Source organism: Sciurus vulgaris, assembly GCF_902686455.1.
Source record: "Sciurus vulgaris genome assembly, chromosome: 6".
Taxonomy (NCBI): Eukaryota; Metazoa; Chordata; class Mammalia; order Rodentia; family Sciuridae; genus Sciurus; species Sciurus vulgaris.
In genome coordinates, this window is record NC_136466.1 from 62,119,596 (window position 1) to 62,407,953 (window position 288,358).

Sequence of the window (288,358 nt, forward strand, 5' to 3'; positions counted from 1 at the left end):
CTAGTTTTCAAAACCAAATCATTCCAGGATTAGATGAAATTTTCATCAGTCAAAAATATTACATTGGTTGGGGGGATGCTGGTGCCTGAACCCTTGGTTTCACATATACTGAGCATGTTGTTTGCCACTGAGCTACACTCGCAACTCCAAAGATTGCCAATTTTATAATAGGGAAGCCAAAGGGAATAGGTTTTCTTTTCTTAGACTCTACCTCCCCACCCCCGCCCCACAGGGATTATTTCCCAGACTCACTGCTTACAAACAAATCATCTAAAAGAGGTAGAGTGGCATCTTCAAGAGTGTAAGTAAAATGATTGTGGCAGATGGACTTAACCTGGCCTGTTCTTTTATATACTTGTTGACTTCAAAAGAAACCTCTGCTCTGTATTAAAAAAGAAGTTAGAGACAATTGTTTCTAACAGGAGCTCAGATTTAAAGGTTTCAGCTTACAAGAGAAAGGTTATTTTTTTCCTGCAGGAACTTCAATTAAAAAAAAAAAAAAAAGAAGCTGTTTAAATAGCTGTCAATGTTTTTTGTCACTGTGAACAAGAAATAAAAAAGTGGCTGACAGACATAAACCTAAATGCTTTCATGATAGTTCTTTAACCCAAGCATTCAAAGCCTCAGTCTCCTCCATCATCTTTGGCTTTAACCTTGCAGTTTTGCTTCTCCTATAGTTCATAACCACCAGCAGTAACAAAAGAACCCCATCCTACTCAAAGCAACAGTATCTTACCTCTAACCATGCACACCTAATTCTTGATTATAGTTGATAGTAGTTAGTACAAACAAACTAATTATACCATACTCAATTTTCAATATGAAAACATATCAGAGGAATGTCTTTGTAAGCTATCATATTAAAAAAAATACCACTAACTACCCATGAGGATACAGGGCTCCAAGTCCTACTAAAATTCAGAAAAGGAACCTAAGGCTCACTGCAAAAACCCTAGAAAATGTAAGCTTTTGTAACCAAAGAGGAAAAGAGAGTACAGAGAATCATCAAAATGGAAACAGACAATATGAGAGTCAAGAAAGATAAAATGATAAAAATTTTCCCAAGCAAAGAGGACAAAACAAGAAAAAAAGGTGGTTGGTCTCCCCAAGGCTCCCCCCAACCTTTGAACCAATGGAGAAATTATCTGGAAAAAAAAGATTACTTACAGGATCCAAACCTTCTTTCTCTAGTTTGGCTTTCTCCAAGTAGTAACTCCTCTCAGCCACGCTGAGAAGTCTCCAACTCTCACTAATCTTCTTATTGATCTCAGACTGGGGGAGGTGAGGGAGCTCCTGCTGCACTTTCAGGTAGATGTCATAGTAGTATAGAAGGTAAGCAGACCTGAGGAAGCAACCACTTCTTCAGACCATCCCTTATTCAACCACTATGTACTATAACATTAGAGGTTTCATAGTAAAGAGGTTTACATAAAAACTCAGGATCTCAATTCAATGCATTTAATAAAAACTGAAAACCAAGAAAAGAAACATTTATAACACACCCAGATGGTATTTGAGGTGGGCAAAATGAATAGTAAAGACAACAAGTTGTTTTCTCCCTTCAGAAACCTGGAAGCAAGGCTTCGTTTGATGTACTTTTCCAGGGACCTTTTTTTTTTCCAGGAATGATTGGCTTTAAAATCAAAGCTAGCCAAAGAAGATACAGGTATCATATCATACCACTCAGGGCAAGGTTACCAGGGTGGCTCACTGCCCAGGTGGTTATCACTCATTCTTTACTCCTCTACGTGGTCTCTAGTCATTTTACCTCCTGAAGGCTGAGAAAGCCTCAGCCAAGAAGCATGCAATGTTCACACTTAAGAGGGAAATTAGAGCTACAATCTAGGTAAACTCTACAGATGACACTGGTACTATTTATAATTCTGATTTTATTAATGCCTTATTTTAAATATTTAAACAATGGCATAGTAAAAGAAAATAACGTAGCTCTTTTGTACATAGCATCTACCATCTGGTGCAATTCTTTTTTGTGACAGCCTGGAAAACATAAGCAAAGTCTGGCCAGAAACAGCAAAATGTTGGCATATATCCAGCCATTTTCCCCTTTCCAGTTACCTCCCCCCCACATCCCAATGCCCATCAAGACTTCAACAGTTGCACTCTTAAAAGAATTTTAAAGTCTTCTTCAACACAACTCTCCAGGCAGGTAGGTGTATAAATTCCAGCAGCAACCTAAACATGTTGGCTAACCTGGGTTTCTTGGCCTTTTCTCCATGTATTTTATACTTTTTCTTCTTCTTAGGTGGCCCAGGAGAGGTTATAACAGTAGGCTTCCTCAATTTCCTCCATCACGACAGTTACCTCAGTACCATATATGATGCATCCATGGCTACAAGCAGGAAAGTCAAGCACAAAGTTTTTTAAATCTACCCTAAAAGGAAGCAACAGTCTGCAGATCCAATAATCCCTTACTCTATCAGGGGTCTAAAGGTTTAACCATTCCCAAACTCAGCAGATAAGCACATGGGGTACATGTTAAACATACAGATTTCAAGGTTCCACTTCTTCTGAATCAGAATCTAGAAGGTATGGAAACCTGTATCCTTAACAAATATCTTAGATGATTCCTCTGACCAGATACTCATATTCACTCATGGGATACTGTAATTCTTCAACTCAAAGATTTATTAATCCCACATTATAAGAATTCCATATAGAAACAGGTAAAAAGACTACCTGGCCAGGAGTCAGAACTTCTCACCCTCTCCCTCACTATGCTTCATCAAGTTAAACAAACAGCTTTAGTGGTTCATTAAAATAATTCAAACATGCAATAAGGCCCTATATGTCAAAGATTTCTTTACACCCTGCCAGCCTGTGTCATTTGGGGGCAGATCTTTTAACTGCTTTAGGTTCATTTCTCTCATATAAAAAAGAGATATCTCACTTACCTCCCCATAGATTTACAGTGATAAGACTCAAAAGATCTAACAGACACACAACTATTTGAAAACATTCAATTGTAATACAAATAAAAGCATTCATTATTAAAGACAATTATCTGTAACTGAGATACTTAACAACTTGCCCAATGCCGCCAAACCTTTTTAATTTTTTTATTAAAAATTCAACTCCCTGATCCTTTTGACATAATGCTACATTGCTACTGGTAACCCTCTCTACCAGAACTGTCCAATAAACCCCAATGGAAATGATCTACTCTATGCTGTCCAGTATAGTATACACTAGTCACATATAACTATTAAACACCTGAAATATGGCTATTTAGATGAGGAACCAGGCTAATTTTGCTTTTACTGAACTGTAATTATTTAAGTAGCCATACATGGCCAGTATAGGTACAGTGATAAAATACTATACAGTACAGATCTAAATGGTTACCTGGTAGACCAACATTAGCTCTCTGGAGCTGGCCCCAAAGCACAATCTACTAACAGCTTTTATATCTAGGAAAAAAACAGGCATAAAAAACTGAATGCCTAGCCAGGTGCAGTGGTGCACACCTGTAATCCCAGTAACTCAGGAAGCTGAGACAGGAGGATCCTAAATTCAAGACTAGCCCCACCAACTTAGTGAGGCCCTAAGCATCTTAGTGAGACCCTGTCTAGAAATAAAAAATAAACAACACCAGATATGGTGGCACACAAATATAATGCCAGCGACCTGGGAGGCTGAGGCAGGAGGATCACAAGTTCAAAACCAGCCTCAGCAACTTAGCAAAGTCCTAAGAAATAATGAGACCCTGACTCAAAATAAAACATAAAAAGGGCTAGCTCAGGTCAGTGGTAAAGTGCCCTGGATTCAATTCCCAGTACCAAAAAAAAAAAAAAAAAGACGTGGGATGTGGCTCAGTGGTAAAGTCCCTCTGGGTTAAAAAAAAAAAAAAAAACTTGAATACTCAGGTCCAGAAGAGTTCATTTATTTGTGGTCAAGTTCTAGGCTGAAATTTAACAATTAAATCCTTGAACAAGCAAGGTTCCCAGAAACCACTTGAATTTCCTGAGAGGAATAATCGTTGCTCATGAAAATCTATCAGAAGGAAATTTGGATTTCTGGAAAAACAGACTTGTGGTAGGAAACACAGGACTATGGGTAGTACAAAGCCCATCTGCATCTAATTTAGACCTCCCTCCACAAATGATAAGGCATCTGACAAGTATAATGAGCAAAAGAGGTCTACACATGGAGCCAGCAGACCTGAATCCAACTCTAAATTCTTACCTAATGACCTCAGACAAGGGCATTCCACACCCAAATTTCAGTTTCTCCTGAAGAGGATGAACTTAGTAGCTCCTAACCTTTTGGGAGTCAAGAATTCTTTTGACAAATGTGAAAGCTAAACTCCCTCCCTAGAAAATGCAGAAATACAGTATTTCACCTACAATTTTAAAAAATAAAGATATTTATCCCAGATTATGAACATATTATTCCTAAGGTCTTTTATAGTTATCACTAAATGATTCCTCTTAGGCCCCTTTCCCCCAAAAGGTCTAAACCAAGAAAACAAAACTTGCAATCTGTTACAATGCAATCAGGGAAGAGAATACAGTCCACAACTTGACTGGGTAAACAAAGGCAAAAGCTGTTAGGGAAGTTGGAGTTCAAAGCAAGGACATGTGGGGGCAGTGCTTTTTTTGTCCTTAAAATTGACTTAAAACCTTTGCGAAGAGGATCGGTATCTCCAAGAGAACATATACAAAGGATGGCATGTAAGATTTTAGCAACAAGGGCAAAACAAGTTAAGAACCAAAGTCATTACAACCACCTTTGGAGCAGGAAGAGACTACCCTGGGCTTTTGTTTACTGTCCTATTCTAAGCCTGGGCTCCAAGTGTGTTTTCAACAGCTAGGCCTCAGTGCATGGGTTGCAAAAAGAGACAGGATAAAATGAAGGTTAAAGCCAAGAGTTCTAGAGGACAGAAGAGCTGGGTACTAATGTTGTTTCCATTGTTTAAAAGCACAAGCACAGATTCCTTGGGCATAGATCTTAAGATCTATATGCCCTCTCCAAACCTTAGTTTTCTTATTTGCAAAACACAGAGGGCAGCACTTGAAACAGAGACACTTTCACTGTCCCATCAGATCCTCGGAATCAATCATTAAGATGGCCTTCTGACGGCTCAACCATGGGCCAGGTTTGACTCTGGCCTTCTTTAGCTCCCTCCCTGGGTCTCAGATGTCTCAAAGGTACGGGCTGAGGGAAGAGGAAACTAAAGCTCACTGGTCCTACTTTGTGAAAGAGACAACCCGAAGCTAAGAGAGCGACGGCAACCCAGTTCGAGGTCGCCAAGACAGGGCAGCGTAACCCTCGTGGATCAGACTTACCCCGAGGAGACGTGCTAGCCGCGCGGCTCACATTCCCGGAGGCGCCCTGGCCCAAGGGCTAGACGAGGAGGCTTGCCCGCGCACTCGCGCTCCCCGCTGTCGGAGAGAGGCGGCCTCCAGTCGTGACAGCGGCAACAAGGAAGTGGAGACGAGGGCTCGCGCGCGCATCCCGGGTACTGGAGGAGCCCCCGGCCCCGCGGCCCCGCCCGGTGACAACACGGCGCGGAAGTCGCGACCACCCCTCTAACTCCCCTCCTCGAAGTCGCGATATGGGGTCGGGAAGGGCGAGTGCAGAAGCTCAAGTTCACTTTGCAGGCTTCTCACCGACGCCTGCCGAGAACCCCGGGGTCAAGCCCCGGGGGAGCCCGAGAAAGAGAGCAAGGACACAAGTATCGCCGTGGCAATAGTCCGGAGGTGGCAGCAGCAGCAGAGACAGCAGCAACAGCACACCGGATCGCCAGGGAGATCCGTCCCGGCGGCCCTCGCGGCGCACCGGAAGTGGCTAGCGGCGCGTGACTGCGTGCAATCACTCGCGCAAGCGCAACAGTCCAGCCCTAGCTGGGGAGCGGACCCAAATGAAACGTTTAGAGGCTTGGAGTCGGGCTGTTAAGACTGACGGACTGCTTCCGGCCAAAGGTTCCGGGCGGAGGAGGAAGCTGTGGCTGCCGGCTGTGGACTTCCCGGCCGTTCAGCCCCGGGGCACTGCTGTGGGGCGTTCAGGTAACAACAGGGGCGGGGCTGTGCTGCACGTAAGGAATAGAGCCCCGCCTTACGTCTCAGAGCCACGTGGGGCACTGGGGAGCCTACCGCACCACCCTCTCCGGAGCAGCGCCCAAGGCCTCACTCACCCCAGCTCTCCTCAGTCGGCCCCTCTTCATTCAGAAGAGGGTTGATACGTAGTGCCACATCAAACCCCACTCCTCACTTAGGTGATCTGCCCACAGCCCATCTCCACTGTCTTATGGACAGTAAGGATAATGAGTTCCTCGAGTGAATCAAACCAAGTTCCTGAAGTGTAGAGAGGCTCCGGGAATCAGGGATTGGACTGGATTGTCGCCCATGTCGCATATTGTGCCATATTTGAACATGTTCCTGCACAACCCTCACTGTTTTTCAAATGTAATTCCGACCTGCTTTCTTCCGTCATCAACCTCCCAGCCACCATCATCTCCTGCCTGAACTTCCCCTCTTGTCTCTACAGTCTGCTCCACTTCCACTCGTCTCTATATAGTCCGTACACACAGCAGCCAAATTGATCTTTTTGCACTTAAAGTCTTATCAGGTAGCTCGCTGCTTAACATTCGCCAATATCTTGCCTTTCACTTAGAGTAAAATTCAAACTTCGGGATCTGGGAGTATGACTTAGTGGTAGACCATTGCCTAGCATGGAGGAGGATCCCCCAAGAAGAAAAATTAACCAAACTTCTAAGGTTGACCAAGACTTTGGTTTGACTCCTAACTTCATTCTCTTTCCATGCCTCATTTTAATATCAGTAATTTTCAGAACAAGCGATATAACGTTATGTTGTGTTCAGAGCATTAACTTTGTTTGAGCCTCCCTGTATTTGAATCTAGCCCTGTCACAAGTAAGCAGTATTAAGTATGTAAGTTCTTCACAAATTGTTTAAGCAGTAGATGCTCAATATTTGGTTCCCATCTCAGTAAATGGCATCACAATCCCCTGGATTATTCAGGCTCAAACCAGAAAGCTAAGAGTTATCATTGACTCCTCTTTCACCTTACATCCTCTCCACTTACAAGGCCTATAAACCAGCCCTCAGCTGATTACTTCTCACCATTCCTATCTTACTATTGAATCCAAACCACACCATCTGTTGTCTGGACTCCTTTTTTTAATTTTATAATTTAATTTCGTTATTCTGTTGGAGGTCGATCCCAGGGCCTGCTTATGCACTCTGTCATTGAACTACATGCCTGCTTTTTCTCCAACACCTTTTAATTCCATTCTTCACACAGCAATCAACTTTTTCTTTTTTTATATCCTACGGTAGTTTCCTGTTGCACTCAAATAATATCCAAACTGCATACAGTCCACTAGACTATCCTGCTTTTATCTTCAGATTTAGGACTACTTCTTAGGAAAATGGACCTTACCTATTAGTTCTCCACCCTACAAAAAGATTCTTTCTAAAGTGCAAATCCGATTGTGTCATTTATAAAAATCCTTCGAAGGCTGCTTTATTTATTTATTTATTTTATTTGTGTGAATATGTGTGTCTGTGGTACTGGGGATTTAACCAAGCAGTGCTCTATTACTGAGCTACATCCCCAGACCTTTTTATTTTTTATTTTGATACAGGGTCTCACTAAATTGCTGAGGCTGCCCTCAAACTTGGGATCCTGTGGCCTCAGCCTCCTGAGTTGCTGGAAATACAGGTGTGTATCACCGTGCCCAGCTATCCAAAGGCTTCTTACTGCCCCCAGGATCAAGCTAGAATCCTAACTAGGCCTTTGTGATTTGGTTTGCTTTTCCCTTCCTGACCATAACATTTTATTTTCTATAGTAATTCATTGCCTTAACACATATTTCCTTCTCATAATTCCAGTTTATTTCTTAAGGCCTAGCACATTTTTTCCTCTTTGAAGTGCACTACCCATCCATGCACCATCCCAGTTGATTATTTCTACTTCTGGGTTCCCATAGTACTCTATAACCTCTATTATAATATTTCTCACACTCGGGGCTTGTCTTCCCTGTTTCCCTGCTTCTCCTTTTGAGCACTATGCTTCCTCTCTATATGGCTGGCATTGACACAGGATACCATGATTGGAAAGATAGATGTGTGGAGATGGTGTAAAAATCTGTCTTTGGGAAGGGACAGTCACTACATAATCTCACAGCATCCCCTCCTGTCCTTTGAGGACTCATGATAAAATTAAGCAGGCAATTACCAAAATTGCTATTGCTGAATAATATTTTATTTGACCAACCTTGGCAGAGAAAGTGTTTGTTTTAAATTGTTAAGAGCTCTGGACAGGGCACACAGTCCACAAAACTCTCCAAATATCTTATCCCAGTTCTACTCACTTATGTCACCATCCTGGTTTCTGAAGGCATTTTTCTTTGGAGCACCTATCTAGGGTTCAGTACTTCAATTTGGAAGGAACTTTAGGGATCATCTGGTCCCATGGCTTACAAATATGGGACATATAAGAATTAAAGCATTTCAAAATTTTGTATTTCCTCATAGAAATTCTCATTCAGTAGGTCCTGGGTCAGGCCTGAATATCAGATTCTGATATGCCCTACCTGATTGAGTCCAACCTCTTCATTTTAAAATGGAAAAAGAGGCCCAGAGAGGCTTTAAATTATAACCTGCTATCATCTCTAAATTATAACTTCTGCTATCATCTCTTGCCCAAATTGTCAGTAGTAGCAACTCAGTATCTTAATTGGTCTCTTTGCCCCATTGATCCATTTTCTACATAAAGAGTAGAGTGGTCCTTTTTAAATGCAAAACAGATCATGACCTTTCCTCCCTATACAGTGAATTTCTATTGCACTCTGAATAAAATATCAACTCCTTAATATAGCATATTTGGATGGTCTGGTTCTCCACCTTTGTCTAGACTTAGAATCATACAATTGTTGATTTCCCTGAATACCTCAAGCTCTTTCCTGATTTGAGATTTTAATGATGCTGTGTTCTTTGCTGGATTCCCCTTTCCCTTATTTTTCATGGAGATCTCAGCTTAAATGCCATCTTCTCAGTGAGGCCACCCCTAACCACCCTTTATATATCTTCCCCCTTTATTCCCTGCCACAGTTTGTTTCCTTCATAGCACTTAACCACAATCTATTTTTTTTTTATTATCTGTTTACTTTATTGTTTGTCTCCCATCATGTTTTTTATTTCCTAGGGGCAGAGACCTTGACTCTGTTCATCACTTTATCCTTGCTGCTTGGCACCTGTAAACATTCATTAAATGAATTTTTCCAAGTCAAATGGTGAAAGAGCTTTGAAGAGCTCATTTTGGTGGAATTTTAAGCGGGACTGTGGAGTGGCAGATGCAGCACTAATCTGAGTCAGGAAATCTAAGCTGCAAGAATCTGAGTCAGCCCCTTCTCCAGGGCTTAGTTTCTCTATCCATAAAACAACCTGGATAAATAATTCCTTGAATTTTTACACTGCATTGTTATTTGCAAAGATCTTTCATCACCTATTTTAATCTGTTTATAGCAGGTGAAATAGACATTGTTATTCCCATTTTTACTGAGTCTGGAAAGTTTAAGTAAACCAAATTATCTGTAAAATCCCTTCTGCTTCAAATATTCTATGAGTCTGTGGAAGTATTCTACTACTGACAAAAAGTCAGTAGCATGAATCCTATCTTCTCTTTACTTTGACATTATAATTTCCTCATAGGATTTTTAAAAATCTGAACCCACCTTTAAAGGGGAAGTTCGTTATCTTTAGGTTCTGATATATACTCCCATTATGTCTTTTCAGTTTTCCACACTTGTGGCAAAATAAGCTTCAAGAAGGAACACTGATAGTCCTGTTAGTTGTGGCCCAGCACTCATCCCTTGGAAATGGCAAACAAGGGGAACAAGAAGCGTCGGCAGTTCTCCCTGGAGGAGAAAATGAAAGTTGTAGAAGCTGTCGACTCAGGCAAGAGAAAAGGTGATGTGGCAAAAGAATTTGGTATCACTCCTTCTACATTATCTACATTCTTAAAGGATCGAGCCAAATTTGAAGAAAAAGTGCGAAAGTCATCAGTTGGACCCCAGCGGAAAAGGATGAGGAATGCTTTCTATGACGACATCGATAAGGCTGTTTTTGCTTGGTTTCAAGAAATCCATGCCAAAAACATTCTTGTGACTGGTTCTGTGATTCGGAAGAAAGCACTAAACTTGGCCAACATGCTTGGCTATGACAATTTTCAAGCAAGTGTGGGTTGGTTGAACAGATTTAGAGATCGCCACGGAATTGCTTTGAAAGCTGTCTGTAGAGAGGATGGTGACAGGTTAATGAATGGTCTAGAAATAGATCAGGTTAATGAGTGGCATGCAGGGGAAATTATAAAACTAATTGCTGACTACAGCCCAGATGATATCTTCAATGCTGATGAGGCAGGAGTGTTTTTCCAGTTGCTTCCCCAGCACACACTTGCTGCTAAAGGGGACCATTGTAGAGGGGGCAAGAAAGCAAAGCAGCGGTTGACAGCACTCTTTTGTTGCAAATGCTTCAGGGACTGAAAAAAATGAGACCATTGATTGTTGGTAGGTTCACCTAGCCCACGCTGCTTCAAGAATGTCCATTCCCTGCCTTGTGATTACCCGAGCCAACCAATGGGCATGGATGAACGCAGGACCTGTTTAATGAGTGGCTAATGCAAGTAGATGCCAGGATGAAGAGGGCAGAACGCCGGATCCTCTCTGCTCATTGACAACTGTTCAGCTCACAACATGCTTCCACGCTTAGAAAGGATTCAGGTGGGATATCTGCCCTCAAACTGTACTGCTGTCCTGCAGCCACTGAATCTTGGAATAATTCACACCATGAAAATGCTATATAGGAGTTACCTTCTAAAACAGATCCTCCTCAAGCACACTGGTAATAAAGATCAAGAAAAAGTGGACATCAAGCAGGCCATTGACATGATTGCTGCAGCATGGTGGTCAGTCAAGCAGTCCACAGTGGTGAAATGTTGGCAGAAGGCAGGCATCATCCCTATGGAATTTACAGATTCTGGTGCAGAAGTAGTAGCCAAAGAACCAGACATTGCTATTGAAAAGTTGTGGCACTCAGTGGCTATTGCCACATGTGTCCCAAATGAAGTAAATTTCCAGGACTTTGTCACTGCAGATGATGATCTCATCATCTCCCAGGAGCTGGTGGATACAGAGATCATCCAGGACATAGTGACTGGTAAAAATATTGGTGATGCTGGAAGTGAAGATGAGGAGGAAGAGGTTTGTTTACCAGAGCAGCCAAAAATCACCATCACAGAAGCCATCTCAAGTGTACAGAAACTTAGACAGTTCCTTTCCACTTGTACAGGGGTTCCTGATGCCATTTTTGGACAGCTAAATGGAATAGATGAATATTTAATGAAAAGAGTGACACTTAGTCTTACTGATTCCCAAATTACAGATTTCCTCCAAGCAATGTAATGTAGGAATTAACTGCCTCTTTACTTTAGAAAATATTTTTCAGGAATAAAGATTCTTTAGATATGATATTGAACTAATTTAAGTAAAGCAATATTATTATGACACATTCAGTACTCAGAATCAGGAAACTTGAATGGAATTTGGGAATGAAATTTGGCTAATGTGTGTGCTCCCTTTGATTAATCCAGTAGTTTTTCAAATCTGTCTGTACATTAGGAGCACTTGAGAATCTTCTAATAATCCCAAAGCCCAAGCCATATCCCAGATCAGTTAAATCACAGTCTCTGTTGATGTGTCATAGGCATTTAGTAGTTTTGAATCTCCCCAGGTGATTCTAGTGTGCAGCAAGTTTTGGAAACTTCTGAAGTAACCACAGGAAAATCAAGTACTTTATGGACATAGAGCCAACTACTTCCCAACAAGTCTAGATCAGTGGTTTCCAGAGTTTAACTCACATCAGAATCATTTGGAAGACTTGTTAAAGCCCAAGAATTCTGAGTTCTACCTTCAGAATTTGGATTCAGTAGGTCTCGGGGATCCCAAGAACTTGCGTTTCTAGTAAGTCCTCATCTGATGGTCCAGGGTCCATACTTAGAGAGCCACTGACATAGCTGGATTCTAGTACCCCCCTCTTCAGATGGCCTTCTAAGTGCTCTCTGTTGCTGTATTAAAAAAAAAAAAATCAGCTGTTCTTACTTCAGGGCTATTTAACTCCTTTCTCCTTTCTGCTGATTTGTTAACCTCTAGAACTTTTTTAGCTATCCTCTTGAATGCCCCCCAAATTATCCAGGTTTCAATAGATGTACATGTGTTTGTGCCCAAGGAATTAACAAGAGCCATCTAGCCCACTAAAATATCTTGTAGTGCTTTAAACATAATTATTAGGGAGCTGGAGTACAGGGAAGTAAAAAGCATAAGAGAGACATGGATATGCTCTAGGACAGAAAGTATAATAAAGAGAATCCTGTTAATCAGCATCACGGGGGAGACCATACAGCCCAGCCTGCCTCTCACTTTCCAGACAGGGTGAAAGGAAAGTTTGTTAAATGACTCCTGTAAGGGTGTTTGGATCACACCCTGATTTGGATTTTTCTCACTGTTCTTCTCAATCCCTGTAGATAATCTAATCTGTACCATATAGTCAAAATGAAGACATACATTTTCCCTCTACTAAGATTGTTCCATAAATCACCTTTTTCCAATTGCACTTGTTCTTCAGAGAAGTCAAAGTTAATTCTAAGTTATTTAAGATTATATGAATTTATAATCAAATTTATATCAAAGTTTTTTCCCTATGGAGAAGGCATTCTTTTTTTCTTCTTTGCAATACAAAGGGTCAAACCTAGGGCCTCACCCATGTCAGACAAGTGCTCTACCACTAAGCTACATCCCAGCCCTAGAAAAGACATTCTTAATATTTGTTATAACTCTAGTATCTATTCCTGAGAAATCAGATAAATTACCATTCATTTTTAGAGGGTACATCCAGTACCTGTTAATGTGGTAGTGGTTTTATTTTTCAACCTGCCCCCACCCTGGGTAAATTTTGTAGATATTTCAGAAACACACAAGAATTCATTTTTCTTTCTGCAGTTAATTGAAACATATAAAGCAGATTAATCATAGAAATTATTGCTTCCACATTGAACAAAATAACAAACATGAAAAAATAGATGCTTACATAGATTTTTAAAAGCTTATTTTGGATATTTTTCCTTTCAACAAATTAGTATGAGAATTTAGAAGTATTATACATATTTTAAATTAACATTTGGAAAAGGAAAACAATGTCTTCTAGCCAAATCCTATGGTTGTATCTCATCCTTAGCTCTTTAATTGCCCTCATCATCTTCTTGTATCATGATTACAGACACATTTTGTAATCCTTTCCCTCACCTTTCTCCTGCAGTCCTCCTGTACATTTTGTTAGGTCTGTTGGCATCAAACAATGTCCTTTGCCTAAGTGTGTTTGCTGGCTCTCAAATGCCTACAGCAATAAAAGACCAGATTTTTCAGCTGAGTTTTAGTACCCTGTGTAGTTGACTGCAATTTCTGACACAATTCAGTGAGTGTGATGCTCCCATTGTCATCCATTCCATACACATTTCTGCTTCTGTTTCTTTGCCAAAATGCCTTGCCCCGCTCTCTGTCAAGTTAGGCCATACACATTCTCCAAGAACTAACTTGAGCCCAACATGGTGGTGCAGGATATAGTTCCAGCTACTCAGAAAGCTGAGTCAAGAGGATTCCAAGTGCAAGGCCAACCTCAGCAACTTAGCAAGACCCTGGGTCAAGCCAGGCATTGTGGTCCATGCCTGTAATCTCAGTGACTCAGGAAGCTGAGGCAGTATCACAAGTTTGAAGCCAGCCTCAGCAATTTAGCGAGACCCTATATCAAAATAAAAAATAAAAACAGCTGGGAATGTGGTTCAGTGGTAAAGTACCTGTGAGTTCAATTCCCAAAACTGCCCCCACAAAGACTGTCTCAAAATTGAAAAGGGCTAGGGAATGTAGCATCCTGGGTTCAATCTGCTGTGCCACAGGGGAAAATAAATAAACTGGAATTCTCTTTTCTGGAAGACTCCAGCAGCTACTCTATTTCTTTGCCCTCATCCCTTGGTACAAGATTTATTGTCTCTACCACTCAGTTAAACCTTTAAATGTTTTTTTAATGTTCTGTGACTCTTTAATTAGACTAAGTTCCATGAAAGCAGGGACCTAGTTCACTTTTGTAACCTAATTGTGCCTAAACACTGTGCTGGGGTACATCTTAGGCATGTCAATAAACAATGAAGTATAAATTGATACACACTTGTAATGTGTCAAAGGCCACCTTGTTTTTTAAAGCAGCATTGATTATATTAGAAAATGGCTTGGTGAAAGGGAGTGTAGTCTATATGAAACGTTTGCAACGATTTTTCTGTGAATATCATCACCTCAAATACGATTCCAATCCAAGGTATAATCTGTTCTTTGATAATGAAGAAAGTCTAATATACCGAGTTAAACCTGTGTCCTTCCACCAAAGAATCACTGCAGTATTTTCTTTTTTTCCCTCTATTTGTACACGGAGAACTTCAGTTAGAAAGGCCTTATCGACATGCCTTAGAGTAGTTGTTTGGTACATATTGTGCTTAAACTTTTTTTCCTAAAAAATAAATCTATCATTCTTGATTTAATTAACATCATGATATCTTATCTCAGAGATGAAAATCATACTCCATAGTCTTTTGCAGTCTAGTTTACATTGGGCTAGGCTTTAATTCTAGTGGGCATTAGCGTTTTTGGCTTGGTACTTTGTTTTTTAAATTAAAAAGTGGTTGATATTATCCCTTTTTGGCCTGTCTCATTAGCCCCTCTGCGGCTTCTTCCTGCATCTCTGGTCACACCAACTCCATTTTCTGCCCTGGTTGATTAACCCTCTCCATAGGCCAGAATACAAGGATTCTGTATCTACCTCAACTGTGTTGTCATGAGGATTAAAAGATGTGTCTGGAACAGACTGCTCTTTGAATGCTATCTATGGTCATTACTATCTATCCCTATTTGGAACTTAAACCACCACATAGAATCAGGGACTGGGTTTTTTATCAATTCTTCCATTAGCAGATCTTGGGATTCAGTGTTGCAGATGATAACTCCCAAGAGTTTTCTTTGTTACTCAAGAAGAACTCTTTCATTCAAAAGGAAGGAAACTTAAGATTGATTGCTTATCATATTTTATGCACTGTTTCACTTATTTCATCTTTCTAATAAACATAATACAAAAGCATAAATAGGCTCAGATAATTCAATTCCAAGGTTACAGACCTGTTAAGCTGTTCATGCTGAGGCCTTATTTCTTGGAATGTGGTAGCGTGTTTCGGCCACCAGAGGGCACAGGTGGGCTACATAACAGACACAGTTTAGTTTACAAGAAACCTTAAGAACGGCCAGCCACTTAGATGTGAGATTGAGAGGGAAGACAAGAAAAAGGAGAAAGAGACATAGGATGTGGGACTTGTTCAAACATCTAACCAAGAACAAAATGCTTGGGACCAAAAAAATCTACCTCATTACACCTCTTCACTAGAGACTTTTTCCAGCCTATTGATATGAAGACAATGTTGACTCTCTCTGAACAGCTAGATGTGCTCTAGAAATGAGTCAGTGTTAGAGAAATAATTATCCACCAAACATAATCCATTTGAAATAATTTATTGGGCCTTATAATGTAGCTATCACTGGCCATAGGCGCTCTAAGGATACATGATCCTACCCTCAAGACTATCAGTTAGGTGGTGCACAGTGGCACTTGCCTATGATCCCGCCACATGGCAGGCTGAGACAGGAAAAATCTCAATTTCAAGAATGGTCTTGGCAACTTAGGAGGACCCTGTCTCAAAAGGAAAAGGCCTGAGGATGTAGCTCAGCAGTAGAGTACTTGCATTGCATGTGTGAGACCTTGGTTTTAAGCCCTGATACTACAAAACAACAACACACAAAAGCTAGATGAGTGGTAAATAGCATTTGAGTGAATAAGCATAGACTAAATAGAAATACAGAGGGGGAGTCCAAAGGAGTCCCTAAACGAGAGGATAGAAGTTCTGTAGGAAATGTTGCCAAGAGCAAAGAATATTTGTTAAGTATCTAGAAGGAGGTATAGGGAGGTAGGCAGATGAAGCCAGGAAGCATCTCCTGGCAGAACAGCATAAAAGGCCTGTTGTTCAGTAAATGGCCTGTTTGGGAAACATAAGATCAGTGGTTGGTATGTTAAGCAAAGAATGTGATAGGACAAGAGGGTAGAGGTGTAACTAAGGGCAGTTTTTAAGTCTTGTTAGCTAGACTATTACTTTTTTATTTATCCTGAAAACACTGGAATTTGAACCACTGACAAATAGCAAGGGTCAGGTGTTTGTTTTTAATACAGAGATTGTGGATGGCAGAGGAGCAGAGAGTTATTTAGGCTGTGATACCATCCTGAAGAGAAATAATGAAAATTGAGAGCGAGAACAAGATGTTAGATTTCATAGACACAAGGTAGATAGATGGATTTGGTGTGGGAGTTGAAGAGACGTACTAGGGAAAGTCCCAGATTTCTAGCTTAAGTGGCTGGGTCACGCCATGATTAGGGTAGGTTAACAGGTGCAGCTCAGTGGTAGAGCACTTACCTAGCATGTGTAAGGCCCTGGGTTTGGGTCCCAGCACCAGAGGGAAAAAAAGGTAGATTAACAGAAGGGAAGACAAGTTTGTTTGGAAGACATGTTGCATGTGAGATATCTCTGGGTATCCCAGCTGAGCTGTCCAATAAGATTTATATATAGATAAGCTAGTTGGGGTTCTAGAAAGGTCAGGCTAGAAATCTTTTTTTTAGCTGCCATTAGCCCAGAAAGTAAGTGGAGCCACAGATGTGGAGCTCTATAAGCCAACCTTTTTATAATTGTGTATGCATACCTGCACATGTGAATATTTCTCCAAGAAAAGTCACGCTTTCATCAGTCTCAAGTGGATCTGAAAAGAAAAAATTTAAGTAATGGTTCTATATGAAGAGGCCATAGATACAAGCATTGAAAGGACAGATGGGGAAGCAAAGCCCTCCAGAGTAGCCAAAGAAGATGCTAGAGAATCGATGTGCATTTGACAGGACTCAGAATGCCCATGCTGTCTGGAGACAGAGTACACACAATGGGGAGACTATTGAGTCCAATTCCCTTCACTCTTTGAGACAGGAATAAGGTCAAGGTGAGTATGCCTCCTGTAAAAGGAGGACTAAAAACTGTCCTTAGCCTTGTGCCCACAATCTTATTTCTTAGGGGTGGGGGGAGGTGAAGGCTGGGGTTGTGGCTTAGTGGTAGAGCACTTGGCTAGCATGTCTGAAGCACTGGGTTCGATTCTCAGCACCACAGGTAACTAAATTAAAAATCCATCGACAACTAGAAAAAATATTTTTTTAAAAAAGTGAGCATCTCACTGTATAGAGGGAAAAGAGGGGTGGGTGGGGGGGGGGGGAGGAAAAAAATAACAGAATGAATCAAACATTACCCTATGTAAATTTATGATTACACAAATGGTATGCCTTTTACTCCATGTACAAACAGAGAAACAACATGTATCCCATTTGTTTACAATTAAAAAAAAAAAAGAAAAAAAAAGTGAGCATCTCCCAGGAAAGGCTTCATGGCAGGTACTAGAGAGAGTGGTGGTACAGATTCTCCTTTACAACGCATGCTCCAGTTAGGAGTGCCACTCTCGGTTCTCTCGCTTAAGTCATGCGTTAGCTTCAGTTTGCTGATAGGGAAAATGTGGCCCAAAGATCACTTGCTCAAATTTCTGTAAGGACAGTAATAAAACATGAGTCACATATGGGTTTTCTGATTCTAGCACGGTACACGGAGTCATCAAATGTGAGAACCCAAAAGGGTCCTCAAGCAACCTAGTCCTTCCCCCTTCACTGATGGAAAAATTGAGTCCCAAAGGTAAAGAATTAGGTTTCTTTACGGTTTATGTCCTTCTATAATGACAGATACTATTGTTATAGTTGGGAAAAATTACTTAGTAAACCATTCTTCAAATGTAAAGAGACTGTACTTTAAAATCCACTGGTGCCAAAATGGTTCTTAGCAGATCCCCAATCCCCACACAAATGTAATGAGAGTGATATTTATTAAAGTAACAATTTATTAGCATACAAAAGAAATGACACCTCTGGACCTCAACACACATAATCTTACATTTAAAAAAAAAAAAAAAAAAACAGGGCAACATATCCTTCCAGCAGAAAGGACCTGCTATTAACCAACTCCCCTCATTTCCAAAGGCTATAATACATCATTGACCAATCCTTGTCTCATAAGGTGGTCAAAAAATGACTTACAAGGAATAACATGAAGGCACCCACTTTAATTAAAAAAATATGTAGTACAAACATGTTCCTAAGTCATCAGTCTTGAAAAAAGACAGTATACTTTTTTGGTAAATAGGTAAGATGGAATTCGTTCACCTGTTAAACTGATATTGTCTTGATTGTATATAAAGTTGAAGGAAAGGTAGCCTGTTTTGGTATCTTCACATGCACATTTCTGAGAAACAGAAGCCATGGAAATATCAGGACTCAAATTTCCCAACTGATTTGCATTTGAAACGGCAAGAGCTATTTGATTCCAGGTATCTCATTTTAGAGATGGGGTACTGGATAGCAAAGAGAGGTACCCCCCACAACAAATTAAGTCATTAAAGCTTCAGATTAAAAATCTATTCAGGCTCCGGTCTGCTTACTTGCAGACTTACAAACAGCATCTCTAATTTTAAAAAGACATTTGGTGTTTTCTTCATGATTCAGTCTTCAGAATTCAATACATTCTTCTATTTTACACCAAGATTAAAACAAAAACATAAAATACACACCAAATAATATGTTTAGTGTAATGTTTACTTTCTTAACAGTACTTAACATATTTCCTTTAAAACTGAGTTGCCAATTTAAAGAAAAAAATTATTAGGATAAAAATTACTTTATAAAAATAAATCTTTCTCACTCCTACTCTAAATTCTCCATTCCTAAGTTACTTTTTTTCCTTTTTTTAACCTTGAACATTGGGCTGGGGATGTTTCCAGTGGTAGAGTGCTGTCTGAAATGCTCAAGGGGCTGTATTCAATCCCTAGTACCACAATAAAAAAAAAAAACTTAAAATTTACTTTTAACATTTCAATAGTATTTTAATATAGGCTATAACAAACAACAAACCAGCTGGTTTATTATTTTGTCCTATTCCATTTAACTTTTATTTTTGTAATTCAGTCATCTAAAATCTTTATGCATAAGTGGGGGAGGGGCATGGTGGCACATGCCTGTAATCCCAACAGCTGGGGAGGCTAAGGCAGGAAGATCCCAAGTTCACAGCCAGCCTCAGCAACTTAGTGAGGCCCTAAGCAACTTAGCAAGGGCTTGTTTCAAAACATAAAAAAAAGGGGATGAGGACATGGCTCACTGTAAAGTGCTCCTGGGTTCAATCCCTGGTACCCCCCCTAAAAGTGATGGAGGCATATTAGTTCAAAGCTTAAGTATTCCAGTTCTCATTTCATCCTTTTTGCAGTTTTTGAGCCCAGTTTTAAATAAGGCATCACTAAAGTAAAGAAAACACTGGGGCCACTAAAGAACAGAAAAATTAAGCAAAATATAAGTCCTATCAACTGGATTTTTACCATTTTCCTGTGGAATCTTTCTGTAATAGACCAGAGGTTATCACTGGCTCCTGCTCAGCCCTGTCAAGCCTCAACTTAACACTTTCTATAAAGCACATTCCTAAGGGTCCAGAGTGAATTGAGTACCATAGTAAGCAACTGGCCCAAGGGTCCCTGACTCCTAGGTAGGTCCTCAAAAATATGAGGTAATGTCTACATTAATGTAAAGAGAACCTACAGTCCATCTCTGACAACACATGGAAAACAATTCATTAAGAAGGGTCACAGGACTTGAGTTTATCACTGTAACTTGGAGAACTCAATTTAAGTTCCCAAGAAATGCACTTTATCCCTTTTCTTAAGATCAGGGCTAACCCTGACAATGTGGTTGTTTTGTTAGGTACAAGGGATTGAATCCAGGTGTGTTTTATCACTGAGCCATATTCCAGTCCTTTTTATTTTGAGACAGGGTCTAAGTTTCCAAGGCTGGCCTTAAACTTGAGATCCTCCCGCTACAGTGTCCTAACTTGGGATTACTAGTGTGTGCCACACCACTCAGCTGACAATGTCTTCTTCAAAGACAAATTACTAAAAGAATACCACTGTAGAAAATTACTGTTCTTGTTAAAATGTAGTCATTAATATTTTAAGTCTAATGAATGCATCTAACAATTCCATACATGTTTAAAGTTCACTGTTTACCATATTGTACATCTAACAATAAATTTTGATAATATCTCTATTGCTTAAAAACTAAGCCAACTGTCTAAATCAAAAAACTTTACCAGGCTTGGTGGCACATACCTGTAATCCCAGCAAGTCAGCAGCCTGAAGTAGGAGGATTGCAAGTTCAAAGCCAGCCTCAGCAACTTAGCGAGGCCCTAAGCAACTTAGAGAAACCCTGTCTCAAAACAAAAAAAGGGATGGGGATGTGGCTCAGTGGTTAAGCACTCCTAGGTTCAATCGCCAGTACCAAAACAAAAAACCTTGTTTTCTTTTGGATCTACTTTAAAAAGACCAATTAGATATCAATTTCATTACTGTATCAGAATCACATACAGTACTGGAGTCACATAGTTTACAGTGCTCCAGAATAGGTCAGACTAGGCTTTTGCCACAACTTGACAATGCGTCTCTCGGCTCTTTCAGCTGTGGTGAATCTGACTCTTCCCTTCTAAAAACAGAACCCAGGTCTGACCCTGCTCTCAGAGGTGTGCTACTACTGTGTGGGGTTTACCGGGAATTGGATTCTGTTCAGTTGGGTCCCTTCCTTTTCACCCTTTGTTGGTCAGTCTTTTCCGTGATCTACTCCCATCACTGTTTTCCTTGCATAGTATGTCTATTTGTGCATTGCCAGACTCCACTGCTCTGGTTGTAACAAATTTTAAAAATCAGGTTATAAGAGCTTTAACTATCAAATTTATGTATAGACTATAGTTCAATTAAATAACCATTTTAAGATACAGATTTTGTATACTTGTTAGTAAGTAATGAGAAAATGCTTCATTTAGACTCTCACATTTAGAATAAGCAAAATAATTTTGTATCAGAAACAGTTTTCAAACTATCAAAAAAATAGCCAATAAAAAGGGCTGGGGATGTAGGTCAGTGATAGAGCTCCCCTGGGTTCAATCCCCAGTACAAAGAGAAAAAAAAAAAAAACACACAAATATATGTATATATATAAACACACACATTAGTTTTGGGTGGTAGCGGCAATGGCAAATTAGCCTTTGATTCCACATCTGATTCTTTTATATATCAGCAATCAAGAAATGTTAACAATTTGCAAGTATATGCAGACCTCAAGCCCAAGTAAAAGATGAAACAAACTCTAGTGAAATCTTAAAAATATAAATGGTTACTAAAAGCAGAATCTCTTGTTTACTCTTATCTTGGTAGGAGAGGTGCATACCAGAACATTACTCGAGAATTTGCTCACTGCTTTTTAAAGCTCCAAAACTGTTCATATCCACATGTGAACTAAAAGTTTAGGCAAAGGGCAAACCCTGTCATCCATCCTAAGGGATTTTCCAAATTCTGAGCTAAATGAAATTCTTTGGCTATGCTGGTACTGGATTATAGAGTTGTAAACATGTACTCATTACTCTGTCAGAGTATTTGAATCTATAATGATCTCAATTCAAACCTGACTTGGGGAAGGGACAAGAGGGGATAAAAAAAAAAAAAAAAATTGACCAAGATACTGTGATTTGACAATTAGTATTCATAAGATTGGACAGAAAGGGCATCAGGGGGAAAAATTCTAATAGGATATCAGAATTTAGGATGTTACATCTAATCATAACATCAATCACCTAGAAAACAGAAATATAGATTTTGTACTCAGAAACTGCTCTGTCAGGATAATGGAAAGGTATTTTTCCATATAAACAAATGGGAGAGTTCTACAAATAGAAAAGCAACACTGACCGTTTATGGAGCAAACAGAAAAGCTAAAAAGAAAAAAAATGTATATATACACATATATGTCTCATATGAGCATAAACATTTAAAAGCATCCAACCCACCTCAATAGAAGCCCTACATACAAGGCTTGTTTCTTATATTTAAAATTGTTTAGAATATAGAAAGCAGCTAAAAAATTATTTTGTACTTTGGTATTATTTTGTTTAAAAGACTTGGTTACATGTTCAAATCTCACATAAATTAGTCTTCTATTCCTAACTTTGGACAACCTGCTTTTTCTTGCCTGTGAAGGTCCAAATATAGAACTATAAGCTTTCAATGTAAGATATTCTTACTTTTCCAAAGAAAGTATTCCTCAATTGGCAACTTGCGGCCAGTGACCATAAACAATACTCCCACATTTGGGTTTTTACAAATGTGCTTGTAAATTATTTTGTGTAATAGTTTTAGGCAATTTGAAGAGTGAAAAGCTGTATCAACAGCCATCTATGGCAGTAAGCACCAGCGTTGTTTTCACTAAAACATCTACAAAATTAATTATTGATGTCCTTTTGGAAGTACTCTTTTCTACTCATGCGCATTCTTTTCCATGAACAGCAGCTTATACTTAAGAAAGACTGTCTAGTCCCCAGCAGACCCTTGCTAAAATGATATAGGGGAGGGGATACAATTTACTGCCAAGTAAACTAGTTCTTAAGGGAAACTGCCAGCCATTTCTTTTTGCCATCTGTCCTTGACAGTTTGCCTAAAATTCATTTAGAATACTGTAAGGCCAGGCATGGTGGCACATGCCTATAATTCCAGTAACTCAGGAGGCTGAGGCAGGAAGATCACAAGTTCAAGGCCAGCCTCCGCAACAGAGACCCTGTCTCAAAAAAAAAAGAGCTGGGGATGTGGCTCAATCATTAAGAACTCCTAGGTTCAATCCCTAGTAACAAAATAAAATACTTAAGAAAATGCAGAATCAGCTTTGCTTTATCTGGCATGACTGTAAATGATACTCAGAAATGCCAGTTTAGGACAGATCCCATGGGAAAACACACTAGGATAACTTAATGCTAAAACAGTTTTATGGTAGATAAGAGGTCAGATAGAGACCACAGAAAGAATTCCCAATGCTTTTTCTGATTTTGAAGAACTCTTTGCTGAACTATTTACCCTAAATAAAAAGCTATGACTAAAACATCAAATATATCACAAAGAGTATTCTGTATAATGTGAGGATGTCACAAACCTGCTGGCCATCAGACTCCTAAGGAAACTGTGCCTATAGTTCCCTGCCTTAAGGATAGGATTGGTTCTTCCCTACAGAAATCCGGAGATCCTACTGCTATCTGGGGAACAAAGACTGGGAATAGAGAAGCACAAAAACAAACTTGTCTAGTTAGGACCTCATGTGTCACAAGCCCCACTCCCTGCTGGTACAAGGGCAGGCTCAACACTCTCCAACTTCTTTCCCTCCCACTCTACAGAGTCATGCAAAGGCATCTATATTTCTAATGCAAACCCCAACTTCACTCCTTTATCATCTGGAGAAAAAGTTCAAATGTATAGCTCCCTAAAACAAGGTGGTCATAGTCTGGGGACTACTTTACTGTTTAATTCAGTAGATATTTATTACATTCCCCAAATACTTCATATCTGCATGAAAGCTTGAAACTGCAACATTTTTTCTTTTCGACTTTGCCCAACTATAAGCTCTGCTGCATTTGAGAATATACAAAGGCCATAAACTTCAAAGGAAGAATAATTTCAAGTGTGCAACTTGACATTATTGGAAAATGTTACATACTTAAAATTTTAACTTATTGGCTAGACATTCTTCCTTTCATCTACTTTCTCAATCACTGGACAGATTCAGACCATTAAGAACACATATTCCTTTCTGCTTTTGAGATTCTATTGCAAAAGCCACTGCTTCATACACACTATAGAAAAGAAGATTTTCTTCTTCCTTTTTGGAATATTCTCCTCTGGCCAAAGAATCCCTCACAGAGGGATTGCATTGAGCCAGCAGAACTTGGATACCAATGGCTTCATAATCTCTGCGAACTTCTTTCAGTGTATGGATCCCTGCTGTATCTAAAAATTGTATTGCACTGCAGTCAATCACTACAGTATGCAGCTCCAAGGGATCATGGGAAAGTTGCATTGAAACTTCATCCTGGATTCCACTGAGAGTCACCATTTCCTCTTTGAGCTTTCTCTTTGCTGCCTTCTTCTGAGCTGCCTTTACCAAGATTGGGTTTAAAGTTTTTTTGTATAAAGCAGATCTGAAGCATTCTTTGTTTATGTAGTACAGTGGAGCTACAAAGCGGAAAATCTTGATCCCTGGCTTAGTCTGAAGGTTCTTGTAAGCAGACATAGATTCAAAAATTTCAGTCTCTTCCACCAAGCCAAGCAATGAAATCTTCGGCTTCTGGGTGCGGAGGATGACACAAAACATAGAAAAACAAACTCCAACAAGCAGACCTATTTCAGTGCTTATCAATGCAGAGGACAGCATAGTAACAAACCATATAACTGTATCCATTCTGCTAACCCTCCACATCTTGGGCACATCTCTAAATTTACAAAGGGCTCCCCGGAGATTTACAATAGTAATCACACCAAGGACACATTTCTGAAGGGAATAGAATAAAGGTGCAATTATCAGTAGAACCAACAAAAGAACCAGGGCTGTCACCACAGCAGAAAGCTGAGTTTGGCAGCCTGTTGATTCTTTAACCAATGTCTTTGCAAGAGCAGCGCTAGTAGTAATGCAGTGGAAGAAAGAAGGGATGATATTGCAAAAGCCAATGGCATACATTTCCTGATTCGCTTTGACTGTGTAACCATGTTTCTTGGCAAACATCTCAGAAAGTGATACAGTTATAGCAAAACCAATAATAGAAATAGCTATTGCATCTACAGCCACACTAGGAATCAGGTTCCAATCTGGTGCTTGGGGTGGCATAAACCCAGTGGGAATATGTTCAGCTATACTAGAATTGTAATTCTCATTTAGTTTTCCAAAATGAGAGGCTAATGTGGCTGCCACGACAACAATTAGTTCAGTAGGAATTGGTGCCTTGAGTTTGGACTTGAAGCGCTCATTGAGTTCTTTGGTTGGCAAAAGGACCAAAAGGCACAAAAGGCTGGTGATGAGATCACAGAGATTGGTCTTATGGATGTTTCTGAAGATATGCATCCAGGTAGTGATAAATGAGCCCACACCATTACTCCGAGGAAGGCTGAGCCCAAGAAGATATTTGGCCTGAGATGTAAGAATAGTGAAGGAGGCACCAGTGACAAATCCACTCAGCAAGGCATCTGAGAGGTAGACAGAAACGAAGCCCACTTGAAAAAAGCCCATTGCAACCTGGAAGGGAGGACATACATGTGTTAACTGGAAATGGAAAAGTGCCTCTACATTTTCTATTACATTGGCATTTCTTGCATGGAAACAAACCATCAGAGCATCACAGAAGGTCAGAGCTAGAATAAAGGCAATCATACATCAATCTTGTCATTTTACAAGGAGAGAGAACTTGCCCAAGGTCACACTGTTACTCGTTAGTCCAGATGAAGGAGGAACTTAGGATATCTACCTTCTCATACAATGTTTCTTAAACTTGAATAAGGTTCAGACTTCTTTTCAAAAGAACTTTCTCAAGGATCCACAAGAAAACATAAAAACTAAAATTGGAAAAATTCCTCTAATTTTGTATTTTTCATTAAGTCATAAATCATTACTGTAAAAATAGAGTTATAACTGGTGAAAAAAATAAGGCTCACATCAAAATAGAATCACACCTTAAAAGTTACCACAGAACTCTTTACTCTAACCTCATTGAAAAATTGTTCTACATTCAGTGTGTATATACTTATTCCACACAGCCTCCCATATTAATAATAATCCTGTATTTTCACAATTAACACCTTTTTATTTCTTCCTCTTCCCAACGCCTCAGAATTCTATCACACCTTTCTAATTCTTGGTGAGGCATACTAACAAAAAAGAAAAAATGGACTCTTAAGGAGTACTACACATCTGCACATCACTTTCTTTCCCTCATCTCAAACACACACCAAATAAAGTGAGCCAATCTTCCCATTCACCTGCTGGTTCCAAATGCCTGCACTAGAGAACAGGTTTAATCCTGGCACTGACTCCTGGTTGCTAACAGGCAGAGCATGATAATAACAGCAAATTAGGGACTTCTATAGGAGACCCAAGAGTAATTTCATTTCTAATCCTTTCTCCTGGCTGCTTTATGAAATAGTGGCCCTCAATTTATTCCCTCCCTCCCCAATAATCCAAGAGAACTACTATATTTTTAATTATATATATATATATATATATATATATATATATATATATATATATATATATATACACACATACACACTTTGGCACTGGGGATTGAACCCAGGGGGTACTTTACCACTAAGCTATATCCCCAGCCCTTTTAATTTTTTGAGACAAGATCTTGCTAAGTTGCTGAGGGTTTTGGTCAATTGCTGAGGCTGGTCTCAAACTTACAATCTTCCTGCCTCACCCTCACTTAGGATTATTGGTATTATAAGCATGCACCACCACACCCAGTCAAGTGTTTTTAGTAAGAGTCCACTCACCAGAGCAGCAACTCTAAAGTAGGAGAACCTACAATTTGAAAATATCCTGTACTGTACCTCCCCCTACCCCATTTTGTTACCATCTTGCCTGATTGCTCATGTCAACCTTGCCAGTAACCAACCACATATAATCTCTAGCAAACAGTTGTCTCCTGACAGAAAATTAAGGAGCTATACTGGGTAATCTAAGAACCCTTTCTAGTGTAAATTTTATAACCAAATAATTAAATCTGGCTGTCTAAAATTCTTAGGTTTATCTGGGCATAGTGGCACATGCCTATAATCCTAGTGACTGGGGAGGCTGAGGCAGAAAGATTGCAAATTCTAAGCCAGCCTCAGCAACTTACTGAGGCCCTAAGCAACTCAGCAAGACCCTCAAACTAAAGACTTAAAATAAAAAAAAAAGGGGCTGGGGATTTGACTCAGTGGTTAAGTAGCCCTGGGTTCAATTTCCAGAACCAAAAAAATTAAAAAAAAATTTTTTTTTAAATTCATAGGTTAAGAGGTAGTCTGAGACTAGGAAAGAAAACCAGATCTATCTTACCTGTGGCATCTAGGGTTTGAATTTTGGCTCTATAATTCAAATATCTTGAGCACTTAGTAAAACAATAGCTTTATTATATTATGATCACCAAGATCCCTTACAGTTCTGAGATTTCATGTAGAGTGATTACTTTTGCCAGAAATGACCAATTTTTCCACTGTTTCTTACCTGATAAACTCCAGCCATAAAGGTTACAGTGCTGCCAACTTTAATTGCATAGCAACTTTTGTCACATGTCCGGTCTAATGTGTGGTTTACTAATGTGCTCCTATTTAAAATCATTTCTAAAGAAGGAGCAAAATCAGAGCCAGCTTTGTGTAGTTCTCGGTCAACTACCTCACCAATCATAAGGCACAGTACTCCAAAAATGCCCACAGAGATGTGATGAGAGGTACCAAATATGAAATAAATGATGCTGGCAAAAAAAGATGTGTACAGTCCATAAATAGGTTCTTGGCCAGCCAAAAGGGAATAAGCAATGGACTGGGGCACCAATAAAATGCCCACAATCAAGCAGACATCACATCTCCTAAAATGTTTTTCTTTAGATCATATTTTGGGAGCCACTGCAAAACAGGAAGAAAATCAAAGATCATTTTTTTAACTTTGGTTGGGCTACACTGGCAATTCTTCTGTAGCTTTTTGATGACAAACTGCTTGATGTTAGTATGTGATTTCTCCTGAGGCTCCACGTGGATCCTAGGATAAGGTCTGTGTTGACCATTGGTCTCAAATTGCTTCAAGTCAGTACTTGATTCCTTTTGAGGCTTCAGAAGGACACCAGATGGAAGACTGTCATTTCCTTCAGCTGAGTCCCTGGGTGAAAGGTCATGTTGCTCTTTACTTTCCAAAGACATTTCTGGAGATAGATGATTCAGCTTCCTACCCCAGAGAAAATACCAGTTTTAATCAATAAAGTAATTCTCAGTATTCAGGTACATTAACAGTTCCACTCGTCACACATGGGAGTTAAGAGGACTTCAGTTGGGGATACGTATCTTATGCCTTCTTTTCCTTATCAAGCCTTGTTTATCTTAGACAGAGGAAAAAAGAAGACCAGCACCAGATCATAAACAGCTAAGTCAAAGCAAATAATTGGGTGATACAGGACATCCCAAAAGAATAAATCACTAAGGATTCTTTTCCATATTTGCCTAGCTATCCCTGCAGTTTCTTCTTTAGAAAAGTTATTAGGGCACCCTCCTCTCTCTATGCAAATAATGGTCTGCTTCCTAGGTTTTTCACTTCCCAGGTATACTACAAAACAGAATCTAGTCTCAAATTTTCACTCCTCTCTACCAGTCCCTGAAAAAAGATGGCCCTCTGTGTATGTACATGTCCCTTTTTATGTGTAAAAACAAATTGTTGAGAACAGAAGAAAAAGTATGTGAAAAGAGTAAAGAAATGTTTTTGGCAATAAAAAGAAACTAGAGCAGAATGCATCTGGATCTTTGAACAGCACTCCTTTGTTTAGATAGGATAGAGAAACTAATAAGAGAATGTTGAAACTTAACATCAAGTACATGGAGAGGGTTGATAGGGCAAGTGACTAATATATGCTATAGAAAGTTTTGGTCCATTCCAGTGGGTTCTAGTTTGGAGTTATCTGCATTATGAGCAGGGCCCATATTCACACAAAGAGAGATTCACTTGACTACTATGAGTACACACACCAAAACACAGGCTAAATAGAGGAATAATGTTGCCCTGAACTTCTGTATCTCTAGGTCCTATTAAAACTACAGAACTAGTGCCACAGACCTAGTTCCTATACTAGTAACTACATGAAAACAAAGAAGATAAAAGTCACCAAAAAGAGAAAAGGGACCAAAAAGCATTAGGAGTAAAAGAGGAGGAACAAGAATCATGCTCTCAAAGGAATACAGTGTACACTGTTTAGCAAATACTTCACAAATTAGTGACTTTCCATAAGCTATGTGTTAAGCTTAGAACATCTGTCCATCTCTCTGCTTGTCAAGACCTTAATCACTTTTAAAAACCCAATTAAAATGCTATCTTTGCTACAAAGCACTACCCAATTTCCTCTAGCCCAAATGAATCACTATGCCTTCTATGTTCCATGGCATTTTGTACCTGCATAATACTAACCACACTCTGCACTGGATAAGTAGGAGTCTCCCCAGCTCCTGGATAAAGGATATCTTGTTCATCAGCATAATCACCACTAAACATAACACAGTAACTCTGAGCTAGCAGGTTCACAGAATATTTGAATGAATGAAAGAACAAATGACCAAACAAATTTGTGACTGTGGATACGCAGAGACAAAATAGATGGATAACTCAGGAAATTTTCTGGGTTTTTGTTGTCGTTGTTGTTGTTCAATGTATTTTTTGGTACTGAGGACTGAACTCAAGGATACTTTACCATTGAACTACATCCCCAGCCCTTTTTACTTTTCTTTATATTGAGAAAGGGTCTCGCTAAGTTGTTGAGGGCCTCTCTCAATTGCTGAAGCTGGCCTGGAACTTGCTGATCCTCCTGCCTCAGTCTCCCAAGTCACTGGGATCATAGGTATGTGCCACCACAACCAGTCAATTTTCTGTTTTGTAAATGACAGAAAAACAGATCCTCACGAGGTTTATAGAAATAAACCTAACATTACCAAGGTGCTATATTCCAAGAACCCATGGCCTATTCACCAATAAAGATATATAAAATTTTATTTTATTTACGTTGAACAAGAGTAGAACAACAGCTATTTTGATGGTCTTATGAAATAGAAAAGGAAAAAAAGGATAGATGTAGACAGTTACTGACCCTGAGCAAGTAATCAGATTGATAGATATTCACAGTAGCTCTTCGTTCCTCAGTGTAAACTTTCTGTAACTGTCTTCTCACTTCCTGCTTTCTTGAGCTAGCTTGAATGCACTTCGTACATCCTAGTTTGGAGGAGCTCTTGGTGATTTCTGGGTCAAAAGTCTTTTCCAAACCTAAAAAAAGAAAAAGAAACACAAAGCAAAACTAACCAAACCTAGTTCTTTGCCTTCTATGGAGCTGAGAAGAAAAAGATAAAAAATAATACTTGAAAAGTATAAAAGAAAGCCAAGTGCAGTGGTGCATGCCTGTAATTACAATGACTCAGGAAGCTGAGGCAGTAGGATCACAAGTTCAAATCCAACGCCAGTAACTTAGCAAGGCCCTAAGCAACTTAGTGAGACCCTATCTCTAAATAAAAAATAAAAAGAACAGGGGATGTAGCTCAGTAGTTAAGCACCCCTGGACTCAACCCCCAGTACCCTCCAAAAAAAATTATAAGAGAGAAACAAAGAAAGAATCAAACAGAAATGCTATAACGTAAAAACTATAACAGAGACAAAGAATCAATAAACTCAGGTCAACAGAAATTAAACACAAATCAGCTAAATGCTATTTTGCTGTTTGGTATTCAAACAGTAACGAAACCAAAAACCCAATACCAAAATGTAACAGAACATCGAAACTATATGGTACACATCAAGCTATTTAACATGTGCATAAAATCCATGAAGGAGAATGGGCAAAAAAGTTTTAAGACATAATGACCGAGAGTTTTCTAAAATTATTGAGACACAACTACAGAACAAGAATATGAGAGAATGCCAAGAAGGATAATATAAAATTACAACAAAACTCTGTACCTACACATATCACATTCAAGCTACTAAAAGCAAAAGACAAAGAGAAAATCCTGGAGACAGTAAAACAAGCACACACATAAACACACACACACACACACACACACACACACACACCACACGCTTTACACAGGAACAAAGATAACAGTATCTTTCTTTTGGGAAACCATGGAGGCCAGAAGATAATGGAGTGACATCTTCAACAGAGAAGTCTACACCCAGAAAAAACAAAAAAACAAAAAACAAAAAAATCTTTTAAAAGATGGAGGAATAAAAACTCAGATAAACACTGAATTTATTACAGAAGGTCAGTTTTTTTGTGTTTGTATACTACTTTCCCTCCACACCCACCCTCCACATAAAAAAAAGTATATGTGTGTGTGTATGAATGTTAATTACAGAGAGATTCTCTTCAATTAAAAAAATCTTCAATTATTCTAAAAGGTAACTGTCTAAACCAAAAGTATGAATGTATTTTGTTTATGATATATAAAAAATAAATGTGTGAAAATAATAGCAAAAAGAATGGAACTTGCAATTGGGAATGATAAGGTCCAGATGTAAAGTAATAGAAGAGTAAAAATGGTTAAAAAGGCCAATTTTATGTTACATATATTTTACCATACACATACATGCAAAAGCCAAAAGGGAGAAAATTCTAAGACTCTTATGCCATATATGAAAAGGTAAAAGATCATGAAATGCAATCCTCATATTTTGAGGTTCAGAATAGTGAAATCACTTAAGCAGAGCTGGAGCTACAACTCAAGTATCCTGAGTATCCTGACTCATAACCTTTTTCCTCTAATAGGTTAGCAGTCTTCTTATGTATGTATAAATCATCTAATATTACAGGAAAATTAGTGTCAGCCCCAAAATAACCTAGAGATCCAAGTTTGCTGAAAAACTGTTTGATCTTAACTCAATACTAAGGTAAACAAGTCACCTACCCAAACAAGCATGGGCTGGAATAGGTGTGGACTGTGTAATTGGGAAATAACTTTCCAGTACTCACAGCCCTTGTAAGCAGCAGGATGATAACCCTAACACAAACCTTTCCTATTCAAGCAGGCACGCTCTGTGGGTACACTGTTTTCTGATTGTTTATTTTGAAGCTTCTTAAAACTCCAGAAAAGTTGAAAAAAACAATACACGGGACACCTATACACTCACAATTCATCTACTTAACTATCCGACAACTGTTAACATTTTATTACATCTGTTCTTTTGCACACTCTCTCCATACAGAGGCTTGTTCTTCTGAATTATTTAAAAGCTGCAGACTACTTAGGCCTTAAAACACTTCTTGACCCCACACTTTGAAACCACTATGCTATCTGCCTCTTGTTCAAAAGAAGCAATCATTAACATAAGATGTCAACCTCTTAGAAATGCTCCTCAAAAATCTACAAGGGCTCCCTGCCTCCTAAAAAAGTCTAAAAACACCATAGTACAGTCTCAAAGACTACAACCTCTCTTGCTCACTAGTGTTCCAATCGCCCATCCATAAAACTATTAAGCAGTTTTTGCTCCTTTGCTCATGTTGTACCTTCAGTCTGGGATGCCTTTTCCTGCTTGTCTTTTTTTTTTTTTTTTGGTGGTGGTATACAGGGTGTTGGGGAATGAACAATGAACACAGGCCCTCGTACATGCTAGCTCATGCTAAATTACACTCTCAGTCCCTTTTCTATCTTGGTTCTTTTTCTAATCCTAGAAGGCCCACCTCATAGGATAAGGGAGACTTAAACTTCTTAGGCTATGCTTCCTCAACATATTAATAATTTAGCAGTTAAGCAAACATGTCTCTCAAACTACAGTACATTTATAGGCAGGCATCAAGTCATCCTTGTTTCTTATAACCCAGCACTTAACTCAGTGCCTCACACGTGCATTCATGGTAACTGAAATAAACAATATTTGTTTCTTTACTTGAAACAACTTCTGTTTTGTTCTTGTGATACTGCAGATTGAACCCCAGGCTTCCTGCATGCTAGGCAAGCATTCTCCACTGAGCTTCATCCCCCTGACCTTCTTCCTTTATTTTGAGACAAGATCTGGCTGTTTCCTGAGGTAGTCTCAAATTTGTGATCCTCTTGCCTCAGACTCCCAAATGGCTGGGATTACAACTATGTGAAACAGCTGCATGCAGCTAAAACAACTAAGTTTCCAGTAAATATGATGAAGACAATAAAACTATTTTCCAGTTATCACAATTACCAATGTTTGTTTATGTCTGTAATACAAAATAATCACAAGGCATTTATCAGTAGTATAAGTATCATGACATATTGTTTCTATTAAGCCCAAATGAAGATAAAATAATAAAATACTTAAGAGGAAAATAACACAAAACCACCATCAAATAAACAGTTCCTTGTGCAGTAATTCACAGCTTTCAAGATTCCATACACATCTCCTACTTGCCTCCTCAATAAACTCAAGGAAGGACACAGTATGAATTCCCATTCTCCAGCAGCAAGGTTTAGTCACTTGTACAACTAGTAACAGCAGATTCTCAAATCTCATCCTCCAATTTCCAAGTTTAGCTTTTTCTATAAAATCACATTGCCCACCCCCAATTTGTTTCCTTGTAAAGAGGTTTTAGTTCAAACTACTAGTCTGTAGTCAAGTTCTCAACTCAGAATTTCTGAGTCTATCAGTAATTATAGTAAGTGAAGATAACATACTGCTTAAAGCAGGTTTGGTAAAAAGCCAAGACTAAAATCACTTTTATGTTTTATATTATATACATGCATTGGTAACATTTTCTTTTCTCTCCCCACCCCCGCATTAGAAGCAACAACATAAAATTTATTCCTGTGCTCTTTTGTTTAAAATAACTGTCATCCCAGACAAGAGTCAAACAAACCAAGCAAGTTCTTGCTTCTTCCATACCTTTTTTTCTAACTGAAATGCTCCTCTCCACTTATATTGATGGCTTGCTACCTCTTTTCTCAGTTTCTCAAATGACATCTTACCAATTAGTTCCTTCTTAGACACACAATATAAAACAGCACCACTGCCATCTCTATATCTGTGTACTCTCATCCCCTTGGCCTGGATTTTACCTTATTTTATTTATTTATTTTTTGTCTGTGGCCCTCTCAGTTTTTAAAACTTTCAGGTGATGATGGGGTAATAGCTCAGGGGCAGGGGACTTGCCTAGCAAGGCCCACTTTTAAATTCCCAGCACCATTAAATAAATAAATAAATGACTGTCTTTCCCATGAGGGCAGTGACTTGCTCTATTTTGTTTGAAGTTGTATCCTGATTGCCCTGTTGTGTGGCACCTAATAAGTGCTTCTTAAATATTTGTTGAAAATGATAGTTTAACAGCTATTCAGAAAGAAAATAGGAGTCATTTTCCCCATTCTCAACTAATTCACCAACCTCAACCCTTCCACCCCCACATACCATAACCAAACTTATATCAAGAAATTATGGTTTGGCAATCCTCTGCCTGGGGTTTATTATGCTCACTAAACATGTGGTGTCTATTCTCAAAACCTAACCCTAGTAAATACTATCTGGAGATTGCCAAAACCCTGAATATGTTCATTTCTAGATCCTCCCCTAGGAGGCAGCACACTGAAGTACTATACAATGATTTTCAAATACAGAGCTATTAAAATGCAGATTCTTAGGCTTGCCCCTACAAATCCAAGGATGAAATCTAAGCGTCTGCACCTTGGATGACAATGAGCCAGTAAGCTTAGGGCCACACATGGAGAATCACTAGTTGTGTTCTACAAGTCAGAAAGACCAAATCTTTAGATCCCAGCTACACTGTTCAAAGTTGTTAAGCACTGGGTGAAAACTACTCAGCATCAATTTTTGACCCATAAAATGGAGATAACATTACCTAACTTGCAGGTTAGGTAACACAAGTAAAGTATCTAGTATATAACATTTACTCAGTAAACAACAGCTACAAGTCTCTCCACAATCCTTGAGATTCCTGAAGGAAAAAAAAAAAAAAAAAAATGAATTCAATTCTTTCCAACAGCTCTGATCCTCCATTTCTTATTGATCCAACTTTCAAAAACAAGAATTTCTGCCTAACACAATCCTGTAAATCACATTAGCTCTAGATTTCACATAAAGCCACGGTGTGTGGCTAGGAGTGGGTGTAGAGCAGAAGGAGGTACAATCCGCAGCCAAACCCCCCGCCCCAACACTGCCCCCCCCCCCAAAAAAAAAGAAAAAAACACTACAGGAGTGAGGAGGGGAAAAAAAGATACTAAATAGTTACCAGAAAGGAGTTCAAGTTTTGGATGCTTCTAATTCACGGCTGGTCCCCAATCTATGCAAGGAAAAGGGCCCCGCCAGACATTTTACCAGCCGAGTACAAACCCTAGCTCTGCAATTAGTTACCGCCCTGGACCGTATGTCTTCTCAAGTCCTCACTTAACCACTGAAAGAATTCCAACTTCAGTGCAGAGTATTTAAGAAGTACAGCTCCTGACTTTGTACCTAATCTGGTGGCTGATTTTAACACCCAAGATAACCAAGTGCTCTCTTCTCTTCAGGCCTGCTTCCCCATCTGCCCAAGGTGTGGCGGTTCCTACCTCCTCGGTCCAGCTCTCCAGGTATCAGGGTTCGAAACGCCTCAGCGAGGACTCGTCCGGGCAGCAGCTCCGATTCTGCGAGGTGCGAGGGGTGTGGGATGAAGAGTGGGCAGCCATGGGCCGGAGGAGCAAGCCGCTTCACCGGGTTCGGGTGGCACTTGCTATGCTCCCGCCGCCGCCGCCAACCTAGGGAATAACTCGGACGCACGCCCACCTCTCCGGGTCGGGCCACCACGCTTGCGGCGATGGTTGGTCATGGCTTCCTCCCACTACTCCTGGGACCAAGGCCGGTACGAACCTAACGGGGCCCGCAGATCGCGTAGTGGCCGTCCCGTCCCCTCCCCTCTGCTCACCTCTGGGGTCCTGAACGCCACACGCGACGAGGCCCCGCGGCGCGTCCTCCGCCGTGGCCGGGCTGAGAGGACACAGCGGCTCCGGCAGAGGCTGCCCGGCCCGGCGCTGGCCTCCCTTTAAACGGCCCGTCCCCTTCCCCGCCCATTGCCCGGCCCCCAGAGGAGGCAGTGGACTAGCCGAGCAGGACCGTGAGAGCGCGGCGAAGACACACCGGCCTAAAGGTGGTGCGGAAGATATTCCGGATTCTAACGCCTGTGGCTAAGGCGGTCACGTGGTTCTGCGACGAGCGAAGTTGCGGTCAGCCAATGACTGGGCCCAGACCGGCGAGGGTTCCGCCCCCTCCCTGTATCCCTCCTCGCGATTGGCTATCCTGGCAGAAGGGGCCACGCGGCCGGATCCTAGGGCGGTTTCGTCCGGCCCTGAGAAGGTGATTCATCTGCCAAATGGGCAACGTATGTGTTCTTAGCCATGGTCCGGAGAGTGTAGGAAAGATGAAGTATCAGGATCGGTTAGCGGAAGCGCTCCGCCCGGAGCTTTAGAGAGCTTAGAGTTTGTGAGCCGCCTCCTCTTCAACCAAGACTTCTTAGGGCATCTTTTTCTCCACCCGCAGCTCTGAATGGGAAAAGGCAGCTAGAAAGTTAAGGCTCTTGCTCTTGAACTTGTTCTCCACCAAAGATCCCAATAACTAGAAGGATCTTTTAAAATTGTATAAAAAGCAAAAAGTATAAAAATATGAAATGTAATACCAGCCCTTGTTTAAAATCCTCCGTGGGTTTCCATGGCCTTTATAGAGCACACTGCCTGAGTCATCTGTACCTCCCTCACTGCGCTCCACTGACCTTCTTTGCCTGCTAAGCTTTGTTTTTTATAAGGTTCCTGCCGCCTATTGTCTTGTGTCTCACTCTAAATTCCTGCCCTTTCCTCGGGGACATCCCTGACAACCTTATGTAAAGGAGCCACCCTTTCCCATCCTATCATGCATGCCCTCTTGATTTAATCACATTGTCCTGGACAATGTGGAGTATGTATTCATTTGTTCATTCTTCACCTTGTTTGTAGCTTTCGTGGGTCCACTAGATGGGGAGGAAGAGACCTGCAAAGGAAGTTTGATTAACTTCTCCACGAAACTCTTCACAGTCATTTAAGAAATTTTCTTTCCTGTCTAGAGATGATTGATCCCCAAGTTTTGTTGCCCACCTGATTAAGAGTTTCCAAAGCCACAAACTACATCAGTAATCAACAATCAATACCTGGGTTCTGATCCTGCTGCTCCCTCTTTTGACTGGGGACAAATCATCTCAATGGGCATCAATGTTCTCACCTTTTAAAGGGCAGTTAATGTGCTGGCACCCAGATGTTTTGAGAGAATCAAGTAAGAATGGGTGTAAAGTACTTTGTAACTCCCTGTAGATTGCCCAACATGCAGAATATCCACAATTGTCCATTTCTGGATATTTATCTCATGTGCCTCACAGAGCTTTTCACATTCATTATTTTAGTTAATCCTCACAACATCTTTGGAGGAGACCCTATCCTATGAGTCTTCTTTTATATGAGAGGAAAGGAGACTAACAGATGTTAGGTAAGTTGCCCAAAGGCCTATGGTTAATAAGTGACAGATGATTTTAACCCAGTCGCATATGACTGCAAAGCACACTTTTTAAATCATTACATTCACTGTACTATTCAGGTGTAAGAACCTACCTGTATGCTTGCATATAATAGGCACCAATAAAGACTGGTCTAATAATGACTATCATTTTTTTCCTTTTATTCCACATGTATTAGTCTGCATTATAGATGAAGAAATTGAAACTCAAGATATTGTTACCAACATCATTCAGCTGACAGGTAGTAGATATTGAGAAGGATTTCTTAGAGCTGTCAAATGTTCTAATCTAAGAACGTGCAGCTCTGCCTCAGTGGTAGGGGAAGATGCTTAAAGAAGCTTTAGTTCAGCTTTAGGTCCTCTTTTGGCTTAACATCCCCAGCTGCTATTTAGTATTGTGCCCCACTCAACATCCTCAGGGACCCCATGAAGGTGGACTTGGTCTGCCATGCCTATATTACCTTCATTGATGTTCCAATGGCTCTACAGCAATTAAAGGGAGAAAAAGACAGCCAACTCCCTCTGATGGAGAGCTGGCTAATAATCTGCTTTCCCTTTATAATAGCAGGTCACCAGCCTACCAGCCAGCCCCTAGATTTTTTCACCCCTCCCATTAGTCTCAGGGTTTATAAGGGTGGTCAGCAGCCCAAGGGCCAAATATTATAGCTATTACTCTGTTCCAAACAGCTTCACCAAAGAATAATTAATTATTATTCTTTGGGGGAGTTATGGGTCATCAAAGAAGTCATTTCAGGTTAGGGACCATATTAGAATCCACCATCTCAGCACGTCTTGACCACCAATTTTTCCCAGGTGGGACAGGCCACTTCCTCATGACTCCCACTATTTAATGGGTTATTCCTGATTTTGCTCTTCAGGATTCATTGTCACTGCTGTAGATGTTGTACTGTTTTTTGTTTTTTATTCCATTTCATTATCCTTAAAAAATAGTTGACAAAAAGTCAAGTAAGTAAATTTTAAAAAATAAATTCAAAACAGCAAGAGGCTTTTGGGGATTTAGTTAAATAATAGAGCTTATGCTTAGCATGCACAAGGCCCTGGGTTTGAAGCCCAGCACAAAAGAAAAAATAAATCAAAGAATTTACAGTGAAAAGAGAAATCTTCCTCAGACCCCATTCATTCTTACCCTAGGGTACCTTTCTCCAGTACACAGCCTGTTTCCTATGTTCCCTTCCACATTCATTTTATGCCATCAATTCTCAATTACAGCTGCATGTTACACTCTCTTGCAGGGTTTTCTAAAAGGTACCAGTGTTTGGGTCCCATCTCCAGATATTATAACAGGTAGTGAGTTCAGCAGTCATATTTTTAAAAAGCCCTTCTCCAGGAGTACACCTGAAATCAGCCAACCAATGTTCTATGCATGTATAAGACTACACAAGTATTTTTAAAATAAAAGTGGCATTTGGTGGACACTAATCTGTACTTAAAAACATAATATTGTACCTTTAAGATTGTTCCATATCAGGGTACAGACAGCTTCCTTTTAACTGTATTACTTAATAAATCACATCACAACTTAGAAGAATAAAACAATTTTCTAAACATCAGGAATTTGCTAAGGTCTCCCTGGTGGCTTCTGGTGGGCTAACTCTAGAGAGTAGCTAGAATTAGGGTAGAATTGGGGTAGAATAGGGGTTCAGCTCTTTCCCTTCATGGAGTCTCAGGATCTCTCCTGTGTCTTGCTATGGGCCAGTGTTCACTTCCTCTCACCACAGCAGTTTCGGGGCAGTCTGTGCTGATGTGGCAGCTAAAGACTTCAAGAACCAGTGTCCCTGCAAGAAAGGAGATCACTATACAGCTTTTTATGACCTAACCTCAAAAGTCATACAGCATCATTTCTATTGCAGTCTATTGGTTTAAAGTGGTAAAATCCTTTCCAATTTCAAGGGGAAGGAAATATATTTCAAGTCTCAATGAAAGAAATGTTGAAAGTACATTGTATAAGGGACACATAGGATGGAAAATATTTTGGCCATCTTTGACCACAGCAACTCCCATTGTATCCCATTGTTTGCATGTTTTAAATAAAAATTATGGGATGCCATTGTTTTAGACTAAGATCCTGCACTGGGCCCAATGGACCAGACTAAAAATCAAAATGGAGTCACCCATACTGAAGTTCCATATTATGAAACAAAAAAATAAGTTCTTATCTGACCTAAGAAATCAGGAAAATGAGACAACCAAATTTCTCAAACAGTCCCATTGGCATGACAATGGACCTATCTCTGTTTTAACTTACATATCCTTCAATATTTTAATCCTTAACAAAAACTAACCGACAGTAATCTGATGTTAACCAGTGAGCAAGACCCTGTCTCAAAACAAAAAAGAATATATTAAAAGGCCTGGAAATGTAGCTCAGTGGTAGAGTGCCCTTAGGTTCAATTTCCAGTACTACAAAAGTAACTTTGAAATTATCAATCTGCTTTGTGGAGAAAGTTACTTTCTTGATGTAAACCAAGACTGCTGCTCTTTGGGATTCAAAGAGCAAACAAAGTTTGCTCATACAAATTAAGCAAGCTAATGCTGATGATGTCACTGCTTCTGCAGCCTAACATATAAACCCCCTCTTTCAGTGGTGACTGCTGTGGAACTGAGGACACTGTGGGAAGGATACATGTCACTTATCCTGCCTGCTGCCATTGAACAAACACCATGAAGGAAAGGAGGTCTGCTTGGTTAAGCACCTTGAGGAAAGAAGGTGCTATCTGTTCAGCCTAACACAATGAACTCTTCTTAGAGCGGTCACTGATCTCTTGTAGGCATTCCCTAATAATGCTAGCATGCTATCTCTGGGCACGTTTTTTGGCCTTTCAGCAACCTAAGCTGCTACCCTGGCACAGCTGAGGTGTGGACATTACTCCATCAGAATATTTATTCTATTTTATGGAGTGATGCATTGCCCAATTCTAGAAATGAAAATAAAACTAATTAAGATCTTTAAGTAGATTGTAGTAGTTTTGCCCTTTGTTGGGTATATTGTCATTTATTTAGTCATTGATAGACTTTTGTGTTGCTTAGATTCTTTCATTTTATAATTGTTACTATTATATTTTTCGAGGTGCTGGGGATCACACCCAGGGCATCACACATGCTAGGCAAGTGCTCTACCACTAAGCCCCAGCCCCAGCCCTGTTCTTCTAATATTACAAATAGTGCTTTGCATTTACACGTATTTTTCTTTTGTTCCATCTCTCACCATCACGATAACTTGTTTCTACTGTGTGTCAGGGCAGAAAGCAACCATTCTCACTATTGGTTTTGAAGGGAAATTAGGTCAAATTGTTCCAGAATGGAAGATAATGAAGGGCCAAATAACTAGGGAGAGAGAAGATTTTTGGAAGCCTCCCCAAGACTGAAAAGGGAACTGAGTGAAAAGGCCCTTCTCCCTCTCCTGGAAAGGTATGAGGGCCTCCTGCATAAGTGGCTATTGGAAGTCTGGGAGTAGGAAGCCCTAGCCACAGAAAGAAACTCTGATCCCCAACTAAGAACAGTACTGCTCCTGGCCACATCAACTTGAATGGGGGGCATATTTGAGATAGCAGAGTTGACTAAAGGCCAGAGAGCTTTTATGGGGTGGACTAAATTAGACCAGCAGGTCTTCACATGACCTGGGGTGAACCATCAGTCATAATAATCATTGGAATCACATGTCCTGCCAGCATCGTGGTGTGAGTTATTGGAGCGTATAAAATTTGACTTGGAGAAAGAAAAGAAATGTGACTCTTACATCTAGGGTGAAGGGAGCACAGGTTACTTTTGTTATAAATATTTAGGTACAGAAAATGATCTGTTATTTGACGTTTTGTTGGAGATGGCGAACCCTAGCATCCAGATCTTTTCTTTCAGAAACATAGGTTAAAAGCTGTGGGAGATGGTCACTCAAAATGAAATATGATCTTTGTATTAACCTACTGATTTACTTAGGATTTCTTTATATAAACTCAGATTTTTGGATGGTCCAGTCAAATCTTAATGAGTAATTGTTCTCATTAATTGATCTTTCTGGTCAAGTTTTGATTAAGAAGAAAATAAACAAGTTTACAAAGATTTAACTACACAAATATTTATTGAAGGAACAGAAGAAAAATTTAGAAGCAGTCTAAATAATAGTTGTAAATGTGTTGAATAAATTATGGTACAGCTACCCAGTGAAAGATTATGATAAATCAATTGGTAAACTGGATGTGGTGGCACACACCTGTAATCCCAGCAATTTAGGAGGCAAGACAGGAGAATCAAAAGTTCCAGGCCAGGTGCAGCAACTTAATGAGATCCTGTCTCAAAATAAAACATTAAAAGGGATGAGGATCTAGCTCAGTGGTAAATGCCCCTGGGTTCAATCCCCTACATAAAAAAATAAAATAAAAAGTAAAAAAATCAACTGGTGAAAAAAGAACATTTAATGGTACAGAAAGATGTTTATGTATTGCTAAACAAACAAAAGATGTGATGCACACCACAATTTTGTTTAAAAATTATATGATTTGAAAAGAAGGATGTACATCAAGGTATTTCTCTGGGTTGTAACTATTATGTTATTTTTGTTTACCTGTATTTTCTCAATTTTCTACAACACAAAGATGTATTACTTTATAAAGAGAAAAGATAATAAAAGTTTTGAGTTTTAAAAAGAATAGGGAAATAGATACAGCTGTATTACTTTTGCTGTCTACCAAGTTATTACTGCCTCACACTTAGCTTACATTAGCATTATTAACTTGCTACACTTATTGGTAACCAGCCATGAACAAGGTTCAATACATAATCTTCACAACAGTTCTATAAATATCATTGTTCCCCACAACTCGCAAATGAATAGAATGAGCCCAGAAATTAATAATTTACTCCAAATCAAAGTTTGAAAATTATAGGAAAAGAATTCAAACTCAACTGTCTCTGGTTCCAAGGCCTAAGCATCCCCTTCTGTCCATTGTGTTCCTGCTACTGTTGTCAAAACACATGTATTTAAGACCTGATTATACATGACTTTTCAGGATCACCCTACTATGGTTTGAATGTGTCCCCAGAAAGTTCATGTGCTGGAAACTTGGTCCCCAATGTGGTGGGGTTGAGGTAATGGAACTTTTAAGAGATAGGCCTAAACTTTTCTTAATTTTAGTGCTGAATTCCTCATTTTAACCTAAGTGATCTTTCTAATCCATAGTTGTGTTCTTTTTGGGTACCATGCATGGGGGTTAAACTGATGTTAAAACAGTTAAAAAAAAGGGGGGGGGGAATCAGCTTAAGTCCTGTAATCATTTCAAGTGCATTATGCATCCTTTAAAAAATAAGTTCATGAGACTTAAGAGAATTGTGTTTTCATTAAGTTTTGCATACATTTTCTCACACATGTAAATTTCCTTTTTCAAGTGATTAAAGAAAGGTTATGATAAAATGATTAGTTCATTTACATTCATTTATTGCAATTGCATGAGAATTTGATTTTCCACGTTTGGATTTGCTCTTTCCTGTGAACGATTTTTTTTTTTTTCTATTGAAACCCTTAAAGATTAAAGAGAACCTTTGAGTTTCAATAAAAATTATTGAGATGGGTCTAGTGGAAGGAAATTAGGTCACTGGGAGCACTGCCCTTGGAATGGATTTATGTGGATCTTGAGATGCTCTAAGATAGCTGGTTATTATAAAAAGAGAAAACCAGGTCCCTGAATCCTTATGGCTTCCTGTCTGTCATGTGATCTATCCTTCTCACACATGTCACTACACTGTCATTAGCCAAAATGTCCTCACCAGAGCTGAGCAGATGCTGGAACCATACTCCTGGGTCTTCAGACTATGAGCTAAATAAACCTCTTTATAAGTTTCCCAACATCAGGGGTTTTGTTTGCTTTTGTTTTTATTTTTTGCTTTGGGTTCTTTGCATTTGCAGCACTTGGGATTGAACCTAGAGGTGTTCTACCTTTGAACTACATGTCCATCCCTGCCCTATTTTTTAAAATTTTGGGACAGGGTCTTGATAAGCTGCCCAGGCTTCTCTTGAACTTGCAATCCTCCTATCTCAGCCTTCTGAGTAACTGAAATTACAGGTGCCACCATGAGTAGCTTCATCCTCAGGTATTTGTTATAATAACAAAAAACAGACTAAAACACACTTAAATTTTCCAATGTTTTACTAATAGATTCCTTTAAAACGCTGAGCTTTAAAAAAAGTGTATATAGGTTAAAATTCACATAAGAACAAACTTTTACAGGCCTGAACCATGGACCCCAGTTAGACTCTCAAGGTAAAATAAAGAGAATTTTGCAAACCAGTCAAGCTCTACATATATAGACCCAACAGGAAACCTACCCAGCTGAATAAAGTCACTAAGTCAGTTGATTGCCATTAACTCAAGGTCAAGGGTAAGAATGAATGTAATATGGGAGTGAACCATGGTATGTATAAAAAGAGGGTGGAGACCAATAGGCTATTCTGGAAGTTGTAAGGACTAGCTGACCCAGGAGGGAAACAGTCTTCTGTTGCTTCACAGAGGAGGAGGAGCTGGGCAAGCCGTGGAGGAGAAAGGTCTTCTATCAGGAAGTAGAGGCTAAATCAGGATTTAATGCTAGTGAAATGTCCTGAAGCAGGAGGCTCAATGCTGAATTTCTGACAAAGGTCCAATGCACATAGATTCTCAAGTTTGCATCACTGGTTCTCATGCCTCCCTCTCCCAGTTAGTTAGCGGGTCTTCCATGTTCTGGATCTTGCTTCTATACTGTTTCATCTCTCTCTCTTATGTTCACCTGCTTGCTGACTTCTAGCCTCAGATTTATCTTCGGACGATTGTTTAAAATCCTCTTTACCATGTTCTTCTCTTACATAAGCATGGTGCTTATCACCTATAAAGTAATCCAGATCTTTTATAGTCAAAATAACTGGTAACGATTGAATACTTCCCTTAAATTAAACAATATAAAATAACCTTTTGGGTAGGATAAATATAGTCATTGCAGTGTTATAGGGTTCAACTTAATATTTGCCAGGTGTATAACTTTGTATTATACATTGTATTATCTCATTTAATCTTCATAATATCCATGTAAAGTAAGTCTAATTTTGCAGATAAGCAAAGTGAGGGCCAGGAAAAATTGAATAATTTACAAAGCTAGCAGATGTCAGACCCAGACTCAGTCCCTTGTTATAACTCTTAACTCCATCTCTTAAGAACTCTGGGTGCTGCGTTCTTATAATAACCTATACCTCTGTTCTGATAGCTTATGCTGCTCTCTAAAACCTTCCTGAACAAATTGGCATCTTACCCCCACTTTCAATAGCTTTTTAGAATTTCCTTCTAATTGAAACCCCCCCGCAGTTTCTTCACCATTGCTGTTGGCAAAAGTGATAATATCTTTTGTATATCTTTGTTATTCATATAAATTATCTCCTAGGTAACCTGTAGAGAACTTTACACCCAACACTGCAATTCGTGACCACTAATATGCCCACCAGTCCATTCACATTCAAACAGGTCCTCAGTTTCAGAGTTCTATTCTTTCCAAATTGGCACCTCACCAAGAACCTCTTCTTGACCCATTAGTTCCTCGCTTGGTCCTGTTCTTTTCTTCTATTCTGTCTTATTTACAGCTAAATTTGGACTCTTAAAAAATCATCTGTGGGATGAATGGATAAAGAAAATCTGGTATATATGCACATTGGACTTATTACTCAATCATAAAGAAGAATGAAATTATGGCATTTGCCAATAAATGAATAGAACTGAAGACTATCACACTGCATGAAATAATCCAATCCCCAAAAACCAAAGGCGGAATGTTCTCTCTGACATGTGGATACTAACACACAATGAAGGGAGGGGAATAGAAGTTCATTGGATTAGACAAAGGGGAATGAAGGGAAGGGAGAAGGGATGGGACTAGGAAAGACAGTAGAATCAATTCGACGTAATTTTCCTCTATTCATATATAAATACATGACCTGTGTAACTCCACATCATGTACAACCACAAGAATGGGGAGTTATATTCCATGTATGTATAATATGTCAAAGTATACTGTACTGTCATGTATATCTAAAAAGAACAAATAAAAATTTTTTTAAAATTACCTGTGGACTCAGCAATTCTACTCCTGAGCTCCTGAGTATATGTTCAAGAGAACTGCAAACAGGTCCACACAAAGACTTACACACAAATGTTCACTAAAGCCCAAAAGTGGAAACAACCTAAATGTCTGTGAGCTGATGAGTGAATAAACAAATTGTGATATATCTGTACAAATGAAGTATTATTCAGCTGTAAAAAAAAGGAATGAAATACTGACACATATTACAATGTGTATGAACCTTGAAAACATTATGCTAAGTGAATGAAATCAGACACAGAAGGTCACATGTTGTATAATTCTATTTATAGAAAATGTCTAGGATAGAATAGTGGTTGCCAGGGGCTGGGCAGAGGGGATTGGGAACAGACTGCTAACAGGTATGAGGTTTCTTTGTGGGTTAATGTAAATGTTCTGTAATTAACGTGATGCTGCACAACATAACAAATATGCTAAAAGAAACACTGACTTGCACACTTTAAACGGTGAATATAATGTTATTTAATTTACATCTCAATTTTTTAAAATGTTTAAAACACCTGTGGTTTGAGTCATCTAAATTTTCAAAACTTTTCAGTTTCCTCTTCTGTGAAATTTGGATTCTGGAGTGGGGATCATCCTAAATAAATCATACTAGCCACTACTCCAGGAGAGTCCTTTCCCATGGTTTGTAGGTCAAGGACGCAGAGGGCAGCTGCTCCGGATGGGTCCTCTTTCCCTCAGCCCTCCTGGAGTCGTGGGGTTGGAATGCTGGAGATGAAGTCTTTAACTCCCTTGTTTTGTTGAGAAGGCTTCAGAAGGGACAGGACTTTCTCAGGATCACAGAATGAGTCAGAAACCTACAATCCTGTATTACTTTTTCTAGTACTAATTCTCTTTTCTAAACTGGATTACATAAAATATCTCTCCTAATGTTACTAGTAGCCCCTGTTTCTAATGAAAGAAGCATCAGCTTTCTAGTTTTTTCTCTGAAAAAAAAAAAAAGAAGACCCATTTCATAGATATTTAAGGAGGTAACCCACTGCAAATGTCAGCTTATTTGTACCTCCCTGTCTTAGTTTGTTTTATGTTGCTATAGCAAAAAACCTGGCCAGGTGCAGTAGTGCATTCCTGGAATCCCAGCAACTGGGGAGGCTGAGGCAGGAGAATCACAAGTTCAAAGCCAGCCTCAGCAACTTAGTGAGGCCCTAAGCAACTCAGCAAGACCCTGTCTCAAAATAAAAAATGAAAAGGGGTTGTGGCTTAGTGATAAAGTGCCCCTGGGTTCTTCGATCCCCAGTATACACACACACACACACACACACACACACACACACACACAAATCACTGGGTAATTTATAAAGAAAAAAGGTTCATTTAACTCACAGTTCTGGAGATCCAAAGGCATGGCATTAATGGCACTAGAATTGACTTGGTTCTGATGAGGAAATCATGTCCGACAGTATCACACAGGGAATCGCGTGCAGGAGTGGCAAGGGAGTGCAGAAGAGGGATTCAGGAGCGGTGCCAGCCTTGCTCATAACAACCCATTCTCCCAAAACTAGCCAGCCCCAGGAAACCTCCCTCCAGCATTAATCCATCCAGGAGGGCAGAACCCCCTTGACCTAATCACCTTCGATAAGACCTCACCTCTTAAAGGTTTCACCATCTCAAACCCACCCTGGAGGACCAGGCTTTGCAAGTTTTGCCTTCTGTATTTTGGCACACTGAAAAAAAAAAAAAAAAAAGAGGTATAAGTGTATTTTCCTGTAAAACGGTTCTGTATATTCCTGATAGAGATCAGCATAATGGGTACACAATGGGCTGGGTTCTCTGAGAGATTTTTTAGAATCATCCAAGCGTGACGGTGAATGATTGGAGTCCCAGTAGACAGGAGCCTGAGGCAGAAGGATCTCTTAAGCCCAGGAGTTCAAGGCTAGCCTGAGGAGCATAGCAAGACCCTATCAAAAAAATAATAATAATAATAATAGAGACCCCATTAATCTGCAGATGACTGGTGGGACCACTGCACTTGGCAACCCCACCAGGAAAGCCCAGGGCTCCTGGGGATCACACGAAGAACCTGGCTGGTGCTACCAGCATTGACTCTGGCTGCTTGTGAGGAGCTTGCAATGACCTTTTGATGCCACACCTGTCACCAACCCACGGGCATGTCCAGTTGTGTCACCATCACCAACTGCAATGCCTTTGAAACCATGTGAAAGACCACAGTCCACTCCTGAGAGATCATGCGCCCCTTCCTGGGAGACTCCATGGTGACCAAACCCTCACCAGCAAGAGTGAGCACTCTGATGTGGCCAGACTTGGCCAGCATCTTCTGCAACACTGAACTGTGCAATGTGGATGGGGCACCCACCCCAGGCAGCCCCCTAGTCTGGCCCTCACCCCTCCACTTATCCACCTTTGGGGCCTCCTGCTTTAGAGCCCTGCCCACCCTATAGACCCCCACACACCCATTTCCAGCCCCACCCCAGATTCCTTGAAGAAGTGCGACTGCCTCCTGAAAAACAAAGTAATAGATGAGTAAATTTTTACTCCTATACTCAGGAAACTTGATGAAGGTACAGATGTGCAGAAATAATACAACCTAGAATGTAGAAATTTCCAAAAGAAACCAAAGTCGGGGGTTCCAAATAGGGAAGGAGTTTACTTGGGGCATCAGAGGAGAATCCATGGAGGTAATGCATTTGGACTGGGTAGTAGGGGGCAAGTGGAGCGCACAGAAAGAAGGAAGATGCAAAACTCAAAAAAAATGAAACAAAATTTAGAAAATAGTAAATCATTTTACTAAGAAATATAAAAAAGTTCATTACAACATTGTTCACAATGCTAGAAAATCAGAAACAACCCAAATATCTAACTAAGGGACAACAGTTCTCAATTGGAGTGGTTTTACTTCCAGGGAGGGCATTTAAAAATGTCTATAGGTATTTGAGTTGTCACAACTTCCGGGAATGATATTGGTCTCGAGCAGGTAGAGGCCAAGGTAAGCATTCTGTGTCCAGGACCGCCTCCCACAACAAAGATTTATGGGACACAAAGTGTCAATAGTGCCAAGATTGAGAAGCCCTTCTGTAGAGGGTGGTACTGTGGCATTATGGTCCCTCCATACAGAGGAATGCTCTGTAGTCACCAGAATGAAAGGGAGATACCTTTGAAAGATGTTCATATTTTGTAAAGGGGCCAAAAAGCATGTTAGAGTCTGGTATGCATATGTATTCTCAAACTTTTTTAAGAGGAGAGGTGGGAAGGAGCATTTGAACAGAGTGCTCAGGTTCCTTGTGGTAGGAGAATTTGGAGCTTTTGTTCTGTAGTTTATTCATTCAATGGAATACTATAAAGCAATGAGAATGAATGAACTTACTGCTACATATAATAATATAGATGAATATCACAGACATAACTTTGAATTTGAAGTCTCACACAACTAATCTGCAGTGTTTGAAGTCATAATATTTACCATGGGTCAGGTGAACACCTTTGTACACAGTGCTAAATGGGTCCAGTGCCCCAAGAATTTATTATACTCTACAACAAAGGAAGTAATCTACTTTCCAATAAAGTTCATTTACAAAGTTCAAAGTGCCAGCCACTGTTTATGAACATGCATTCCACAGTGGTTACAATGTAGAAACATTAAGGAAGGGAAAATAAGTTTCATCCAGAGGAAAAGTGCTGTTTTCCACCTTCCTGGTGTACAGGAGGGGCACTTCAAGGAGGATTCTGGTGTTTTGAGATTCACTGGAGTTAATAGTCTGTGGACCATAATGTGCATTTCTAATAGATAACCCAAGAAGGTAGGGGGTGGAGCTAGAGAAAGGTCAAATGGAATGAAGGGAAACAGATTTTTTTAAGGTAGACCTCTATGGAAAGGACAGATTATGTCTGAGTAGAAGGATTACGGATTGTTTTTAATAACCTTCTTTGTGTTATTTTCTACAAAGAACATGTATACTTTTGTAATAAAAGAAGAGCTACGAAAAGTGTGTTGTTTCTCTAAGGGCCCTTAGAATGATAGAATTAGAATCATTGAAATCTAAAACTGAGAAAAACTTTTGTGCAGAGATTGTGAAATCAGGCCCCACGGGTGCCAGACCTGTAATGAATACGAAGGAAGCAGTCTGAGTGGCAACTGGGCAGAGCGAAGGCAAATACTAAAGAGGCTTTGGGCAAGGGGGAACTGAAGGGCGGGGGCCAGGAGGAGCAGAGGAGGCTGGTGGGTGTCATCTCCCATTCCAGTCATTTCTGCCCTGGAAGAACGTGGAAAGGGTTGTTAGAGCTAATGATTCTCCCTGAGAAGACAAACAAATCTCCTAAACAGTGTTAGGCTTTTATGTCAAAAGTTGAAGGAAACCACCATAAAGGACAGAAGAACACGTGCACAGATAACAGGCTAGGTTGTTCCTGTGAGGCCTATTGCGACCTCTGCTTGAGTGGTGTTGAAGTCCACCTCCTGCTCTGTGCAGAAATCTCTTCTCCGTTCTCAGCAGACCAAGGTGAAAAGGGAACTCTCACCTCCCACCCTGGGCCCAGCAGCATCTGGAACACACTGATCCCCATAATCCTTGTTCTTGGGAAATATTAATGACTTAATCTCCCAAGCTCGCTCCCACTCCTATGTGGCTTTCTTTCTCAGTGAGATTTACATGCAAGACCCAGAGAAGTCCAGATTGGAGCAGGGCACATTCTAACTCAGCTTGTCACAGACTGCAAAACTGCCCTCAGAAGGCCTCAGTCTCAGCGTCTCCACAGAAGTAGTGAAAAGGATTCCCAGCCATGGGTGAGGTGACAGCAGAGGAGGTGGAGAAGTTCCTGGACTCGAATATTGGCTTTGCCAAACAGTACTTCGACCTCCATTACCGGGCCAAGGTCATCTCAGACCTCCTTGGGCCAAAGGAGGCAGCTGTGGACTTTAGCAACTACCACCAGCTGAGCAGCGTGGAAGAGAGTGAAATCATCTTTGATCTCCTGAGGGACCTTCAGGAGAATTTACAGGCTGAGAAGTGTACCTTTAATGTCATGAAGAGGCTGTGCTTCCTCCTGCAGGCAGACCTTATGAGCCTGTTCATGTACAGGGCCCGCAATGGCATCGGAGAGCTAGCCACCCGGCTCTTCAGTGTCCACAAGGATGCTGTCTTTGAGGAATGCCTCGTGATGCCCGATTCTGAGATCGTCTTTCCGCTGGACATGGGCGTCGTGGGCCATGTCGCACAGTCTAAGAAGATCGTCAATGTCCCCAACACAGAAGAGGTACTCTGTTCCCCACAAGAGAGGGCAATGAGATATTACTCAGTAGGGCTCTGGGTACAAATGGGTTGGGGAGCTGCTGGTCACTAAGACTGGGCCGGTGACAACATGGTGCCTCTCATTATTTACTTATAATATTTTTTTTTTTGAAAAAAGTTCAAACGCAACAGAAAAGTTTAAAATAGTACAAACAACTGTATATCTTTCATCCAAATTCACTAGTCATTTGTATCTTGTCAAATTTGTTTTGTCTCCATTTTCTGAACCGCTCAGGAGGAAGTTGCAGACATATGCTCCTTTGTCCCTAAGTACTTCGCTCAGAATTTCTAGAACAAAGAAAGGTTTTATATAGCCACAGTATAATGACTGAATTTCGGAAATACAATGTTGCTGAGTATCACCATCTAACCAACAGCTCACCTTCAGTTTGTGCCAACAGCTCGTCATGCCTGTGCAGCCCTGTCTCCTTAATCTACTTGAGTTGGAGACAATTCCTCAGTCTGTCTTTGTTTTCCCTGGGGCTGATGTGCTTAGAAGTCACAGACCAAATATTTTTTCAGAAATGTCCTTCATTTGACCTTGTCTGATGTTTCTTCATGATTAGAGTCAGGCAGGACTATCATTGAGGCGATATTGTTTTTCTTCCTGCTCAACATCAAAAGGCATGATGGATGGCTAACCCTCCTGTTACTGTAAATGTTAACATTGATCTCTTGGTTAAGCGCTGGCTCCTTCTTCTATGGGTCTAGCAGTCCACTGGATTCTACTAACAGTTATGACAAAATTCTCTTTGGTCACCATGGGCAAATCATGTCCCCTTTCAGGACTTTAGCTTTCAAAATCTGTAATGCTGTCTCCATATATTCCTCTGTGCTGGCCAACTCCAAAGCATCTCTCAGATTGCTGCTTAAAAGTCACTTACTCAGTCTGGGTGTGGTGATGCACACCTGTAAACCCAGCGAGTTAGGAGCCTGGGAGGCTAAGTCAGGAGGATCACAAGTACAAGGCCAGCCTCAGCAATTTAGCTAGGCCCTAATCAGCTTAGTGAGAACTTGTCTCAAAATTAAAATAAAAAAATAAAAAGGACTGGGAATGTCGCTCAGTGGTTAAGCATCTCTGGGTTCAATCCCTGGTACCTCCACCCCCAACAAAAGAAGTCACTTAGTCTGGAAGGCTCTCCCTGATTGCCCTGTTATAGCGATCCCCTCCTGAAATGGCTCATCACAATCAGCCCCGCAGTCAGCGACCATGTCAGCCTTATCCCCCAGGCATTTATCCTAAGATCCAGCACAATGTGTGGCACAAAGCAGGTGAGGAAACACAGCATAAAGGAGCACAGCCAGGTAATTATGCAATAGATTTCTTGAGCCCCTGTCACACCCAAAACAATGATTGCCCCATAGTGGTGGGCCCATGTGGGTCTCACCACCACACTGGCCGAACCAGGAGTCCACTTTCAATCATTTCCAAGATTCAGATCCTGGACTTTTTGTGACTTTGTCCTTACCTTACTATGACCTTATTTCTGGTGAAGGGTCTTCTTAAAGTTAAAAAAAAGGAGAGGGAGGGTGCATTGGAGAGAATTTTTTTCAACTGTTTTATTTAATAGTTAAGAAAACTGGACTCAGGAGACTTCAGAAAGGGGCTTACCCAGGGTCACCAGAGAGTTAAGACCAAGCCAGGACTTCACACCTACTATTGCCAGAATTCAAGCAGATCATCAAGTCCAGGCTTGGGCCTCTGTGGGACATATACCAAGTAGACTCCCATGAGTTTAATTTCTCCCCTTATCTCCCCTTGGGATTTTAGTGTTTCTTTTTTTCATGATTGATACACGAATTGTAGTTTATTCATTCAATGGAATACTATACAGCAATGAGACTGAATGAACTTACCACTACACATAACAATATAGATTAATATTGGACTTCAGGTCCTACTCAGGAGTCTTTCAGGAGGACTAATCCAACTGGATTGGAGTCTGTTCTCCCTCCAGTTCTCTCCAGACTTTAATTGTACCCCACAGGATTATCTCACTCACTGAATTCATAGTATTCTCATGTTTTAACTCTTAATATCTCTATCCTATAGATGATGAAACTGAAGACCAGAAATGTTAAATAACCTTCTCAGGGTCACACAGTAGAAAGTAGCAGGAAGGGAATTTAATCTGGCTTTTTTGTTTTGTTTTGTTTTTGGTACTGGGGATTGAACACATAGGCGTTTTACCATTGACCCACATTCCCCAGCCATTTTTTTTATTTTTTATTTTGGAAAATAGCCTCATAATAATTGCTGAGGCTGGTCTTGAACTTGCAATCTTCCTGCCTCAGCCTCCTGAGTCACTGAGATTACAGGTATGTGTGCTTGGTTGCACTCTGGCCTTTAGCCCATGATCTTAACCCTCTGCTGTTCTGTACTATCTCCTTACCCATAGAATGAGGGCGTGGAACTGGGTGTCATTTAAGAAAGGTCATTTCTAATCAAAGACCAGAGAGTTAAGATCTTAGGTTTTGATAAGATCTGGGTGTGAAACCTATCACTTTCTAAGAATATGTCCTTGATAAATCATTTAACCTGATTGGGTTGGTTTCCTAATTTATTAAACAGTGGTAGGAGAAGCCTTGGGGCCCTCTTCCTTTCTTTTGCTCAGGAGCTTCAATCATCTGACCCTTCATATGACTCCTACATTATTTTGGGGGACTCCTGTGCATATATAAGTAATTACATGTTTCTTTCTCCTGTTCAACTGTTTTATATAAATTTAATTTGTAGCCCAGGCAAAGAAGCCAGAAAGGCAGAGGGAAGCTGAGTTTCCCTCCCCTAGTAATACTCTCGAATGAGACATCCCAGCTTTGGGAAAGTCTGCCTCAGTTTCCTCTGGTAAAAGAGTTTAAAAATACTAGCATGTATCTCAGGGTTGTTATGAGGATTAAGTTAATTAAAATTTATACACGGAACAGTGACTGGTATATAGTAAAAAAAAATCAAAGATGTTGATAAATTCCATTTTTACAAATAAGGAACAGGCACAGAGGACTTAGGGAATTTGCTTTAGATAACAATTCGTTGCCAGGCATGGTGACACATGCTTGTAATCCCAGCAATTCAGGAGGCTGAGACAAGAGGACTGCAATTTCCAGGCCAACCTCAGCAACGCAAGCAAGGTCCTAAGCAACTAAGAAAAAACCCTGTCTCAAAATAAAAAATTAAAAGGGCTGAGAAGTAGCTTAGTGGTAAAGCGCCCTTGAGTTCAATCTCCAGTACCAAAATACAAAAGCAAAAAGCAAAGCATAATAATAGCTACTGCACAGCATTATAAGGATAAACAAAATAATTATTTCTCATCTAACAGTGTTCTTGGCACATTATAATGGCTCACATTGGTGGCTCCCATTCCTTATTTGTATTATTATTCTGTGGTTAAGGATTTATTTTAAGTGACGGTGCTTTCCTGGGCCTTGTCCTTCTAGAGTTCTCAGTTCAGATTCAGTTTGTGGGAAAGCAGAGACCAGAGGGGCTGAGAGCTTCTATAGACTGGCATTATGGGACTGAGGATCTTAGAAAGGTTCTCTGATTCCATACATCTAAGCCTAACGTTTTCCCCAGTCACCATGCTAAGGGATGGCCTGTTACTTCATGTTCAACCCTCAAAATTCACCCTGGAAGCCACGCCTGTCCTTCCCTGGTAACTCTTGGTCCTGGGACAGTCACCCTAGCTGTGATTCAACCCTGAGGATGAAGTCAGACCAGGCCAGTGAACCTTAGGTACTTAGCATTTGCCTGTTGTTTGCTTCTGTCCTCCTTGGGAAATCTTACTCAGTTTTTGGCTTTGGGCAGACACAGTCTTGGCTGCCAAACAGGAAGAAACTGGAAGTTAAGCCGAGGAGGAGGAACATGTTGTGGACTGGGGTCTGAGTTGTCTCCAGAACACCAAGTTATACTTTTAGCCTTTGGTACTGGCAAAAAACTGGGGAAGAATTACAATCGCTGTGTTGTTGCAATGTGAAACACGACTGGAGTTTTCCATGGCTCTAATGTACCTCCCCACCCAAGAAAAATTCCTACTTATCCTTGGGATCTCCTTAGGAAGGCTTGCAATTAGGATTGCTCGGTAAAATAAAAGATGTCCAGTTAAGTTTGGAATTTTATACAAGTAAAGAGTAGTATTTCAGTATAAATATGTTCCATGCAATGTTTAGAACATATGACTAGAAATTATTTATTATTCACCTGAAATCCAAATTTAACTGTATTTTCTTATTAAATCTGCAAACCCCACTTGGCACTCAGTATTTATGAGTATATTGAGCTTTCATCCTTTCTCTTAGCTGGAAAGCCCATGAAGCTGTCTGTCCCCAAACAGTGTTGTCTTATTCACCACAGGTGACGGGCACCTAATCTAGTGACTGGGGCAGAATGAGGTACTCTTTGCAATTGACTGAGCGAGTGGACGAATAAACAGCAGCCCTTCTCCAGCACCAATCCCATTTCTGAAGGTTGAACCCTAAGAGGACTGGCATTCTAAGACTCTCACCTTTAGTCCTTCCCCTCCGGGAGACCTGGAATCTGGCAAACCAGACAAGAAAAACCTCCAGAGGAACCTGAGGCATCATCACTCTGTTTTTGCCAAAGGGGAAGCCACAGCTGAGAGGGATTTTAACTACTGACAGCGCATTGAGTAGCTCCTAAAACCAATCAAAGGACCTCCCTCTCTGGGGCCCCAGGTGTCACCCAATCTGTGAAGGGCTGTTTCATATTATGGTTTGAATTGTGGGTTCATGTTTTACATAGTACCCTACTATATTGTGAGAACCCCATAAGACCAACCTCCTATATTATTGGTCTTGTCATATCTAGTGCCTGATACAGAGTCAGGGCTCAATAAATATGAATGAATGAATGAATGAAAGAAGGAAGCAAATCAATGGATAAACCAATAAGTCAATGAATGAATGAGTGGAGTGACTGCCACTTAGCAGCAAAGGAGTTGTCTATAAAATGGGGGGGGGATGAGAGTTTTATGTGGCAGGACTAATGTAAATGAATGAGGTTCCATATGAGAGTCATCTGGCTCTGGGCCTAGCACATCATTATTAAATAATTAATAGCTCTCATCATGGGATACAACCAAGCTTAGCTCTGTGAATGTTTGAAAAAGGAAATTGGGAATTGGGAATGAGAAGCAGTGCTACATTGCTTTTTAAAATCTAAATTCTAAAATAAATAAATACACAAACAAATAGATAATAAAATCTAAACTGCCATGTTCTCCAAGGTCCTGCTGAACGTGGCCCCTGCCCCCTGCCTAACTTCCTTGCCCTCCATTCTCCCTCTCCCTCTAGATGCTTCAACTACACTGATCTTTCTGTTTATCAGATCTACCAAGCTCATTGCCACCTTCTGTCTTGCATTGTTTGTGCCCCTTGCCTGACTCCTGTCAGATCTCAGCTCAGCATTACATCTCTAGACCACCCTGACCACCATCATTAACCAAAGTGGCTTCAGCCTGTCACCTTTTCCATCACCTTCTAAGCATTGCCCAGTTTATTTCCTTCAAAACCATTACCCCAAGCTGGAGGGAGAATGCTTACAAGGTACCTGCTTTTTGCTTGTTTTTCCCATTTAAATATAAATTTTAAGAAGTCCACCCCTCTTGTTCACTGCTGTGGCTCCAGGCTCCGGGCGGTTCCTGGCCTACAAAGGGCACTTTGTTAATGGTAACCAAATCGATGGGTGACTTTGTGCTTTTACTAGCTGGGCCTCTCATTCCTGGACTTTAAAATAAATGGTTTGAGCTAAATGTCATCTAAGTCCTCTTCTGCCTCCAATCTGAGAGTTTATGATGCCGTTGTCTAGAACATACTGAAAACACAGGGATGACAATGATTATGTAGTTGCCAGTCTGTCGTAGCTGGAGGGCACGTGAGGACGTTGCAGGGCTGGTAGATCAGTGGGAAAGAGGGCTGTGGTGGATTTAGAAACATCTGCCTCAGATGCAGGCAAGGCTCAAGGGTCTGCTTTCCCTGACAGATGCAAACTGACCACATGAAATGAATGTGAGTAAGCCCCGTCCTGACTGGTACTCAGGAATTCATCAGTGTCCTTAGAGAATGACACAGAAAACTCTTCTTGGCTAATGCGTCTTTAGAGATTTTGCTTAATCCTCAAATGCTAATTTGAGTAGAGCACTACTTGCTTCTCTTAATTCCTTTACCCTTCACCTGGTTTGAAGCAGCTTCACTGACAAGGCCGTTGTCTATTAATTTAATCCCACTCTAACTGGAAGAAATTAAAAAATGCAGAGTATCACCCTCAGAATTTCTGAATCACGGGAAAGATTCTGCAGACTTAGTTTTAGAAAAGTTCTATGAATTGGCTCTATGAAATAAATTTCCATTCTCATAACAGCAGGCACTGTGCATGTTTGGGTTGGCTTGTGTCCCAAGCAACACAGAAAGCTGGAAACTCATGGCGGTTCCTGGAACAGAAAGGTGGATTCTTTCAAATTTAAGGCAACAATCTGGGCTCTGTTTCCTCATTCTGCAAACATGGACAGCACCACAGCCTGTACTGACTTCCCCGGGCTGTTTTCAGTGGTGGGGGAGGGGATGTCTCTTCTGAATCCCCACAGCTTTGAGCCAAGTCCTATGTCCTGTTATTACTATTATTGATTAATCTGTGAGAGGCCTGACTCTTAGTCATGTCATATTTCTGGGGTTTGGCAGAGGTCTGACACATAGTAGGGCTTCCACTGAGATTTGTGGGATGGGGATATCTGTTGAACTGACTGTGTGGTACCTGAACCAGACTGTTAGAAAAGCTAAAAATAACTAATCCTTTTGTTCAATGACCTGTATCCCCCTCTAACCATATCCCAGTTTCTGTGAGAGGCATCAGAACTGAGGACAGGTTCTGAAGTCACACATACACACACATACACACACACACACGCACACACACATTTTAGTTTTGAGTTAGTTCCCCCTTGTATAAGATGGGCTCATGGTATATATTTCAAAGGTTAGTAGGAAGAATGTATTAGTTAACTTTTCATTGCTGTGACCAAAATACCTAACAAGAACAACTTAGAGGAGGAGAAATTAATTTTGACTCAGTTTCAGAGGTTCAGTCCATGACTGACTAAATCCATGGCTCTAGGTCCAAGGTAAATCAGAACATCACAGTGGAAGGGTATGGTAGAGGAAAGCTGCTCAGCTCATAACAGAGGGGAAGCAGAGAGAGTGCTCTGCTCACCAGGGACAAAATATAAACCCCAACCACACACCCGCAGTGACCTACTCCTCCAGCCACAACCTACTTGCCTACAGTTATCACCCAGTCGGTCCACTTAAATTATTAATCCATCAAATGGATTAATCTACTGATTGGGTTACAGCTCTCATAATCTAATCATCTCCTGGATTAACACAGGAGTTCTGGGGGGATTATCTTATATCCCAACCATAGCAGGACGTGAAAATGAAACGATGTAAGTAAAGTGACATGCACAATAATTGCCAGTAATTGTCATTATTATTCTCATTCAAGATTCGACTTTGGACTGAATTGTCCTGGTCTCAAAAGCCTCCTCCAAACCTCCCTCTCTAGAACACTCCCTCCCATCCTCTGGCCCCCACAATGCTTTGCACACATTTTCTCCATAAACCTTAGTGGGCCATGTCTCAGACCTTCTGGATTTTGGAGGTTTCACCTCTGGCAGGAATCATCTCTGGTCGCCCTGTTCTTGCCACAGGGGAGCAGATGGCAATGTCTTCATTCCCTTCTCAACAAGGGGCTTTGGGTTGTTTCACTATCCTTGCTCTGCATTTGCCTGCCCATGTTTGTCTCTGCCTTCCCTCAGGATGAGCATTTTTGTGACTTTGTGGACAACCTCACAGAGTACAAGACCAAGAATATTTTGGCTACCCCCATAATGAATGGGAAAGACTTGGTGGCCGTAATGATGGCTGTGAATAAAGTAGATGGATCCCACTTCACCAAGACAGATGAAGAGGTAAGAAGGCTTGAGAAGCTGCTGGGGTGACTGTGCTGGCACCTTCTCCTAGCTCATGAGGTCCCCCAAAGCGTGCAATTTGGTTGGCCTTAGTTTCCCCATATGTAAGACAGGGGGCTGGTCTGATGCATTCTGAAGGAGGTGGGAGAGGAAAATGGTGAAGACTGGGTTTGCAGTCAGGAATGAAGGAATAATTGTTCTTGCTTTTCCAATATGTCACTGACTTAGGCAAGTCACATAGCTTCTCTGAATCTGTTTTTTTATTTGTAAAATGGTGATAATTTTACAGTAAATAGTAGTTATTTGTCATTAATATACCCACATCAGCATCAACATTCTATATTCTGTGTGTTTTACATTCATAATGCAACATTTTATGAGTCTGCATTCTGTAATCCTTCTGCTCAAATTGCCTCTGATGAAGGTTTTAAAATATTGAGACATTCGCTGATGGTGGAAGTGGCCAGAGGATGGATTTTTCCTTCTTATCTGCTTTCCCTATACTGTTTGATTTTTAGATTCTTCTCAAGTACCTCAATTTTGCAAATCTACTCATGAAGGTACACCATCTGAGTTACCTGTACAACTGTGAGACTCGGCGTGGCCAGGTAAGGTTTGGCTCTAGAAATGGATGGGACATGTGGTTTTACTGAAGCATTGATGTGGTCAGGGCTGGTAAGGCAGGTGGTAATGAAGGTGACTGGGAACATACTACAGTCTCCAGTGAGTGTCCCCAGTGGTATTAGGTACAGGAGGTTTGTAAAACTGAAACCCAGAGTGATTACGTACACAAATTTTCAAGTCAGACAGCTTGGATTTTAATTCCTGCTAATTAACTACTCCTACACCCTGAGCACATCAGTTAGTCTTTAAACTTTAGTCTTCTCTTTGAAAACCGGAGACAATTATGGTACCACCCTCAAAAGATTGGTATCAGTAATAAGTTAGGTCAGGCATGATGTCATTCTCCATATTCCAGCTACTTTGGAGGCTAAGGCAGGAGGATCATAAGTTATCCAACTTTTGAGCAACTTAGCAAGATCCTGTTTCACTTGTCTAGCGTGTTTGAGGCCCTAAGTGGACTCCCCAGTACCACTTCCCCCCACACACAAATGTGATAATATTATAGGGCATTTGTACCCAGTTAATATTCACTAGTTTTCTGGGGGTTTTTTGGGCAGTACTGGGCATCAAACCTGAGGCCTTGTGCATGTTTGGCAAATGTTTTATCACAAAGCTACATTCCCAGACCCTTTTTATCATTATTTTTATTAACAACCTATAAGATAGAAAAAGTGAAAAGAGTTGATCCCAGTGTAAACCAGTTAATTCATCTCTCTAAGCCTCGGTTTCTCAATCTATAAAATGGGAATACTTATCATATCTCATTCTCCAGATTATGGTGTAAATTAGATGAAACAAATTCAAAAACTTTACAGAATTTTTTTTTTTTTTGGGGTCTGGCTAAGTGAACTACTGCTCTATGCCTCAAAAACTCTGCATATATTGTTGTATTTCTGCAGATACTACTGTGGTCCGGGAGCAAAGTCTTTGAAGAACTTACGGACATCGAGAGACAGTTTCACAAAGCCCTGTACACAGTCCGTGCCTTCCTCAACTGTGATAGATACTCTGTGGGTCTCTTAGACATGACCAAGCAGAAGGTGAGAAAACTTCAAGGTCAGACATTTTCAAGAAAAGCAGAGTCTTTTTTTGTCACACATTCCATTGCACAGGGAAGAGGTTGGAGAGTTTGCATGTTGTGAAATTTTTACACAAGTCCTAACTGAAGACAAGTATACTGGCCTTTAAAGGGGAAAGGTAACTCTAGAACTCAGGTGAATTAAAACAAGCCTATTCATTTGGAAAAGAAAGTGAGAAGAAGGTTGATAAGGTGAGTGAGAAGTTTCTATAGTGATTGGCAGTCCAGAAAAAGATTGCCAACTTCAGGAATTCTCGGAAAATGTACTGAAAGCTGGGCATAACACTTTCCCATGGTTTGTTGATCCCAGGGCTCAATGGAAGGGGAGACAGAAGCTTCATCAGGCCCTTAAAATGCTCAGGGCCTAGATTTATAGCCCACATGCAGCTAAGGAGGCAGAGTTCAATGTGATCCCAAGCAATGGTTGTCAGCTTTGTTTTCCCAAACTGGTTCTCCCCTTGCTTTCTCTATCTGTCTCTACCTCCTGAGGCTACTCGTTTCCTGCTTTAGGAGAGAGCTTCCTATTATCTGGATTTACCATTTTGTATCCACCATGTAAGGTACAGGACTTAAATTCCTTTTGTGTGCCTTGTGCTGCTGAGCATGGTGCATTGGCCATTGCACACCCTCCTCATATGGAGTGGAGAGCATCACAGAATCTGGGATTGGAAAACAACTTAGTCTAGTCCAAAGGTCCCCAAATTTGGCAGTTCATCAGAATCTTCTGAGTAACTGAGTAAAATTGCTAGGCTACATTTTATGTTAGTCTGCATCTTTTGTTAGTGTTATATAAACATCTGTCCATATCAGTATATATTAATTCTCTTTAATAAGACTTTATATTGAAGTATAACATAGACACAGAAATGAGACTAATTATAGGTGCTAATTATAGGTGTATTATAGTTCAGTGAATTATCACTGAGTGAACATCCCTGTGTTATCACTATCAAAATTAGGCAGTATTGCCAGGCCACAATTGCCTCCCTGAAGGTAACCACCATTGGACCTTGAACACCACAGTGGTTCTGCCTATTTTGAGGTGCATGTAAATGGAATCAAACAACACATACTCTTCTATGCCCGGTTTCTTTTGCTCAACATGGTTGTAAGATTCGTCTTCATTGCTCTATGTAGCATTAGTATATTCATTTTTATTCTTGTGAGATGTTCCATCATATGCATAATGCACAATGAATTTATTGATTTCTACTGTTGATGGACATTTGAATTTTCAGATCTCAGATGATATGAATATTACTATTACGAATAGTGTGTGTCTCTTATGACACAGTTGTACCTATTTCTGTTAGGATTTACCTAGAAGTAGCATTTGGGGGTAATAGCTTTAGAAGCTATTGCCCATCTAAGTTTCAAAATGATTGTACCATTTGGTACTCCCACCAGGAATGTATAGGGTTTTCACTCCCATACTTGGGGCTGTCATTCTTCTTAACCTTCCACTCTGGTGGGTATGTGGCATTATTTATTTTTTGATAGTAACATGTATTTCCCTAAAGACTTATGAGGTTGAACACTTTTTCATGGTTACCAGCCATTTGGATATCCTTTTTTTGTGAAGTAACTGTTCCAATCTTTCCCCCATTTTTTAAAATTATGCTGCCTTTTTGAAAATCTTATTGATTTGTAGCTATTATTTACAAATTCTGAACACAGGTCTTCTGTTGATAGATATATTACAAATATCTCCTCCCACTCCCTGCTTTCATTCTTTAAATGGTGTTTTTGTTGTTGTTGTTGTTTTGGTACTGAGGTTCGAACCCAGGGGCACTTAACCACTGAGCTACATCCCCAGTTCTTTTTTAAATATTTTATTTAGAGACAGGGTCTTGCTGAGTTGCTTAGGGACTCACTAAGTTGGTGAGGCTGGCTTTGAACTCATGATCCTCCTGTCTCAACCACCTGAGCCACTGGGACTATAGGCATGTGCCACTGCACCAGGCTTAATGGTGTGTTTTGATGAATATAAGTTCTAAATTATAATGTAACCCAGTTTATCAATTTTTTTATGGTTATCAATTTTTTTCTTGCTCCACTTAAGAACTATTTTCTGCCTCCAAGGTCATAAAGATATTTATCTATGTCAGCTTCTAAAAGTTATGTTGTCTTAACTTTTACATGTAGTTCTATAATCTACATAAGTTTTTTTTTTTTTAATGTATCGTGTGAGGTATGGCACATATTGATTGTTCCATATGGATAGCCAATTGACCCAGTACCTTTTATTGAAAAGACCATTCTTTCCCACTGTTCAATTGAAAAGATAATTTCCCTAACATACATTTATCATCAGTCAAGTATGTGGGGGTCTGTTTCTGTATTCTGTATTTTTTCTCATTGGTATGTTTATCTTTTCTACAATACCTACTGTCTTGATTTTATGTTTGTAAACATGCTTCCCAGTTATGAAAATACCTCTAAGTTTGTTGTTATTTGTTAGATGTTTCCACCATGTCTTATGTCTCTTATATGTTTTTCTGTATTTTCCATCCTTTCATATATTTGTGTTTCAATTTGAATGTCTTCTGATTTGTCTTCCATTAGTTACTAAGCCTCTCTTTGTGTCTAATTGACTATAAACTTTATATTGAATTCATTTCAGCTATTTTTAATTTTTTAATTTTTAAAAATTCTTGTTTTTCTTGGTGCTAGAGATAAAACCCAGTGCCTTGCACATGCTAAACACTGTACTACTAAGCTATATCCCCAGTCTTTAAGTAATTTTTTCAATTTTCAACTTTCCATTTTATTCCTTCTCTCTCTTTCAGCAGTCTCTCTCTCTTTGGTTGGGGCTGTGGCTCAGTGGTAGAACACTTGCCTAGCATGTGTGAGGCACTGGGTTTGATCCTCAGCATCACATAAAAATAAATAAATAAAGTAAAGGCATTGTGTCCATTAAAAAAAAATTCTTCTCCCTTTGTTTTTCTTTCCTTCCTCCCTCCCTCCTTTGTTCATTTGTGGTATGAGGGGTCAAACCCAGGGCTTTGAGCAGGCTAGGGAGGTGCTCTACCACTGAGCTATAGTCCCAGTCCTCTATATTATATTTAATTTCTTAGACATAATCACAATTATTTTAGAATCTGTATCTAAGCCCAACACTGTGGGACACACCTGTAATCTTGCTACTCTGAAGACTGAGGCAGGAGGATCAACAATTCAAGGCCAGTCTCAGCAACCAACAAACAAACACAAAAAACCAAGATAGAGTCTGTGTCCAAGAGCAATAATATCTGTGAATACCTTCTGTAGACCTGTTTCTATGATCTGTTTCTCCTCTTGATTTTTCACTTAATTCTCATCTTTCACATTTTTGATCATTTTTGTTTGAACATTAGAGATATGTATGAAAAAATTATAGAGATGATTTGAAACTCTGGAATGATGTTACCTTCTTCCAAAATGGATGATTTTTACTTCTGGCAAGCAGTTAGGTTAAATAGCACCTTAATCCAACCAGGGATTATGCTGCTTCGAAGCTGGTTTACAGTCTCTGTGAGAGCTGGTCTACTTCCGGTTCACTTTTACTCCAGGATATAAACTTTGCCAGGAGGGTGTGGATCCCAGCCTAGGGTGTTTTCAAGGATTTCTCTTCCTTGACCGGCCCTGAATTACAATTTTGTCCTTCTTGTCCAGTGAGTCATATGTCAACTTTACTCACTTTCTTAGCTTCTCAACAACTTTGGTGTCAACAAGTGGGTTGAAATGGAAAGTCGAATCTGATATCGGGCTTCTATCACTGGATTTCCCACCTTTCTGGGATCTTGGCTCATTAAGTCCTTGCTGCCTTGCTATCTCTGATTCCTTAAATCAATGTTTTTACGTACACACCCCAGATTTTACGATGCTGTTAGAGGATTGATTTGAAACAAGATGTCATGATTAACCAAAGTAAACCCCCCCTTTTTTTTTCTGTAGACCATATGAATTTACCTGAGGTTTTTGAATAGTATGGACATAACATAATTAATTTATCCTTTCCCCTATTGCTGAGCATTAAATGTATTTGTAAATATTCTGGCAATTAAAGACAATGCTGCAATAACAACGTAAAGTTAAGTCTTTATATACTTAAGTAAAAATGTCTATAGAGCTATAGAAGTGAAATTACTAATTTTTATTTTGCTTTTCCCAAAAGTTTTTCTTTAAGGACTAAATAATTTTCACTGTCATTCATACTGCATGAGAATTTTATTTACCAAAACTCTTACCAATTCTTGACATCATACTTTTTTCCCCCCTATTCCTATGGGTAAATACTGGTGTCTTTTTTCTTCCAGTTGTTTTTTCACTGATTATTAGTAAGAGGAAATATGTCATATATGTTTGTAATTTGATTTTTCTTTTTCCATGCACTTCCCTGACATATCACATGTCAATTTTTAAGAGTTGTCTATTTCTTATTAATTCCTCGGAGTGCTTTATGTATGATGGAGATTATATATCTGTAACACGTGCTGCAAACTTTTTTCCGTATGAATTACATTTTAACTTTATTTATGACATCTTTCACCTACAGAAGATTTAAATTTTATTTTAGGTCTTTTGAGCTCTAGCTTTTATTTAGTAAAACTTCCTTACTGCCAATATTATAAAGATGATCTGAAAAAGATCTCATGTTGACTTTTAGAGTTTTAGTAGATTTTTAGGTTGTTGTTTTTGGTACTAGGGATTAAACCCAGGGAGTGCTTTACGACCTACATTTCCAGTCCTTTTTATTTTTTACTTTGACGCTGTGTCTTGCTAAATTGCCGTGTATGGCCTCAAACTTATGAACCTCCTGCCTCAGCCTCCAAAGCTGCTGGGATTACAGGTGTGGGCTAGCCCAGCCTAATAGTTTTGGTTAATATAGTTTAATCTTTAATTTATCTTGAAATTAAGTATATGTATGACGTGAGAGAGGGGTACATTTTTCCCCTTCTATGTTTCTCCACTTAAAGAACAGCCTACCCTCAGGTTTGGGGTTTTAGCTCAGTGGCAGAGTACTTGCCTTGCACATGAAAGGTCCTGGGTTCAAATAGATAAAGAAACTTCATTTCTTTTCTTTCCTTCCTTCCTTTTTAGTTTTAATTTAGGTTTTGTTGTTGTTGTTGTTGTTGTTTTTGACAGAATCTCACTGTTACCCAGGATACCTTAGAACTCCTAAGCTCAAGTGACCCTAATCCCAAATAGCTGGGATTATGGGTGTGCACCACTGTGCCCAGATCTTCTTTTTCCTTAAGCATATTTATTTGCAGTTCCAGGGATTAAGCCCAGGACCTCATGCATACAAAGTGCACAGTCTACTACTGAGATATATCCACAACCCAATCAAAAGAATTTCCAAGCTGGGTGCATCCTGATTATTCCAGCAATTCTGGAGGCTGAGGGAGGAGGATCATACGTCCAAGGCCGGTCTATGCAACTTATTTTTGAGACCCTGTCTCAAAATAAAATAAAAAATGGTTGGCAGTAAAGTTGTGGTAGAGCACCTGCATAGTATATGCAAGGCCCTGGATACAGTTCCCAGGACTGCAAAAACAAAAAAACAACAAAGAAAAACCCTTTGAGCAGTCCAATTCAAAAGTCTCCATTTTCAGGTGCCCAGTTTGCAGCAGGACTTGACTTCAGGCCCAGCACACTCCGTGCTGCAGGATTCCGCACTCTCAACCTTGAACTCCCTCTCAAAAGGAAAACCACAGTTAAGCAAGAATATTCTGAGTTAGTCATCCCCAGAAGATGGAACAATGTAGCAATTAAAAATAGTTTAGGCTGGAGGAGGGAGAAGGGGAAATACTGGGGAATGATATTGACCAAATCATACTGTTATATCATATGCATGTATGAATATGTAGCAACAAATCCCACTATTATGTGTAATTATAATGTACCAATAAAAATATGTGGAATAAATGAGAGGTTAGACTACCTGCAACCACTCTCAGAACCTTCCCCCAAGTAGCTAAGTTTTTACTTATCTACTGACAATATGAAAAAGTCATTAAAGTCCTTGAATTGTACACTTTAAGTGGATTCATGGTATAGTATCTTAGCCCAATTTCTGTTGCTATAATAAAGTACACAAAGCTAGATACTTTTTTTAAAGAAAAGAGGTTTATTTAGCTCATAGTTTTGGAGATGGAAGTCTCAGATTGGGCATGCATGGTGGGAATGCGTGTGTACATCACATAGTGAGACAGGAAGCCAGAAAGATCCAGGGACCACGTTCACTCTTCTTATAACAACCTTCTCTCTCAGGAACTAACTGGGATCCATTAAAAACAAAATCACAAGGGCAGCATCGCACATGACCTAACCATCTTCCACAAGCCTCTACCTCCTAAGGGTTTCACCACCCCTACACTGCTGCACTGGGGACCAAGTCTCTAGCACAGGAAACCAACCAAGTAGCAGGACAGAGCCTGTGTGTGGTCCCTCCTCCTGAGATTGCATGACCGTACAGATCCTTTCCTGGCTCTTTTCTCTCTTCTCTGCCTGTCTTGACCCCGTGAAAAGAAAATCATAGGACAAAATTAATTTAACAGAGCTTACGTGAGTAAAAAATGATTCATGAATCGAGCAGCACTCAGGACCAAAAGATGTCCAAAGACATCTGCTCTAGATGTGTATATCTCGGGATATACACAAACCATATCCAAACCATAGTCTGTGATATGTCAATTATATCTCAATAAAGCTATTAAGAACAAAAAGAAGAAAGAAAGGGAGGGGAGAGAGGAAAAAAGGGAGGAGCCAGAAATATGCACCACTCTCCACCCAACCCTGTTTGGCCATTTCTCTTCTCCTGGGAAAGTCTTCAGATCCACTCAGCTGTCACACAGAGCATCAGCCCCATGTACTTGTTCTGGGCTCTTCTTGGCCTCTGTACTCCTTTCATTACTGTTTTCAGTTTTTACTCCATCTACCTAAGTACTTGCTTGTCTCCTCCGTGATGTGGTAAATTCCTCTAGGCATGAATTGTGCCTTATTTATCTCAGCATATCTAGAAGCAAACAGGTTGCGGGGCTCAGGTGGGCCCCAGTTTATGTTTTCATCCAGAACAGAATTTCTTTCTGTTGTTAGTCATCCAGAAAGTCATCCAGAAAAAGAGCCCAACTGGGCAGAAGGCTGAAGACATGAAACCTGGGTTTCATATGGACTCCCTTGTGCTTGTCCTTGGGATGATATTAGAAATAAGCAAACCATCTTGATAAATGGGTTCAAACAGGAGAGAAGTAGGGGGAAAGTGCAGTTGACCTGCCCACAGTAATCCAGCGCTAGCAGATTACAGTTTGTCACTTCATGCTAACAGCTTAATGAACAGCCCGGGAGCTTGGAGGCCTGCTCTCCTGGGCCTAGACTTGACCCAGCAGAAGGTTTGAAGCTTTGCCTGCAAAGGAAACCAACGAAATAGCAGGACAGAGCCTGTGTGTGGTCCCAGTGGCTCCTCCTCCTGAGATTGCATGACTGTACAGATCCTTTCCTGGCTCTTTTCTCTCTTCTCTGCCTGTCTTGACCCTGTGAAAAGAAAATCATAGGACAAAATTAATTTAACAGAGCTTACGTGAGTAAAAAATGATTCATGAATCGAGCAGCACTCAGGACCAAAAGATGTCCAAAGACATCTGCTCTACAGCATGCACAGTGAGGTTTTTTAGATTGAACTAGAAGGTGAAATACGGAGATAACTTGACTCCCTAAAGCTAGGCATTTGCTTGATTTGTATGTGATTCAATCAATCGGTTGCCAGGGATTGGCTAAAACTTCTATTTGCCATGAAGTATATTCCTAAATTGAGTTTTTGTTTACATACTAAGTCAGGTTGCATTTTTTTTTTTTTTTTTGTAGGAATTCAAATTGCTATGCAGGATCCCAAAATACAGAGACAACCTCTGGCTAATGACCTCCTACTTATCTCGCTTTAATAGCTCCTCATTTTATAGGTGTAAGCCTTTCTTGTTGGATTTATCTGTTACATTTGGCACCATTGTGCCTTTCTTTTCTTTCTCTCTCTCTCTCTCTCTCTCTCTCTCTCTCTCTCTCTCCTTCTTTCCTTCCTCCTTTCCAATACTGGGGATTGAACTTACTGAGACATAACTTAAGTTCTTTTAGTTTTTTCATTTTGAGACAGGGTATCACTAAGTTGCTTAAGGCCTAGGTCCTCACTCAGTTGTCAAGGCTGGTCTCAAAATTGCAATCCTCCTGCCTCAGCTTCCCAAGTCCATGGGGTTGCAGGTGTGCACCACCATGCCCAGTTTGGGCCCCATTTCAGTCAGTATACACACATTTGTGATATGGTTGCTAATAGATTATTATCTACTAATATCATTGTTAATAATTATGTGCCACATTTATTTTTAATTAGTCCTTCTGGTTGGACATTTAAATTGTTCCTTATTTTTCACTACTATAAATGATACTGCAAAGGGTAATTGTTTGAGTTAAACCTTCAATCTCGAGTTAGCACGTCCTTATGGTAAATTTCTTAACCGTGGAGACCCCACTTTCCCTCTTGTGTCCCACAGCACTGAGGGTGCCCCAACTCAACTCCAATGTTTTGTCTGAAGCCCTGTTCATCAACAGTTTATAGGGTAGATATATGATGTTAGTGAGTCTTACTGTTTTTCCATGTTTGGGTCCCAGCAAGCTATCCCATGTCTAAATTTTAGTGACAGATGACATATCTGTTAACCTTCTTTCCTTAATCTCTTTTTCTTTACCTATTTTCAAAACCCCTAATTATTGATTCTTTCACTCTTAGGAATTTTTTGATGTCTGGCCAGTTCTGATGGGTGAAGCTCCTCCCTACACTGGTCCCAGGACTCCGGATGGAAGGGTAAGTCTCCCTCTGGCCTTTTCGATATAAACAAATGCCTAATAAAATTAAAATGTAAGACATAATAGACCTGCTGAAGGACATTTCTTTATTGCAAATGCTTTTACCTTCTCTGGGTGTGTTTGTTTCTCTTGAGTTATAATAATTCTTTATAATCACCCATCCCTGTCATTTGCAGTATTTTTTTTTTAATACTTGCTGAAGTTTCACAGTATCCTGGTGAGGTAGATTAAGGAGGAAATCAGTATCTTCTAAATTCTAGGAAGACTTTTCTTTTCTTTCTTTTTTTTCTTTTTCTTTCTTTTTTTTTTTTTTTTTTTTTTTTTGGTGTTGTTGTTGTTGTTTCCCAAGTACTGGGGTCAAACCCAGTGTCTCATGAATGCTAGGCAACACTCGCTACCACTGAGCTACATCCCCAGCCCACAATGGTGGCTCTCTCTAAAAATGAGGCCCAATCACCTATGAGATGGCAAAAAGGTATGTATGGATGTGATACAGGAAACATAAAACTGGCACTCAAATGGCCTACAGAACCTTTTGAATGACTGAATAACCTCAGCCAGACCTTCACATGATCAGAAGATGTATCAGTCAGTTTTCCATTTCCAGGAAAAATCTATTTTGGCTCACAGTTTCAGAAGCTTCAGACCATGGTCACTGAACTCTGTTGTTTCTGGCCCTGTGGTCAAGCAGGACATCATGGCAGGGAGCATGGTGGAGTAAAGCTGCTCACCTCATGGTAGCCAGGAAGCAAAAAAAGAGAGAGCACATGCTCACTTTTATAACAAAGTCCCTCTGCCCAAGCCCATTAGTCTAGGAGCTCATTAATGGATTAATCCATTCTTGAGATCAGAGTCCTCATGATATAATCAGTTCCCAAAGGCTCCACATTTGAACATGGCTGCTTGGGGACCAAGTCTTCAACACATGAGCTTTTTTTTTTTTTTTTTTTTTTTGGCGGTACTGGGGATCAAACTCAGGGCCTTGTGCTTGTGAGGCAAGCTCTCTACCAGCTGAGCTATCTCCCCAGCCCCAACAAATGAGCTTTGATGGAACATTTAAGATCCAAACCAAGCCGGGTGTGGCGGTGAATGCCTGTAATCCCAGTGACTCAGGAGGCTGAGACAGGAGGATCTCAAGTTCAAAGCCAGCCTCAGTAATTTAGCAAGGCCGTAAGAAACTCAGGGAGACCCTGTCTCTAAATGAAACATTTTTTAAAAGGGCTGGGGATGTGGCTCAGTGGTTAAGTGTCCCTGGGTTCAATCCCAGGTACAAAACAATAATGATGATGATGATAATAAGATCCAAATTATAATAGTAAGAAAGATAGTCCCATTCTGAATTGAGTTTTAGTTCAGCTCTTTCCATAAAAATCTTCAGTCTGTGTGAAATAGTATATCAGTTTCTCCCAGAGGCCTGATTCCAGCCTGCCAAATCTAACCCTGCCCTAAATAAAGAGCTCAGAATGTGTACCCATGCATGCATGGTGTCTGAATTATAACATGTTAATGAGTCTTCATTCAAACTCTAGAAATTCAAAATTAACACCTTCATGAGCTTCCTATACACACCAAAAGAGATTTCAAACTTGGAATTTACTTTGTCTGCTGTGCTTTATCCAAAATTGCCTTTGTAACCTGTTGCCATCCAGCTTCAAATTACTCTTTTGCCCACACAATTTTATGATTTCATTTCCAAGAATGAATCAGTGCTAGGGATGTATCTCCATGGTAGAGTGCTTGCTGAGCACTTGCAAGATCCTGGTGTTACCAACCAGGGATGCTGGGTTCATTGTCTCCCTTCAGCAAAGAATTGAAGAACAGGGCACAGAGACAACAAGCGAGAAGTAGGATTATTGCAAAGGTGACAGAGATAGACTTCTCCGAAGGGAAGGAGCCCCAGAGCTGGGAATCTAGTAGGGGAGTTTGGGCCTGTTCTTTTTATGGTCTCTAGAATTTCCTCCTTTCCTTATCTCCTACCCTGGCCGTGTGATCCTCACTATTATTGATTGGTGCCATGCATCTGTTTTTGTTTTTCTGTTGGATCCCCTGCTTAGGAGCACGAGTAAGGAAGTGTCTGTCTGGTTGGGTCCTCTGCTTTAGTCCATGAGTACTTTTGTCAAGCAGGAGGTTGACCTCATCAGAAGACCCTCTCCATGCTCCTTTGTTCTGACCCTGTCCTGGTCCTCCTCACTTGCCATCTTACCCTGACTGCCTAAGCCCTACTATATTTCCCTCACTGGGTTTGCACAAAAAACAAAATAAAACAAGAATGCATCATATGCTGCTGTCAAAATACTATTTCAGAAATACTATGTCAAAAATACTATTTGGGGACTCTTCCTTTTTTTTTCTTTTTTCTCCTTTGGTGCTGGGAATGAAACCCAGGGCCTTGCACATGGTAGTGCTCTACCACTGAGCTAAGGCCTCAGCCTGCTTCCTTTTCTTCTCAAGGACAACTTTTTAAAGTACAGCTGTTCCATGTTGGCACAATTGATGTGTTTTTTGGTTTTTTTGTTTTTTTTTTTTGTGGTGCTGGGGATTTGAACCCAGGGCCTTGTGCTTGCGAAGGAAACACTCTACCAACTGAGCTATATCCCCAGCCCCTTGATGTGTCCTTAATGGGCTTTTTCTTCAGCACACATACAATCTGAACCTATATCTTTTGGAAAGTTAGAAGTTGGGGAACTGGAATGGAGAGCCTCTAACTGTAAGACTAAAAGCACCCAGAAAACCACTGCAGACACGGGAACTCACACAAGAGATTTTACTAACAAGATGAGCAGAGCAGAGTGTCTGCCCTGAAGGGTGTGTGTGTGTGTGTGTGTGTGTGTGTGTGTGAGAGAGAGAGAGAGAGAGAGAGAGAGAGAGACAGAGACAGAGAGAGACAGAGAGATAGAGAGAGAATGGCAGGGGAGCTATTCTTATGTAGTGGAATTTTGTGGACTAATAACATTGGACCAATGGCTGATGAGGAGGTTCATGGGCTAATGATCTAGGTTGTAAAGTAGTGTGTGTGTGTGTGTGTGTGTGTGTGTGTGTGTGTGTGTGTGTGGTGGGGCAGGATAATGGCAGCAGCAAAATGGCAGATCTGATGTCAATATTTTTCCCTTTTTGTTTTGATAGATACCGGGAGTGGGAGGATGGATGGTCTTCCTTTTCTGCAGCTTCTTCCTACTGATTAGGGGTGAAGAGTCTCATTCCTGTAAAAAGCAGATTAGGGAGGTCTTTAGGTGGGAGCAGAGTTCTTGGAGCTGGAGGTGTCAATAGTGAATTGCAGGCCTCAACTTTGGGTGTCAGGGGCTGGTAGTCTTGAGAGAGAAGCAGTTGATTGACCAATTGGTTGGTGAACTTGTGTATCTGATCTTGTAGGAACTTCTGTAGGCAATTTAGCAGGCATGGGCTTGTTTAGGAAGATCTGTAGGCCTTAAAACGACCAAAAATTTCTGACTCTGGCAGTTTCTTTTGATGGTTATTAGGCACTCCTGCCTAAGAATCTCTTTTGTAGCCTTCAGTCTTACTTATTCTTGGGGTTAACACAAGTGTACATATTAAGTTACATTTTACTATTGTTTTTTATTTTAAATGCCCAGGAATGGCTGTTTTGGCTTTAACTGTTTTGCTAGGTGTTCAAGATCAAGCTGGTCAAATTGACCTTGTTCCTATTTGCTGTTAAGGGTCAGCTGAGTTCCCATAGGGGTCACTCGTGGAGAATTGAGAGCAGCTTCTTAGCTCCTTTAGTGCCATTTGCTAGGTAGGTTCTCCTTGATGAGGTAGCTTCCTTTGGAAGCATCAGGAATGTATCCCTTTTTCAATGACCCTCCTCTTTGCAGCAGGTGCACTTATTGGCTTTTCATCCTGTAGTGGTCTCATTAATCTCCCTGATTGGGAGGTCATGTGGCCCAGAGTTGCAAAGCTCCTTAGAGCAGTTCTCCCATTCCCTGAGTTCAGGCTGACTCAAAGGGCAAGAGCCAAATATTGGTTTTCTTGTCCCCTTTATTTTAATCTCAATCTCTAAGTTTGGTCTTAAACATCTAGCTAGTCAGTCTCACCAGTCATAAAGTGAGAGTACTGGGCTTCAACTTCCATGTTTATAATTTTACAGTTATTTACTACCTTTTATTTAACTGGGGTCTATATTATCTTATCTGTCCTATAGGTGATGGCTTATTATCTCAAATTAATATAGGTTGTTTGTTCTTGAAGCAGTACCTCTGTAAACCTTAACAGGAATTGTTAGAGAGTTTACAAGGAAAATACAAAATGGAATTAACAACAGTAAAAGCATTTTGTTTGTGTAATAGCTGTCTTGAATTTTGACTGAGATATGGATTATATTCCCTGTTTGAGATCACAGTAATTTTACAACAAAAAACAAACTTTTGGACATAACTTTAAATAAGCTGAAGTCTGGCTTATTTTGGAACCACTCTGATATGTAGTAAGGTGGGAGGCAGAGCTCTATCTCAGCTAAGGTGGAGCTTTTCACAAATCTTAGGTAAAGTGTTCTAGTTCTGAAGCTGATTTTTGCCTCCTCTCTAAATATAATTTTATAAAGTTTACATATATTGTTTCCTGAGTCTATGTGAATGTTAGTAAACATAATTGGACATTACATCCAAAACATAAATCAAGAAGAGGCTGAGAGAATTTTAACTTTCCTTTTGTGTGGCAAAATGCTTTTGTTTTACAATATTAACCTTTAAACATATCAGGCTCTCATTAACTTTTGGAAATATATTTATATTTTTATCCCAGTAACAAGAAGAAGGTAACATAAAATTTTACATATTCCCTATTGATAACAAGTTCTGTTATAGAACATTAAATGATACAAATAAGTCCTCAAAAAGTTTCACTATTCTTATAAGTTTAAAATTACTATGACAGACAAGTTTAGTTTGGAGAATAGCACTTGATTAATTTTCGACTTTAAAGACTTGAATACCTGGAGGATATGAACATATTTAATATACAAAGAACATATTTAATATACAAAGAAAAGTAATAGCATAATTATCTTGATGTTTTTATATTAACCAAGTTTAGCTTTTAAAGAAAAATTTACACTCTGTAATGTAGTACAATACTCTAATAGTTGTTGTTTAACCATAATTGTATAAACCCCAATTTTAAGACTAATTGTTCTAAAGAATAAAACTTAACAGACACAATGTTAAGAATAAATTAGTGTTTTTAAGAAATTCTTCTCATTTTAACATATAGATTAAACTTTGGTTTATATCAGCCCATTAATATTTGGCCTTAGGGAAAAACCTTAAATAGCTTTAAATGATTGTCTCACATACATATAACCAACTCAGTTACACACAAACTTGTTGAAATTTGTCCTTTACTTACATACAGACTTTCTTAGCACTTACTTAGACCCTCATGTATTTCATCACACAAGCACTTTCTTACCCAGAAACATTTTCTTTTTCCTTCTATTAAATATATTTCTGTACCTAGAACCTTTTATTTTCTCTGTCCTATCAGTTGACCCCTTTTTGTTCACATTTTGAAACAGCCCTTATGAAATTACTGAATTTAGATAAATTACTCCATTTTAATAATATGAAATACTTTATTTTAATTTTAATTAATGAACTCTCATTATTTGTGTCAATTTTGATATCATGTTTATGATATTTGGATGCACTTACATAGACAACAGGATATACACATAACACAAAAGCAAAGACCTTGTAGCTTTTTGTAGATAAATCTCCATTGCAGTGTTATAGATGTTTTAAAAAAAACAAACTTCGGGGTTGAATAAAAACAGAACTGATAAGAAAAACATTAACCTAGGTATGTAGGTTGAAAATTGTGAGGTCAAGAAATATAGCATTTAAGAAAAAACAATCAAAACAAGAGTCCTAGAAGAAAAGATGATAATGACCATTAATTATTTTAGTAAAATAGCACAAGAGAGCGAGAAAGAGAGAGAAAGGCAAAGAGGGAGAGAAAGAAAGAGACAGAGAGAGAGAGAGAGAGAGAAAGTCTGAAAACCATTTTTCTGTCTTGTGGCCCAGGAGAAGTTTAAAATGGACATTTTTTTTCCTTCAGTCTCAGGTCAGTTCCTTGCTGAGCCTGATGGCTTACATTCCAATGTAGGCTTCAGCAAGGCTAGGGTAAGGGAAATTGCTGAGTAGGGATTTTTAACCCTTTTTTCCTGGTTGGTAATCAAGTCAGGTTTGGATGCAGAAAGTTATGAAACATTATCTCCCACTACTTTTGAGGAATGGGGCTGTTATATCATATTCCTTACTGAGACATGCCACTGGCATTTGGGTTGGTGAGCGTGTTTTTTCCTTCTCTTAGTGACAAGCAGGTTAAATTTTGCTTCATCCTAAGTATTGAACCTGCTGATGTCATAATTAAGCTTTCTTCTTTGAGATCTTATAACCTCTGTTAGCTAAGAAGTTTAGAAGCTCTGTAATGGTCTTTTGACATTCCACCCAGGTGGAGGCACATGAAAGGATGTCATCTACATACTGGGAAACAATTATAGATATTTTATTTCTGAATTTTGCTAAGTTCTTAGCTAGGGTTTGGCTGAACAAGTGAGGGCTATTGCCAAGTCCTTGAGGCAACACTTTCTAGGTTAATTGAGATCCACTGTCTGATTCCTTAAAAATAAACAGAAATAGTAATTGAGAGTCTAGGGTATGCTAAAAAGGCATCTTTTTAACCTAACATCATAAGACTGGGTAAGATACTGAAATTCCTTAGTGAAGTTTGCAGAGTTGGAGGTGAAGGAGCCCAGCCGCTTCTCTATCTGGGAAAGATTGGAGAGTGAGAGAGGAACATGGACTCTTCACACCAGTCACCTCCCATAGGGGGATTAGAACATGTGCATGGGACCTCATGGCAGGAGGACTGGGTGGGCTGGGTGGAGGGGGATGATAGCAGAAACAGAACAGGGCAAAGGAGATAGAGGAGCAGGATAGGGGTCTCTGCTCTAGGGGACTGTTATGGGGTAGCTTGTTAGCTGAGTTGAAGTTGGAAGAGGAGGAAGGATCAGGAGGGGGAGAAGAAGCCAAAAGGAGGTGTTCGGGTTTGCAGGAAGAGCAAAGATCAGGTTTCGTGTGCAAGAAAGAGGAAGTTTGAATGTAGGGAATACCTTTCCGTTTGCCTGCTCACTCACAGAAGTTGTGCAAGTCCCATAGAACACTGGGATCCAGGGTGCCATTAGGTGGCCATTTTGGATTGATTATCTAAAGGATACTGTGGCCAATTGTCATTACACAAGCAAATAAGTTTTGGTGACTTTAGGCCAGGGGTCAGGTGAAGGGGTTTAAGATTGTCTAGTAGACACCCCAGGGGTGAATCTGCTGGAATGGAGGACCCAGATCCCATGGTGGAGACTGATAAACAGCAGAGTCAGTGTCCAAGGTGTCCCAAGGTCACAGACTAATTGGCTGGAGACTAGGAGCTAACACAATGATGGGAGTCATCACCCCCGTCTGTGTGTGCCAGGCAAAAGCTGAGGGTATTGAGGACCTGGTGTCAGGAATTTTGAGAGGAGAAGTAAAGAGGAGCCTCAACCCAGAGAGAGAATCTCCACCATAAAGATTGGGGACCACCCATCAAATAAGGTCTACTAAGGGGGCCAGCCATAACTGTTGTGACTGGGGGAACCCCCACTCCTCAACTGCCTCAAGGGTGCCGGACAAGCAACAGTCATGTCTCAGGTCAGCAGAGGAGTGTTTAACTTGACCTATAGGGAAACCCACCAATCTGAAGGCCGGTGGTGGATGTGGAACAGGGTGTCTGGGCAAATGGAAGGTGAGACCAACGTCAGGGGATCTGGGGCATTAGATGGAATTCCACTCACCTAAGTGGTGGTAGAAGAGCCCATCTGAGTCTCAGCACCAATGAAAACACCCAAAAAACCATTTTGGACACAGGAACTCACACAAGAGATTTTATTAGGCAGATGAGCAGAGTGTCTGCTCTGAAGGGTGAGAGATAAAAAATGGTGGGGGAGCTATTCTTAAGTAGTGAAATTTCATGGGCTAATAACAATTGAACCAATGGCTGACAAGGAGGTTCATGGGCTAATGATCTAGGTTGTAAAATGGTGTGGCGGGGGCAGAATAATGGCGGCAGCAAAATGGCAGATCTGATGTCAATGAAGATAATACCAGCTTCAATAAACTCTCATTGCCTTGGCTGCTTTGATATTCAGTTCTCAGAGCAGAGCCCTTAGATCAGAGGTCAGAGATCATCTCCAGTTCCAAGAGAGCCAGAGAAATGTCAGGTACTAATTCCTCTGGCACTTTACCCTCAAGTGCTCCAACGTTCAAGGCTGAACTGAGCAGAACATTTTCTCACTGAGCACCAAACCAGGAAGAGCTGCCCATTATTTGACCAATTCAAGAAGTTTTGGTGTCACTGAGGTTCTAGTACACCCATAGTTAAGTCTTTCATTTTGAGGCCCCATGTAAGCAGATTGCAGCACAGGTAGCAACCTGGAGCAAGGGAGCCATTGTTCTAAGTCAAAGCCACCCAACCAGGACCCAGGAGACCAAATGGAGAAGATAACAGATAATTCTGATAGGCATGGAGAAATCTGGAAGATCAAGAAGCTCCTTAAGAGCTTAAATGGCACAGCATGGTATCATTGTCCAAGTGGCAAAAATGTTATCAGATGGCTTTGGAACTATGTCTAACAGTAAGTCACAAGTAAACAACCTTTTAGTCCTGTAACAAAAGGAGGAAAGGAAAAGAAAGACAACATCAACTTTGAACCTTTTGAAGGAATTGATGTGTCACCATATTTGTGTGCCAGGAAGTTCTGTACAGAAGTTCTCACAGTACTTACTACTTTCAGATCATGTTTAAGTGCAGCTCCACTGTAATAGATGGCAGTGGCATGGTTTGGGGTGAGATCCAAGGAAACCTGGGAGAAGTTCTGCACAAATCCACGGTAAATCTCCTAAAGAAACATGTCAGAGGAGGCCAGTCGGCCTTGCATTTTGCCCATTTAAGAATGACACATAACTATATTCTGAAAGTAGTAGAGATTGCTGACAGCTGTTTATTTCTGGGGACATAGTGAATGTGATTCATCCTGTTTTAACTGGATCAGCTGATTTTAAAACTGAACTAAATCATTCTGATATGTTTGATCAGAGGTTACAATGAAAGTTTTAAAATTAGATGATGCAGGTACCAGGCCGGGTGATGCATATCTGTAATCTTAGCTGCTGGGGAAGCTGAGGTAGGAGGATCACCAATTCAAAGGCAGCTGCAGCAACATAGCAAGGCCCTAAGCAATTTAGCAAGACCCTATCTCTAAATTAAAAAAATAAATAAATAAAAGGAGTTGGGGATGAGGCTTAGTGGTTAAGTGCTCCCTGGGTTCAATCCCCAGTACACAGAAAAGAAAGAGAGAGAAGCAAAAGGAAGAAAATTGCTACAGTTAAGTGACAAGAAGGATCCCAGTTTGTGAAAGAATTTGGCAGAATTGCAGGTATTTCACAATACTGAGTAGATTTCCAGGGAAAGGGAGACCAAGGAGGAGAAGATAAATGCTTTGACGTTGATGTCTACTAGGTAGTTGACATGGGTCCAGCAAACTGTGCTTTGCCCTCCAGTGTCCATCCCAAACAGCATATCAGTGGTGGAATCCTAGCAGATACCTGCCTTACAATTAGAACATATCTAGAACTTAAGCCATGAATTTTGACTGTTAAGAAAACCAAAACGAAAACAGACCCAGCCCTACACTTTGGTTTGTCAGCATGGCTGTCTACAATGAAGCTCCTAAATGCCACTTTGGACTAACTTAAAAAAGTGAGTTATCCTACTTTACTTTTACTCAATGGTGAAATGGGTTGCTCTTATATCTTGAAAAAAAGTGATTTTTAAAAAGTTTCATACATAGAAGCAAAAATACTTTTTATCTGTTATAAGTCTTCAAAAGTTAATAGAAGTTAAAAAAAAAAAAAAAAAAGATGTTTCTTTACCCAAATCCTTCCCCATCTCAGTCACCTGAGGTTTAGTCTTCACAAGAGTAAAGTTGTAATGGAAAGGGCATGGAGACAAAGGATTTGGGTTTGATTGGTTGCTTGTCTTTAAATGAGCTTGATCAAATAGCCCCTCAGGTCCTCTACTTTCCCAGTCACTGGGTGTTGTCCATGAACTCATGGCTGAAGTCAGTCTCAGGTCTAGGGCACAGCTGTGAAGAAGACACAGAGTCCTGAGCTGGGGACCAGACACATATCAACAGGACTGGCCAGAAGTGGATCTTTTGGAAAGAGCATGGGCTTAGTGGGAGGAAGCCTGAGTTCTAGCTTCTGCTCCACCAGCTAGTTGCTCTTCTTAGAGAACAAACCTCCAGAAGGACCGCCTTCCTCATCTGACAAATCTGCTAGGCTTACCCAGTAAGGCTGTGGGGACCAGTCCCCCATTAACACACAGTAAGCCAGCTGGGTTGAGCCTCACTATCCGCCAGTCACTTTACCATTATGGATTAAATTAAATCCATAAATGGATTATACCATTTACTCTTCTCAACAACTTTATGAAGGAAATAGCCTTCTTTTCCCTCATTAGTTGAAAACTTGAGATTTAGAGAGGTCAAATCATTTGTGCAAATTCTCACATAGAATGCTTTTGTCTCTGGTAACTGTAATTACAAACCACGCCTTGTAATGACGCTCACGTATCTCCTACATTCATATTAGAAATACACCTTTTGTTTGGGAGTGGTGGTGCACACTCATAATCCCAGTGCCTCCAGAGGTTGAGGCGGGAGAATTCCAAGTTCAAGGCCAGACTCAGCATCTTAGCCTGGCCCTAAACAACTAAGTGAGACCCTGACTCAAAACTGAAAAAATAAAAAGGGCTGGAGATGTGGCTCATAGCTTATATATCTTTTGTTTGAATTCCAACCCCATTAACTTCCCCAAATCTTAGGTCTAAATTTCCCTAATAGCAGCTACATCTTGCTTCGTCACCTGTAAAAATTAAAATGGTGTGTTTTTTGAATTACTAAAAATTTATACAGGTTAGTTAGGTTTCATGAAAAAACAAAGTTTTTTAAAAAGCGCTAGTTTTAAAACTGCTTCATTTTCGTGCACCAGGATCTGGCTACAGTTGTACTGGCTCCTTGTGTTTCGGTGTTAGCCGTTCAGTGCAAGGTAACAAAGGTGCCCTTGATGGTTCTGTTTGGATTTTCCAGAGTTTGGTGAATTCATACATGAATGCAGCCTTGAAGGCAACATGACTAAGATACAGTGTGTAGAAAAAGCCTGTTTACTTAAAGCACACTGATTTCTTGTTGCTTTTTCTGAAAGCAAATTGATTCTGCTGTGAGCTTAAAAAAACAAAACAAAAAAAAAAACCCTTCCATTTCTAACCGTTCTAGAGAGTCTCATGGAGACATAGGTAAGGCAGCCTGCCAGATGCAAGAACCTCAGGCTTGCCCAGGAGTATGGCAAGCAGCCAGGCCAATGGAAGATGGTCCTAAGGCAAAGACACAAAGTTGATCAAGAAGGTCCTGGAACTCTGTCCTCCTTCCAGGTAGAAGCAGTTCCACCAAAGCCCCAGCAGATGATATGACTATCTTTGTTATTTTATGTTTATTTATTTATTTATTTTTGTACTGGGGATAAAGCCCAGGGATGCTTTGTTACTGTGTTACATCTCCAGTTCTTTCTAATTGTTTATTTTGAGACAGCTTTCACTATGTTGCTAAATTGCTGAGGCTGGCCTTGAACTTGTGATCCTTCTGCCTCAGCCTCCTGAGCTCCCAGGATTACAGGTACGTGACAGGCACTATCTTTGCTTTTTAGAACCACTTACAGAATATAACATCATTATTTTAAAATGCTTTGGACTGGAGGTAGCTCAGTGGTAGAGCACTTGCCTGGTATCATGCAGGAGGTCCTGAGTTTGATCCCCCAGTACCAAAAAAATAAATAAATAAATAAATAAAAGAAAATTCTCTACTATTTATTGAGAAAAAGCAATACATGAGCCCAATGAAAAGCTCACATCATACAAATTGAAGCTTCCCTCCCTCCTGGTCAGCTCCCCAGGCAGCCATAGTGCTCAGTCTATCTTTCCAGGAATATCGACATACATCCAGATACTCAGAAGTATATTCCACCTTGATTCTAGTTTGTGCCTCACTTTTCTCACTTAACTGCAGATCTGGGCATTTTTCACTATCATCATGAACACAGCTATATTACTGGAAAAAATGCCAAGTATCCCCATAGGGCACAGATTGTGACTTATGATGGTTCAGCCTACAATTTTTTGACCTTATGATGGTGGAAAGTGACCTGCATTCAGTAGAAAATGGACTTTGAATTTGGATCTTTGTCCTGGGCTAGCAACATGCATACTGCACTCACTCACAATACTGGGTGGCAGCAGGGAACCCAGCTCCCAGCCAGCCCCATAGTCATGAGGGTAAATCGCTGACACTCCTGTTGCTAGGCTAGAGTGTTCAGTAGGTTAGGCAGATTAAATGCATTTTGACTTATGATATTGCCAACTGACAACTTTATCGGAATGGAATCCATTATAGGTCAAGAAACATCTGTACACAATTTCGTTTAATCACCTTCCTAATGATACAGAATTGTCTTTAGGCTTTTTATTTTATTTACTAGTTCATTTTAGTTATATATACTATTTGGGTTCATTATGACATAATTATGCCAACATAGGATAAAATTTGCTCTAATTGAGTCCCCAGTACTTCCCCTTTCCCTCTACTCCTCTCTCCCCTGTTCCCTTTTCTCTACTTCGCTGATCTTTCTTCTATTTACTTATAGATTGTTTATATAAATTGGCCTGCTATGGATATACATAAAGGTGAAATTTACTGTGGCACATTCGTGTATATGTACTTAGGAATCTCCGGGTTTTTTAGAGCAGTGTGGATGAGACCCCTGGATGGGGCAAACCATACTTTCATCCATATTTGGGAGTGTATCTATAGGACCATTACCACATGTGGAATCATTGGCTCAAAGAATATGTGCATTTTAATCTGGAGAGAGATTACTAACTATCCACTGCATTTTCAGGATCACAGCTAGGAGAAACTTTAAAGATATTGCAGGGTTTTGTTTTGTTTTGTTTTTCTCCTCCATTTGTCCTTAAAACAGTCGAGTTGGCCAGGGATGGTGGCGCACACCTGTAATCCCAGCGTCTCCAGAGGCTGAGGCAGGAGGACGGTGAGTTCAAAGCTCACCTCAGCAACATAGTAAGACCCTGAGCAACTTAGTGAGACCCTGTCTTTAAACAAATATAAAAAGGGGTAGGGATGTGACTCAGAGGTTAAATGCCCCTGGGTTCAATCCCCAGTACCAAAATGAAACAAAACAAAATAAACAAAAACAGTTGAGTTGGCAGCAGCTGCCCTGACCAGGAGATAACAGGGAGGGGGAGGTCAAGAACAGGAGCAGGAAAGAACACACAGAGCTCAAGACCTGTGTATCCAACATGGCTTCTACTCAAGTTCTATGTGATGAGGTCCTGTGCTTTGGGGAGAGAGGTCTGTTGCTTAGCAGCAGCAACAAACACTAATCTTACAGTTGGAGAAACCAAGACCCAGAGAGTGCACCTCATTCCACCAAGACTGGGGTGAGCCTTTTCACTCCAGGTCGAGTCTCAGCTCCATGCCAGTCCTCATGCTGTGGGGTCACGTAATCTCCCCCTTGGATGCTTCCTATTCTGGGGAACGCGTTGCTCCTGGGGCAACCTACACACTGGAGCAATTCAAAAGTTCTGGTTGTTGGTCAGTTCGCCTTCTGGAAGTGTTCAGCCCCTGTGTCTCTGCCAGTGGTGAGCTTTAAGGAGTAAGGCCTCAACTGCAGGAGACTGAAGAAGGTCATAATCACCACTTTCCTGTCACCAAATGGGCATTCATACACCCTTGCCTGAATCAGGAGTTCCCTGAGTCCAGAGGATTAGGGTGGTGCCCATGTACCTGCATTTGAATATCTAGAGTGGAAATGACTCAGCATAGAGTGGAAAGACACAGCTGGGTGGTAAGTGTGGAGGAGAAAGGGACCATAGCCAAGGAGCCTCCCTGTACAGCAACTGGCTGGGTGGACTATCGTTCTAAATGGATATGGGAACCTCCATTCCCTCTCCCCTCTCCTTTCTGGACTTGATCTCTTTCTCCTTGCATTCCATGTCGGGATCCCCTTGGAAATCTTCCACCCCTCTTCCCAGCTCCAGATCCCAGCCTCCTGCCTGGCTGCAGTCAGTTGGTTGCACAGAGGAGTACACTGAATCCTGAGGGTCAACTGAGGACAGCAAACACCAGAAGACAGCAGGGAGCACCGTCAGAGGGAGGATGGCAAACTGGGTGCTTCCTGAAAATCGCAGGGCCAGTGAGAGTAAAGAACAAGATCTGGGAGTCTAATACTCCCATGCCCCAGGCATGTAATAAACTTCATGTGTTCTTTTCCCTCCAAAATAACATCAAAAACAGCAAGATCTGTCTCATGGTCACACTCCTTTTGAAGTTCTGTCTCTCACTCTTAATGTAATATTTTTCTATCTATTTTGCCAGGAAATCAACTTTTACAAGGTCATTGACTACATCTTGCATGGCAAAGAAGACATCAAAGTAATCCCGTAAGTTTCATCTCAAAACATGCAGAATACCTATGTCCATAGGTTACTCATTCCCAGATGAACGCCAACCCAACCCAATACAACCAGGCTCTTGGTTAGAGGCAGAGAGAGCAGTCAAGGCATTGTGCAAAGGGAGCAACTCACACAAGGTGAGAAATGAGGCCCCAGAGGGGGAAGAGATTTAATCAAAGTCTCAGGAGGCCAGCTGTCAACTTGGGGTTTTGAGTTCCAGCCCCACACCCAGTATAATAAGTAGTCTGTGGGGTCTCAGTTTCCTACCTATAGAATCAGAGTATGGGATCAAGTCAGGTCTTTTTCTTTTCCCTCACCCCTTTACCCCTTTCCTTCCTTCCTTCCTTCCTCCCTCCCTCCCTCCCTCCCTCCCTCCCTCCCTCCCTCCCTCCCTCCCTCCCTTCCTTCCTTCCTTCCTTCCTTCCTTCCTTCCTTCCTTCCTTCCTTCCTTCCTTCCTTCCTTCCACTTGTTTTTGCAGTATAGGGGATTGAACCCAAGGCCTCCCATGTGCCAGGCAAGCACTCTAACACTAAGTGTCACCCCCAGCCCTTTTAATTTTATTTCAAGACAGGGTCTTTCTAAGTTACAGGAGTGTGCCCCAACATCTGGCGAATCAGGACTTTTCAGTGGTTTTCTGAGGAGCTACTGCTGGGGTTCAAGAATGGGGATAAGCAAAAGCAAGATACCAACAAAGAAAGTGACTCAGCCCCAAGAAAAGGTTATTTTCTAATGTCCTCTTCAAATGTGACCAAGAAGGATAACGAAGAGGACAGGAAAGGACCCTGTAGAACCTGCTTCTACGTAGCAGGAACTCAAGGACCATTTGAAGTATTGAACAGTAACACTCCTGTAATCCCAGCCACCGGGGAGGCTGAGGCTTGAGGATTGCAAATTCAAGGTCACCTGGGCAATTCGAGGAGAACCTGTCTCAAAATTTTAAAAATAATGTAGGGCTAAGAGTATAGCCCAGTGCTAGAGCACCTCAGGGTTCAATACCCAGGACCATGAAAATGAAAGCGACTTAAACATTGGCAACCCTTTGTAGCACAGGCCTGAACTCTTGCCTGCAAAGCATCTGCAGAAAACTTTGTCACCGTCTTATCTATTCAAATCCTCTCCTTGTTGCAGGATCCACAAAAACTGGGGAATGTAGCTCATTAGTTTTAGGACACACAGAAGCTGTCTTGAGACAGGGCTCTCTTTCTCAACTGAATTGCAGGCTCCTGGAGGCTGCAGTCAGGTTCTGGGAAAGAGTCACGCCCTGAATTTTTTTGTTTACCTGAAGAGATTGACTGTATGTTGCCCTGATTCTCAAACTGTGGGCGTGATAGGAAACACTGACTCCACCCTAGCCACCAGACCAAACTCTAACGATCCTCTGTCACTTGGATGAACAAATCCTCAGATTTATCTTTTGCTAGTTGAGGACAAGAAGTTGTGTCAAGTTCTTCTGTTTCTAGGTTTTCTCTATTCTCTTCCATTCCTGCTTGAATAAGGACTGACTGTGATTCTTTTCTAAGCCCATCTCTTCTTCTTTTTAACCTTGGCAAATGCAAACTATTCTGCCATTCTGTGTTCTTACCCCTTTTCTAGAACTACAAGTTTATTAAACTCACTATCTGTATTTGAAATGATCCCGGTCAGTAACTAGCTCCCCCATGTTTTATTATTGCTTGTTAAGCATCTCATGTGACTGGCCTCTGTTAACATTGCCTTGTCTTCCACATAAATCACCTGTTTCAGACTTTTGCTTTTTAATGGCAATATTCTGTTTCTGATTGAAAAAAAAAAAATATATATATATATATATATATATATATTTTTTTTTTTTTTTTTTGGCTATACTTGGGATTGAATCCAGGGGTGCTCTACCACTGAGCTACATTCCCTAGTTTTTTGTTTAGTTTTTAAGACAGATTCTTGCTAAATTGCCCAGGCTGGTGTGAATTGCAATCCTCCTGCCTCAGCCTCCTAAGTAGCTGGGCTCACAGGCATGTGCCACCATGCTCGCCTAATACAAATTTTTGAATCAGCACAATAGCTATGCTATGCTGCGGTAACAAGACCTTGAGATCTCAGTGGTATAAACAACAGAGTTTTATTGTCCTGTCCCCTGTCTGGTCATCGCCAATTGGTGGGTTGCAGTTGGGACTATAATACATGGAATTATGGTCGGGAAGGGACCAACGCTGATAAATCAACCACCATTTTGAACCTTGAAAGATGAACTAATAATATCACCAAGGAAAGAGAGAACATAAGAAAACACCCTGGCTTGTAAAATGTCCATATGAAGGTGATACATCATTTCCACTCACTCACATTTCAATGGCCAAAGCTAGTCACACAGCCATACTTTACTTCAAGGGGACAGGGAGTGCAACCCAACAATGTGCCCAGAAGAGGGACAGCCAAAATGTTGGTAAATACTCTTAATGGCTGCCACAGAATATGCCATTCAAACCAACAGAAGGGGAAACTGAATAGTAAATAAATAATTTGCTTAATCAAAGGAAGGTCAAATATGAGTTTAGGAAAACCAGAGAGGTAGGAAAAATAGAAAGTACAGTAAAAATGATATTTAAATCCAAATATAGCAATAGTTTCTTTAAATATAAGTCAACTAGATGTTCCAGTCATATAACAAAGGTTGATAGGCTGGATAAGAAAGAAACCTATCACATTTCATTGATTCTAAGATGCATAGGTTTCTAACTTTTGACATTTCTGAAGCAGAATCAATGACATTGTACAGTAGCTGTCAGTCACGTGGCGGTCTCCATGTAGTTATCTTTGCCTGCTGACGCATGAACTTGGTCATAAGCACTTATAATGATGTAACTTTACTTGAGTTAATGTTGAGGAACCATTAGTGGATGCTATCCACAGTGATTTTAACTGCCACATGAAGTAACTGGAACAGCTGGGTGCGGCGGCTTCCAGTGGCTCAGGAGTTTGAGGCAAGAGGACCACAAGTTCAAAACCAGTCTTAGCAACTTAATGAGGCCTGGACTAACTTTAGGGTGACCTGTCTCAAAGAAAAAAATAACAAGGGCTAGGGATGCAAGGGCTGGGTTCAATCCCTGGTACCAAAAGAAAAGAAAGTAACTGGAAGGGACAGTGCTATGAACCAGATAGTGGCACATGACTATAATCCCAGTCACTCCGGAGCCCGAGGCAGGAGGATCCTAAGTTTGAGGCCAGAATGGATAACTTAGAGAGACCCTCTCTCAAAATAAAAATAACTGGGGATGTGGCTCAATAGTAGAGCACCCCTGGGTTTCAATTCCCAGTACTGAAAAAAAAAAAAAGATTATATCATGAGAGGGTACTAAAAAAAGTTGTCTTGAATAGCACAGTAAAAGTAAAAATTACAAGCAAAAAGCACAATGCAGATCAATTGGAAGCATTTTAACATTCTCAGTCACACACAAAATTGTTCCTCAAAAATGATTACTTCCAATGGACAAGGTGGTGCACACCTGTAATTATGAGGAGGTTAAGGCAGAAGGATCACAAGTTCAAAAACAGCCTGGGCAACTTAATCACGACAATGTTGCAAAATAAAAAGAACTAGAGATGTATCTCAGTGGTAGAGCACTTGGCTAGCATTTGTGAAGCCCTGGTTTAATTCCCAGTAATACACACAACTCCCCCCCCCCACACACACACACACTACTTCCTAGATATGATGAAATACCATATACCCTGTCTAGTACTAGGGATTGAACCTAGGGACACTATATTACTGAGCTACATACACCCCTGTCTTTTTATTTTTTATTTTGAGACAGTGTTTTGCTAACTTGTCCAGCCTTGCCTCAAATGTGAGATTCTTCTGCCTCAGCTTCCTAAGTAACTGGGATTACAGGCATGTGTGAATGTGCCTGGCTATAGGAAATCTATTGGAAGGATAAGAACAGAGAATTTGAAAGTAAAAGATTAAAAAGATACATCATATGAATGCTAACCAAAAGAGAAAGAAAACTGGTATAGCTATATTATACTTGTGTGTGTGTGTGTATGTGTGTGTGTGTGTGTGTGTGCTGGGAATTGAACCCAGGGCATACTAAGCACACCCTTACCACTGAGCTGCACCCTCTGCTCTGGTGAAACTATTTAAAATCAAATAAAAATAGATGTTATACTGTAGAACATCAGTAGAGATAAAGGTAGTCCCTTCTTAATAATAAAGGGTCAATCGAACTTGATGATACAGGACGACATTACAGTTCTAAATTTGCATATACTTCATACATGGACTCAAAAATATAAAGCAAAAATTGACCAAAATACAAGAATATATAGACAGATACAGGTTCACTAGTCAATAGAAGGAAAATAGAACAAAGTATACAATATTTGTGTAACATAGGTAACAAACATAACCTAATGACTATATAGAGAACATTGCTCCCAACCTCCCAAAGTATAGAACACTCAGGTTTTTTCAAGCATACAGGCAACATTTACAATATCTGCTCATATACTGAGCCATAAAGCAAACCTTAATAACTTTCAAAAGATCGAAATCATATAAGGAATGTCCTTTGCTCACAATAAAAATATGTAAGAAACCAATTACAAAAAAGTAATCAAATCTGGGTGCAGATTATGGGTGGTGCACACCCATAATCCCAGTGGCTGGGGATTGAGGTAGGAGGAGGACAAGTTGAAGGCCAGCCTCAGCAACTTAATGAGACCCTGTCTCAAAAAAACCAAAAAAAAAAACAAAACAAACAAACAAACAAAAAAACTGGGGATGTAGCTCAGTGATAGAGCATCTGTGGGTTCAATCCCTCGTATCTCAGAAAACACAAAGGCAAACACAAAATAACCAGTAATTCTCATATGCTTGAAACTAGGAAATACTTTTCTAGGAAAAAACAAAAAGAAGTACATTTCCAATCAATCAATTTTTTTAAAAAAACCAATTAAGAGAAATGAGAAGATATTAAGATATTCTGAGCTGAAAAATAACAGAATTCTACATATTAAAACCTGTGTGATACAGTGAAATTGTGCTCAAGGTGAAATTTACAGTCTTACATACAGGATTGGAACAGGATAAAAGCTGAGAAAGTATTGAGCTAGGTAGGGTGTGCCCATTTGTGTTAGACAAGGTTCTAACAGAAAACAAGTGTCCCATTCAAATTAGGGTAATTTGAATAATTTGAACAATTGAGAGGGACGGATCATGAAGGTGTGGGTAGAGAAGGGAACCATAAGGGAACATTCTAGTAGTGGTGGAGTTATCATTTCTGGCCCAGGGAGAGTTCCAGAACCCGGAAGGGGCATCACTTGGAGCAGACTGCCTTGAGAGAAGCATTTACTTTAGAAAAGGAATATAACCAGGTCAAAGCAATCTGGCACAGGGAAGAGTTAACCTCACCTCAATGTTCTACTGCCCTCCACCCTGGCTTGGTCTCTTCGTTGCCCAAATTCAACCAGAACCTAGAGGATCAGAAATGGTCCATGTAGATTGGCTTCCTGTGAGAAGAATAGAGGGTAGGTCTGGAAGGGCAGACAGAAGCTATTCATCACATCCTTTCAAGACATTAAAAGAAACAAGCAAAGAATAAACCCCCAAAAAGTCTACAAGGGCTAGGTGTGATGGTGCATACCTGTAATCCCAGGGACTTGGGGTGCTGAGGCATCTTCAGCAACTTAAGAGAGACCCTGTCTCAAAATAAATAAAAAGAAGTGCGAATGTAGCTCGGGGGTAAAACATACCTCATTTCTGTCCCTGGTACCACAAAGAAAAAATGTCTGAAAAGGAAATTAAAAAGATAAGCCCCAAATTCATGAAATAAAAACAAATAAACAATGAACGAGTGTCAAAAGTTGGTTCTTTAAACAGGCTAATAAATCTCTAGCAAGACTGAGCAAGAAAAATAGAGAGAAAAATTGAATAAACAGTATCAGGAATGAAAAGGGGTGCATAACTACAATGACATAAACATTAAAAAGATAACAGAGAGTCAGGAGTAGAGCTGACTTTACAACTCGGAGTTAGCCTGTGGCATAAGGCTCTGGGTTTGGTTCCTTGCACTGAAAAATGTAAAAAAAAAAAAAAAAAAAAAAAGATAAAGATGAGGAGTTTTTTTAAAAAAACTTTAAATCTAGATTAAATAGGCAAATTATCAGAAAAACGAAACCTACAAAATACGAAACAAGAAACTATATAAGACCCAAAATAGTCTAACAATAAAATGAATAAAAACTTTCCCACAGGGGCTGGGGAGATAGCTCAGTCGGCAGAGTGCTTGCCTTGTAAGCACAAAGTCCTGGGTTCGAGCCCCAGCACCCAAAAAAAAAAAAAAAAAAAAACTTTCCCACAAAAACTCTCCAAATCCATATTCTTCTTAATACTTAAGGGAGAAGTATTGAAACTCTCACATATATTATTATATAAGAATAGAAAAAAATGACTAGAACAAGTTTTATCCTAAAGCCCAACAAAAAGGAAAATTCAGACCAAGTTCACTTGTGAACATAGATACAAATATCCTAAATAAAATGTTAGCAAATAATGACCTACAATATAAAAAGGATTGTTCATCATTACCCAGGTGGGTTTGTTCTAGGAATTGAGGCTTGGTTTAACTTGAGGAAAATCAGCCAACATAATGTGCCACATTGAAAGAAGCGTCACATGATTATCTCCATAAAGGAGAACTTTTAATCTTCTAAAGAGTCCCCCCGCCCCCCGCAGTGCTGGGGATTGAATCTGGGGGCTCTCTACCACTGAGTCACACCCCCAATAATATTTATTTTGTGTTTTGAGGCAGAGTGTCATTAAGTTGCTGAAGCTGGTCTTGAAGTTGTGATCCTCCTGCCTCAGCCTCCCCAACTACTGGGATTTACAGGTGTGTGCCACCGCCCCCAGCTAGGCAAGGCACTATTGAAGAACAAGATAGTAGCACTTGTTCTACTACATGTCAGGAATTACTCTAAAGCTGTGGTAATTATCTGGGTGTGGTGGCACAGGTCTCTACTCCTAGCAACTTGGAAGGCTGAGGCAGGAGGATCCCATCTTTGAAGCCAGCCTCAGCATCTTAGCAAGACTCTCAGCAACTCAGTGACACCCTGTCTCAAAATAAAACATAGAAAGGACTAGGGTATGTAGCTCAGTGGTAAAGCACCCCTGGCTTCAATTCCCAGTATAGAAAGAAAAAGAAGAGAGAGAGAGAGAGAGAGAGAGAGAGAGAGAAGATTGAAAGAAAGAAAAAAAGAAAGAAAGGAAGGAGCAAGCAAGCTATGATGATTAAGTCAACAAGGTCATAGAACAAGGATGGATGAACAGATCAATGAAACAGAACAAAGAGACAGAAACATACTAAAACCACTTTGTAATGACAAAGATCATGGCAAAACCTCTTGGAAAGAATCTTCTTTTCAATAAATTCTGCTTGATAAACAGGTACCCATATGGGAAAAAAAGGAACATGATTCTCCCCTCAACAATAAACTACACAAATATAAATTTTGGTGGGTTAAGGTATCTAACTGTGAAAAGCAAAACTATAAGACTTTTAGAAGATAATATCAAAGAATAGCCTTATGGTCTTGGGATGGGAAAAGATTTAAAACAGGACTCCAAAAAGCATTGATAAATAAACAAAAATAATGGTTTATTTGTCCATGTTAAGAACAAGAACTTCTATTTCTATCAGAATATAGCATTTGAGAGTGTATTAATTTATCTATTTCTATATAACATATCATTTCAAAAGTTAGGGACCTGAAACACCAATGATTATTTATTTTATTTGTGTCATTTATGATCAATGAATTTTAATGCATTTTTCTCTGTACATATTTTTCTAAAGTAATCAAAAAGTAATACAACTTTTCACATCACTTAAGGGAGGGGACATATTTATTTAGTTAGTTGTTTATTGCACTGGAGATTGAACCTAGGGGTGCTCTACCACTGAGCCACATTTCCAGCTGTTTTTAATTTTTATTTTGAGATAGCATCTCTCTAAGTTTCCAAGCCCATCCTGGAACTTGAAATCCTCCTGCCTCAGCCTCCTGAGTTGCTGGGATTACAGGTGTATACCACAGGACCCAGCTAGGAAGGGGACAGATTTTGAGAAATGCCAGGCAATTTTGTCATTGTGTGAACATCATAGAATGTGCTCACACAAACTAAGATGGCCATGACATCACTGGAAGAAATCATCTTATGGGACCTTGTTCATGTGTGTGGTCCACTGCTGACTGAAACATCATTATATGGCACATCACTATAATACCAAAAATTGTAATATCATTATTTCCACAAATATGTAAAGCACTTAGCTTAGTGACTAGTGCCTGGCAGGAGCTCACTGTAGATGACTTTTCAAACTCTCTACGAAGTGTGAAGCTACTAACTCTATGAAGGAAGTGATAGTTTGTGTTTTTGCTCAGCAGTCAGTAACAATCTGTGAAATGGATGTTGTCTCTTTTCTTGGATAGTTAAACCTCATGGACAATCAGTAACATGTTATATTCATCACCTTCTCCTCCATGTCTAATTAACATTAAGGTGATCAGCCAGCATTTTGGGTTTGGTCAAGTGTAGTGGATGTAAGCACCAGAAAGTGGCAAAGGGGAAGAGCTTCAGACTCAAGTTTTGGGTCCCAAACAGTCCCTATGTTGAAATTCACCATTTATTTGTCTTACAGGAGTCCACCTCCTGACCACTGGGCTTTAGTAAGTGGTCTCCCTACTTATGTTGCCCAGAATGGCCTGGTAAGTAACACCACTTGAAGTAGGGAACGTTTGATTGAGATGGAAGATGGAGCAAGTGGAAAAAATAGGGGGAAGTGTGGGTCTCTAAAGCCTGAATCTCTTATTTTTCAATTCACTTGCTAGTCGGTCCATAGAGATGAACAGAGAATTGACATTTGGGCAAATATGAAATGCAGAGAAATAATCCTTAGGTGGAAAGATGCTCACCGACAGCCCAAGATGTTTTCACATATGTGTCAGGACTGGGTGGTCTACCAGGCTCCCGGGGGAGTAAGCCTCAATCTCTCATGTCAGACTTAATTGCCATTGTCCACCTCCCATCCCTGCTATTCCCAGAGGCGGGATGTCACATAGAGCAGAGCTCCAGTGATTTACCTCGCGCCTTGCCCTACACAATGATGGCCCTGTGGCAAGGTGTTTATTGAGTACTTTTTATTTCAGACATTGTGATAAGCTCTGAGGATATAAAAAGGCAGATGAATCAGGTACAGTTTCTCTTATGAAACCCATAAACAAATGAGAAGATGTCTTTATTATCAGATATTTATACTGCAATGTGAGAAAACCATGACAGAGAATACAGACTAGGGGACATCTAAATCAGTCTTCATTTCCTAGAGTGTGTTGGTCTGAGTTGAATTTTTGAGATCAGTAGGTCTTAGGGCAGGTGGGGACAGGAAACAGAATTCCAGGTACATGAAACATCATGTGTGTTAGTCAACATTCCATTATTGTAACAAGAACCTGAGATAATCAGCTTATAAAGAAGAAAGTTTTATTTTGGTTTCTGTCCATGGTTGGTTGGCTCTGTTGCTTTGGGTCCTCTGGTGATGATGTACATCATGGCAGAGAGCTATGGTGGAGCTAAGCTGCTCACCTAGTGGCCAGAAGGCAAAGAAGAGAAAGAGAGGGGTGGGTCCCACAATCTCCTTCAAGGGCACACCGTCAATATCCACAAGACTTCCCACTAAGTCCCACCTCTTAAAGTTTCCACCACTAGCCAGTAACATTGAGTTGGGGACAAAGCCTTTAGCATATTGGTCTTTAGGGGACAATCCATATCCAAACTATGGACAAACAACCTGGGCGTAGGAGTTTGGAGAAATGCACTGTGTGCACTTTAGTGTTGCTGGTGTGTCACGTTTGAGACAGGAAGATAGCAAGACAGGGGACTCCAGAAGGAGAAAGGGGCCAGATAACCGTAGGTCTTGGATGCTCTGTCAAGAGAGTAGGACTTGAATCTACAGGTGATGGCTTTTAAAGCAGGAGACCAGTATAGCTGTTTTTCCTTTTATTTGTTTGGGTTTTGTTGTTGCTGTTTGCAATACCGGAGGTTGAACCCGGGCTTGGGGCATGCTAGGCAAGTGCTGTGCCACTGAACTACCTCTCCAGCCCTGCTTTTCATTTTAGCAAGATAATGCTGGCAGCTCCATAGAAAATGAATCAGAAGAACTAGGACTGCAGGCAGAGTGACCAGTGTCTAATTCAAGTAAGGGATGATGAGAATCTCAACAAAAGCAGTCACCATGAAGAATGCTGTCGTTACTGCCAGCAGTCGCTGAATGCTACAATGAGGCCTTAAAAGATGTTCTCTTTTTATACAACATTCAACGAAGACAAGATGAAAAGGAGATAAGGGGTCTGACCTGATATTGAGAGGGCAAAACTGGCAGAACTTAGTGTTGATGGGAAGCAGAGAGAATGGAAGAGAAAAGTCAGAGCTAATTTCAAGCTTCTAGACTGAGAGTGCCGCCATCAGGTTTGGATGTAAGATGACGAGATCAGTTTTAGACAAAGTGAGATTGAGACATTTTTCAGGAGCAAATGATCAGCACATAGATGAAGGGACAATCCTGATGCTGTGGAGAGAGAGGAGGGATGGAGGTGGAGATTAGGAAGCTATCGGGATCAGGTGGTTCTTAAAACTATGTGTTGACAAGAGTCACCCAGGGAGACTCAAGGAGCCATGGGTTCAGGGTGCAATGTTGGAGGATTTCAGAACTTCCACAGCAGGTGGAGAAAGGGGTGTGTGTAAATGGGGGGAAGCAGGAGGTGTTTGCAGACCCAGGAGAGGTAGTGTCATGGAAACCAAGGAAGTAGAAAGCTTCAACAAGGAGAGAGAGCAGTTGGGTGTGGGGGTGCACACCTGTACTCCCAGCTACTCAGGAGGATGAGGTAGGAGGATTTCGAGTTCAAGGCCAGTCTGGGCCCTTAATTCCGAAACCAGAGGGGCGATAAGGGGATGAAGGAAAGACAAACAGATGCACATAGGGTAAAGCTGGGGCCAGGTGGTTCAGCCAAGCCCTGTGAGGCTTGACTGACACCAGAGCTAGCTCAGCATGTTTATTATATAGGTTTTATCATTAGAAGGTTATTTGTGGGAAAGTTTTAGCAGAGCAGGCAGTCTGAAGGACACAGAAAAACTTGTGAGGCATCAAGGTTATCTTGTTATGCCCAGAATTCTCTACCCTTGGGACTGATGTCTGAATCCAAGTTTCCAACTATTAGAGCCACATGCCTTTGCATGTAACCACCCCTGGCCGGCATTACCATAGCAACTGGGGCATCTTGACCTGCACTTTTGCATAGTCAGCTCCCAGTGCAAACATAGCCATAGGGAATCAGAGACAAGTGTTCCAGTCACTGCTCTCCACAGTGAGACCCTGTCTAAAATAAAATAAAAAGGCCTGGGGATGTAGCTCAGTGGTAGAGTGCTTGCCTAGCATGTGCAAGGCCTTGGGTTCAGACTCCAATGCCCAATGCAGGGGGGAAAAAAAAGTAAAAGAGAGGCAGACGGACCAAATGCAGCACAATGATCTGGTGAGAAAAGGTCCCATTAGGCTTGTCAATAAGAGGTCTTGGTGGCCTGATGAAAGTAAATTTGGTTGCAAAGCGGTGGCAGAAACTAGCCTGTGGTCCACTGAGGCATGGAGTGGATGGATAGGGAGAAGGTAGAGAAGGCAAGAGAAAGAGGGAAAGCACTGTGGGTGGTTGCCATGGAGACCATGCTGGGTGAAGGAAGGATTTCAAGGATGGGAGAGACACAAGCCAGCTTACAGGCTGAGGGAAAAGGTCCCTCAGAGAGGTTGCTGACCAGGAGGAAACAATGGCAATGGATGCACTTGGTCCAAGGAGAGGCCAGAGAATGACAGAGTGAGTAGCAGTCCTTGGATAGGAGTGGGGCAGCTCAGTCTCTGACATCAGACAGTTCACATCTGTGTTGATGGGAGGGTTGACGCAAGCCCATGTAGTGCCTTTTTGAGGAGTAAAAGAAGACCCTCTTCTCAAGGGATGTCTAGAGTAAGGTCAGGAGTGTGCCTCTGCTAGCAGAGCACAAACTGGATCTCAGCTGCCAACTGCCTCTCAGCAGGTGCCTTTGTGCAGTACATACACCATACAACTGTACTTGGTGACCATCAGCAGGAGGGATCCGATAAGTGTCATTTGGTCCCTTTCCTAGTCTCACCTTTCAGAAGAGAAATCTAGCAAAGTAGAACCAAAATTACAACACCTGTCATTTTTTGTTCTACTTTGGGGAAAACCACCTTCCTGCCCAAGAAAGCAGAACAGAACCCAAATGTAAATGAATCAAATATGTCTCGAGTAGCATTATTATCAATTTTAAAAAGCAAACCTGGACACAACCCAAATGCTCAACAAAAGGGGAACAACAAAATGAGACATTATTAATAATGGCAGCTTGTACCTTAACTTTTGCAAAGTTTAAAAACAATCCGAGAATGGAGCAAATCCTAAGAAGAAAGGTTTATAAGGTGCCTTTTCTATGCAGTATCCTCACTTAATGATCCAAAACGATCTCAAGTATAGCTACCTGTGGAAAAAAAATGTGGACATTTTGTCAAGGACACAGTGTTTCTGAGAAGAGCAGGCCCAGCCTTGGGGCTCACTGCAGCCCCCCTTTCCCCCTCACCTCTTTCAGATTTGCAACATCATGAACGCGTCTGCCGAGGACACTTTTGCATTTCAGGTAAGTCATTTTTTATTTGTTCTCTCAGTCACATGGTTTTCCTCTCCATTAGAATTCACCTACTTCCCTGAGAAGCAGTCTAAATGGAGGGAAACCAGAACGGGAAGAAGCCATGGGCCAGTGGGAGTGGGGAGGGAGTTAGCTGGGCCATGTCCAGGGTCCCGGCCTATTTTAACACTCACAGCCTTGGCCTTCTGGGCTCAGGACTTTCACTTCCACTGTTCTCTCAGTGACCATCATCTCCTGACCAAATCCTCCGTGTCCTTCAGTCATAATCTCAAATGCTACCACTTCCATGAAGTTTTATTCTGATCTTTCTGGCTGTGTGTAATTTCTTTTAGGAAAGTGCTGTTTAGCCTTCCATTCGACTTTGTCTTTTATCACGTAACAAATGTTTGTGGACGCCATTTTCTGGGCCAGGCTTTGGTACAATGCTATCCCGGCTACCACGGTGGAACAGACAGGCTTGATCTTTGTCTTTATGGGGCTCATGAGAGACACCTGAATGATGGTCAGTAGAAAGGTAGGGGATAGCCGGGTGTGGTGGCCCACACATGCTTATAATCCCAGAGGCTCAGGAGGCTGAGGCAGGAGGATCTCAAGTTCAGAGCCAGCCTCAGCAACTTAGCAAGGCACTTTGCAACTCAGCAAGACCCTGTCTCTGAATAAAATATTTTTAAAAAGGGCTGGGGTTGTGGCTCAGTGGTTAATTGTCCCTGGGTTCAAGCCCCAATGGAAAGAAAGAGAGGAGAGGAGAAAGGAGAGGGAGGAGAGAGGAAAGAGAGGAGAGGAGAGAAGAGAGAGAGGAGAGAGGAGAGGAAAGAGGAGAGAAGACTCTCAGGAACATGTCCTTGAGGAAATTGTTTGTGCATACAAAAGATGGGAGAAAGCCACAGGAAAGAGATGGCTAATTGGAAGGAATAGAGTTGGCTAGCAAGTCTGAGTGAGAGACTGAGAGGATGGCAGGAGATGATTGTGGAGAAGTGGATAGAACGCGGATCGTACAGGACCTGGAAGGGCATACCAAAGGGGAGTTTGTCTCCCTTACTATTTCCCCTTATTTCATCTTTTATCATCCTTACTTCTGTCCTGGACTAATTCCTGTCTGTATAATATTGGCTTCCTTTGATCAAGGGTGTTTTCTTACCTTTCTTGACATCCTCAGCTCTAGAAGTCTTGTCAATAGTCATTGAGTTTAGCATGGTAATCATAAGAAGAATAAATCATTAACAATCAGGAAACAATTAAGGAAATTAAAAAATGACTCAAGAAAAATCTGTGAATTGTTTTTAACTTTCCAGTTTATTCAAATACAAATAGCAAGTATCATCTTACTACCTTAAGAATCTTGACATTTCAGAAATGGAAGATACCTACTCTAGGAAGCCTTCCTTGACTTCTCTCTTTCCTCTGGCTCCCAGGGGACCATAAAATATGTCAGAGAAATTCCCACATTGCAGTGACATTGCTGATTTACTTTACAGAATATGACCAACCTGAGGAAAATCTGCTTTATTTGCCTTGGTTTCCCCAGCTGGTAGCTTGGTTTCTTGTACATTGTAAATGTTGATGAATCCGTGAAAAAAGAGTGTGGAAATGAGTCCCGTTATCTCTGTTTGCTAAGTGACAGAAACGAGGCTCCACACAGGCATCCTACAGCTGACCAAGAACCTCATTTGCTCAGCAAGGCACATGCTGTTTCCTATTTGTAGGTGGGAAAGCCAAGGACCAAGAAAATAAATGCCAAGCCAAAAAGTAACACAGAAAGTCAAGTCAAGGGCAAAGAATTACAGGATGTAGCCAGGTGATTCATTCAAAACTATGAAAACCACAGCATTGCTTTTTTTTTTTTTTTCTCCGTGCTGGGGGTTGAACCCAGGGGCTCTCTACTACTGAGTCACACCCCCAAAGCTATTTATTTTTTGTTTTGAGGCAGGGTCTCACTAAGTTGCTGAGGTTGATCTTGAAGTTGTGATCCTCCTGCCTCAGTCTCCCAAGTGACTGGGATCACAGGCATGTGCCACCACAGCTGACCCAGAATTGCCCCCTGAAGCCAGCCAGTCCCCTGTTGCTATTTCCCATATATGAAAGAGGACCTCAACTTCCCGGCATGTTTCTTCTCACTATTGCGTTCTAACACACTGCCTGGCACAGAGATCCCTTAGAGATGGAGACAATGTGACCGCCTGGTTTAAGGCACTCCACCAGATGGGCTGTTTGCTCAGCCTCTGTGGCTGATTAAAACCATACAAAACCCAACAAGCTTCATTCACCCTCTTGCCAATCCCTCTCAGCCAGTCAGTCAGGGTCGCATGGCAGCACGGAGTCCATCACAGCTGCCTGTACAGCCCAGAACCACAGGAGAACCTAAGATCTACTTCTCTTTTTAGAAAGAGCCTCTGGATGATTCTGGATGGATGATTAAAAACGTCCTTTCAATGCCGATTGTGAACAAGAAGGAAGAAATTGTTGGGGTGGCCACGTTCTACAATCGCAAAGACGGGAAGCCCTTTGATGAAATGGATGAGACGCTCATGGAGGTATGGCATGCTGGGAGGTCCCTGTGGCTGTGATTCAGAGTCCGCTTGCTGCCAGGCGTGGCTTTCAGAGCTGCACAGGGCACCATGGTGTGGAGGCTGGCAGCGCCGTGAGAAGAAAGGCCTCCTGCGGCAGCCTCCACCACCACCTTCCTCACTCTCGCTGCTGCCCTGCCACGTGTCATCAGAGAGCTCCGCACTTCATTTTTAAACATCATACCTTAGAGCAGAAAGTACAAAGAGTTCATGTATACTCCTTGTCCCCACACAGGCAAAAAAGGGTCCCTTTTTGTTAATTAAGTTCTTACTCAAAAATGATGCTTAATGTCTGTTGATGCTTTATTAAGGTGCATTTACACCATTACTTTACCTTATCCTCACAGTGGCTCAGGATGGTGGGCAGCACACAACTTATCAAACCCATTTTATAGCTGAGTAAAAAGAATCCCAGGGGAGTTTTGCCCTAAGAGTTAAGATCGGAGCTGGGTGTTCTGTCTCTAATTCTTCCTTTCTTTCTTTTCAGTCATTGACTCAGTTCCTGGGCTGGTCTGTCCTAAATCCTGACACCTATGAGTCCATGAACAAACTTGAAAACCGGAAGGATATTTTCCAAGACATTGTAAAATATCATGTGAAGTGTGACAATGAAGAAATTCAGAAAATCTTGGTGCATAATATTCTTTACTTGTTTTTACCTTAGTAGAGACTAGCAGAGAGGAAGTGAGACTTGAAGTCCACAGAGGCACAGCCTGGGTGTGGGTTTGCTCAGTCATGTCCCTCCAACCTAGCCCAGAGATGTAGTAGCCCTCAGATGATGGATGGATGGATGAATGGATGGATGGATGGATGGATGGATGGATGGATGGATGGATGAGTGCTAGAAGGTGGTGCACACTAACTGTTCTTTGTGGCCTGAAGATAGGTATCCCTTGCAGGGTCATCTCAATCTTGGGCCTGACCCTGGCTTAAGAGCTCTAGAAACTCCACTCTTCACCATATACAGGTTTGACTTTGTACTGGAGACAAGATCAACCAACATAGCCCCTACTATGAGAAGAAGCTTTATCTGATAGACCAATGGACCATGGTCAGTTTCTCAGAGCCTCACTGGGTGGTTAGCTCACATAGAAGACCCAAGAAAGTCACAGAAGGGTTTGGTGAGCAAAGAAGTAGTTAGGAAGGAATAAGAAGTCCTCATCATTTTACAGTTTATAAAATAAATTTGCATTTGTGCTTTTTTTTTTCCTGGTTCTTAATACAGTGATCTCTTTTGCATTTATCTTTTTTGGGGATTTTATTTATTTATTTTTAATTTTTTACAGACTGCATCTTGCTCTTTTCGTTACTTGTAAGTTATTAGTCCCGTAAGGTAGGCAGGGTAAAGATTTCTATCCTTATTATAAAAATGAAGAAATTAAGGTCCCCAAAGTGGAAAGAACTTGTCCCCAAATCACATACGTTGTGATAGGTCTCACCTAAGTTTTATCACAATAATGAATAAATTCTCCACCTCTCTCATGAATGGACTATCTCAGGAGGTGATGAGCACCCCATCACGAGGGTTATCCACATAGAAGCTGGATGACATGTATCAGGGCTACTGTAGAGAAGAGTCCTTCCTGGAGTGGGAAACTGGACTAGATGCTTTCAAGGATATGTGAGAATCCATGAATCATTCATTGTTCCTGAGGTTTTGGTCTTAAAGAGATCAAGGTCTTACGAGTACACTGAGTTAGTCAAATGGTATTGACTACAATGTCCACCTGAGCTCCCAAGACCTTGGCTTATAGACCTCTCAAGTTGAAAAATCACAGGTCAGTGTTCTCAAAGGAAGTTTCTTAAGCTGAGAAGATATTGTGACAAACTGATCATTTAATACCAATAAGTGGTAAATTCAAGGAGAAAATATCCAGTTTGGATGATTTTCCTCATGGTTTGCTTGACTCAATTCATGTTTCAATCAAATGAGGGTATGTGAACCCTATGGAGATATAACCTCAGTTAACCAGTTGAAAGCTAACAAATTTTACTCTGGGCCAAGAAATCAGAAACAAATAACTGGGTCCAGATTCCCTGCTCCTCTGGCCTATATGAAAAAAGCCCAGGGAGAGAAGAAACTAGCCTCAAATCACCCAAAGAGAAAGGATCAGGATCATAGCCAAGCCCTCCTTACTCTCAGTCAGTAATTAAAACAATAATAATATCAGCAGCATTTACTTTGGTGCAGCCTATGTGCCCCATACCATGCTAAGTGCTTAACATGCATTATTTAATTTAGCTGGATATATTTTGTTTAAAATGACTGACTGGGTATGGCAGTACATACCTGTAATCCCAACTACCAGGGAGGCTGGGATGGGAGGATCATTTGTTCGAAGCCAGCCTTTGCAACTTAGTAAGACCCTATCTCACTAAAAAACAAAATAAAAGGAAAGAACTGGGATGTAGCTCAGTGGTAGAGGATCCCTGGGTTCAATCCCTTGTACTGGAAAAAAGTAATAAAAATTACTTAAAAAAATGACCTTGCACAATTGATTTTATGTGTGGGTACTGGAAATTGAACCCAGGGTAGTTTTACCACCCAGCTACATCCCCAGCCCTTTTTATTTTTTACTTTGAGACAGCATCTTGCTAAGTTGCTGAGGCTGGCTTCAAACTTTAGATCTTCCTGCCTCAGCCTCCCCAGTTGCTGCATGTGCTACAATGCCTGACTGCACAATCAAATTTTAATTAAACAGTTAAGGAATTTAATTTCCCCCATTTTATAGATGAAGAAACTGAGCTTCAGAGGTATTCAATAACACTGCTAATGAACAGCAGGGCTCAAATTTGGATGCAGGTCTCCACAGCTCCAAAGCCCATGACTTTGAATTTGCTCATCAGTGAATGTTGAATGGCAGTGTCTCTGAGTGGGTGGTTCTGATGCAAAGACTTTGAAGGAAGGGGGATAATGGAAATGGAAAAGTTGAGGCATATTAAGTTTTAAATATAATAACATTTCTTTTTCTCTGCTATTTTGGGGCCTGGCAGAAAACCAGAGAGGTGTATGGGAAGGAACCATGGGATTGTGAGGAAGAGGAGCTGACTGAGATCCTGGTGAGAGGAACTGGAACAGAACAGGCCCTGTGTATGATCTGCTTAGGGTGCTCCTGAGTGTGTGTGGGTGTCTCTCTACAAAGCATGTTCCTACCACGCTACTCTGATCCTCCCAGGAGACCCAGGATGGAAACAGGGTGATTGGTGGCAGGGGGACCCAGGAACATTTCATATCCCCTAATCACTTGACTCTGTTCCTTATACAGCAGGGAGAGCTGCCAGATGTAGAAAAATATGAAATCAATAAATTCCACTTCAGTGACTTACCCCTCACAGAACTGGAGCTGGTGAAATGTGGGATACAGATGTATTATGAGCTCAAAGTAGTGGAGAAATTCCACATTCCACAAGAGGTGAGATCAAAGCAAACATCTCTGTTTTTTCTTTTCTTTTTGTCTTTTTTCTTGCTCAAAAAAAAAAAAAAAAAAAAAAAAAAAAAGAACCCTTTAATTTGTAAAGTCCCTTTAAAAGAGTGTGCCCTCAGTGTTCGGGATTTAAAGCAGTCATCGTGTTGCATGGTTGAATCATTTATCAGAAAAGAGACGCGCTGTTCCTCTGAACTGCAGCTCTTCAGGGCTTTGGCTCCTTGCAGTGGGTTCTGAGCACTGTGTTCTGAAGGCAGTGAATAAATAGATGTCTAACTAGGGTGGGAAATGTGGGCTAAATCCATTTTAATCAGGGCTCTTTCCCTGCAGGACTCCTTATGAATGTTCCCTGAGTCTGGGTGATGGGGAACTGACTGATCAAGAGGGAAGGGAGGTGCGCATGGTGCACAGAATTTCCCAGACTTTGATTAAGGTAGTGGTTCTCAAAGTGTTGCCTTGGACCACCTCAGCACCATCTGACCATCTGAGAAGATGTCAGAATCACGTTCTCTCTCCCTCCCTCTCCTCTCTCTCTCTCCCTCCCTCTCTCTCTCTCTCTCTCTCTCTCTCTCTCTCTCTCTCTCTCTCTCTCTCTCTCTCACACACACACACACACACACACAGACATCTAGAACCAATTTTAACAAGCCCTCCAAGGTGATTTTGATGTGCACTCAAGTTGGAGAAACACAGGATTAAAGAACGCTTATTTCTTTTGCTGCTGCTGTAAAGCACCTGTTAGCATCTCTGAGGACAACTGCTCTCTTAGGCACAATTTGGGATCACAGATGGAAGTTTGACCTGTGGGATAAGGGGAATCACTCCCCCTTACTTCATTTCCGAACAACAGCCATCTTCATAGCATGGAGCAGCCTGCAAAGTGCCTTTGTAGCATTTCCACATCTCTTGCTAATTCCCACCTCCTAGCGCCTTCTAGCAATGGAGAGCCCTGTGCACCTGGGCAGGTGTGCGCTGCCTGCTGACGTGTGTGTATTCGCAGGCACTGGTGCGATTCATGTACTCCCTGAGTAAGGGCTACCGCAAGATCACCTACCACAACTGGCGGCATGGCTTCAACGTGGGACAGACCATGTTCTCCTTGCTGGTGGTAGGCGGGGCAGGCTGGTTGGCAGGGTGGGAAGACCTGCCTGGGCTGTGGGCTTGGGTCACGTGGGAAAACCTCATGCAGACTCCAGATGGCAGTGACAGCATTGTTATCTTCTGTTGCCTTTTGAGAATTCCAAAAGTAGTACATGCATAAAAGAATCCCAAGAATAAAGAAGCGCAGCAAATGAAACATGAAAAGAAGCTGGTCTGGAGATAACCAAAGCACAAGTCCTTCCAAATTTTCTTTTTGTACACACATGCATACATACACACAGATACCAAAATATGCACACCACTTATTTTGTTTATAACCAATGGGATATTATTCTGGTTTTCATTTGAAAATGCATAAATATATTATCACATTCTTCCATTTTATATGTAAATCATATTCTTTTATTACATATGCATACACATATAAAACACATTTCCTATTATATATAACACACTAATTTTACCATTTTAATCAATTTTGCATGTATAATTCAGCAACATTAAGTACATTCACAATGTCAGGCAACCTTTACCACTAGAACTTTTCATCATTTCAAACTCTGTACCTGTTAAACAATAACTCCAACTCCTCCTGTTCCCCAGCCCTGGTAGCCACTATTCTATTTCCTATTTCTATGAATTTGACTACTCTAGGACTTCATGTAAGTGGAATCACACAGTATTTGTTCTTTTCTGTCTGGCTTATTCCACTTGGCATAGTGTCTTTGAGGCTCATCCATGTTTTAATTTTACAACTGCACAATGCAGTCATCCTTGGTATCCAGTGGGGTTTGTTCTAGGACTCCCCTCTCCACATATACTAAAATCTGTGGACACTCAAGTCCCTTATACATAATAGCATTGTATTTTCATATATGCTATACACAACTTCCTCTCTAGTTAAATCATCTCTAGATTACATATAATACCTAATAAAATGGAAATATAGGTAGCTGGGTGTGGTAGCACATGCCTGTAATTCCAGCAATTTGGGAGGCTGTGGCAGGAATATCATAAGTTCCAGGCAAGCCTCAGTAACTTAGCAAGGCCCTAATGAGAACCTGTCTCAAAATAAAATATAAAAAGGGCTGGGGATGTGGCTCAGTGGTTAAGCACACCTGGCTTCAATTCCCAGTACCAAAAAAAAAAAAAAGAAGGAAGAAAAAATAAAGGCTATGTAAATAGTTGTTATACTGTAATTTTGAGGGAACAATTACAAGAAAAAAGTCTGTGCATGTTTAGTACAGATGCAGTTTTTTAAAAAATACATATGTTTTTGGTCTCTAGTTGATTGAATCCACAGATGGGTACAGAGAGAAAGATGACTGGTTTTTGTTGTTTAAATATACCAAGATTTCTTCACCCAGCACCCAGTTGTGGGTCTGGATGTTGTTTTCAATCTTTCACTGTGACTGACAGTGCTACTGTACCCTTAGGGAGACAGACCTTCATGCATTTGTGTCAGTATTTTGGGCTCAGCGGGTTCCAGCCCTTTATCTTTCCCTGGAAAGTGTTTCCCCATGCAGAGCATGACACAAGTCTGCTCTGGCTCACATTCTCTGTCCTCATTCCTTTCCCTTCAGGGCTGGAAAGGTCAGGCCAGAGCAGGTGCTGGGGCCTAGAGGTAGGCATGCCATCCAGGCCACTGCCAGAAGGTGGCAAGGACACTGCTTAGATCCAGTTTATTCCATAGGATCAAAGTCAGCATTGACTCTCCAGAACCCTTTCCCAATCTTTTCTCCAACACCAGTACAAACAAGGGTTAACTATGTGGAGAAGCCTCAGGAAAGGAGGATTCCTCTGGGCCATGCTTAAACCGGTAGACCAGGTTTGGAAGGTTTGCTTTACCAGTCTGGCCACGTTCAGAAACTTTCCAAATCCTGAAACCAGATGTTTACAAGTTTCTCAAAAATCATCTAGTGCAACACCCTCCACCCTCCGTGTGTAGACTGGGCTACTGAAGCCCAGAAGAGCGTGAGCCCTGCTAAGGTCACTTAGTAATAGGGGGCCAGCTCTCCCTGCTTACCTGGGACCATCTCAGTTCCGGTATTGAGAGTTCTACTTCCGGGAAAACTCCTCACCCTGGAGTGAGGTAAACCTCTGCTCACCCTGTGGAGCAGCACCGGGTCAAGATCGGACCCATGTCGGGCTCTCCTCCCTATCTGCCCCCTCCGCCCTACTTCCAGCCCCCTCAATACAGGAGTGACTTGTTCCTCTGATTGCCCTTCCAGACAGGAAAGCTGAAGCGATACTTCACTGACCTAGAGGCCTTGGCCATGGTCACTGCTGCCTTCTGCCATGACATTGACCACAGAGGCACCAACAACCTCTACCAGATGAAGTGAGTCAGCCCTTACTGGCTCCCCTCCCCTTCCCCACTCCTCACCCCAGGACTTATTACCTGGATCTGTATGGCCTCCAAACTGGCTGACCAAAGAAAAGGCCCACTATCCACAAGTTCCCACTTCCTCTTATCTTTGGGATCTAACTGTACTCCTGTTGTAGACAAAATAATGACCTCCCAAAGATGTCCACATCCCAAACCCCAGCACATGGGAATATGTTATGTTGACTTACATTCCAAACAGACTTTGCAGCCAGATGTGGTGGTTCACACCTATAACCACGGTGACTTGGGACACTGAGGCAACTTGAGAATTGCAAGTTTGAGGCCAGCCTGGGCAACTTAGTGAGACCCCATGTCAAAATAAAGTTTTTGAAAGGGATGTAGGTCAGTAATAGAGCACTTGCCTAGCATGTGCAAGGACATGGATTCAATCCCTAGACTGAAAGGAAAAAAAAAATAAGGTGGGGAGATTTTGCTGATGTGGTTAAGGAACATGAGATATAGGAATGGTCCAGATGGACCCCTTATCATCCAAAGGGTCCTTGTAAGAGGGAAGCAGGAGGTCATAGAGGAAAGAAGATGCTACCCTGCTGGCTTTGAAGGTCAAGGAAAGGAGCTACAAGTGAGAAATGCCAGTGGCTTCTAGAATCTGGGAAAGGTAAGGAAATAGATTCTCCCCTAGAGTCTCCAAAAGGATGTTTGCCCGGTGGACCATTTTAGACGTCTGAACTCCAAAGCTGAAAGATAATACTTTCTTTTCTTTTTTTTTTTCAGACATTAAGTCTGTAGCAGTTTGTTACAGCAGCAGTAGGAAACTAGGACATTAAACTCCTGCACTCTCCTCCTTCCCTGTCCTACCTGCTGGCCTAATTTGAGCCAAGATGTTAGTAATCAATAATATTCATTCATTCACCTTGTATTTATAATGCTTCTCATGTGGTTGGCAAACTATGTTAGCAAAGGGAGTACCATCGTGAGCAAAATACACAGTGCTTGTCCTCAGAGCACTTACATTCCAGTCAGCTTCTGGAGTTCAGTCTTTTAAGCATGGTCTTGATGGTTCCTCCTGATCACCCTGTGGGCTGGACAGAGTAGGGACTAGTGTTATCCCCATGATACTGGTGAGGAAATAGAGGCCTGTAACTCATCAATAAGCATTAGGATTCACTCTTCTCTGAGTCTTTTCAATATGTTCCATGCTGCTCCAAGGGTAGAGATTGTGTTTACAATTTACACTGTGGGAATCTAAGTTCTGAGATCAGTGCTTTCACACAGTAAATATTCAACAAATATTCACTAAATTTGAAAACGAACATGGGCTGGGGTTGTGGCTCAGTGGTAGAGCGCTTCCCTAGCACATGCAAGGCACTGGGTTCCATCCTCAGCACCACATATAAATAAATGAATAAAATAAAGGTCTATCAACATCTAAAAAATTTTTTTAAAAAATGAACAAACACACCACTGGTGGGAATTAAGTGGCTTCCCCTTAGGAATGGAGGACCAGGGCCTTGCTGATCTTCAAAGTGTGGTCCAGTGCCAGAATGAATGGAAAGCTTCAGGGGATCCATAAGTCTCTGCAACTGCCTATGGTATTATGTGTGTGTGTGTGTGTGTGTGTGTGTGTGTGTGTGCCTTTTCCACACTGCTCAGCCGAGTCTCTGAAGAGTCCATGAGCCAGAAGAGGGTCAGAATTACCTATGGAGAAAGCTTAAGACAGAGCCAGGAGACGATGTCTAGTCCTAATTTTCTATTGTCTCACTCTGCAAGGACCTGTGCAAAATCTTTCTCAATCTTGAACTTCAACTGTTCTGTTTGCAGATTTAGGAGATGTTAGGACTGAATAATAAAGTCTTTAACCTTCATCTTGGCTGTTGCATGTTGATTCCCTCTTTCTCTCTCTCTCTCTTCTCTCTCTCAGATCCCAGAACCCACTGGCCAAGCTCCATGGGTCCTCCATCTTGGAAAGACATCACCTGGAGTTTGGCAAAACACTGCTGAGAGATGAGGTAGGATGGGACTGAGGCCTCATCTTAGAAGAAGCCCAAGCAGGCAGCCCTACTTCCATTGGCCTAGGCTGCCATTAACTCCCACTATCTAGGGTGGCTGCTGGAGGCGGCTTACTACCGCCAGCATTGTTTCCTATATCTCCCTTTGCTTTTATCTTTAGAGTCTGAATATCTTTCAAAACCTCAACCGCCGACAGCATGAGCACGCAATCCACATGATGGACATTGCAATCATTGCCACAGACCTTGCCCTGTACTTCAAGTTGGTATTTTTTCTTCTCACTTTAATAATAAGACCAATGATTACAATAACAATACCATAGTTGCAATTGATCTTCACTACAAACCTCTGAGTTATCATTCCTCTCATCCTGTGGATGGGGACTCTGAGATCCAGGGTAGGAGATTTGCTAAAATCTGATAGAAAATCAGTACAAAGTCTGGGTTGGAACCTGTCTTTACTACCAGCCATGGTTCTAGTTTAGTTAAGAATGTCCGTTTCTCAGTCCCCATCTGAGAGGAACAGCGTTAGCAGCAGAGGTATTGCCTTAATCTAAAACTTGCTTCCTTTAACAAATTGGTGTGTTTTGTAGGAAAAGGACGATGTTCCAGAAGATTGTGGATCAGTCTAAGACATATGAAAATGAACAGGAATGGACACAATACATGATGTTGGAGCAGACACGGAAGGAAATCGTTATGTGAGTTGAAACAGGGGTTAAGCCCTGACCCTCATCAGCTGGGCTTGTGAGGTGGGAGGTTGCACTGGTAGCCTTTGCTACTCTCAAAAGAGCTGGGACACCTTCCATTTTGGAGTCCTCCAGTATATGGGGGTGGGGGGTTATGCCCAAACCAAATAGCACAAGTTATGATAGAAGTTTAGTCTTGTCTTTAGCATTAAAAATACAAAGAAACCATACCATTTATTTCTCTGTATGCAAAAAGTGTAATATTTGAAGTAGTTTAATCATAAAACATAGGATTTAGGTGGTAAAGTGATATAACTTTTAAGTTTTTGATAAAACAAAAAAAAGCCATTATACTATAAATGGTTTAAGTGATAGTTATATGTCATTTAAAATATGTAGGCTTGAGCAAGGCACAGTGGCACACACCTGTAATCCCACCCAACTGCTCGTGAGGCTGAGGCAGGAGAATCACAAGTTCAAAACCAGCCTCAGCAGAGGAACTGAGCAACTTAGTGACACCCTGTCTCAAAATAAAAAATAAAAAGGACTGGGGATGTAGCTCAGTGGTAAAGTGCTCTGGGTTCACTCCCCAGTACAAAAAAATGAATAAAATAAAATATACAGGTTTAATTTTTTATGTGTTCCTTTATATGTGACGATGACCTGCCATATTGTTGTGCTATCCACAAATTAGTTTTATGATTTGTATGAAATTCATAGTGCATGCATGTACTGGCAGTGGAGTCTGTAATGGGACTCCATATTTTAAGTTTTTGGTATCTCCTTTCAATTCTCACAACATGCTTCTGTGATTCACCTCTATTGATGATGAGGTGAGAAGTGTAAATTTGTGGCCTTTTTGTAAATATGTAGCTCAAGCCAAATGGTTCTTGCTTCTCTTTGATGGGTCCACAGAATCCATGTTGGTAATCAAGAAAAGTCTCAAGGGAAGATCACCCAGATCCCAAGGAAGCATTTCCTTGTTTATTTATCCCCACAGTCCTTCTGTGGAAATGAGCTGTGATTAAGTCACAAGCATTGTAAACTTCTGCACATAGAAGAGACAGCCACTGGGACAGGGAAAGTAGGGCAAGAGGCAAGGTGCTCCTGCTGCAGCCCTTTAGTTGTCCAGTCAGGCCTCTAGCAAGGTTCCCTGATCCTGCAGAGCAGCGTGACATGCTCCCACTCAACAAGGATGCATATTCATGTTGTGACTCCTCCAAGGAAGACCAGGAGCTGCTCCACCAGACATTTCAAAATGGTACCATAGAAGAATTGAATCGGTGGAAGGAACACACTGGTCTTTTGGGTGTGCTTGGGATGGTCATAAGATTAGGAAGTTATCTATTCTCCTAATTAGGTATTCATTTAAAGTTATTCCAAGAAAAATACCTACTGTGCTTTGGGAGGAATTAGGAAGTTGATTCCAGAAGTCTCATGAAGAATAAGTACACAGTAATAGAAAGTTCTGAACTAGAACAGTAATAAGGCAGTTCAGTCCTAGGCATGAGTAAGTGGTCAGGTCAATGGAACACACTTAAAGGATTATGCATGTGCTAAAAATGTATCTTCTATCAATGGAGAAAGGCATAAGTTCATAAAGTGTGCTGAGTTTTTAAATAATGAGGGAAAGAGAGAGAGGAGATGGGGGAAGTATGAGAGAATTAAAAAGAATAATTTTGGAGTGAGTGGTTCTATGTATGACCTGAAATTCACATCATAAAAATAGGTGGATAGATTTGATGACATGAAAATTAAAAATTTCCTCACAAAACACACAAAAATTCAAGGCCAAAGTCAGAATGTAAGTGACAAGCGGTAAAAATATTTTGCAACACTTCTGACAGGAAAAAAAAAAAAAAAAAAAAAGAACTAACTTCCTCAGTAAAGTGTTAATACAATTCAAGAAAGACTAACAATCCAATCGAAAATGGGCAAAAGGCATGAATGGACGTTTCCAGAAAACTTGTTTTCAGAGGGATGAAAACCAATGAAAAATGACTACCTTACTGGAGAGAAGTTCAAAACACAACTACAGCAAATTCCAATTTCTCTCCCCCTTCTTGGCAAAGATGAAAATGTTTAATCTACTGTGTTTGCCAGAGCCAGGGAAAACAGGCAATCTCATTCACTATGGTGGAAGTATAAAAGAGGCACAGTCCTTATGGAGGACAATAGACAGTACCATGAAAATTGCAAATGACCTTCTCTTCAACCCAGCAATCCCACGTATTTCCCCACCAGGTATTCACCCTCATGTGCACTAAAGAGTGCATACATGCCGATGTGGTGGTGCATACCTCTAATCCCAGCAACTCCAGAGGTTAAGGCAGGAGGATTGCAAATTTGAGGCCAGTCTTAACTTAGTGAGACCCTGTCTCAAATTTTAAAATAAAAAGAGCTGGGAATGTGGCACAGTGGCTACGCACCCCTGGGTTCTATACCCAGTATCTTAAAAAATAATAATAATAATAATAATAATAATAAATATATATGTATATGTATATATATCTAAAAATATGTATATGTGTACATATATATACTCAGACTTTATATATATAAAGTCATTCATTGCCACATGATTTGTAGTCACAGAAAATATTTTAAAAAATCTTAAGTACCCATCAACTGGTGCCCAATTACAGAAGTTACAGTGCTTTCCTACAAAGGAATGTCATACAACGTTTGCAAAGAAATGTCATATAAAAGATATGATGTTTAATGTTTCTCAAAAGTCAGGAGCGGGACTTCAGTTGTAAACGTCAAGGTAGTCTTAAGCAGAAGTCTTCAGGCTGAGACACACATATTCCCAAGGGAACCCAAAACCTTCGAACGTGTATGGGCATTGACAGCCTTAAGGGAATCAGTGTTCTCTTTCTTAATACTAATCACTCTGAGAATGCAGAAGCACAGTGAGTGTGGTATTCCCTCCTTTCCTCCCATTTTACCAAAAGAAAGTGGATGATACTAGGTGGTGATATAAGGGATGGAACCCAGGGCCTGCAAGCATTCCAAGCAAGTGTTCCACCACCAAGTTATATGTGAAGCCATAATTCTACACTTTCTTGTAGTGCATTGGCCCAGTACAAAAATCTTTGGGTCATCAAACAGAGATATTATTTGAAATACTGGTCCCTTTTTAAGTTTAAATTTTATTATTATTTTTTGTACTGGGAATTGAACCCAGGAGCACTTTACCACTGAGCTACATACCCAGACCTTTTTATTTTTTATTTTGAGACAGGATCTTGCTAAGTTGTTTAGGGCCTCACTAAGTGGCTGAGGCTGGTTTCAAATTTGTGATCCTCCTGCTTAGCCTCCCTAGTTGCTGGGATTACAGCCTAAACTTCCATTGTTGTTTTATCTAAAATATTGTAAAAGCAATATGAGCTATCAAGAATGGAGGATTTTGTCTTGGGCTATACTATGAGTTGGCAGGATCAAAGGCATCTTTCATTTAAAATCATAGTTCCATTAATAATCATAATTCTTTCAGAGAATATATCACCGATGAGGGACCATAATATTAGAGAAAAAATTACATCAGGATAAGTACTGAAGGTGGCAGTTCCTGATTTTATCCAGGCTTCTATCTACCTTCTATAGCTATGTGTCTTAGCTTTCTTTTATTACAACCAAATACCTGAGATAATCAACGAAAAAAGAGGAAAGGTTTATCTTGGCTCATGGTTTCAGAGTTTAGAATCCATGGTCTCTTAGACCTGTTGCTTCACACCTGTGGTAGCACAGTATATCATGTGGTAACACATGGCAGAGGAGGCCTATTTACCTCACAGTGGCCAGGAAGCAGAAGGACCAGTTACAATTCCCATTCAAGTGCATGCTGTCGCTATCTCTCTTCTGACTATCTTCTGTCTGCATGTCTGTTCATCTACCAAATTTACCTACATACCTGTTCATCTTTCTACCTCTACCTTCCTTAGAATTAAAAATAAAAGATAAAAATAAAAGAAAAAACCTTAAAAATTAAAGATAAAGTGGGCATGATCAGGAGGCATTCTAATATGCTTATTTGAGTTGAAAATGAAGTCAAATTCTTTCTGAGAGAAACAAGCCTGATTTGGCTGCTTTAGTGACAGTAAAAGGCAGGCACTTCCTATGATGTTGTATGGCAAATGTTTTCATAAATTAAATAAGTGAAACCTGCAATTTCAAAGTCTTGAAGAAAACACAATTGAAACTCATTATAAGATAAAAGCATTCTATTAAAAAACACTGGAAAGATATGTTAAAATTAATGTTTTAATTTACCTAACCCATTCTCAGTGTCTACAACTAACCCAAGTGTTGCTGAGAAAATGTCAGGGGTGTTACATGAAAAGTCTTGGCTAAATCTTTATGGCACACTTCCCAGAAATTGAAGAAGTGAAAGATTCTTAAGCTTGCTTTTAGTGAAATGGAAAGAGAACATAATTGAATTGCCAACTGATAGGTCATTCAACGGAATGATCACAGTATAATTTTTTAACAGTTAACTTAGAAGAATTCAAAGAATTGAGTGACATTGTTGTAACTAAACTCCATTTCCAGGGGTTTTAAGTACTTGCATTTATAAAAATGAAAAATGGGCATAAAATAGATGCTGATTCTATTTCAGTCTAGCAATAAGAAATATTCATTCCTTAATTGATTGTTAAAAAAAAATAACTCTATCCTGCAGGGCACGGTGGCTCACGCCTGTAATCCCAGTGACTCTGAAGGTTGAGACAGGAGGATTCCAAGTTCGAGGGCAACCATAGTAACTTAGGGAGACCCTGTCTTAAAAAATAAAAAACCTGGGGATGTAGCTCAGTGTTTGGTAAAGCACCCATGGGTTCACTCCCCAGTATAAAAAAAGAAAAAGAAAATCCTTTTTTATTAGAAGGTAAATTTCTAAAAACAAATTAGTTTGAGTTTTAATAATTATTATAAAAATAGGAATATATATTTTGGGTGTTTTTGGTTAATTGGGTCATAATACAAAAGAAAAATTCTCAACACTTAGAGGCTCATTGTCAAAGAAAAGAATCTTAATTATATAATTCCAACTAATGAACGTATTTGGTTACAGATGAGTTTGAAAGGGTTATAAGTGAAAGAGTCTCAAGCATATGTTTGTATACATACAGACAGACATACATACACATTTAATATTAGGATTAAATTCCATGGTGGAAGTCAAGTAGAACTGCGAGTTTAAGGAGAAAAGCTTGTTTGTATGTTTTTATCATGGATGATGGGTTGGTATCAAATTGCTATGCTCTTTAGATTCCTTTGGACTTAAAGAATGATGTAGCCAGGCACAGTGGTGCACGCCTGCAATCCCACTGCCCCCGGAGGCTGCGAGAGGAGGACCTCACGTCTGGGGCCAGCCTAAGGAACTTAGAGAGACCCTGTCTCAAAATAAAAAATAAAAAGGTATAGGGACATACCTCCATGGTAAAGCACCCTTGAGCTCAATCCCCTGTACCACACACACACACACACACACACACACACACACACACACACACACATATACGCACGCACACACACAGTATCACACACACTGATGTGACATTTTTTATTTTTAAATGTCAAAATGTTATAATAGGCTATAAATTAGACCCTTGGCAAATATTAAAAACCTGTGATAAAACAGTTTAAGACATATAGAAAGGTAAGCATTTTTCAAAAATGTTTAAGGTGAGTATATTCAAGATGTTGAAGAACTGGAAAGCAGGGTTTTGCAACCTGAGCACTATGGAAATTTGGGGCCATTAACTCCTTGTCATGAGGACTGGTGAGATGTTGAGCAGCATCCCTGGTCTCCACCACTAGATGCCAGGAGCAGCCCCTCCTTCCAGTGGTGACCATCAAAAATGCCTTCGGATGGTGATACATCTCCTGGGAAGACTCTATAGAGCAGTTCAGGGTCCTTCCACTAGATGTGTAATCAGAACTGCTTCTATTCTGGGTAGAGTGGAGCACTGGTGGCTCTGGTGACAGACAGCCTGGGTTCCAGTCTTAGCTCTCACTGCCTTGGTGGCATGACCTTGGGTCAGTTACTTCACCTCTCTGAGCCTCAGGTCCTCAGCTGCTCAACGAGGACAATGGCCCAGCTCGGAACAACGGCCCAGCTCGTGGGCCTGGTTTTTCCAATATGAGTTTGATGAGCCCCTGCATCCGTGTGCTTCTGATTCATTCAATAAATTCACAAGTGGACATTCTTATTAGCATTATTAGAACTCAGAGAAGGGCACAGCCTGCTCTCCACACACGAGTATTCCCTGCGCTTGCACACTGCCCTCGGATTGTGTTAAGTGTTCAAGCAAAGATAGAGGCCAAGGATGAGGGCTGGGTTTTGCATTTCAAAGCTTCCAAGGTTCCTGGGTGTTCCTGCATTCCAGCAGTTCATGGGCACTTCTCTTTTGAGACTCAGCATATCTTTTGCTGTATTCCCCAGTTTCTCCTTGGCTAGTACCTATTTTGTGGGTTTCTTGAGTTGCAGGTAGGTGGAGTGCTCTGCAGCATTGCTTAGGTAGGAGGTGGTGGTAGGCACTTCCTGTGGTATAATAAGACATATATATATATTTGGTCTTTGTCCCAGTTCCTCACACAGAGCTCTTCAGACCCTTGGAATTTCCTGAGTGATGGAGTATCTTTTGTTCTAATGAGGTCACTCTTGGCAAGGCCCTAGGTAACTTCATGATGGGGGCTGGTCACCAGAAAGACCAGGACTTTGTTAGAAATTTGGTATATCACCCCCACCTCCAACCTCTAGGGAGGGAGAGGCTGGAGATGGGGTCATCACCAGTGGCTCATGATGTAAGCAGTCATGCCTGCGTGACAAAAACCTCATGGAAACCTCTACACCTGGGAGTTTAGAGAACTTCTGGGTTGGCAGGCACAGGGAGACTCGCGTGTCTGAAGAGGCTGTGGAAGCCCCGCATGCTCCCCTTCTTCTACCCCACTTCTCTGTCATCTGGCTCTTCCTGAGCTCCATCCCTTATAATAAACTGGTAAGTGGAAGTAAGCTGTTTCCATGAGTTCTGTGAGCTGATCCAGAAAATCATTGAAGCTGAAAGGGGATTATGGAGATCTCCTCATCCTAATTTGATAGCCAAGGGAGACAGATACATGGTGACATGGGATGAGACACACAGTCAGCCTCTGAAGCAAGGGTGGCCTGAGCCCTTATACCTGTGGAGTCAGAGCTAACTCCAGGAGGTTAGCATTGGGATTGAATTGAATTGTGATAAAGAGAAACATTCTGAGAGGTCCTAAATTTAGTTATAAGGTGGGGGATAGGGAAGAGGAGAGATAATAAGAGAAACTACTCAGCTAAGGGCTTCAGCCAAACGAACACACACACAAAATCTACTCTATGTTCCTACTCAGGTGTGGTGGTACATGCCTGTAACCCCAGTGACTCTGGAGGATGAGGCAGGAGGATCATAAGTCTGAGGCTAGCCTGGGTAACTTAGAGAGACCTGTCTCAAAATAAATAGAAGGAAATAAAAGGGGCTGGGGATGAAGCTCACAAGTAAAATGCCCTTCCTTGGATTCTATCCCCAGTGCTGCCCCCCTCAAAAAAAAAAAATCCATTCCATGTTCCTAAATATATGTTAATTGAAACCTTGACTCAAAACCCCAGGAGAATGACCTTGAAGGTGCCATCACATTCTGCTTACAGCCCCAACCGAGAAGCAGGTACCTCTCCACGCACACTATCCTATTCCCAAACTTTACCCACTTCACATTGCCCACCCCTCTTGTCTCTAGTCAATGTGGGTAACTGTGCTTTCATTCCCCCAAATTCAAAAACGCTCTTAACTCTGCTCTTTACTCTGGCTGGCAGACATTTTCTAGCTCCCACCTGGGCTGCTGCTGGTAGTTGTGGGAACTTGTCCCAGAACCTGACCCTCTTCCTGGCTAACATCTGTAATGGCTCAATAAACTCTTCTTATTTCAGAGATCCCTTGATCTGTAGTTTTGGTTTCATGTGAGGAAACTGCAGTGGTCCTTCCGGTGCTTTATCTCAGAGTGCTCATGTCGTGAGCTTCCTGTGGTCGGAGGTCCACGCCTAATGCCTTGATGTGTCCAGAGCAAACTGACTGGGGCTAGAGCCTTGCACAACAGTTTCTCGTGCAGGTTGCCCTCCTTCAGCATGTTTAGTCTAGGGCCAGGATGGCCAGTGACTCTAGAGCAAGGGTGAGGCTTCCCAGGCTTCTCCAAGCCCTTTTATGTCTCTACTTAATTCCAGCTTTTTTATTTTTTTCTTTTCCCCAAGTACTGGGGATTGAACCCAGGACCTTGCAGACATGCAAGGCAAATGCTCTATCCATGATCCTCATCTCCAGACCTTTTTTATTTTGAGACACAGTCTGGATAAGTTGCTGAGTTTGACCTCAAATTTGTGACTCTTCTACAAACCTCTGGGATTACAGGCATGTGCCACTGTGCATGGCTGAGCTTACTTCTTAGATGCCATGTCTACCTGGACACTGCTCTCTATCACCACCTCCATGTCTTGCCCAGATTTTGCAATGGCTTCCTTGCTGGACTCCCCAAGTATGCCCTGTCCCCTCTGCAGTGATTTTGTAAATCTGACCATGTCGCTCTTCTGCTCAAATGCTCAGTGACTTCCTGTTGCCCTGAAGATGCAGACCTGCCCCTCCCTCTGCAAAGCTCTGCCTGGGCTGTGCCTTTACATCACTGGGCTCCTCTACCATGGCTCCCCCCTGTTCACTGAGCTCCTCCCTTCTTTCAGCATCCTGACGGTGCCAGGCTTCCTTCACCAGGGCTCTGGCACCAGGCATTCATTCTCTTTACCTAGAATGCGTCTAGAATTTTTCCTTCATCCTGTCTTTATCAAGTTAATGGTTTCATATCCTACAGTTGTCAGCTCAAGGGACACTTCATCAGGGAAACCCTTCTTAACCTCCCAGATCCACATTGTCATCCCCAAGAATGGACCTTTTTTCCTCCAGAGCAGTTGTTTGTTTATCTATTTACATACATTTTGAGGATAAATGTGCTGATCCCCAACACATCTGCAAGCTCTTGAGTGCAGGGACCACGTAAACTCACCCCCACGTGGCATCTGGCACACATATATGCACACGATTGAATGCTCCCTGTGGTCTCCCTCCTGATGGCCTCCTGTCCCCATGCTCTCCACTGTCCCCATGCTTTGCCATGGTACTCTTTCTTCTGCCCCCATCCTGGAGAGCGTCATAGTTAGTTTGAGCTGTCATAAAAAATATCCGTAGACTAAGTGACTTGAACAATCTGGACATTTATCTCTCACAGTTTTGGAGGCTAGAAGTCCAAGATCAAAGTTCCTGCAGAATTAGTCCTTCTTCTTTAATTGGGGGTGGGGGGTGGGGTGGGGATTGAATCCAGGGATGTTCTACCACTGAGCCACATCTCCAGCCTTTTTATTTTTCTGTTTTGAGACAGGGCCCCCTAAGTTGCATAGGTCCTTGCTAAGTTGCTAAGGCTACATTTGAACTTGCAATCCTCTTGCCTCAGCCTCCCCAGTCAGTAGGATTACAGGCGTGTGCCACTATGCCCAGCCAGAGTTGGTTCTTGCTGTGGGCTTTCTAGCTGCAGACAGCTGCCTCTGACTATACCCTCACGTGGCAGAAAAAGGAAGCTCTGAGGTTTCTTTCACTTCTTATATGAGCACTAATCCATCATGGGGGCTCAACCCTCATGACCTCATGTGAAACTAATTACCTTCAAGGATCCCACTTCCTAATACCGTCACATTGGTGTTAGGAATTTAACATGAATTTGGGGAGACTTGAGCTTTAATCCATACCCAAGAGCTCCTGTGCATCCCCAAGTCCCTGCTCTACTGTCATCTCTTAGATGCCTTCTGGACTGAGCTGGTTGCTCTCACCTTTGGATTTTTTTTTTTTTTTTTTTTTTCAGTGACTGGGAGCTCCTGCAGACCTCTCATGCCCAGCCCTGCACCCAGCGCTCCAGTTTATGTGTGGCGACGGTGCTGCCATGAATGTAATGCCTTGTCTTTAGGGCCTGAGGTTTCTGAGTGGCTGTTCTGGCACCTCGGTGTCTGCCCCCCACCCTGTGCACACACCGAATCTCTGACTATAAAATGGTTGGGGATATTTCTCCACCTTCTGGGAGTGTTTTTCATGTGATCTCTTTCATCAAGGAAAACGAACATCCAGTTCTCCCCTGAAGCCACATCCGTGGACTGAACATACAGACAATGACAGTTACCAGGAAACCAGAGACTCTTATATGCATGACTGAACATGATTGATTTATTTGCTAGTGAGCTTCACATGCCCATGACACTTGACCCTAAGCCAGGCCACGTATTCTTTTTTTTTTTTATTTTTTTTTATGTTTACAGACTGCATTTTGATTCATTGTACACAAGTGGGGTACAACTTTTCATTTCTGTGGTTGTACACAATATAGATTCACCCCATTCATGTAATCATACGTGTACATAGGGTAATACTGTCTGCCTCAGTCCACTATCTTTCCTCCCCCCACCCCCCTCACCCCATTTTCCTCTATACCATCCACAGTTCCTTCATTCTTCTCTTCCCCCCACTCCGCCCACCACCACCCCTCGTTATGTATCGTCAGTCACTTATCATAGAAAACATTTGGCCTTTAGTTTTTTGGGCTTGCAGGCCACATATTCTAAAGTTATTATAAAGCATGAAAGTATTACTAAGAAATGTTGCTATTTCTGAAAGCTTAAAGACCTATGTGGAGGCTGGAGTTGTGGCTCAGTGGTAAAGAACTTGCCTAGCATGTGTGGGACTATGGGTTCAATCCTCAGCACCACAGATAAATAAATAAATAAATAAAATAAAGGTCCATCAATAACTAAAAATATATTTTAGAAAATAATTATGTGAATTTTTCAGGCCAATGTAATTAAAACGTTTTTAAACTTCTTAATACTTGGTGAGTGACATTTTCTTACAGCCTCCCAGACTAGCTTCTATGAAATGAGTCAGGTTCAGTTGATTAATTGCAAAATCAGTCAAGCAGCAAGTTAAATCCAGAGCTCCAACCTCCTCTAACTGTTCCCTCTCCCCAGCCACTGCCCAGTGATTCTCACCAAATCAGGTTGTCCCGCCTCTGGCGCTCCCTGCTGCAGGCAGATGCTGCTGCAGCTCAGCGCAGCAGCCCTCCTGCTGCTGCCTGGGCTGCTGAAGCATCTCCCCTCCTTCTTTCCCACTTTCTCCCTTCGGCTCTTCTGTGGGCTCCCACACGCCTTCCTACAGCACCTCTATGCTGCGAACCTTCCATACCCTCTGCTTACTAGATACAGGGTGCACACCACATGGCCCTGGATTACCCTCTCTGAAATGCCTTCTCAAATTGCAGCCGCCCCTCTTGCTCCAATTCCTTGTTTCTGTCTCCTCACTTTCATATTATATTCTATCCACCATGTAAGGACACCTGTCTCGCCTTTCCATCAGTGCAAAACTCTGTTAAGCATTCATCTCTGGACCCTTTCTTCCTTCCCCTGGCCTCTGCTCTGCTTCAGGTGCAGGGCCCTTGCTCTGCGGGTCCTGCTGCTCTCTACCCCATGCCTTTTCAACAAGGACTGGTGGCCTCTGGTGGAGCCAAAGGTGATTCTTGAGGAGAGGAGGAAAAGATCTTAGATGGTACAATGGTCTGTGGCTCTCCGAGCAGAATACAGTGTATTTGTAGAATTAAGAGTTCATGGTGAGGGCAAGTTCAGAAAAAGAATATCTAAAAAGGATCTTTGGCAGTTGGGGAAGGGAACAGTTACGAGAAAAGGTTGAGAAACATTACTGTTCATACTAGGCAAGGAAAAGGAACTGCAGGTATGATGAGATTTAAATAAAATTAATGGAGCTGGGCACGGTGGTGCTCACCTGTAATCAATCCCAGGGGCTGGGAAGGCTGAGGCAGGAGGATCGTGAGTTCAAAGGCAGCCTTAGCAAAAGCAAGCCTAAGCAACTCAGTGAGACCCTGTCTCTAAATAAAATACAAAATAGGGTTGGAGATGTGGCTCAGTGGTTGAGTGTCCCTGAGTTCAATCCCTAGGACCCACCCCCAAAATAAAGTAAAATAAAATTGATGGTTATTCAGTATCTAGAATGGTGCCCAATACGTAATCAAAATGCAATTATGTGTTTATTGTGCACATACTATGTCCAGACACTACACAGAGATTTTTACATATATTGTCTCCTTTAATGTCATACTTACCCTGTGAGGGAACTACCATTATCATCAGACAGGCTTAGAGAGGTTGGTTTCCGGGTTTAATGTCAAATCTCTGATAGCCAAGAGGCAGGAATAAAACCTGTCTGACTTCAAAGCCTGACCCGGATCCAACAGGGAAGTGAGCCCTGTCCTTACGACAGGGTAAAGTCACCTACTGGGGACAGTGAAAGAGAGAGTAGTGAATTAACCATACACGCAGCCTGAAATGGCCTTGGTATGATGGAAATGTCCTTTGTGCCCAGGGCCATGATGATGACTGCCTGTGATCTCTCAGCCATCACCAAGCCTTGGGAGGTACAGAGCAAGGTATGGACTTCTCTTAAACCAAGAGGCGGGAAGCCCCAGTCCTGCTGACGGCAGTGATGGGGCCTGGAGTCTCTCAGCCCTGACCCAGAGCCTGCACACCTTTGCTCACCCTCCCCTACCAAGGCAGGAGAATCGCTTTCTGGTTTTTCATCAGGATGAATAAGTGGGGGTGGCAGGGCAGAGTGGGTTTATCTTTTTTGCTGAGTTGGAAACACACGTGGGGTGGGAGCAAGGACAGGAGGATTGGAGTTGGGGATCTGACCTGGAGAGAGAGAGAGAGAGAGAGAGAGAGAGAGAGAGAGAGAGAGTGTGATGGGGTCTCTCTGTTGCAGGTGGCTCTGCTGGTGGCTGCGGAGTTCTGGGAGCAAGGTGACCTGGAACGTACAGTGCTGCAGCAGAATCCCATTGTGAGTAGACAGGGGACGTCAGCTGGATGCTAGGCACGTGTGCTCTCGTCCTGACCCAAACCCATGACCCCCCACACAGACATGTGTGACCTCACCACAGACATGACCTTACCCCAATGCTGGTCCCTGCAGTCCTCGACCTCATTCCTTGAGAATAGGTTAGAGATGCAAATTCACAGGCCTTGCTTTGCAGCAGCTCAGGGTGGCTCCTAGCTACATGTGCTCTGATAACCCTCCTGTTGGAGGACCTTGTTCTGGTGCAAGTGTCCTTGACTCACTCAGCTACGTAGAGCCTTTCAAGTGGATGCCATGACTGAGGTCACTCTTTCAGTGCCAGCAGTGTAGACTCCTACATAGTGCAGAGCACAGAGGACATCCTCATGCAGCTGTGAGCCTGTCACACTTAAAAGTTATCTTGGCTGGGACAGTCAACTGGCTTCCTGCAAGAGGTGGGGAGGCCAGATACAGGGTGTCCGAAGGCCCTGAGAGCAGATCCAGGAAGTAGAAGAGTTTGGAGAAGAGGGGGCAAATCCCTGATGGGGGGACCAGCTAAACCTTGAGTGTGTAGGGGTGAGGGACCCCCATAAGAGAGAGTAAAAATGGGAGATCAGTAGGGTCGTGAACAGGAGCAGTGAGGGCCAACAAGGGTTGCAGTTCTTTCTGAGTGTGGTGGCACACACCTGTAATCTCAGTGACTCAGGAGGCTGAGGCAGGAGGATTGCAAGTTCAAAGCCAGTCTCAGCAATTTAGTGAAGCCCTAAGCAACTCAGCGAGACCCTGTCTCTGAATAAAATATAAAAAGGGATGGAGATGTGGCTCAGTGGTTAAGCACCATGGGTTCAATCTCTAGTACAAAAAAAAAAAAAAAAAAAAAAAAAAAGACTTTCCGTTCTTTTTAACATTTTTAAATGTAAAGAGAATAATTGATGAACTCTGTGTACCCATCAGCCAAAGTCAACAAATAGCAACAGACTGCCATTCTTGTTTTATTTATTCCCTTTCCCTCCAATGCATTTATTTTTTTCTTTTGGCCAGAGTATTTTAAATCACAGACATTGTCATTTCTTCCATAAATACTTTAGTATGTATTATTAAGAGATAAAAGTTTAATACAGACAAAAACATGTATAAGCCAAGTGCAGTGGCACAAGTCTGAAATCCCAGCAGCTCTTGAGGCTGAGGCAGGAGGATCGACAGTTCAAAGTCAGCCTCAGCCACTTAGTGAAATCCTGTTTCTAAATAAAATATTTAAAAAGGGCTGGGAATGGGGCTCAGTGGTTAAGTGCCTCTGAATTCAATCCCTGGTTAAAAAGAAAAAAGTATATAACCAGGGCTGGGGCTATAGCTCAGTTGGTAGAGTGCTTGCCTAGTATGTACACGGCCCTGAAAAAAGTATATAGACAAAAACATACATGTAATCACAATATCATCATCACACCCACAAGATTAATAATTATACTTTAATATCATCTAATCCCCAATCTCTGCTCTTTTATTCATGATTAAGAAAAAGAATTCTGTTGATTTGTTAAAATCAGGATCCAATCAAGGAACACACTGCCCCCAGTTATTATGTCTCTTAAGTCTCTTTTGATCAACTAGCTTGTTCCCCCTACCCACCTGCTTCCAGGCATTTTTTTTTTTTTTTTGTATGCCCTTTACTTGTTGAATGAAGACATTCTGAATCTGGTAGATTTTATCTTTAGGGTGTCATTTGGTCCCTATTCCCTCTCATTTCTTGCAAACTGCTAGTCAGATCTGAAAACTTAGTGAGTTTAGGATTTGAATTTAGTTTAACTTTTAACTATTTATCTCTTTTTAGCAAGAATGCTTCATAGGTAGCGTGGGTTCTTCTTACTGCCCAATGTGGTTAACTCTTTCTTCCCCATGACAGCCCATGATGGACAGAAACAAGGCAGACGAACTCCCTAAGCTTCAAGTCGGCTTCATTGACTTTGTCTGCACCTTTGTCTATAAGGTATGCCCTTGGCTTCCTCAAACCCAAGTAGATGTCTTTGATCAGCCTGGGATTCCCGAAGACATCAGGGATAATAAACCCTGGCAAGATGACCAGGGGGTGATACTTTACAGAGGCTTTTGCATCTCAGATAGCATTTGGACTTCAGGACAACCCCAGGGGGACTGGGTGATTATATCCTCAGGCTGGAGCTAGCACACCTTAGCTGTTCAGAAAATCATTGTGGGCCAGATGACTCAGCCTGGTTTCAGACAGGGGAAGAGGACAGAGCACACACACAGCCTCCTAAATTGGCGGAAATGCGATAGGCCAAAGTAACTGTGCCAAGAGTCCAGAATTGTTCTTGGAGCTCATGTTCAAGGTTAAAGTCTCCTTCTGGAGAAATCCACTGCTTCCAATGCACCTCCACTGTCCACTCCCCTTTAAAATTTTTATTTCAGGGACATGACTGTGAGGAGACAGAGTTTAGAGATGAGTAATGCCAGGGCCACCTTCCCTGGACACAGCCACGAGGCAGGATAAGAGCCCAGACACAGTAATTCAGGACTCTCTGCTTTGTAGACAGCCACTCTCCACTAGGAAGAAGTGCAAATGCCCCCAGAGGTCCCGAGAGCATATCTGGTGTAATGCAGACCTATTGGAGCCCTCTGGTCCACAGGGCAATGGACCAGAGTCACACTCATTCTACCAGAGGCATTATGATGAAATGAGGGAGACTGGGCTTTAACTGCATGATCACAGCCGCCCTGAGAGTAGGTAGAGTTACTCTTCTAATTTCTGACTGAAAGTGACCTGCCCAAGGTCACAGAGCTTGTGGCAGAGCCTAAACCCCAACCTAGGCATCTCTGAGCACAACTGGCTCTGGCGGGGACTCTGCCATTATGGGTCCTTACCAAGGAAAATCCACTCCTCCCATCTGCATCTGTTTCCTCCCCTATCCACGTAGGAGTGGCAGATCTTATTTTCTTACATCCTGGGAGCCTCCCAGGATCAAAGGAGATACATTGCTGCATGAACTATAAGGTGCTGTGTTCACAGCATCATTTTCTGTCCTCAGCATTGTAGGAACCCTGAAGAACCATCTCACATCCCAATTTCATTCAGCACATATTTAGAGTATCTTTGTGTCCCAGAACCTGGTGTCCACCAGGGCCACCCCAGGAGATGAGGCAGCAAGTTTCCTACCCTCTCCAGGTGTCAGTCTCTGGGTGAGGCAGGCCAAGGGAGCCATTACTAGGAAGTGAGATGTGATAAGAAAGGGCTTTGGGAAAGAAAGGGCTGGGTGGGGTGGTGCACGCTTATAATGCCAACGGCATGGGAGGCTGAGGCAGGAGGATGGAGACTTCAAACCCAGCCTCAGCAACTTGTCAAGGCTCTAAGCAACTTAGTGAGACCCTATCTCTAAAATATAAAAATGACTGGAGATGTTGCTCAGTGGTGAGGGCCTCAGGGTTCAATTTCCAGTACCAAATAAGTGGGAGGGGGCTTTGGGAGCATCCAATAGGAAATTTGATTTACATAGGGAGTCAGAGGGGTTCCCCTGAAAGTGAAGAGTAAGTGAAAGTATCAGGGAAGGAGGAGAGATTGGAGCATTCCTGCAAAGGGAACAGCTTGCTTGAAGCCCACCGACAGAGGACATTCAGGAACTGAGAGATTTGAAGTGCCCGAGGGCTCCAGGTGGAGAAGGGCAGAGGGCCTCGGGGTGTGGAGGGAGTGGGCACACTGGTGAGGGCTGGCACCTCCCCCTGAAGGGTTGGGCTGTGCAGAGCACATTAGCCTGGAGAGAGGAAAGAGATCAGGGATCCTGTGGATGCGAGGCCCTGCGGGTGCCCCTGCATCCACAGGCAGCACATTTGGTGCCCTGCATTTCCAACTGTCCCTTGACCTCAAACAGGGCCCCTGGGGAAAGAGGCTCATTCTCTCTCTCTCTCTCTCTCTCTCTCTCTCTCTCTCTCTCTCTCTCTCTCTCTCTCTCTCTCTCTCTCTCTCTCTCTCCCAGGAATTCTCTCGTTTCCATGAGGAGATCACCCCCATGCTGGACGGGATCACCAACAACCGCAAGGAATGGAAGGCGCTTGCTGACGAGTACGAGGCCAAGATGAAGGCGCTGGAGGAGGAGAAGCAGAAGCAGCAGGAGGCCCAGCAAGGTCTGCCCAGGGGAGACGGAACCCTGAACAAACGTGCCTCACCTGCTCACTGTCCCCATTCTGTGTAGGAGGGCACCAAGGCCAGAGGTCACAGTCAGTTAGGTGGCGGGGCCTGGTTATCAGACTAAGGCCAAGGGATGCTCCAGCCTCCCAGGTAGAGCTGACCTAAGGTTGTGGGCACCCCACCCTCACCCCAAGGCAAAGGAAAGAACTAAAAAGGTCAGTTGGAAGGAATGTTAGAGGCCAAGTTTCCAGCCTTCTGAATCCTGACTATACAAAGCCTTTGCTTGCCTACTACCTGGGACAGAGAGTTCCATAACTGACACGACACTCTCATTCAGCACCACTGTTAGGTCTTTCTTGAAGTTAAATTTTCCTCTTTGTTGAAGCTTCCATCTAGCTTCAAATGGGATTTGTCTACTCCAACTCTTTCCTGGTTACAGCTCCGTGCCACCGCCTCTAGTCATTTCTTTGACTCCTCAAAGGACTTGGCTTCCAGTCCCTGCCCCAACCTGAGTGACATCCTCTGCACATTGTCCCTCTTACACATGGTTCTTAATGAATGCAGTCAGGTCCACAGCTCTGCGCTGCTCTGGGCACTGAGATATGATTCTACATGGGCAGCTGCAAATATGAACCCACCCTGAGAGTTTTACAAGTTGCTCTTTTCACACCTCCAAGGGCGTCCTACATATCACAGTCATCACACACGTATAGCTACAATTTTCCAGAAAATGGTATCAAAGTATCTGGAGGAAGAAGTTTTGTGGCAGGCAACCTTGTGGCCTGCATTTTGCAAATGTGTGTGTGTGTGTGTGTGTGTGTGTGTGTGTGTGTGTGTGTGTGTGTATAATTGTAGTGCTAAGAACCTTCAGGACTTTACACATGCTAGGCAAGTGCCCCGCCACTGAGCAACACCCTAACCCCTGAATTTTTTTTTAAACGTCAATTTAAAATCAGTCCACATTTTAAATTTGGGTAGTTCAGATTTTTAAAATCCAGATTTCCAGCTTTTCTCTTTAAAAGATCAAGGTCTGGTCACATCAGTCTTGCATTTCTGCATAAATGACTGAAGCAGAGTGGGAACTGCCCCCTTTGGATGAGAGAGGGGGTCTCTCCAGTTCGTCACAGTGTATACTCCCCACCTCATCCCCACGTCTTCCAGACATTGGTGCCAAGTATGGATCCCCATTTGTTGTCATCTCTGAGCTATTTGGCAGTGGTGGCAGCGGGGCCACTGGGCCCAGGGGGTGCTCTGCCACTGCGCTACATTCCCAGTCCTTTTTATTTCTTATCATTGAGACAGGGTCTCCCGGGCTGGGCTTTAATTTGTGACTCTCCTGCCTCAGGCTCCCAAGTAGCTAGGATTTCAGGTGTGTGCCACGGCACCTGAGATTCTGTTATTTTTCTTTTTCAAGAAAACATTCTCGGCTCCCTTGGTTCTCTTGACACATGGTTTGCTTTCCACATGGGTGGTTATCTTTGGTTTCCTTAAGCCCTTCAGTTTTCAACTCTTAGTCCAAACCAGATCAAAGGACAAGCCCACTGCAGCCTCAAACCCAGAGTTGCTTAACCACTGATTGCATCCCCAGGACTTTTTATTTTATTTGGAGACAGAGTCTCACTGGGTTGCTTAGGGCCTCACTAAGTTGCTGAAGCTGGCTTTGAACTTTTGATCCTCCTGCCTCAGCCTCCTGAACCTCTGGAATTCCAGGTGTGCACCACATGGCCGGCTGTAGACTCCTCTTAATCTGCCATGTTCTTTCCTGTCTGATTACAGCAGCCTCTGGAAACCAGCCTGGGGGGAATCCCAATCCTGGGGGCACAACTGCATCCAAGTCCTGCTGCATCCAGTAGCCCCTCCAGGCTGCTGCTGGTCAGAATGGCACCATCCATTCATGGGAAGAGGTCATCCAAGCCAACGGAAAAGTCGCAAACCTTGAGAAGTGAACGCGCCGCAAGATTTGAGAGATGATGGAGAATTAGCTTACATCTCATCTAGTGGATTTTGAACATTTTTTGGTTTTTAGCCTTGAGAACTGTCCATTGAGCTAAAACCAATATTCTAATTAGATGTAAGATTCACCTGCTTGCTTAGAATCATTTTCGTGATTATACTTTTACTTATACTTTTGTTTAATGTTCATTATATAAGTTTTTGGTTACTCTCAAAGTAGAAAATTATAAACCAAATCCCCAGATACCCATCACCCAGATGTGAATATCAAGATTTAGCTACATTTGCTTCATCTAACTTTTTACGTTTCTTTTTCAACTTTTTTATTAGCTGAAATACTTAAAGGTAAATTCCTCATATCTTTTCACTCCTCTATTACATCTTGAAAGGACTAAGGGCATGTTCCAGCATAAGCATGTAATCACATGCAGCACATGAACAGCACATGCCCCATCATGATGGACGCTGTGATAGCCATGCAGGTCGGTCTTGGATGACAAAGTCCTTCTATAAGGGACATGGGGCCCCAGGAACTGTGAGCCCTGTCCTCAGACAGCCCTCAGTGTCAGCCCCTTCAGGGTTTTCCTCAGGCATAGGGACACTCTTTGCACGTCCCAGAGTGGCCTATACCCAGTGACTAATTCATGCCAGGGAAGCCTGGCCATCTTGGCCCAACATGGGACAAACCTGCAAGGCTATTCTGGCTCCAGGCCTCCTGTGGGGATGCATCAGGGCTACTGCTAAGTTCCCATCACTACTCCCCTCCCTCCCTTCCCTGGGTCAATCGCCAGACCCTCCTTATGGGGGATCCTGCAGACCAAGTAATCATTTTAGAGTCTGCTTCCTGGGGAACCCAACTAGGATTGTGGCAACAGCCCTTAATCAGTCTTCCCCCATTGTCACAAAAATGTCTTTAAGAGCTGATTTGCTTGAATCTGACCCAAACAAGTTTCACACATTGAATTTAGGTGTTATATTCCTTTTTATTTGCTAGAATTTAGGAAGATAGGCATATTCTTGAATCTTTTATTGATTTCAAGAAGTATAAATTTAGGTAAATTATTCTCAATTGTAGACCTTCTGTTTCAATTAATAGGCATTCTGTTGGTTTAAAAAGAGAGATTATTTCTTTAAAACCAAATCAAAGTACACTCTGGTGAGTCAGCAATGCCTGGGACAGGTAGTATTCACGCCATAGTAACCATGTTGAAACGGGTAAAAAAAACACAAAAGTTGAAATCGGCAATAACATGCTGAAAAGTCTGCAGTAAGCTTCTGTTTCAATTGCCCAAATGCAAATTTTCTTTCTGCTGTTTTCCTCCCTGACAGCTTTACATGCTTAAATAAGGCTGAGCTACACCCCCAGCTTTCATGAAGTAGAACCAACAAATAAAAATGCTGTCTATTCAAGGTGGACAATGATGTGATAGGCTTATACACGGGGGACCGTCACCATGATCAAGCCAACTCATGTCACCATCTCACAGTAGCTGTAGTTCAGATTCCTAAGTCTCTTTCCGTGTTCAATATTTCCTCCTTTCCTTCACCAGTGACTCATGTAGAAGCGAGGTCAGTTGTCCCACATTCTGGACTGATCTCTTTGTTTCTGTGATGGTGCACGACACATTCCTGTCCCCTGTTCTCTTGTAAATGGACATTCCTCCCCAGTAGGTTTTGCAGCAGCTGATATGTTAAAGTTGTTGCTTTGAGACAGGGGAACCACATGGCTTCCCAAACTATCTGTAAATCCCCAATCTACTCTAACTTCCCTTTTTATATAAAGGAGGAAATTGAAGACCAGTGAGAGGATGGAGCTGGGCCAGGTTCATGCAGTTTCCTGGCTCCAGAACATAAAAACAGGGTGTGCAGGGCACATACCACTGTGAGTCCCATGACAGATCAATCTGGGCTTCTGAAGCACAAGCCCTGCCCTTATTTGCAGGCTATGTCAAAGGGGGATGGGTCTGGCCTCCCATCTTTCAACTCCCAAGCTAGGTTTTCAGCCCTGCTACACTCCAAGAGCACTTTTAAGCAGGGGCATGTTACCTATGCATATGTGTCATGGTTAAATGGCAGAGTGGAGAGGAAAAATATATGTCACACAGGAACATACAGGTATTGCAGCTGGTGGTCTTGGCTCTGCCACGACATTACTGAGTCCCTGGGATAAGTTCCTTCTGCTCAGTTTCTCAGTCTTCTCAACCCATCAACTGAAGGTCAGGCAAGGGCCCTTCCTCTCGCACATGGCTGTGGTTAAGCACCAAATGAAATTGCATGATGAGAATCACAGTTAATGTTTACCAAGTGCTTACAATGTACTAGGTACTGTGCATGGTTCGACTTTGTCCTCACAACAACCTTATGTGGTTAACTACCACTAACCCCATTTATCACATGAGGAGCAAACTGAGAGAGGTTAAGAAACTTGTCTAAGGACAACCAGCTAGTAAATGATGGAGTCAAGATTGAAAACCAAGCTGCCTAACACCAGAACTCCAGTTTGTAACCATTTTCCCTACACCATGCAACTTCTGATAATCAGTTTTTTAGAACATCAAGGACTTGGAGTTCATCTCAGCAAACCATTTTGTTTCATAGCTGGGGAAACCAAGAGCTGAAGACATAGTTCATGTGATACAGAAGTGTGATACAGTGTTGGGTCTCAGACGCAGGTCTTGAGGCACTACAGTTGCCCTTTTTGCTCCATGGGTGGCGTCACTCAGACTCTTGGTTGGTGGGGTGGGTGCCCTAAAGTGAATGGAGAGCAGTTCTGTTCTCCCAGAGCTTACTTACCATGTAATAGGGTAAGGGGCAACAGATATGGGGCAGCCAGTCACACAGATGCCCTTCCTGACAACTCCAATTCACACTGGCGAGCTCTGCCCTATGTAGAAAAATCCTTGTTCGTTTTAATGGGAAAACTTAGGATCCACTCCCTTCCAATCTAAGAAATCCAAACAATTTTCACAGCTTGAAAAATTATTACCTGAACAAGGAGACTGCTTATATACATGACAAACAACAATTTGAGCCGGCGTGGTGGCACATTCCTGTAAACTCAGCTACTTGGGAGGCTAAGGCAGGAGGATCACAAGTTCAAAGCCAGCTTTAGCAACCTAGTGAGGCCTTAAGCAACTCAGTGAGACTCTGTCTCTAAATAAAATACAAAAAGTGCTTGGGATGTGGCTCAGTGGTTAAGCACCCCTGGGTTCAATTCCCAGTACCAAATAAGTAAGTAAGTAAGTAAGTAAGTAAGTAAGTAAATAAACAAACTACAATTTGAAAATGGTTTGCACATGACATGAAATGTAACAGGTTATTGCACCTCTTCTTGTTTGTGTATAACTATCCTCGCTGATGTTTTTACCTTTTGGGGGATCATGGGCATCTTATCTACAGACTGAATTTAAAAATCAAGTTTAAGTACAAAAAAACAACTTTAGGGCAAAATAAAAGTTAAGTTCTTTAATGAGGAAATAACACACATGCACCAGACTGACTCTCGGAAGGTGCACCTTGCTCAAACATGGTGCATGGTTCAGATCTGCTCTCCATGAGATCCTCTGACTCAAAACTTTGATAATTGTGAACTGATGAGTGTTTTTGCTGAAACTATAACGTCAAAATATCTCTCAGCACACATTTATTTTGGGTGCTTGTGTGGAAAAGTTGATAGACCACATGAGATGAGACTGTGTGGTTATTTTGAACCATGAAGAAGTCATAGAGAAAGGAAGAATAATTAAGAGTTTTGGTGAGGTGTGTTGGGAGAGTCTTCTCTGAGAAAGTGATACTGGAACTGGAATCTCTTCCCCATTTAGTGGCCAGAGCGTCCCCCAGTGACCTTGCAAGACCAATAAAGAAAGACACATCTGGGCAGGGCTGTGGGTGGTATTTTCTTTTTAATCTCCATAGTGTATTTGTTAAGTTTATTTATAAGCAGATCACTTCACTATTTACAGTACATGAGCATAGAGATTCTACAGTTTTTGTGATGTAAACAATAACTCCACCGTGGGAGCTTGAGAAAAGAAGCCAGTTCCGAAGTATTTACAGACGTTAAAATAGAACTTTATACTCACAGAATAATAATACATAGAGCAATTTGGTTAAATTATCTATGAAACTATAGAATCTGACAATGTACAAATACAGGAAAACATTTTCTCATTTAGAAGGTAAGACAGATAAATCACACCAGAAATAAAATAGGGACGATGACAACCACAGTAATTAAAAGCAAAGAAGGTTTCTTCCTTGCCTCTTACGGATAAAGTATTTATATAAATAAGGACACAACCCAACAAAATGGAAAAAATATATAAAAATCCTCTACCAATTAAAAAAAATAGCAAAACTAAAAACTCGATTCTCAATCATTAGCAGTGTCCTTTAAAAAATTAAAATTTAGCTTTCTATTATAAATAACAAAGCAGATGTGTCCCTCTGTGTAGGTGAAATTCTTGCACCTTTCTCAAGAAATGCATCAATGTAATTTACACACACACACACACACAGGCACGTGTGTCCACATGCATACGTAAGTGCACAAGCACACGCACTCGCGCGCGTGCGCGCACACACAAACACACACACACACTCCACAAACACAGCCTTACGCTCACACACCCCAGGCTGTAGTTACCTTTGTTGAGCTTCCAAATAAATAATGCCCCCTACAGTAGTACCCCTGGGGATGACAAAACCTCACAAGTTTAGCCACTCCCTGGTTTGACCCTGTCGCAGAGCCAGGGAAAGCCCTGGCTCCCTATTGCTCAGAATTCTCTAGGCTGCATGGTCACACCAAGAGAAAAGGATTTTGAGTCCAAGATTTGGAAATGCTGGAAGGGACTATAGGGACCACCTTGCCCCATCGATTAAGGCTAGCTACAGACACTGTCTCTAGACACCTGGGGTTGGGGAGAGGGAGCTTATGTTGGTTTCAACATTAGCAGCTGCCTCAGGAAGAAGCAGACTCTCCAAGCCAAAGTTAACAACATGGCACAAGGAGGTGAGGGGGTGGGTGTGAATTTCTGGAGCAGACTGCACTGACCTGGACTTCCGGATGGTCACCTTCCCCAGAAACCATCTGGAAATCCAGTGGTCCATTGCCCTGTTCCACATACCACCGGACCACACTCCCCTTGAGATTTCCAACCAGTTTCAATCAGAATCAGAACATCCCTCAAGAAACGAAGTTGGGAATAGTTTATGACTTTGTATTCCTAACACAAATACATTTGACAAGATTTTTAAATACAAAATACAAAAACAAATAAACAAAAAAACCTGTTTGGCTATTTGGTGGACCATATCAAAGGTCATGGCCGGCACGCCCCCCCACCCCACCCCCAATCCTCACACCCAACCTCTTTGCTTGTCCTGAAGGTGTAAATGTGGGCCACCTAGCAGAGGTTCACTTAACAAGGTCAGCAGCTGGGCTGCCAGTATTGCAGTTATAGTAAACCCCTCCCGGGCACCTGGATGTAGGGTTCACTCCTGTATTCTCTACCCACAGGATACCTAGCACACTTCTCAGATTGCATGAGTAAGCGCCTGCTTCTAGAATCTTCTGACCCTGGTGTCACACTGGGCTCTGAACACACACAGACAGTTTGCTCATGCCATTGTTTCTCATTCCCAAAGTTGGAGCTGGACCACAACACGGCCAGCCCAAGGGATTTATTTGCCTTCTGTCTGAGTAGCTGATGGATACAGTCTTGGCCGCTAGATGGCGAACACGTGTTGATAAGGCAAAGTGCTGAGGTGGAAGCTGACCTGTTCCCTTCACAAGTACCCACTGAGCAGGGCTGGCAAAGTGGAAAAGGAGGCTCTTGGGGAAAGCTTTGATCAAAAATTACAGGGTGGAGGGGGTTCTAGCCATATGAACACCTCTTTGAGGAACTGTGGCACAGCCTAGGCACTGATAACTGACAAAATCATATTTTCCAAGTCCACAATCTAGGCAGCTGGATTTCTGTACTCCTGGATATCCAAGGCATTCTGATGAAAAAATTTATGAAAATCTGTCCCCCCCAACCTGAAGCCTCAGTCACTGCTGCTATACCATTAGAAACAAAAAACAAAAGCTGCCCTAAACATATGCAGTGTGATCTGTGCCTCCTGTTGCCCCATATGTTTTGCAATCATTTGAAAGAAATGTGTGAACAGTGCCTAAATTAAGCTGTTGGGGGGGGGGGGGGGATAGTGTATTGCTAGTATTGTCTGAGAGCAAGAGAGAAACAGCCAGTGGTCACAACAAACATTCAGATTAAAAGCTGTTCGGTGGGGACAATGACAAGGTTAATGTGAGATTGGACATCACCACCTAGCCACACTGGGGGCAACTAAAAGTTTCTCACTGTCCCCACTAGAAACTATGGCTTAGATCTGTCCTGGGGAGCTGGCCTTCTCACATAAGGCAACTCGGCCAGGACCATGTAGGGCCCGCTGCGGGCTGGCGACTGTGCAGACAGCCCTCACACCGAACCGGGACTGGGCTCGGCCAGAGAATGGAATTGGTTTCACAAGGGAGGGGTGAACTCCTCATGCTACAGTACGGGAATGCCCAGATCACTGAACAGTCTCGTTTGCTGAATGAAGAAACATGGGCCTAAGGCCACACCTTGGGGTTCTTATTTTCAGATGGCTTATAGTTAAATGATTTCCTCCACGAACCCCTTTTAATCAACTGGACTATTTCTAATCTTTCTACAAAAGTAGGTACAAAGACCTAAACCCATCATTCCCTGTTTCTAGGGCTTCCAACAAGGAGGACAGCAAAGGGCTGTGTCTCCCACTGGTTCCCTGCTAGGGTTGCCATCTTGGATGGTCCCTCTGCTTTCTCCTCCCTCACCCCTGCCACTCTGTCCCAATGCCGAGGACAGGACCTCACACAGCCACAGGAGACCCATATTTGCCAGTGCAGAAACATGGAGCCAGGCTGAAGTGTTGGGGTTTTCTCAAAGTGCTTTTATTGGTTAATGCAAAGTCAGCTTCTGCCTACTTCCTGGGTGTCCTGCAGCTGGCACCCAGGGCTCCCCTGTACCCCACATCTGTTCTGGGTCAAGGGCACCCCTGTGCAGGTTGACTTTTCCAGCTCCCAGGCTCTCCCTCCATTTACCCTGTACCTCCGGACTCTGCAAACAGTCCTGGAGCCCATCTCTGTGTGCAAACACCTCAGGAACTTTGGGACTAGCTTTAACATATTGCACATAGATACTGGTTGGTGTCCTTCTGCCCCATTTGGAAAAGGTGAGAGGGTCCTTCTTTGGCCAATGAAACAGGTTCACTTTATTTTGCTATCATACAACCAATTTCTTTCCTTGGTCATAACTGACACTGGAATATGGAATTCCTGCAAACTGAGGGCAATTACTAAATCTCAAATGCTAAGAAAAATACTGAAATTTTGACATGAGTAAGTCAGATTGACACATCTCTAGGTTGATTCTCCTCCATGTTTGACCCATCTCTCAAGATGCAGGCTCAGCTGATAGTTCAGCTGAACTCAAGGCCTGGGATGGACTGTAGCTGAGCTGTCCATGCAGAAGGATGGGTTTCAATGCCTGTCCTGCCCCTCCACTCACCTCCCGCATGTCTAAGAAAAGTCACTCTTGAAAATCCAACAAGCATGGCTTTAGACCATGAAAGATACCAGAACTTGGGTACTCAGTCCTTGAAACTCCGAGCATTCCTCCTTCCCGTGTCCCACTCTCAGAACCCTGCCGCTTTCCTGAGTGCTCCATACTCCAAGCTGCAAAGTGTCCAGGCAGATGTAGATACTCAGAGCAGTTTTCTGGTTGGGGTGGGGCAGGGTGTCGGGGGAGGGAGTGGGGGCCTGAGCTGCACGCCATCCACTCATATCCTTTACCTCTTTGATGCATTTTCCTTCAGTAACCAGAGCCCCCTAGAGTGAGGATTCTGATTCAGCCTTGTACCGACTGAGGAAGGAGATGGAAGAATTCCACTTAGCGGTTGGATCGGACATTTCTGGAAAACACCAGCACAGCACAGAGATGGACAGTACAGCTTGCCCTGCTGGGGCAGCTGTCGACACAGTCTACAGGAAGCTGTTATGGCAATCACATGTAAACATCATTGAGAGCAAACACTAGGACAGAGCTATGATGAGATGGTTGCCAATGGCAGCTGCTCCCTCTGGGTTACTCCTTAATTTGGTGGGAAAGAGACTAAGGTTGCCTCGTCCTGAAGAAACCTTGGAGTCTCCTTGGTAAATAATACACAGCACCGAATGGGTCTTCCAGATAGAGGTTGTCTTCAGGGTTGATCAATTTTAGAACTTGTTGCCTTTGTTCTATGGGATGGCAAGCAGAGAGTACTGGATGCACTTGGCAGGCATCCTCCCCATCAGCAGCCCCCAGCTCTGACCTTAGGCACCTCAGGGCCTCACACCAGCCACACTCAGGTCCCTGCTCGGCTCAAGGACAATGTCTAAGTGATTCAAGTGCCCTGGATTGAACTGATGTGAAGGGGAAACTTCAGCTGACCCTGAAGCAGGAGAGAGGCTCATCTTTTGCTAAAAATTTGCATTTCTTTAAGCTCGGGAACCACCAAAGTAGAAACTATGGCCTAGTGCAATGGAGAAAGAAGCAGACATGGGGCTTTGAGATCATCTGGACTACCTTTCCAGAACTCTGAGGCCCAGGGGAGAAAGGGACTGAGCAAAGTTACAAAGGAAATTCTTGGTGGTACTGAGACTCAGCCAGTTCTCCAGATCTGAGTCTGGCGTCTTTTCCATCCACAGGGTGAAGTCTCAGTTTCTTCCTTGATGCGTGCCAATCAGGTTTTAGTGGAAGCAGCAGAAGGATTTTAATTCTGCTCCATCCTATAACCATTGATTATGTGCCTTCCATGTGTTATGCAGTGAATGGCTATGAAGGAATTTAGAATGATCTGTAGAAAGTCCCTATTTTGGTCCATCCTTATGAGCTCTGCCTTCCCGAAATATGTTCCTGTCTGCTACTGCACTCCCTGCCTCCCCTGTGTGTCACAGAAGAATTGAGAGCCTGGTGCCAAGGAAAGGCTTTAGGAGAGTTCTCTCTCATAGATCAGGATGTGACAGACAGGTATGGGCCAGCATGAACCCTAGTCAACATATGGCTCTGTATGACTGATGAAAATCTCCAAAGATTAGACCAGGATGTCAAACAGATTAAACTCTGATCAATTTGTAATGACTGCCCAAAGTGCTGTGTTGTGGACTAATAGCACATCTATGGTTCAAAGAATCACTGTTATGATCGATTAATTATGTCTGCATTGACCAAGGACATGGGAATAATTTCACATGTGCTGGGTATTTCCCATCTTGAGCTAGACACTGCCATAGAAGTTAAGACTGTTAGACTGTGCCTAATTCTCCCCTTCAGTCTATCTTACAGAGAAGGAAACTGGGGCCTAAAGAGGCCAAGTTACTTGACACGCAAGAGCTCAAATTCCATATGTCTGCAACAGCCCATCTCCTCCAGCCTTGTCCATGGGTAGGAAGTAAGCTCACTACCCAGGACAAGATAGTAGGCTCAGTTTACCTACTGAGGTATTTAAAAAAAAAAAAAATCAACTACCAATCTCAAAAGACTAGGCCTGGCACTAGCAAAAGATTGATTTGGCTAGTTTAGCCTTACAAATCACTTTCAAACTTTTTTAGAGTGGCAGGACCTTATCTTCCTCTTCCAGATACAAAAATGTCCCAATGAATCCTAACCCATGAAAGAGTTCAAGGAGGAGTCACTCTGTATGAAGCAGCAGTGCACTCTTATACTGCCTGGCCACACTCTCCCTCATGAATGGCCCCAAGGCACCCTTAGAATGTCAAGCTTGACATGGCTTTGACATCACTCAAGAACACAAAGTTTGAAGCAAGCTTGGAGATTGCTTGTTAATCCCCAATCTTCGCTGCCTTCTCCTGCTCCCCCACCCTATCCCACTAAACAATGTCACAGATGAGGGAAGGCAAAAGTGGGAGGATGGGCTGGCAGCTGGCCCCCAAAGGATGACTGCTCCCAGCCTATCCGTCTACACCACCATCAGGTACATCTCAAGGCCCTGATGGTGTGTCCACAGGCTGAGGCAAGCCACGGGCCTGCTCAGGATCAAAGCCAATGGCATGCCCAAGCACATGCTGGAGCTGGAGTTCACCCAGGGCTGGTGATGCTGAGCTGGCCCAAAAGGAGTCCTTAGACCTCAGGTCTGCTGCCCCATTGAGCTGAACTCGCCTCTACCAGTGCCTGCACTTTGTGTCCTTACCAACTACTGCAGCAGCCTGGGACCCAAAATCAGAAGGCTGGTGTGGATCACTACTACTCTGCCTTCTCTCTGGCTCCAGGACCTCAGGCAAGTCACTCTGCCTCTCATGGCACACAGCCTGCTTCTCCCAGAGAGCAGGCACAAGGCAGCTTGCCCTGCCTTCCTCTCAAGGTGCCAAGGGCCTCAGCACTAACAGGCAGGCACACTCTTCAAGTGTGAGTTGGATACTACAGAGGCTCTCATTGTAATTTGACCCCAATTGCTCAAAACAGGTCAAACCTTGGTAGAAAAGACCGAGAACGCTCTCTCCATGGCACCTAGTCGTGGCTGCAGGCCGGTGCTCCTGGGGATAGGTCTATTGGTCACCCAGCAACCTCCAGGGCAATCTGGCCAGGGGAGCAGAGCAGCTCAGTGGCAAACACCTCATGACAGTGCATAGTTAAAAATCAAGGAAGCGATACAATAATCCCAGGCACAGTACATCTGAGCCATAAATACATTATTTTAAGGATATACTTTTTTTTTCTTCAATTAAAAATGAGTTTATAATCCTGATTCTATTCACAAGTGACAATTTCATCATCACACACTACAGACAAGAGATGTTATGGTGAACACAGCTGCAGGTCTACGAGAGGAAGTCAGTCGGGCAAGAGGGGCAGAGGGTGACTGACCCGGCACTTCGAGGCGCACCCAGGACAACCCGTCGGAAGCGGGGACACTAATGTGGCAGTGGAACGTCAACACCATGGAAACTCACAGACAGAAGCAGCTTTGTGCAATGTAAACATTGATCTGTTTTTTTTTTTTTTAAAAGGACAGCAGTTTCAAGTCTCTCACGCTCGCTCGCTCGCTCTCCTTCTGTATACTTATTTCTTTGAAAACGTAAACATATTGGAAGGGCCTTGTCTGAGGTATTGCGGTATTCCTCGAAGGTTAAGGCTGTTATCAATGCAGGCTCTGCTGGGCCTCTTTCAGTAAGCTGTCGAAATCCATGGCTTCGTACTTGCTTTTCCCGGATGCGGGAAGGGCCTCTTCTGGATTGCAATCTGGGAGTCAGGGAGAGGGGAAGGCATGAGCACCATGGAAAGGTGGGATGACCAGCAAATCCATGCATGTCCATGCCTTATGGAGTGGATGTGGCCCTGGGCATCAGAAAGCAGGGACAAGTCCTGGGCAGTGAGCATGGATGCCATCACGCTATGGCGTCTCTGCTAGGCTGTCAACATCGCAGAGCCTCCATGGCCCCATTGTAGAGCACAGGGCCCCTGAACTAGAACATTCCAGAGCTCCTTTTCAGCTATACTATCCTAGAGTCCTCCTACCTAAAAGCCTCCTGCCCTTTAGTTACCTGTTGTTGAATCACACAAGGGAAGGTCAACAAAGTTGGAATCTCTACCTTGTACAGATAGGGAAACTGAGTTCCACAAGTGGGTATGCAGCCAAGTGAATTGTGGCCTGGTCTGACCCCACCCAGGTCTCCTGACACCACGTCCTGTACTATGAAGCCGACCTCGGGCTCTCCCGTATAAATAATTCATTCCTATAGTGCACTTCTTTGTCCTTGTTCACCAACCTGTCCTCATGTGGCAAGGGCATCATGATGATATTGTTATAGTCCACTAAAAGGCAAAGCCACTGCCTTGTCAGAGGTCACCATGGAATGCCCTTTCCGAGGCCAGGGCAGCCATTGGCCCTGTGAGGTAAGACAGCCAGTGGAACCAAGGTTCTACCAGCTGGCTGTAGAGAGGCCAGAGGAGACTTGACAGTCCTTAGTGCCAGTCGCAGGAAAGGACCCAATGGGCCCAAAACCAGAAGAACAACATGGTAGCATCTAGGCAAAGGGCTGCAGTAATACCAATCAGCACATGGGGTTCAGCACATGCAGAAGGGGCCTTAGGTCTGGGTGTCATTAAAGGAAGTTGTTACCCCCAATGTTCTGAGTCTTACCAGATGTGGCTGGTACTTACCGTAGTCAGTGTATCTGGACCAGCAGAAGTGCCGGAACCCCCCGGAGCTCAGCTGGAAAGAGGGCTCATTGCGCTTGCTCAGGGCAGCGCCGTTCCTCAGGGAGAGGGCCGCATGCTCAGAACACCGGTAGGTGATGAAGCCATACTTCTCGCCTCTGGGGGGAAAAGGCAAGGGGAGCGTGTTTCCAGGCTGGCCTGGTGAACACTGTCACAGCAACCATCACAAGAGGAACAGAAAGCCACGATGCTCTGGCATTCATGTCACCTGGCCCCCCCAGTCAGATGATGATGTTCACTGGGCTGACGTCTGCAATGTGATCATGGTAAGAGCAGGTCATTTGTTGAACGTTTGCCAGGTTCCGTGGGTGGCACATGGGAGGCTCTTCAGATGACCCTGTAAGGCGTGTCATCTGCACCTCACCATGAAGAAACAGCTCGCTGGAGTTCAGGGAACTACCCGAGAATCAGCGACAGAGCAGGGATTCAGTGCAGGCCTCCCGATGTTAAGGTCGACACTCCCAGCACTCCCTGCACCTCCCACTCTTGCTGTCCCTGCCCTGATCGGTACCATTCTACTATGTCATTCCCACCCACACCAAAGAAGGGCCCCGATTTCTCCATATCCTCACTAGGGCTTATTTGCTAATTTTTGATAAAAGCCATTCTAGGGCTAGGATTGTAGCTCAGTGGTAGAGCACCCACGTAGCACATGTGAGGCACTGGGTTCGACCCTTAGCACCACATACAAATAAATAAATAAAGGAATTGTGTCCACCTACAACTGGAAAAAAAAAGTCAATCTAATGGGCATGAAACATGTGATTGACTGTTATCCAAGAAACTATTTTCTTGGGGTGCTTTCCCATGGACTTACATCCCCAGCCCTCTTTGTTTTGTTTAATTTTGAAGCAGCGTCTTGCTAAATTACTGAAGCTAACCTGGAACTTGAAATCTTCCTGCCTAAGGTTCCAGAGTTGCTGGGATTACAGGTATGTGCCACCGTGTCAGTATGAAACTATTTTCTTACTGAAGCTCTTTATTATTTTTATTTGTTGGCACCAGGGATTCACTCCAGGTGAGGCACATTCCAGCTCTTTTTATTTTTTTATTTTATTTTTTTGCGGTGCTGGGGATTGAACCCAGGGCCTTGTGCTTGCCATGCAAGCACTCTACCAACTGAGCTATTTCCCCCAGCCCTCTTTTTATTTTTTATTCTGAGACAGGGTCTCACTAAGTTGCCGAGACTGGTCTCCAATTGTAATCCTCCTGCCTCGGCCTCCCAAATTGTTGGTGTGACAGTTATTTGTCACCACACCAGGCACTCATTATTATTTTTAAATCACAATTTGAAAACACTAATAACTTAGTTTGCAGGTGTAATGGGAGATAGTTTAAGAATATTTCAGAACTGATAGTTTCAACATCTCGAGTATACATTCATAGGCAGCCTGTCCTTTCTGTAGTTTCCCTGACAGATGAAACACTGCTTCCCAGCAGTGTTTTTTTCCAGAGAGGAAAAACCAGGGCTGCCTGCAGAAGGGAGGCCCAGTACTTCTGCTGCAGAGGAAGGGAGGGATGTGAGTGGCATGGGACAAGGCTGGGCAAGGCCCCAGTGCAAGTGTGTCTTCTAGGTGCCAAAGGCCATTTGCTGCACTGTACTATCTCTAGGGAAAAGGCCCTGAAATGGACACACGGGCTCCAGCTCTGGCTCTTCCATGAAGGTGCTGCTCCAGAGCGCCCCCAGAAAGGAGAGCAACAGAAAGAATAAGCATGCCTGTCACAGTGTTAGAAGACAGTGGAAGACAGGGGCTGCCTGGCATGTAGTAAATCCTTAGCACGTGTTTGCTACCATTACTGGCTGCATGACCACTGCTCCAGGTCCTTCTCCCGGGCCTGGCTCTCCAGGCTAAGGTGCTGGAGAGGTTGCATCTGTTACACACAGACCATCTCGGGTACCTTCTATGCCCCAGCCTTGGATGGGGACCTGAGCTTGTCTTCACTCACCTCTTACTTCTTGTCAGCACCTGACACTCTACAATTTCACCAAACACCTCAAAGCGCCTCTTCAGCTCCCGGGAGCTCATGTCACTGGAGAGATTTCGAACATACACCACACGGCCTTCACCCTGCTCACGAAGGGGGACAGAAAGGGACCCGGTCATTGCTCCCATAGTGTCCTCATCCCTGTCCATGTCTGGCTGAGCAGCAACACTGGCTAGAGTCAGAGAGAGGACAATGGCAATTCCATACCAGAGGAAGGAACTGGTTACGTGAAGGTACCCAGCAGAGGCTGGCTGGAAGGGGGCTGAAGGGGGTTTATCACCCTCAATCCAGCTACATGTCGGGAGCTTCTCACTTTGTGTTTTGAGTGTGAGAGGGAGAGGCACTGGGTAGAACCACAGGCACTGAGGATGAATTGGGAGCCAGATGGTCTGCAGGTGTCAGAGAGGGCTGGGAGGAAGGGGGCATTGGGCTATGAGAGACACCACTGTCTTTGATTTTCCCAGGGTAAGGTGAAGCCACAGCGCAGACACTGGGACAGAGAGGTCACCTCTAGGAGAGCTTGGTGCTATGCCAGTGGGTGCCCAGAACAGCCTGGCAGAGGGAGGGGATGGGGGAAGTCCAGGATGCAACCTCCCTCTTCCCCTTAAGGTCTGTGATTTGATCTGGTTGAAGTCACTGCATGGACACCTGTGCTCCTGTGGGCAAAAGAGCAGAGTGTGGTTTGGACACACTGTATTTCTGTGGGAACAGGCTATACTCAGCGCTTCTCCAGCCACCCAACCTGGGAACCATAGATGACAAGAAAGAAAACCAGGCCCAGGCTCCACAGCAGGACAGTGACAATGGTCACAGAAATCATCCTACACCACGACACATCTGCATTCAGCTCCCTGGAGAAAGCCCCTCCTCCCCACCTTCTGGAAGCTGCTTGCATTCTTAAAACACTTTCCTGCCCCCACCCAAACATTGTGCTCCTGAGTTTTACTGGTTGCTCCTCTTCACACTCCCAGGCCCACCTCCTTGAGACACCTTCTCCCCAGCCACCCATGCAAATACACCTCTCAACAGTCCAAACAGGACTGCAAATTTCAGACATTTTAGACAGGGTGTTAATTTCACAGTGCTTATTCCAATCCTTAATTCCATCATCCTTTCCTCTCTACCCCAACCATGGAGGGGGAGGGGGCCTTATCTATCTTACATATTGTTATTGTCCAAAGCCTAGGCTGGCACTAGGCTTCTCAATCACAGAAGGCTTGTCAATAATAGGCTCAGAGAAGATGCTGTGCTCAGTCTGGTTTTAAGTACTGTTTGCAGACAGCTGTACACCTCTGGGGCATGCAACTTCACACGTACCCTGCTCCCGGAAGCACGACATCTAGTGGACTAAGCATCTGCCCTTTTGTGTTTCTGTCCTATTTTCCCTCCCTCCTTTCTAGGGGCACCATGCAGCTGGCTGGCTACAGTTCTCCACTGCAGGCTCCTGATGGATCTTTCTCTGTGGCACCACTGCAGGCACCTGCAAGGCCAGAGCCTGGGAATGAACTCTGGGGGAGCATCAGGGAAGTGGGTGGAGAGGGGGAAACAGGTCTTGGTCTTTTAGCTCTGATTAAGTCAGGAGAAACCTTAGGAAGCACAAAGCCCAGTTTTCTCATGTGCAAATGACTAAACTGAGGCTCAAGGATGCTGGGGACCTGCCCAAGGTCACACAGAGGGTGATGGCTTGTGACATGGTCAGCCTGGTTCTGTTCCCCACTACACCACCTCCCCTTTTGGCTTTTTCAAGGTCCTTGAGGCTGAGCTCTAAATTGCCACCATGTACCTCATGTCCAGCCTATTGACTGAACTCTGCCTTGTTGCCACTTTGATAGCCTTAGGTAACCCTAGTGATATTCAAATGAGAAAGATAAAACTGTGTTCTGCCAGGCCACAGTCCCTTAGTCCGAAGGCAGGGATTGAAGGCTGACTGGCTCAATGCTCCGACACCCCTGCTGGCCTGCCTCATTTGCTCAGGGCTCCGGGGCCCCGATCACTTACAATGGCCTTTTCCCGCCGCTTCCTGGCGTGCCGGATGCTTGGAGTTCCGTCTGAAGAGGGCCCTCTGCTCTCACATCTGTCAGTGAAAAGCAAAGCAGAGGCACTCACTCTCAGGAAGGGGATGGGCGGGTGGGCACGGAGCCGCAGGGGTGGGGGCAGAGCTTCTGGGCCAGACTAGGGCTTCTCTGGGGTAAAAGAACTCAGGTCTCCCTCCTGCAGATGTCCAGCTTCCCCTGGGTGGAGACAGCCCAGGGCTGTGTAGATCTGGGATAGAAGCCCTGTGCTGGCCTCCAGACCTAGACACCTGGAACCAAGGGGTGCTAATTATGACCCCACCCTCGGTGCCATGCCTTTCTCTGCCATTAGGGGTGAAAAGGGCTAAAAATCCTATGAAGCACGTTTTTCAGATGAAACACCTGAGCCTCAGGTTCAAGATGGGATTTGCCTAACACTAGAAACAGGAGAGGTTAGAGTGAGAAGCAGATCTTCTGGCTCCAGACCACTGCTCTAACTGGTTGGTGTCCCACTCAGACACAGCTCCCCACGGGCCCTTCCCAGCTCCCTATGTCTGGTCCTGCTCTGGGGCTTGTCATCCACATATTGCAGCCCTCCCCATTCTTCCCTCCTCCAGTGTGAGTCCTTGAGAATATAGCTCAAGGTAAGAACATGGTACAAATAGCCAGTGTTGGGTCCTGGCTCCATCAGCTCCTGTTGGATGACTGTGGACCAGTCACTTAAGCTCTCTCACTTCTACTTCTTCATCTATAAAATAGGGATAATCAATTGCATCCACCTCCTCCTTGGCCATTTGTGAGGATTAAATCATAAAATGCACATAAATACTTGGTCCAGGAACTACAATAGACCTCTCTGAGCATTGGCCACCTCATCTATAAAGTAAGGATAGAAGCAGTTGGGCCCTCCACTTGTGTCTGTGAGCTCAAATGGGGTAACAGATAGGTAGATGACTTGCAAATTTTAAAGCACCGTAGAATAACTGGTGTGAGGACTAATTTGCAATAGAACTGGTCAACATTCCCTACCTAAAGGGCTGAAAATGTCTGGAAGGTGTTGTGGAGTTCAGTTTGTGCTGTTAAACTAGCCTCAACATGCTGCCTATTGCCTGAGGCTTGGTCATGATGAAGAAAGCGGGTCTGGAGAAGGCCAAGTACTAGTTTGCCACACTTGTCAGATATCCAGCCCTGCCCAGCAGCGGAGCAGGGACTGAGATAACCAATTCACTCTTTCTAGTGAAAGTCAAGCTTCCACTTGACTCAAAAGCAAGATGAGAAAAAGAACCGGTGGGAGTTCTAGAGAGGATCTCAGCTAAACCTGAGCCAAGCGGGACAGAAAGAGGTCAGGGAGCTCCGGCTCTGGTGCAGGGGGGTGGGGGCTTCAAGGTCAAGAGAACTTTGAAAGTTGTAAGCAAACCTTCACAAAGGATACCGTCTTATGTGGAAATCAAGCTTATCTCACAGCAAAGCAAGGCTAGAACTGAATCTTGACAATGGAGGGTTTAAAGGCCAAAGCTGCTCCTGAAGAGCAGAACACAGCCAGAAAGACAGGTCCAGAAAGACAGCCTCAGAGAAGTCTCCCAGCTTAGTATGGAAAGGGGTTGATTAGAGAAATTGCTGGGGAACTCATTTTGAGTAACAGATAATTTAGGGTTTCTAAACATTGGTTTTGTGGGGAGTCCACGAATCCCTAAAATTGATGTTTATGCACAATTTAATGGGGATAAGGGCATTTGCTTTCACAGGATATTCAAACAGTTAAGAGCTATGGGTATAAATGTGCAAATATACAGCTGACTTTTTCTAAGAAAAGCTATGTCTATCTGACCTGAATTCTGGTTTCAGAGGATGGCACTTTGGCAACATCATCATTACTGGGGAATTGGTTAAAAATGCAAATTCTCCTCCCCCACAGACTCAGATACTCTGGGTGGAGCTTCCAAAGCAGTACCTTAAACCCCCAGTTGATTCTGCAGCTCTGGACCCAGGAACGCCACCTAGTGGCCACTCAGGCACAGGGCGAGAAGGGCACCCACCCACCTCCACCCCTGCCCAAGATGAATCAGGCCCTGCAGTGATTAGAGAGCAGCCAGTTCCCCCAAATCTGCCAAGCCTCCATGCTTTCCGCCTAGCTCCCCAGCTGATTTTTGGACTGGCTCCCTCTCTCATCTGGTTCAGTGCGCAAAGATGGTATGAGCAAAGAAGCTCATGACGCATGGTCCCTTCACTGGCAGCTCAGGCTGAAGTCAGGAGCAATGCACAGTTTAGCAGGACCAAGAAATGGAAATAAAGCTCATCACTGCTTTAATTCAGGTATTTTTCAGAACACTAAGTATTTTTTTTCCTTGTGGTACAGGGGATTGAGTCCAAGAGCACTCCACCACTAAGCTACATCCCTAGTCCTTTTTATTTTTTGAGACAGGCTCTTGTTAAGTTACCCAGGCTGGCTTTGAACTTCCAATCTTCTTGCCTCAGCCTCCTGAGCCACTGGAATTGTGTGTGTGCCGTCACACCCAGCAATAGCTACACTAACCCTTCCTTCACATGTTAATGTTGCATAAGTTTTAAACTAGGTGGGTCTGTGAACATTTGCATAAAACCTATCCATTTGATAAATACACAAGCAGAAAAACAGAATAGGAGCAAGTTCATTGAGACAAGGCTTCAAATGGCCAGGAGATTTGTAATACACCTGAGTGCCATATGCCACAACTCCCCCAAGGAGAGGCTACCTTCAGGGCCTCTGAAGAGGACACAGCCACACCAAAGATGCAGCCCTAGTTTCAAAAGAAGTTTCCAGATCTCCTTCCTCCTCTGGCACCCTGGGGAAAGGAGCCCTCAGCTGCCCACTGCCTCTCCTGAGGTCACCCAACCATACCTGAAGTTCCTTCGGGTGGCTGGTGACCAGGAGCGGCAGGATGAAGAGCCGGAGCTGGAGCGGCTGCGGGAACAGAGCTGCCTACTGGCCTTGCTGGGTGGGCTCTGGTAGGGGCAGTGGTCAGAGCGAGGGGGGCTGACCCCTGAGTCCTCTTCTTCATCGTCCTCTTCCTCCTCCTCCCTCTCCTCATCTTCCTCCTCCAGGAGGAAGCTGCTCTCACCACTGCTGCTGCTGCTGTCCTCAAAGACAGTGTCGTATTCAGGACTTTTGCACGAAGCCAAGTCTTCGTCCTCCAGAGCAGTCTCCAGTAGCCCAAAGTGCTTGGTGAGGCTGGCACGGATCTCGTGGTCTCTCAGCTGCGTGCTGTCCTTGGGTGGGGTGCTGGCATCACAGCTTCTGACTTCCTCCCCCGCAGAGGCCTGCATTTCAGCCTTTGAGGAGGCACCTTGCTGGGGCCAGTCCTCAAGGTGGACCCCAGATGGCTCCCAGGACCGCAGCACCTTCCTCTGCAGGGTGCCCTCCGGCCTGAGAACCTGGCAGTAATCATGGTCTCCAAAGGAACAGGAGAAGGGGCGCTTCTGGCCAGCCTGGGAGGCCGGCTGGGCTGTGGCATGCCGCAGGTGGGAAAGAAGCTCGCTGCGCTCTGGGTGCTTCTTGGGCAGCTTGTGGGCAGGCCCTGTGGTGGCCATGAGCTGGAGAGCCTCAGGAGCGGGAGTGCTGGGGGTTATGTCTTGGCCCAGGCTGTGCTTGATGTCGGGCTTGAAGGGGTCCTCCTCTGTGGGCTTGTAAGGGGGTGTGGTGGGTGGAGTAAGTCCTGCCCAGGCAAAAGGAGAAACACGTGAGGTGAAGGCAGCTTCCTTCTCCAAGGAACAAATTTGGGATGGCAAAGAAGTGGCTACATGCCACCACCCCACCTCCCAACAACAGACAGATGGCAGGCTGCACTGCTGCTTCAATTCTTTGGAGTTGGCATGTGACAAAATGAGAGTGCCATCCCTTCCGTGGGTTGGAAATGGCAGCTAAAGCCCTCAAGTCATCAGAGAGAGCTTTTCTTGTCTCAACTCCCTTCAGCCCAAGGGGCCTGCTTCAGGTGCCTCCCAGCATGGAGCAGGGCAGACTTCACCAGCAAAACTGCCCCCGTGGATCTGACTACCATGGTGCTTCTGATGCTCCTGCACCTGACCCTGGCCTCCAGTCTCTCCAGTGCACCACAGGAACTTGCTAAAATGCCCAGCTCTTCCTCTGGAGCTCCTGAAGCTTTACAGGGCAAAGACACCTCTGCCTTTAGCCCTTAGCGATTGCTCTTTCCTGACCTCCCCTAATTCTACCACTGAGAAAGACCAGGTGACCGGCATCTCCAATGCGCCCTGGAAATCCCACGCTCCACACCTCCACACCTCTGCCCGGCACACCCTTCCCCTTTGTCTTTCCAATGTCCCTTCATCCTTAGAGCCAATTCATGCCCCTTAGCCTGCACTTTGCCCAGCCCTGAACCTTGTGTGCTGTCACAGCTTTTATGAAATAAAGATATTTCAAACAGTGCTCAACAGGGTGTGAGTATGTCCCTCATAGACTGCAGGCTCCTCCAGGGAAGGAGGAGGATGGGGGTGTGTGGCCAGGAGCCCTGCCAGCGCCCCAGAGACACCACCAGAGGTGCCCCACTGCTTACCTGCCGTGCCACAAAGCTCCACTGTCAAGGTCTGCTCAAAGCTCTTCTTGCCAAAAGGAGGGTCGCTGGTGGGGGCAGGGAGGACAGAAAGGAAAGAGCCAGTCAGTAGCAGGCTTCCACTACCCTGAGCATTTGAGAGGGGTGAGGAGATACTAAGATGGATCCTGGTTCTGCTGCCATAGAAAGGCAGGCCCTGGGAGAATTTGCTGGGGACCCTACCCTGGCTGTTGGAGGAAATTCAAGTTGCACAGCTTTTAGGAAACATAGGCAAGGTTTGCTGGAGGGTAAGGAGAGGACAATCATGGTCAGCCTCCTTATTTTACAGATGGAGCAACTGAGGCCCAGAGGGGGAATGGAACTTGCCCCAAATCACACAGCATTATCAGCTTTTCCCAGTGGAGGAAAGAATTCTTATCAGTGTCCTGGGGAGGGCAGCTTATGAAATGGCCTGATGAACCCCTCCCCAACATACAAATCCAGCAAGACAAAAAAAAAAAAAATCACAGAATAATAAACCAATTAATTTCTAAAAATCTACCTTTGTGACAAGGCCAGCATGAGGCACCTGGGAGAGTCTGAAAACAAGACAAAAAAAGAAAAATGAGCTTCCCTAATACGGCATCACAAGCAGATGTTTCCCTTCAGAGAACTCAAACTTCCAGGGGTGCCAAGCACAAAAGCCCTTTGGGCAGGTGACCCAAACACTGTGGCCATATTTAAGGAAGAACAGGAACAGCTCAAATCCACCTCCATCCTGGGGTCTCAGCAGGCTGATCTCCTCGACTGTGCAGAGCAGATGGGCACATGGACAACCCCTTCTGGCCACTGAGTGGCACAGTGGCCAAGAGCTCAGACTGCCATGCCCCCATGTGGATTTTGGATAGTCCTGCACAGGGTAGATCACTAAAGGGCTTGAGGTCTCAGTTTCTGTATATGTATGTGTGTGTGTGTATATATATATATATATATATATATATATATATTTTTTTTTTTTTTTTTTTTTTTTTTTTTAAGATGTTGATGGACCTTTACTTTATTCATTTATTTCTATGTGGTGCTAGGAATCGAACCCAGTGCCTCACAATGCTAGGCAAGTGCTCTATCACTGAGCCGCAGCCCCAGCCCCATCTCTGTGCTTTAAAATGGAAATGATCACCGTGCCTACCACACAGGTTGCTTGGAGAAATCAAAGGGGATACTCTGTTACGTTTCAGACCAGTGCCTGGCACGGGAAGTACACAATAGATAACTATCACTGTCACCACTGTCACTAGCATTTAAAGTTCAACTCCATTGTGGAGCTGAACTTACAGACTCACACCTCTGCCACACTGGCCCCAGTCAGTCTTCTTCAGGGCACCTACCATGATTTGGAATTATCCTCCTTTTTGGTTTACTTTTGGATTACCTGGCCTGCTCCCTGAAACATTAGCCCCCTGAAGGCCAGTATCTTGCACCCTGTTCTTTAAGCAGTACCTTGACCATGCATGATGAAAAACTCAGAGGTGTACTGGTATCTTCCTGAAAATCGGCTCGAACAGCCCACTGTACAGACAAGAGAGTGGGAAGAAAGCCAGAGAGGGAAAGGGACCTGCCACATGGGGTTGGGGACTTGAACATGGGGCTCCATGGCTATACCCACCCCTGCCCTTTCTTTGCAGACCACTGATGCTTACCACCTCTGGAAGGGAGGCGTGGGCAGCTGGGGTCCTCATCCGTGTCCCCACACCCACTCTCACAGGGGCTCTCCAGGGCAGAGATCTGGGATCCCCGTAGGAGCTGCTGGTCTTGGCCACTATCCTCGTCCGTGGGGCTGCCCAGCTCCCCTGCCATGTCGTAGGCCTTGGGAGCCAGGCACAGCGAGGGCAGAGCATCTTGCGGCTCTGAGGAGACCAGCAACTCATCAGTGAACGTCAGCCAGGGACCCAGCTCGGGGTTCAGTCTCCGCGAACGGCGCACCGGGCACACGGAGCTCTCCAGCTTCTTCCCCAGCCTGGCCCATGGCAGGCCTCGGCCCGGCCTCTTTCTGCCCCACTCCTCCTCCTCCTCCTCTTCCTCCTCTTCCTCCTCTTCCTCCTCCTCTTCTTTTTCTTCTTCCTCCTCCTCCTCCTCCTCGTCCTCTTCCTCCTCCTGCTGCAGCCCAGTAGACCTAACCTCCCCCTTCACCTCCAGGCGCAGTGGGCGCAGGCTTGGCCTGGGCCCAGTGTTCTTGGGGGAAGCTGCAACCCTCACCTCCTCCACTGGGGAAGGGTGAGCAGGAGAGGCCTGGCTGTCCTTGGGGGGCCTGGGCCTCGGCCGGGGTGTGAGGGAGGCATAGACAGGTGTGGCCAGGCGGTAGGGTTTGCTGACATCACAGAGGACATCTTGAGCCAAAAGTTCCCTCAGGATGGAGAACTCAGCCCAGGAGGCTTTGGAGGGGTGCCGGGGCCTGATCCTGGAGGGGCTGCTGCAGGGCTGGGGTGGTGGCTCTGGGGCCTGTGGGGGCAGCTTCCTCTCGGGGAGGCAGTAGGTGTGCATGTATCGAATGAGCTGCACCATGGCCTGCATGTCCTCCTGGGGAACCTGGGCACTGGGGCTCGCCCTGCCCGGTGCCAGGGAGTCCCGGGGAGAAGCTGGAGCTGGCTGGGGACTCAGGCAGTCCTCCCCTGGCTCCTCCTCCTTCTTGGCAAGGAGCTGGGGACTTGAGGGCAGTGGAGGCTGCAGTCCCGTCTCGGGGGAGCAGGCTTTTGCCTGGGGGCAGGATGACACCGAGGTGAGGTGCTTATGCAGTTCTGCATAACTCCGGTTCGGAGACCGCAGCATGGGGGCCTTCTTGTCCTGGATGCCATCCATCTAGAAAAAGAAAGAGGACAGAGTGAGGAGAGAGGGACACACTGCTCCCTCTGCCTCATCCTTGTGGCCAGCAGCCAACCCAACGTGTCTCACTGCATCAAGAGAATAGCTAGGTTTCCTTCGCTCCATCCCCAGCTTCCAGCTTCCAGCACAGACATACTCAGTTGGTGAAGAATGAAAGAATACCCAGCCTCCTACCATGTCTCCCAGCCATGGAATTTGGCCCCTGCTGACCCTGTCAGATGTAGCCAAGGCCTGCTGTGACCATCCCACATCCCCACCCCACACCCATCAACAACAGGGCCAGGAAGTGGGTTGGTGGCTGCCTGGGACTGGCTGTGGGAAGGATTCACAATAAATAGGGACATTGGGAATCTTTCTGGGATGATGGGTATGTTCTAAAACTGGATGGTGGTCATGATTGCCCAAGCCTAAGAAATTATTAAAAGTCATAGAATCGTACTTTTTAAGTAGGTGGCACACATCTATGATCCCAACACTCTGAGGGGCTGAGGCGGGATCATCACTTGAGCCCAGCCCAGGCAAAAGTGTGATTCATGCTCAAAACCAAAACAAACAAAAAAACAGGGGGCTTTTATGAGATACAAATGGTACTTGAATAACATTGTTATAAAAAGAAAATTACTCAGTAGCTTCCCAGGGCCCAGAGGATATGGGGAGTCTCCATGGGCAGGCAACTGAGGCCCCCTGTAATCTGGCACCAGCCGACATCTCTCGAGCCCTCTGCCCACCTCACCGTCCACTTCTCTCCCAGGTGGTTTTGCGGGGGCTTTCTGAAAACGCCTGTCAGCTGGCTCCCTTTCTCCTGGGCCTCTTAGCCTTGCAAAGGGCAGCACTGGTTCATGAAGGGGCTTGGTTCTGCCCCTTGATAAAATGAAGCACAAGAGGGTGGGCCTTTGGGAGATAGCACAGGGACTGGGGCCTGCACCCTGAGAACCCAGGGAGAGAACCCAGAAGGGAGAGGCTCCCGCACTGGCCCCTGTCAGGCACACACCTGATTCTGCTTCCAGGGTGCAGAACTGTGTGCAGCTGTCCCCTGGAGGAATGTGCAGGGACAGGAGGGGGAAGAGTGAATGTAGCTTTGAGGAGCAGGAACCCCTCCTCCTTAGGCTGGGAAAATGGGGACCAAGAAGGAAAGGGGACAGGTTTCAGCCCTTGGGGTTCGAAGCATCAAACTCTCCCATGGCTTCCCAGGAAAGAAATCCCAGCTCTTTATTGACTGTGGCCTTCACATGTGATGATGATCCTGTTGTGGCCTCTCGCCCCATTATAACTTAAGCCCCAGGGTGCGCCCCATCTTCCTCAATCAGCTCTAACCTGTGTTAATGTCTACCAGTGCCTGAAGCATGGAGGTGTGTAGAAGTCCAGCACTCCTTCCAGAGCCTGGACACATGTCTGAAAGGGCTATGTGAGGAGCAGCAAGAGAAGCTGCCACGGCCTGAACCTGCTGTCCCCAGCCAGAGATGACGATGGTGCCCCAAGAGGTCGCCTGGGGGCTCAAGCAGACTTCCAGGCAGGTGTAGAAATACCTTGACACAAGGCCGCTGACTTCTGGACCTGAGGCTGGCCTGGCGCCAGGTGGTCCCCTCCTTCTGGGTGTCAGAGCTTGATGTCGGGGAAGATGTAGCCAGGAGGAGCTTCTGTAACTAGGGGAGAAGCAGAGGGAGTGGTGCTGGGGCCCAGCCATGGCCAGAGGTTCAGAGGATCAGACAGTCAACCCTGAGGCTGACCACACCCTGACCCAGCATCAACGGATCATGAGGAGAGCATATAACAGTCGAGAATGATGTTCCCAATATGGTAAGTACAGGAAGTTGATGTATCTGGTGATCCTAAACACACACAAATATCCCACTAAAATGTAAGTCCTTTCAAAGTCAACAACCCAAGAACTTAGCTATAACTTTGAGAAACCCAAAAGGTTGTGGGTAATGTCTACCCATCCTGCTGTTAAAACAGTTCCAAACAATCTGTATATGCTTGCAACACACACACACACACACACACACACACACACAATCCGAGAGGTTATGAACCAAAAAATTTTCGGATGTGAGATTCCAGCTGATTTCCCTTCTGTTCATTCATACTACCTTTAAAAAATTAATTTCTTCAATTACACAAGTAATACTTGTAAATATCACTCTCACACACACACACACACACACACACACACACAGACACTAAAAGGTAGAAAATTAAAAGAAAGACTTCCTCCTAGCAGAATACAGTGGCGCACCCCTGAAATCCCAGTGACTCAGGAGGCTAAGGCAGGAGGATCACAATTTGGAAGCCAGACTCAGCAATTTACTGAGATCTTGTCTCAAAATAAAAAATAAGAAAGGCCAGGTGAGGTGGTGCACTCCTGTAATCCCAGTGGCTCGGGGGTCTGAGGCGGGAGGATCGAGAGTTCAAAGGCAACCCCAGCAATGGTAAGGAGCTAAGCAACTCAGTGAGACCCTGTCTCTAATAAAATACAAAATGGGGCTGGGGATGTGGCTCAGTGGCTAAGTGTCCCCGAGTTCAATCACCACTACCAAAAAAATAAACCACACACACAAAAAAAGGACTGGGGTAGTGGCTCAGTGGTAGAGCACCTCTGGGCTCTGCATACACGTGCATACACATAAAAAATCTTCCTCCTGCCCCAGATCCTTTTCTCCTTCTCAGAGGCAAGTGCCACTACTTCTTTGTGACCCTATCATGAAGGTGGTGGCCTTGATCATACAAGAATATACATGGATATGTCACCTCCAACCCACTCAGATATTTTACACAGGTGGAGAATGCTACATTTAGCTTGTTAGACTTTGTTCCAGGTATTTTTTCTATAAAAACTGTAGAACTCCTCTGCTTCTGAGCCCCGTGGGCAGGTGCACAATGCATCCATACTGAGAGAACACAGGCTAAACACATCTGCAGGTTCTGCCCAGGATCCATCAAAGCCAAGAACAAGGTGAGAAATGCAATGGAATTTTACATCCTGGGGGACATGCCCCACCCCCCCAAGCACCCAGCAAACAACAAAGGCCAGGCCTCCTGATGAGGTGAAGGATCCCATGACCCTCACCTACACCCCAAACCAAACACACGCTTGTGACTCTCTGACTTTGGGTTGGAAAAGACCCATGGTATAAAACAAGGGACAGGGGGGCGAAATGACTGGACCTGAGCCTTCTTTTTGACTCTCAGATTACAACAGAAGCTGCTGATCCCAGAAAAATGTAGAGGTTCATGGATCCTTTGAAGTCCATGGGTGGATATTCTGGGATCCAGGACAAGACCTGGGATCTGGATGATTTTGCAGGGCCTTTCTAGAACTGTTGGTACTCTGAGAGCCTAGGCAATGAGTCTGCTTCCTGTGAGCCTAGTAGGAAGTGTCTGAAGCAGGTGCTCAGGTTGTGTAGAGTGAAGGCAGACTTGGCCAGGAAACCACCTCCGACCACCAGGGGTCGCTCTTTGCCATTTCTTAGAGAGGTACTGAGTATTCTTGTTACTTCCAAGGGTTGTGCCAGGACTATGAATTAGCTAATGACTATTGAGCAAGCATATAAGCCAAATACTGTTCTAAGTGCTTCCCATGTAGTGCCTGTTGTATAGCCTCCTAATAGCCTTTGAGATGGAACTATTATCCAACCTGCATGGGTCAGGAAGCTGACTGGAAGAGGTCTAGGGAGGCTGTGTGCCAAAGGGAACCACAAGCACTAATTGGTAGGGATTCACATTCAGGCAGTCTAACTTCATTCTTAAAGGAAGCAGGGTCCTATCAGCAGAAGTCACAGTGTGAGACTAGACATATTCTGTGCCAGCACATAGTAGGTGCTTACTAATGTTTCCCCACAGCTTTGGGGACCTTGAAGGCAGCGGAAGAGAAGACAAAGTGCCTTCAACCACAAGTCAGAAGACCAGGATTCTAGCCTTCAATGGTGCACCAACTTTCTGCTTGACTTTGAGTGAGACCCTCCTCAGTTTCCCCAGAGTTGGGCTTGGTGGTCATCAAGGACCTTTCCAGCTCCTACTCCCTATGACCTAGGAACCCTCCCAGCTCTGGCAGGCTCTGATTTTCCAGCTGGTCCCCCAGAAGTCACAGTTCCAACGTGAAGGAGGAGCCAAAGACAGACCGTGTGACTCAACCTGAATGGAGGGCAGACCCTGCAGTAACCCACAAGGTCCAGAGCCTTTGAAAATTTGATCAAAGCTGACATCTTCTCCCTAGAAAGCTGCTCTTCCAAGCACTCCTCAGACACTCCTCAGACACTCTCACAGAAGGCATTTAACGTGTGCCGGTGGAAGTGTAAGCTGGCGTGATCTCTTTGAAGGGTAATGTGGAAAGATCTGTCTAACCTGAAAAATCACATATCCATAGACCTAGGGGTTCCATTTCTGGGAATTTATCCGTTTACATGGGGAAAAGGCCTGAACATGACTGCAGCACTGTTGGGGACAATGGTGGAGGTGAAGCTAAATAAATATCCATCAGCAGGGACGTGGTTAAACAGATATGACACATTCTCCACCAGGACTCTACACAGCCACAAGAGGGACAGCATAGCTCCATACATTCATTTAGAAGAGTTTCCAAGGGACATGTTAAGTGAGAAAGTAAGGTGCAGAACGGTGGATAGGGCAGGCTTCCTTTTGTAGAAAAAAAAAAAAAAAAAAAAAAAAAGGGTGAAGAGGAAAGTCACATAACAGATCGGTAACCATGGTTACCTCTGGGGAAGGACAAAGCGATTGTGAGAGGGCTGAGGAGCTTTTGCTTTTAACTGTCCACATTTCCTGCCTGGATGTTTACCGTGTGTACATAATCTTTAGGAAAATGTTTGCATGTAATTTCAAGGATTTAACACAGGACTAAGGTCAGTCTTTGAAATCCCAAGGAGCCTACGGAATGTAGATGAAGCCTTGTCCCACTGTGCAGGAGGGAAAGGTGAGGCCCGGAGAGGCCTCCCGCCTCCAGTCCAGGCTCTCCTCTGGAAACCATGTTGACGTGATGCACAGGGACCCAGGTGGGGCTGGCCTTGATGATGCTGCACCCCCACCCCTGCAGACAGATCTTAATGCCAGCCTCCACCACTGCCTCAGCTGGAAATAGGTCCTCACCAGTGAGAGCTCATCCACCTCTGAGGCTGGGGCCGGAGGCCTCTCCCTGGCGGGGCTGGGGGGTGCAGACAAGGGGGCAGGCGAAGCTGAGGTGCAGCATGGTGCATCTCCTCCATCCAGGGCTGGGAAGGCGGCCAGCCCCACGTCATCTTCAGGGATGTCATCCAGGGTCTTGGTGAGCGCGGCCAGGAGGGCCTCATTCTCACTGTCGATCTGGAGGGAGGCAGCAGAGAGGGTCAGTCACCACCTGGGACATAGCTGCTCGCCCTGCTGGACCACCACCCTCCTCCTGCCAAGCCCTCTCCTCCCTGTGCCCCATCAGATCTGCTCAGGATTCCTGGGACAGCAGATGCCCAATAAAGGTGTTGCCAACTCCAAGAATCACAGAATTTTGTGAGCAGGCAGTAGGTGATAACAGAAAGGGAGTGCTCTGGAGCATGAGACGTGGGGCAGAAGTCTGTCCACCTGAGATATTGGAGGCTGCTCTAAACAAGGGGAGTCGGAGCCCATTGCAGGCCCTAGCCCGCAGGACTCTGGGGCACAGGCAGGGTGAAGTTCAGGGTTCAACAGTGACAATAATAACCAGAACAATAATACAGCAGCAACCATTTCTTAACCTGTGGGATCCCAGGGCTTGCTGTCCTCGCTCACACTGGAGGAGGTGGTGGGTGTGGTGGTCAGGAGCTCTGGGTGAATCCCAGGGTCCACACTTAACAACAGTGAGTCCCCAGCCAAGTCAGTTTCCTCATCTGTCCATGGGGAAATGGTACCTACTCCATGAGGTTCTTATTGGGGACTAGAAGAGTTAATATAGGTAAGATGCTTAGAAATCAGTTCCTGGCACAAAACAAGCACTTGCTATCGTTACGGCTGCCATGATGACAACAGCACCATGTTCCCATGTCTATGGCCATGATGATGGTGGTGGCGGCGGCAATTTCCCTGCCTCCCCTCTCCTCCTTGGGCTCCCCTACCACATGGCTACTGTGCACCCAGTTTTGTACTGGACACTGCTACACAGCACGCCCTCCTGGAGCTTACCCTCCAGTGGAGAGTGGAGGAGAACAAGAAGACCAGCAAGATCATTTCGGAACATGAGAAAAGCTGTTAGGAAAATAAAAGGACGCTTAATGGGAACGAAGAAAATGGTGGAGATCGCAGGCTATTTAGGCTGGCTACAGGAGTCCTCTCTCTGTACAGCTAACAAATTTAGGCTCAAAAGACAGGCAATGGGCTAAGGAAAGAAGACCTGGGCAGAGGGGAAACCCAGTGCCAAGGCCTGACTGAGAGACGGGTGGAAAGGCTTTGTCAGTAATGCCTCAGACATCCTCACAGCGCCAATGAGGGGAGTACTTTCTAGTCTCCATTTTCCAGGTGAGGAAACTGGGGCTCCTGGAGCTTCAGAAACCTGTCAAAGGCAACCCAACAAATGTGGGGCAGAGCCAGGTCCTGGACCAAGGGCCCCCCACAGGTGAACCGAGGCTCTTCCTTTTCTGCTATGATCTACGAGGGTGAGCATGCGCAGCCAGCCCCGTGCGAGAGGCGGGAGTAGAGATCACATTGCTCCCAGGTAAGCCGCAGAGGCCTCAGTCGGGAACCCTGCTTCCCAGGCCTGTTCTGGCAGAAGCACGTGCTGTCACATGATGCCTCCCGCAGCACGTTCCCACCCCAGGTCAGGCTGTTTATCCCTTCTTCAGGAAGTTCATCTGAAATACACATCTCGTGACGGCCTTTTGGCTGCACTGAATCTGTTCCAAACCTTGCAGCCGGAGCAGCAGCTGAGTAACTCGAAGGGGGGACACGGGGAGAGGAGAACAAACGCATTTGTAATTTTTAGAACAGAGCTAAGAATAAAAGAAAGGTCAAAAGAAGATCTTAACGTGGCCTGCCTGGCTCAGGCCCTGGGGCTGGGGGCCTGGAGACTCTGGCTCTGGAATGTAACTGAAGCTCACCTGGCTGCCCCCATCCCCTACCTGACAGTCTCCCTGGCACTCGGGCCAAATTCCCAGTGTTGGGTTCCCAGACGATTTGTCCAACCTGATGGCCAGTTAAGATGTGGGAACTTGGGGCCCAATGGCCATTTTGGGGCTAGTCACACAGGGCTCTGTGGGGCTAGTCACACAGGGTAACCCTGGGCAATTTGTTCCCCTCATCTAAACCTCACTCGCTTTCCCACTGAAGGGCAAGACATGGCCCCTGGCCCTGCAGGGCTCCAGGCAGGCCAAGCCTGGAGTGGTGACCAGAGCACAGAGCTCTGTGGCCTAGCGGCGTGTGGGAACAGCCACAATGTTGAATGAAGGAATGAATGAACCAAACAATGAACAATGGGGGAGACTGGGTTCAGTGTCTCCGAGGCCAGCGTCTAGAGGGAAGCCATCCAGAAATGACATCATCAGTGCTGGATGGGATGAGAATTCCCACTCTTTCCCAGGGACTGTAGCAAATGACCCAGAGTTATTGTGAATTATCACAAATATCAGAGCTGGCAGGGCTCAGGGTCATGGAGTGACCAGGCGTGTCAAACACATGGCACCACATCACTAGCTGACTGTGGTGCTGTTTCCTCCTGCACCAGCTTCTCTCTTGATACAGGGCTCTGGGTTACAACTACCCAGCACTTGTGGTTGGTGCTCCTCTTTGGGCAGGAAGGACCTGAGGCCCCAGGAAAGAGATCTGTCAAGGTCATACAGCAAGTCAGCACGTGGGGTCAAGGATGAGAACCTGGGACTTAGAGTGCTAACAATGGTTTTCCAAGCACAGGGCCCAGGTTGAAAGCAGTACAAAACGGCAGAGGCCTCAAGGAGCACCAGTCAGGTTGGGTGAAAATAAAAATGACTCATGAAAGCCCGCTCCCCAAGACTGCTCAGCTCAGCAGCAGCCTGATGGGGCTGGAGGCGAGACCAGCTGGGAAGAAAGGCCACGCCTGCCCAGGCCAGCCTGGCTCCCTCCAGGCCATCCCATAGGCACCCTAGGATAACGCATCCCAGGGAGCCGGCCACCCTCATCTTTTTCCCTGGGCCCATTAACTCGGCTCCCCCTGCTCAGCTTAGAAACGGAGTGCAAATTAATGGAGAGTTAATCAGCTGAGGGAGGATATTAATAGACTCGGCCCCACCCCCAGCCTTCCTGAGCTGATCTCAAGCTGGAGGAAAAGGAGCCTTCGAGACATCTGAGGGAGATGCTTCGCTGGGGGACTAGCGTGGCTTGAAGGAATGGCTCACAATAGCCTTTGGGCTGTCAGGGCCAAAAGAACGCTAGGAGGCCCTGCATTGTCCAGGGGATTTCAGAGGCCAAGAAGCTCAGAATCACCTCTCCCCCATTTTTCTGGCGGAAGGTCCATGATTTCATCAGTCTAAGAGAACCCAGTGATTCTCCTTTGTCCCCAACAGATTAAAAGCCACTGATGTAGTCCATGTTCCCTCTTCATGCTCACAAGGGAAAACAGAGGCCCACCAAAGGGGGCGACCTGCCAAGGTGACACAGCACAGAACAGTCCAACGCCTGCTTCGTCCACAAGCAGTTACCAAGTGCCCTCATGCCCCGGCCCCAAGAACCCTGAGGCACACAGAGAAATGGAACGCAATGTCCCTGCCCCCAAAGGTTGTCAATCCTTATAACTGTAGCTTGTTCCTCACCCTCCCAGACTGTTTCCATAGCAATAGTGCCATTCAATTGTTAGAACACAGCTCCGACGCAGGCAGCCAGGCGCGGTGATTCCCACTGGTCTCAGGAGGGAACTGTCCCGGCAGTGGGAGGAAGAGGGCTAGAACCTGGGGCCCCTGGATTCCAGCTCAAGGTTTTGACATGGGTCATGTCTGACCCTGTGGCGGGAAAGAAGATATTACAACCCGGTTCTTAACACACATGAATCGAGTCCTTACAGTGTGTTCGGGCCCCAGATGAAGATCACGTCATCGCACGGTCTGAGGACACCTGCACATGAGATGGGAGCCCACAAAATGGGAGTCCCAGTGTGCAAAGCCCAGGGACATAACGCACAGTGTGGACACAGGCCCCACAGAGCACGACGGCGGGGTGAGGGGAGGGGGCGGACCCTAACCACACAATCACACACACAGTAGGTGCATGGGTGAGAAATGGATGGAGCCAGCCTTGGGCAGAGCTCTGCAGCTGTGAGGACCAGCTTCCTCGGTGAGCTGGGGCCCAGGTACTGCACCAGGCTCACCCAAGTCTGAAACCATTTCATGCAGTAGTGGGGCTGCAGCAGAGGCCTGCTGGAGGTCTGGCCAGGAGGAGTAGGTGGGGGCTGGTGCTGTCTAGGTGGGGACAGTCTCCAGGCATAACCCAACCTCTCTGTGTATTAGCTCCCAACCTGAAGGCATTTTCAGAAGTTGGCTCCCTAAGAGGGAAGGAGCAACACAGTGACGGTCTCGTCCCTGTTTTCATAAAAGAAAATAGAGGCCCCTGGACGCAGCCAGGACCATGGCTCAATCCTGCTGACTCCTCACAGGCTTGACAAAGGGGTTCAGTGTAGCAGTGATGGGTATGGGCTCTTTGGTTATAGTCTTCTCCCTGACCCTTCCTACTGTGTGACTTAGAGCTCGTTACTTCATGTCTCTGAACTTTACTTTTCTCACCTGTGAAATGGGATGTTAATAGTATGCAAACTTATAGGTTAACATAGTGTCGAGGAAAATCCAAACTCTTGGCCATGGTGCACAAGACTGCATCCTCAGGCCGGGCTACCTCTCTGATCTTATTCCTAGCACCTTCCCCTTGGCCTTTCTGTTCCCCACCATTGTAGGCCCTTCCTGCTTCCCAGCTCTACCCTTATGGCTGCTTCTGCCCAGAAGGCTTGGTTCCTGCCCTTTGATCTTCACGTGGCTGCTGCCTTCTCTTCCTTGGGAGGCCCTTCCTGACCACCAGCCTGCTGACCCTTTTCTATTCCTGGGCTCATTTCCTCTTATTCCCTGTCACAACTGACTGTTGCTGGCCTCTATTTCCTGGTCTGGGGACAGGTCTTCACCAGCTTGTGAAGTCCACAGATGGACACAGCGTGTGACGCACAGGGAGTTGCATGATCCTTTCTAGAAGGACTGATAAAATCCATCAGGAGAATGGCTTGAGATGGCGTGTGGCACCCCAGTGTGGCACATGACACACGGCATGGTCAGGTTGCCACACAGGCACAGAGAGCCACATCTTCCTCTCCCAGTCTTTATGGGGGAGAAAATTTAAAGAAAAGAATGGACACGAGTGGTGTGAATCTACATCGTGCACAACCATAGAAACAAGATTTGTACCCCATTTGTGTACAATGAATCAAAATGCAGTCTGTAAAAAAATAAAAAAACAAATAAATAAAAAGAAAAAGAAAAGAATGGGTCAGAAAGTAGCAAGCCCCCAGCTTCAACAGGGCCCATCTGCCCTCCACGCCTCACACCCACACACGTGTGCAAATGCACACAGAGCTTATCTGTCCTCATGCGAATCCCAAGCCCCATATCCTGCCACCTAAGAGATGGGCCATCATGGGCCCGGGGCACGCAGGGTTGAGAGGTCTATGTATACAGGTTCTTCGCTGCCTTTGTTAAGTGTAGGCAGTGCCAGTGCATTGGAGGCCCCACCTGAAAGAGGGAACCACTGTATTTACAACTGAAAGTTGTCAGGAGAATTAAATGAGTTCATGTACACAGATGGGGTAGTCCTACCACAGAACAGGTGCTCAATATATGTGAGTCTGTCTCAGAAAGTCCTGGCTCAGAAGGCTACAGACTGGGTTTAGTCTAGTTCAGCTACAGGCTAGGTATTTGCATGAGGCATGAGACTGAACTCTCCCAGCCTCGGTTTCCTAATCTGTAAAATGGGGAAATAATGGCCCTGATTCATGGGGGTTCCATGAGACAATGTAGGGAACAGACTTGGGAGCCCCTGACCCCCAGAGGGCATGACTCTACCTGGGAGGCATAGAGGGGAAGCTCACCCCAGTCATTACTTTCTGTTTTTTCCCTTTTTTGGTACCAGGGATTGAACCCAGAGATGCTTAACCTCTGAGCCACATCCCAGCCCTTTGATATATTTTATTTAGAGACAGGATCTTGCTAAGTTGATTAGGGCTTCACTGAGTTGCTAAGGCTGACTTTGAACTCATGATCCTCCTGCCTCAGCCTCCCAAGCCACTGGGATTACAGGCATGCACCATGGTGCTTGGCTCCAGCCCTTACTTTCTGGAAGAGACAACACAGGTCACATGAGTGGGTGAGACCAGTCCCAAGTCAGGTGTAGATCCAGGACAGGAAACAAGGTACAGAGAGACTGGTTGGGCATGAGACTCTTGGCATGAGAAAGCACAGAAGATGGTGGAACAGGGCAAAGGGCCTTTGGGGGCAGACAGAGGTGCTGGCGCAGTGATGAGTGGGTGAGGCTGGGAGGTCCTACCTGGAAGAGCTCAGAGTCATCGGGGCTGTACTGGCTGGGCTCAGTCTCAGACGTCTCAGGGCACCACTGCAGCTCCCCAAAGCAGGTGGCAGAGTCAAAGTCGCTGGCGTCCAGCTGGGAGAGGTCGAGCTCAGGAAAGTCAGCGCAGAGTTGCTCCTCCCCAGAACCGCCACCCTGAGGAGGCAGGAAGGAAGCAGACAGATCAGAGCTGAGTGTGGCTTGATCCAAGCAGGGCCCTCCTACTCATGATGCTGCCTACCGGACCCTCGGCCATGGCCAGATTTTGCCAAATGACCCCAAACTATAAAGATCCACCCCACCCCTCACAGTCATCAAATCTACCAGGAGCTAAGCCAGCCTGGCAGCACAGACACACACCCCCACATTGCTCTCACCCCTCCTGCTCTGCACTCCTACACATCCCTCAAAGCCCTGCCCACAAGCCATCACTTTCCTTATACTAAAACTGCTTTCTTGAAAACTCTACCAGCACCTATTACAGTTACTCCTTTATACAACTGCCCCCACCTGTAAGAAAACTTCTTAAAGCTAATAGTCCCTCCATATTAACAAGGAAACAAAATACAGAGACAATAACAGCTGACATTACTGAGTGATTACCAGATTCTAGAGAAACATTCATGTTCTCAGGGATTTTAGAGGGTTATTTGTGACGTCTAAAACATAGAAGGCCACCCATCAGAAGATAAGAGGCAAATAAAACCACAGCACACCTATGTCACAATATACTGCAGTGCTTTTGAAGAGAATAAAGCAGATCTATGGATCATCTCCAAGATACGTCAAATAAAAGACTAAGTTGTAGAATAGCCACACGAATATAAACCCACATGTATTCGCAGAATGAAGCAACAATCAAGCTACAGATTTCTCTGTGTAGCATAATCAATGTGCAAACACACCTGGCTGACAGTAGGGGGTGGGGGAGAAGGGAGTCAGCAGGATTCTGCTAATAGCACCCTCTAAACCATGATTCTCCAAGTGTGGTCCCAGGACCACCTACATCAGTATCACCTGGAACTTGCCATGTCAGAAATAATGCAGATTCTCAGGCCAGTCCCAGCCCAACTGAATCAGGAGGGAATCACTTTCTCCTCTAGTCTCCCAAGTTTAACTGTCACCGACAGAAGGGCTGTGCTGGGAGGCTGACACAGCAGCGGAACACCACAGGGACAAGCAGGCCTGCCTGGGGCCTGACAGATCTGAGTGGAGATTCCCACTCACCAGCTGTGAGACTTTGGGCAGGACCCTTCACCCCTCTAAAACCCACCTGCCCCATCTGTAGAATGGGGACAGAAACCACCTGCCTGATGGGGTCAAGAGGAACCGACAGCCTGCTCTGGTAGGAGCTCAATAAGTCAGCGAACAGTAATGACACCAAATAATGGTGACGACGATGATGATAAAAACAGCATTTCATGGCAGGCAGAGAGGGTGGGACCTGCTGCAACCAAAAAGGCAAATGGGTGACACTTAAGAAATAGGTTCTGCTCAGGCCTTTTCCTTAATTGTTCCCACTTACAAGGCTTCATAAATTATGAATAAATATATATTATTAGCTCAACTTGACACAGGAAAAAGGCTTTTATCCAAATTTAGGTCAAATGTTTTAATTGGCATTTTGCAAGAGTCCTGCCTGTGCCGACAACATCACAGCCAGGTCCTCACAAGCGGCCCATCTCTGGCTCTCAAGCCGGGCAGCAATGCGCCCAGCGAGTCTCTATCTACAGGACCATACCCCCATCCCTGTGTCCCACCTGCTCCTTCTTTCTCCAATCCACACATATTCAGCAGTCCTAAATATTAAGCTCTGAGTCACTCTGAGCTGGGCCCGTGCCAGAAGCTGTAGCCAGGAATGCAACAGACACCACTGTCCTCTTGGAGCTCACATGTTGGGGGGACAAGAGGGTGACATTAACAAATAATCACTCAAATAAAATGCAATTACAGTTGTCACCCCTTATCTGTGTTTTCAGTTGCCCGTGGTCCCCTGTAGTCTGGAAATATTCAATAGAAACTTCCAGAATAAGCAATTCATTAAATTTTAGATGGGGTGCCATTCTGAGTAGCATGATAAAATCTTGAGTAGTTCTGCTCTGTTCCCCCAGGACATGAGTCATTCCTTTGTCCAGTGTATCCATGCTGTATACATTACCCACCCATTAGTCACTTAGTAGCCATCCTAATTATCAGATACACTATCAGAGTGCAGTGCATGTTTCAAGTTCAAGTAACTTATTTTACTGACTAATGGTCCCAAAGTGCAAGAGTAGTGATGCTGGCAACTCAGATATGCCAAAGAGAAGCCATAAAGGGCTTCCTTTAGGTGACTTAATGAGGAAAGGGGAAAAAAAATTATGCTGATGTTGCTAAGATCTGCAATAAGAATGAATCTTCTATCCACGAATTTGTGAGAAATGCAAAAGAAACTCATGCCAATTTTGCAATTGTACCTAAACTGCAAAAATCATGATCACAGTACATGATAAATGCTTAGTTAAGATGGAAAAGGCATTACATTTGTGTATGTATGCACTGGGGGGAAAAAAAAAAAAAAACAGTCCATATAGGGCTTGGTACTATCTGTGGTTTCAGGCGCCCGCTTGGAATGTGCCCCTGAGGATAAGGAGAAACTACTTTACAAATTTCTCCTCCCAAAGGAATAGCTGAACACTTCTGAACCTGGTTGAGAACCTGAAGATGAGAGGGAACTGGTGTTGCCTTACCCTGTGGGTCCCCAAGGTGACCCCAGCCCCCACAAGCCCCTGTCTGTCACCCACTTCAGCTATAAGGCACCATCACTCAACAGCTGCCCCCACCCCAGGAGACAGGCAGATCCCCTCATCTCCTCCTGGAAGCTTCCGTCTCCTTTGCACCCAATCAGACTGGGGGATGCAGCAGCTTTTGCCTGTTCTAGGCAGACATTTAATTTGTTTCTAATTTTGGGTCATTATGAATAAGTCTTCAATATTGGTGTACAAGTCTTTGTGTAGACATATGTCTGTTTCTCTTGGGTAAATATCCAGGAGTGGAATTGCTGGGTTATTTGGTACGTTGATGTGTAACTTTATAAAAATGACAAACTGTTCTCCAAAATGTTGTAGCACTGAACCCTGCCATGGGCTGTATGAGAGCCCAATGGTTCCATACCCTCACCAAGACCTGGTATTGTCAGTCGTTTTAATTTTAAACATTTATTCAGTGGGACTATGAGCGAGGCACTGTGATGTACAAGTCTCAATCCCTTCCTTTGTTTGATGCCATCTTAGTGGGGGGAAACACATCAGTGTTTCATGACCAATTAGGTTAGAAACAAAGCAGGTGCCCTGGTGGAGGGTCTCGGGAGCGATCTCTATCTTAGATGGGTGTCAGGGAAGGCTTTGTGAGAAGCAGACACCTCGGTGAAGGAGGAGAAGCCAAGCCGTGTAGGAGGGGGAGCAGCGTTCCAGCAGAGGGATCTGCAAGGGCAAAGACAATGGGGACTGAGCTGGAGGTATGAGCGAGGCAGCAGTTCAGTGAGGGGAGAAGCAGGAGGAGGTGGGATCAGGCAGGGATTGTAAGGAATTTGGGTTTTTTGTACCGGGGATTGAATCCAGGGGTGATTGACCACTGAGCCACATCTCCAGCCCTTTTTTATGTTTTATTAGAGACAGGGTCTCGCTAAATTGCAGAGGCTGACTTTGAACTCATGATCCTCCTACCTCAGCTTCCCAAGCTGCTGGAATTACAGGCATGCACCACTACACCCAGAGGAATTTGGGTATTATTCCAAATGAGATGGAGGTAGGGACAGTGCAGAGGCAGGAAATGGGTGAGGCCATTGGAGCCATCCAAGACAAGTTAGGCAGGGGCTGGTCATCACCTATGGCCTGTGGGACAGGAGGGAGGGCCAAAAACATAGATACAGGGGTGCTGGGCAGCGGGGATCTCCCTGGTCAACAAAGCCCCCGTTGATAAGGTCTCTGGGGAACTCTTTCAACATACTGTGTTCATGGTTCCTCTCTCACCCCAGTAACTCAGAGTGGCCACCTCTGCTGATCTGTTCCCTAAGAAGAACCTGAGAAGCAGAGTCAGACCATCCAGGTGGCAGCAGCTCTGAGAGGTGACAGGGTCGGGGGTGGGGATCATGGTGAGCAATTTGGGACCTAGACACCCTCCAAGAACCAGTTGAAGCTCCAGGCACTCTCTCCCAAGATGCATGTGCACACACAAAATTTATACACAACTTTCAGGCCTTCACAGATTCAGTGTAAGAACTCCTGGCCTGGCTGAGCTCCTTCACTTTCCAGATATGGAAACTGAGGTTCAAGGAGGAAAATGGATTTGCTCGGGGTCATTAGTGACTGTCCTTCCCTGGAAAACATGCCATGCCTCCTTTACAAAATGCCCATAAATGGCCAAGACAACTGCACTTAGTGATCACCCATAGGCGCTCAACATGCTCCAAGTGTAACCAGCATATAAAAATAGAGAAACCTCAGCTTCAAGGCCTTGTCAATTAGGCCTAAGACCACTCTGGCTAAAAAGCATCAAGCACTGCATTAATGGTGATTCCTTGGCTTTCTTTGTCCTGAAGAGGCTTTTGAAGGGGTGCCTTGAGTGACCCAGTTCTTCAGTCTGCACTGAGGCCTTCTTGTTCATCCTGGCTGCTTTCTTTCCACAGGCTCCACTAGTGGAGCCGAGAGGACAAGTGCAGGACTAATAGCCTCGTGCTCACTGTCTGCCAGGGGCTGTGCTCCGCCCCACGTGTACTTGCTCTCATCAGTTGTAACACAACCATGCGGGGCAGGTGCTGCTGTCCCCACGCTACTAGTCGAGAAACTCCAAGATGGAGTCACTTGTGTTTGTTTGCTAGGGCTGCTGAAACAAAGCACCATGTAATTAAAAAATGTCTTGTGTCACAGTTTGGAGGCCAAGTCAGAGAACAGGCTGTCAGAAGGCATGGCTCCTTCTGAGAATCCAGGGAAGAGTCTGTTCCAGGTCTCCCTGGGCCTTTTTAGGGGGTGGAGGGTGGGGGGAGTAGCCACTGAGTCAATCCCCAGTCCTATTTTGTATTTTTTAATTTAGAGACAGGCTCTCACTGAGTTGCTTAGCGCCTCTCTGTTGCTGAGGCTGGCTTTGAACTCACGATCCTGCCTCAGCCTCCTGAGTGGCTGGGATTACAGGGATGTGCCACCTCATCCGGCTCTTCTGGGCTTTTTGAAGGCCATCTTCTCCTGCCTTCTCACACTGTCTTTTCCCTCTATTGGAATCTGTGTTTACCCAAATTTCCCCTTTGATAAGCCATACTGGATCAGGGTCCACCCTAAAGACCTCATTTTAACCTGATTATCACTGTAAAGATCCTGTCTCCAAATAAAGTTACATTCTGAAGTCCTGGGCATTGGGACTTCAATGTCTTTTTTTGGAAGACAATTCGACTCACAGCACCCTGGAGACCAGAAAGGTGAGACTGGGATTCAAACACAAGTCTTTCCTCTCCCTACAAGGCCATCACCAGGCATCCTGTTTCTGAAATTGAGAAGCAACACTCAAGGCCGTTTATTCCCAACTACAGATGGGGGAGTAAAGCTTTGGACAAGAGCTGGGAACAGCCCGAGGCACACGGCTAGCTCGTGGATGAGCAAAGATGAGTCTAGGGCCAAAGGCACTGCACTGTGCCCGGCCCCCTCTGGCCTCAGGGCATCTGCTCATCCCCCTACTAGGGGTCCCCTCTCCTGGAGCCTTGCCTTCAGCAACACCACACCCCCTATTTGAAAGGGCTGAAGCCTCCTCAAGCCAGAGAGATAAATGACCCTGGCAGGGGATTAATGGGGTTTCATCCAGACTCTCATATAAGTGGCTTCATTGGAAGCTTGTGTATCTTGTTGGAAATCGATTCCCTGCTTAAGAAAGAATGCATCTTCAGGAAAAATTGGTGGCTCCACTTTCCTGGCTGCAATCAGCAAATTGCCTTGCTTAGTGCCTGGTCCAGGACAGATTCTCAGAATCACCGGTGGAAGGAAGCAGGGGTGGGAGGGCAGTTGCAGTGGCAGCTTGGGTTCCAGACCTGTCCAGTACTCACCATGAGTCCTTCAGTAGGTCACCTTCCCTCTGGTTCTCACTGTCCCCCTGGAATAGAGAACTTGAAACTAGACAGACCCTCCGGACCCTGCCTGCACACATCTTTCATATAATTCATCTCATTTCTGAGATCCACAGAGGCTTTGGGGAAATATTTTGGCAGAACTCAGCATTTAATGAACAGATCAATGAATGAATTAATAAGTAAATTTCCAGAGGGGAGATAAAAGTGCAGAAAGAAGGTCTTGAAATGGGAAGAAGCCTAGATAAGGTGGGCAGAAGGGCAGGCCCTGGTTCAGATACTGACACTAAGAATTTGAGATCAAGATCAAAACATTAGTTTTAACTGCCAAGGTTTCTTTCTTCCTTCTTTTTTTTGGTACCAGGGATTGAACCCAGGGGCACTGACTTAACCACTGAGCCACATCCCCAGCCCTATTTTGTATTTTATTTAGAGACAGGGTCTCACTGAGTTGCTTAGCACCTCACTAAGTTGCTGAGACTGGCTTTGAACATGGGATCCTCCTGCCTCAGCCTCTTGAGTCACTGGGATTATGCATGAGCCATGCACCTGACCACTGCCTCAGTTTCTAAAGACAAAGTGGGGATTTTTTTTTTTTTTTTAATCATACCTCCCAGGGCTCTTACAAGGGTAAAGAAACAGGTTGGGAGCCCAGCATGTGTCAGACACTCCATGAATGGTAGTCACAGATTGCTAGGGTCTGAATGTGTCCCCACAAAATACATCCCCATGGTGATGGTAACAAGAGGTGGGGCCTTTGGGAGGTGGGTGGTCAAGGTAGGCACAGCCTGGCTAAGTGGGTCCAAATAAATACCAGGAATTGCTGGAGTGTTGGGACAAGGGGGCTCAGTTGGTTGAGTTCCACTCAAGAAGGTAGAGGCTGGCATCACCTTTGCCACTACTTGTAATGAGCCTCCTTGAGGAGGAAGCCAGCACAGGCAACATGGAAATAGGGAGAGAGGGGCTTCTGACAAAATAATTTGTCACTTGTCACACTTGGATCCAGCTGTGCCTGAAGCCAGCGATTCTCTGTGCTCTGCCATTATGTGAGTGAATAAATTCCCTTTCTAGATTACATCCCAGTGGGAATTTCTATCACCTATCAATGAAAATGTGATGACTACTTCATCTCTCATGTTAGAAAAAAAACAAGATTCCCACTGTCTTCCAAATTAATACAACAGTCTTAAAGAAGCCTCCAGAAGAACAGTAGCTGATCTTAGTCCCCAGAGAAACACTTAACAGCATCATATGAAATAAGCTCAAACCATGCACACAAAGTTGAACTCCAGGAAAAGTAGATGAAAGGCCAGGTGTGGTGGTGCACTTTTGTCATTCCAGCGGCTTGGGAGGCTGAGGCAGGAGGATCTCGAGTTCAAAGCCAGTCTCAGCAACTTAGCAAGGCCCTATGCAACTCAGTGAGACTCTGTCTCTAAATAAAATACAAAATAGGGCTGGAGATATAGCTTAGTGATCGAGTGCCCCTATGTTCAATCCCTGGTACACTCCCCCCTAAAAAAAAAAGTAGATGAAAGGAGGGGCTCTGTGCCCAGTCCAAAAGGACCCAACGCCCTGAATTCAGAAATAAACTAGGTCATTGGAAAGGTATCCCCTTCCCCCCCACACAAAAACACTCAAGGCTAAAACCCTCAACCTGTACTCAAGACCCCTTTCCCATGGAAGCATCTGGCCTTGGGCCTACCAAACCTGGATAGTCAGAACTTTCAGCAGACCCCAAGCCCTAGCCAAGCAGGTGCCTGATCAAGCAGGTGTAAGGTGACCCAAGAAAAGGTGTCCAGGCAAAAGTGGATCCTCCTGCTCAGAGATGGGCAGTGCTCAAAACAGGGCCACTGAGCTATGCCTGACCTGGCCAACTGTGAAGGAGCACAGTTACCAGTGTACAGCTCTTCACGGTAGGCACAGCAAGAGGACTCAACTTGGCACTCACTCAGCACCTTGCCATGTTGGGAGTTCTCTGTTACTTACAACCAAACCTAATCCTATCCAGGCCCCCTCAGACTTTGGTACAATGTTTACTATCTTCTACCTGACCAGCCAGTCAGGTTTCCCAATGCTCTCCGTCCTCCCATCCACAACCTTCAATATTTATGGCACCCACCAACTGGCCCGCTCTCACCAGCTGAGACATCTGTGTACTGGGAGCCAGTACCCATTTGTTACTACAATTACGAAATTCAATTAAATTGTCCATAAACAGCAAATGTGAGGACAAAAGAAGAGTTCTCAATGAAAACTAAGTTGAAGGCTGTGGAAGGATTCCATAAACTTGATTTGCTTACATAAAACCCTGCCGTCAAATTCTGTGTGGACAAGATCACAGTAAAAGATGAGAAGAGACATATAATCATCTAGACGGATTCTGCACTCAGACAACTTGACTAAAGTCTGGTAAGTTCTTGGTGCATTGGTATAAATACTCCAATTGGAAATTGAAGCCCTGGCACTGTGGGTGTGGATCGTGCAGGAAATGTGACTTTAGAATTTCAATCCTGGCACCACAAACAGTCCTGAACCAAAAGATTGGCAAAAAATGAACAGGCAGGTCATGTGGCTTCATTAAGATGACGTTAGGCATTAAGTTCCATGATTCAGTGCTTTACCTAACCTTTTCCCAGGAATTCCTCTCCCCAGCGTCCCCCTCGACTGCCAACTAGTTTCCCTCTCATCAGATAAGAAGGTGTCCACTGAAGGATTGGACGAGGATTCCAGCCTCCACTGCATAGGAAATAAGGCCTCAGGCTGAACTACCGGGACCCAGCGGGGGGTGGGCACTAGAATAGTCCACAGTCCCATTTTTAGAGACCAGTATCTTATTTTGCAGATGATGAAATGGAGGTTCAGAGAAAAGGAAGGAGGAGTCACCCAAGATCCACACAGCCAGCTCCTGGCAGGATTAGGACAAACTAGGATCTCCCATGTCCCCTGTCCAAAGCTCTTTCCAAGGCCAGGTGCAGTAGCACACTTCTGTAATCATGGCTCAAGGCTGAGGCGGATGATTGTGAGTTCAAAGTCAGCCTCAGCAATCTAACAAGGTCCTAAAGCAACTCAGAGAGACCCTGTCTCTAAATAAAATATTTTTTAAAGGGCTGAGGATGTGGCTCACTGCTGAAGCACCACTGGGTTCAAACCCTGGTACCAAAACAAAAAGCTCTTTCCAAAATGACAATCCACTTCCTCAACAGCTGTGGCCCATACACCAACATTAGACTCCCACGCCCCCACTACCCCGCCTTAAAAGGCGAGGGAAAGATTGAAAAGAAAGAGTCCTGGGGTGGCATTATCTTCTTAGTCCTCTCCTTCCCTGTCCCCATTGCCCCCAAGCAACCCTACCCCACAGGGGTCTGAGGACTCAGGCTGCTGTACAGGGTGGGGTTACCTGGTAGTGGGGCAGTTCCCAGATGGCCTGCCAGAGCCCTAAGAGCAGAGTGCTCTCCTCTGGCGCTGAGGTCTCAGACGGCAGCCCCTCTCCACCTTTGGCAGTGTGGATCCTGGCACCTGGCCAGGCCCAGGAAGGCCATGGTGTTTTTAAACAAGTAAAGGTTGGATTATATTCTGTGACATGAGCACAGGGCGTTTGGGAGCCTGTGCTATGCACACATTGTGTTTGTCTGCACTTATAGTCAATTTTAGGCACTTGAACTCAAGAGCCTCTTGAATTCAAAGGCGAGTGGCAGGAAAGGCACTATAGCTGCCAAGTGATGGGCAGGTATAGTGGGCCAGATCAGTGCAGGCAGGGCTGGCCCCGGCTCTCACGCTAGCTAGTCACAGGTGCTCAGGCTCTGCATCTGCAGGCAAGCCTACCGCATGTGGGGCCTCAGCCTCAGCACTGGCCAGGCCCTCGCCTCCCCAGGCTCTCCTCCTCATCATCCCCAGCGAAGTATGGCTCCCACCTGGGCCTCCTAGATGCTAGGGTGCCACTGGATCCTAGGGTGGCAGCCCCAGCACTGGCTTAGTAGCACCCTGCTGCAGTTCCCTCAATTTGCACCTATACTTCCCTGAGATTCCCTCCACCCTGTCCTCTCACTATGCTTTTGAACTGTGGGAAAGAGCCAGGAGCCATGACGCATGCCTGTAATCCCAACAACTTGGGAGGCTGAGGCAGGAGGGTCACAAGTTCAAAGCCAGCCTCAGCAATGGCAAGGTGCTAAGCAACTCAGTGAGACCCTTTCCCTAAATAAAATACAAAATAGGGCTAGAGATGTGGCTCAGTGGTCAAGTGCCCCTGGGTTCAATCCCTGGTACCAAAAAAAAAAAAAAAAATTGTGGGCAATAAATACATACAACTTTAGTTGTTTTTAAGCATTAAGTATTAATTTTTGGCAGTAAGTACATCTACACTGCTGTGCACCCATCACCACCATCCCCCTCTAGAACCTTCCCCCATTTAAAATTTATCTATTTGTTTATTGTTTGTTTATTCTCAACTAGCAGCTCCTTGTGAACAGAGGCTGTGTCTATTTTGTCCCCTGTCATATCCCCAGTGCCTGGCACATAGTAGGTGCTCAATAAAGATGTGCTCAATAAAAGTAATGAGCACCATGTAAACTGTCAAGGGAGTTACACAGAAGCAAAAGAGAACAACATGGAAACAGTTTCCATACAGCCCCAAGACAAGGTCAATTGCCTGGCAACCTCAGCTTCCAGATAACAATTTCAGAGTCTTGTCAAACTCTACAAAGACAAAACCGCTGAGAACTCCTTTTCTCTCCTGGTTCTGGACCCCTCTGCGAGGTCAAGAATGAAGACATACGATCACAGGAGCCACCTGACATCAACAGTCGCCATTTCAACACCCAGCTCTACCCAAGGCAGCATTTTATCAGTGGCTGAAGGGCGGACACAAAAATAGACTGCAGGGATCAGATGCCACTCTCAGCTGCTCCCTGGACACTCAGCAGTGGTCGAAAGGCCTTCGGAGGCCTGGGGACCTGGGGTCAGTGAAGGTGGGGGGGCATGTCATCTGTCACAGTAATGCACGGGGATCGGACGGTGGAGCCAGAGTTGAGAATCCAAAATTTCAGTAATCAATATTTAAATGCAATAGTTAAAAAATAGGAAAGCAAGAATTCCATCCATAACTAATAAAAAAATACTTACATCCTAAATAAAGACAGCATCACCCATGTTTCCTTTTGCCACAAGTTCCAGTATGGCTATGCGTGGCACTTGTACTGTTTCCACCTTTAAAATTTTTATATTTTGTTCGGTGTGTACATTTTCTCTCCAGTTATGTTTTTCAAACGCTTGAGTTAAAATACAATTTATTTTGATTGCTGACTTTTTTGACATTCCCTTAACTCGCCCGGCAGAGCCAAGTGCTCCTCTGCCCGTTCTCCACCTCGGGAAGGAGGCACTGTTTGAGCAGGGGACTAAAATGAAAGTGCACCCTTGGTCATGACACTTGGGCCTTAGATTCAGTAGCTCTACAGCAGGACCTATGAGCCTGGACTCGCTGTGAGATTGTCCCAGCCTGGTCTGGAGAGGTGTTTTAGGTAGGAGAGTGTTCGGACAACAATAAAGTGCTGTCCGTAAGTGAGGAACTGTCGTTGAATCCCTCTCGAGGACACTGAATGGACTCTTAGAGCCGCGGGTGCTGATGGTTTTGAGGTGAGCTGCAGAACCACTTGCCCTATTTACAATGAAGATTGCTAAATGAACAGTGTGCTTAAGGACAGTGAGAAATGACAGCAGATCCCTGGTTCTCCTCCAAATCAGGACATCCTCTCCCACTCCCACCTGCTTCCTGAATAAGAAGGAAAGCAGAGCTGGAGAGGTGGTGCACACCTATAATCCCAGCAGCTCAGGAGGCTGAGGCAGGAGGATCATGAGTTCAAAGCCAGCCTCAGCAACTTAGCTAGGCCCTAAGCAACTCAGTGAGACCCTGTCTCTAAATGAAATACAAAAAAAAAAAAAAGGGCTGGGTATGTGGCTCAGTGGTTAAGTGGAGCTGGGTTCAATCCCCAATACCAAGGGGGAAAAAGAAAAAGAAAAAGGAAAGCAGTTTCGGCTAGCCCCCGGGGAAAGTGCCGTTCCACCCATCCCACAAGCAAAGGGTGGTCACCACCGTTCCAATCACACACCAGCAGCTGCTTTCCTTCCTGCAATGATTTGTGGGGTTTTCTCAAACTTGGAGTGTGCAGGCGTGGAAGCCAGCCCTCCTCCTGTGTTAGGTGGATGAAAAGGACCTGGTTTGAGTTGATGAGAGAGTTCTGGAAATGGAGAGTGGAGATGACCACACAGCATGGGGAATGTACTTAGTGCCCCTGTTACATATAACTTAAAAATAGTGAATATTATATGTATTTTACCATGGTAAAACAAAATAAATTTTAAAAGGTCTCAGAGACCTAAAATATTGCCAGCACTGTCAGGCACGGTGGGGCACACCTGCAATCCCAGCAACCCAGGAGGGTGAGGCAGCAGGATTGCAAGTTTGGGGCCAGCCTCAGCAACTTAGTGAGACTCTGTCTCAAAATGAAGAATAAAAAGACTGGAGATGTAGCTCAGTGGTAAAGCAACCCTGAGTTCGATCCCCAGTAGTGCCAGAAAAAAAGGAAAAAAAGAAAGAAAGAAAGAAAGAAAGAAAAAGAAAAAGAAGAAAAAAGCTAGCAGATTCCACCCAGAGGCCTTCTCCAGGGTCCTGCCATGTCCCTGTTCTCTGGTTCTGTTTATGTGTCTCCTGCCCTGACTGGCAGGAGAGAGACTGAGGGAGCTGGGCCAGGGTTGGGCTGAAAAGCCTTTTGCCTGTTAGCACTGTTATAAATAACATAGACAGAGGCGAGAAGGGGGTCCTGGCAGGAGAGTGAAGGTCAGCAGCCCCTTTGTAGCATCTGAGGAAATGTCACGCTCCACAGGCCAGTAAAGTACAAGCTCCCATCTTTGGGTCAGTGTGCTGCCCAGGCTGACGTAACCCTGCTGTGGGGCCAGAGCCCTTGGGAAGCACGCCTTGGCAGCTTCTGGGGGTTCCAAGCAGGGAGGGACAATAGGTACCTGAGGAGTCCCCCTTCCCAGTGGGCTGGGACCTGGGCAGGCAGAGCCCAGGCCAGGGCCCCACACCAGCCTGGGCTTGTCAGCCAACACACACTGTGACCTCCCCAGAGAGAGATGACTCAGCAGTACTCACCCACCACTGCCCCTGCTGCTGCCCAGCACGAGGACTGCAGGAGACCCACAGCCCCATCTGCTCTCTGGTTCCCATGCTGGGCTCCCTGGGGAACCCCCTGCCTGTTCTCCTCCCCCACAGCCCGGCCAAGGCCCTGGGCTTTGAAGAGAGCGGGATCAGGAGGGAGTTAATTAGGTTTTCCATTTTTATTAACCAAGAGCCATACAGCAGAAACCCATCTTATTCCTATTTAGCCTCAGTGAATTCAATAGTATGTGCTTGGCAAAAGCCGAATTTCTATTTCTCTCTTACAAGGGAGAAATAAGGCAATACATTTTGCATTTGAATTCTATATTTGCACATACTCACATGCACAGACCTATTATTCATACATACTATTTCATGGGCAATTTCAGAGCTTTATGAGGTTAATTTGACCAAAACCCCAAACTAAGCAACCACTTCTCAAGTACATGGTTTCCACTACTCAGAGTTTCTGGGCAGCTCTTAAGAGCCCAGCAAAGTTGGTGCCCCCCCATTCTACAGATGGAGAAGCTAAGGTGGGGCAGGCAGGGAGGGATATCATGGCTTTGCTGAGCTAGAATGTGAATCCAGACATAAATCCCAAATCTGTTTTGGTGCCTCCTACTCAGGTTGACCTCAGCCATTAATGACACTGCAGGAGAAATCCATACCCTTGCTCTATGCAAGTTCACGTTCAGTAGACTTAGAAACAATGGAGAGGGGACAAAGTCTTCAAGGCCTGTTTGTACCTCTGGGTGTCTTCGTGGGTTCAGGGAGCTCAGGCCACAGACCCATGGTACACCCAAGGTACACCCAAGGAAGACGCGGGCAGGGCTTGTCTACCACCCCAGTACCAGAGGCAGGGCTGCCAGGGGTTCACCCTCCTGCTGAGAATACTCCCCTGAGTTTACAAAATCATAAGTCTTCATGAGGCCTACAAAGCCAAGCTTAGGCCTCACAGGGCCTAGGCCTGCCCATTCATTAGCCATTCAGTCCCACCCAGAGAGGCAGTCCCAACACACAAATCCCCCTCATTATGGATTCTATGTCTGTGTTTTAGCTACAGCACCAACTCGGTGACAGTCTCCCCTCCAGAATGCACACTATGAGGGGAGGGCCTCACCCTATCCTCCCCCGAACCCCAGCACCCGGGAGCAGGTGCTCCCTGAACCAGCATGGGATGAGGTGGGCCACTCCCAGGTCAGTCTGGCATCTTTGCCTCACACTGCTGTGGACTGGGTCTCCCTCTTGCTTGCCCCTGTATGGTGTGGGGGAGGGTCCTTCTGCATCTGTGTTGTCCCCATGGAAATTCCTGTTTTCCTTTTCCAGCATGCCAGATGATGAGAAATGCAGACCCACAGGCTCCCGGATAAAGCTGGTGGGAAACAATTTCTCTCTGGCCCAGCAGGCCCTCCTCAGTCATGTGGCCAAGGAGGGCCAGAGGCCAGGGAGGCCATTCAGCAGGCCCTGCAGCCCAAGGCACTGGCTGCTTCTGGCCATTGTGGAGCCCACTTGTGTGGAATGAGAACTGAGCACACCAGGAAGCCTGTGTCCAGCAACTTGGGTCTGGTGCCTTCTAAAGGGAGAAGGTGTCTCAGGGTGGGGCTGGTGATTCCTCACTGCACATTGATGGGGGAACAGAAGCACCTGGACTAAGACAGACAGACACAACCCTGACTCCACCCAAGCCTGCCAGGCCACAGGCAGGAAGTCAGAAGTCCTCAAACACAGAATAGTGAGATGGAGGCCCCCAGTCCCTGCGTGACTGTGCCACCTGAAACTACCTTCCTGCCCTACTAGGATTCTCCTGCCCCACTGGGACTGGGGTCCTGGGACTTATAAAAATCCTTTGAGTTCTAAAGTAGACATTCTCCCATTTGTTTCTCACAACAGGACCAAGGTTAAGCCATTTTTCCAATAGGAAAACCAAGGTTCAAAGAGGGGAAAAGTGACTTGCCCAAAGTCACACAGCTAAATTAAAAGGAAGCATGGGACTAGAATCTTAAGACCTCTGGCTCCTAGTTGAAGCAGTAACAGAAAACACTGATTTGGGAGTCACAACACTGAATTAGCTGTGCTAATGGCATGGGATTTTGGACAGGTCCCTCTACATTTCTGAACCTCAGTTCCCTGTATTCCAATACTGGCTGGGCCTGGAGACCATGATCAGTCAATTGAGGCCCTGGGACATGGAGGGTCAGCACGTGACATCCTGGGCATGGTGGAAAGCCTCATGTGCCCCATCAGCAATTCCTCGCAAGGAGGAGAGACAAAGGAGGTGGTGGAGAGACAAAGGGATGGAGCACGGTGGTACGTGCCTGGACCAGCACCATGGGCGGGTGTGTGGAGACCTGCTGCTCCTCACTGTGCGACTCAGAGTGTGGTCCCCCGGGCAGCGGCAGCAGCCTCACCTGCAGCTTGTTAAATACCACGGCCTCTCATGCTGAATCCCAGACCTCACCTCCGAATCAGAATCCACTTAACAAGATTCCCTGGAACACATGCACATTCCGAGGCAAGAATTTCAAAATCAGGAGTGCAATTCTAGCAAGTGATGGGGTGCCAGCCCCAAGTCCCTCCAGCCTGCTCTCCCCATCTGTGGAGGAGAGAGCACTCTGTACAGCTCGCAGCACTGCCGAGAACTCCCTATGACACCAAAGGCCAACAGGCCAGGGGACAGCAACCCAAGTTGCCTGTTTCTCTTCTTCCCTAGTGGCCAAAGGAAAGGAGACCTCCATATTCATTTCAAGCCTTGCCTGTGTATCTGGGGCCAGGAAAAGAGCCTATAGGGACAGCAACAGATGGGGACAGGGTGGGAACACAGAGAAAGGAGGAAAGGGAAGGAAGTTGGCAATAAAAAATAAAAACTACTGCAGGGCCCATGCAGATCCCAGGAGGCGGGCAACATGAGAAGCCCCCATCGCAACGGGTCAGCTCACATGCTCACCGAGGAGCCGCCAGAAGCCAGCAGGCCAGGAGGGATGGAGAAGTGAGGACCACACAGCCAGGGCAGACACAGCACTGAGAGCTGCTGCAGGAACCAGACAGAAGCCGGGTGGTGGGCCTCACCCAGAGAAGGGTCGGACTGGAGAATATTCTCCAAGGAACATCAATCAGAGTCGCTAGACAATGGGGCTGGGCTGTGTAATCCCGGTAAAACAGAATAAGAATAGCCCCCTCTATCCCCTGGGAGTTCTTATGAGGAATTAATGAGCAGAGCTTTGCTGAGTACATAGTGCCAAGGGCTCAAAAGGCGGTGGCCATTAGTGGGTCCTGAAGCAACAGCTGGAACAGCGGCAGCTTCTCTGGGCAGACGAGCCTTTTGGCAGCTTCCTCACCAGCCAATCACTGAGCAGACCCTTAAACTCTGAGTCTGGCCCAGTCCACACCCCCAGCAACTCGCACCCTGAAGTAGCCATGGCCTCCTGTCTCTGCTTGGGCCCCTTCCAAGCTGCTGGACATAGAGCAGCTATGACCTAAGATGCCACAGATCTAAGATGCAGATCTGACACCAGTGTCCCCTCCATTCCTTCCCAGGAAAAGACCAGATCCCTCTCTGTGGTCTGCAAGGCCCTGAAAGGTCTGGTCCTGCTTTCTGTGAACCTGCAGACCCCACGAGGGTCCCTGCACCTTCTAGAGCTGATCACAGTGGTGATTAAATTTTTAGTAATGCCCTCTACTGTATCCCTGGCTCTTGGCACATAGTAAGTGTTCAGTAAACAGTTGGGGAGCAAATGATTAGAAGCCCGTATGTTCTCTGACCACCACTTCACCTATGCGTCTTACAAGGTCAGAACATCCCTCCCACCTCACCCACTAGGTTCCCTCCACATGGGACAAACCCTGATGGTGCCTGATCCTCAACCTATGCCCATGACCCCCAGGCCTGGCACCAGAGGTCCAAATGTTTCTAGATCTGATTTTCTTGAAAGCAGCTTTGGGTCACAGCCAGGGAAGGCGTGTGCCGCCGGCCTCGGAGTGAGCGCAGATGAAGCTGTCTGGCCCGGCTGAGCCAAGACCAGGACATGCCAAGATTTAAAAGCATCCGGAACCCATTTATTTATTGTTGTTCTTGCACTTCCAGGCTATTTTGAGCTTCAAATCGATCAGTGGGTCCCTCCTCCCTCCAAATAATTGCTCCTGAAACACCCAACGTGCACCTGGCCCCACCTGGCAGGCTCAGCTACCCCACCCCATCCATCCGTCACAGGACTACATCAACAGCCAAAACAGTGCTGTCTGTTCTCATTCATCAGGTGCCTCTGTGAGTAGTAAGTGCTTTCACTGAGAAGTCCCCACCAGTCCCAAAGGGGGGTATTATTAGCGCCATTTGAGAAGTAGGGAAATTGAAACTCAGGTGAAGAAACTGGTCCTGGGACACGCAGTTAGAAAGTGCTAAGGCTGGCATCTGAGCCCAAATCTCCCACATCCAAAGGCCAGGCTCCCCAAGACTGCCTCCCTCATGCTCCTGTCAAAGCTCCCATGTGTCCCCTGGGTTCCTCATCTCTGAGTTCTTGGTGGCACCTCTGTCACCACATGCAGTGGCCACCAGTGTGGTCGCACCACTAGGGAAAAGATGCCATCTCCATGCGCACACCTGCAGCTGAGTGGAAGGGGCAGGTGACACGAGTGATCCGCTTGTCATTCAAACGAGGGGCGGACGCGTGGGCCATCTAGCTGTCACCGCTGGACACACAGCAAACAAGGAAGCGTTTGAACTGGGTGCCGTGGCGCATGCCTGAAATCCCAGTGGCTCAGGAAGATGAGGCAGGAGGATCGCAAGTTCAAAGTGAGGTGCTAAGTAACTCAGTGAGGCCCTGACTCTAAATAAAATACAAAGGGCTGGGGACATAGCACAAGGCCCTGCGTTTGATCCCCAGCACCGCAAAAAATAAATAAATTAAATAAAATAAAAAATAGGACTGGGGATGTGGCTTAGCGGTTAAGCAGCCCTGAGTTCAATTCCCCAGCATACCCACCCCCAAAAAAGAGTTTGAGGGAACAGGAATGAGGAGCTGATTGGGATGGAGATGGGCAGAAAACATTTACTTCCTATTTAATGTCCTTTACTCTTGGAAGGTTTTTATTTACTATATACAGGCTTCGACCCTACCTTCAAAACCCAACTCCTGTCCCCATGGAGGGTTCCCTGATGGCCCCAGCTTGTCCCTCCCCTCAGGGTCTCTCTTGGCATTTAGGCCAGTGGGTCTGTGTCCTCCATGTGCAGACATAGCAGAGGCCTCAGGAAGGCAGAGGGCCCAGGGTCTCTCTCCACGCCGGGCTGGGCCTCTGCTAGAGGCAGGGGTGGGAGCGGGCCCCAGAGTCCTGATGAGTAAGTAAATCAATAACTGCTTTCTATCTTGGTCCAGGGTCTCCTGAAGCCAAAGAAGTCGGAAACTCAAAGGGAGCTTGGGGGTGGGGAGGAGAAGAGGAAAGCAGAGAACCAGGGTAAATTCCGCTCCTGGCAGCCTGCCCAGTGCTTGTCCCTGGGAAATGACTCAAGCTCCACTTGTGCCAGCAGACAGTCCATTTGGGCCCTGAGGTCACCAAACCTCATCATGGCCCTGCTTATTAAATACAGAGGTGCATGAGATAAAGCCACCACTTCTCGTACTGAGCAGGGACAGACGGGGAATCTGTCTCCATCCTCCCTCCCCAGCTGCTCACAGAGGATGCTATGCTTTCAGCCGTGGCCGAGGTTGCTCAGGTTTGGCTCTTGGACTTGGTTGGAGCTTAGCACGGGTCCCATCTCCCCCCAGATAGCAGGGAAGGGTCTGTCCTCAGCAGTAGACCCCTTCTGAGGCCATCGGAGAGTTGGGCAAGCTGGCCCATAACTGTTGAGCCTCTCCTTTGTGGCAAGTACTTTACTGTCCAACAACCAAGTAAAGGCAGGCAGATATGCCATCCAGCCCATTTTATAGATAAGGAAACTGAGTCCCAGGAATGGGAAGTAACGTGCTGGAGATCACAGAGCTAAAGCAGTGGTAGTCGGAGCTGGACCAAGGTCTGCTGTCTTCTGGGCCATGCCAAGGTCGAGCAGGGGAAGGGCCAGCGCTAACTCCATCAGCCAGGCTACGTGCCCATAGCCCTCTGCCCTGGCTCAGTGGATGCCTGCTCTTAAGGAGTGCATGCCATGCTTCTCTGTCTCTGATCAAATACACCCTGGGGCAGGCAGGGGCTCTGAGAAATTCTGGGGGCATAGGACAAGATATACCCCTACTCAGAATTCCATTTACCCCCCAAGATTGACCACAATGGAAAGTTAGATCATTTCACTGGTAAGGAAAACATTTCCTGTTATAAAAAACAATAGCACATTAGTGACTACACTGTAAAGGCTGCATTACTATTTTTACAGATAAGATATAAAATGTTTTTTGCAGTGTGAACTCTGTTTAAACCAGCTGTAGATTTAGCTGACAGGAGCAGTGACAGACTGTTAAGAGCATTGACTTTGGAATCAAAAAGAGCTACATTAATTTTTGGCTTGATCATTCAACCAGCTGTGTGACCATGACCTAGATACTCAACCTCTCTGAGTCCTAGCTCCTTTAATTGCAAAGTGAGAATAAATGGTAAGATCATGGTTGTATAGTAAGTGGCCTTGTCTCTTTTTGAGCCAAGGGTCTCTCTGCAATGGTAAAACCTATAAACTTCTCAGAATGTTTATGAATACATAAAATAAAAACAAATGTTTTTAAATGCATAGAATTAGGATTAGAAAGGAAACCAATAATATAACAATACACTAATAAAATATTAAAAGAGTGAATTTCTCTGTTATGTTTACTTATTAACATGTTAAGTAATGAGAGCTAGTGGCAAGTCTAATTATTACCTATAATTTCAAAGTAGCAATGAGCCTAAATATTTCTACAAAACTGCAACAATTGTAATGTGATATGAAAATATCTGACTTCCAATGGTGACAGTCATTGGCACCAATGGTACTTTTTTTTTTTGTCGCCTACATTCAAGGAAATGCGCTAGATTTCAGTTAGAGGTGAATGCAAATGAAGACACAATTTTGTCTTCCCATTCAGTTCCCAGACCTGGCTGGCTAGGCCAGGCTCTGTCCCCAGATACAACAGGGCTAGAGGTCCCATCAGGTGTGCTGACAGGGGTGGCTCTGAGCCCTTCCGAGACTCAGGGTAGGAAGTGGGTCAAGCGAGGCTGCTGGGGAGTGAGGGAGGTCCTCCCGGCTAATCCAGAGCTTAGGCTGGAAGAGGGTTAAGCCCCCGCCAAACACGCACATGGGCTGTCTCAGCACAGAGCAAGCGGCGTCCCTCCAGGCAGCAACCATGAGGTCGGCTCCACCTGGGAAGGCGAAAGGAGCCCCCTCGCATCCCGCCTGCTCGGCACCTCCCGTGGGGTTTGCCCATGGACGTCTCTTCCCACGGGGTAACTGGTCAACCTTCACCTGGCTGCTCACAAGCAGACTTTGGGACTCACCCTTCCCCTCACCCTCACCTGCAACCCCCTCCGCCCAGTCCTGTCTACCCTCCCTCTCCAAAACCCACACTCTTATCTCCATCTCAGGGTCACCGTCATCCTCTCCTACAAAAACTCAGATTTTTGTAGAACAGATGCTGAACTAGTGTTCCTCCCCTACCCTGGTCACCCCACCCCATGCTGGCCTCTCCCAGGGGCGCCAAAGTCATCTCTAAAACATGAAAATCAGACAATGTCCTCCCACTCTGATCAGAATTCTCCAAAGACTGTCCTACTGCACAAAGAAATCCAAATGTGCCCAGCTCACAGGGCCCTGGCTGGCCGTGCCAGCTCCTCTCCTGCTGCTCTCGTCTACCGGCCCCAGGCCTCCTGGCATTCTGTACATTTGTAGTTGGTCACTGCCCCCTGGCCTTTGCACAAGCCATTTTTGCATAGCTGGCTCCTTCCTGATGTTTAGATCAAATGGCACCCCTTCCCAGAGGTCCTCCCTGACGGCCACTTCAGAGTGGCCGCTCCCACCCCCTCCTTCACATTCTCCCTCCCATGGCGGGGTCTAAACGTCTTCAGGATCCACATCACTGTTCGGAATGAGCACATCCAGTCTGTTTCCACGTGTGTTGTTCATCCACCCCACCAGATTGAAAGCTCCCGAATGCTGTTTTGCTTCCCACTGGACCTCAGCACATAGTAGGCATTCTTTAGATCATATGGAGTGGGCATACTTTGTGTGGGAAAATGAGCTGAGCTCTTGGCATGCGTTATGTCATTTAATACCGATGGGCATCATTCCTGTTTTACACAGGAGGAAACTGAGGGGGACCCATGGGGTTCCCTAGCTGGTTGAAGGATGTCTGAGTCCAAAGTCAGGTTCTTATTTTCTGGTATCATACTGCTTTAAAAAAAAAAAAAAAAAAAAAATCACGCATCCCACCCCTACCTAAATCAGTCCCACACAGAAGACATGGGAAGGAGTCCACAGAAAAACAGGGAGAGGCGGGGCTGTGACGACTGCATCCCAGGTCCCCTGATGTGTAACCGCATCCTGCTTAGAAGCTGCAGCCCCTGGACCCTACGCCAGGGGCAGCAGGCTGGCCGGCTACAGCGCTACACCAGGCCTCAGATGCACGGGTGGCACCCTGGAAGCTGCCCCTGCTACCTTCTTCTCAGTGCCCTTTCAGGGCCTCCAACCTCCAGATCAGGTTTCCAGCGCTGTGTTGTGTCCTCTCTTAGGAAATTCCCCAGGGAGACCTGCCTGAGAAGCTGGAGGGCCAGAATGTGGAGCTGCAAACACCCTCCACCCCCGCCCTCACGGCAGGAGCAGACCTTGGAAGCCACTTGGTTCAACCTCCACCTGAAGCCATGGCTGCAGGTGCCTCATGGGGGAGGTCCTGGCTAATCTCCCTTTACAGGCGAGGAAACCTGAGGCCCAGAGAGGTTTGCTAACTTCCCTGGGAGACACCCAGCTAAGTAAGTAGCTAAGCTGGGTTTGGAACCCAGGAAATCTGATGCCCTAAACCCTGACATTTAACCATTATGCTTGAATACGAACAAAAGCCTTTTGGGTTCAGAGCTGCTCAAAGGGAGACCCAGGTGGCAGAAACAGAAAAGCAGAGTGAGAGGGAACCTGGGCCCCGATGGGTGCGATGCTCCTGCTGTTCACGGAGGGCACTGAGGCCTAGGGTGGGGAGTCTCTTACGGAGGATCTGGTCGGCCCTCTGACTGCATCGAGCTGCCTTGTGTGTCTCCATGACCCAGGACTCGGGGTAGGGCACACAGGGAAGGCACATGCATGGGGCACCAGCCCCCACAAAGGACCCAGCCCAGGATCTCAGGCCCAGTGCTGCGAGGGCCTGCATTCCAATGTGGTTACAGCAGGCAGGGCAGGTGCTGGGCAGACAGCGCCCATTACAGCGGCTGAGAAGCAGCTGCTGTGCGGAGCTTGCCCTGAACAGAACTCCCTGTGACCATTTTAGCCCTGTTGCCATGGGATGGGCTTGGCCAGGACAACGGCCTCCTTATATAGGGCAAGGCGGGAATCCTTCCAATTCAAAGGCATTGGGCACAGAAAAGACAAAATAAGCCTCTGCCCTTTAGAGGCAAACACATCCCTGTGCCATCTTACTGCCTAGTGCGTTTTGATTGTGTGTGTGGGTATGCACGAGCATGCACACAACAAAGCAAATCAGAACAAAGTGCTCCAGCTTGGGCTTTCTGAGACTGAGTTCCACCACCACAGTCTCCCAAGCAAGGCCCCTTGCCTCTGAGGGACTTGGTTTGCCCACATAGACGCACAAGAGTCAAATTAGATAGCAACACCCTTCCTGGCATGAATCTCCAATAATTCTATGGATCCCAGACAACCTGAAACTTCCCATGCCCTGAAGCATCAACGGTGGGTGACAACATCAGTCAGTCTTCGGGAAAGACCTTCCCCTAGAGATTTCACACCCCCCTTTGGCCTTTCTCTAACCCAAGGTGATTTTAACCCTTCTGTGGTAGCTCAAATTGTCAAGGGCTGGCAAACTTTTTCTGTAATGGGCCAGACAGTGAATAGTTTCGATTTTTTAGCCTTAATTCTCTTTACAACCACTCCATTCTACTGTGTAAAAGCAGTCACAGACCATCCATCCCAAATGAGCAGGGCCAGGTTCCAATAAAACTTTATTTATAAAAGCAGGCAGCAGACTGGATTTGGTCCATGGAGCTGACCACAGTTTCAGAATCATCATTGCCCGCCTTCCCCTTTACACACACACACACACAGAGTGGTTCTTTTCTTTGAGACCATGCTGCCTCAGGGCACTGAGGTCTTGAGAGCAGATCTCTGCCCAGCCGCTCAGCTGAGTACTACCCGCCCCTGCAGACACACGCTCACCACAAACTATCTCCCTGCTATGAACTGCTGTCCCGTCCTGGGGAGTTCCTGCCCTCTCTGCTTAGATACTATTTCCAGCCTGCAATGGCCAGTCAAGAATCATGTCAGAACCACAGCCTGGTCTACCTGATGGTCTACCTGGCTTCCCCAATGTTCTGTGCTGGATTCCAAAGATGGAGGCTGCAGGATGAGATGTGTCAGGAGGCGGGGGGAGACCACAGATGACCTGTCCTCCCTACCCACACTGGCAGCCTGAGGTGAGGCAGTGCGGGGCTCTGGGATTTTCCAGAAGACAGAGGATGCTCTAATGAACCAACTTCCTCCTGTTTCCCCCTGGGACTTAGTGGTACAACCACTTCTCCCTTCTGGCAGGAAAACGTCTCCTCTGAGTCAGGGGCTCCTCCTGCCAGGCAGAGCCACTCCCCGGCCCATGAGGAGCTGCCCCGGTGCCTCCACCCTATTCTCAGGAAGGCAAAGAGGAAAAAGCAGCAGGAGCCATCCCCAGGACCAGTGAGGGGTCCCCTGACCAGCAGCACCAAGGGCAGAGAATACACCCACACCTGCCCTGGTGAACAGGAGGGAGCTGTGGAGGATGTCTGGCCATGACAACTCTGAGTCTTCAAGGAGAAGAGCCACAGACCTCTTTTGTGGGGCCTCGAGGGCAGATGCATGACACCAGTGGGTGGGAGTCATTTTTCCACACGAGGAAGTGTTCAAATGAAGGCGGTGATGCCTCCCTTTGTTGGGATTTACAGAGGTTGGTATTGCTGACTGTGAAGGGGACCCGAGTGTCACGGACGGCTTTCATGAATTAACACAACTAGTAACGAGGCTATACTCCATCCTGGCTCTCATCCTCAGCAGCACCTACCTCAAGGTAGAAATTCATGTTAGCCCACCCTGCAGATGGGAAGACTCAGGCACCAATATGTTATAATAGAGAGGCAACACTAGTGCAGCCAGTCAGAATTACATCCCAGCTCCCCAGTGCCAGCGTCTACACAAAATCACCCTCCTGAGCCAGGCATGGTGGTACATGCTTGTAATCCCAGCTACTCTGGAGGCTGAGGCAGGAGGATGGCAAGTTTGAGGCTAGCCTCAGCAATTCAGCAAGACCCTGTCTCAAAATAAAAAATAAATAGGACTGGGGAATGTAGCTCAGTGGTTCAGTAGTAGAATACCTCTGGGTTAAATCCCAGTGCAAAACATAAATAAATAAAAATTAAAAATAAAATTCACACTCCTCAAATAAATCCAGGAATACCAGCCCCACCCCCATTCCAGTCCTCTCTTCCCCAACCCTGCGCCACTCCCATCCCACAGGTGGAATGAGTTTGTTCTGGAAAAAAGTCTTAGGTTTTCTTTGGTCCCTCTTCCTGCTGGGAAGCTGCCATGAGGAGCAAGGACTGGGGACCCCATATCTCAAAGATCTCTGCCCACCTCCCACTTCTCCGTTCTACTCCTTCAGTCTCCGTGGGAGATCCAGAAGAGCCCTGAGCACTGTGGATGCAAAGTCTATTTGCTAATTCCTGTTTTACAGCCTCGTGTTCTGCCCCTCCCCACCCCTATTCCAAAGAGCCAGAACAGCACCCCGCACCACCTCTGTGCCTCTGTACACGCCCTTCCACCTTCCGCCACCGCACCCTGCCAGGTGAAGCTATTCTCTGCCCTTCTTCAACCCCCTGCCCAGGGTCCCTCTGCCCTGCTGACACACACCCCATGGCTTCAGCATCCCAGGCAGAGAGTTACCATGTGCCCTAGGGATCCCCTGGGCCTGGCAAGTGCTCGTTCATTCCATGTTTGTTGAGTGAGTGAATTTTATAGACACATCCTTTTATATATACACGGAAAACCAGCCAGCACTGGGATATAGCCCTTGTTATCTTAATCTGTAAAAAGCTATAAAAAGAAAGCAAGGGTACCAGGGAACACCAGACCAACCTGAGTGAACTCCACTCGCTGTCTCTTTCCTCACTGGGCCTTCGTTCCAGACTGCAAGGGAAGTCCCTCAGGGAGAAACTCCTTCCAGCTCAAACAGTCCCTGCCACCCATTCTGCAGAAGTGGATTTTTGCTGTGAAAGCAAACCCCAGCACTACAGCACCAAAGGCGAGGACATGGCCAGCTTGCCACCCACCACCCAGATCAGCCACAGTGAAGATCCTTGCACACCTCCAGGGACAGGGAGCTCAGAGAGGCAGGCGCTTCTCCAGAAACTCAAGCAGGGGCTTAGGCTTAGAGCTTTGCAGGGTCTTTCTGCAGCCTCAAGAGAATGGAGCCCAAGAAAACACAAAGGAATCAAAGTTTGTTTGTTTGTTTTATGGTGCTGGGAATCAAACCCATCAAAGAATACTCTTAAGAAGAGACTCAGGCAAGGTATAGTAGTGCACATCTGCAATCCCAGCAATTCAGGAGGCTGAGGCAGGAGGATGGCAAGTCAGAGGACAGTCTCAGCAACTGTTTCAAAATATAAAATTAAAAAGAAAAAAGGATTGGTTGGGGTTATAGCACAGTGGTTTACTGCCCTTGAGTTCAATATCCAGTACCAAAAATAAAAAAGAGACTCAGTGTTCCTCCAGGTTTGGCTCTAACCAACTGCTGCAGAATCTTTCTGGGGAAGCTCATAAAAATGCAGTATCCTGGGCCCTCCCCCAGAGGTCCTGGATCCATGGGGAGACCAGGAATTTTAACCCATCTCCCAACTGAAGTAAGCATTTCTGCCCACAGCCCAGGTTCCTGAGGCCAACAATCTGTGTATCTCACACCCCCATGAATGGTGGGCCCCCCTGCACAGCTAGGCTCTCTGAGTGGCACCCACCAGAAGGGATGCGCTCAGAGTGACTGATGGAAAGCTCATCACCAACGAGCTTCCTACTCACTCTTTGCTATTTCACCAGGATTCCAAACGTAGGCACCTGCACACCCCCCACCACCAGCCCAGTTGTGTTTCTGCTGTCATCTCTTAAGTAGCAAAGGCCTCCAGGAAGCAGGCTATAGACCAGCTCACTCTGGAACTGGCTGGTTTGGGACTGTGGATGCTTGGACAGGAAGACTGGCTCCAGCTGCTGGCTGCAGCGCTGCCTGGGCAGGGAGGGCAGATGCAGTGAGCAGGGGTGAAGGCCAATGCACAGCCCACGGGGTTAGTGCGTCCCACATTCTGGGGGTGGGAGAGTGATGGCTTCCACCCACCCAGGGAGAATCTGCTCAAAGCTGACCAGCAGACCAGGGCATCATTATAGATGATGCTGCAGAAGGTCCTGGTCGTGAGAATGGCAGCCCTGCCTACCATTTCAGGTCCCTTTGATCTCTGCACTGTCACCCTCCAGCCCCCCGGTACTGAGTATTTCATGTTACCAAGCATATCCCCTATATGTTATCCCATTTATTCTCCATAGTAATCCTACACAGTAAGTAGGATTACCTTCTCAATTTATAGATGAGGAAACCAAGGCTCAGAGACTTTAGGTAACTTGCCCCAGGTCACCCAGCTAAGAAGTAGTAGAGCCAGGAAGTAACCCAGGCAGTTTGATGGGGGTGGCGGTGCGGGTGGGCAGATCCTTAGGTTCTACTGCTTCCCCTTGCTCACCTTCCATGAGGTCTGGGAAAGGTATCTCTGAGTCCTGCAAGGTGATACACAGACCAGAGCAGACGCATTCCACCTCCATGAGGGTAACGAGGGTTGGATTAATAAGGCATTGCCTGAGCAAGGAAGGACTCAGAGGTGCTGCTTTGGGTAATCCCCTTCAGGTGCACAGCACTTTACAGTCTACCAGGAGAAGCACCTTAACAAAAGAATTCAAAGCAGTGACATCAGAGTCTGGGTTTGAATCTGCTCTGCAGCTGTATGATCTTGGGCATGTGACCTGACATTTGTGCCAAGTAATGTTTTCTATGAAGCAAGGACAACGATAGGACACTTCACAGGATTGTTCTGAGGATTGAGTGAGGCTATACACAAAGCACTCAGAACAGCCCCGGGCATGTGAAAAGTGTCACTTAACTGCTTGCTGCTATTTAGGTATTTTAGGTAGGACAAAATGATCTCACACTTATTACTTCATTCAATCCTCACCAACAACCCTGCTTAGTTCACCAGGCTGAAGGGTCTGTCCCATCTTGCTGATGAGGAAAGTGAGCTTCAGGAAGGGAAATGACATCCACAAGAACACACAACCAGGGGCGTAAGTCTCTGAATTTTCAGGTCACTTCCCAGGCAAGCCCCTACCTTGCACTGGTCTCTTTTGAGCTGGGAGATTGCCCTAATTTGTTCTGTTGATTCATGTCTAATGTCAAAGAGCTGAAAGGAAGTACATGAATGGCCAATACACAACACACTTGCCGAGAATTTCAATGTCCTTCCCCATGGCAGACATTACTGATCAATCTCTAGCTTCTCTCCCGCTGAGCCACAGCAAAGTTCTGGACTCTCCAACATACAACTCTTGACAGACATTATCAGTTGATCACAGATGCAAGACAACCAGACCCAATCTTTCTATTGTATGTTCAGAATTTTCCATCCAAACTCAGGTTATTTCTAAATCGACTCATGACTGGGAGACAGGATCTCACAGCCCCATTAGTCCACGTTCCTACACATGTCAACCTTTCTGCAGTTCCCACTCATAAATTATTGTGTCCCGGTGGGCAGAACGTGATCACAGCCACATCCATCTTACACCTCGCTTAGAGCTGTCCCCACAGCTCACATCATGACTGCTGACTCACATCTGCAGATGGTCTTGCATTCCGCATCAGCAGGTCTCACGGCATGACTGTGGACACTGGTGAAATGTGTGACAGGCAATCTGTTACTAGTCACATTTTAAAATCCTAATCTGGAGAATAATTTGGTGTTTGATATAAAAGTGAGGTGGTTTGACAGGCATATTTTTGTCCCTCCATCACCTCTCTGAGGAACAAGAGCTCCTGCCCCAGGTCTCATGGGTCAGTGAGGCTCAGCCCACATATGTCCTCTTGCTCCAGTCCGGCTCAGGGCAGAACGCACGCCCGCAATCCAGACAGTGACGGCCATTCCATGGACTAGTTGGTGCTATTGGGAAAGTACTCTCCTGTTGTCATTGCTAAACCAATTCACAAGAACCCTGTGGCCATTTCTTCCTTTGACTGGAAGAGCCTGGAAAAAAAATGGAGCCCCCATCGAGGAAAGTAGAGGTGAATGATGGAGTTCCTGGACCCAACCAAACCAAAACCCCACATTTTCGGTTATGGAGGGATGACATTTTTTTTTTAATTATTTTTTGGACCTGGATTTTATTTAATTAATTAACTAATTCATTCATTTATATGTGGTGCTGAGAATCGAACCCGTTGCCTCACACATGCCAGACAAGTGCTCTACCACTGAGCCACAACCCCAGCCCACTGGAGGCATGACTTTTAATCAGCTCTCTGTCACCTATAACAAGAGACCTGACACTTAAATACATTCTGATGTGAGTGGGAAAGAAACACACTGGGCATACGGCACCTGCAGCTTCTTTAACCTGTGCCACGGAGGGTGATAATCGGCGTGCACAGGCAAGCAAGCCTGCGTTCTCTAACATGCATGTTGTCACAGGGGAAAAAAAGTTTTGAGAATCACTGACCTTAACCCAGTGGTTTTATTCTGATGTCTTTTGTCTACTAGTGACTCTGGGCACCTAATAAAAGTGGTAAGACCTCAGCCAGATGGATTAATGCTCAGGCCTAGGAAGATTCTGTTTTTATTGGAAGATGTTTGTTCATTCATTCATTCATTCATTCATTTCCCAACCTTACTGCTATTTGCTAGTTTCCACTCTAACCTTTTTTACTATGAAAGATAATCATCCTCTTGACCTCCCAAACTTCAGTTCTGCAGACAGTCTGCAATATGCATGCAGCAGGGGCTAGACAAGAGGCCACCCTGTGACAAGGTGTCTAGGAAAACATCTGCACAGATGCCTGCCTCTTTATCTTGGCACCTGCCCCTGGGACATCTTCCATGGCTGCTCCCTAGGACAATTAGTGACAGTGGGCTCCAGGTGGAAGGGAAGAGAAATGGGTGGGTTGGACTCTGTGGTCTATATTCTGGGTAGGATTGATGAGACTCAGTGTTGAGCAAGTCGGGGGCATAAGGAAGAAGAATTAAGGCGGGCTCCTTGGCGTAGGGCCTGTGTACCTGGGTAGAAGAGGGGCGGAATGGGCATGCAGGGGTGCAGTGAGGAGCTCCATCTTGAATGTGCCAAGTTAGAAGTACCTGAAAGCAGGTGAGCAGCGCCATCTGCCTCAAGTCAGGGGGTCTCTCACGCTCACCTGGCCCAGGCTGAACTGGGCACACATGCAAGTGTGCGAGCACTGTGACAGGGTGGGACAGGGCGGGCAGGGTGTTAAGATGGCAAATGCCACACTCCTTTTTACATAAAGCTACAGGGCAGAGGCACATGCTCTCTCCTCTGATCCTCGAAACATCCCTGTGAGGCTGACTGCCTCCCCATTTCACAGATAAGGAGCCCAAGACCCAAAGAGATCAGCTGAGTCCTGTAAGGTCGTAAGTCCAGCCCACATTTTCTGTCTCTCAGGTCCTATGCAGCTGTGGTTAAGGTCACTTGATCCCTTTTATCCTGACACCTACTCTTAACTGAAAAACTCTGCCTGGTCTTAGCTGAGTTCCAACAGGGCAAAACAGGACACGGGACACGAGGGCTGGAGGGTGGGGGCAGACTCCTTCTCTAGTCTCATTTGTGGTTGCAGGTCTGAGAGGAAATTAACTAATTGGCTTCTGGGGTGTTGAGTGTGGCAGGGGAGGAACAGATGTGCCCCAGGGGTGAGGACAGCCTGAGCAGGCCAATGATCTCTTTCTCTCTTATCCCAGTGTGACATCAATACCCAGGACCCAGGAGTTCCAGTGCCTGCTCCAGGGACCTCTGCCCCATGTGCCCTGACCTTCTGTCTCTCTGCAAGCTCAGAACCATTGACTGTGTGGCCCCACCGGCTGCCTGCACATAAGCGCTTTCTTTCTTTCTTCCCTTGTGCACCCCACCTCTGCCCCAGTGGACACTTGGCAGCCCCCCAGAGGCCCGCTGGGAGTCAGAAGGGAATGCTGAGCATCTGGCCAGAGCTCAGACCAGCCCTGTGGGTTCACATTAGGGCACCTGCTAATGTGTGAGACCCTGGGGCCAGCAGCCCTGTGATTGGCTGGCAAGGCCAGGCACCCAGTGGCCTCAACACCCAGGACCACATGACCCTAAATCCCAGCTATAAATAGATGAGAACTTGTCAGCCCCCCTGCCCATATCCCTCTCCCCTCCCTCTTGGCCAAGAACAGAAGGGCACCGTGAAATGCTGCAGAGGCCTAGATGCTCAGCTTAGCTGCTCTGGGCCCAAACCCTCTTCTGACCTCAAGGCAAATACTCCATTTTCTAGAAAACCAGCAATCTGTCGGTCATCCAGCCCTGCTCAGCCCACGTCTTTGCTTCTTCCCCCAGCAACTATCTTGGTGTAGCTACTGCTTTCAGCCCCCAGATTTCTGAGTCATTTGCATCTCACTTTAATAGGCTGCCACCAACCAGGCATTCATTGGGAACTGGATCTGGGGAGAAGGGAGGGTAGGCATAGGCACATGTGTATTGTGAACACTGATCCTTGCAATAAATAAAAAAATAAATAAAATCAACTGTTTTACACCTTTCCGAAGATCATAGAGCACAAGGGAGCAGAGAAGGGTTTGGACTCCTGGGCCGGGCTTGCCCACCCCAGGCTAACCACGAGCCCTACCCAGCCCACCACTTAAGCTTCTGCCTCGGCCATGCTAGTAGGCCAGTGTAGCCCCCTTATTTCTCTCTTCTCTTAATCCTCCCCTGGCCCCTTCTTAGGCTTAGCTCAGGACCACCTCCATAGCGATGTTCCAGTCTAATTTAATTTAGCTCACAGCTGCCCCAACCCCACTCACTACCCGCCGACACACGCTCCCCTTAATGCACTGAGTCACTTGCTCGGCACTGGCCCAGAATGACATTAATGGTTATTTTCCTTTCTTTAAGAATGGCAAATAAACCCACCTCATAGGTCAAGTCCTATCCATAGTAGCTGTCACTGTATGGGTAAAAATCATAGGAAGAGCGTGGGGACGGGGGGGTGGCATCCGTCTCCACCAGCAGTGCCATCAGCACGCATGCCAGGTTTTGTTATGCCTGCCTCGGTACTGACCCTCCACCTTGCTGCCCCCAAGACTAAAATCCCTAGAGCAGAATTTAGCTATCTAGACTAGCCAGGTTGGGCTGTGATAATAGAGTTTCCCCCTCCCTGCCCCACACCCAAAGGCCAACATGGTAGAAAACACAACAGGGGGACTGGGACTGGGGGAAACCACAGCGATCCCCTGCTGGCCTCAGGACATGCAAAACACAAAGGACTCCAAAGCTGGCACCTCTGCTAATCAGCAATGTGCCTAGAGACAAGCACTCTGTCTCCTTTTCACAAGAGGAAACTGAGGTTAAATGACTATTCCGAGGTCATTCAACAGGCCTGAGCCTGGACCCAGATCCCAGAATGGCAGCCACCCAGAATCAACAAAAATCATCCAGGTCAGTGTCCCAAAGGACAAAGGACAGTCAACCTGTCAGGTGACCACTCCATGTGCCCTGTCATGCCTCCCAGGGCAGGAAACTCCTGACCCTCCACACCAGGCAGCTCATTCAACGGGGGGGCACTCCAGCCACCTGGGAAGCTCCTCCTCTGGGGCACTCCAGCCACCTGGGAAGCTCCTCCTCTGGGGCACTCCAGCCACCTGGGAAGCTCCTCCTCAGCCCGTACTGGAGCCTTTCCTTTTGACCCCCCACTCCCGGGGGCACCCCTCTCCTGTGGCGAATATCCGCAAGAGGCTATCACCCTCCTCGGAAGCTGGTGTCCTCCACCCAGTTGCCCACTTGGAAGACCTGGCTCAGAGTCCTCTTGCTTTTTATCCGCCGTTCCCTGAGAGCACCTGTTTGCCCACTGTAGTGATGGAGTCATCTCCCTGGTTCTAGGCACCAGATTGCTATTGATGTGACCTCATGTTAGAACTATCAGTACTTTTTTGAGATTCATCCTGTTTCACACTATCCATCCTCCTACCTCCACACAAAAACACCCTCCTCTGCCAAGGATCTGCAAAACTACAAGAGGAATAACAGCCATCAATGCCAGAAGACCTTAGAGACCCTCATCTAAACCTCTCTAGGCCTCACATTCCCCGGCCTTGTTTCAGGTCTGATGAGGACAGTAGAGGGTCAGACCCCAGGGATCTTCCCCAGACTAGGACTCTACCCACCAGACACCAGGTAATGCGCGACTCGAAACTCTGCACCCTATGCCAGGTAAGGAGGGTCCCACTGTGGGCAGGCGACCAGGGAGGGTGGGAATATGAACCCTACAGCCCGGGGCACATCTTGGCCACACGCTCCTGCTGCCCTCCCCATACAGCCCATAAGGAGCTGGAAGTCATGTTTTGGGTGTGCTCTACCCTGACGAACTCTGCTCCCCAACTCCTGCCTGCCCCCACTCTGCCGTTCTGTAGCACTGGCTTTGTTTCTGTGGGCCAAGGAGTCCACCTTTGCATCCTGCCCAGCATGGAAAACCCTTTCACCCAGATCTCTTTTCAGCTTCTCCAGCTAGGGGCAATCATTAGCTGCCAGGCAGAGGGTGTTAGGAAACACCACCATGAAATGGGAGCCATCTGGGCCAGCTAAGTCCACGTGGAGGGACTGGGAAGGGGCTCCATCTCCTCCTTTATCGAATGTCACAGAGACCAATCCCACCCCCATCCTAGATATACCCAGGGCCAAGACACCTGGACACGGGGTGCAGCACTGTCCTATTCTTGTGTCTTCCTGTGGTCTCACCACGCAGCCTCCTCCCAAGTTCCCTCTGGGCTCTTTCCGAATGATATTCTAATATTAGGTTACTCAAGAAAGAGTCAAATGCTCTTCTTGCCAAGAGGTCTCAAAAGTCACTCCTGGAACAAGCCTTTCCTGATGCCCCCACACTTTCTTCCCTCCCTTGTCTCCCCACAGCTGTCTGATTTGTCACCGTGTTTGTGTCTCTCGATAGTCCCACAGAAGCAGCAGTCTGTTGGTCACAGTTGGCTCCTCTGGGCCTAGAACGCAGTAGACACTCAATACAAGCCCCCTGAAGGCACAGATGTGGCAGTGGTGCCTGAGGTGGTGCAGTGAAACTTTGGGGTGGGGGTGCTAAAACTTGACCTTGAGGGAGGAAGAGGCAGCCCCTTCCACGGACACACGAGACGCTTTCCAGTTACTGAGAACATGCAGGCATGGTGCACCTTCACCCACTGAACGCTCACTGCCTCTGTGTGTGGTGGGGTGGAACCCAGGGCCTCACACATGCTAGGCAAGCGCACTGAGCCCCACGCCCAGCCCCCTCGCCTGTCTTAACACTGGGAAGACAAGTTCAGAAAGGTTAGGATCTGTCTGAAATGGCGCAGGCAAGATGTTGCAGTGAAGGGATTCAAAATTCACAACTCTCCCTCGGGCTGCCCCCAGATTGTCCTGAGGAGGAGTCTGAACTTTATCCAGAAGCTAATGCAAACCCCAGGAAGACCCTTCTGAAAACCAGGTCTATTGGGAGTGACAGCTTTCTAGGGGACTTACTCCCTAGAAGACTGGTCTGAGAGTAAGACTCCCTGACAAACACAGATGCGAGGCCCAGGTCATCATGCCCCAGAGATATTTCTAGAATTTTCTGGGTGATCTTTCCACTGAATTCTGGAAACTGGGAGGCTGTCATGCTTTGTTTTTTCAACGAGGAAACTGAGGCCACGAGGGCCAGATTTTGCCTGATGTCACCCAGCTCTCCAGCCAGGCAGTGTCAGATCCAAACCATCTTGTCTGGGGTACTGGTGGGGGAACCCAGAAAGAAGGGGCATGAAGGGCTTGCAGGAGGGGCAAACCTTGCTCTGTGAGCTCCCAGGAAGCTGAGCTGGGGCCTTGGGTGAAAGCTGAAGTTATTACTTGTGCCTGCCTCCTAAGGAAGCCCTGTGACAGTCAGAACTGCCCAAAGATGGTCACAGGCAGCCTTATGAAGTGGCAAGGCCTCTCTGACTGGGCATGTGCAAACATGGCTACGGAGGAGGAGGGCAGGATGCAAGCACCAGTGGCTAGGGGTCTGAGGAGACAGCCTTGACTTTGAGAGCCAAGCTTCTGCCCTGGTCTCTTCTTGCTGCCTCCAGTGTCTCTCTGGCCACTAGAGGTCTAGGGCAACTCAGGGAAATCCACAGACCTTTTTGCCTCTTGGCAAGTTCGAAAAAGCTGAAGCCTTCTGGCCAGGAGCATGGCCCTCTTCTCACGCCCTTGGCTCAGGGGGCTGCCTTCCTTCTGTCCTGCCCTACAAACAGACACGTGCCGAGTCCTGATACAGGCTCGCACATGTGGGCAGCCAGACCCCATGTGTGTGTTTTAAGAAGAGAGCTCTAAAATCCCTGCTTCCAAGTGCTCCCCTCTTGGGAGGCTGGAGGCCCTGGGGGGAGGATGGGGTGGTGCAGCTCTCATGGGGAGAGAGGACCAAAGAAGGCAAGAAGTTAGGATGCAGGGGGAGGGAGGCTGCCTGGCAGTTTCCTGAGGAGACCCAGGCTGTAAAAGGAGAGAAGAGGCCTCTATGATCCATGGGGGACGAGGCAGCCACTTAACTCTTCCGCCCAGCCCAGCGTGGGATGGGAGTGGAATTTCCCAACACATTCCTGGGCTTCCAGCCAAACGGCCCCCTCCCACCCCTGGCTGTCAGCACAACTCAGGCCAGGCCTTACTACCAGGCAGGGGCAGCCCAAGGCCCAGGGGGTGGTGGCTCATGAAAGGAGGGGTGGGCAGAAGAGAAATAGGCTCCGGAGACAGAGAAGAGGGGAAATAGGGGTACATGTCTCTGCACTTCTAGCTGAAGAGCAGTTTCCACATCTGCAAAGCGGGTGAAGCACATGGGAGCGCATGTCCATGCGTGTGCGTGTGCGTGTGTGTCTTGGGATGACTGAGAGAACGGCTCTAAGGCCTGGGCACATGCTAAGTGCTTGGTAAATAGCACATGAAACAAACCACAAAGCTGCCTCAGAAACAGTAACAACAACAGATCCGTCCCAGCTGACTCCAGCCCTGGTCTCGCCACCGGAGACAAGCCACAGTCCCTTTCTGAGTTGTAGGCCCTGCAGCTGCAAAGTTAAAGGCCAACCTCCCTCTGCAGACTGAAAAGAGTTGCCTGCCGGGGAAGGTCTGCTACTACCACGGAAGAGCTGGGCCGAGGGCGGGGCAGGCGCTGGGTGGCCAGAGCAAGGGTGTGTGCACCCGTGTGTGCACAGAGTTCAGGGGCCTGGCCTGCCTCGCCCTCTCTGCTGCCAAAGGGAAAAGGTTACTGGGCTGTTTCCCTCATAAATTAAGAACCACACACTGTTCTAACGCGCCCAAAGCCCTCACTAACCAGTGCTGAGCAGGGACTGGAACTCAGAGCCAGCTGCTGACACTAGCCCCTCAGTCACTCTGCATCGGGCCTCTGGGAAGTCACCCCCTGAGTGTCTTCATCGCATCCTAGCTGCAGCTGGCACCCACAGCACCCCCAACCCTCCCCAGGCCAGCATCTACCTCACACATAATATCATGATCCTCTGGGGTCAACAGGTGCCAACCACAGGTGGCACCACTGCCAGGGAGCATTTGAATTCCACCTCGGCACAGCGGTTTGACTCAGGGGCTTAGGATAAGTGTCCTAAATGCATGGAACAATCCCACACAATGAAAAATGGTCCAGCCTAAAAAAACTTATGTCATCCCTTTTTGGGGAAACACTTTTTCTAGTACAGAGGGAGACACCAAAGCCCAGGGAGGCAAAGCAATTTTCTCACAATCACACAGCAAGCTAGTAATGGAAATAAGGCAATGTTCTTCCATCACCTTCACCAACCATGCTGTTGCCTTTTCTATGGTCCATATTATAATTAAAGCAGGCAGAAAGGGACCACAAGAAATATACTTGTATGGGGAACTTAATAAGCACAGAGGACAAGGGGTGGCAGGGTGAGGAACATCAGAGAACAAAGGTCATGGTGGGAAAGAGGGGCAGGCAGTCTGTGCTCCTGATGCTAGGCACTAGGGGGCAGTGTTGGCCTCAGACAGCTTGGTTGTGTTGGAAGAATGTTAACAAAAGGAGGCCAGCCAGGGGAAAATGAAAGGACTCCATTAAATATTGATTTCTATTTCACTTGATTTACTTTCCTTACAGACAGTCCAGTGAGTCTATTGCCACAACTCCCTCCGGTGTTGCCTGGGGAGGGAGGTAAGAAGGAGAGAGGAAGAGGTAGAGGGAGAGAGAGGGAGAGGCAGAGAATTGGAGAAAGAGATCCAAACATGGCTGCAGATCAGAAAAGCCAGAGATCAGAGCCCAGAGGGTTTCCTGCTTCCCCTCCTAGGACAAAGGCCTTTGTCACTAGCCAAAGGCCTCGCCACAAGGTGTGCCCAGCAGCCCACTCTATGGTCCTTTCTAGATTCCTTAGAAAATGTTCCTCAAGTCCACTCCAGGTGACCAGAGGGCTGCCCACAGCATCTCATTCAGAGGCATCTGAGGCCCAGCCATGCTCAGGGGTAAAAGTGCAGTGACTGATTTGCCATGGGTGCTGGAAGTGGCATTTCAGCCCCTGTGCCATCTCAGCCATGACCTTTATTCTGTCCACAAAGCCACCAAGTGCCTGGCCCTGCTGATCCTCCAAGCAACCTGGGCAGTGGGCAGAGCAGGGGCTCTCTCGAGCCCCTTCAGAGGGAAACGGTGCAAGGTCACATAAGTCCATGATGGCGATGGGAGTGAGAAGCCGGGACCTCACCGCTCCTGGTGACTCAGAAGCGCATTTTCACAGCTGCAGTTACAGTTTCTGCAGTAAAAGCCAATGAAGGGCGAGGGTTCAGCCACGTGTTCTGTCAGGAGGCTGTTGAGTCCCCGTGCAGGGAAATGCCCTGCCCAGGCCCTACACACCCTTCACACACCCCTCAGCTGCCCATGAGCACATTCATCAAGGCAGGGCAGGGGCAATCAAGGCAGAGCTGTGTAACCAGTTCCATCCTTGGCATCTACCCTAGAGCCGCCAGTACCTGTGTAGCTCTCCCTGCTCTCCAGCAGGGGACATGTTGCTAGCTGAGCCCCGGAGAAGCCAGTCTAGAACCTGGGAAGTGTGAACAGGATAGGACCCAGCCACTGAGCACACAGCTCCCAAACTAGCAGCCTCATCTCCGTGACTCCCTTGTGTGGGTCCTGAAGAATGCCAGTTACTTTCTGAGAAGGCTGAGAGGGCCTGGCTGCAAATGGCATGTCTAAGGCCAGTGCAGGGGCATGGGCAGGCAGGAGGGAGAAGGGATGAGGCTCAGGCCTTGCCCAGCAACCAGATTACAAATGATCATCCATGCAGGCCCGATGCCCTCAAAAGGGCCTGATTCTTACATATGTGGCCTGCATGCAGAATGAATGAATGAATGAATGAATGAATGAATGAATGAATGAATGAATGTCAAAGCTGGGAGCAGAAATTATCCCAAACTCCAGGCACGGTGGCACATGCCTATAATCCCTGTTGCTCGGGAAGCTGAGGCAGGAGGATGGCAAGTTCAAAGCCAGCCTCAGCAACTTAGTGAGGCCCTAAGACTCTAAAATAAAATACAAAAAAGGATTGAGGATGTCACTCAGTGGTTAAGCACCTCTGGGTTCAATCACCAGTATCAAAACCAAGCGAGATCATCCCAACCCACCCCCCATAATGCTGACATAACTGGTCAGGTGGGTCATCACAGATACAGGATAACAGAAACAGCACATTTTTGCTGGGTCCTTTCTATGTGCTAGGCCCATTGCTAAGAGTTTCCTTCTATCGTGTCATTTCAACTTTGCTAGCTTTCAGGGTATGTAATATTGTGGCCCCCCCCCCCCCCCCAGGCCCATGCTTTGAACTTCTCTACTGTGGTGTTCCTGCATGGCTGCTGCACTGTGCCACCCCCAGATTTCCCGTGGGGGATCAGATGCCCATGTCATCATGACTCTCCCAGAAGGACATTCAGGTCAGAGCTGAGAGGGGAACCCAGGACAAATGCCTCATCTGCTCTCCTAACTGAGCTAAAATGGCCAAACAGGCATAGCTTGGGCTGAAGTCCTGAGGCACACTGCCAGAACCTTCCTTGCCGCCTGACAGGTGTACCGTCTGCCGTGGAGCCCAGCGCAGTGCAGCCTGGCAGGAGGGGCTAGGCATGCTGAGCCCTGCCAGCAGTCACCCAGTTCTGTAGGTCACCATCCGGCCAGGCAGCCCTGTCCTTCCTGCAGAAGCACACTATGCTCCCACAACCAAAGGCCTCTCCCTGCTCCTCCAAGGCTTCCTCCCCAGGCTCCAATTTCCAGCCCATCCCACCTTGGTCCTTCTCCCTGGCTGTTCTACCTCTCTCCACCATACCTGTTAGCTTCACGACACTCTCAGTGCGTATTCACACAGCTTTGGACATGTGATTACTGTCTGTCCTTGCCCCACCCCCTCCCCTTCCAGAAGGCAGGGATGCTGTGTTGTGTGCCTTGTTCATTTGCTCAGTGCTGGAAAACGATGGGCAATCAAAACTGCTTATTCAAGAAAGGAGCAAACCCAGTGGAGAGACAAAATGCACAGGAAGTTGGGTAGTGAGTGGTCCCAACAGCAAGGGCCAGCAGAAGCCCAAATGGGCAGAGATTCAGGGCTCAGACAGGCAGTGAAGAAGGAGGCAAGGTAGGTTTTCTAGAAGAAGAGCTAGGTTTTGATGGGTGGAAAAGAGTTTGACAGTCATTTGAAGAAAATAGAAGCTCTCACTAGGCAGAGGTGCAGCTTCTTTCCACGGTGAGGGTCAGGCTAGAAGAAAGCAGCTGGTCAGGGACCAGGCTGGGACACAACCTCTGAGAATAGAAGCTGGCTTGCCCCACCCTTGCCCAGAGCAGGAGCCAGAGGTATCTTCCCTTCCATGGGCAGTGATGGCTGAGGAAGGTCAGTGGCCAGGGGATATTGTGTACCAACTCCACAAAACTTGCTGTGGGCAGATGCCAAGGGGAAGCCAGGGGCACAGACTGCCTCCCACAGCCTTCGAGAGGCACAGCTATGCTTCCTCTGCAGAGGGACTTGATGAATCAAAGACATGTAGCTCTCACCTGTCTATTCGAGCCACACCACAGGGATGCCTGCCCCACAAGCCAGTGACAGCCTGTGTGATCATCCTAGATACCAAGAACATGTCAACTCAAAACGCCAAGCCTGGACACAGCCAGCATGGTGCAGGACAACGACCAGCGAACACCAAGCACCGTGCTCTGGTAGAAAACACCACTGCCACAAAGACCATCACCCCAGACACCCTCCTGTGACAGCAGCACAGCCCAAGCCACACCATGCTCACTAGGCAGGGTCACCATCTGACCACTGACACAGCATACAGTCACAGTATCTTCACACGGTCACTTTCCCATCAAATTCCAACACATCACCAGTGCCCCGCAGCCTGTGCAGGCCCCTCCTGGAATCCACGCAGAGGCCCTAACCCTGAGATGATGACGTGGCCACCTCCCGCCCAGCTCCCCACGCAGAAGCCAGAGTCAGCAGGAAGGCAGGGGCACCTGTGACCCTGAGGAAAGTGGCTGAGGTGCTACTGTGGAGACAGGTCGGCTGCAGCAGGATGAGAGGGCCACTCCTCAACAAGCAGAAGCACATTCCCCAAAGATGTCCACCACCCAATCCCCCAGACCTGAGCATATACTACCTTACGGGGCAAACTGAACTTTCAAATGTGATAAATACAAGAATCTTGAGACGGGGAGATTATCCTGGATTACCTGGGTGGGTCTTTATAAAAGGGAGGCAGCAGGGCCCAAGTCAGAAAGAAAGATGTGAGGACGGAAGCAGAGGTTGGAGCAAAGTGACCAAGGACAGAGGGCAGCCCTGAGAAGCTGGAAAAGGTAAGGAAATGAATTCTGTCCCAGAGCCCCAAGGAAGGACTATGGCCCCGCTAACATCTTCACTAGTCCGGTGATCCCATTTTGGACTTTTGCCATCCAACACGACAAACAAGATAATAAATCTGTGTTAGGCCACTAAGTTTGTGATGATTTGTTACAGCAGAAGTAGGAAGCTAATACAAACCTCATTAATGTGTGAGTGAAAAAACTAAATCCCAGAGAAAGGGGGGTGGCTGGGGGTCCCACAAATGTAGAGAAAGACCAAAGGAAAGGAAAGGTTTATTCCTGCACCCTGCAGGGAAGAGCCTAGATTGTCAGGTGTCCAAAGGGGACATGGTGCTCCAGGGAGAATGTCCCACCCCTGCTGCTGCTCAGAGGAGCAGACCCAGCACTGTCCAAGGAAGCCATGAGGAGCTTTCTTACCTGGGGGAAAAAAATACAGCAACAGATAGCCATGCATCCATGATTTGAGAAGGTTCTAGATTTCTGGAATTCTGCTATATTGGGAATGAGGTTCAAGCCTCCCCCTATAATTCTACGATCTGACTCCACTGATACGGAGACCTGAGCTCATCTCACCACACCCTCCAGGCTTCCCACAGTCTCAGAAGAAAAACCAGGAAGAAGACCTCCCCTGCAAGCCCTGAATAAACCATTACTTTTAAACAATTATTTTATTATCAAAGAATCTTTCCCTGCCTCACCCAGACCACATTCCCTGGAGCAGAGTAAAGAGCAAGAGGCACAAGAACACACATGTGGGCTGTGGTACCTCCCTGTACAACACCCCCACAGGTCCCAGAGCTCACCTCCCTAACCTAACACCCCAACCCACACTCTCCCCTCCCAGCAAAGCCAGTGTGGGAAGTGGCCCTATATGTCCAGCTTTCCAGAAAGAGAACTATTGTTCTCCAGTACAGCGCAGACCTCCTTCAGACCTCCTTCCCTGACGTTAGGAGAACAACCTTGCCAGGGGCCAGGGAGTTGCTAGGACAGCTCTCTCCCAACTGAGGGGACCTGGTCCCCATTTCCATGACAGTCACACTAGGCCAGTACCACCAGCCAAACTGACTTGGAAAGGAACTGGTTCTGCCTCCTGCTCACACCCCTGCGACCCTCCCCACGATGTGGGCTGGTTCCAGTCTCAGGTTCTCAAAGTGCAAGCAGGAACCTGGCTTCTCTCAGAGCCACTCAGAGAACATCTACTTTCCCCAAAGAGGCCACCTACCTGATTGGGTGGGAGACAGATAATCATCCCACATTTGCCTTTGGTGGGATCCAGTGAAATCAAGTGGCAGGGCTGTTGGGAGGACCCCAGCCCCTAGGGCTGAATCCAAGGGTACAGCCCTTAAACCCTGCGGGCTCCAGCATCAGGACAGATTACTGGCCTGGTATGGTTGAGAGATTATTTACTTACTAGTTGAATCACAGTGCCTGGTTCAAATTTTAGCTCTGCCTTAAATGAGTTGTGTGTTTTCAGGCAAGTTTGTAACTTCTCAGTTCCCTCTTTGAAACATGATGCTAATGCTATTGCTCGTGTTTGGAGGATGGACTAGGAAGGATAGATGCAACGTGTTAATCAGATTGTCTGGTTTACAGAAAGTACTGTATAGGTGGTGCCTTTGAATATATGGATTAGTTGATCATCAGGGCTCCGCTAGGCCTGATATTCTGTAAACTTGATAAAAATACATTATTTTAGTCTGTTTTTCCTCAATGCTCTGTAACCACATAACTTTAAATTTCTAATTGACTTCCTTCATTTGGACTACTCAATTTCTATTAAAATAATAATAACAATAATGAGCATAACAAATTAAAAAGAATTATAAAAGAAAATCCCTAAACTTGCAACTTGGATAGGCTGCCACCTACCCAGTGGCAGATTTCTTGATGGCAAAGTTAATTGTAAGGTCCAACATTTGCATGAGAATTCAGAGGTAATAGATCTGCTCACGTCACAAAGAAATTTCCATATGTATTCTTTTTTAAAAATAAAAAATCTAGTAAAATAGCAATCTTAAATAAATTGAGCAATTACTATGTGCAAGGTAATGTTAAAAACATTAACTCATTTAATCCTAAAACCAACCTCAAGGATCGGTGTTTCATTATCCCCCATTTTGGAAGTAAGGAACTGAAGGCCGGACAGGGTAGAAAGTTCCCCGCCTGTGACCTGAGACCTGGGTGAGCCCAGGGCAGGCTCTTCCAGCTACCCATACCTTGCAGATCAGGGGAGGTGGCACTGACCCTCCCCCTTCCTCAGTCACACAGATAGGAGTGGCCTAAGCTTGACCCTAGTCCTGTCTCTGAACTCTGGTTAGAGATGGCTTTCTGTTGGGTTGGAGGAAGCCTGCACTCAGGGTCCCACCCCCGGGGTCCGTAACACCACCTCAGCCCCACCCTGGGGCCAGTCTTCTCTGCACTATTTCTGGGAAGAAGCCCACCCCAGAAAGGCAGTGGAGAACATAGGTATTGAGCTGCACTTTCTGCCCTAAGAAGAGCCACTCTAGGAGTTCAGGGACCTGGTAAGTCAAAGCTGTCAATCCAATCCAATAGGGTCTTGTGCCAACTTCCTGACTGTTAACATAGCTTTATACTCCTCTACTGTGTTTTACTTAATATGTCTTTATTTAAATTCACTCATTTTTTTCCTCTTTGACTTGTCCTTAGCAATAAGTTAGATATAGTTATATTATCTCAAATATGCACTTAAATAAAAACTTAGTTTCTAGAACAAAATAATCTGGATTGTTTGCCAGCCCAGATAACCAAGCAGAGCGCCCATGCCATGCTTTGAGACTGAGTTAACTAATCCACATGCACTGCCCCTATCCCAGTCCCCTGCCCTTCTGGGCCTGTTTCTCCTGTTAAATTCTTTAACAGTAGCTTCTGGGTCTCAACATCTGGCCTGCCTAGGTCTTTTAACTTAAATAGCTAAGGATCACACAATCCCCATACTATAGTCTGTGATGTGTCCACCACTAATTGACAGATTCCACAAATTTAATCTCCCCTCACCAGGCCACCTCAGCCTCCATGTTTGGATCCCATCTTTTCTGCAGGCCTGGAGGCCAATTTCCCCTGGCCAGAGTATTCCTCCTTGCTCATCTCCTGTTCATCCACACAGGTCCCAGCCCTGCCTCTGGCCGAGCCATTCCAGGGCCCCACTGCCCTCCTAGCAATGAACTGTGGGGTGATTCTCTGGGCCTCAGTTTCATTGTCTGCAAAGAAAGGTTCAAGACTCAAATAGAACTTACTCTGGGCTGGTGCATGACTTTCAGGGAGTCCAAAATCACATGCAAACTTGTGTGTGGTATCATTCTTACACAGAGAGTCCATCTATCTCCAGTCTTCAATCAGGATCCATGACCAAAAGAAAAGTAAAGCACCAGGAGGAACTGCCCCTGAAGGCCCTCTGTGCTCCTGCTCTGACTCCTCCTGACCCACACATTCCACTCAGCCATGCCCAGGACCAGCAGGTACAGAACTCTGTAAAGGATTTAAAATACCCTCCCCGTCCCGTAACGCCACCCTTATCCCCAACATCCCTGACAACAAGAAAGAAAAACACACCTAGTGCCTGAATTCTTCCATTCAACTAAAGACCCAATATGAGCTGTATCTTTAATTGGAAGAAGAAAGGTTTAAGAGTCACCCAGGGACCTGGGGCCAGGGTGGAGCTACCTTGAGGAATTCAAAATAGGACCTGCAGGACCAGAGCCGAAGGCACGAGGGTGCAGGGCAGAGAAGGGGTCAGGGAAGGGTGTGGAGGACAGCAGTTCTTTCTCAGGGATCTAAGGAGGCTCAGGGGCCTTCATAACCAGAGTGAGAAACAGAAGAGAGAAGCTGGATTCAATTCAGCACCCAAATTGCCAACACAGTCCCCAGAACAACACAGGCTGCCTCTGGAGACAGCAAGCATTCTGTCCTTCTGTGTGTGCAATCAGCAGGTGGATAATCCAAGGTGCCCCAGAGGATGCTGGGTAATGCCTCTTTTCCATTCCTGAGAGCCTTGGAATTCTCCCTCTGGACAACGAAAAGGTCAGGGTCTTAGAGGGCTGGTGGAGTAGGCCAGGATCCCCAGAGAGGCATGAGGATGCTGCACAGGATGTAACTCCTGACCTGGGTCACCTACCACTCTCTGCTTGTCACTGCCTTTGCACCTGACACCCATCTTCTCTCATAGGTCTACACAAGGACCCAGTGTCTGGCCAGAGAAGAGGCTGGGAAGCAGCTTGAGCTTCTCTGGCATGGAGAAGTAGAAATTCGAGTCATGAGAACGAAAACTGAGTGCTTAGCACCATGCTAACTTCTTTAAACACTCTTGATCTTGCTTCTCCTTCACAAGATCATAATGAAGTTGGAACTACAGTCAACTAGGCATGCGCCGTGTCCATGAGATAACATAGTGCTTGCCAGTGATGCATGAGGAGACTGAGGACACCGAAAACTGCACTCTGTCAAATTAATACAACACAAGCTTTCCCACAGTCTACATGTAAATCAAAGTATTGGTCTTTCTACATCTGGCTTATTTCACTTGGCATAAGGTCCTCCATTCATGTTGCTGCAAATGACAATGTTTCATTTTTTAAGGCTAAATAATATTCCATTGAGTACCAAATTTTCTTTATTCATCTACTGGTGGCTGTGTGGGTTACTCCTTATCTTAGCTATTGTAAATAATGCTGCAATGGCCGTGGTGTGCAGCTATTTCTTCAAGAACCTGCTTTTCATTTCCTTTGGATATACACCCAGAAGATACACAGAGAAAGGAATGGTGATGAGCAGGGCTGGGGGTGGGGAAATGAGAGCTATTAGTCGAAGGATACGTTTCCATTATACAGGATGAATAAGTTCCGGGGATCTACAATAAAGCAATGTGACTATAGTTAACACTATACTGTATACTTGAAATTTACCAAGAGTAGATTGTAAATGTTCTCTTAGCACGCACACACACACCAGTACCTGTGAGGTGGTGGCTATGTTCATTAGTTTGATTAGGGATCATTTCACAACATATAGATGTATCAAATCACATTGTTCATCTTCAGAATGGACATTTTTTTTTTTTTTCCGGTGCCATGGATTGAACCCAGGGATGTTTAACCACTGAGCCACATCCCTACCCCTTTTATTTTTTTATTTAGAGACAGGTCTTACTAAGTTGCTTAGGGCCTTGCTACGTTGCTGAGGCTGGCTTTGAACTTGTGATCCTCTTGCCTCAGCTTCCCAAGCTGCTGGGATTATAGGTGTGCTCCACTGTGCCCAACAGAATGACAATTTTTATTTGTCAAGTGCCTCAATAAAGTTGGAAAAAGAATAAAAATAATCACAGAGTCAGGGTTGGATCCCAAGCAATCTGTCTTCAGGACCCACAAAACCTCTTTTACTTTACTTCAAAGATGGGCAAGGAGTTGGGGATATAGCTCAGTTTGTAGAATGACTGCCTGTCAAGCATAAGGCCCTGGGTTCAATCCCCAGCACCGCGAAAATAAATAAATAAAATAAAAGATGGGCAAGGCTGTTCTTGACTGCTCAGTGGGCCAGGTTGATGGCATTGTGCCACATATTGAGCCAAATCCCAGAAAAAACTGCACTCCTTCCCTCTCAGGGAAAGCCCTGTACAGCCCATGGAGGCTTTTGTAATTGGTGGCAGGTGCATGAGTTCTTAGGAGGACAATGTGCCACATTTGCATAGCATTTGAGCTGCACTCTGTACAATGTACACAACCTCAAACCCAAGCCTGTCCCAGGCTTCTCCACACCTGCTGACACCCCCATGAGGGACGGTGGTAATCATGATGATAATGCCATGGCTGCTACTTCTCATTTAATTCTTGCAACTACCCTGGGTTGCATCCTCTTTAAATGGGGAGGAAACAGCTAGGCCAGAAGCCTACCATCCCAGCAACTAGGGAAACAGAGGCAGGAGGATGGCCAAGTTCAAGACTAGCCTGGGAAAACTTAGGGAGACCTTGTCTTAAAAACATAAAGGGGGCTGAGGGTGCTGGGTATATGGCTCAGTGATAGAATGCTCCCCCACCTAGCTCAGTCTCCAGTATTGAAAAAAAAAAAAAAATTTTTTTTAAATAAAAATAAATAGGGAGTAAACTCAGAAAAGCCCAGCTACTTTCCCAAGGTCACACAGCTTGTTAAAGAGCAGACTGCTGATATCAAGACTGTGTCTCTGGTTCAGGGGCACTGCAGCAGGGGTAGCCCCATCTCTGTCCCCACCCCAGCAATCCAGGAGTGTGAGTGGTGTTTTCTGCCTTGCTGGACAGTCTCGATGCCCCAACAGTTTGCTATTTGCAGCTCTGCTGAGGGTCACTGGCTCAAGCTGTGTCTGTGGGGCTGAGCCCAGGCCAAGAATGGCTGCTCTGAAGGAAGGAATCTGTGGATGGCCCTCCTACTTCCTCCACATCCCCCACGGTTTTCTTCCCAAAATAACACTTCAACCAGCCGGACAAATGAGCCTCACAGGAGACATGAAGCAGAAAAGCCCTGGGTTCAAATCCCAGCACTGCCACTAACAAGCTGCCTGACAGGGAAGTGGCATAGCCTCACTCACTGAGGCTCAAGATCCAAGGCAGGTGTGGGTGGTCTCTTGGAGGCCAGGCCCCCCCCTACCCCCCCAAAAACCCCAAAGCCCAGCTCTGCAGCTGCCCCACACTGCTGGAAGCATGCCTGGTGAGGATATGGGTCATTCTTAACCAAATTCCACTTCCTCTGGTTTGTGAGGAGGGAGGTGGGGGCAGGAGGAGCCCCTTCTTTGCAATGAAGGGGACCACCCCACCCAGGGCTCAGTCCAACCTCCATTTGTATGCGGCTCAGGTCCAACACTGGTCAACAGCCAGTGAGGCAGGTGACTTAACCCTCAGCCTCTGGCTCTGGCCACTGAATAGGAAATGACAGCACCTCCTCTCTCCTGCTCCATGGTAGCAGGCAGGCTCCAGCCCCACTATGGGCTCACCCTCACCTCCAAGACAGAAACTGCCCCTTTTCCAAATAAATAAAGAGGCCAACAAGCACCAATTACTCGCCTGAGGTTATGAGTAAAATTACTGAGGTCATGAGTAAAACTTAACTGGCTCCCAAGAAGAGAGAAAAAGACTACAAAACAGAATCTCAAGCCCCAGCCTGCTGTCATCAAAAGGGCAAGTTAAAAAATTGAAGGCCATAAGAGAACCTTCTAAAAACCTTAATGAAGATTAACAAGACTTTAATAAGGACAGATTACACAACACAATGTGAAGTGAAAAAGTCTCAAAGACAGCATAAGTGGATTTTTTTTAAAAGGAAAAATGTATATGGGAAGAAAGAAATGCTGATAGTGGTCACTTCCTCACAATGAAACCATGAGCAGTTTCTATTTTGGAGGAATGGATGGATCTGTACTTCTTTCATTTTCTTCAATAAAGATTTAATTCCTTTGGAATAAAATTTTAAAAGTAAGTTTGTGTTTTAAATTTCAAAAACAAAACAGGAGATGACTCGAATGAGACATAAGAATTGTGAATGTATAAAATTAATGGCCATTTCTTTAATTACATCTTCTAAAACATGAAAAATGAACAATTATTAAGTATTTGTCAAATTAAACTCAAAGCAGGATACAACCCTACAACAGAGATGCAGGACACCATGGAGCCTGGAAGGAAAGCTCTAGAAACATGGGCAGGGCTGGCCTGCATGGCCATCTCTGAATCCCCAGCTGAAGAACTACTGGGAAGCACACCCTAACTGCCTCTCTGCCCAAAAGATGGCACTGCCTGGGCGCAGGACCACACAGGAGATTCCACGTGGATGTTCATCTGTCAGCCTGGTCCCAGTATGTGTCTTTGAAGGTATGTCTCCCAATATGAGCTGTTATGTGCAGAGTCAGTGAGGAATATAATCCTAATTCTAACAAAAGTGCAGTTCACAGGGCTGCTTCTTCCTCTCCCCAGTAGACTTACTTAGACTCAGTGCAGGGATGATCTGCCCCCAGCACCCATGGAGCCCTTCGTGGACTGTAATTCTGTAAGTACGTGTTAAATGAAAGAACAAACTAAGTATGTATGTAGGTAGGATGGATAAGACAAGGGAAAAGTGAAAGAATGGGTGAATGAGTGAATTCTGATCTACAAGGAAGTGAATGACTGGACTTGTCCCAGGACAGGGTTAACCCAGCCCCAGTCCACCCACAAGGTGAGTGACCTTTGGCCTTACCACGGTGAGCTGGACCCTCACATGGACATCACACTGTAGACCTATCCCAGCACCCACTAGCATTAACCACAGACACTGCTGTGTGTGCAGCTTCCGGAGCAAGGGTCACGGTACTAGGGGAGACAAGGAGAAAGGAGGCCACTCCTCAGGCTGTGAGAGGGAAAGATTAATCCAGGCCAGAAAATGTCCCAAGCTGCCCACCTAGCCTTTCTCTAGAACCCAGATTCCTAGGGATCTGAAGACCCCCTCCCAGGTCAGTGGCACCCAAGGCACACACTCTGGCCTGTGCCTCTCTGGCTGTGATGGTGGGAAGGGCCCTTGGTCTGGTTATACAGGTTTCTCTGTGTGGTGACCCTGCCTTGCACCCAGCTTTTCCAGCTCTAGGACCCTTCCTTTTATTAAGCTACCCATTAGCCCCTCTGACCTCCACTCTGCACAGCTCTCTGAGCAGCCGGGCATTAAATCGCAGATCCAAGAGTAGAAATTGACTTTGTGTCTACGGTGGCTGCAGACGTTGACACCATTAGATGGAGGGCCAGCAAGGAAGCCTGCATCCGTCAGGACAGCCTTCCAGGCCACTCTGACTCAATTCTGCAACTTACAGAGGCCTCGTGGACTTTATTCATGTCAAGTAAATAATGGAACTCAAGTGATGGCCCAAAATGTATTTATGCACTCACTTCTCGGCTGACTCCGCCATCCTCTCAGGTAGGGCCAGCACACATTTGTACCTAGCACATCACCTGCTCTGAACAAATATTCCAACACATCAGGGCTCTTTCTGTAGCCTCCCTATTGTGAAGAATGACAAACTCCAAAGCTCAGGGCCTTTGCACTTGCTTTCCCCCTGCCCAGAATGCTTTTTCCCCAAAGACTGTTTCCTTTTTGATTTCTCAGCCTTCAGCATAAGCATCACCGCAGAGAGGCCCCTGGACACCCTTCTCTAGGGCAGTCCCTCTCCATCACATGTCCTTGACTTTTTATTGTCTTCAAAGCATTGACCCTAGCTGAAATCCTCTTGCAAATTCTCTGCCCCCTCCCCCGCCCGTGGCAGCTCAAGAAGAGTCCTGGGAGTGAGCTAGTATTGTGTACCCAGGTCCAAGCACAGTGGTTGGGGCCTAGAAAGCAGGTATTAAGAACAGATAGGACAGGCAGCATGTTTCCCTAAGCAGGACAATTAATAACCAGGAAACCCAGGTCTAGAGGTCCAGAAGCCAGACCCTACCTAGGCAGTACCCATCAAGCCCCCAGATCACAGGGAGTACAGACTGCAGGCAAGGAATCTCAGGTGGCCTCCACTCACAGGCCAGCCAGGAAGGCCCAGCCACTTGTGGCAGGGGAGGGGGCGGGATGGAGGCCGAGTCAAGTTTCCTAGAGTTAAACAAAAACAGCATCTCATAGGAAGTGATCTGTAGAGCCTACTGGGACAGGAAGAATTCCCAAATTTCCTCAGGGCATGTGCCTTACAGCTTCTAGGAAGGGCCCCACGGAATCTACAGCAGAAGCCACATTGGGCCCCAAGGCCAGAGGTCCTGCTTCTTTTCTGTTAAACCCCCAATATCTAGACAGTACTGGCACTTAACAGGCACATCAGTAAGCGCTTTTTTTTAAAATAACATTTATTAATTCATGAAGTAGCCCCAGTGTGCTAAGTACTCAATATACAAAACCCACTGATTCTTCAAACAGGACTCCTGTCACTACCTCAGAGAGGGGAAGTAACATGCCCATGGTCAAACAACCAGCAAGACCTTAAACTCTGCCAGTCAGGCTGCCACACCTCCTGCAAAGCCAAGCAATACTAAGGACACCATGTACCAAGCCCCCAGCAGGTGCTAGATGGGCAAGACTTTGGTACTATAGCCTCAATGACCCTCTCCACAGTTCTGTGCCCTCCACAAAGAAGACAACCAAGGCCCACAAAAGTTAAACCACCTGAGCAGGGTCTGCAGCTAACAGCTAGCTGAACAGGGCATTTTTTAGCTCCAAAGGTCAGCCAGGAAACGGCAATGCTGTCATGGAAGGTGGAATCCTTTACCGTGAAAATAAGAATGCTCTTGAAGAAACTACGCGTGGCCCCTGACTCCTACGAGAGCAAGACAGATCAGGGCCTCATTACCTCGTGAACTCTGAAAGGACCTTCTTTCTCTTGGCCTCCATCTCTCTACCAGTTTAACCAGATGACTCAGCTCTAAGGTGTTGGGTATCTAAAATCAAATCAATCAGAAATCAAGCAAATATTAACGTGATATTATGTTGTGACAGCTTTCTACAGTTTACAAAAACACCTTTACATGCAGCATCTCGTCTAATCCAACAATTCTGCTGTCTAACTAACATACTCACTTTATAGAGCAGGAAAGAAGGGCTCTGCTTAAGGGACAGTCACACTCCCACAACAGCTAGGTGGTGACCCAGAGTCGAGACCCTAGGCCCAGTCCAGAGAACTTTCTACTCCAAACAGAGCTGCCAGAGGGAAAAGGGGCACCAAAAAGGGCACAGGGTCATATTAGGTTATGTGGGGTAAAACAAGCTCACCAGCACAAATCAATAAAGTTAGAATCAACCGCCTGACAGGCAGTTCATAGGAAAGCAAACACAAGTGAGCCTTCACCATGCGGAAAGACTGCAAATCAAAACTCCAGAGGGACGCCAGATTGACAGAGATCAAAAAAGTTGCATAACATAACAGGTTGGGGATGACGTGAAGAAACAAAATCTGTCATTCATTTCTCCAGAAACAAACTGATGGAATCTTCTAAGGAACTCTAGAGGAATATGACGATATTCATCAAAATTTAAAACGCACACAACCTTGGACTGGGCAGTTCCCCTCTCAGGTATTTATAAAGTCACATGTGTGCAAAATGACGCCCTACAAAGATATCACTGCAGACCAGCAGCACAAAATTAGGACTAACCTGACAGCCCAATAGAGGACTAAACCAACACTCAGGCCAAAATATGAGGTGGAGTTTTACATATTGATATGAGAAGATCTTTGCAAAGTAGCAAATGGAAAAATGCAAGCTGCACAAACCAAGCTGTTCTTAGTTTGCTCCTGTTGCTATTAAAAAAAAAAAAAATGGAGGCAGGAAGTCAGACCATCTATCTGCTTGTGTCTGTGGCTTATCTCTGGAAGAACACCTTAGAAATAGGTGCAGAATTGCTCTGGGGATGGAAACACAAGAATGGGAACACAAGGCATGATTTCCATTTGTAACTTTTATAATTTTTTAAACCAGGGCCTTTATTACATTTTCAAAATAAATATACAAGCAAGTCCATTTGTCTCGTTACCACTGAACCATGGTGTATGCTAAAAATGGCATGAAAATTAGCTGATCAGGCAGCTGGTTCTTCCTGGGGGAGAGGGCCTGCCCCCCCCCCCTCAACCGACCCTCACCAGTTTCTTCCCCTTGGGTCTGCTCCAATTGCAGTCTGCATCACAAGGTAGATCAGTTAACACTTCCAGCAACCCGGGTGAGTAACAGATTCTAAATCAGGATGCCTGCGTTTGAATGCCTTCCCTCCCAGCAAGGCTGTTTATCTTGATCTGTACCCATCAACAAAAGTATGCAGTATACAGTGTAGCCTCAAAGCTGCACCTTGAGGGTACCTGAAGCCTGAGGTAAATGGCTAGCGGTCATGTGAAAGACTTGGAGGTGATCTGATATTGTCTAAGCCAGGTATTATCGGAGTTAACAACAGGCAACAGCAGCAGAGGCCATGGTGTGCACAGGCTGCTGAAGGAACAGCCCATCCGCACCTCTGCTTATAACCCTGTCTAAGAATGAGCTTCCAGATCCACGATGACTGTGTTCTCACAGCAAGCAGGGACTGTTCCCATTTTATGAAGGAGGAGATAGAGGTTCAAAGAGGTCACATGGTGTGTAATAAACTAGGGCTACAGTCTTGTTCTTTCCATCTCAAGGTCTTAGGCAGAAATCAGTCCATAAATGGGGGCTGGGAAGCAGGAAGAGTGTGCTCAAGGAGTGAAGAAGTTTGACTAGATATAGAACCTACAAAGTTACCTTTTTTTTTTTTTTTTTTTTTTTTAAAGCACTGCTTATAACTGGTTGCTTCTGGGTGCTGGGATTATTTTTATTTTGTTTCTTTTGCCTATTTGTATACTCTCAACTTCCAATAAATTAGCATCTCCTATCTTTCTCAACAAGAAAAATTACAGTTCAGGGACTGGAGGTGAAACTCATTTGCTTATCACGTGTGGGGTCCTGGGTTCGATTCCCAGTAACAAAAATAAACACATAATATACTTAATAGACATGCACACACACATAATTTCTACCAAAAGAAAAGAAAAGTTGAAACACACCAACTGCTAAGAGTGACTGTTTCCTAAAGAGAAGGCACAGTGGGGTAGGGACAGCCTCATTTTCTCTGACAAATTAGTTCCTACCATTGGAAATGTTTAAAATATCACTTTAAAAGATGTTTTGAAATATTAATTTTTAGTTTTTAAAAATATATGTTCCCCTCATTGAACAAAACAACCAAAATATAAAATAAAAATCTCAGGCAAGAAGTAATTTCTCCAAAACACTCTGGGCTTGATGATAAACTATGGTACAATTAAACAAATGTCTGAGTTTTAAGGATGTAAATTTTTTTGTTTTAAATTTCATAACTTTTAGCTTCCATTTCCTAGATAAAATTGCCTGTACATTAACTTGTTTTGTTCAGCACAGAGTGCAGACTCCCCTGGACATGGGCAGATCTCACCTTCCAGGCTGAAGTGGGGCCAGGCTGCCCGCATGGCACCCTCTGAGTACACTTGGACCTGCCTGTCAGCTCACAGACACCTAACTCACCCGGCTGCACAATCCCACAGCTGGCAAGGGCCGGGCGGAACTGGGTACCTCTGGGGTTGGATTGCCTCTTGGCCACACAGTACGGTAACTGTGGTCACTCTTTTTCCACTTGATGTGAGCCTTCTTTAAATAATTACAGACCTCATACTTGAGCAAGCAACTCTGTGTGAAAGGCACCAGAAACACAGTCCAAAGAATGGCCATCCTGAGCCTCAAAGAGCACCCCCAGCCAAGTCGAGAACCCCCCACACCAGGATATCTGAAAGTTCACGAACACCTTCCCTCCCCTATTAAAATACTTTTTTAACTAAAACAGAGAGTAGAGTTATAAGGCAATTGGCTTTATAGATTAAAATAATTTTTCAATAGAGACAAAATAGTACTATGGGAAAAAAGGAAGAAATCATTTTAAATATAATCTGTCAGTGGAGGATTTTGAATGACTCGCTCTTTAAAAAAAAAAAAAAATCTGGCCCAAAGTTCCCAATTTTCACCCAATCTTGCCACCCCCGTTAATGACTTATCCAATGTTCCATGATTCACTGGGGAGGTTGGGAATTGGGGATTCTCTTGCCTGGAGTTCCTCCTCTGCTATCTCCTCCTTCCAACCCACTGTTTTTGGCACATGATCCCTTGACAAATTTTTTCCAAAGAGCAGTTCAGAGAGACGTGAGCACCTGTCACCAGGAAAGGGGATCCAATCTGGGCAGTTAAGCACCTGCAACTGTCTTTGCCACTGCATGTGGGGGAAACACATCACCCATCCTAGATGGGCTTGTTCCCGGGCTCCATCTGCCTGCAGAAAGTCATCTCCCTCTCTAGTACCTGGCAGTCCTGCTCCAGGAAGCACTGACCAAAGACACACAGCCGGGTGATTCATAATCTCAGGCTTGTGACACTAAAACAGCTGCCATATAGAAAGATGAGACACAGATGGCAGAGATGGGAGAGAGGGGACTCAGGCCCAGAGAAGGGGCAAGGTTTGTCCAAGGTCACACGGCAAAGAGGGACAGTGGGGCAGGGAGGCTCCCTCCAGACTCCCAGGCGCAGTGTTCTCCGAGACCAGTGCTAATCTCCAGAGCAGCTGCAACATTCTATTTGTCCTTCCCCAACTCACAATCAGGAGGAATCAATGGAAGTTACATTTTTCTGGGGGAGTTTCACAGTTGCAACTGTTACAAAATCACACAATGGGAGGATGTTGCAACTCCAGAAAGACGGGGGATGATTGCTCCAAGGAGAATTTGAGATAATCTGGGGAACTCAGCCCAGGCAAGGCCTGGACAGGAATGGCTCAGGGGCTCCTTTCAAACACCATCCCTCCTCCACCAGGCAGACTTGAGGGGTCAAAAGCCCCACATTCCTGGTAAGTTCCTGCAATAGTGACCTTACTGAGCAAGTCACTTTGACACCCCTGGACCTTGAGCTCTTCACCTGCCATGGAAATGAAAAGCCTCACAGGGATATGAATCATGGATGTGCAAGTGCCGTGTGAATTTCACAGCACTGTGCTATGAGGTTTAACAGTAGTGGTCATAATTATTATGGCAATAATTATCATCATCATTAAATTTGCTGAGGGCTTACTCCATAAACTAGCCTTCTCCCTCTCCATCAGGTACCAACAATGGAGAGTATCGTGCTATTGGACAAGGACTTCAGTCAGGACTACGGAAGAGAACTTGTGCCCCTCCCTTCCGGTCCATCCTAGTGCAAATCCCTGCATGACTTCCACTCAGCTTAGGACCTGCACTGAACTGTGCCGATCACAGGTGACACCACTCATTCCACCCGCCTGTGAGGCCCGGGGAAAACCTAGTCACTCTCAAAGTCACCCTCCTTCTGAAACCCTCCCAAGACTTCTCCAGAGCAGCCTCCAGCTGGGACTTGAGCTGGAAAGCTTAGTGTCACTACTCGTGATTCTTCCAGACACTTGGTTCATCCTGCTCTGCACCCTCCCTGGAGTCCTCCAGGAAGCTCAGCTCTTCCAGCTTTGCCGCCTACCCTGTCACCCACTGCTCATGCACCAGCCACACAGGCTGCGCCTTCCCTCCCCCACCATGTCAGCCAGCTCCTGCTCATCCTTCAACACCCTTCTGCTACAAAAGCTGTCTGGACACTCTACACTGGCCACCCTCCAGGGCTTTCTGCAGATCCGTTTCTAGGGCAAGGAGCAAGGCTTTCTCAGATCTGCAACCCCAGTTTTCTGCAGAGCGAGTGAGTGAGTGCTTCATGGATAGAAAAAGAATCAGGAATCAAATACTTGTCCACAGTTCTGGAAGTCATGGAATCTACCAGTTCCCTCCACAAGCTGTCATCAGACCATCCAGGCACTGGTAATTAGTCATTATTAATGATAATAACAACACCCAGATGTCATGCTAAGCTCTTCAGAGACTGTATCTGCTCATTTTTCAACCTCTTTTTGAGATGGATATTCTTACCCCATTTCACAGGTGAGGAAATTGAGGCTGAGGCAGAGTATGTGACATGCTCTATGGCGTTCAGCTGCTAGTGGTAGACCCTGTTGTCATCTGACTCAGGGCTGTTCTCGGCCATTGTTCTAGTCTACCTACTCTGGCCCTCCAAACCAGTGTGGGCTCATCACCTGGAACTAGCGAACGAACACAGTTCCTCCTCCCGTGGCTCTCTCACAACTGGATCATCAAACATCTACATTTGGGTATTCTGAGCAAATGAAGGCTTTCTTCTTCTGGGGTGGTGGACTGTAAGGTCCCTCTCCCTTCTCCTTTGTTTCTGTCACTTTGACATCCCTGGACCTTGAGCTCTTCATCCTGGAGACCACCCTGATCCCCCCAGGACTTCACTGACCAATGTGGCTACTCTGATCAGGCCCAATCTGGGTCTACTCTGGTTCTAAGGAAACGTACTCTGGCAAAGCAGTCTCCACCCAAGACACCCTAAATGCCCTCTGGGCTTTCTAGCTACAGTGCCTGGCCAAGGACCACCAAAACTGCCCCTACCACCCCCAGGAAGGCAAGGCTACAGACTATAGGAAAAGGTTGCCACATTCCTGCAGAGGGGGGTCAGGGAACAGACCAGAAAGTACAAGCCAGGCAGCCTCTCCCTCAGCCACTAGGACAAAGAGCAAAAGCTGGAGAGGACTGGAGGCCCAGGGCTCTGCAGGACAGGTACCCAGGTCACACCCAAAGGACAGGGAGGAGCTGTTGCCCAACCCCAGGGAGAAAGTGGTGTGAGGTCACTGGGGCACTGGGGCAGGACTTCTGAGGCAGGACCCTGGATCACTCCAGCCTGCTGGGCCCCTGGGGACCTCTGCATGGTATGGTCAACAAAGGAGTCATATCCCCCAGCACTGCCACACTCCCTCTGAGCCTAGGTCCCTCATGTGAAAAACAGGGTGAGAGTATTAATCTCCTGGCATTGCTAGAAGGGTTAAATGAGCTCAGCACAGTGGCTAGTACAGCTTAAGGGATTAACTCATTCATTCATTCATTCATTCATTCATTCATTCAAGGAATATTCAGTGGTACACCACAATGAACTCAACCCTTACCTAATGGCATAAGCAAAACTTAGTGCAAAATGGTTCAAAGACCTAAATGAAAGACCTAAAACTATAAAAATACTTAGGAGAAAACAGAGGGCAAAAGATTCATGGCACTGGATTAAATCATTTTCTTGGACACAACATCAAAGGCATAGTCAACAAAAGAGAAAATTGATAAACTGGACTTCATGAAAACTTTAAAACTTTATGAATCAAAAGACCCCATTCACAGGTTAAAAAGGCAACTCACCAAATGGGAGAAAAGATTTGCAAATCACACACCTGATAAGGGATTAATATCCTGAACACATAAAGAACTCGAATTCAACAACAGAAGCCCAAAAGACCTGATTCAAGAATGGGCAAAGGACTTGAATATTTTTCCAAAGAAGATCTGCAAATAGCCAATAAGTGCAAGACAAACTGCTCAATCATGAGGGAACTGCAAATCAAAACTATAATAAGAGACCACCTCAGACCCATTAGAATGGCTAGTGTCAAAAAAAAAAAAAAAACAGAAAATAACAAGTATTGGGAAGCTGGTAGAGAAACTGGAAGCCTAGGGCATGGAGGATGGGAACATGAAACTGTGTGGCCAATGGAAAACAGTATGGCAGTTCCTCAGACAGCTAAAAATAGCACAGCCATAGGGTCCAGCAGTTCTACCTCTGGGTATGTACCCAAAAGAACTGAAAGCAGAGTCTCGAAGTAGATTTTATACTCATGTTCACGGCACCACCATTCATAATAGCTAAAACAGGAAAACCAAAGGCCCACCAATGAACAAGAAACAAAATGTGGGTCCCTGTACTCAAAGGAACATCCTTCCATTTTAAAAAGGAAAACATTTTTGACACATGCTACCACACGGATGAACTTTGAGGACATTATACTAAGTGAAACAAGCTATTTCAAATAAAAATAAAAAGACAAATGTTGTCTGAGTCCATTTGCATGAGACACCTAAAGGTGTCAGAGCAGACAGGGAGTGTGAAGGTGGTTGTCCCTGTTGGGGAGTTATTATTTAATGGATACAAAGTTTCAGTTTTATATGGTGAAAAGAGTTGTGGAGATGAATAGAGGTGACAATTGTACAATATCATGAATATTTAATATCACTGAACTGTGCCCTTAAAATAGCTAAAATGGTGAATCTTTTGTTACATATATTTTGCCACAATGGAAAAAAAAATCAGTTGAGGGCAAAGGAAGGAAAGAAAAGAAAACATGGGGTGAGTACCCAGCAGGTGCAGGACCCCCATCTAGGTCCTATGGACGCAGCGGGAGCCACACAGGCAGCACTGCCCTTGTGGAATCTCCTTGCACGTCCCACAGTGTGACATGCCTCAAAGAAAAGACAACTCGGTCCTGGAATGGATGGTGGTGGGAGAAGCAGGGTCAGGGAAGGCCTCCTGAGGAGGTGGCACTGAAGGACCTAAAGGAGGGGAGGGGGCATTTCAGCAAAGAGCCTTAGGGCAGAAAGAATAGCAAAGGGCTCTCTGTGTACCCGTGCGCAGACCCCTGACCCCACCAACCTGCTCTGCACAGCCACACAGGGAACTGAGGGCTGTGATCTGAGCATAGAAGTGGTCTCCAGTCTGTTGCTCCCCTTAAACTACTATCTGGCCTGGGACATTGACCAGCACCCTCTAATCCCTAAGGGTCCTGATAAATCAAATGACTATGGGCCTAAGGGTCTGTAGACGGTGTACATTCCCTCTGGCTCCCTCTTTTCCCCCCTCTTTCAACCCACCCACCTCTTAAAGTAATCCCTCTTCAGATAGGCTGCCCCACATGTGGGGCTGTGGCTGGGGATTGAGGAAGGTAGATATGGGATAAAGATAAATATCTGAAAACAAATTAGCTGTAGCATCCTATCGAGTCACCTTGTGGGACTCCATTTTCCTATCTGTAAAATGAGAACACTACCTCTTACCTACCACACGGGACTGATGTGAAAATCAAACAGAAATGCCAGCGGATAAGGAAGTTACCCTGCTTTACTCAGGTACTGTAACGTGGCTTCCATCTGTCCCCTGGTCATTCATCAACTAAATGCTATCCTGTGCTCTGAACTAAAGTGGAAAAAACAAGGAGAGGAGGGAACCAACAGAGTTAGTGCCAGACACTCTACAAATAGTATCTAGCTTTTAGGACCAGAGCAGGGGTGTCATTGGAGGGAGCTTTTTAAAACAGAAGTTCAAGGGCCTGTACACAAAGATTCTCATTCGAAAAGTCTGGGACAGCCTCAGATGTGTAATTATGAGTGTTTTAACTACATAGCCGATTCTGATGTGCACTTGTGGTTGAGAGCTACTGATTAGCTCTCCCAAGCCTGGAAGGTAAGTCCTATTATTACTCTCATTTGGGAGCCGGCTAACTAGAGCACAGAGCAGCTACCTAACTCCATAGATCACACAGCTAAAAAAGTCATAAAGCTAAAGTTTGAACCAGACAGGTGGACTCTGAAGCCAAGCTCCATTAATTAAGCTACCCTGTCTTCTGAGGCCAATCAGTGGACCCAACGGCCGGCCGCACACTGTCCTCCCCCATGCAGCCTTAGAAATCTGAGAGACAATACCTCGTTTTCAGACTGTGTTAACTTTCAAAGAAAGCTTTATGGCTGGTCTAATTCCTCATTCATCTGGCATTATGAAGGGATAAGTGCTCACAGTAAGCAAAGTTTATAAGTAACTCCAAAGGCTAAACTTTTTTCTGCTTTGGATAGACTTCCCTTTTTTTATAGTAATATTAAAATATACTGCACAATCCTCACTCCCTCAGAGAACACTGAGCAGAACAGAGCTTTCCTCAGGCATGAGACACTGCTTTTATGGCCAATTAACTTTGTACTTTCATATGGTAAAACATTCAGAAATCAGGGGGTGGTATTGGGCTCCTTTGCCCCATCACTAAGTGAGGCCCTTAAAGTCACCAGGGCAGCCGTCCATAGGTAACACCTCATTCCTTCCCCCAGGCCTACGGAATCATGCTAGCAGAACAGATTAGCTGCCTCTCCTGTCATGAGGCCTGGACATGACTGGCAAGCCTGTGAGAGTAGGATGGCTAAGGGGCGGCACGTACAAGGGAACTCCTGGAAGCAAGGACACGTCAACACGGTGTGGAGCTAGCCCTCTTGGGCTGGAGACTGTGCTCACTGGTCCCTGAGTTCTCTCTCACCCCTTCATCTCCCAGGACTCCTCTTTCTTCTGAGGCCACTTCCTCTGGAGTAAGCAGCTGGGCCATGGGCATGAGGCTCCGTGTAAGGTGCTGGTTTCAATCTCCCTAGAACATGGGGACATTTGACCAAGCACCTCCCTGCACTTTTGCGATTCCTGAAGCTCTGAGCCCCTCCCCAGTGGGGCCAAAGTCACTGGCTGGATTCCTGACAGGGTTTGACATTCCACAAAGCCCTGCCCTCTGCAGGGGTATTCTGATAGGGGTTTCTAGAGGCTCCACAAAGTGTTTGCCTTTGAGTCCTCTGTGTGCAAGGCTTATCTCTGGTGACAAGGGTAGAGTGCCCCTTGTACAATGCCCCCACACTCCTCACCCACTTATCATAGCAGGGCTCCAAGTACAGAGAAGGAGCCTACGGGGCCAGGCAAATGGTTAGTGAACTTTCTGAAAAAAATCAAACAGCATTTGTTCATTCTTTGAGTCATTCAACAAGTATCTGTTGAAGGTCTCTGGTGTGCCTGGAACTGTTAAGGCCCTGAGGGACTTGATGGGAAGCCCTCTTGCTGAGGTCCCATTTCCTTAGGGTGCTCAAGGGCTGATTGGGTAGAGAAGAGAGAAAGGTGAGAACAGAAACAAAGGTTGTTAACAGAGACTGCAGTGTTGCACTTAACCACGCTCAGAAGACCAGGGGTGGGGACAGAACTGTGCACAGTGGGTCCTGAGTAAATGGATACCTTCCCAATATGAACCCCTCCAAACCAAACAATGCACCCCATCTTGGCTGGGCTCCTCTCCCACATCCAACTCACTTCCATGAGCCCTATCACAGAGGCTCGCACGCACACCGCCACCATGGATGCCTCTAGTCACCCCCTTCCCCATTATGGTCCTTTCTCAGCCAGATTAGCCACACTGCAGTGGTCAGTACCATATGCTTTGGAGACAGGCAGACCTAAGTTGAAATCCCAGCACCACCATCCCCCATTGCCTGCTCAGGTGATTTGGAAAAAAATTACTGAAATTCTCTAAGCCTCTGTTTCCTAATGCATCACAATACTGACCTCACTGGATGGATAAGGTTCAACAGGACAATGCACCTAAAGGTCCTTGCTTAAGTCCCGGCACATACTAGGGAGTCTCTAACTGCTGGTTGTTTTGCATGATTACTCTTAACGATGATGAGAGTGGTGGTGAAAAGCGCTGCACAGTCCTTGTTGCCTGCCAAGTCAAACTCTTCATCAGGACAGGAAGGGGAGCAGCTCACAGAGCAGGTGCTTAGCGTGAAGGAAGCCCTGGGTGTGATCCACAGCACCAAAAACCACAAAGGAAAAAAATCCCTCACCAGAGTGACAGGACAGGGCAAAAGGCAAAGAATGCAAGGAGTCCGTAACAGCGTAAAGTCACAGAGCAAAGAACAGGGCACTTCTGAGAGGGGAGAATCAGAGAAGGTGGCACTAGAGCTTGGCCTTGAATTATACGGCTGGAAATGACAGGAGTGAGGAGAGCAGATACTTCATGGGAGGAGCTCCAGGATCTGCCTGGTCTAGGAGAGGACATGCAGAACAGCACCAGTGCCACAAACTCTGGGAGCAGCCTCAGTCTTTCCAGCTGTGAAATGGGATAATAGAGATCATCCCACTGAGATTAAAAGTGATTATACATGTGAAGAATTTAGCACAGGGCCTGGCAGAGTGGCTTCTTCAAAGTGTTAGTGAGCAGTTATTAACTGTCCTCCTCCTGCTCACCACTGTTGTTGAAGGATACCATTGAAGATAAGGCCAGTGTCCAGCTTATGTTGTTCTGCTCTTGCCGTGAGGGTACAGTGGAATGGTCACACACACACTTAAGCTTTGACAAATAGAAGGATACTTGGATGGAAGGGCATTTGGGATCCCCACTGTCCTACCCAGGAGTCTGCTTCTGCAGTCCATGCAGGGTGGGTTGCAGATGCTTTGAGCAGGGGCTGCTGTGTGGGGTCGCTAGCAGCATGAAGGCCAGGCCACCCTCAGTGCCAAGAAGCCAGGGCAGGGCCCTCCCCAGTGTTCTGGGTACCACACTTCCCCGGAAGGAGCCTGCAACCAGAAATAAAGGCGTGAGCAGCCACGTTGCCAAGGCTGTTTGCCATGGCAACATCAGGGAGCAACTCGTGGGCCGGCTGCTGCAACTGCTCAGGGCCTGTTTCTAAGGCTCCTCGCTCTCCCTCTGCTAAATGACTGTGTTCTGCCAGGCAATACAGGGACAAAATACGACTGCAGAGCTGTCCGGGAGCATCCATCTCAGCCAAGCAAGGCTCGCCTGGCTGAGTTTCCAGACAGCGGGTCCCAGACACTTGAGTCCCTGCTACACAGACAGCAGCAGGGGGTCATATTCTGCCTCTGATGGGGGCCCTGGAGGCATCCCTCATCTGTCTCCAGTCTGTATGCTGACTTAAAGGTAAGAACATAAGCAAGATGGTCTCTAAGGCACTTTCAATTCCCTGCAAGCTCAAGTTGACATTTGTGTATTTCATATTTTATAAGTCATTGTCATTGTCATCTTCATTTATTGAGTGCTTACTATATGTCAGGCAGTGCTGTAACCTTTCTGTGCCCTCTGCAATTACTTTAAATTATCCTAAGAAGCCTGTAATCCCAGCAAGTCAAGAGGCTGAAGGCAGGAGGATTGCAAGTTCAAAGCCAGCCTCAGCAACTTAGCAAAATCCCTAAGCAACTTAATGAGACCCTGTCTCAAAATAAAAAAATAAAATTAAAAAATAAAAGCCTGGAGATGTAGCTGAATGGTTAAGCACCCCTGGGTTAAATCCCCAATACCAAAAAGCAATACAAAACCAAAATAAAAGGTGATCCTAAGAAGAGCACACTATTATTATCCCCAATTGTGTACATGAAGCAACAGGGTCAGAGAGATTAAGACATTTGCTTAAGGTCACACAGCTAGGAAGTGGAACAGCCCTGATTGAGAAAACTCAGGCAAACTCCAAAGTTCAGAATTCTTCACCACTACCTGTATTTCTTCACCTCTTCAAGTGGCATCTAACTAGATTCAGTTTCCTAGAAGTCAGTATTGCAAAATTTGCTAAGGCGAGATGGGACTCCTCTTCAGTTCCCCTAAAAGTACAGGGGAAGAAAATAAAATACTCTAACAGGAACCTCAGAGCCTCGACAGGATCAAGGACCTAGAGTTCAAAGTCAAAAAACAAATAGTAGGACTGGGAATGCAGCTCAGAGGCAGAGTGCTTGCCCAGCATGTGCAAGGCCCTGAGTTTGACTCCCAGTACCAAAAAAAAAAAAAAAAAAAAAGAAGAAGAAGAAGAAGAAGAAGAATGAGAATGAAAGAAAATATATTTATCATCCAGGTGAAGTAGCCTTCGCCTGTAATCCCAGCTTCTTGGGAGGTTGAGACAGGAGGATCACAAATTTGAGGCTAGCCTTGGCAACTTATCAAGACCCTGTCTCAAAATAAAAATTAAAAAAAAAAAAAAAAGGGCTGAGGTTGTAGTGGCAGAACAGCCTTGGGTTCAAACCCTGATACTACGGGCTCTGTTGTTTGAACATCTCTAAATACCTTACACAGGCACTGACTCAATTAGTCTTCACCAAAATCCTTTAAAATGTGTACTATAAAATATCAGCCCTGGGGCTGGGGAGATAGCTCAATTGGTAGACAGCTTGCCTTGCAGGCACAAGGCCCTGGGTTCAAATCCCAGCACCAAATAAATAAATAAACATCAGCCCCATTTTTTAGATGAGAACACTAAGAAGACACAAAGAAATCCTGTGCCAAGGCCACAGGACTGACTTAGCCTAAACGAAGCCCGACTCTAGAACTCAAAGCCCTCTCAGTCACCTAAATGATTAGGCCAAATGCTTGTTTTCTTACCTTATACACAGAGCAGTAATTAAGGCTTTGGGGATATTTAATCAATGATTTTTTTCCTCCCATTTGTAAAAGTCTCTACAGTCTACTCTAGACCAGGTGGCATCTCAGTCTCTGTCCTAAGAAAAGAGCGACATGGGGGGTCTAGCTGCCACCGTGACCCTGCAAACTATGCCCAGCTGTGTGGCCTTAGGACAGGCCCTTCCTCTCTGAGCTCTGTGAACCAGTCTGTTGACCACCCTGCCCCCTTCCTGGGTCCTGCTTCTTTTACTGAGTAGTCCTGAGCATCTAATGAGACAATCCAGTCACCTGAAAGAGGTGCAGGTGGGGCCTTTGGGATTCAGTAACAATAAAAGCAAGAGGAAAATGTGGCCTGTCCAGGGGTGCTAGTGGACTTTATCCCAGTGGCTGCCCACTGTCTCTCACAGGGCTAGCCCACCTTGCCCCTCTCTCAAAGCCATGTCCTGATGCTGAGCAGGAACTGGTTGGGGAGTCAGAGGCTGGGACCTCCCTGGGCACCTCGGTGCCCCCTCTGCTGAGAAAGGCAAGCTGAATCTGTTGCTGTTCAAGGGCCCTCCCAAGCCAGAGAGGGAGTTGCTTCAAGTCCCAGGTCAACCACTCACCAGTTATGAGACCCAGTGCAACCGATCCAACCTCTCTGTATCTCGATTTCATCACTCACAAGATGGGGGAAAAAAACAACCTTCTGGGGTTACTGGGGGAAGCCCATGACACAGCATCAAAAGTCTCTTTACAAATTATGGCATTTGCAGGTAAATGAATGGAGCTGGAGAATATCATGCTAAGTGAAATAAGCCAATCCCAAAAAACCAAAGGCCGAATGTTTTCTCTGATAAGTGGATGCTGATATGGAACTTGGGCGGGTGAGGGTTAAGGGAAGAATGGAGGAAGAATGGGTTGTGTAGAGGGAAATGAGGAGAGGAGAAGGACTGGGGGAAGGAAAGATGATGGAATGAGACAGACATCATTACCCTATGTACATGTATGATTACCCGAATGGTGTGACTCTACATCGTGTACAACCAGAGGAATGAAAGTTGTACTCCATTTGTGAACAATGAATCAAAATGCATCCTGCTCTCATGTATAACTAAATAGAACAAACAATTAAAATTTTTAAAAAGTCTCTTTATAGCCGGGCACAGTGGTACACACCTGTGATCCCAGAGGCTCAAGAGGCTGAGGCAGGAGGATCTCGAGTTCAAAGCCAGTCTCAGCAAGTTAGCGAGGCACTAACCAACTCAGAGAAACCCGGTCTCTAAACAAAATATGAAAAAGGCAAGTCTATAGATACACGGCACTCTCAGGGATGAGACTTGACAAGTGGGCAGCTGAAATCAGCGTAGCCAGGAGTCTATAATGGTCAGAGTTCAATGGCAGTGCCTGGCGGTTCACTATGCAGTCTCACCATTGTTTACTCTGGGACAGGTGACATTCTCCAAGGTGAATGTATATAACAAAAAGTTTTTTTCAGAGCACATGATGCCTAAACATACAACGCTCCTCTGCGCTAAAACTCATCTGTTCAATGGGCAACCACCATGTGGATCTGGAATGGAAACACTTCTTTCTCGCCCTCCAGAGCCTTGGTTGAATGCTGGTCCAGAAGCCTCGGGGCAGGGAGAGGCACAGCGTGTGGATGGATGAGAGACCAGGACCGTTGGCTGGAAGGGTATCTCAGAGGACAGGCTTTCAAGCTGGGCTTAAAGTTCAGGTAGAATCTGAATGCATTAACGTGACAGGAGGGCGGAGGCCAAGGAGATTCCAGTTCACTTCCTGGCACTTATCAGTCCATCTCTCCGCAGGCACTTAGACTGAAGATGTGAGAAGGACTGTGTGCCCTGAAGAGGCTCCATCTAGCACATTCGCTCACTCAGGGAGGACATATTCTATGCTTGCTTTGTGCCAGGAACTTGCCTGCTCGATGTGCGCAAAATGGTGGACGCATCCCACAAAATCCATCAGAGCTCAACATTTTGGAGAGATTTCCTGAAGGACACAATGGTATGAACACGAGCTGTGCCGTGTATGTCAGGCATGTGTGAGGTGACCTGAGCCCAGGGTGTCACTTGATTTTCACCCACTCCTCCCAACAATCTCATCCAGCAAGCACTGTTTTCCATTATCTTCCCAGATGAGGACAAGGAAGCTCAGGTATCTGATCCACTGAAGGCTCACAGCCAGCAGGGTGCAAAAGCAAGACTCAACCACATCAGGTGGCTCCAGAGCACTCTACCAGCCTGCGCACTGCCCGCACTGCCGTGCTGGGCCAGAGCAGCTGGGGTGGAGTGAGAGAAAGGAACCCCTCAGCGCGGGGCAGCTGGGTCTTACAGGATGAGTGCAAAAGTGTGGAAATACAGACACAGGAGGCAACAAAGAACAGTGTGAGTCAATCCCCCTGCTCCCAGGAGGAAAATCCAGGGCCTATTCCGGGGTGGGCCTCAAAGAATACACTGTTGTTATCTCCAGTTTTGTATATAAACCAACTGGGATCAGAGGAGTTAAGTCACTTGAGCAAAGTCACACTGCTAGTAAGTGGTAAAGTCCTGCTTTAAAACTTAAGGAAATTAGATAACTCATGATTAAAGGATACTTTTCAACCTGAAGGCCCTTGAAAACCAGGTTTAAAAGTTTGGGCTTCAATTTAAAAGTACTGGAGAGCTAAGCTATCAAGCCATGAAAAGACATGAAGAAGCTTTCATGCAAATTAGTAAGAAAAAAAGTCAATCTGAAAAGGCTCCATATTGGACAATTTCAACTATATGACATTCTGGAAAAGGCAAAACCATAGAGAGAGTAAAAAAGATCAGTGGTTGCCAGGAATGAAGGGAAGTAGGAACAGGTGGAGCCCAGAGGATTTTTAGGGCAGTGAAACCACTGTGTGTGTTACTACAGTGAGGGATACGGGTCCTCATACACCTGTCCAAACCCACAGAATGCACACCAAGAGTGAACACAACCAGAAACCGTGGGCTCTGGATGATAACAATGTGTCCACATAGGGTCATTAACCGTAACAAGTGGCCAACTCTGGTGGGGGAAGTGGACTGTGTGCTGTGGGCAGGGATATATGAGAAATCTCTGTACCTTCCTCCCAATTTTGTTGTGAACTTAAAGCTTCTCTTCAAAAAAAAAAAAAAACCAATAATAATGCTGGACACAGTGGCACACACCTGTAATCCCAGCAGCTCAGGAGGCTGAGGCAGGAGGATCAAAGTAGTTCAGTCTCAGCAACTTAGTGAGGCCCTAAGCAACTCAGCAAGACTCTGTCTCAAAATAAAAAGGGCTGAGGATGTGGCTCAGTGGTTAAACACCTTGGGTTCAATCCCCAGTACCAAAAAAATAAAATTTAATTTAAAATTTTTAACTTTTTTTTTTTTTTTTTTTTTTTTTTTTAAATAGTGACATCAGTCATGTACTCTAAGAGGACTGATCTGCTATCAGGTCCAAAGACAGATGGGAGAAGGCAAAGTCTAATATGGCAAAGATCTGTCTAATAGTAATTATAAGAATTCACTTATGAATGGGACAGGACCTAGACCATAAGAAGGGGAGAGAACAGAAAGATCAATCCAATCCTAATAATTCTACATCAATCGAATGTCCAAGGGATGGATCTGATGCATCCATTCGACTACCCTGGAGGAAAACAGACAAGAACTGACCATGTACATTCTTTCAAGTAACTTTATTTGGATTCCATTGCTCTTACAAACTAAAAAAATTTTCTCATGTACATTTATTTAAAAAGAAAAAAAAAAAAAAGATTGCAGGCATAGTAGTCCTTCTAAAGTGTTTCAAAGAGAGAATTCCAAGTTTTAAAGGCAACAGGTCAATGCTCATTTTATATACATTATAGTATTTTATTCCCAGCCCTGAGAGCAAAGACCTATTATACCCATTCCATAGATTACAAAACTGAGGCCTAGAGAAGCAGAGGGACTTCAGAGTTCTGCCTTCTTCTCTAAATAAAATGTGCCTTTATTTGCCCAAGTGCTAGAAAAACAATGATTAAAAAAAAAAAAAAAAAAAAAAAGCAGAGAGTCTACTTCTTCTGGGAGTCTGGGGTCAGGTAGGGTCATCACCCACTAATCTTAGCTCTTCGACTTACTCCAAGGCAGTGTTGGCGGGTACTCTTCAGCAACTCAGTGAGTTCTTGCAAACTGTGAAATCTGTAAAACTGTAAAGGAGCACCTACACTAGACAGCATCTTTGTGAGAATTAAATATAATAGTGCAAACAAAAGGCTCAGCAGAGTGCAGTGATCTGGAGGAGCTCAGCTGTCGCTGATGATGAGGATGAAGAAGACAGCTGTGAATGCTGCAATGTTCTTGTCACGACCTCACTTCCAAGCCCAAGGCCCAGTTGCAAGGCTGCTTCTGACTCAAGCCAGTATTCCTTCTATTATTTCAGAGGGGGAAGAAAAAAGGTGACTCATACCATGGCCTAGTGGAGCTCAGGGCTGGCCTGCACCAGCTGGAGAGAGGAAGGCCCCAAGGTGAAGAGGAAATATGGGCCCCCTAGGCCCAGCTGCTGGGCCTTTGCCTTTCCTGGGTTTCTTAGGCACCCTGATCATTAGCACCAGTCAGGGAGCCCAGTGAAAGTAGAGCGGAGGTCTCTGGGGAATGTGTTCCTAGCTGAGTTCAGGTGAAGAAATTACTTCCTCTGGTCTCACGCAGAATGGCGAATGCAGCCAGCCAGGGCTACACTTCAACCTGCTGCTATACATGGCAAGAACTATGACCTGGCAGCTTGGCCCTGGCTTCAAGGGCCGTGGAGGCAGTGATATTCCAGATCTGGCCAGGAGGCACTAGGACATCAAGTCGTTTTCCCAAGTCTTCAAGAGGCAAGGGCCCCTTCTGAGTGTTCAGTTCCAGCTTTAGAACTCAGGGACAGATACCAATTGCAAAATGCACCAAGTTCACAAACACAGCTTTGCAAGTGACAGAACCACAAGCGCCCCATGATCCTATGAGGGAAAGCTCAGTATCACAAAGTATCCAAGAAACACACATTAAAACAAGAAGGATGCCAATTTATTGATGAACAGACTGGTAAAAATACAAATACCAGATTTATCTGGGTATGGATAAACAGCATTCCCACACACTGATGGGGAGTGTGTAAATTAGTACACTCTCTAGAAGGCAATCAGATGTGTGTTTACCAAATGCCTGCATAGTTCCCTTGATGTAGTAATTTCACTTCTAGGAATTTAAACAAAGGAAAGAAGGCATACACACAAAGATACTCATATAGCATCGCTTACAATAGCAAAAAATAAACTAAAATTGCAAACAACTTAAGTAAGCAAAAATAAAGGATTAGTTGAATATATTTTGGTTCAACCCTCAACAAAATCAATGAGATACCATAGAGCCATTAAAATATTAAGATATTAAGTAAAATATTTATTGGACAAATGTTCAAGCATACTATTTAAAGGGGAAAAAAGCAAGTTATAATACAGTGTGAGTCCAAGTTACAAATTGGTATACACAGAATGAATGACTTAAAAAAAAAAAAAAAGTGGTCAATATGAGTAAGAAAGAAAAAAGTCTGGAAATATAATGAAAACTAACAGTGATTACATATTTCTATTTTTTTTCTTTTCCTTGGCAGTAAAATTTTCTAACAATTCCATGATTATTTTTAAATAAGGTGTTGGACTAGATGATTTATAAAGTCCTTGCCATCTCTGACATTTTGGGCCTCCATGACTGATCCCCAAGTGACTTCAAACAACCTAAATTTAGTGTAGGCTTTTGCCCACAGCTGCAGCCCTCTGCATTCCTTCTCCCTACACTCACTGCCCAGCTGTCTCCCCTGCCAGCCTGGGAGCTTCTTTTTGGCAAGGCCCAGCTGTGCCTCTGTGTGTAATCCATGTGCCTAGCCAAGAGCTGAGCAAAGAACAGGGCTCAGCATGCTGACAGGTGTCATGCCTGCACAAAGAAATAAAGGGCCTAATTCTAGCATCTATAATCTTACTGGACACAGAACTCATACAATAAAGAACTTGGTTGTAAAACAGATTATAAAAACCAGGAGAGAAAGCAGGGCAGGGAAGGCCCACTAGAGGAGAAGGCCATGCAGGGTAGGTGGGCAAGGGGCATAGCCTGAACAAAGGTGAAACCAGTCCAAAGTTCTTTGAGATGCGTTTTTAAAACTTTCCAAGAAACTTTCACAATCCTTGTTCTGCTAAATTTCTGTACTTTGGCCCCAATGGGTAAAAGTTGAGTCTCCTAAACAAGTTCTCCCTCTAATGTAGCCCTAGATTAGACACCAAAGACAACAAAAATCTTTTGGACAGGACAATGAACGAATTTACCTTTTTATGCACTTTCCCCAACCCTCCCAAGGCAAGAGACAAAGAAAGGAAAGGTCTGAGAAGGGTTAGGGGGAAAAGGAGACAACAGCAACAACCAGACATCCCACATACAGACATTGCTCACCCCCACCACCAGCCATTGGATTCTCTTGCAGGCACCACCAGCCCCATTTGACAGAGGGAGGAACGGAGGCTCCGAGAGTTACAATGGCTTGCTCCGGGGTCACCCAGCCAGAGAGTGGGGAAGGTGACTCCACTCAGGCCTTCTGACTCCAAGTCCAGTGCTATTTCGAGGTAACACACAGGACCTGGAGTCAGGAGTCCTGGGTGGCTCTGTCACCCGCTGGCTGAGTGGTCCTGTACAAACCGCTCACTCCCCACAGCCTCTTTCCCCAACTGTAAAATGAGGAGGCCCCGATGGCCCGCCCAGGTCCTCTTCCGGCAGGGCTCTCTGAGCCTTCTAGGGGTGATAGCAAAGCTCATCCTATCAATTACATTTCCCAACTTGGGCCGGCAAAGATCATCATAAGATCCTCGGCCTGTCACGTGGTTTGAAAAAAAAAAAAAAGCAAACGTCCCAGATTAACTTTCACTGCACTGCTTCTGCTGACAACTAATCACCCAATTTTCTAGTTTCCTCGGGTGAAATAGCCCTGCGGGGCAGTCTAACTGGCAGCTAAAAGGGCAAATAATTAATTATTGGTGAGCCAATGAGGATGGAGTTAAAACCCACGATCCAGAGCGGACAATTCTTGCGGCGAATCCCAGAACCAGTCTTCTCGGTCTATTTCAGGCCTCCCTCACCCGCGTCTTAATGTAGAGGTTTGGAAACGACCTCAGGCAAGTGCGAGATCTGGGGACAACATCTTCCCAGGAGCCACTCTCCACCGTCACCGTCCCCAAATCAGTCCTTATGGTCCCAGACTAACGTCTCCGGAGGTCCGAAGGCTGGGACCCGCCTTCAGAGCAGACACCGGCGCGGGGCGTGTGACGGAGCCGGGTGACGGCGGCGGGAGCTCCACCGCAGTTTCGTCAGAGGTAAAGGTACGCGCCTGGCGCGCGCAGCGTGTGCACACACACACACACACCCGCGCGCACAGCCCGCTCATCAAACACTGCCCCCGACCTGGACAAGCGCGATCACACGCCACCAGCCCCTTCGGCCTCTGCCAAGAACCCAACCGATAGCGCCTGCCACCGACCACACGGCCCCGCAGATCCCGGACGCAGCGGTGTCTGCAGAGGGCCAAGACCGGCCTTTTCCCGCGCGTGGCGGGCTTCTTCTCCGCTACACCCCGCGACGCCGCGCCGTCCTAGCCACCAGCCCGAAGTCGCCACCCGGAGTCTACCGGGAGCTGAACGTCTCCGCGGCTGCGTCTCCCTCCAAGTCGCGTCTCACCGCAAGGAGTCAGCTTGCAAGCCTCTCCCCGCCCACCCGGTCCCATGACAGCTGCTACCGCCCAAAGACTGGCAGATTATAACAAGAAGCAAAGTTTCCCTCTCTCCTCCCACCTCCCGGCCCCCCTCCGTCTTCCCCCTCCCTTCCCGTGTTATGCAAAACGGGCCGGCACCAGCGTTCCCACTCCAGGTACCAAACCAGCCCCCGCGAGCCGCGCCCGGTTCCGCCGGGCAGCCCCTCTCCGCTCCCAGGCGTGTCCCCGCATCCGGGGTCTCCTCCAAGGATCCACAGCATCTCCAGACTCCCGGTGACCCGCAGTCGGGCGCCCGCAGAAAAAGCCCCAACTCTGGAGCCAAACTTTATGCTTGCAACAGGCATGGAGTGGGGAAAAGGGGGGAAAGGGTGAGGGGCGCGCACGCCTCATGCAGACATTTTCGGTAACTGCTTGTCCCAGCAGTACCCTCCCCCGGGTCTCCAAAACACCAGCTTACTCGCCCTCCCCCGGCACACCAGAGCAACCTCTCCTGTCACGCGCGTGTCGCCAGTGGGGCTCCCCGGCTCACCCAAAGCCCGGACGCCGCCTCGAATTCCCTTCCCCCTGCATCGTGGAGCGCGCGCCGGGGCCGCGCGCCGCAGGGGGACCCAGGCGCCCCCAGACAGTCCTTCCTCCCCATCCTGCCTTGCTTTGCCCCCGGGGGGCTCCGCGGAATAGCGAAACCAGGAAGGCGCTATCTCCGCCCGCATGTCCACGTGCCCCGCAGACCCCCTAAGCCCTTAGCCCGCAACTGGCAGAAAAACTCCGAGCTGCTGGCGCGGGTGGGGAGCTATGGGGGTCCAAGAGCAGCACTTAGGGGCCCGGTGGCTGGTAGACAAGGAGTCTCTGGGGGTGGGGGTAAGCGCCTGTGCCGGGGCCACAAGTCCACGTGAAAGTACGGCAGCAAGTGCCGGCGCTGAGGGCGCGCCTACGGCACCCCGCGCCAGCCTGAGGGTCCCCCACACCTTGGCGCGGCTCCACCTCCCCAAGGAAGCGCGGTGCCCCCAAGTCTGCCCGGGGTGGGGGGGCAGACTCCAGGTGGCCCAGGCTAGACCCTCTCAGCAGTCGCGCGCCCCCAGTGCTCCAGCACGCGCCGGGAGACCTCCAGTTCCCTACCCCTGTAACGGTGCGCATCGCAAGACCGTAGAAGGGGGGCTCTGCAGCCTGGAACCCCCGATCTCCCCAGTGCACCCACCGCTGCATGCCTACCTCCACCGCTGCGGCTGCAGCCCCTGCAGCTCAGCACTACGGCCCCGGCTTGCGGCCCTGGCCGCCCGTACCTGCGTGTCGGCGAGATAGTTGAGGAAGAAGGAGGAGAGCTCTTCGTCCAGCAGCGCGCCGCAGTCGTTCCCCGCCATCTTCCAGCCGCGGCTGCAGCGTGCGGCGGAGTCAGCGCCGAGCCGGCCCGGGGGGAGGGAGCGAGCGAGCGAGGGAGGAGGCAGCGAGGCCGGCGGGAGGCGGAGGGCGGAGCTCGGGTCCCGACTGCCGCAGGGCCTCTAGCTGCGGGGGCGGGGCCGCACCGCGGCCGCGCGAGCCAGGGGTCGCACCCCGACTTTCCTGCGCAGCGTCTGGCGCCACGACCTGGTCCCGCAGCCCCCAGCAGGGAGGAAAGCACCCGCAGCCAGGTGGCGGTGCCCCAGCCAGCAGCCGGATGCCTGCGCAGCAATGCGGGCAGCCCCCCACTCCTGCCAGAGCGAATCACGTTGCGTTAGCGCTGGGCGGGCACTGAGAGACAACCTGCTTCTGCTGGGGAAACTGAGGCTCAAGGAGGCATAGAATCTTCTTTGAAACCACAATGTGCTTCAATCTCAGGGTCGGGGGGAAGCTCCGAGACCTGAGATTCTCTACCCAGGCTGCAAGGCCAGAGAGGGAAGGAGATACCACAAGTCAAAGGCAGAGAAATCAGAGAAGGCTCCGCGGAGGAGGTGGCATTTTTATCTTTTTGAAGAATGCATTGACCCATAGTCTGCTAAACCAGATCATATCTCTCCCAGTGTCACTCAATGGCCACCCTTCCCCACCACCACCAAAAAAAAAAAAAAAAAAAAAAAAAATTGATGACTTGTCTTACTATAGCCAACAATGTCTTGAATTGACTGGGCTCCCACCAACTTCCCCAGACCCATTGACCTTCCAGTTCCTGGGATGAAACCTCTCACAATGGGCCTCTACACCCAGCAGTCATTCACCTAGTAAAGGCATCTTCAGGGCATCTTTCCCCACCACCCTTCAGACTATCAAACCAAACTCTCTCCTCCCATCCCCATCATCATGGGCTCCCTTAGCTCTAGAAGCCTTTCCTTGAATATTGGTCAGTTTCCACTTTTCAGTTTGTTTCAGTGAAAATATCTGATCTTTGAATTTCTCCTTATTAGACTCTGAGACCCAAGAAAGCAGGCCTCAAGTCTGCTTCTACATTTGGTATATCTCCATAGCAGTTTGGTGTATCTTCATAATGGTGTTTAATAAATAATGTGTGCTCTGAAAAAGCTGGAGGACACTGATGTTCCACACCGCCATGCACACGGATGAGGAAACGACAGTGGCGGGTTTAGGGTGGTTGAGTACCTGAGCCAGACCCAGAACTCAGGCCTCCTCACTTCAGCCTGGAGCTCTGTCATCAAATTCTGCAGTCTGCCATGCAGAAGGTAAGGTACCACCTGGTGAAGGCGGGAAGATGGAGGCCTGTTTTATTGGGCACGCCTGCCTCCTGCCCTACTCCCGCCCTATACTCATAAGGACTGCCCCACCTTGCCCAGCTAGCAAGGCCTCCTTTCCAGCCAGAGGAGGAAACACACATTCCCCAGCACACCTGCTCAGACTTGAACAGCAGAGCCAGAGCTTCCTTCTCCAGGCTGAGGTTCCCAGAACCGCAGGGTGTGATTTCACTCTTTGGGCTTCAGGCCAGCATGCTTTTAAGGAACAACGCATGCCAACTGAAAGCCTACATCTAGCCTAGGAGCACTGGACTGGGAGTCAGGAGTCCTGGGTTCTGATCCAACACCCCTCAGTCTCCGCCACATCTTGTTGCAGTATTGGTCACTCAGGAAGTTAAGTGCTTAGGCAATGGAGTCAAATTGCCTGGTTTTGAACCCCAACGAGTCATTTGGTCTCAGACGTTGGTTTCCTCATTTTATACAAATGGGGATCATAAAATTACTTACTTCATAGAGATGTTATGATGATCAAAGAGATAATATATGTAAAGTGCTTGGCACAGTGCCTGACCTAGGAGGAAAAATGCTAAGCTCTCTGGTCCTGTTTCCTCATCTGTAAAAATGGGGATAAATATAAATCCCTTGAAGGCACCACTGATGTTACTTGCTTGCCTTCCTCCCAGCGCTTAGAGCCTGCTGACTTACCTGGACTTGAATCTTGGTGTGAACTAGTAGAAGTTATTCTTTCACATAAAACTAAAAGTGTCCTTTACTTAATCTCTCAGAGTCTGAATTTCCTCATCTATAAAATGGTTACTCTGGGTGGCTCGTGAGGAAGGAATTCCTGGTACAAGGATCTTTTGAAAAGCAAATTGGATAAGTCAGGCGAGGTGCCTTCTCACCTAGGTTCCTTGCCAGCCAGAAGCCTGTCCCAAGGACACAGAGATTAGTGAGAAAATTCCAGCAATGGTGTTGCTCCCCTTAGGGATCTTGTAAACATTGACTGAAACCTATATGATTAGGCAACCAGTGTAACTCCACATGGTGTACCACCACAAGAATGGGAAGTTATGCCATGTATGTATAATATGTCAAAATACATTCTACTATCATGTATAAATAAAAAGCAAAAAAAAATTTAAAAATGCAAAGATTGAATGAAACAATGTGTGTCAACTAAATTGCTCAGCCTTGCATCTGGCAGATAAGAAGTGCCCATCATCACTATCATCATCATCACCATGAGCACCAAGGACTTGAACTCTCCCAAAGCCCTCTTTTGCTCTTGCTGCTGGACACCAGAATCCAAGTCCCGTGAGACAGTCTCCAGGGGCATCCCTATTCAGCTTGGCTCTTGATGGGTGTTGTGCGCTTTATAATCCAGAGACCAAACTTGGAGAGTCCCGCAGGCCAGGCATCTCCAGTCGTGGCCTTGCAGAGCTGCTGCACTCTTCAGAGCCTCACCAGGGAAGGCCTCAACACCACTTGCCCAGAGGCTTTTGTTTTGTTTTTAAAACAGCAGTGTTGACAGAAAAGTCACAAAATGCCCAGCATCTGGGATTTTCTCACAGTCTCTGCATCCTTGGAACAGGCTTCTGACTGGCAAGAAACAAGGGAGAAAGCACCTCACCTGGGCTATCCAACTTCCCTTTCAAAAGCATCTTGTTCCAGGAATTCCTTCCTCCCGGGCCACCCTCAGTCTCAGCCAGTCACTTCTCCAGTCCATGCAGGAATCCGAAGTTCTTCTTTGAGATTCAAGACCCTCAAGAGGGCTGGGGAGATAGCTCAGTTGGTAGAGTGCTTGCCTTGTAAGCATAAGGCCCTGGGTTTGATCCCCAGCACCGCAAAAAGAAGACCCTCAAGAAACCTCAGGTACTGGACAATCTTGAGCCGTTTGCCTGTGCTCTGCCCTCGCTGACTGTTCTTCCCTGGGAAATGAAAGAGCTAGGCTGCAGGAGACTCTGCAGACCTCCCAGTCCAGATGTGCTGGCAGTTTACAGCCAGATCTTTGCAGCCCTTCCGAACTGAGTGTGTGCCAGACACCTGAGCTCACTATTTCTCTAATCCTTTCAACATCCCTCAGCAGGGTGAATCATGGTGTCCAGTTTATGACTGAGAAAACAAAAGCTTAAAACGGGTTAAAGTGATTAGCTCCAGTGCAAGCAGCTAGAGACGCGGCTGAGATTTGAACTGAGATCTGTGCAGCGAACTGCCCCAGGGAGACTGGAACGGTGGCACATTTCTTATTTTATGACTTCCAAGTGAAGGGCAATATTAATGCCAAACTTGGACTTTGTGTGGCTCCACTTCTACCTTCTCTGCCTTTTATTGGCCTTGCCTCCCGGGAGAGTAGTGAAAGTGAGCCCTGAGCACACTCTGCACAAAGCCCAGAGCTCTCCAGCTCCACAGCAATGGCTAGGGGAAAATCAACCTACAGTGTTTGGCTGGACTATTTTAGTCTCTACCAACAAATGCTCAAACATGAAAACATCACCATTTTCTACCTTCTGATAATAGAAAGATGCTTTATTCAGATACTATGGCTGTGGTTCTCAAACTCTGGAGGGCATGACAGTTTCCTGGGCCCTGTTACCAGAGATTCTAATTCAGACTTAACAGGCTCCCCTAGATGACTCTTTTGCAGAAGACTACCCATCGTTCAATGGATTTTAATGAGCACCAGCTATGTGCCAGCCACAGCACTAGGTGTCACAGATAAATAAACTCAACAGCCACCATCCCTTCCTGTGTTTCTATTCAGCATAACTACTTAGTAAACTTTTGTTGAATGAGAAAGGGAAGACATGGGTCTTGATAGTCACTGAGGTTTCCTGCCAGTGACCCATGACTCTGTGATTCTGTGGCCCAGGCCAGATTGTCAGGCATTCATCAATTCCCCAGCTTCTGTCCACGAGGCAGGGACTTTGGCCAAGAGAAACTAAAAGGGCACCTGCTTTTCATTGTTCACTCTGAAAGCCATCTCCACCTTCCATTGAGTGACAGAACTTGGGAACTGTCAAGGAGCAATGGAAAGCATGCTATCCGCCTGCTTCACCATAAAGGTAGAGGAAGGTGACCCAGCCACATGGACCCTCAGCGGCAGAACAAGACAGGCTTCCATGCGGGGCACGACGGTGCAGGTCTATAATTCCAGTGGCTCAGGAGGCTGAGGCAGAAGGATCGAGAGTTCAAAGCCAGCCTCAGCAAAAGCATGGTGCTAAGGAAATCAGCAAAACCCTGTCTCTAAATAAAATACAAAATAGGGCTGGAATGTGGCTCAGTGGTCAAGCACCCCTGAGAAAGGAAAAAAAAAAAAAACTGGAAGCCAGGTCTCCAGATTATATGTGTAGTGCTCAGGCAGCTTCCATAGGACAAATTTCTTTTCAGGGATGATCCTTTGGAAAGATATTGCCTAGATAGTGTCATGTAAGGGTTTCACAGTTAGGGACTCTTGAAAGCCTATCATAAATAAGGTAATGCCTTCTTCTTCCTATGGGGGTAATCTGTGAATTCACCAATAAATTTGGGGAAACATTTAACTGCTCGCTTTCTCTATCACATTCTACAAATGATTAAAGGGTTTCCAAATCCACAGGGTGAGGGGCACAAAGTGCTCTTGAGTCAGCCAGGACTGTTTCTGAGTTTTGTAAGGACTGTTCTACATTTACCCTCCTCAGCCTCATAGGTGACTGCACAAAGCATGGACGTGTCAGTCAGGTAGGAGAAGAAAAACATTCACTTTTTTCTTATCTCTTACAGGACAAAAAAATCCTAAATAGGGCTCTTCTTACACTCATTAAATAAATGGAGAGAAGAGACCCAGAGATGTATTTTTTTCTTAATAGAGAGGCAAATTCTACCAGGTTATTGTTGAACATATACGGTATTCCTACATCTGTATTAGAATGATATATGACATATATGTAAACCAGAATGGCAACATTTTAAAAAGACAATCACTTAATATTAAAGGACAACAAAATAACATGTAGTTTCTACTAGATAAAATTTAGTAGACCTATCAAATAAGACAAGTAGATGGAACTAATACCTTAGTTCACCGTCATTTACTGGCTTTGGGATCTTCAGAAAAAACTCTTCTTGGGGAAAATCATCTTATCTGTTTTACCTGACCCAGAATTTTGTGTGATCAAGTTCACTTTACATAAGTCTTGGAACCTGATATTCATTATTCTAAAGCATCAACAATGCTCCTTTGGGGGAGTGTTTCTTAAGAGTTCAGTTCAGAACATGGGAAAGCATGATGTGTATACATACTTTGATTCAACAAACACTTTTTAATTCTGGGGCACCAGGCACCACGCTCCACAGTGAGCATGATGCAGTCTTCTCATGTAGCTCAGCTCTGGTCTCCACAATGTACAGAGGAGAGGAAAGTTGCTGTGCAATTTGGTAGGGTGCAATAGAGAAAGTTGGGGGACCAGAAACTGGAGAAGGTGAAGACAAATATCTTTTCCACTCTGAGACTCATATTTTCCCTTTATACAACGATGGGTTTGAACCGAATCAGCCATCCCAAACCTGCTGCAGGTGCGCATCTCCCCTGGGTCTCTGCCTGAACTGTGAGATGTTCTGATTCCCTCTCTCATTTGCAGGAAAAGTCATCTGGACCATGTGTAGTTTGGCAGCAGAGGCGGTTGGAGTCAGGATACTGAGAGGAGAATCCAGGTCACTAGGCCACTCCAGGAGTTTTTTTTTACATGGGGAGTAATCGCCTGGGCTCTTAGAGCAGTCAGGAGGACTGCAGAATCCCAGAGAAGAGGCGTGGCCTTACAGGCATGGCATAACATCATGGGCTCAGCATCACCAACAAGCAGGACAGATCAAGGGTGGAGTGGAGCATCATGGGTACAGTCCTGCTCTCACAGCTTCCCCAGAAATCCTGATGGACACTTCAGGAAAAAAAAAAAAGTGGAGGGTTGGGGTTGTAGCTCAGTGGCAGGGTGCTTCTAGCATGCATGAGGCCCTGGGTTCCATCCCCAGTACCAAACAAGTGAACAAACAAAAAAAAAGTTGAGAGAGACTATTCCACTTTGTCAGAGTTGTTTTATTATTTCATTTTAAAATTATAAATTATTTTAAATTATGCAGGTGACGCAATTATATTATCCTCATATTATAAACAGAGAAAGCATAAGTGTCTATGACCACTCTCTCATAAGAGATGCCTACTATTAATGTTTCAGGAGTGGCCCTACAGACCTTTTTCTTCAATTTAGACTCATTCGTGTTTATAGAGAAACTCAAAGTTTTGTTTTTACAAAAATGGAATCTTACAGTAATTAGTATCTTGAAATTTCCTTCATAGTGTGTTTTAGAAGTCTTTCCATATTAGCATATACAGATCTACCTTATTTCTTTCTTTATTTTAACTTACATTTATTTTTAACTGGTACTAAAACATAAAAATTTTACATATTAGATAAGTATGGTTGTGCGTGCCCGCAATCCCAGCGACTCAGGAGGGAGAGGCAGGAGGAATGCAAGTTCTAGGCCAGCCTCAGCAACTTAGTGAAACCCTGTCTCAAAATAAAAAGGGTTGGGGATGTGGCTCAGTGGTTCAGCACCTGTGGGTTAAAAAAAAAAAAAAAAAAAAGATACATATTAATGGAGCACCTCGTGATGTTTCAATACATGATTACATTGTGTAATGTTCAGATCAGGCTAAACATACCTTATCATTTCTCTAGATGAAAAAATTCAGAAATCTTACCCTTAGTTTCTTGTATTTTGTCCTTTAAATGGCTGCCTGCTATTTCCCCCATGTGAGTGTAGCATGGACTTGCTTTGTAACTGTGGGTCCATCCTGATTCTAGACTTGCTTTCTCTAGATGGCCATGAGGTCCTGGTTACATCAGTGAAAAATATGCAGGGGCAGGGAAGAATAGAAGTTCAGTGCATTAGACAAAGGGAAATGAACAGGGCTGGGGTTGTGGTTCAGTGGTAGAGCACCTGCCTGGCACATGTGAGGCACTGAGTTCGATCCTCGCACCACAGAAAAATAAATAAAATAAAGGTATTGTGTCCATCTACAACTAAAAAAAATTTTTTTTTTAAAGCTGGAATGAAGGGAAGGGAGTGGATGGGAATAGGAAAGACAGTGGAATGAGTCAGACATAACTTTCCTATGTTCATGTAGGAACGAGTATGCCACAGTGACTCTCCACATCATGTACAACCACAACACTGGGATCCTAATCAGAATAAGTTATACTCCATGTGTATATAATATGTCAAAATATACTCTACTGTCATGTATATCTAAGAAGAACAAATTGAAAGACAATTATGTGAAAAAAAGAAAAATATGCAGATTTTATTTAGAAAATAGTGACAATGGATGGACTTCTTTGTTCATTCAGCCACCAAAAGTCTTTGGAAAACTTGCTTTGAGTCTTCATCTTAAAATACACAACAAAGCCAGATCTGCATGTATGTGTTCAGTGAAGAACATTAATCATGTTGTTGCCTTGTTTGAAATTCATTCATCATTCCTTCATGAGCAGCCTACTTTGTGCCAGGCACTCTGCTGAGTTTTGTGGGACTATATTAATTGCGACTCTTTTGATTGCAATGAACAGAAACCTCTGCTCAAACTGGCTCTCACAGATAACATATTGGCTCCCATAGTGAACACATGAAAGGGGAGGAGTGTTGTCAGGAGAATGTGGATGCTCATTTCCCAGCTCCACTGTCCTCTGTGCCAGCTTTCATCAGGAGGCAGATTCTCTCCTGGTGATGGCAAGGTGATGTGTTCCCGACCCACGCCCAACCCTCTCCGCAAGAACCCACAAGGATGTCCAGCAAAAGTCTTCAGTTCACTCTGCATCCATTTGGTACATATGCCCATCCCTTGGCCAGTCTGTGCTCTGATTGGCTAATATTGGGTTACGTGTCTACTTCAGAATGCAGGAGTGGAACAGTTTCCTGTATATCCCTTAAACCAGGGTCTCTTAAAGTACCATTAATTTGGATGAGAAAAAAAATTAATCTCTTTTTACTAATCTCTGACTTAAACTTAGCATTTCCTTCTGTTATGAATGTAGTCAACAAGTCCAATAGCATTAAAAATATAAGTTATAATAGAATGTAGTCAAAAAGTTACAATAGTATTAAAAATATCTGTGGTCTGGGGATATAGCTCAGTGTTTGAGTGTGTGCTTAACACATGCAAGGCCCTGAGTTTGATCCCTAACACCAAAGAAAGAAGCCTAAAAGTACATCTAAATTTGTCATCAATAGAAATCACAGATATTTCATATTGCATTGCAGTTATTACAGACATGTCAAAATATCATTTGCATCATTAGACCAACTAGATCCTGTTATTTAATGTGTTAGTAAAGAATTACATACATTTTTAAAACACAAATGTTTTTCTTATGAATTGATGACTAAGAATTTGATAGCTAATGATTTGACAATTGGTTTTCTTTAGACCCTATGCCATATATATTATACCTTTAAAAACATCAATCTAGCCAAGCATGGTAGTGTACGCCTATAATCGCAGCAACTAGGGAGACTGAGGCAGGATCATGAGTTCAAAGCCAGCCTCAGCAAAAGCGAGGTGCTAAGCAACTCACTGAGACCCTGTCTCTAAACAAAATATAAAATAGGACTGGGGATGTGGCTCGGTGCCCCTGAGTTCAATCCCCAGTACCAAAAAAAGAAAAAAAAAAATCAATCTAAAGAGCATCCATAGGTTCTCATAAACTACAAGAAGGGAAAGATAGTAGAATAAATTGGACATAACTTTCCTATGTTCATATAGGAATACACGACCAGTGTAACTCCACATCATGTACAACCTCAAACAGTAGGAAGTTATACTCCATGTATGTATGATATGTCAAAATACACTGTACTTTCATGTATAACGAAAAAGAACAAATAAAAAATAAATTACCAGAGGAATCAGAGGGCAAAAAAAAAAAAAAAGTTTGAAAGTTTGAATATAATATGGGAGAGGGTGTCTCCCCAAAGAGAAAGCAGGTGCCTTTGCCAGAGAGGGAGGAAGAAACAGCAGATGTCCCCTCCAAAGATAGAGATGAGCTGGACAGGAGTTCCCTCCAAACCATCTTGACTGCAAACCTCCTGGAGATGCTACAGTGCAGCCTGTTCATTCTATAGATAAGACACAACTATGACTGAAGGGGACTGGGACTCACCAGAGGCCATTCAGCAAGTAGCAGTAGCAGTACCAAACAAGGCTCCCTGCATCTGGACCTGGCTGTTTTACTCCAACCTTTTCAGGTTGAATGGAGAGGGTATAATAAGATACCCCCTACTCTAAAAGTATACATGACAGAAGAAAATTTATAGCCTGAAATGCTTTATTAAAAAAGAAGAAAGATTTCAGGTTTATAATGTAACCCTTCATCTTAAGACACTAGGGGAAAAAAAAAAAAAGAGAGAGAGAGAGAGCGAGCAAACTCAAACTAAAGCAAGGAAGGAAATAATAAAAATTTGAGCCGACATTAACCAATAAAATCAATAATTGCTCCTTTCAACAGATTAACCAGATTAATAAAACTTTAGTCAGCACGGGGGTTGGTGGCACATATCTATAATTCCAGCAACTTGGGAGGCAGAGGCAAGAGGATGGCAAGTTGGAGGCCAGCCTCAGCAATTTGGCAAGGCCCTAAGCAACTTAGCAAGACCCTATATCAAAATTTAAAAAAAAAAAAATTTTTTTTTAAAGGCTGGGGATATAGCTTACTAGTAAAATTCTCCTGGGTTCAATCTCCAGCACCATAAACAAAACTTCAATGAAGAGGAAAGAATAAGAAATAGGAGAGGGGACATTACTCCCGATCTTACTGACATAGAAAGGTTCATAGCAATAATCTAGAAAATCCAGAAAAAAAATGAACAAATTCTTACAAAAATACAAACTATTATAACTTACTCAAATATAAATGGAATCTCTCAATAGGCCTTAAACAAGAGCTTGAACTAGTAATCAGAACACTACCACAAAGAAAAGCCCAGACCCAGATGACTCCACTGGGGATTCCATCAAACATTCACAGGATTAATACCAACTCTTTCCAACCTCATCCAAAAAATAGAAGACGAGGGAACACTTGCTACCTTATTCTCTACCTTGTTCTCTGAAGGCAGTATTATTCTGTTACCAAAACTAGACAAAAAAAGAGAAAAGAACTATAAACCAATATATCTTCAAATATGAATCCAAAAGCAATACACATGAGGAACTTAACCGCAGAATTAAATATCATAATAGAAAGATATATATAAAGATGTCTCTGGTTCTCAAGAGATTCCAATCACCAAATGCAATAAAAGATAATGGAGATATGTCAAATTAAATTTAAGTATAAAAGTATAGTGGGACCATTTTGAAAAAAATATGCATAGACAATTCATAAGAATTTTTTGTTCTAGCCAGGCATAGTGAGTGGCGCATGCCTGTAATCCCAGTGGCTTGGGAGGCTGAGGCAGGAGGATCTCTAGTTCAAAGCCAGCCTTAGCAACTTAGCAAGGCCCTAAGCAATTTAGTGAGACTCTGTCTCTAAATAAAATATAAGAAAAGGGCTGGGGATTTTGCTCAGTGGTTGAGCATCCTTGGGTTCAATTCCTGGTACCAAAAAAAAAAAAAAAAAAAAAATTTTTTTTTTTGTTCCATAAGCAGGATTAATAATACTTATTTGCTCTATGTCCCCAATCTTTTTGCAATTATTTAGAGTATCATTTAAGGTAAAGGATGTGCAAGCATTTTAAAATCCTCTAGTAGGATAATTACCATTGGGCTGGCTCTTCACTGTTAAAGAACATGACCCTATTCATAAATTCCATTCTTTTTCCTACAGTGAATTTTCTGCTGCCTCATGGCCTTTGCACCTGCTGTTCCCTTGACCTCAGATGCTCTTTCCTCAACTCCCCTCTAGCCTGCTTTCATCCTATGCCTTTTTCAAACCTCATTTCATAGAGACCCTCTCTGACAACCTGATATAAATTAAATCTCTCAAATTATCTTGGTTATTTATTTGTAAGACAAGAAAAGTAGGAGGATAAGGAAACTTCAGATTCCTGATCCAGGGCACAAGACAGTTCCTGCCTCATTGAGGATGCTGTTAAAGAATCACATTTCAAAGTCATCACATTGCTGTGAAACAGATAGCCAGGCCCATTGTACAGATGAGGAAACTGAGACTCTAGGAGAAATAACTTGTCCAAGTGCCGGTGACAGGGAGGATGATCATGTAATTTATTATCTACATGGAGAGGCTTTTGCTCTGGACAAATTCTAAACTGGATAAGACATGGGATGACAAGAATAAACAGGGACAACAAGCAAAGACACATGCTATGCTCAAGAGGGAGGACTGAACACTGGTAAGTCTAAGCCACTGCATTCCTTCCATTACCTCCCGAGTTCTGTAAAAAGTCAAGTTCAGCAAATTACTTTCCCCACGTGCCCCTGATCCACAGGGGACACTGTCCTGCACAGCCCTGGAGCAGCTGAACATCACGCCTTTTTGCTGACTTTATTGTTGCCCAGAAGTCGTGAGGAGGCTTTTCATAGCAGGAGCCAAGATCTCCTCCACTAAAGCAGATGCAACAATAGAACGAATAAAATTAAACCTAGGTCTCCTTTGTAAAGAGAAAGGAGGAGGTGAAAAAAAAAAAAAAAAAAAGACATAAGTAACACAGTACTTAAAGAGATTTTGCTCTGCAGAATTGGCCTTATCTCAGCATCAGCCCAACAGTGTCCCTGTCCTTTGGCCAAGTCTCCCTGTTCTTAGGCATTCACCCTAAAAAATCAGTGAAAGGAAGAGAAAAAAGCTAGCTAGGCAAAAATGTTTACTGAGGTGGAGCAGGCATGAGGACTGAGTTTGGAGCCGGAGTCGAGCAGGTGTGGGAAGCCTGTTCTGCCACTGGAAACGTGGCAGCCTCCAGTCCCGTCCATCCTCCTGCATGCTGCTCCTCCTCCAGGCACCAAGGGTAGGGTCTGTTTCCCTCTGGACTGGCTTTGTGACTTGCTTTGACCAAGAGGATAAGCAGAAAAGATGTTGGGCCAACTCTTGGGATGGTTTTTAGGATTCCTGGATTTTGCTCTCTAGGAAGTCAGCCACCATGGAAAGAAATCCAGCTAATCTGCTGTACAGAGCACGTGGAAGGAGAAAAAGAAGCCCTGGAAGATGAGAAACCACAATGCACAGACACCCAGCCAGCCCCTAGCCATTTCAGCCTCCTTTGCTGAGGCACCAGGCATCGGAGGGAGCCCATCTTGGATTCTCCAGCCACCGTACAAGTACCCAGGTTGGAACCATGGCAGCAGAGAAAAGCCAGCTCCACCAAGTCTGTCCAAATTGCAGAATCATGAAGAAGTCAGTGGTCGTTGAAGCTTTTAAGTCACTGCTTCAGGGGCCAATTGGCTATAGTAAAAGCACTAAAGCACTGGCTGTATGAATTTTGGCAAGTCAATAGAGTAATTTGAGCCTCTGTTGCTTCATCTGTAAAACAGAATAATTTTAGTCCTTATCTTATAAGATTATAGTGTTTCTCAAAGGCAATATAGTAAACATTTAGTGATTTGTGGATTATATAAGCTAAAGCTAGACCTCGATATCTACAGGTTCTATATCCACAAGTTCCCCATTCCCAGATTTAAACTTCCAGGGATTTAACCAAACATGGATTGAAAATAGTCAGGAAGTATTCAGAGGAAAAATCGTGCCTGTGCTGAACACATACCGACTTTTTTTCTTGTTATTGTTCCCTTGACCATACAGTACAACAACACTTACATAGGTTTAACATTGTACTGAGTATAGTAAGTAATCAAGATGTGAATTAAAGTATATGAGAAGATGTGCCTAGGTTATGTGCAAATACGATGCCATTTTATAAAAAAGATTTGAGCATCCTTGGATTTTGATATCCTCAATGGGCCCTGGAATCAATAGCCTGAGCATACTGAGGGATGGATGATAATGTGACATGATTCCCTTCTTGAGTTAAGCTCCCATGTTACTGATGGATTTCACTAAGTAGAATCTTAGGGCACCATTACAAATCACAAGCATAGTGTTAATGCAGCAACTTAATTTACTAAATAATTAAAGTAAAACTTAATTATTTTTTTTTAAAAAGAGTAACACAAGTTGGGCATAGTGGCACCTGCTTGTAATACCTGGGACTAGGGAGGCTGAGGCATGAGGATTACAAGTTTGAGGCCAGCCTCAATAACTTAGTGGGACTCTAAGCAACTTAGCAAGACACTGTCTCGAAATAAAAAGTCAAAAGGGCTGGAGATGTAGCTCAGTGATAAAAGTATCCCTCAGGTCTATCCCCAGTACCAAAAAAAAAAAAAAAAAAAAAAAAAAAAAGTAATAGGAAGAGAGTCATTCTGATTCCAACAGTGTAAAAAAGTCTGGATAAATGTTGCAAAGCATTGTGAAGAAATGAAAACTATCAGTGTGTTTGAGTGATGAACTTTATAAAAGAATTTACCTTTAGGTAAATTAAAGTTGCTTCAGCTCTTAATAATGAATCATCTTCATGCAATTTCCAAATGGGAATAAAGAGGTGAAAAGAGTATTTGAGTTCAGATTTTAGAGAAAATGTTCTCTACCAAAATTTCCTTTAATTTGATATTCATAAAAATAATTTAAGTGCAATTATTAAATAGAAAAACTGGTCATTGTATAATTTGTCCGGTGCTATTATGAGCCCAGCAGGGAACTAAGTGTTTGCATTCCTTCCTTTATTCAATAAATAGCAGGGCGGGGCGGGGTAAGAGAAGAATGGAGGACATTTGGATTGTGTGGAGGGAAATGGAGTGGGAGGGGGTGGGGGAAGGAAAGATAGTGGACTGAGACAGACAGTACTACCCTATGTACATGTATGATTACACGCATGGTATGAATCTACATTGTATACAACCATAGAAATGAAAAGTTGTACCCCATTTGTGTACAATGAATCAAAATGCAGTCTGTTAAAAAAAATTAATAAATAAAAATAAAAATAAAAAAATAAACAGCAAACTCCAGAGCTGGAGGGGTGGGTTTTCCATGCATTTGTTCTTCGATGCTTCCAACCATTTTACAATGTCAGTGCTGTCATCCATTTCACAGATGAGGAAACTGACACTTGAAGTGTTTAAGCTGCTTGCCAAGTCATTCAGTTGGGAAGAGGCAAAGCTGAGATTTGAGCTCTTGAGTGTCACCTCCCCGAATCCCTCACACCTTTGCCTCCAACAGTACTCACCATACCAAATGTTTGTGGACTGAACAGATGAACAGGGAATGATCGAGCAAGTCAGTGAGCACCCAGAGGCAGCGTTCTCACCAAGCAACAGTGCCAAGGCAGGAAACCTGGACTGGGTTCTGCCTCACTGTGCAACCTATCCCACTGGCCTCAGGATAGCCTCCAAGGCTGAATGAAGGAATTGGGAAGATATTTGGAAAAGCCTAGAAAATACTGCAAGCCATAATCCCTGGGACCTTAATTTTAACTGATTATAGTTAGTACTTTAATCTTAAAATTATACTAAAATATGCCAATGGTTCTCAAATTCTATTCAAAGTAGAGTCCCAAGACAGAGATTCAAAGACTGGTTCTACTGTTAAACTGCTTTGGGCCTGTTTTCTAGTTCAAAAAATTTCCTTTAAGCTGACTCTTGCTTTCAAAGACAGAAGCAAGCCTGACCACTCTTACAAATCGTGGGGACTAATGAGGTAACCGCTGCATAAAGAATTGGGGCTGGGGCCGGCTCAGTGGTAGAGTGCTTGCCTAGTCTGTGTGAGGCACTGGGTTCGATCCTCAGCACCACATAAAAAGAAAAAATAAAGTTATTGTGTCCATCTACAACTAGAAATATTTTGAAAGAAGAATGGAATGCACAGTAAATACATATGTGTCAAATGAAGCCATCATAACCAAGCATAAATGGAAAATTACAATTAGCATAAATCTGTTTTGATGGTCTCTAATTACTTAGCCATTATTTGATACGTAGATTTTTTTTTTAAAACACAAGTTACCATGAGGCAAGGAAGTGAACACATAGCCCTCAAATAAGGTCCTTTAGACAGGGACAAGGGTTCCCATGTGGGTTCATGGTCGCCCTCCAGGTCAGCACGTGTCTGGTCCACAGAAAGAGCTCAGTGAGTGTGTGAAAAATGAGGGACCACATGCCCACATCTCTGTGATGTCGCAGTCAGAGCCAGGGTGGCTCTGAACACTCCCAAACCTCCACCAGCTACTGTCACCCTGCTGGGGAGAGTGCTCTTCCTTATTTCTCCCTGTACCTTGAGCTTAGTTCTATTGAGCACCAACTCCTTGAGAGAGAAAATTTTCTCTTTTAAGTATCCATCACCTGCAACTATACTGCAGACAAATCAAGGCCAGGGCTGGCTCTTCATCGTCTTAAGTACATCAGATCTCACAGTGATTGACACAGAGTAAGGGATCATGGAATATTTTTAAACTGAATGAACCAATAAACATCTTAGAAATTTCAAACAACAGAAAAGATTGCCTTAAAACCACGTCTAGTTTTGGTTTGGGGGGTTTTGTTTTTTGTTTTCTTGGTACTGGGGATTGAACCCAGGGGCACCTAACCACTGAACCACATCCCCAGCCCTTTTTTTTTTTATTTTATTTTTTTTATTTTTTTTTAGAGACAGGTTCTCACTTAAGTTGCTAAGGCTGGCTTTGAACTTGTGATTCTCCTGCCTCAGCCTCCTGAGCCGCTGGGATTATAGGACTGTGCCTGTAATCTGGCTAAAATTATTTCTAGTTTATATGAATAGCCAATAAGAAAGTGGAAAGATGTTCTGTATTATTAATTATTGGGGAAATGCACATGAAACTCACTATACTACTACTACACATTCTTGGTGGTAACTAAAATTTAAAAACAAACACTACCAACTGAAATTCAGGTCTGACCCCATTGGTCTCCTGTCTAAAATCCTTTCACGGTTTCTCACTGCCCCAAAATGAAGTCCAAATGTTTCAACTTAGCTCACAGGACCTTCTGTGGGTTGAGAGACCAGCTAGTAGGTATTGTGGTCTCCCCATGGACTGGAGTCGGGGAAGAGGCAAGGAAAGAACGGAACAGAGAGATGTTTAGGGAGCAACCCCCTTACACACCACCCTGGTTTCTGGCTCTGTCTATGTAGCCCAAATCTCAGTTTTCTCAGATTAGCCAGTCATGATATGGGTGATCTCTACAGGACCTTTCAGTTCCAGGGTTGTGATTTTATGCTTCTCAGTTTTTCTCTCTGTCTCTGTCTCTCTGTGTGCCCTTATCACTCAACAGACACCTTTAAGAAAAATTGTTATCTGCAGATATGAGTCACAGATTATAACTGGCTTGATCTGCAAGAGGCTTCACAGCCCATCCTGCTGACGAGCTTCTCTGCCCAGAGGGTCATGTTACTGACCTGAAGTGCAAAAGAAAGCCTGGTGAGTGTCCTTTGAAATGGGACAAGAGGGAATGCACTTGGAACCATGGAGACTCTCCTGGAGGATGACTATTCTCTGGAATCTAGAAAAAAGGAGTGTGTGGGAGAAGGCATGGTCCAGTGGTTTCAGATCTCTCTGATACTATGCATCTGAGGCACTGCAAACACTACAGGGAGATGTTTTCTTCCTGGTCAAGTGGAAAGGTCACTGAACTGGCCATAAATCAATGGGCCACTCATTTTGGGCTTTACCTTGACAATGTTGCTTGACCTCGAGCTCAATTTCTTTACCAGCTAGTCAAACCCAATAAGGGCAGCTCAAGCTCATCCAACATTTCACATTATTTTCAGTTTTACAAGCAGTAGATGTTGATTAAAGAAAAATATAAAGCATGAATAATCAAAGAGAAAAAAAAATCCTTCATCTTACAATCCAGATGTGAGCAGATGTTTTTCTATTTTAACCAAAATGGGATTGCAATTGCATATCCTCTTCTGTACCCAATTATTTTCTTTTAACAATATATTGTCAACATCTTTCCGCATCATTAAATGACACTTGATCTAATTGGATGCCCCTGGGTATTCTCCAGTTGAGGCCAGTCTCTGTGTTTCATTTCACCCTCCCAAAAACATACATCCAATCCCGAAGAACTGCCAGGCGATGTATATTTTACTGAATACTTTGTGGGCCACAAAGGAGAGAGTTATATTGCTCACCATCTAATAAGTGCCCACAAACATCCCCCTCACTGTTTTCTCTTAGTCTAAGTTTCTTGCCCCCCACTCCAACCTCTCCAAAACAGCCCCCGTTTCCTCCATTCTACCTTTACCCCACACAGCAAAACAACAGCCAGACACCCCCTGGAAGTTCATTTTTCCTCACCCATTTATTTAAATGCTGAGTATTAAATGGTGGGCATTGTTTTGGATGCTGAGGGATTCATCACTGAACAAGAGGGAAAGAGGGAAAAATATTAGTTCTCATGGGACCTTAATTCTTCATTGCTCACAATTTCTTCCTTCCTTCCTTCCTTCCTTCCTTCCTTCCTTCCTTCCTTCCTTCCTTCCTTCCTTCCTTCCTTCCCTCCTTCCTTCCTTCCTTCCTTTCTTTTTTTCTCTCTTCCTCTTTTTTTGGGGGGAGTGTACTAGGGATTGAACTCAGGGGTGCTCAACCATTGAGCCACATCCCCAACCCTTTTTTTGTGTTTTATTTGGAGACAGGGTCTCATCAAGTTACTTAGGGCCTTGCTAAGTTGCTGAGGCTGGCTCTGAACTTGCAATCCTCCTGCCTCCCAAGCCGCTGGGATTACAGGCTTGTGCCACCATGCCCAGCCATTGCTCACAATTTCATTGAGATAAGTCCTATAATTTATTTAACACTCTCCTATTTTTGGACATCTAGGTCGTTTCCAGCCTCCTTCATCTCCACGATAAACAATATGGAGGTGAACATCTTGGAGGCTCAGACATATCATAATTTTCAAAGATCTTGCTTTTCTCATGATAATACTGAGAGATTTCACTAAAAAGGAAGGTAAAGTCTAAGAAAAACCAAGTCATTTCTATCTGATTTCTTGATGGCAGCTGAAAAGCATCTTTTCAGGAAGAAAACATAAATCCATGCCACCTTGAGGCACCTGGTCTCTGAATTCCTTTCCCATGACCAGAGCAACTGATATTTACAGAGCCCTCTCTATTATCATGACTGGCATGATGTTTATTCAGTTTCCCCAAACTAGGGCAGTGAGTCAGATTAGAAATCTTAAAGATATGAGAAATTTAAGAAATAAAGAAAAGACTCCAAAGTAAGTGAAAAGAGGGGGAACAGTGTGATGATCCGGCGCTGATGGAGCCTGGACCTAAGCACAAAACGGAGACTGTGTGCTTTATTTAAATGGGTAGGAACACCAATGGGATTCAGAGTGAAGGACTTCCTAAGGAAAACAGGAAGGAGATCGCAAAGACAACTTGCGTGGGGCTTAGCAGATTATGCTCACCTCCTCTCCTTCCCAGCCGCTGCATTCCACCCCAGGGCTCTCTGAGTCAATGGGCAGGGGGTCAGCATAAACTGGGCAGTCTCCATGGGTGGGGTTTCACCAAGACTTCTCAGAAGAGCAATGCCCCTGCCTTGACATTGCTCAAACAAGCCCATAATTCATTCACAGTCCCGACACTCCCTGGGCTACCAACCCCAACAACTGCCATCTCACTTAATCCTTGCATTATCATTCCCATTCCACAGATGAGCACATGGATAAAAAGTGACTAGAAGCCCAGTGAGTCTGACAATGAAGCCCAGGCTCTGAAGAACTCCCCTTCCTTGACTCATGGCTTCATGAGCGCCTGATTCCAACCATAGCAAGCATGTCTTAATCGTAAGAGAGATTTGCTAATGCTTCTGACAAAGCCCTTTCCTACACTGGTTAATTATTAGTGGAAAACATTTTTACCAGAGTATCTTAACAATAAACATCATTCCTTTTCTCTGATACTTTTACATTTTCACAATCTCACATGCTATTGCTCATTTGATTCTCACACACAATATTATTCAGCCATAAAGAAGAATAAAATTATGGCATTTGCAGGTAAATGGATGGAGTTGAAGAATATCATGGTAAGTGAAATAAACCAATCCCAAAAAACAAAGGTTGAATGATTTCTATGATAAGTGGATGATGATACATGGGGGCAGGGGAGGAGGCAAGAATGGAGGAAGGATGGATTGTATAGAGGAAAATGAAGGGTGGGGAGCAGGTGGGGGCAAGGAAAAATAATAGAATGAGACAGACATCATTACCCTATGTACATGTATGATTATACAAATGGTGTGACTCTACTTCATGTACAACCAGAGAAATGAAAGTTGTACCCCATTTGTGTACAATGAAATAAAATTTTTAAAAATGCTCATCTTTCAAGGCTCAATGGAACATTTACTTCTCCAAGAACCTCTTCAAACTGCCTCCTGAAGGGCCTTGCTCTGTTGACCACATGGGACACCATACTGTGGTGCTTTGGGGCTATCTTATCATCTTTTGGCCCTGAAAATAAGACCAGGTCTTACTCATTCCCAATGCCAGGCACCATATCTGGCTCGTAACAGGTATTTCATAGAAGTCTGTGAGTGAAGAAGCACCATTAGACACTCTGCAGATTCCTGGGTGGGAAAGGAAGATTAGAAATCAGGGTCCTTCATTCCAATTCACCACCACAAGACTTTTCCCAACATACTTACCTTGAGCTAGGATGTTTCAGGTAGTGAATTATGCCTGATACTTTATTGCTAAAAATGAGTAGAAGAGTTGATAGAGGAGAGACAGGAAGGGAGAATGGGAAGAAATGAAAGGAGGTTGTGAGAGAAGGGAGGAGGTAAGGGAAGGTGAGTGGGTGGATAGAAGCAAAGAAGAATGGATGGATGGATGAGTGGACGCATGGAAAGAAGGATGATGACTGGAAGGAAGGAAGGGAGGGAAGAGGGAAGGAAGGAAGGAATATAGATACATGGTTGGATAAAAAGGGTAGTGGATATATAGAAAGAAAGGAAGGAAAGAGGAAAAATGAAGAAGGAAAGGGAGTAAATAAGAAGGAAAAGAAAAAAGGAAGGAAACATTGGCTTGATTTTATAGGTGATCCAGGGTTCGCTTATCTGGAACCTCACTTTGGAATCACATGACCAAGGAGGGTCAAGTATGGGAACCCTCCTTCACTGAGATTTTGTATTCCAAGCCTTAACCAATATTTCATATGCTAGATTAACCCAGGGCTCATAAAAGTGATTAAGTTTGTGCAGATAGTCAAACTTGATAGTCAGGACTCCCAAACTGAATCTTGAAAGTACACTGAAATCGATTTTCAAAGAAGCATTTGCTTTCTATTCCATCAGAGAGATAAAGTTATATGAGGCACAAAAGAGCAACAAGGAAACAGAAATCTTGAACAATGCTATAAACCAGCTCGACCTCATAAACATCTCTAGACCACTCCAATTAACCAAAGTAGAACACACATTCTTGTCTAGTGCACATGGAACATTCTCCAGGATAGACCATGTGCTAGGCCATAAAACCAATGACAGTAAATTTTAAAGGGTTGAAACCATACAAAGTATGTTCTCTGATTACAATGGGGTGAAACTCAAAATCAATGACAGAAAGAGATTTGGGAGATTCACAAATATGTGGCAATGATCTGGAGTTGGAGCATTAGTGTCGGGAAGGAGTTCACCAGGTTCACAGAACAGCAAGAACAAGGTGGCTCTCTAAAGGCCAGCCTGTTCAGGCCCCGGAAACTGCCCAGGTGACTGGTGCTGGGGTGGTGGGTGGTGCTGGTGAGAGCTGAACGGGGAGCTGCATAGGTGGACTGAAGCCTAAGAGCTGAGGTTTGAGTCCGAAGTGTGGGAGCTGAGGACCAAGTCTGAGCACAGAGGAGAGCTGAGCAGATATTCAGATGTGTAGGTCACCATATTCCCTGCCTCAGCTTGCTACGTGATAAGATCTTCTGAACAGCTTGATGAAATGCAGATGTCCAGACCCAGGGACTAGAAATTTTGATTCAGTCATTCTGGGAAGTGTAGATGGGAGGCTGAGTGGTGATCCGGGAGGGACAAGCATGATTTTGATCTGTGTCCTTCATATCAGGCCTGACTGAGTCCTCAGTTTACCATGTATCAAAACAACACTCGGGCTGGGGTTATGGCTCAGTGGTAGAGCGCTTGCCTAGCACATGTGAGGCGCTGGCTTCCATTCTTAGCACTGCATATAAGTAAAATGAAGGTCCATTGACAAAGAAATATTAAAAAAAAAAAAAAAAAAAAAAAAAAAAAAAAAACTTAACACCCTTCAGTTGTGTCTGGCAAGACTGATAGATAAACAAAGCTTGGGAATATGTTCTGTGGTGTGATATGCAGGAGGATCAATAGGGAAACATCTCCTACCCCAGTGACCCCAATCCCAAAGAGCCCAACCCAACACTCATGGGACTGTGGTCATCTCCTCTCTCCCTCCAGCTTTGTGTGTGCTGGGGAGAGGTAGTCCTGCCAACTGGTATGAACTTTGGCCTCATGTTATCACTTTTCCCGAGAAATTCAAAAGTGGCCAAGCAATTCAAAGGTCTTTTATGACCAAGAGGACAAAAGTCAGCTCCAGCCATTAGCCATTGATTACTGCTCACCACACCTTGGGCAAGATCCTTGCTCTAGTTTTACGGAGAGTGAAACTCAGGTTATTCCAGCAGGCACCGGTGTGATGTTGAGATGCCTTATCAGACTCAGATTTGCTCGGAAAGGGAAACCCTCTAAATTCATACCATTAGAGCTTTGTAAGCTGGTGGGAAAGAGACTCAATTTCCTGCCCCCAGACAACAGATTTACACTTAAAACCAGAATTCTTCCTCTCCTGGAAGGAGTTGTCAATAGTAATCTGAATCAAGAACTTTAAAGAGATCCAGACCCTTTTGCTGCAGTGACTCCATTTCTGGAAAACTTATGTAAGGAATGAATCTCAATCTGGACAAGGCTCTAGACAAAGTGGTGGGAGATGTGGCCTGCCTTGTGCTTGCAGCAAAATGAAACGTCTGTGTTAGCAATGGGTGGATTGCTAACGTTTATTGCATCGTATTGCTGGCAAAGGCATTTTACCTGCATTATCCCACTGAATCCTTTCAGGAGCCCTGTAAAGTAGATACTGGTATTATATCCCCATTTTGCAGATAAGGAAACTATCTGCACAGAGGGGTTGACCATGATTACATAGCTAAAAGCACATCAAAGTCAGGAGTGGAAGGAAGCACATGAAAAATAGGTTTCTATTAAGATGGTTTAAAAAGGATAAAAACTGATGTATGGAATGATTACAGCTAAATAAAACAGTTTTTTAAAAACTCTGATTTATTTTCAAAGACTTCAATGAAATATTCCAAAATACTATAGAGCTTCTCTTAGGTTGTGTGACTTTTGGAGGTATACCAGATGGAACCCAGGGGCTCTCTACCACTGAGCTACATCTCCAGCTCTTTTTATTTTTTATTTTGAGGCAATCATGCCAAGTTGCTGCAGCTGGCCTTGAACTTGGAATCCTCCTCTCTCAGCTTCCTGAGTTGCTAGGATTACATTGTGTACCACCGTGCCTGGCTTTTGTGTGTGTGACTTTTGTTGGTAGGGAGTGAGATGAGTTGTTTCTACTTTTTACAATGATGTATTTTTAAAATTCAGAGGGGGGAATGAACTTTTTGTTTGTTTTATAATGGGAATGCATGCCAGGCACAGTGACGCATGCCTGTAATCCCAGGGATTCAGAAGCCCGAGACAGAAGGATTGCAAGTTCGAGGCCAGCCTCAACCAATTTAGTAAGACCCTCAACGACTTAGTGAGACATTGTCTCAAAATTTAAAAAATAACAAAGGTCTGGGGATATAGCTCAGTGTTAAAGTGCCCCTGGATTTAATCCCCAGTACCAAATTAATTAATTAGTTAATTAATTAAATAGGAATGCAGAATTGATAATGCAAAAGGATGGTTCTCAGAGAGAGAGGGATTCCGGGAAGTAGAGGAGCTACTGGGGGCAGTAAGAGCCTGCCTGGAGCAGCCCCCAAAGATCTCGGCAAGTTCCCTACTGGCCCACTTTCATTGACCTAGCATCACCTCTGTAATGTGCAGGGAACAGCAGAGCAGAGAAGCCAAGATGGGGAAAGGTTCTGAAAACAAGCCCAGGCAGAAATGCTCTGCATCCTTGATCCTAGATCCTGGGGCAGCCAAAGGAGATCTTCCAATGGCAGACCTGAGCACAGGAGGCTGGGAGGGGAGGGTCTTGTGCTTTCCTCATTCCGCGAGGGAGGGGATGGGCAGTCAAACCTTAAGGCCCCTCCATGGCATCCACATCCGTGGGGCCAGAGAGGGTGGTTCAGGAGCTGGCCCACTTCTCCACCTCCATCTGGTTTTCCCAACCTGTTCAACCCCTCCTTTAACATGGACAAATAATGTTTGCTCAACCTAACATAAACCATGAATACAAATTTCTTTTGAAAAATTTTTATTTTTCTTGGACTATATTATCAAAGTGAAAACAGTGTTTGTTGGATAAACAGAGCTTCAAAACAGCCCCTGCACCACCCCCCAGGAGGAATCTGGAAGCCCCCTGCCCTTGTCCCACCCTGGCTCTGCACAGGGAGTCCTGAGGGCTGGGCTTGGCAGGCTGCATAGGGCCCATGAGGGCAGCAGGACAGGCAAGGACCAGGGTCTGTGCCAAAAAGGCTGCAGAGAGCAGGGCCAGAAGGGACTCCATGAAGGTCAAGGTCAGGCCAGCACTGCTTTACCAGCTGCCCCAAACTCATAGCTTTATGTTTAAAACTCAGTTAATCATGGACCTTTTCCAACATAAAATAATAGACAGCATTATAGAAAATTTATTTCTGTAATACCCTATGTTTACTTTCAAATACTTTTTCTAAGAAATATATTTTCCATTTGAAAGTAAGCTGGAAGGAACATTCTGTTTTTACTTTAAACATTTCTGGTTGTTCCAGTGTGCTATGAAATATTTGCCATTTTTACCTGTCAAGTTATGTCAATTGTTATAAAAATGTGGTAAATACAAAATAGGCCAGAAAACAAAAAAAAAATATATTTCCCTTAAATATCTTTGAGCTTATAATTCAGAAACTTGTTTTACAACATAAAGCAGGAAAAATGTATCTCTTTGAAAGTATTAAATTCATGCTAAGAAATCAAAAGGCAGAGAGAGAGTTTATGTAGTGAAAAGTCCTTTTCCCTCCCTCTCTGTTTCCAAACGACCCCACGGCCTTCCTTTGGAAAAACCATTCTTGCTGGTTTTTGTTCATTTGGGCAGAGTATCTTTGCATCTGCAAATATATGTGTGTGCCCTCTTTAGTAATGAAATGGATGGTTTCTTGGGCCATCCAGAAACCTGCCCAGTTCCCATCCTGACAGAAGCCTAGCTGCATCTCCAAAGGGAGGTGAGAAGAGGAGGTGAGGTCAGGGATTCCCTTCCCTTTCTTCCATTCCTTTCTTCCTTCTTTTCCTTCTTGATTTCTAAAATAAAACCAGCTTATGATGTTCTTTCATTCTGATTATTAATGAAAAACATGCTTATGATAAAGTTTTCAGGTAGTACAAAAAGAAAAAAGGAGAGTGTAAAAAGTCACAACTACTGTTCACCCAGAAATAATTGCTGTTAAGTTTTTAGTCTGTTGTTCCAGCCATTTTTTTGGAAAAGCCACAATTTTCCCCACCTTTTAAAGCATACAATTCTGTGGCATTCAGTACATTAGCAATGTCATATAGCCATCACCATTATCTATTCCAGAACATTTTCATCACCCCAGAAGGAAACCCCACAAGTCACTCCTCTTTTCCCTCCATTCCAGTCCCTGGCAACCAGTAATCTACTTTCTGTCTCCATGGATTGTGTACACAGGGTTTCTCACATAAATGCATTATGCAATATATGGTTTTTTAAAAATATTTTGAGTTATAGATGGACACAATAACTTTATTTCACTTATTTATTTTTATGTGGTGCTGAGGATCGAACCCTGTGCCTCACACATGCTAGGCAAGCGCTTTACCACTGAGTCACAACCCCAGCCCCAATGTATGGCTTTTTATATCTTCTATCTCTTAGCGTAATGTTTTCAAGGGTTATCCATGACAGTACTTCATTCCCTTTTCTAGCCAATGTTCATAGTACGGATATGCCAGGTTTTATTTATCCATTCATATTTGAAGGACATTTGGGTTATCTCCACCTTTTAACTACCATAACTAGTGCTGGTAGTAAGATACATGCAAGCATTTTTATTTGAACACCTGTCTTTAATTTTTTGGGGTTTATAGTTAGAGTGGGACTTCATAGCCATTCTATGGTTAGCTTATGAGAAAACACCAAACTCTACTCAGTGTGGCTATGTGTCTTACACTCCGCCACCAAAGTATGAGGCTTCCAATTTCTCAACATCCTTACCAACACTTGCTATTTCCGTTTGTGTGTTTGTTTTGTTTTACCACAGCCATCTTAGTGAGTATGAAGTGACGTCTTATTGTGGTTTGGTACTGCATTTCCTTAATGACTAATGACATTCAGCATCTTTTCATGTGCTTGTTGACCATTTGCATAAATTCTTAGGAGAAATATTTATTCAAGGTCTTTGCTCACTCCTCCCCACTCCCCAAACCCTGGGCTTGAACCCCGGGCCTCTACATACAATCCAAACACTCCCCCACTGAGGTACACCCCCAGCCTTTTTTTTTTTTCTTTATTTTATTATTAGCATTATTATTTGTACTGGGGATTAAACCCGGGGTGATTTACCACTGAACTATATCCCCAGTCCTTTTTATTTCAAGACAGGGTCTTGCTAAGTTACTAAGAATCTCACCACGCTACTAAAGCTGGCCTCAAACTTTTGATCCTCCTGTCTCTGGGATTATAAGCGCATGCCACCTTGCCTGGCAAACTTTAAATTTTGATGTAGTTTGATTTATCAATTTTTGTTGCTATTGTTCTTTTTTCTTTTAGTCTAAGAAACTGTTGCCAAATCGAAGATTATAAAGCTTTGTCTTCTAAGAGCTTCCAGAGCTTTAGGTGTTATATTTAGGTCTTTTACTCATTTTGAATTAACTTTGGGGCATGATGTGCGGTAAGGTCCAGCTTCATCCTCTGGTACGTAAACATGCAGTTGTTCTAGCACTGTTGAAGAAGCTGTCTTTGGATTGTCCCCATCCAATGATCTAGGTAACCTTGTTGAAAATCAGTTGGTCATTGTTATGTAGGTTTATTTCTGGACTCTTAATTTGATTCCTTTGATCTATGTGGGTCTATCCTTATGCCAGTGCCACATGATTTTGATTACTGTATCTTTGTAGTAATCTTTGAAATTGGGAAGTATGAGTCTTCATGCCTTGTTCTTCTTTTTCGAGACACTTTTGGCTATTTAAGATCCCTCGCAATTCCAAACGAACTTTAGATTATCAGCGTTATCCACTTCGGCAAAATGGCATCTGTGAGATTTAGGGAATTTGATATGGTTTACATTCAATCTGCAGATTATTTAAAGGAGTATTGCTAGCTTAACAAAATTAAGTCTCCTAACCCGTGAGTAAGGAATGTCTATTTAGGTCTCCATTCACTACCTTTTTTAAATTTTTTTCCTGCAGGGTTGGGGATTGAATTCAAGTTTGCACATGCTACGCTCAACTCTTTTTGTTTTGTTTTGTTTTGTTTTTTGTTTCTTAGTTTTGGTATACAAGACTTGCATCTCTTTGGGTTATATTTATTCCTAAAGCCAATGCGCTGGTGCACTCCTGTAATCCCAGTAATTTGGGAGAATGAGAAAGGAGGATCTCAGGCTCAGGCCAGTCTATCAACTTAGTGAGGTCCTAAGCAACTTAGCAAGACTCTGTCTCAAAATAAAAAATAAAAAGGAGGACTGGGGATGTAGCTCAGTGGTTCAGTACCCCTGGGTTAAATTTCCAGTACCCTAAATAAATAAATAAATAAATTTGTTCCCAGGTGTTTTGTTCTTTTTAGTACTATTACCCACAATTTATTTTGTTTATTTACTCACTTATTTTTGGTGCTGGAGCTGAAACCCAGGACCTCATGTATTCTAGGCAAATACTCACTGAGATTATACCCCCAACCTATACACAACTTTCTAAACCAATTTTGCTTTTTAACGTAACCTATCATGGACATTTTTCTATGTTAGTAATACAGAGGTCAAAAATTATTTTATGTCTCTTACTGAATATACTACAATTTGCTTCAACAATCTCTTATTATTAACTATATTGGTCATTTCAAATTTTTAACTATCAGAAAGAAGGATGCCATGAGCTGCTTTGTAATGCACATCTTTGTGCACTTATCCAATTATTTCCTTTGGATAAATTCCCAGAAGCGAACTTATTAGGTCAAAGGAGAGGCATACTTTTAAAGCTTTGATGAATGTTGCCAAATTTTCCTCCAAAAATATCAGACCAACACCCACTCTGAACAGCAGGGATGTTCAAATTGCTTTTCCCCAATGTCACTTCCAGGGGGAGAAAACAGGGGCCCTGACATGCTTCTTCACTGGGCAGAAATTTTGGACAGGATGGCATCAGTTTCAGTTGACAGAGATGTCTTCCTCTTAGACCTGGAAAGGTCTTAGCAAATCTTCGTTGGAATTTTTATTGCAATGACATTTGAGATTTTATCTATTTTGGTCTCTTATTTGCCTCTTTCTCCCTCTAGACTGCAAGCTACATGTGGCCAGAGACTGCTTGTTTACCATGTAGATCTAGAGTCTTCAGAGTCCCTGGCACAGGAAAGTCCTCAGAAAACGTAAATTATCACTAGAATGAGGGACAGAACAGCTTACCATAAGCCAAAATTCCACAAGGGTAGCGATAGTATCTTTCCATTTTGTGTCTCCAGTCCTAGCACAGATTTTAGCACATAACTGCTCAGGATTTGTTGTTGAATGAATAAATGAAAGCAGCTGTCTTTAGAGAGTCAATGGGGGTTACAAATCTGAAAACTCCTGGCTCATTGTTGTTTCTGCCTGCTGTACCCCTTACTTACTTTTAGGGGGAGGGTATTGAACTTAGGGGCACCTTACCACTGAGATATATCCCAGTCCTTTATATTTTTCTTTTGAGACAGGGTCTTACTAAGGTGCTTAGGACCTCTAAGTTGCTGAAGCTGGCCTTCAACTTGTGATCCTCCTATGACAGCCTCCCAATTAGTTGAGATTACAGGCACACACTACCACACTATCTTTTATTTTAATATTTGCTGCACATTTCAATATTGATGTTCCTTTGGTGTCTGTGCTTCAGTAAACAGCTACATTTCTGCTGCTAAACAGAGAAGCATGGAACATCACCTGTCAGTTGTAAGTCCCATCTAACACTCTTATGATTTTCCAGTGGTGAGGACCAGGGAGGGAATTTCCCCGTGCGTGCTCAGCTCTGGCTCATCTGTGTCCCCTTCACTTGGATGCTGTTCTGTGGGCTGGAGTCAGCATGAAAGCTATTTTTGACTAAGTGGCTACCTAATCTTACATAACCCTCAGCGATTCAGGCCAAGGTCATTCGACTTAGTGCATGAAAGACACTTCAGACACCAGTGATCACCCTTCCCCAGAGTCCCTCCAGAGACCCAGAGATGAGAGGGCAGCACTCTTGATGGTGGCTCTAGGCCTCCACTGCAAAGCCCAGCTAGGACCTGGGCCTGTGCAACACCACCTCAGAGAGTTACCCAGAGGTCCTCTTCCCCAGTTTTTCTGGAACTTCAGTAGAATTAGGAAGTCAGGAATCAGGGTGTTGGAACACCTGCTCCACTTCTTCCCTGAAGCACATGAGCTCACATTGCTCAGGGTCCCTGCGTGAGGAAGACTTGGATTCCTCCTATGGAGAAGCAATTAAAACCCACGTTTTAATCTCGATTTTGTTTTATTGGGAAAGTGGTAGATTACTCTGGTTTCTCTTCAGATCCTATAAATCTTTTGCCTTTTACTAAAGATTTCCATGGAGAGGACCAAAAAAAAAAAAAAAAAAAAAAAAAAAAAAAAAAAAAAAAAAAGCTGTAGAATAGCACTCAAGGCCTTCTGGACTCCAGACCCAAATGCTCTTCCTATGCTAAGCAAGCCTTAGTCCAAGCCTGACATATAGTACATGCTCACTAAATACATCATGAATGAAATTCACCATTGGCCTCTCCAACTTCCTGCCACACCCCACCACCTGCCAACTCCAGAGCCTGCTAGTGAACCCTCTGCATCCAATAAGGTGCACGCTCTTGGGCCCATGCCCATTTCATACCCAATATCTCAAGACCATCTTTCCAGATCCCCCTAAATAGAACAGGTTGTCCCTTGGTCTCTATGTTCCTAACCCATTGCTCACACTTCTGCTCTGAGCTGGTTATGTACTCATCTCTCTTCCACCAGACCATGAGCTTCTGGAGGGCAGGATATGGCCCTTAGTGGTCACTGTGTCTCCAGGAAAAATCACCTCCCACCACTTTACTGGGCCCCTGTGAATATCCATTTATTGGTTTAGACGCATGCCTGGACAACTGGAGACAAGAATCAGGGCTGCAACTCCCAGCATTCCTTGCATTTCGAATCCAACAGGAGCTGACAGAGGGAGAGACACGTGGAAGGCTGCTTGAGTGGATGTTCCCAAGACGAGGTCAATACAGTATTTCTCTTTCAAAAATTTAATCTCACAGATAATTGGTGTTCATTATCGAGAACACAGCCCAGCTGCAGGAAAGCCACTTTAAACATTTTAGAATAGCTTCAGAATTTTGCCACTATGTACCCCTGACTCCTATCTTTACTGAAATGGGAACTCATGGTGCCTTAAGTGTTGTTTTCCATTCCTCTCAACAGGTGGGAGGCAAATGAGGTTATCAGACCTGCTCTCTTTCCTAGGTACTGATCTTCCCCTTCTCTGTTTAATTCAGTGGCTCCCAAAGTAGGTCAAAGGTACCTGCTCCCTTGATTGGCCCCTGGGCAGGTCTTGACCCAACCTAGGCCAATCACAGCCCCCAGCAGCATAACACTATCTGAACTGAGCCAGGAAGAGGCTGACAGGCCAGGAAGGGCAGTGGATGGAGAGGGGGTCCCCAAGCCATGGGAATCCTGGATTCCAGTTGTTCTTTTGATCCAACCACACTGTGGTCCTTCCCTACCTTGGCTGGTCAACTCTCCTACAGATTCTATGGACCAACAAATCCTCCTTTGTGATCGTTTCATTTTGAGATGAATTTCTGTCACTTGCTACTGAACAGCTGCTAACACACACACACACACACACACACACACACACACACACAGTGTATCATGGATATAGGTTCATGACCATAATAACATGCACATCACTTATTTTTTGATACTGGGGATTGAACCCAGGGGCGCCTAACCACTGAGCCACATCCCCAGACCTTTTGTGTATTTTATTTAGAGACAGGGTCTCACTGAGTTGCTTAGGACCTCCGTTGCTGAGACTGGCTTTGAACTTGCGGTATTCCTGCCTCAGCCTCCAAAGCTGCTGGGATTACAGGCGTGTGCCACTGCGCCAGGCCCAGATCACTTTTAATGGTAACAGGGTGTTATCTGGATTTCAACTTTTGGCCAATCACCTGTGGATGCTATCCTGATTGTTTTTTTCACTGAGATGTACAATGCTGTGGTAAACATCCTCATATATTCATTTTTGCTCTCATGAATTATTTTGCTAGAAAGGATTTCTGGGGGGGGTTTACTATGGCAAAGGGTGTTCAAGGACTGCCTCCATGTCCTGTGCCTAGTGCCTCTTTCAGCGTCATTGGATGTTTCATGGGTTACATTATTACAGACTGAGTTGACCCAGTGTTTGACCCTTGTTTGTCCTTTGGGAGGAGGTCCAAGCTTTGGGTCCAATCTGCCCATAAACTGTGCCCAAGCATTCTGTTGAAAAAGTAGGTGTGGGGTCAGTCATGATCATGAGAATTTGCAGGGCATTTTGTAAGCACAAGGTCAAGTCCCCGAGTGCACAGCGGACACAGGGTCTTGCTGGACCTGAGGGTGTAGACAAAAGAATACTCAGCTTCAGGGTCACTGTTTGGATCCCAAGGGGTTAGCCCTGAAGGCAAGGGAAGAGCATGGCTCTGAGGACACACGTGGCATGCAATAGCAGGGCACAGGGCACAGTCCTCAGCTTGGGAGATCAGGGGACAAATGGGTCGAGCCCCCCATCTCACCCCCCGTGTTGACTTCTGTGCTGGGTGGCAGTGGGGGACAAGGCACTGGAGCTCCCAGACTCTGCAAAGACCAACGCTGTAAGAGGAGTGAAGGTTCATGCCAGGACAGTGCTGGCGAATTGGGTGAACGGGCGGCAGCTCATCCTGCTCAGGGAGTGTGAAACCTTCCTGGAAAAAAACTGGCTTTAATCTGAGACTTGAAGGAAGTGCACTGGAAAGTCCAGTGAAGAGTGAACAAGTGGCCCAGACACAGGACGAAGCCTACCAGAGGCTGGAAAATAGAAAGAACATAGAGCATTCAATAGAAAGTCCTGCCTGACTTAAACAAAAAGAACCCGTTAGGAACCTGAAGAATGCCAGTGCGGGGTGCACACCTGTAATCCCGGTGACTCTGGAGGCTGAGGCCGGAGGATCACAAGTTTGAGATTCCATCTTGAAATTTAAAATAAACTGGGTGTGGTGGTGCACACCCTTAATCCCAGTGACTTGGAGACTAAGGCAGAAGGACTGCAAGTTCGAGGTTGGTCTCAGCAACATAGTGATGTCTTTTTTTTTTTTTTTTTTTTTTTGATTTTTTATATTTTATTGCTTCAAATGCTTCAAACTATGGGAAATCTTTGGCAAAAAAAAAAAGACAATAAAGGTTTCACAATAACTTTACACAAAGCATTGCACAACAATGTTCTTCAGTACACATGAAATAACAGGAATGTTCAGAATCCTCAGTGAGGAAATTAACTGTACAATATTCATAGTTCATTGTAAAACAAAACCGTTTCATAAATATTTAAAATATTTCCTAGGGCCTCATCACATATTAACATTTGTATTGCAATCAGTATTGTTGAACTTTTGAAGTATTTTTATTACTTAAAAATTAATAAACAGGTTTTTTAAGATTTCTGTTGTCTACCACAGCATCAAGACCCCTCCCCCCAATTCTGCTTATTTCACATAAAACTAGAGGGAGGTAACTAAAATAAAAATCAATATGGTTCTCAGTCAAGCCCTCTGTGGAAAAGAGGAAAACGTTTCATGTCTATTATTACAGACATTTCTCTGGTGGTTTATTTGTGCAGTCTCAAACTTGAGCAGCTTTAAGATGATCTAAATGAGTTCTCAGCTCAGGACACAGTTCAATTAGCACCAACTCCATCAGCACACAGTAGGTTGATAATTCTAGTTCCTTGTATCCACTTTATGGTCAGTCACTTAGGCTCTTGTGAAACATACATCATCTGCTAGGCAGCATCTGAACTTTTTTTTGGAGTTTCCAAAATAGCAGATTGAGAGTCTGGATTGGAAAGGAAGCAAGCAGTTCATATATCAAATGGAGCAAAACTTGACTGGGCATTCTGATGACATGGTTCCCTGAAGCAGTCACTACGAGGAGGTAGAAGACTCATGGCAATGATCAGTGAGCAAAATTTTTCTGCTTCTTCTGGAAGCCCGTTCTCCTGCTGACTGAACAGCTTCTCCAACAGAGTTCGCCCTTCCAACTTTAAAATTCTCTGTACTTATTGAGATCTTCTTTCCTCCAAATAAAGTAATTCATCGAGCTGACTTGCTTTTCCTGGTCGCGAGGTTTGAGAAACGCCATGGCGGTTGCCTCAGCGCCCACTCCAGCCTCTGCCCAGCCCGCTGTTCCGGCCCCAGTAGCTTCGGCTGCTGCTCGAAGCCGGCCGGTAGGCGAACGTCTGCGCTAAAGAGACCCCATAGTGATGTCTTAAACAACTTATAGAGAACTTGTCTCAAAAAAAAAAAAAAAAAAAAAAAAAAAAAATGCAGGGTGCAGTGGTGCAGGCCTGTAATCCCAGCAGTTCAGGAGGCTGAAGCAGGAGTTCAAAGGCAGCCTCAGCAAAAGTGAGGCACTAAGCAACTCAATGAGACCCTGTCTCTAAATAAAATACAAAATAGGGCTGGGGATGTGGCTCAGTGGCCGAATGCCCCTGAGTTCAATCCCCAGTACCCAATAAATAAATAATAAAATAAATAAATAAAAAGTGCTGGGGATGTGGCTCAGTGGCAGTGTCTCTGGGTTCAATTCCCAGTTCCTCCCCACCCCCAAGATAAGACTGCAGAAGTGGCAAATACTCCTAGCTAGGCCCAGAGGCTTATGCTAAAGATTCTTGCCTAAAGGTAATGGGGATCTTTGGAGGATTATAGCAGGGGAGAGACATGATCCCTGTTCTTCAGGGGGAGAGAAGGATAGAGATTCAATCAAAAGGTAATGGAGGCTGGGTATGGTGGTACATGCCTGTAATCTCAGCGACTCAGGAAGCTAAGGCAGAAGGATGGCAAGTTTGAGGTCAGCCTAAATAATTTATCGAGGCCCTAAGCAATTTAGTGTAACCCTGTCTCAAGAACAGAAAATAAAAAGGGCTCAGAATGTGGCTCAGTGGTAAAGTATCCCTGGGTTCAATCTCCAATACAAACAAAAAAAAGTAATAGAGCCCATGTCTCTTTCAGTTGTGGCTGGTCCCGGTTTCCTGAGACTGAGACCTTCTCTGCATGCTAGTTGGGTCTCAGACCTCTTGCTCAGGCCCACTGTAGAGTGACCGGCCTCAACCATCTTTCCCAGGACGGCCGGTACTCCCCCCCAGGCCTGCTCTCTTCTCGTAGATGGACATGGCCTGCTCAAGTGACAGTGCTCACAAGGTCATAGCTCTAATTTCTACAGAAGGGCACACAATTCCCCAACTCATCCATACCATGCCTCCCATACAGACAAGTATCTTTGTCATGAAATTAAATGGAACAAGATAATGGAAGTGAAAGTGCTTTGTAAAAAGAAAGGGGCTAGGGAACTTTATTTCTCTCTTAAGCAACCAAAGTCTTTTTTTTTTTTTCAAAATAAATAAAATTTTACTGTACACCTATACATGCAGCTGTTCCAACAACGTTGCCTTTTGGAAACATTGTGAATTTCACATGTCCAGAGCTAAGGTGCTGGATTCTGCCATCTTCTTCTGACCTCCCCTGCCATACCTTCTACCTCTGAGTTCTGCCTCCAGCCACCCAGGTGCTCCAAGCAGAAGCAGTGCTGATGCCCCCATCGTCTCCAGCCCAGGGGGCTCTTCAACATGTGTCCCTTATCCATGCTCATGGTTCCATTGCTGCCACCACCCCTCTGGCTGACCACCACTCACATGGATCCTGCAATAGCTCTACTTTGTCACCTGTCCCATTTCCAGTTTGACTTCACATATTGACTGGAATGAGCACGAGTAGAGAATCAGGTATGAGTCGTAAGGATTCAGCTTGACAAGTTTGTCTCCACTGGACACACCTGTGGATCTAACACCTGAATCAGGAAGCAGAGCATCATCAGCATCCCAGAAGCCCACCCTGTGCCCCTTGTGCCCCAGGACAACGCCTATCTTGACTTCTGGCACTACTGATTGTTTTGTCTGTTTTTGAACTTCATACGCATGCACTCATACGATGTGCATGTGTTATATCTGCTGGGTCCACTCATCACTGTGTCTGTGAGCGTCATCATGCTGCTGTGCTTATCCTTGTTCATTTTCATTGTGTTATACTATTCCATTGTATGACAGTCTCATTATTTATTCAGTCAGGTTCTGAGAGGCATTTGAGTGGCTTATGGTTTAGAGCTATGTTCGTTTCTTCCTTCCTTCCACCTTACGGGCAATTGGACCTAAGGGCACTTTACCGCTGAGTTACATCCCAAGTCTTTTTTGTTTATTTTGAGGCAGGGTCTTACTAAGTTGCTAAGACTAACCTGGAACTTGTTATCTCCTGCCTCCACCTCCTGAGTGGCTGGGATTATGGGTGTGAGCCACTGTACAAGGCTTGGGGCTATTTCAAAAAGGGTATTGTTTTTAGTCAAAACACTGAAAACTTGAATCACTGTGAGCAAAAGACCCAACAAGAACAGTTTAGAGGAGGGAAAATTTCAGAGGTTCAGATGACTGACCTCATTGCTCTGGGTCCAAGGTGAGGCAAAACATCATAGCTAAGGGTGTGGTAAAGGAAGGCTGCTCAGGACATATCAAGTAGAAAGCAGAAAGAGAGAAAGAGTTCCGTTCAAAAAATACAAACCCCAAAGGCACGGCCCCAGGGACCCACTCCTTCAAACACCCTACCTTCCTAGTTACCACCCAGTTAATCTGTATCAGTGGATTAATCCACTGATGAGGCTACAACTCATAATCAAATCATTTACCTCTGAAAATTCTTGCATTGTCTCACACCTGAGCTTTGGGGGAGGATACCCCTTCTACAAACTGTAATGGATTGTTACCAATATATATATATATATTTTTTTTTTGGTGCATGCAAGTATGCGTTTTTGTTGGGTATCTACGAGGAATAGACTTGCCTCATTATGAAGCATGTGTTTGCAAAGTGATGTCTTTAAAGCACAATCAAACTGCAGCATTTCCTTTCTTAAACCCTCCTGACTTTCCATTGTGTTTAGGTGAAGTCCACACTTTGTCTCATCCTACAGAGGTCTGGTTTGCCTGGCACCCACCTCCCCATCTCAAACCCTGCCTTCGCACAGTCTGCTTTCCCAACACATTGACCTTTTCCGCATTCTTGGGGGCTGCTGAGCTCTTTCTCTGTCAGAAAGCCCACACACTTGATATGCCACCGTTTCCCCCAACCTGCTCTCTTCATTCTTTATATCTAAGGTCAGACAGAATTTTCTCAGGCCTCTCCTGATCCTCCAATCTGAACTAGCAATTTTGGTTATTGTCTCTAGTTGCTTAGTGCACAATTCCAATTAACCACAACTTGAAATTGATTGTTGATCACTGTCTCCTCACTCAGTAGACTATAAGTATCAAGAGACTGGGACTCACCTTTACCTAGCATTGATCAGGAACATACTAAGTGCTCAATAGGCATCAATGTGGCAAAGAGAGGGGACAAGATAAGAAGTCACACAAAGACCAGGGCATAGCCAGGTACAACAGGAGTGCACTCCTATATAATTCCAGTGACTCTGAGAGTTGAGGCAGGAGGATTTTGAGTTCAAAGCCAACCTCAGCAACTTAGTGAAGCCCTAAGCAATTCTGCAAGACCCTGTCTCTAAATAAAATACAAAAAAGGGCTGGGGATGTGGCTCAGTGGTTAAGTGCCCCTGGGTTCAATCCCTGGTACCAAAACAAAAAAGACCGAGGTATAAATCTTGGTTCCAATCACACAACGCCTGTGCCTTTAGGCCACTTACTTAAGGTCTCTGAGCCTCAATTTCATTCTCGGTAAAACAGAACTAATCCTGCTGGCCTCTTGGGTACACAGATAGTGTAAGGACTGAGTGAGAATACATGCATGTACACAGCCTAAAACAGGACTGGGCACATGGCAAGTGCTAATGCAGTGGTGGCTTCCATGTATCAACCTATTGAAGCCTCCTCACAATCCCAGGGTCAGGCACTGCTCTAAAATCCTTATCTCATGGACGAAAAAACAAAGATACGACGGCCTGCCAGGTGCAATGCCACATGTCAGTAATCAGCTGCTAAGGAGGCAGACACAAGAGGATCTCAAGGTCAAGGTGAGTCTAGGCAACTTAGTGAGGCCCTGTCTAAAAGTAAAAAGGCTTGGGAATGCAACTCAATTGTTCAATCTCCAAAACAACAAAAAAGAAAAAAAGAAAGAAAGAAACTGAGGCCTGAACTGATGTTAATTCCTGGCCCAATAATTCCAGCTCCAGAGCCTAGGGAAAGACCAATAAAGAGCAGGGGAAGGGGTGGTGGTGAGTTCCCAACAGCCAACAGCCAGGTCACTCCTTTCCCCTTGACATTCATTCATCCCCATGAAACCCTAAGGTTAGAAACCCAGTATGAAAACTACAGGGTTACACAAACATCCGCAGTTATTAATAGCTAGAAAGGAAAAAAATAGAAGGATCTGATTACATAAAAATGTTAAATTTCTGTACAACAAAAGATACCACAAACAAGGTCAAAAGATAAATAAGAGTGCGGGAGAAAATACTTCAACTTCACATGGCAAAGGCTTACTATTCCTGGTGTTAACATGCTCCTGCTCATTAATTGGAAAAAATATGAATGAACCAGTGGAAAAAGGGACAAAGACTGTGAATAGTTGACAGAACAGGAAATGAACATTGGTCACCAACATGTGTATAAGTAAGGGAATGGAAATTCCATAATGAGCTCCCGTATGTCTCCTAATATTGGCAAAAAGTGAAAAATATTGTTAACATTTATGGCTGATATTGGGAGAAAACCAACTTAATCATCATGCCATGGTTGGACTGTGAAAAATTGCAACCTCTTAGGAAAAAATTTCCAAAATATTGTTATAAAAAGTGTGACAGGGCTGGGGATATAGCTCAGTTGGTAGAGTGCTTGCCTCACAAGTACAAGGCCCAGGTTCAAATCCCCAGCACCACAAAAAAAAAAAAAAAAAAAAAAAAAAAAAAAGTGTGACAATCTTTGGACATGAAAATAATAATGCATAATCATAGATAGGTGCAAGAATATTCTTTGCAATGTCTTTGTAATAGCAAAGAACGATACAGTTCTTGCTTCCATCAATACAGTTGTATATTAAAACAAATCAGGTGATTCCATGTGGAAACCTCTGAAGTGAAAAAAGATGTTAAAGAATAATGTCTATGATTTGATATCATTTTTATAGAAAACAAACACATTACGTATAGTCAAATCACCCTGAACACTTAAGCAAAGAAAAAAGTAAGAAAATCTAATTTCTAGTTATAAGCTGTAGCACACACCTATAACCCCAGTGACTGCAGAGGTCCAGGCAGGAGGACTGCAAGTTCCAGACCAGCCTGAGCAACTTAACGAGACCCTGTTCTGAAATTAAACAATAAAACGGGATGGGAATGTCGTTCAGTGCTTGAAGACCGGCATTCAATTCCCAGGAGTGAAAAAAACAATTTTTTTCTAGTGTGCATTAAAGGAGTTTTGTTGGGTTAGGTTAGAGGATTTTAATTTTGCTTCAGAATCACCTTGAAGTTTGAATTGTTGCAATGAGCATGCATTACATTACAAACATTAATTGATAAACACTGCTCCTTAGTAATGACTCAATGAATGTTACCTGTCCGTCTAGACATACAAAACCTTCTTTTGCATTCACATTTACCCTGCTTCAGTTCCTACAAATCAGCTGCTGGTTGGAAAGAAGATGCTAATTGTCTTGTGAACAATTTCCTCTGATTAACCTCATAGCTTGCGCTGCTGCCCAGCCTCCTAGGGGAAGAGATCTTAAATCATTATTATTTAAAAAAAAAAGAAATATCTGCTCTGAATATGTAATACATGCATATGGTAGAAAATTCAAAATGAACAAAACGGTACATAGTGAAAAGTAGGTCTCATCTCTCCCTAACACCCTAGCCAATATTCTAGCCCGGTTCTATCCCTGGAAAGCAATCAGTACACCAGCTTCTTTTGTGTCCTTCTGGAGATATTCCATGCAAATATTAGCATAAATATGTGTATATTCTTTTTTTTTTTGGTATTGGTGATTGAACTCACGGGCACTCAACTCAACCACTGAGCCACATTCCCAGCCCTATTTTGTATTTTTTCTTTTTTTAAACACAAATGCTGCCCAGAATGTCTGCACACACAAACAAGTATGTTCCTATGGAAAATGTCTTTCCATTCTCTTCAGTCAGGACCTGATTAGCAGCTCCTTCCTGCTTAAGGAGCCAAATCTCCCTAAGTGAGACACCTCGGCCATGCATTCATTCATCCACTAACATCCACAAGCAAGTATGTGTCAATCTTCACTTGGTGCCAGGCACTGGGCTAGAAACTCAGAGAAAGTGGGTCCTTGTGCTGGTGCAGTGTTTAAGCCTGTAATCCCAGTGACCCAGAGGCTGAGGCAGGAGGATCTCAAGTTCAAGGCCAGCCTGAGCCACTTAGCAAGACCCTCAGCAACTCAGGGAGACTGTCTCAAAATAAAAAATAAAAAGGACTGGGGATAGGGCTCAGTGGTAAAGTGCCTGTGGGTTCAATCCCTAATACAAAATAAATAAATAAAAAGATAAGGTCCTTGCTCTCACCCAGATGAACTTGAAGTAGGAAAGAAAAAAATGTTATGTAGAAGAAAACAAATAATAAAAGAAAACTAACAAATTTCAGGTAATGGAATGCATCATGGAGAGATTCATTCTCAGTTAAGAGGAAGGAAGAGGGAGGGAAGGACAGGGGGAAGACAGGGGGAAAAGAGGGATTCTTTTGGATGGGATGGCCAGGAAAGATCTCCCTGAGGGAGATGGCATTTAAGATAAGAACAGAATACTAGAATCAGTAAATTTCCCCAACTTCCTTGCCCTGATGACTTTCCATGGGCAGCAACTCAACCTGATCCTGGAGGCAAAGAGGGTGGGCTCTGGATCCTGAAGCATGTGTTCGAATCCCACCTCTGCCACTGAAGGCTGGGTTAGTCTTGGGGAAATTAAGCTGTTTCTCAGTTTCCCCACTAGTACTATGAGGTGATATAAAAATAGTGGCCACTTCATAGGATTATAGTGAAAGTTAAATGGATATGTAATGAGGGCTGGCACAAAGAAAGTGATCAAAAAAGGATATTAGCCAAATTCTCAGATATGACACCAAAATTATGACCTAGAAGGGAAAAAACTAATCAAGATGCTCAACACCAAAATTAGAAATGTTTGCTCTATGACAGACATCTTAAGCAATGTCTACAGTATGGAAAAAATATTTACAAATTATATATCTCAAAAAAGACATATATATAGGCCAGGCATGGTAATGAGTGCCTACAGTCCCAGCTATTCAGGAGGCTGAGGCAGGAGGATCGCTCAAGTTCAGGAGTTCTATGGCAACAGAGTAAGAACCACGAATCATCTCAAATAAAAATAAAAAATAAAAAAAGGACTTACATGCTTATATGCAGAATATAAAAGAAACTCTCAAAACTCAACAGTAGGAAAACAAGCAACCTAATTAAGAAAGCCCAAAGCTTGATCAGACAGTTCACCAAAGAAGATACAATGACAGTAAACAAGCACCTAGAAACATCCAGCAGCATTAACCATTAGGTCAGTGCAAAATAAAACCACAATGACAGACCACGATACACCAGTGGGAATGGCAAAGGAGGAGGAGGAGGAGGAGGGGAAGACAGCAAAAACACAAACTCTGACACTACCAAATGCTGGCAGAACGCAGACTGACCACACCCCTCCCACACTGCTGGCTGGCCCACAGAGTGGTACAGCCACTCTGGAATTTAATTATGAAGTTAAGCCTACACCGAACATATAATTTAGCAATCCCATTTCTAAGTAATTTGCCTAGAGAAATGAAAACTTAAGTTCACATAAAAACCTGTTCATAAATGTTTGTAGCAGTTCTATTCATAATCATCCCAAACTAGGAGCAACTCCAAAGTCCTTTAATGGGTGAACAGATGAACCATGGTACATTCACAGCTCTAGAAAGCGACTCAGCAGAAAAAAGGTAGGAACTACTGCTAGTGAGACAACTGAACAAAAGAAAGAAGCGTCTGGAAAGATGGCCTGCTACCTGATTTATTACACACCTTCTTGAAAACAAAGCCAGAGGAATGGGTGGAGAGCCCCCAGGGCCGGGGGTGGTGGGGGCTGCCAGGGCTCAGGCTGGGAAAGGCTGTGACTAAGGGGACAACTCAAGGGAATGATTTGGGCTGACAGAACTGCTCTGTATCCTGATTGTGGTGGTGGTTATACAAACCTGCACCTAAGTTAAAATTCACAGAATTGGACATTCATAAAAAAGTCAATGTTTCTGCAGGTTATTTTAAAAATAAGACAGATTAAAGGTGATGCATGATATTGTCATTCTAACTCAGTTATTCGCTTCCAAGTCCTCTTCCCTCCTTTTTTCTCATTGTCTGCAACCAGAAACTTCTTTCACCTCTGGGAAGAAGTTGACCAAGGTCAGAGCAGAGGGAAGGGCACTAGAGGCAAATGGAATGGTGTGTGCAAAATCCTGAGAGGCCACAGGGACTCAAGCTTGCTATGTGGCACCTGCAGGGACTGGTGACACAGCAGTGGACAGAGCACAATGATACCTCTCCAGGGAAATGTTTTGGGCATTTTTGGTACTCAACTCCCCTCAGCTCCATTAGGGTCCTCCATCTGAAACAGAGCATATTGGGTATTCAGGTTCAGTGTACCTGGTCTGGAACCAGGCAGGTGCAAACCATCAGGCCTCCGTCACTCACCCTGAGTGTGCAAAGGGGCACTGTCCTTCTTGTGATTCTTCCCACCAGGAAAATGAATATGATATTACAATTTGGCCTTCTAGGGTTGTTGTAAGGAGTAAATGAGAATCCATAAAGTCATGTGAAGTCATGTTCAAATGCTTGGTACACCAGCAGAGCTCAGTGCCTGGAAGCTAGTGTTGTTGCTATTAATATTATCAGAGGCACCAGAGCCCCTGACCCTGGAGGTGCTGTCTCTATGTAGCCAAATATGGAGTTAACACAGAACCAGAGAGGGGTCTACCAGCTCTGGATTCCTGTAGACAAAAGTCTAGGCAGGGACTCAGTGCAGTGATATTCCCTGAAACCATCAAGTAAGATTTGGGAGTGGAATTATGTTTGTCAGTGTGACACAGGCAGGAGAGTGGAGGACAGCTAAGACCCAGGAAGGTTCCTTAGATGACAGATGTGTGCTGCCAGTTGACATTGGCCCCCACCTCCCACCCTGCCTCCCACCCCGAAAACTGGACTCTCTTCCAAAGGATTCCAGCAATGCTATGGGTAACAAGAGCCCCATGAAGTCCTCCCTGGGCTGAGGAGTCACGGGTTCTGCCTTCCCAGAAAAGCACCTTTGCTCCAGTGGGAGAATGCCTTTGGACTGATAAAGACTCGCCGTGTCCAGTTATGGTAGGAATATTGCGAGGGGGTGAAGCTATTTTTTGCCACATGTCTATCTCTCCAGCAGGCACAGTGACATTACTTGGAATCCAAATAGCCCCAGCCGTAGAAGGTCATGGAGCTGAAGGCTAGAAAGAGCCAGATTGGGGGTGGGGAGACTATTTACATCACCAGTTGGGGGTCCTAAGACCTAGAACTGTCACCCCTTCCATCTTGCCCCAGCCGCATCCCACTCTCCACAAGACTCCTGTTGAAACAATTTCCCCCTGGGCCCCAAATCTGGTGGCAAGTGTTTATTTTTAGCCTATGATTCCCTGAGAATGAGAGTGGGCCCTTATGGAGCAGAGGGAGGGAGGAGGGAGGAGGAAGAGAAACTTGAGGGCCTGGAGGGCCAGGGAGGACACGCTCAGCCCAAGCCCATTTTCAGCTCTGTGGCAGCCAGCTGCAGAGACAGGGCCAAGTCCTCTCCCTTCTCAGCCCACCCCAGGTCGGGCTTCTGTCCCTGTGTTCCCCTTTTCTTCTTCCCTGAGGGCCCTGGAGACCACTGGCTTTCCGTTCCTCTTTCTATCCTCCCTTGGCCTCTTGGTCCTTTGTGTTCTCCTTCTCAACCACAGTGAGTGCAGAAGGGGACTCCTCAACTCCTTACTTCCTCCTGTCTCTGAAGAAACATTCCCAGACCCATCTCCTTGTAACTACCTGGCACCATAATGGGCACTTAATAAATATGAGCAGACTGAAGGTTGGATTTCACTGCTTCTCCCTGTAGCAAAAGGCCTGCAGGATGGAAGAACCAATAAGGGGAAGTTATGTAGGTTTAGAAACTCTTTCAAAACCTTCAGTCATTGTCCTTAGTTGATAGTTCCTGTCTCTTTTCTGAGAAGTTCTCTGGAGCTTTTGGGACCTTGTCTTTGTCTCTGTGATCCAGAGGAAGATGCACTGCTTTCCTTTCAGTCCTTCCTGCACCTTCCTTTGACCTTCCTTCCTGCACACCCAAGCTCTGCCCCCAGAGCCTGTGTGAGTGTCCCCTGAGGTGGTTCAAATTCCTTCTCCCACTCACACCAATGGTGGGGCCCAGGCAAGACACCCTTCCTCCTGCAGGAGATTGAAAATCTCTCTGGGGGATGGTTGTGTGTAAAATGTGTGTATGAAACAGCTGGCACAGAGTAGGTGCTTAATAATTGCCTGTCTTTGTTGTTGATCATTCAATAAATGGTGCAAAAAACTAAACCTTCTTTTTAAACATCTTTTACTCTATACCTGATCATTTTTCCTATTTGTAGACTACTTTAATATTTTATAAAGCACTTACATGTCCATTAGCTCAGCTGGTCCCCAAAGACCCCTGGAGTCATTATTGCATGATTATTATTCCCATTACACAGATAAAGATAGTCATGCTCCAGAAAAACACAGACTTACTTCCCTCATCATTGTGCCCATGTGCTTAACGCTGAGCCAGGCCCAGAGTAGGCCCCCAAAACAAAACAAAGCAAAACACTTTTGAAGTACTGACCTGGGAAATGTCATCTTACATGCCATGTGTCCTTTCCTTGTCCACAAAATGGGGATTCATGCAGTAGGATATACAAAGGAAATTAAAATTCTAGAACTCAGCTGCATCTTTTCTTTGGGAGCGGGTACCAGGGACTGAACTCAGGGGCACTCAACCTCTGAGCCACATCCCCAGTCCTATTTTGTATTTTATTTAGAGACAGGGTCTCACTGAGTTGCTTAGTGTCTTGCTTTTGCTAAGACTGACTTTGAACTCATTATCCTCCTGCCTCAGCCTCCTGAGACACTGGGATTACAGGCCTGCGCCACTCTGCTCAGCTCAGCTTCATTTTTAACAGGTGGAAAGGAGTGAGGTTACCTTGAATTTCAAAGGAACAGCTAGGCAGGGTACCTCTGACAGGGAGCAAATGTAGCTTATTCCCTGCAGACACTCAAGCTAGTCTTCTATGTCCTTACACCTGGGACTTTGGTTTCTCCAGTCAGAAGCTGAATTTTAGAGGGAGGAGTTGGGTCCAGCCTGGGGAAGGAGCTCAGTGGTGGAGTGCTCACCTAGCACGTGCAAGGTCTTGGGTTCAATTTCCAGCAACACCAGAAAGAGAGAGAGAGAGAGGGAGAGGGAGAGGGGGAGAGAGAGAGAGAGAGAGAGAGAGAGAGAGAGAGAGGAGGTCAGTGTGTATAAGGAGAAGTTCAGAGCAGAAATTAAGATCCCTGCTAATATTGACACCTGGGGCAAAGATTCTGCTGCATTTAAAAAAGATGGAGTGGGAAGGATGGAAAGTGAAGGAAGAGTTGAAATATGTGCAATCCCTTTCTAGGTCAAAAATCATTTTATTAATTTAAAGACATAAAAATGCATTATGTATAAGTTGATTTTCTCTGTAAATTGCCACAATCAGTATATTACATTTCAAAGTATAATCCTTCAGATAATAATTATAAATCTAGTTTACTTTTAATTTGTTGAATTAAAAAAAATGGAGCTATAACTCTTGGATTTTAGGGAATTGAGTCTTGTGTTTGCCTATGGAGAAGCAAAAATCAGCCACACTTAACTTTAGAAAAGCTTCTCGGGTGCTTAGAATGTATAAACAGAGGCCACAAGCTTTAGGAAAATTGCTGAGACTGTGAAGGAGAGAGACCCCAGCTTGCTGATGACAACATGTGTCTCTTGGAAATTATCTCATTATTTTAAGTGTACATTTTATTTGCTAGTAACAGTAAATCATATTTTCCCCTTAAAATAATTTACACTACTTTTATCTTCTTGAAACCAGGCTCACCACATCACAGAAAGGGGCGATGTGATAAATAATTAAAACTTATCTTTATTGAGCACATACTATTGTAGAGTATTGTTTTCAGAGTTTTACATTCACTTGCATAATTTATTTGTTTATTTTTGGTACCAGGGATTGAACCCAGGGACACTTAGCCACTGAGCCACATCCCCAGCCCTTTTTATATTTTATTTTGAGACAGGGTAGTGCTAAGTTGGTTAGGGCCTCATTAAGTTGCTGAGGTTGGCTTTGAACTTATGATCCTCCTGACTCAGCCTCCCAAGCCATTAGGATTATAAGCATGCACTACCATACCCTGCTCCGGTGGATAATTCTTACAATAGCCCTACCACAGAGGCACCATTATTATCCCCATCCAAGGGGGTGAAGTGACTTGCTAATATCCCATGGTTACCAAGGGGTAGAACAAGGATTTGAACTTATGCAAAGATGTGGACAGTTTTGTGTGAAAATCAGGCATCAGTCAGCTCCACTTATTAAGTCGCATTAGCCTGAGAGCGAATGGGAGCAAACCATCCTCCTCCAGCCTAACTGTCCCACGGAACCATATGGAACCCTCTTGTCCCAGGTCCCACCACTAATGGAATATTTTTGCGACTTGGGTAGCTAATGAAAGCATACCAATGCTCCTTAAGTACTGCTTTAGATTTTGAACTCAAGGTAATATTTATTCATTTAATAGTTTGTTTATTTATTTATTTATTTCTAGGGATCAAACCCTGAGCTACATCCTCAGGCCATTTTTATTTTTTATTTTGAGATAGGATCTCTCTAAATTGCTTGGGGGGGGGGGTCTCACTAAATTGCTAAGGCTGATCCTGAATTTGCAATCCTCCTGCCTCGGCCTCCCAAGTCACTGGGATTAACAGGCATGTACCCCCAACCTCAGGAAAGTTAAGGTGATTTTAAACACTTTTAACTTTCATTTTAAAAGGATTATTTATTTAATACTTTTTATGGATTATGAGCTCACAGGAACCAGAAAAAGTCAATTTCCAATTTCCTCTCGATTCTGCCCTGCAAAAATGTTGGCACACAGGTGATGATGGGATACAGATGACAAGAAGACTCTGACCTCAGGTGGCTTACCTTCCAGCAGGTGACAACTGACAAGCACAAAAACAAAGAGATGCACTATACTCTGGTGACTCCCTAGCTGAGGAGTCACCCTCTGAGGAAACCCTCTGAGCTGGAGTCTGGCACCAGGGCAGGAGGCGGGAACACATCCGCCCACGTAAGGATTGAAAGGAAAAGAAGAAAGAGGGCAGTGAGTTCTGTCTGGTCTTGCAACAGCGGCAATTCCAGGGCCACAGAGAGGCCCTGCCCCTTGCTGACCACAGGTCCTGTGCCCAGGAGCTGTGCAGGGCCAACACCAGATTCTGAGGTTCCCAAGGCAAGGTTTTGAGACATGGTTTCAGGAGGGCAAAGTCTACCTAGGAGTGTTTGGACAACTTATCTTATTTTATCTTTGAGATTTGCTTTTTAGCCTTCTTTTCTTTCTTCCTCTCTTTCTTCCTCTTTTTTTTGGTGGGGGTGAATGGGGTACTGGGAATGCAATCTCACACACTCAAGGGAAGCACTTTACCTCTGAGCTACATCCATGCGCAGCCCTAAGCTTCATTTCTTCAAAGAGCCAATAAATAAATAAATAAATAAATAAAATTTCTCCAAATAAAATGTCCATTAATCTCACCCCACACCTTCATCTCATGCCTTCTTCCCAAGACTCTGCTGGAGGACCAAGGTGGAGCTTTCGCCTTTTGTGATCTTGAGAGAAGGAATGTCCTGGGAACAGGTCTTCTCTTCAAGGTCCCTGGAGTCATTCCCTAGCCATAGTGTTCACAAGCTGCCACAACAAGGGACAGGAGGAAGGCACAAGCGCTCACACACTTACACATATCTCTGGACTCCAAACCCAGTGCTCTCTTCCTATCGCGGTGTCTCCTAGCCTTCTGTCATTCAAGTCCTCGCCTCCTGGTTTTTGCCTTGTCCTCATGTCACCTGTATCACTATTTACTTAACGTATTTTTTAAAGGTGTCCATTTTCCCCCTTAAGCTTCAGTACCTTTGTTGAAAAACAAAATTTGATATCACTGCTGTAATTGGAAATCTGGTTTCACTGACCATAAATAGAAGGCAGCCATAAAAATAAATGCAACAAAATGTTATCAAATCCCAGACACTGTTGCTGGCTGCAGCCTCTGAGCCTGAGCCCTGCTCTCTCTTTGTGAAAAAGAAAGGTTAAGAGGCTCCAGAGAAGTGTTCAAGACTAGCTAGTATGCAAGGAGGCTTTCTCTTTGAGGGGCTGAAGGGGACCTGGGAAGGGGAGACACTTTCTCCCTGAGCGAGCATTGGGTCGGGCTCATCTTCCGCCGCCTGACAGTGGGCTTATCTCACCATAGGAAAACCCACGTGGGGCCCCGCTTCCTGGAGAAGAGGATCCACCACTGCAACGCGGGCTCCACCCGGCTGGTTTCCCCAGCCCCATAGGACCCGGCCTGCCTCAGAAGATGCCTTTGCAAGTCTCTGACTTCCTGCTATGGCTTCCAGGCTCCATCCCCACCTGCGCTCATCCTCCCCTCTAACCCGAGCCCTCAGCCTCCCCCAGGCCTCAGAGCTCCATGGTCTTGCTGCAACACCCTCCGAAATGCGCCTCTGCTTCCCTTTTTCGTCCATTCCGTGAATCCTCCATGTCCAGTCCAGGACCTTTCTAGAGCCTAGATCTGGTTCCGTGGCTCCATTACTCCAACCCCTCTTCTTCTGCCCTGGCCTCAGGGTGGCTCCCTTCCTCCCTCTCAGGCCTCCCCCGCCCACCTGCCCCTCCTGCCCCACACAGGCGGTCAGCAGCCTTGCTCTTCACCCATCCCACCCAGCTCTCGTAGACTGCCCGTGCTGCATGTGCTTCCTTTCCTCACCAGGCTCCCTCTTGTCTTGGGCATTTCATGAACAAAGCTCCCTCTGCTTGAAGCACAGCTCCTCACCAGCACCCACACATCCTTCCTGGCCGCCTCTCTAGTCTCCTTGAAGCACCTCCCTCCCTACCTGACCCTGTGTTCTCCCATTTCTCAGGTCCTGCCAGAGCCGCCTGCGCCTGCTGGCCATCTCTGGGGCAGTGTCTAGCACAGGGCCACATCTACGTGGGGCCACACCTCACCCTTGCTGATTGAAGAGGGGGTCATCAATCGCCTGCACCTGTCAATCCCCACTCCTACATCTGACCCACCCTGCCCTTCAGTTTGTTCTAACTAAATCCTGCCCCTCCCAGTCGTGAAGTCCCAGGTCAATTCCTATGAAGTTGCCCCTCCCATGGAGCCACTCCGGATCACTCCAGCCCCTAGCAATCCACCTTCTGCTGAAACTGGTTGTTAGTTGAATGAATGAATGAGACAGTACACAGGCAGAAAATAATGTCATTTAAAGCCCAACTTCACTATAATGACTTCTGCTAAGAGGGAAGATAAAATTCTTACTAATGGAAAAATAAATTTGTGGATGATTTCTTTCTTGAAAAAGCTAGTAGAAGAGAAACAATAGACTGAGATTACAATGCCTTTTTCAGTTTCCCTCTACAGGTAAAGATGAGATCCTAAGAAGAAGGCAGCTTCCAAAGTCATAACATGCCAAGTAGATGGGTCTGGAGTTAGGTACAAATGGGGTGGAGAATCCTTTGCTCCAAATAACACAGAGGCCGGGCAAAGAGAACTGCATTCCTGGGTAGCCCCAGGGGTGACCTGGAAAACAGACTCTAAGGCATGCAGCTCAGTCATCCACACAGAGAACTAGGGTCTGTAGAGGCAGGTGGCCAGGGAGGAGCCAGGCTAGGTGGCCTAAGGCCTCTGCCTAGGATTACAGTTGCTAGCCTTGTTGACCACACCAAGCCATTGGTAAAGTTGGCTGTACTCAAATCCCTGGACGATAAGTTTTCAGAGAAAACAGGGAAAAATTGCCCTGGATTCAAAACAACCTCAGGGATTGCTGAACCTCAGGCCTGGGGACACAGGAAGGTGGACAGAGGCTCCTGGGAACTTAGAGAAGACTTTGGAGGGCACTGGGCTTCCCACATGAGGGAGGTTAGTGTTCCCACCAATTCTGTTTAATCTCAAAGGACATATCGCCTCAGATAACACTGGACTGACAAGGAGCCTGCACGATGCCATTAATCTTCTTGGCTTATTAATACTCTGCGTTCCTGATTAGACTATAGGTTCTTGAGGCCATGGACCTGGTCTCGTTTCTTCTTGTTCCACCCCCTCAACACTTAAGCACCCACCCATTCAATGACAATGAACTCATTACTGAACTCACTTCTTAAATTTTTTTATTGTGCTAAAATACACATAAAATTCACCACCTTAGCCATTTTAGGTGTAGAGTTCAGCAGTATTGAATACATTCGTAATGTTGTGTCGCCATCACCGCAGTCCGTTTCCAGAACTCTTTCCATCTGATACAAGTGCAACTCTGTACCTATTAGACAATAACTTCCCAGTCTCCTTCCAAAAAAAAAAGTTGCATTCTATTGTCTGTGCTTTTTTTTTTTTTTAACAGTGCTGAGGATTAAACCCAGGCCCTTCAGCATGCTAGGCAAGCACTGTACCACAGAGCTACATCCTCAGTCTCCCACCCCCCAACTTTTTAAAACTTCTGAGGCAGGATCTTGCTAAGTTGCTGAGGCTGGCCTCAAACTTGCAATCCTCCTGCCTCAGCCTCCAAGTAGCTGGTATTACTGGTGTGCACCACCATGTCCTGCTTGTCTCTGTGATCTTCATTACTCTTAAGTACTTTACATAAGTAAAATCATATAGTATTTGTCTTGCTGTGGCTGGCATATTTCACTTAGCATAATGTCATCCAGGCTCATCCATGTGGTAGCACATTCTATTTTTAATTTTTTTGAGGAACTACCATACTGTTTTCAACAGAGGGCCATTTTACATTTCCATCAATAGTGTACAAGGGATCCAATTTTACCACATCCTTGCCAACACCTGTTATTTACTGTTTTTTCATAAAATTTCATTATTTCTTCATTCCCTTTTCTGTTTTTTTTTTTTTAAGCCATTCTTATGGATGCAAGGTTGTATTTCAGTATAGCTTTGATTTGTACTTCTCTAATGATTAGTGATGTGAAATAACATCTTTTCATGTGTTTATTGGTTATTTGCACATTTTCCTTGGAGAAATACGTATTCAAGTCTTCTGTTCAATTTTAGATATGATTTGTTGTTGTTTCTGGAGTTCCTAACATATTCTGGGTATTAATTCATTAATGCATGTGTGATTTGCAAATATTTTCTGTCATTCTGTGGGGTCACATTTTTACTCTGTGTATAGTGTCTTCCCCTCACATCCTTCCCGCAGGCTGGGGATTGAACCCAGGAGTGCTCTACCACTGACTTGCCTCCCCAGTCCTTTTTATTTTTATATTATTTTATTTATTTTATTTTTTCTTGAGACAGAGTCTCACTAAATTGCTGAGGCTGGCCTGGACTTTGCCATCCTCCAACCTCAGCCTCCCAAGTGGCTGGGATTATGGGCATGAGTCACTGTGCCCAGCTTAATAGTGTCTTGATACACAAAATTTTTAAAATTTTTCTTAAAGTCCAGTTTTTCTTTTTTTTTTTTTTTTTTTTTCTTTTGCTGCCTGTGACTTTGGCGTCCTATCCAAGCAAATCACTGTCAATCTCATATGAAGCTTAACAACAAACCTGTTTTTCAGGAAGCCCTTGACGTCCTCATTGAGAAAAGGACTGTGATTGAATGGTTCATATCTACTCATATCCATCCCTCTACCCAACACACACACACACACACAGACACACACCACTTGGAAACAGCCCGCCTGGGCTGCATGAACTCTGGATGCTAGCTGGGCCTCCCTACCAATGTACCCTTCTTTGGGTCACACTGGGGCAAGGCCCTGGACCAACTCGACCTCTGCTCTACACCCTTCAATCCACAGCTCAAGGAGCCACAAAGCAATCTTTATGGTTGTCATCCTGACTGGATGGTAGGAATACAAATAAGGCTGTTTCCAGATAATTCCCACTCTGTTCAGATAGGAGAGTGTAATGGGCAAAGACTGGCATCGGCCAGGGAGCCTGGCGAAGCAAGATTGCCAAAGGCCTTTGTAAATTCTCACTGTGACTGTACTGGTCTGGAACCAGCTCCAAGTCAAATATATGCACAAAGAGGAGGCTCAGAAGGCCTTCGGTGGGGCCAGCCCTGGCAGTCTTGCTGCCTCCACTGGGAAGATAAGGAAGCGAAGGGACAGAGAGGTTATTTAACAGTCACAGGAACAACAACCGGTCATCAAGAATTAACTTGTTAGGCCAACCCTCAATTCCTGTCTTCTTACAGGCTCCAAGTTACTGAATTTATGCCACATGGAGGTTTTCATTAGCTTCCAAAACGGGAAAATCTTTTACATTTATTTTCTAATTTAAAAATTTAGGGAGGTACTGGAGATTGAACCCAGGGGGACTAAAGCACCGAGCCACTTCCCCAGCCATTTTTATTTTTTATTTTGAGACAGGTCTTTCTAAATTGCTGAGCTGGCCTCGAATCTGTGATCCTCCTTCTTCAGGTTCCTGAGTTGCTGGGATTACAGGTGTGCACCACCGTGTCCAGACCAAAGGAAAAAATTCTGCGAATGATGTCACCATTCCAATAATAGTGTGGGACTGGTGGGGCTTAGGGGGAAAGCAGCCGGCCCTTGCTGGGGAGGTGGTGTGTTTGTGTTTATTTTCAAGACAAAAAATAGAGGTTTTGGATAAACTTGAATGGAAGACTGGACTCAATGGTGGCTCAGATCCTAAAAGTCACAGTATCCACCTAATTCCTAAACAGTAATAAGAAAAAGCAACTTT

At 44.8% G+C, this 288,358-nt stretch overlaps 5 protein-coding genes across 6 annotated transcripts in view; 2 read left to right on the forward strand and 3 right to left on the reverse strand.

Annotated features, from left to right (window-relative positions):
• Positions 1-2,329, reverse strand: part of LOC306664087 (HMG domain-containing protein 3-like) — a 6,694-nt gene extending 4,365 nt beyond the window's left edge. The window contains exons 1-2 of the mRNA XM_079144796.1: positions 2,212-2,329; positions 1,168-1,342 (exon numbers count right to left, since the gene is read on the reverse strand). The gene's annotated coding sequence lies outside the window, so the exon portion shown is untranslated. The remainder of the gene's footprint in view (positions 1-1,167; positions 1,343-2,211) is intronic.
• A 3,559-nt stretch (positions 2,330-5,888) lies between these two features.
• On the forward strand, positions 5,889-10,527 carry TIGD6 (tigger transposable element derived 6; the record flags this gene model as incomplete). The annotated part of the gene is made up of 2 exons (XM_079145136.1): positions 5,889-6,026; positions 9,779-10,527. The coding sequence occupies exon 2, from the start codon at positions 9,862-9,864 to the stop codon at positions 10,525-10,527; it is 666 nt and encodes a 221-aa protein (XP_079001262.1). The 5' UTR covers positions 5,889-6,026; positions 9,779-9,861.
• A 10,698-nt stretch (positions 10,528-21,225) lies between these two features.
• On the reverse strand, positions 21,226-36,004 carry SLC26A2 (solute carrier family 26 member 2). Its single transcript, XM_079144764.1, is given in 5 exon segments — positions 21,226-25,396; positions 27,365-27,711; positions 27,714-28,078; positions 29,979-30,151; positions 35,757-36,004. Coding segments are annotated over 3 exon segments (2,208 nt in total). The 5' UTR covers positions 28,054-28,078; positions 29,979-30,151; positions 35,757-36,004; the 3' UTR covers positions 21,226-23,875.
• Positions 36,005-50,230: 14,226 nt separating this feature from the next.
• On the forward strand, positions 50,231-133,985 carry PDE6A (phosphodiesterase 6A; the record flags this gene model as incomplete). 2 transcript variants are annotated; one of them, XM_079144762.1, is made up of 22 exons in its annotated part: positions 50,231-50,704; positions 58,566-58,718; positions 59,237-59,326; positions 60,242-60,382; positions 69,179-69,253; positions 83,807-83,871; positions 92,560-92,626; positions 96,567-96,614; positions 99,005-99,154; positions 99,675-99,818; positions 102,182-102,247; positions 102,454-102,600; positions 103,613-103,720; positions 105,945-106,054; positions 107,982-108,069; positions 108,231-108,331; positions 108,663-108,770; positions 121,238-121,301; positions 121,634-121,708; positions 123,603-123,686; positions 125,686-125,833; positions 127,614-133,985. In XM_079144762.1, 22 exons carry the CDS (start codon positions 50,231-50,233, stop codon positions 127,688-127,690), a joined length of 2,583 nt encoding a protein of 860 aa, XP_079000888.1. In that variant the 3' UTR covers positions 127,691-133,985. The 2 variants fall into 2 exon arrangements, with proteins under 2 accessions (XP_079000888.1, XP_079000889.1); XM_079144763.1 differs by lacking the exons at positions 58,566-58,718; positions 59,237-59,326.
• PPARGC1B (PPARG coactivator 1 beta) lies at positions 131,674-238,628 on the reverse strand. Its single transcript, XM_079144755.1, has 12 exons — positions 236,217-238,628; positions 162,987-163,160; positions 156,588-156,800; positions 153,014-153,130; positions 150,308-151,463; positions 149,170-149,206; positions 148,632-148,696; positions 146,963-147,776; positions 144,071-144,146; positions 142,034-142,155; positions 140,030-140,184; positions 131,674-139,108 (listed from the first exon to the last, which is right to left on the reverse strand). Exons 1-12 carry the CDS (start codon positions 236,292-236,294, stop codon positions 139,008-139,010), a joined length of 3,108 nt encoding a protein of 1,035 aa, XP_079000881.1. The 5' UTR covers positions 236,295-238,628; the 3' UTR covers positions 131,674-139,007.
• Positions 238,629-288,358: the final 49,730 nt, after the last annotated feature.

Bases quoted from the DNA above. Each gene is read 5' to 3' on its own strand.
- PPARGC1B (XM_079144755.1), bottom strand. From the start codon at position 236,294: ATGGCGGGGAACGACTGCGGCGCGCTGCTGGACGAAGAGCTCTCCTCC. The intron at 144,147-146,962 runs GTATGGTTGGGT...TTTCACTGACAG, and splicing joins GCCACCCGAAGGAACTTCAG to ATGTGAGAGCAGAGGGCCCT. The intron at 139,109-140,029 runs GTAAGTACCAGC...CCTGACTCCCAG, and splicing joins GTCCAGATACACTGACTACG to ATTGCAATCCAGAAGAGGCC.